At 40.4% G+C, this 288358-nt stretch overlaps 6 protein-coding genes across 16 annotated transcripts; 4 read left to right on the top strand and 2 right to left on the bottom strand.

Moving 5' to 3' along the window:
* The first annotated feature begins 5921 nt into the window (after positions 1-5921).
* LOC134621217 (uncharacterized) lies at positions 5922-27102 on the top strand. The gene is made up of 12 exons (XM_063467647.1): positions 5922-5963; positions 6370-8161; positions 9400-9573; positions 10219-10392; positions 20254-20335; positions 20502-20721; positions 20993-22823; positions 23759-23932; positions 24256-24429; positions 25808-25963; positions 26341-26387; positions 26555-27102. The coding sequence occupies exons 1-12, from the start codon at positions 5930-5932 to the stop codon at positions 27100-27102; spliced, it is 5406 nt and encodes a 1801-aa protein (XP_063323717.1). The 5' UTR covers positions 5922-5929.
* A 1111-nt stretch (positions 27103-28213) lies between these two features.
* LOC134620326 (NLR family CARD domain-containing protein 3-like) lies at positions 28214-45149 on the top strand. The gene is made up of 12 exons (XM_063466442.1): positions 28214-28273; positions 35340-35477; positions 35562-35660; positions 35752-35862; positions 38283-38361; positions 38983-39211; positions 39788-41588; positions 41685-41858; positions 42084-42257; positions 42533-42688; positions 43775-43821; positions 43992-45149. Exons 2-12 carry the CDS (start codon positions 35389-35391, stop codon positions 44540-44542), a joined length of 3510 nt encoding a protein of 1169 aa, XP_063322512.1. The 5' UTR covers positions 28214-28273; positions 35340-35388; the 3' UTR covers positions 44543-45149.
* Positions 45150-47641: 2492 nt separating this feature from the next.
* On the top strand, positions 47642-65780 carry LOC134620314 (NACHT, LRR and PYD domains-containing protein 3-like). Its single transcript, XM_063466417.1, has 13 exons — positions 47642-47702; positions 49463-49600; positions 49685-49783; positions 51492-51590; positions 52606-52684; positions 53791-54019; positions 54184-55996; positions 56494-56667; positions 57964-58119; positions 59635-59808; positions 60159-60314; positions 63525-63571; positions 63746-65780. The coding sequence occupies exons 2-13, from the start codon at positions 49512-49514 to the stop codon at positions 64288-64290; spliced, it is 3660 nt and encodes a 1219-aa protein (XP_063322487.1). The 5' UTR covers positions 47642-47702; positions 49463-49511; the 3' UTR covers positions 64291-65780.
* A 29067-nt stretch (positions 65781-94847) lies between these two features.
* gbx2 (gastrulation brain homeobox 2) lies at positions 94848-98762 on the top strand. The gene is made up of 2 exons (XM_063466556.1): positions 94848-95812; positions 97218-98762. The coding sequence occupies exons 1-2, from the start codon at positions 95293-95295 to the stop codon at positions 97757-97759; spliced, it is 1062 nt and encodes a 353-aa protein (XP_063322626.1). The 5' UTR covers positions 94848-95292; the 3' UTR covers positions 97760-98762.
* A 3052-nt stretch (positions 98763-101814) lies between these two features.
* Positions 101815-276372, bottom strand: agap1 (ArfGAP with GTPase domain, ankyrin repeat and PH domain 1). 10 transcript variants are annotated; one of them, XM_063466424.1, is made up of 21 exons: positions 275548-276372; positions 275301-275465; positions 195897-195955; positions 194790-194877; positions 188948-188962; positions 187141-187226; positions 186839-186980; positions 184729-184863; positions 172572-172699; positions 171267-171422; positions 169667-169759; positions 153392-153496; positions 147264-147432; positions 145123-145287; positions 142047-142208; positions 136300-136377; positions 128425-128579; positions 127767-127857; positions 125884-126106; positions 107645-107900; positions 101815-107554 (listed from the first exon to the last, which is right to left on the bottom strand). In XM_063466424.1, exons 2-21 carry the CDS (start codon positions 275461-275463, stop codon positions 107345-107347), a joined length of 2679 nt encoding a protein of 892 aa, XP_063322494.1. In that variant the 5' UTR covers positions 275464-275465; positions 275548-276372; the 3' UTR covers positions 101815-107344. The 10 variants fall into 10 exon arrangements, with proteins under 10 accessions (XP_063322494.1, XP_063322495.1, XP_063322488.1 ...); XM_063466425.1 differs by having other exon boundaries at positions 275629-276372; XM_063466418.1 differs by lacking the exons at positions 275301-275465; positions 275548-276372 and adding an exon at positions 228237-229999.
* Positions 276373-277532: 1160 nt separating this feature from the next.
* Positions 277533-281997, bottom strand: LOC134620408 (fas apoptotic inhibitory molecule 1). 2 transcript variants are annotated; one of them, XM_063466572.1, is made up of 4 exons: positions 281750-281997; positions 280285-280513; positions 279163-279225; positions 277533-278466 (listed from the first exon to the last, which is right to left on the bottom strand). In XM_063466572.1, the coding sequence occupies exons 1-4, from the start codon at positions 281864-281866 to the stop codon at positions 278210-278212; spliced, it is 666 nt and encodes a 221-aa protein (XP_063322642.1). In that variant the 5' UTR covers positions 281867-281997; the 3' UTR covers positions 277533-278209. The 2 variants fall into 2 exon arrangements, with proteins under 2 accessions (XP_063322642.1, XP_063322643.1); XM_063466573.1 differs by having other exon boundaries at positions 278212-278466; positions 279176-279225.
* Positions 281998-288358: the final 6361 nt, after the last annotated feature.

Below are 288358 nucleotides of genomic sequence, written 5' to 3'. Positions count from 1 at the left end.
AAGAACCCACAAGTTCTGTCCAGGATTCCAGTGAGGTATTGAGCATGTCTTCACTGTCCTCTGATGGGTCTTTTGATGAGAGTTCTGACTCCTCCATAAGTACAACTTCATCAGATGAAGACAGTAAGAAGAGGAAGAAGAAGGGCAGAGCAAAAAAGCACAAGAAGTCAAAGAAACATGACCAAAAACCTAGAACAAGAGGTAAAGTGATTAACTCAACAGTTTGATTCTGCATGCTGTATGTTACATTACTACACTATTACATTACATTAATGATTATGTTATCTCAATTGCAGTCCAGAATCCTAATTAAGTGGTCACCCGGTATAACAAGATTTGAGGCTGTTCAAAAGAGGAGGGACCATGTCTACTGCCTTTAAACGTCTGGTAGTGGACCGGAACATGATTGTGGCAACTGCTCCAATTGCTGAGCTATTCATTGTTGCACCTGAGAGGTATACAGAATTAGAAAAAAACAAGCAGGCACAGCAATCAGTGCAGATCCAGAAGTCTGACATTGTCAGACTGCATGCCACTGATTGGCTGGTCAGTAGCGTCACTCGATCAGTTACGAGAGTGGCTCAATCACAAAAATCAAAACTGCCATTTTTGAAACCCAGCAATGACAGAAATGGCTACAGAAGACAATGCCACGTTCCCCAAGTCTGACGAAAAGCAACAGACCGAGCAGCAGGTATATTCTTGCCTCAAAGTCTGCCTTTTTTGTAGCATTCGTGTCGCGTATTAATTACGTCATGGGATGCTTGGACGCATTGCTATGACAATGACCACGCACCTTAGGAGGTACTCAATTGTAATGAAAAACTAGTTGAGTCGTTCCTAGTCAATCTGAGTGGGTAGTAACGGAAAAGGGACTTTTGCGTTTAATCATACGGTAATTTCTAGAGACAAATAAACAGGAGGTAGCGGTTGAACAACTATTCATAACTACTGGAAAATAATTTTTGTACATTTAAAGGATGCAAGCCTGCAGAACCATACCTCTTTATTTATAGCTCTTTTCATAGACAGGTCACAAAGTGCTTTGCAAAGAATTGGAAAGGCATTAAAAGCAATGAAATAGATACATACTCTATTAATCCCCCAAGGGAAGTTGTTGTGTCACAGCAACACGGTAAAGAGTAAAAATTGTACAGTCTACATTGCACAGTAAATAAACAGCACAGGTATAAAAAAAAATTTTGATTAGGTGTGTTCACCGGTCACAATCTTTATGGCAGCAAGTTTGAATCAGTTTGAGGGAGAAGATTGCAAATATGAGTCACTGATTAGATTATGTGTGACTGCTATGCCAGTCATCCACACCAAGTTTTTTTTTGTTTTTGAGTCAATCCATTGCACCTCTCCCCCTGAATGATATGAGGTATTCACTAAGCACATGATCAGTTGTGGCCATCTTCCTGATGTACTAATGGATCTTTATTGTGCTATAACTTTTACAGTCTCACTAAAATAATAACACAAAATAGTCATTATATACTTTTTTTTTAATTGATAATTGCACAAATGTTGTTTAATTTTTTTAATTGGTTCATGAAATGGTGATTTGGACAAAGCTTTTTAGTGATGTGAATGCGCATTTCAAACAGGTTTGTCGGATTCATCTACTAAAGTTTTAAAGAATAAGTCATGGAGTGAATAATGTGCTACGTCCTGTTGAGACCAGCAGGGTGATGACAGAAAAAAACTTTGTCTACACTACAAATTACAATAATAACTGTTTCAAAGAACTGATCGAGTCAGGATCCATCCACATCATCAAAAATGTATGTACAAACGGACAAATTCCAGTGAATGTGTAAAACTTGCACTCTATTCCTTTATCAGTGTCTAACAGTATGTGTATGAGAGTGATGTAATGTCCATGTGTGCATGCTGAAAGAGACTGTGCTGGTCTGACCCCCCTCCTCCTTTCAGGGTGGAGCCTGCTGGAGTCCGATGGTTGAGACCAGGTCTGAGGAAGTGTAAGTGTGTTTTTAATGTGATTCATGAAAACAAAGCAGCACACATTCAACCATCTTCAAACTGTCACATCACTCATTCACACCTCTGATGTCAGGAGTCATCATCAAAGTGTCAATCAATGAACAAATGATAAATCAATAACTGCAGCTGGATTGTGTTTGTTCTCTCCATCAGATTCCTGTCACCTCACAATCGACACAAACACAGTAAACAGAAACCTCAAACTGTCTGACAACAACAGGAAGGTGATGTTTGTGGAGGAGGTTCAGCCATATCCTCATCATCCAGACAGATTTCATTATTGGCCTCAGCTGCTGTGTAGAAATGATCTCACTGTTCACTGTTACTGGGAGGTCGAGTGTAGAGGAAGAGTCAACATATCAGTGAGTTACAGAGCAATCAACAGAAGAGGAGACAGAGATGATTGTGAGTTTGGACGGAATGATCAGTCCTGGAGTCTGAGCTGCTCTGATCATGGTCCTCTTTCTGTAAGGCACAATAACAGACACACATCTATCTCCTCCTCCTCCTCCTCTGTCTCTAACAGAGTAGCAGTGTATGTGGACTGTCCTGCTGGCACTCTGTCCTTCTACAGAGTCTCCTCTGACACTCCGATCCACCTCCACACCTTCAACACCACATTCACTGAACCTCTTTATCCTGCATTTTACATCAGTTGCGGTTCTTCAGTGTGTCTTTGCTAAGTTTGCTTAGTCTCATCCTATTAAAGAAATACTGTCAACATTAGTTGCCATGGTGATCTAACAAGTAAAAAGAAAACATTAACCTCAACATACCTCACTAACCCATTAATCTTATGCTGTATTTCACCCTTCAGCACAGGTGTTCTACAAAGCTTAGCAACACTCCAAATCCAAAGACAAGGCATTTTAAGCATGTGACTATTATCATCTGGAATGGTTTACCAAACCATGCAACATTAGTGTTTGTGAATGTTATCAATTTGGGGGAAATAGCTGCATGAATCTAGTTTTAATCTAAAAACTTTCATGTGGTGTATTTATTAAATATGAGTGTGTTTAAAGTGTCAGTCAGTAAATGTAGCAGGAATGCAGCAGCAGGGCCAGTTTTTTAGTTTCATTCTTCAGTGTCCACATTAAAAAAAACTGAGCCTGACTACAAGGCACATTACGGCGAGACTCTCCTGTTTTAACAACAAAGAAAATTTCTCTCTACAATGTGATTGAAAATAATTTTAACAAACGTCTTCTTTAATTGTAAATGTGTCTGATTCGAAGATGATGGTTTGTCTCTCTGTTCTTGTAAAACAAGTAACTACACTCTAAGGTTCATTACTGACTTTCATTAAATATTTACACACTTTCATTTATTTCCTATGATGTTGAATTGATTTTTGTGAATAACAGTAATGCTCCAAAAAATGTTCACATACTCTCAACTTTGGTATTCTTGTAAATATTCCTACATACCTGGAATTGGAAGAAATGAACTTTTAGTGTGTTACATTTGGACTTTTTTTTAAGTCAATTAAACTTGAAAACAAAACAGAATTAAAGTCTAAAAATCATCTACATTTACAGTGTTTTGTGCTTCTTTGTGTATCCTGCTTGGTGTATCCTGCTTCCTGCACGTCAGTGATTAAGGGCACAACTCAGCCAAAAACAACTCAAACTAAACTACCTTCAGTAACAGAACAGTGATTTCAAGATTTTAAATGGACTGATTTTGCAAAACTTCCCCCAAAAATGCCTCTTTGGGTGTTTCCTCATTATAACGTTTAGCCTCCCTCCCTTGTCAGAACTCGGTGTTATAGATGATGGTCTCCGGGGGAAGCTCCATGTGACGGTAATGAAAACAGTTTTGTTTTCCTCATTAACAGCTCTGTAGTTCATGTTAAGGGAGTCAGAGCTGGACCTGTGAATGTGGGCTGAAGGCGACTGACATTTACATCAACGATTCAGTGTGTGTCTGTGTTTAGTTTTCACCAATGTGTGAGGAGTCCATTGTTGTTGTTTTTTGTCACTGCCTTTAAGCTTCGATCTAAAGAGCTGAGAATTTCTACTCTCTTAAAATTCTTCTGTTTTATTTGAATAGTTCCTTTTTCTACTCTACAACTTTTCACAGTTTTCATATTTTCTCTGTTATATAATTGTTCTTGTTTTTTTATGCTTCTGTTCTGTTTTCTTACCTTCTTAATTTTTTTGAATGTTTGTCCCTTTCCTGTTATTACCTTTGTTACCTGTCTTTTGGTTATTTCATGTTTTACTGAAAATCTTTGTTTTACTGCTTTCCTTTGTGTCTGCTCTGTCTGATTGTCTTCACCTGCACTTCATTATCCTATTGATTGATTTGCTGCCTGTTTGATTACTCCTGCTTATTTTTTAATGTACGCTCACTTATTCAATTCTGGATCTATTTTGTGCTGTTTGTCAGTGTAGGTATACCTGTACTTGAAAAGATGCTAAGTTGCTGGGTAATAAGAGAATTAAGGGAATCTCACGGGCTACTTTTTGTACAATGTTGTGTTACAGCTGGATTTGAAAATGAAAATGAAGTTTAAGGTTTGTCCTAAAACACTGTTACATAACTTTTAAAGCTGTTGATCTATTTCAAATCAAGAGCTCAGAAACGGCTCAGATCAGAAAAAAATAGACTAAGTTGCGTAACATTTGACAAAAGCACAAAGTTGCACAATCACAGACCGTCACAGTAACTTTCAGTTATTGCAAGAACAGTCATCTGATTATGAAACTCTAGAGCTCCCCATCCTACCCTTTCTCAAAGTCGTGTCCTCACTCAGTGTGTGTGCGTGTGCGTGTGTGTGTGTGTGTGTGTGTGTGTGTGTGTGTGTGTGTGTGTGTGTGCGTGTGTGTGCGCATGTACAATCCAAGAATCAGAGCAGCAGAACTGTTACTCAGTCATTGTTGCTGCATATCCACTTACTGATGACTGAATCGGTCAGCCTGCTTTAGACACACAGAAGAAAAGGTAGATGGAGGACAGGTTGAGCTTTGTAAATGATCATTTGTTGATCTCCTGCAGATATAGTTTCAATATGCAGGCCTCTGACTCGAAATAAATACTGTTGGCTCTCCTCCAAGAGGAAGTAATTTTAACAGTTTGTGCCAATACTTGGAGCGGTTGTTGCAACATGTGGTGTATTTGTTACACAGCCAAACCGGGTTGGACCAACCAAAAGTGGATATTTTTAACCTCTGTCTAAAATTATCCAAACTATTTTAAGATAATTAAATATAAATCATGCTTTGATTATCTAAGTTGAAATCAGATGTTGACATATTTTTAAAATATTAAATTTTACTTGTTTTCTTGATGTGCATAGTATTTTGATGATACTACTATCTTTATTACTCTGGTATGATATGTATTTATGCAGTAATTCTGCATGACATACGTATTTATTTCATAATGTTGGTCATTATTCTTCACATGAAATAAAATAATAACCTATGAAATGTGCCAGATAAAAACAACTGGAGATGAAAATCAAATGACATGTTATGTCATATAAGGCAAAATGCAGACACAGTGTGTGAAAAACTACATCCAATGCTTCAACTTATAGAAAAAACGTTAAGTAGTAATAACTTAAAGTAAATATTTTCTGTATTTTCTGCCAATTCTTCTTTACAGCATTTATTCAGTTTATTGAGGTTTGTGGACACTTGTTTGTGCACAGCTATCTTCTCAGTCAGTTTCAGAATTGGACTTTGACTTTGATTCAGTGACTTCAAGGTGGCCAAAACAAGCACACACCATCACCTCTCCACCACTGTGATTGATAGTTGGTATTAGCTGTTTGTGCTGATAAGCTGTGTGTAGGCTTTTTCAAATATGGAACTATGCATTATGCCAAAACATCTCCAGTACTTATTGTGCGTCATGTTTTCTCTCTTTTTTTCATAGATTAAGAATGGAGAAACCTAGTGAGCATAGACAGATGGACAATTCAACCCAAGAGGCTTCACCAACAGGTAGGATATCAATAGTTTGTCTGAGGAGTTGTCATTAACGCAGAAACATGTATACACTGATCAATGAGCGCTCTTGTTGTTTTCAAAGAGAACTTGCTGGAAGGGCCACCTCACAATTTCTATCAATCAATCTTTTAAACTCCTTTAAGTCAAATAAACTTCAGATAGGTTGCTAACCAGCAGTAATAATTCAGAGAGGAAAAGGGTTCTTGGATCTGATGAGACACTGTTTCTGTGTGTCGATGATTTTTAATTCACTTAAAATGAATTTACAGTGTAAAATTAAGAGATCTGAATACTTTCTGAATTGACTCACAGATTCCCAGTGAATTAAAGAAATGTTTTGGAAGGTCAACATTTGACTACAAGTTGTCAAATAATCTTATAATGTTGTTTTGTCATTCAGATGGTCCTCTAAAGTGTGAGTCAGAACTCAAATCTAAGCTAAAGAGGGAGCTCCGGTGTGCGTTTGAGGCGAGCGCCAAAGGAGAAAGCCCAACCCTTCTGAATCTGATATACACAGATCTCTACATCATAGAGGGAGGGACTGCAGAGGTCAATGATGAACATGAGGTCAGACAGATTGAAATGGCATCCAGGAAATCAGACAGGCAAGAAAAAACAGTCAGACAAGACAAGATCTTTAAAGGCTCACCTGGAAGAGATGAATCAATCAGAACAGTGTTGACAAAGGGAGTGGCTGGCATTGGGAAAACAGTCTTAACACAGAAATACACTCTTGACTGGGCTGAAGACAAAGCCAACCAGGACATCCAGTTCATATTTCTATTCACTTTCAGAGAGCTGAATGTGCTGAAAGAGAAAACTTTCAGTTTGGTGGAACTTGTTCATCACTTCTTTACTGAAACCAAAGAATCAGGAATCTGCAGCTTTGAAGACTTCCAGGTTGTGTTCATCTTTGATGGTCTGGATGAGTGTCGGCTTCCTCTGGACTTCAACAACACCAAGATCCTGACTGACCCTAGAGAGTCCACCTCAGTTCATGTGCTGCTGATAAACCTAGTTAAGGGCCATTTACTTCCCTCTGCCCATGTCTGGATAACCACACGGCCTGCAGCAGCCAATCAGATCCCTCCTCAGTTTGTTGACATGGTGACAGAGATCAGGGGGTTCAATGACCGACAGAAGGATGAATATTTCTGGAAGAGATTCAGAGATGAGGAACAGGCCAGTATTATAATTTCCCACATCTTGTTATCAGAAAACCTCCACATCATGTGCCGCATCCCAGTTTTCTGCTTGATCACTGCTACAGTTCTGGAGTGTCTTACAATAAATAATGAGAGCAGTGATCTGCCTAAAAGCCTCACAGAGCTGTACATCCACTTCATGATGGTGCAAGTCCGATTGCAGAAGGTCAAGGATGAGGGATCTGAGACCGATCCACCCTGGAGTCCAGACAGCAGGAAGATGGTTGAGGCTCTGGGAAAACTGGCTTTTGACCAGCTGCAGAAAGGAAACCTGATCTTCTATGAATCAGACCTGACAGAGTGTGGCATCGATATCAGAGCAGCCTCAGTGTACTCAGGAGTGTTCACACAGATCTTTAAAGAGGAGAGAGGACTGTACCAGGACAAGGTGTTCTGCTTCGTCCATCTGAGTGTTCAGGAGTTTCTGGCTGCTCTTCATGTTCATCTGACCTTCATCAACTCTGGAGTCAATCTGCTGGAAGAAAAGAAATCTTGGTCATTTAAACTGTTTGGAATTAAACACAAGCAAAAAGTCTTCTACCAGAGTGCTGTGAACAAAACCTTACAGAGTCCAAACGGACACCTGGACTTGTTTCTTTGTTTCCTCCTGGGTCTTTCACTGCAGACCAATCAGACTCTTCTGCGAGGCCTGCTGACACAGACAGGAAGTAGCTCACAGACCAATCAGGAAACAGTTCAGTACATCAAGAAGAAGCTCAATGAGAATCTGTCCACAGAGAAAAGCCTCAACCTGTTTCACTGCCTAAATGAACTGAATGATTGTTCTCTAGTGGAGGAGATCCAACAGTCCCTGGGATCAGGAAGTCTCTCTCCAGATAAATTATCTCCTGCTCAGTGGTCAGCTCTAGTCTTCATCTTACTGTCATCAGAAAATTATCTGGATGTTTTTGACCTGAAGAAATACTCTGCTTCAGAGGAGGCTCTTCTGAGGCTGCTGCCTGTGGTCAAAGCCTCCAAAAAAGTCATGTAAGTGAGTGTGTGAGTCAGTGTTTTTTTTTCACTGGTGCATCACTGGTGTTGACATCATTTTCTATCTTTGGCACAATTTGTATTCAGAAGTTAAATAATTAAAGTAAATTTGTTAACTGTTCTACGACAGTAAACCGTAACACTGCAGAGGTTAGGTTTCAGCATTTATTTGATACTATTGTGATAAACACGCACCTACACACACACACACACACACACAGAGCGAGAGAGAGAGAGAGAGAGAGAGAAAATAGAAAACAAAAAGGAAACTGTTAAACCAGAAATTCAAACTGTTTTGAGAGTTTTGGTGCAGTTAGGCAACATTCACTTCTTCGAAGTAAACTGGAGCTTCCAGAGTAGGCAAGAACCAAAGAAACATGCCATCTCCATACAGAAGTGCCCCACCCATGCCTGAACATCCTTTGCAGCTGCCGTCAAACTGAATCATACTCCTTTGGTCATTCCATGTGAGATCTGAGTAACATCTCACTCATTGATTCATGACTGCCTCCAGCGTCGCTGTTTCACTTTTTCCTCTATCTCTTCTTATCTGACAGGTTTTCTATTTTGTGAGAACTATAAATTTCACCGGTATGCTATATTTCTCTCAAGTCCATTCATCCCCTCCTTCACTGATTATCCTTCAGTTACAGTTGAATCTCCTTTGAGTGTCTAGGCTGTAGACTCCCTGGAAAAAATTACTTACACATCATCTCTCTTATTTGCCATGTTGTCTGCTATAATCCTTCCTCCATTCATCTTCTTTCAGTCCTGCCCCATGTGCTCCCTGCACATGCTGATTGTTATACTAATTTTTAAGTTACCAAACATTTAAAACACAGCAAACTTTCAGCACAACATTTTAATTTAGCTAAATCACACGATGATTACTAAACATTGCTCCTGCCGGCACTTCTGCGAAAGCTACTAAATGAAGCTATCAGCTAAATGAATGGGTGCATTGTTGCTTGTCTGAGCTACTTAAGTGTACGATTACCTCCATACATCCTAAATACTAGAATTTGGAAAGTCACAAATGGCACTACATACCTGTCTAGTTGGATACTGGTCAACCTAGTATAACTAAATCTACCAGTTCCGCATTGGTTTTCATTAGTTTTTGCTAAGCAAATTTAAAGTGTTTCACATTTGTCCTCAGTATTTATTGTTTTGTTTTTCTATTTAATTCTGCAGATTCAACATTAAAGGTGATTTAATTTGATTCTTTTTTTCAGACTGAATGACTGTCAGCTCTCAGAGAAAAGCTGTGACGCTCTGTCTTTAGTTTTTAGCTCCCAGTCCAACCGTGTGAGAGAGCTGGACCTGAGCAACAATGACCTGAAGGATTCAGGAGTGAAGCTTCTGTCTGTTGGAGTGAAAAATCCACGCTGTAAACTAGAAACTCTCAGGTCAGGCTTTAAACTTTTTCACCCACAACAATTTAAAAGCTGAGTTTTATCAGTGGATAAACTGCAAACTCATTTAGAACTCCATTATAAAAAATCTTTGCCAAAATAAATATGTAGATTCATCTGCTGTGGTGACCACTTGAGAGAGCAGCCAAAAGAAGCACATTAAGATATGATTTGTTAAAGGACATTGTATCTAACCCTGAAGATTCTTTAATATACCACTTTAGGACAAATTATTGTTAGTTAGTTTCAGTCCAAAGTACCACATAGATCTTTTTTTGTACAATGCCTGTATATCTCTTGTTTGAAACTGCATTTCTAAAGGTCCGCTTCAAAGTATGTAGTTTGAAATTGGACAGCTGGCCCACTGACACTGGCATGTTAAAAGAGAATTCCTTCTCCCCACCATCACCAAGAGCTTTTCTCTGGGGCTCATCCGATTGCTGGAATTAACTTTCTAATATTGTTAGGCCTTACTTGAGAACTGTTGTCATCTATGAGGATTGTCATGTTCTAAACAAAGCTAAATTAAATTGGAGATTGAAAGGATGTATGACATTGTATGTGAAAAACAAACGCAAACCAATGAAAGCAAATCTTGAGTGAAGTATTCACAGATAGATTGTTGTTTTGTGTCTATAGTCTGTCGGGCTGCCTGATCACAGAGCAAGGCTGTACTTATCTGGCCTCAGCTCTGAGCTCCAATCCCTCCCATTTGAAAGAGCTGAACCTAAGCTACAATCATCCAGGTGACTCTGGCACGAGGATGCTATCAGCATTACAGAATGATCCACAGTGGAGACTGGAAGCTCTCAGGTATGGGGAAGAATGTCTAATAGAGCAGAAAGTGCTTCACTTATTTCCTGTTTCATGCATGTGTGTTATGACTATTCATTGAAACTTGTCAAGTTTAGCAATAACAACAAATGTCAATGTGAGTTTGATTTATATTTCACACTTAAATGAATTTTAAATTAAGGTGCTTGCCATAGAATATAAAAAAACGATGACCTTTTAAAGTGTAGTTCAGATACACACATTTATTAATTGTAAGCCTGTGAGAATAAAAAGGGTTTTGAGATATTTGTAATAGACCTCAAGCCATTGGGCAGCTCGTTCCAATGGACAACATGTGGGGGACCAAATCAGTCACCAGTGGGGAGAGTTGTCACCTCCTATGGGCAAAATCTTGTGGACTCTTTGCTTCTCAACTTATTGGTGAAATACCCAGGACATTAACTGGTGAGACCCATAGCTGATGGTCTTGGCATCCCAGGACTTCAGCTCACTTTGGTCTGGGTTCAAGCTTGGTTAATTGATCCTCCTCGTGAATGGAGGTAACCATAATTGACTCCCGATCTGTGTTTGCTGGGGCACCAAGATATGAAAGCATAGGGTTGTCCAGATTGCAAGAGGCCTCTGCAGCCAGGGAGTCCAACAGAAGTTCATTCTCCTGGATTTGGTAAAGGTTGGAACCTTCCAGTCGTACTGTTTGCTTGCTAAGTTGGTCCAGAAATCATCTACAGGGATAATCTGGGAGCTAACAGGGACAAGTATGCATATTAGAACAATGTAATGTCCCTGTGTGTGTATGAACATACATTGTTCATACACACACTAAATGCATGTTCAGCATGCACACAGACTGTGCTGTTCTAACCCTCCTCCTCCTTTCAGGGTGGAGCCTGCTGGAGTCCAATGGTTGAGACGAGGTCTGAGGAAGTGTAAGTGTGTTTTTTAATGTGATTAATGAACACAAAAAACACTGAAACATTTTCATCAGTCATTCATTTCTCTGATGTTAGTAGTTATCCAAGTGTCAATCAATGAACAGATGATGGATCAATAACTGCAGCTGGATTGTGTTTGTTCTCTCCATCAGATTCCTGTCAACTCACAATTGACACAAACACAGTGCACAAAAACCTCAAACTGTCTGACAACAACAGGAAGGTGGCACATGTGGAGGAGGATCATTCATATCCTGATCATCCAGACAGATTTTACTTCTATCATCAGCTGCTCTGTAGAAATGATCTGACTGGTCGTTGTTACTGGGAGGTCGAGTGTAGAGGAACCGTTAATGTAGCAGTGATTTACAAAGCTGGAAGGATACAAGATGATTTTGAATATGTTTTTGGAGTTAATGACCAGTCCTGGAGTCTGCTCTTCTCTGATGATGCTCCTCGTTCTGTATGTCACAGTAAAAAAGAAATGTCCATCTCCTCCTCCTCCTCCTCCTCTGTCTCTAACAGAGTAGCAGTGTATGTGGACTGTCCTGCTGGCACTCTGTCCTTCTACAGAGTCTCCTCTGACACTCTCATCCACCTCCACACCTTCAACACCACATTCACTGAACATCTTTATCCTGGATTTACACTCTGGTCTCCTGGTTCATCAATCAGTCTGTGTGAAGTTTAGCACACCTGGATATTCATCTGATTGGTGTAGTATATCAATCAGAAACATGTTTTCAGACGCATGGATTAATTAAGTTTTAAACAATGATTCTTTGTCAACTTCTTTGTCTTTAGTCCTTTTAAGATGGAAGTTGGGATTATTTCATGAACCAGATTTTGTTTTGTCTTTTTTCACTCAAACCTTCACAGTGAATATTATTATGTAGCGTTTTTTATGAATCTCAGTCAAGAACCAGCTCCTCTGCATCTTGGACAAGCCTGAGCTCATTCATTGTTGTTGTTGTTGTCGTTGTTTGCTATTTCTTTCATTTTTTTTTTTCATTTTCAACCTCTCCACATATTATTACTGTTATTGAAGCAGGACAGGAATTAAGGGAGATTTTCACAATAAGAGGACATTTTGGGTTTTGTTTTTATTTTCTTCTAAATAATGATAACCAGCCTGTGTGGATGTTCCATGACTGAATAAATGGACATTCAACAATTCTAATTGAATTAAAGATATTCATCACTCATGATCACTCATGTCTCTGCCATTCTATAAAAATTACTTCTTTTAAAAATAATCTAATGAAAGAAACAATAACTTCTAATATTAATCAGATAAATATGCAAAGGTCTGATGTAACTAACATCTCATTTAACTCTTCATTGATGATCATTTCTTGCACTCTGTTAGTGGGAAGATGAATTACATGAAGTCAGTTTAATGAACGCAGATGACAGAACTGTTTTTCATTCTGCTTTTTGTAATTGTACTGATGACTGCTGTTAACCACACTGATACTAACAGTGATTCCTTGAAGTCACAATATTATCCTGCTAAAGTCTGTATTAGTAGATATTAAACATTTCTGTGAGTTAAATTAAATTGTTATCAGCAAACTAAATATGTAAAGAAGTGAAGTAGATTATGTTTGGAGCTGTGTGTTTCACTGTGTACATTATGTTTCATTGTGTAATTACTTAAAGTTAAAGGTTTACTGGCTTTGGGAGAACTTGATTTTTAGTTTTTGACTTTAATAAAGACACGTTTAATTCTATCCCTGCCTCTACCCTTTGTGCCTGTTAAGTTTCTTTGCTACAAACACACAGAAACCATTGAAATTGAGTGGAAAAATTGTCTGACAGGTATATAAATGATGAAAATCAGTCAGCATGAGCCTGGCAGGCAGCTGGATGATGGACTGACGGACTGAGGTACTGAGGTGAAGAGACAGTGGTATGACATTATATTTATGTCTGATTTGGAGGATCTCAGAGTGTAACTTCTGTTCCTCTTTGCACAAAGGTCCAAGTACCAATCCTGCAGCTGGGTTAATGCCCTTCTACCACCCTGTCAGCTCTCCTAGTGTGTCCGGTATGTCCTATAGGCATCATACCGGCATTTACACTAGGACACCCCATCAACATCCAAAGTCTTAAGAGTGAATCCATCCCACAGGCCGAACAACTGGAGAGTTGGTAAAGTACGTCAGTGAGTCATCCCCCTCATCTCCAGATTCTGATTCCAGTACAGAGGGCATGTGAGTGGGCTTCGGATGTTGCTCATTTAGAACTTTCCAGAAAGCGTTTCCTTCCTTTTAAAAGTTTCACTTCATGTTCTTGAACTTGGTGTCCCAGATGATTGTCTCCATGTGAAGCTCCGTGTTAAGGTAACGGAAGCCTGTAATGTTTTCCTTACTAACATTACAGGTTTAAGAATCTTTTCGAAAGTAAAAATAATCAGATATTATCAAAATTATCAGATATCAGATAAGTTAACCTTAAAAATTTGTGTGTGTATTAGCAGTACTGAGTCCAGTTTTAATGTAGCCTTCAGTATCTAATGTTCAAATTGCTTTGTGCATGGACTGAGACACGTTGTGAGTGCTTAAAATCACAAAAAAATCTGTGTATGAATTTTTGAATTGTTCAGGCTTGCAGATCATATGATACAAATTTGTGACCTCTATGAGGATTATTTCCCTCTATAGTTAATGTGCATCATCAAGCTATGTTCGTGTATGTTTCTTTTTGATGAAATATCTCTGGAAACAAAAATAAAAACTCTTTAAGGTTCACAAAACAAACTAAAACAACAGGTTGCTTTTCTTTTGTTAGCTGAGTTTTAGATTAACATGAGTGAAAAGTCATTTTTCTTATTAAGAAGAGAATCTGAGGCAGAGATCTGAGGTCAATTGTTTGTGTGTTTCTGTTTTTAACTGAATATTAATTGAATGAAACTTCCAGTCACAGTGAATCAGTGTGTGTGTCAGTGAAAGCATCGTGTGTGCTTCATGGCGCCATCTAGTGGACTGATAGTAGAAGTAGAGAAGCTGATGGCAGCTTCCTCTGCCTCACACTGCTGTCTGACTGCATTCAGCTGACACTGCTGGTTTTATGGTTCATCTCAGTGTTTGGACAACATACAATGCAGAGGGAGAATTTCAGCTGATGTGCACATGAATGATTTGTGTTTCCTCTGCAGGTGAAGGTAGAAAGTGTGTGTGAGCTGATGTGGATGTGAATTCAGCAGCATGGATCAGTGTGAGGACAGAGAGGAGGGAGTCCCTCCCTCTAAAACCACTCTGTGTGGGGACTTGAGCCAGACCAAAGCTCAGAGGTGAGATGACCATCTCTAACTGTCCATGACTCTTCTCCATGTCACAGCTCAGCACTCACATCACTGCTCCATCATTATTCACAGGAACCAACCTGGACCTGAACCCAGCTGTGTGTCCTTAAAGAGTGACTGGTCAAAGAGTATTGGTGCTGATTTTAAAGGACAATACTCTGATGTGGAAAGGTAATCTATATCTGTATATATGTTTATTTTTTCAGTAAACATTCAAACACGGTTAATGCCAGATCAGCTTTTCACATATCTATAATCAAATGTAGTATGAAGTCTTGAATGATGGTTTTTTTTCCAGAAACATGGCATGGGAAGCATGTGAAAGCTTTATGATGTATGAGGTATTTGTCAATAAACCAAACTGAGCTGAAGGCTCCAAACAGCTCTAGACTCTGTTGGTGGTTCTCAGTGGCATCAGCGGGACAACTAAACCTTTACTACCACAATGATATGACTCAGTGCTCATTTCCACACATCACTTCATGGACCTTTAGCTCAAGTCTCTGTGTGGGCAAATTTAATGTGAGCTATGTCCTTATCACATTTTTTTAATATATAAAGTGCGTATTTTCTTACCTGGTCTCATCTTCTAAAAGTGTCAACACAAGAACCAGAGAAGAAATAGACATCAAGCCCCAAAGCAGCCTCACATTTTGACATGACAACAAGATAAACAGGATACTTATGTGTCATCAAGGCCCGAGCACTGACATTGCAAAGGTCATGCTGCATCTGCTCCGTTTATTAGTAGTAGTAGTGGCAGTAGTAGTTTTTACAAAAAAGAATGGCTTATTTTAGAGCTCAAGCATGCTTAAAATCTTCTCAAAGTTCTGGTGGAAATTTAAACTAGAGATGGGCCGATCCGATATTACGTATCGGTATCGGCCCGATAGTGACCTAAATTACTGGATCGGATATCAGAGAGAAATAAAAAATGTAATCCAATCCATTAAATATCACAAAAGCACCTCACAAAATTTGCGACATGGCGTAACCTTAGCACGTTGGAGGAGTATGCATCACGTGATAGAGTGGCTGTGGCGTGCGAGACCTGTCGGTGGTCTGGTTGAGCATTTGGAGCCTCGCTACCAAACCGGCATTTAATCTCAGAGAAAGGTATCCCAGAGAGAAGTAAAGCAAGTGTGTAAGTTCATCTCTGAATGTTTGTAAAGCATTCTCACGTTAAGCTTAACAACCGATATATGGAGCGACTGCCTCTTCTCTCCCCCTCCCTCTCCTGTTGCTACTTCAATCATGAAACTGATCAAAGCTGATCAGCTTTTCTGTCGTGAGTCCGTCTCTCTTGTTTGTTTATCGCCCACTTTGCGCCAGAAAGAGGAAACCAGCGGATAAACAACAGCAGCACGTTTAACCTTGATAAGCTGTTGTTAGAATTTATTTAATATTACTTTCTACACCAGGATCCTTTTCTACGTAGTTGGTAACTGTGCAGGGGTGGGTCTAGCAAAGTTTTGCCAGGGGGGCTGGTAGGGCATTAACAGGGAAAGGGGGGCACAAAGGCATACATACAAAATGCAGCAAGATATTTTAAAAAAAACGTTTTATTGATTGTAAAATACGCTATATCGGATTTACATCAGTATCGGCAGCTATCCAAATTTATGATATCAGTATCAGTATCAGACATAAGAAAAAAAGTGATATTGTGCCATCTCTAATTTAAACAGTTTATGGGTCTAGCACATGGTCGCAAGAAAATGACTCTGTGGTGCCCCCTTCAAAAAGATAAGCTTCACAATTGTGCTTTTCATACATTTTCGAGATTTGGTACACACGTGTAACCAAGAATCCTCTTGGAGTCACGTTCTGAACCAGGTGTAGGCAACTCTAGGTCTCAAGTGCCAGTGTCCTGCAGGTTTTAAATGTGTCCTTGATCCAACACAGCTGATTCAAATTGCTAAAGTGCCTCCACAACATTTCTTCAGGTTCTCCAGAGGCCTGGTAATGAACTAATCATTTGATTCAGGTGTGTTGACCCAGGGTGATATCTAAAATCTGCAGGACACTGGCACTCAAGGCCTGGAGTTGCCTACCCCTGCTCTAAACCCAACATAAAATCTGCCATCTTGAACTTAATGAAAAAATTTTGTGCTGTTTTTTGTGATTTTCAGGTATTACTTTCCTCATAGGGATTTTATCCAATCAATTTCATATTTATAAACTACACATCCTAATTGTGTTTTTGTTAAAGGGTGTGTCTGTGTGTATGGAAATATTTAAAGTTTTTTTTTTTTTTAAGACATGCTGTAAACTTTGAGATACCACATCCAACTAAAATCTATATTTTGGTCAGAAAACACTTGAGGAGTTGGCGTTACTTTATTTTGAAAACTGAGTTTTTGTCAAAGGGCATGACACTGGTGGCATGGCAAACTTTAAAGCCATGAAGCATGAAAATCTTGTACACCTTGTCCCATCTGCCCCATATTTTACGTTTGATAAGAGTCTTGACCTGAACAGATCTATGTGCCAATACCGGTGTTGGGAAGGTTACTTTTAAAATGTATCCACTACAGATTACACAATACATGCCCCAAAATGTATTTTGTAACGTATTCCGTTACGTTACTCAATGAGTGTAACGTATTCTGAATACTTTGGATTACTTAATATATTATCATGCTTTTTACAACTACATGAATGTACTATTGCTGTGTGATTTATTACTTTTACTGAAGGTTACTGAAGCGATCTCATATAGAAAACTATTCCGCGCGTATATAAAACAGGTCCGCAGCTCAGAACCGTAAGGGCGTAAAACCGTAGCAAAGGGACCTCTGGCTAATACATCGGGTTCCGTGTCCGGCTCGTAGCCGAAAACTAGCTTTACTTTGCTGTCTGGGTCAACTTTCCTAGTGAGAGACAGAGAGATGCGTTGAAAGGCAGCTCCAAAGGAACTTATTGTTTCGGAGGAAAACACGAACACAGTGTACAGTCGGGTCTTAATAGTTTACTTACAATTGGACTCGTCAGGCACTCTTCTTGGCTGCAGTGGTTATTATTATATTTACATGCTTCCAGCTCCCGTTTCTGGTGGGTGACAACTCGTACTTTTCGACTGTCCTATTTCTCCCTCTCTTGCACTCACAGACACATAACGGGTATGGCAGTCCTTTCTCCCTGCAGCACAGACTACACTGCCCATGAGGCTACATTCTTTAGGCCGATGCCTGTAACACTCTGCCTATTGCCTTCTTATTAAATAATTTTTGTGAATAATTTTTTTTTAATATTTCTTCACGTCACTATGCAGGCTGCAAGTAGAGGTAACATGGGCAACGAGATTGGGACCCAGGCATTAGAGCCTCTTAATGCGCGTTTTGTTTAGGTTTCCATCGCCGATTACACCGCCGTGTAATCCATTTATTTCAACAAAGTAACTGTATTCTGAATACCACCCTTTAAACGGTAACTGTAACAGAATACAATTACTCATATTTTGTAATTTAAATACGTAACGGTGGTACATGTATTCTGTTACTCCCCAACACTGGCCAATACTGATCGATAGTTAGAGTGCTCTCTATTAGGAATATTTGGGGGGGGGGGGGGGGGGGGGGGGGGTTCACAAGTTGACCACAACCATCTCAATAGTGGTCTAAATAAATTGATGATGAAAATTCAAACTTTTCATTGCCCTGGTGGCATAATGACTCCTCAATGAAACAGGAAGATGTTGTTAAGGAGTTAGGAAAGCTTTAAAAAATCATAACTTAAAACCTCTGACATGATGAAGCTTTTGTGTTAATTGGTCCTAATGGTGGAGATGCTAAATTGGGTTTACAGCACCACCTACAGAATCTCAATGAGGCATCCACGAAACTGTTTCATCTGCATATATGAAATTTGATAGCCTGATGTAATAGCTCAAGAAAAAAACCCTTTTAGATCAATACTCTAAACTAGTGCTGTCAAAATTAACGCGTTAACACAGATTAAGCCGTCATCACGATTAACGCGATAAAAAAAATTTAATGCTATTAACGCATCTGGAGTGCAGAATGCCTCAAAATCCCTGAAATGTTTCTCTCAACGCATTTCAGACAGTTTGCCCAAGTAGAGTTACCTTCGTACATGTGCAAATGGGCAGTTGATCTGGTAGCGACGGGCAGCTGAACCAATCTACTCAATATGGAAGATGATAAACACACATTGGCCCTCTCAATGGGAAATTTGAGTATTAAAAAAATAACCAGATGGAAGAGTCCGACCAACATAAAGTATTATGCACATTGTGCAAGAAGGAATTATCTTTTCACCGAAGCACTTCCAGCTTAAAATATCACATTGACGCGAAGCATACCTTATGCTGCTTTTTTTGCTCATGCAAAATGAAATGCAATTAATATAGATTAAAAATCTGATTGTTTGAGAGCACTAATATATATTATATATTAGTGTATACTATTACTATATACGTTTTTTTAAAAGTTGTATTTCACAGGAGAGAAACTGTGCTAAAAGACAGAAGAAAACTATTTAAATTTTCTTTGAATTTAAGCATACATTCTTTGTGTTTATTCTCCATTTACTTCTGTCAAGAGATGTATTCTAAGACACTTCTTCAGCTGAGAGAGCAGAGAGGAGAAACACACAGTTTTACTTGCATGCAAGGGCAGTCACAGAGCACTTGCACGAGAGTGAGGGCTCCGGGACTCGCACTCTGCCACTGCCCTGGTCTTTATTTATATACAACAGTAGGTGCGTTCGTTTATTACATTGGAATGTGGATATGTATATGTATATGTGTGTGTGTGTGTGTGTGTGTGTGTGTGTGTGTGTGTGTGTGTGTGTGTGTGTGTGTGTGTGTGTGTGTGTGTGTGTGTGTGTGCCCGTGCGTGCGTGTACCAGGAGAGACTCCTCTACCTGGTACAAAGTGAAACTGCTTGTTAAGCTCTTATCTATCACTAGCAGGAACTGCTCCTTCCCTGCATGATAACGGGTCACAGTGAACTACAACAACAGTCTGAGTCATAAAGAGGTCATCATGCAGTATTCTATCATATGCAAACTTATATTATTAAAAGATTATACTGACTACTAAGTACAATTTTCTATTGACAACTTCTTTATATTGCATAAATGTCAGTTACAAGCTTAAATATAAAGTTGAAAAAGTGTAACTGCAGCCAGGCTATTGATCAAGTAATTGCGATTAATCGTGATTAATTACAGAAAATTGTTAGATTAATTAGTTAATTTCTTTTATCTAGTGACAGCACTATTCTAAACATAACAGGAAGTCAGTCATTTTCAATCTGAGATGCAAGTTTTGGTTCCATTTTTGCCATATTTCTGGTCTTGTACTTATCAAACCTCTCCTAGAGATTGGAATGAATCAACATGCTTAATCTAAAGGCTTTGGTGATGCTAAATTGTAAAGCTTTTGAGTTTTCATAGAAGGGTATGTCCATGATGGATTGTCAAACACAAAATCAAATATGAAATTTAAAATTTTGGATCCAGACAATATACAGCAGAATAAGATGTAGTTGGTGTTCTTATACACAATCTAATGGGCACAGTCAGTTTCATCGCTTCTTGCAGTTTTAATTTATTTCTGGGGTTTTTTGTGTGGAGAGGCATAACATGAGCCAAGTCTTCATGATTTCTCCACAGGATGAACAAGGAGAGCTCAGAGGTTTCCAGTGATCAGTCTGGCCAGCAGCATCACCACATAAAACTTAACTCAATATTTATGGTCAGTACATGTGCAAAAACTACTTTTGCTATTTTCTATTTTGTTCACAGTGATCTCTATGCTGCACCTTTTAGACTAGCGTAAGGACAGTGTGTCTAACATTGATCCAATTTTTGGCTCCGGGATTTCAGTATGATCAGGTGAATCATATAGTATTCTGTTCCAGCTACTGGAGGAAAACATTATCACTTTTGCGAAGAATGAGCTGAAGATGATCCAAAGAGTTCTGGTTCCAGACTACATGGAACCATTTGAGAGTCAGAAGAAGGATGAGAAAGTGTTTGGGGTGACTGAACAGCAGAGAAGCAGAGAACCCTTCCTAAAGATCGCACTGCACTTCCTGAGGACAATGAAGCAGGAAGAGCTGGCTGACCGACTGCAGAGCAGTAAGAGTATTTCTCTAAAGATCTTATCTGCTGGAAAAATAATAAATTTTCTCATAGTTCAAGAGAATAATTCCATAGTGTAGTGTTTTATACATTTACTTGGCAAGTGAAAGGTGGCAGGTTGGATTCTGGAAGCTGAAGACACAAATGAAGCTTGTGCATAAGTTCAGTAATCACACATCTGTCTACTACCCAGGTGTTTGATGGCTAGTGTATTCATCACTTCCTCTTTGCTGTACAATAACTTAAGTTATTTCTTATGTGTTTTCAGAAATGTTTGCTCCAATTTGTACACATGATCTTAAAACTTTGCTGAAGAAGAAGTTCCACTGTGTATTTGAGGGGATAGCTAAAGCAGGAAACCCAACCCTTCTAAATCAGATCTACACAGAGCTCTACATCACAGAGGGAGGGACCGCAGAGGTCAATGATGAACATGAGGTTAGACAGATTGAAACAGCATCCAGGAAACCAGACAGACCAGAAAGAACAATCAAATTTGGAGAATTCTTTAATGCCTCATCTGGAAGAGATCAAACAAACAGAATAGTGCTGACAAAGGGAGTGGCTGGCATTGGGAAAACAATCTTAACTCAGAAATTCATTCTGGACTGGGCTGAAGACAAAGCGAACCAGGACATCCAGTTTATATTTCCATTCACTTTCAGAGAGCTGAATGTGTTGAAAGATAAAAAGTTCAGCTTGGTGGAACTTGTTCATCAGTTTATAACCACAGCTAAAGAATCAGGAATCTGCAGATTTGAAGACTTCCAGGTTATGTTCATTCTTGATGGTCTGGATGAGTGTCGACTTCCTCTGGATTTCAACAACAATATGATTCTGACTGATGTTGCAGTGTCCACATCAGTGGATGTCCTGCTCACAAATCTCATCAGAGGGAACCTGCTTCCCTCTGCTCATCTCTGGATAACAACACGACCTGCAGCAGCCAGTCAGATCCCTCCTCAGTGTGTTGACATGATGACAGAGATCAGAGGGTTTACTGACCCCCAGAAGGAGGAGTACTTCAGGAAGAGATTCAAAGATGAGGAGCAGGGAAGCAGGGTCATCTCTCACATCAAGACATCACGAAGCCTCCACATCATGTGCCACATCCCAGTCTTCTGCTGGATCACTGCTACAGTTCTGGAGGAAATGTTGAGAACCACAGAGGTGAGAAAGCTACCCAACACCCTGACTGAGATGTACATCCACTTCCTGGTGGTTCAGGCCAAAGTGAAGAAGGTCAAGTATGATGAAGGAGCTGAGACAGATCCACACTGGAGTACAGAGAGCAGGAAGATGGTTGAGGCTCTGGGAAAACTGGCTTTTGAGCAGCTGCAGAAAGGAAACCTGATCTTCTATGAATCAGACCTGACAGAGTGTGGCATCAATATCAGAGCAGCCTCAGTGTACTCAGGAGTGTTCACACAGATCTTTAAAGAGGAGAGAGGACTGTACCAGGACAAGGTGTTCTGCTTTGTCCATCTGAGTGTTCAGGAGTTTCTGGCTGCTCTTCATGTCAGTCTGACCTTCATCAACTCTGATGTCAATTTGCTGGAAGAAGCACAAACAATCTCCAGTAGGTCTGAAAAAACACATTTCTACCAGAGTGCTGTGGATAAGGCCTTACAGAGTCCAAATGGACACCTGGACTTGTTCCTCCGATTCCTTGTGGGTCTTTCAATGCCGACCAATCAGACCCTCCTACGAGGCCTGCTGACAACAACCGAAAGAAGTTCACAGACCAATCAGACTCTACTAGCATCCCTGCTTAAACGGTTGAGAGGTAGTTCACAGTTCAACCAGAAAACATATATCAAGAAGAAACTCAATGAGAATCTATCTACAGAGAAAAGCATCAACCTGTTCCACTGTCTAAATGAACTGAATGATCATTCTCTAGTGGAGGAAATCAAACAGTCCCTGAGTTCAGGAAGTCTCTCTCCAGATAAATTATCTCCTGCTCAGTGGTCAGCTCTGGTTTTCATCTTACTGTCATCCAAAAAAGACATGGATGTGTTTGACCTGAAGAAATACTCTGATTCAGAGGAGGCTCTTCTGCGGCTGCTGCCAGTGGTCAAAGCCTCCAAAAACGCTCTGTAAGTTATCATGAAATCATCAATTATTTTTAAACACATGCCTGTCTTTAACAGAACACAAAACTGTATGTGTTATTATCAGGTTTTCTTATAAACTCCCTGAAAAGCCTTCAGTTGATCCAAAATGCAGTAGGAGTACTAACAGGGACTAGAAAGAGAGAGCGTGTTTCTCTGATATTGGAGTCTCTTCGTTGGCTTCCTGGTGAATCCAGAATCAAATTTAAAATCTTTATAATCACATACAAGGTCTTGTATAATTAAGGCCCATCTTCTCTTAATAGTACCATATCACCCCATTAGAGCTCTTTGCTCTCAGACTGCAGGCTTACTTGTGGTTCCCAGAGTGTTTAAAAGTAGAATTGGAGGCAGAGCCTTCAGATTTCAGGCCTCTCTTCTGTGGAACCAGCTAACAGCTTGGAAGTAGAGATAGTTCACTATCTCTACTCCTAAGATTAGGTTTAAGACTTTCCTTTTTGACAAAGGATATAATTAGGGCTGGATCACGTGACCCTGAGTCCTCCCTTAGTTACACTGCAATAGGTCTAGGCTGGCAGGGGATTGCCATGATGCACTGAGTGTTTCTCCTTCTTTCAACCCTTTTCACGTACCATGTGTTTATACACCACTCTGCATTTAATAATTTGTTATTATCAATATCTAGCTGGTTCTTCCTGAGGTTTCTTCCTGTTAAAAGGGAGTTTTTCCTTTTAAAAAAAACACTGAAAAGAGGAAGTTTTTCCTTACCACTCTCATCAAAATGCTTCCTCAAAGAGAGTCATATGATTGTTGGGGTTTTCTCTGTTTTATCTGTGTTATTGTAGGGTCTTCGCCTTATAATATAAAAGTGGCAATTGCTGTTGTGATTTGTTGTTATATAAATAAAGCTGAATTGAATTGCACTGAATTGGTCTATTTTATTATTGTTGTCTCTTCAGGCTCAGTAGCTGCAACCTGTCACATAGAAGCTGTGAAGCTCTATCCTCTTCTCTAAAATTAGAAGACTGTGAACTGAGATCTCTAGACTTGAGTAACAATAAACTGCAGGATTCAGGCTTGAAGGTGCTGTTGGCTGGATTGGAAATTCCATACTGCAAACTGGAAACACTCAGGTCAGATCATATTTGTCAGATCTATGTGCCTATCAACCAAATGTTTGAATTTCCCTTCCATAAATAATAATTTTGATTTTACAATGCCATATTTAGATTCACATATTTTGTTTTTTACATGTGCAAAGTCTGGAGTAGTTTGAACTTAACCAGTCTATTTGCATTTGTACAGCACCAAGTATCATTTTTCATCATTAGCATTTTCTCAGTTATGTGAATTGAGAAGGACTTGGCATGCAAGATAATGTCCATAGATTATATATTTTCAAGAATTCAGGTAAGACGGTTTATGTTTGTTTTCTTTTTCATTACTCTCCAATCAGATTGAGCAACTGTAACCTCTCAAAGAGAAGCTGTGAAATTCTGTCCTCAGTTCTCAGCGCTTCATACTCTATTCTGAGAGAGCTGGACCTGAGTGACAATGACCTTAAGGACTCTGGAATGAGCATATTGTCTTCTGGACTGGATAATCCACACTGTAAACTGGAAACACTCAGGTCAGCGATTTTAAAATGTACAACTTCTCATGGTTACCCTGTCCTCCAGGTACAGCCCCCTCCTCTCTTTCTCTCTCTTCCTTACTGCTCTAACTTTTCTCTACCCTGCCTGTGTGAGTGTGAATATGAGTGGTATCAACCAATGTTTTTCAGTGGCAGGCATGGTTCCTGGAGTCCTCTGGCAGACACATTTTTCTCCTATCTACAAATAAGCTCCGTACTTAAACTGTTTAGACTACTCTGAATCAACTGGAACCAACTCTAAGCCAGCCCAACCCACTCTTACCAACTCCTGTGGGATTGTTCTCTGGATTCAATTCCCCTGAGTTCAGTCAGTCTACCTCTTGAGGATAGGAAGAGAGACTGAAGAGCTGTTCTGGTTTGTAGCTTGTCCCTTGCACACTGAGAAGTGTCCTAAATATTCTGGAAACTGCCTTCTCACCAAATCAAACTGACCTCTTTTGTCTAAGTACCATTTTCTTTCAGACCTACTAAATGAACTAGTTAATACTGATCAGTTCTCTGGCTCATAGCAACTCACTGCTCGAGTACAGCAGAATCCAGGTCAGTTAAGTAGCAGAGGGGGTTGTTAATCAATTTCAGCTGCTTTACTATAAATGAAATGAATAGTGTGCATGAGAAGCCCGATTGGTATTTGTAGATTGGGCAAGTTCTCCCTATGCAAGTGTAAAATGCATGAAAGGGGTCTGTAGAAATGACAGAGAACATTATGCATGTAACATCATTCAGCATGATCATTTTGGTGGTGTGTCAGTGATATTCTTGGGGGGCATATCCACTGAGGGATGCAAGGACCTCTACAAGCAAGACAACGGCACCATGACTTGCACTGGGTATCAGAATGAACCCACTTGGACCCACTGTCAGACACTACACTGCCTGACAGTGGTCCTAGGTTCCCTTGGTGTATGGTCTAAATCCAATAAACCACCTCTGGGAAATTATGTTTTGGTCCTCCGACGTCACTAGGTTACACCTCAAAATGACCAGGAGCTCAGTGACACCCTGGTCCAGATCTGGGAGGAGATCCCCCTGAACAAATATCTAAAACCTGATATTGTCAGACATGCTCTCAAGCGCACACTACAGAGTACCATTTTGAGTTACTACAATGAAATTTCAACAAAATGGACTAGCATGTTGCTTTTTTTTTTTACTACATTTTTTGGGTTTTCTTGGAATTCAGTTCTCCTTAGATTGATCATTTTTGTGACCATCAAATGATGTGGCTCTTGGTGACGTTAGATTTTAGATCAAAGCGACTTTGTTTCTCCTAACAGTGCCATATAAAGAATACACTTTGTATTTAGCTGCCATGCTGTTTTCTAACAGTATCTGTCACATGTTGTTTTTTCAGGCTGACAGGGTGCCTGATCACAAAATATGGTTGTACCTCTCTGGTATCAGCTGTGAAGGCCAACCGCTCCCATCTGAGAGAGCTGGACTTGACTTACAATCATCCAGAAGAGGCAGGAGTAAAACTATTAGAGCAGCTAAGACTGGAAACTCTCAGGTAGGGAGAGGCCCTTGATTCATTTAATCAGTAATAAAATGTCAGGTTGAAAATCTGATTACTTATGCAATATCTAAACTTATTTGACCAGGTTATATTTAAGAGAAGTAATAAAAGCAAAAAAACATAACGGTCTGATTGAAGATACTTACATGACAACCACAGGAAGGGACTTTGGAGACATTTTCTTTAAATGTGTCAAAATGTTTGACTGTTCCAACGGAGAAAATGAACCTCAGTTTGATTTAAATGAACTAAATAATGCAATTTAAAAATGAAAAAATAAAAACTTAACAATATGTGTATGAGAGCGATATAATGTCCATGTGTGCATGCTGAAAGAGACTGTGCTGGTCTGACCCCCCTCCTCCTTTCAGGGTGGAGCCTGCTGGAGTCCGATGGTTGAGACCAGGTCTGAGGAAGTGTAAGTGTGTTTTTAATGTGATTCATGAAAACAAAGCAGCACACATTCAACCATCTTCAAACTGTCACATGACATCTCTGATGTCAGGAGTCATCATCAAAGTGTCCATCAATGAACACATGACGGATCAATAACTGCAGCTGGATTGTGTTTGTTCTCTCCATCAGATTCCTGTCAACTCGAAATCGACACAAACACAGTACACACAAACCTTAAACTGTCTGAAGACAACAGGAAGGTGACACGTCTGGTAGAAGGTCAGCCATACCCTGATCATCCAGACAGATTTGATTATTGGCCTCAGCTGCTGTGCAGAGATGGTCTAACTGGTCGTTGTTACTGGGAGGTCGAGTGTAGAGGAGGAGTTAACATATCAGTGAGTTACAGAGCAGTCAACAGGAGAGGAGACAGAGAACACTGTGTGTTTGGAGAGAATGATCAGTCCTGGAGTCTGAGCTGTTCAGATGATGGTTCTTATTTTGTCTGGCACAATAATATAAAAACTTCCATCTCCTCCTCCTCCTCCTCCTCCTCCTCTGACTCTAACAGAGTAGCAGTGTATGTGGACTGTCCTGCTGGCACTCTGTCCTTCTACAGAGTCTCCTCTGACACTCTGATCCACCTTCACACCTTCAACACCACATTCACTGAACCTCTTTATCCTGGATTTACAGTCTTGTTTCCTACTTCCTCAGTGAATTTGTGTACGGTTTAGGATGAAGTAGGGGTATTCAATTCAAATTAAACATCCAGCAATAGAAAATAAAGCAAGAAAAGTCCAGAATATCATAAAATTCCACATTCATAATTTAGTGCAATATATTTTAATGTAATTTATTTCATGTTGTTCATGTTTTACATGTTTTAGTTTTTTTTTATTTACCGATTTATGGATTTTCTTTAACTGATTAGATGTTTTTAATCTCTTTTTGTTTGTTTACTCTTGAAGACAACATTACATTGTCATTTCCACCATCTCTGAAGGAACTTTGTTTATGTGTTCCCATTTTGTCATGGAGCTTTCCTTGTGTTATTAAAACTAAACAAATAAATAAATGAACAAACTACATGATGTTACTTTAATCATTCTTTCATGGGTGTTTAAATTATCAAATTATTTTACATTAATATTGTGTTATAGTTGTACTGATGGCTCATCAACAACACTGATCCCAACAGCTTCATATTTATGAGGATGAAATGGACCATTCACTGCCCTCCACTGGTCATTGTCAGTAACTACAACTCAAATACAATATACTGTCTTTATGACACATTTACTGCAGTGTTTCAACACTAGTGTTCTTCAGTGGGGTAATGTTGCAGTATGTAAACACAGATATTAAACTGATAGAAATACTGACGTCAGCAGGGAGAAACTGTGTTTACTGCCTTCGTGTGGTCACAGAGAGGAACTACAGGTAAAAATATCACAGTCAGACACCAAAACATAAAAAATAACAAATTTTTTGTCAAATGGCAAACATCATGTATCCTGTCACACCACAATATAAATAGAACATTTTTGGAGGATTTGTTCAGTACAAACAATAACAGTACAGAAATGCAGATTTCTGTAAAACCTCAAACATTTTAAACTGATCAGTTCCTGATTTTCCTCTTTCACAATTTCTCCCTAACCTCCTCACTGTGTGTTTTCTTTCTTTGTAAAGTTTCACTTCACTTTCCTGGACTTGCTGTCAGATGATCCTCTCCATGTGAAGCTCCATGTGATGGTAATGGTTGTTTTTCTTGTTAACACCACCTTTGTTCAGATTAATTCTAGAAGAAACAAAAGAAATCTGCCACTCCATACATCACGCTGACTGACTCACAGCTGGACCCGAGAAGGAGGCGACCTTTAAGCAGCTTGTCTGACATCTTGTGTGAGTTTGAAGAGAATGATTCACATTTCCATCAAAAAGTTCGAGGCAGTTTTTGCTCTATTTAGAAATGTCTGGTCTGCTTCTGTAACTTAGCATCTACTCAATTCCTGTTCTTCACTGTTCTCTTGAAGTATTTATGCCTTTTTTGGATATTTCTCTTTTTGTGCTTTGACAATTTTTACTTCGACCAGTTACAAACTCAAAGTACGACTTACTTATTTATGTGCTCCAATATTCTGAAATCTTGCTATTATGATGGCATTAGAAGTTCATAGTTTTTGGTCCAAAACAAAGCCAAAAAACTAAAAGTTAAAGCAGTTGCACAATAAAAAAAAAACATGTCAGAACAATGACGCTTTTATGGTTGGAAAACAAAAGTGGAAGACACTTTAACCCTTCCATACTGGTCGTGATAATTCGACCTGTTTTGGCAGCAGAAAAATGTCTTTGTCCAAACCTGATTCAAAATACACTGAAAAAAAGGGATTGGCCAGCTCTTGGATTTACATAAGCATCTTGCTTGTATTTAACACAATTGCCTCATGCTTTAAAGTTAAGTGTAACTATATAGTGTAGAAACTACATGATATGCAGAGAGGCTAGATTAAATTGTTCATATCATGTTCAAGTGAAGTAAGTTAATAATATAGCAATGTTAAATCCCGCGACACTGCACGGATTTCAGTCTCGCGCTCTTTGGATCGTGGTTTGAGGAAGGCATCCATCTCAGTCAAGTCGAGCAGCCACCTCTACTTTTTTTGGTATACCGAAAAAAGTAAATTGGGTGGTTGTTACATTAAAAAAGTCTAACTTGTAATTTGAACACAATAATTTCATGCTTCTATGAACGTAATTAAATCATGAAGGATCTGTAAGAAATTCAACAACTTAATTTGTTCTTGACATGATACAATCTAGTAAGAGTGGTTAGTTGCTGAACTCATGAAATTCATAAGATCACACAAGATTTCAAACTGCAAGAAAATCACTGGAGTTATAAGAGGCAGACAACTACACACACACCACGTGCATGCTATTGCTATTTATTGTGGATTAACCTGTCAAGGACAAAAACAAAAAAATTCTGCATCAAATACAGGAAATCACAGCTTTCCTGTGTTTCCTAGATTGTTGGCACGGTGGTTAGTGCTGTTACTTCACAGTAAGAAAGTCCTGGGTTCAAATCCACATTCTGGCTAGTTTGCAGTGGTTTCTCTCTGGGTATTCTGGTTTCCTCCCACAGTTAAAAGTCATGCAGTTATTAGAGTTAGGTTAATTGGTGATTCTAAATTACCTGTGAATGTAAGTGCAAATGGTTGTTTGTTTCTATTTGATAGACTGGTGAGCTGTCCAGGGTGTACCCTGCCTCGTAACCTATCACTTCAGTGTTATTTCCCAGCCCACCTGCGGATGGTAGTTGTTGTAGACCCATTCAATTTTTATGGTAGCCAGGATCTAGACTTTGTTGAACATTATGTAATATGAAAACAACATGTAGTATTTAAGTGACCAAGTAGCATTGGGGTAAAAGTTATTGAATAGTATTGAAATAAAATGACAAAATTGTGAAGGATTAAAATATTCCAAAAGCTCAACTTACTTCATCTGAACATGTTTCAATCGTATTTTATGAACACAAATTGCACAGGTTTATTGAATATGAAAAAGTTGTGTTGATTTAACTCAGTTGTTTAGGTTTCTGCCAAAGCAAAACATTTGTGTGCAACCAGTGTCCACTATTGAATCAAGTAAATCCAACGTGGCCTTTTTTCAGTGTAAACAAAATGAAAATATTCTAAAAATTTTATGTTGTCACCACTATGGTGTGTTTAGAGGGTCTTTAAACTCTACATGCCATGTCTGTGTGCATTTTATTCTTTTATGAGACAACGGTAACAGACTTCTAGAGGTCCCTTAACACTTTCACTCATATTGTTGGTGTTTGCACCACTGCTGATCTTTGAAGGGTCATGGGGAAATCTCCAAATAGTGGAATAGTAAAACAGAGTAGGAGTGATCACATGCAGTGCACATGAGGAGCAGAGTTCATGCAAAAGTCACATGGTGCCTTGAGAGTGTCTTGACACAGACACGAGATCTGAAACAGGATGACATGGTGGTGCTCTGTGGTAGAGCACTCAGTGTTTGTGGACTGATTAGAAAAGCTGCCTCACAGCAACGAGGTCTGTGGTTTAAATTCTGTCCAGGACCTTTCCAGGTTTAGTTTGCATGTTTGAACCTCTCCAGCATACATGTCAGGTTAACTGGCAATTCTAAAATTGGTCCTTGAAGTGACGGAGATAAAGTGTTGCATGAATGTCTGGATAAAGTGGGACTTGTACCTAGTAGTGCTTTGAGTGTTCATTAAGACTAGAAAAGTGCTGTAGGTGCATTACATGCCTGTCTGTTGGTTCTTTTGCTTTGCTTCTCCAAGCACAAATAATGCAAGAAAGCAATCTAAAACCTATGCTGCAGTTTTATTGAGTTTGCAATAAGCAAGTTTTGTGTTCTAAATTGTGTTAATGTTGAATTAATATTGACACTAATGGATATTAAATATGACGATTTTTTATGATAGAGAAGGAAGGACAGTATAATTAAATTACTGTGGCTGTTGTGTAAATGCTAAGAAAATGTCTTCCCTGCTCTCTGAAACATTACTTAAGAATAACTCATCAACTGATTAATCCCGGATGGGCTAATTATACATCCTAAATAGATCTGTACTTCAAAATTGTTGTGGGCAGTTATTACCAGGAAATTCTTGGCAGAAGCCACTGATGACATTAAATATGAGAAGTACTTAATTGTTAAGTTGGTCTCACAAGTCGTATAGACATCTTACAGTTGTACTGAGGATCCAGATCACATGACTAAAAACTGACTGAACTTTGAATACAGTGCATGTCTGTGCAGTCTTGACTTTATTTCAAACATATTCCAAAGTAATGAACTGTATCTGTCTACAACTGAATCTGTGCTCTTATATATGCAACTTCAGTAGAATAATTAGCAATTTAAGCCACCGACACAAAGCAGTCAAACCCATGAAAATAAATACAATGCTCATCAGCTTCTCCCAACAGATAACAAAAATACTGTCCCTTTTGGAACTGCAGAAAAACATTCTAACAAAAACACAAGGAAAGGGGTGTTTTCAACACCAACCAACTACCAATTGTCTTACACTTGAATTGAAAGTTTAGAAATGAAAATAAAAAATCTATCAAGTGTCAAATGTACAGGTAAAAATGACCATTGAGCTGAGAAGAAAGAAGAGAATAACCTTTCTACTTTGTGGGTCTACAAGTTTGGACCTGCTTAGTCTAAAGGTCCCGACATCCTGTACATGTTTAGATGTTTTTTTTTTAAGTACTTTCTATATTTAGCTTTAAAACTTTCTCAAAGGAGAAGCATTACTAACTGGAAATTAAATTCTAGTATATTGAATATACAGACATGTGAACAGTTAACAAAAGACATTACCGAGTACCTGGAATTCAGTGATAGAGATAAGATATCCCCACTGATATTGTGGGATGCTTGTAAAGTGGTGATGAGAGGAAGAGTTATTGCTATAACCTCTAATATTAAAAAATCCAAAGTTGCAAAACTTCAGATGCTACAGTTGGAACTATTAGACATAGAGGTTACACATAAAAATACTATTGATACTAAGACAAAATTAAAAATTGCAAAAAATAGAAATCAAACTGATGAGATATACATTCAAGATGTCCAAATGAAACTAATGTTGACCAAACAAAGATATTATGAGGGGGGACCTAAATATATGAAACAATTAGCATATAGACTAAGGAAGCAACAAGCAGATAGAACAGTGTACAGGATAAGAGACCCGGAAACCAAAATGGAAATGCAGAATATAGAGGAAATTAAGCACTACTTTAAGAAATATTATGAAAAAATATATTCAAACCACTCACGAATAATGATAGAAAAATGGAGAGTTTGTTTGACATGTTAGACCTCCCAAAACCTACGGAAGAAGAAAATAAATCTTTAGTGAAGCAAATTACAAGGGAAGAACTTCACTTGGTGATTGGTAAACTCAAGGCAAATAAGGCTCCAGGTACAGATGGCTTTACTGCAGAGTGGTATAAGAAAGTGAGAGACGCTCTGACACCGGTGTTACTTAAAACATTTAATTGGGTCCTTACAAAGAGACAAGCTTCCCTCTCATGGAAACAAGTTATAATTTCCATTATACCTAAAGATGGTAAAGACAAATTAGAGTGCCCCAATTATAGACCAGTAAGTGTATTAAATGTAGATTATAAATTATTTACATCAATCATAGCACGGAGACTTAAAGGGATCATGCCAAAAATAACACATTTAGATCAAACTGGTTTTGTTAGGTTGCGCCAACCCCACGATACTATTAGGAGAACTTTGCAAATTACTAGACACATTAATTTAAATAAAATACTGGCAATATTACTGAGTCTAGATGCTGAAAAAGCTTTTGATTCCATGAGATGGGAATTTCTATTCAGAGTAATGCTTAAATTTGGGTTTAGTGGGTCGATTATTACAATATTGAGGGCTTTATATACCAGACCAACCGCAAAATTGAAGATCAGTGGTGAACTTTCAGATGCTTTCGAGTTTGAAAGGTCAACAAAATAGGGATGCCCATTGAGTCCACTTTTATTCGCTATTTTTATAGAGCGTTGGCTCAATGGATTAGGCCGAATGACACAATAAAAGGGATTAATATAGCTGGAAGTGAGCAGAAATTGGTGTTGTTTGCAGATGATGTTTTTGTTTACTTATCAAACCCTACCAAATCATTTACGGAGCTTATGTCAGTTTATGTCAAGGGATTATGGGTCCTACTTGGGATATAGACTGAATGTCCAAAAAACACAAGTTCTCAATAGTCAATATAGTCCCCCCAAAAAATTTGCGCAGCAAATACGAAATAGGTTTGGACAAAAAAAATATTAAATATTTGGGCATTAATTTATCAATGGATCTAATTAGTTTGGAAGAAATTAACTACTCTCCACTTTTAAAAGATATTATCGTAGATATTAGTAGATGGACATTAATTCCTTATCTAAACATCTCTTCTAGAGTGGATGCCATAAAAATGAACACGCTCCCAAAGATGTTACACTTGTTCCAGTGTGTTCCTATGGAAAACCCAGATCAATACTTTGCAGAAAGGAATCAAATCTTCTCCAGATTTATATGGGCAGGTAAAAAGCCAAGAGTTAAGTGTAAAACACTTCAACTTCCCAAAGATAAAGGAGAACTAGGCCTTCCTTGCCTGCATGACTATTATATGGCAACCCAAATAAAGCCACTGGTGGGCTGGTGTAAGCCTGGGTATCGCTCAAGATGGAAGGAAATCGAGTACTCCTTGGGCGGTAACTTTCCTGTTAGGGCACTGATAGGAGACCCCTCAATGTCAAGTTGTTTGGGAGACCCAGTTAACCCTTGGATAATAAGCTTGATGAGGACATGGAATGGATTACTTAAAAAGTATCAATTAAAACAGGGGGCTGGACCCCCTAGGTGGGTCACATACAACTCAGAGTTTTTGCCTAGTAAGATTGACTCGACATTTAAAACATGGGCTAATAAAGGTCTCGCCATATACAGTACCTTCTTAAAAGAGGGAAAAGTGATGAGTTTCCAGGACCTTAGGAATAATTTTGTGTTGCAAAATCAAGGGATTTTCTGAATAAAAAATTAAATCATCCCCAGTTACTGACAGGGAATGAAGAAATTATTCATATATTCAAGAATGCATATAATGATGCACCCTATCAAAAACCTATCTCAAAATTATATTGATCACTGACCAATCTAAAGGGTCATGACAGAGAATATATAAAAACAAGATGGGAAACAGAGGGCAATCTAACCTTATCAAGAGAGAAATGAGATAAAATCTGTAGGCAGCAGTTGTCAGTAACAAGCTCCCCCTCATGGAGGGAATTCTGCTGGAAGAATGTAACTCGTTACTTTTGTATCCCAGCGCAGAAATCCAAAGATTCTCAACAGACAACCTTTTGGTGGCTGTGTGGGCACGCAGTAGCAAATCACTTCCATATTTTTTGGGATTGTCCTCGTGTGGCACCATTTTGGAAGGAAATAAATAAGGTCCTGGACAGAGTCTTTAAAAAAAAACAAAAAAACAATTTAATTTCACTGTACTGTACTTAGGAAACTTAGAGAGTCTTAACTTGTGTAAATCGGATAAATATCTTCTCAGTGTGCTGTTGGTGGCTTCTAAAAACCCATCTTTGGTTTAGTGAAGATACTACTACAAATGAGTGGACTGATTTGATATACATTATATTCGTTATGGAAAGAATAACTTTTAGATTGAAGTCACAGGTACACTTTTTTAAAGAATATTGGTCAAAATGGTTGAACTACATACAAAATGGAAGGCCTGATTTTGTATAATCTTGTTGTTTGTTTTTGTTTTTCCCCATGTTGTTCTGTTAATAAATTGTACTGTTGTATTCCCTGTATAAAAAAGAAAACCAATAAAACATAAATGAAAAAAAAACTTTCTACAACAAACAATGCAGAAAAACAAATTAATTATTCCAAAATATATGTTTAATTCAAAAAGTATGACGCAAATAATAGTAATCCGACCCAAAAATTGCAATAACTGATGACCATGCAGTCCTTAACATCCCAAATCAGTCCAAACTCCTGTTAAACCTGTTTGAAGAAGAAAACTAAACTCTGTCACATGATGTTCCCCTGTGTCTCCATCTGTTTCTGTGACTCGAGCCATGTTTGAACAACTTTAATTGAATATTAATAGACTGAAAACAAATCACATCTGCGAATGTGTCAGTGAATACATCGTGTGTGTTTCATGCCTCCATCTAGTGGACTGATAGTAGAAGTAGAGCCGCTGATGGCAGCTTCCTCTGCCTCACACTGCTGTCTGACTGCATTCAGCTGACACTGAGATGAAGCAGAAAAGAAGCAGCTGATATTTGCACAGCACACATGATGGAAAGGATTTCAGTTGATGTCCCATGAATGATTTGTGTTTCCTCTGCAGGTGAAAGTAGAAAGTGTGTGTGAGCTGATGTGGATGTGAATTCAGCAACATGGATCAGTGTGAGGACAGAGAGGAGAGAGTTCCTCCCTCTAAAACCACTCTGTGTGGGGAACATGAGAGCCAGACCAAAGCTCAGAGGTGAGATGACCATCTTTAACTGTCCATGACTCTTCTCCATGTCACAGCTCAGCATTCACATCACTGCTCCATCATTATTCACAGGAACCAACCTGGACCTGAACCCAGCTGTCCATCCTTAAAGAGCGACCGGTCCAAGGGTATCATTACAAAATTTAAACAAAGACAGTCAAATGATAAAATGTAATTAATATAACTATCAAAATTGTTTTAATTTTATCATCCATTTATGTGCGGTGACACTTTTAATGAAGAAGTTTTAATATTTTTTCAGAATCCATCAGAAAATCAAATATGGACCTGAACCGACCTGTGCATCTTTAATGAGCAACAACTCAAAGGATTTTGAGGTTCATTTTAACGGACAATGTTCTCCTGCAGAGAGGTAATCTGTCTGTCTAAATGTAACTTATGCATCCAGCACACTATTTTTCACGTTTACAGCACTGTGCAAAAGATTGAACGCCACTCCTCATTTCTTAATATATGTTGTTTCTACGGACTCTACGGACTCTTGTAATTATTTACAAGCGTGGTGCTGAACAATGTTTCTCCAGGCGTTTTGAGGCTCTTTCAAAGTTTTTTTTCGGATATTGGCTGCTTTTTCACTTATTCTCAGTCCAGTCTTTGTACAGGGTTATTTTTCACCTAATTTTTTTATTTTAGTTTGTTAATTTACTTAAAACTGACCTATAAATCAGTAAAGCATAAAAAAGGCACCTAACTCAAGGGTGAACCAGTGTTTTGTCTACAAATAACAGACAGTTTAGTAAAAAAACAAAAAAAAACGTGGCAAAATCATGTCATTTATTTCCATTTCTTTTGTCGAATCTATAATAAATGTCACAGATAACACAGTTTGACAGACATAAATATTACTTTTGCACCAACAAGGTCATTCCCAAAAAAACTTTGAGCTGAAAACTCGGCATATCTCAGCATTTAGTTAATTCTTAATCAAGGAAATTAGACACCTGGAGGAGAAATGCAGCAATGAAAGAGTAGGAGTGGGACTCCAGTTTGACCAGTGGGTGTCACCTTTGTCTTTTGGTTCAAACACTGTGCATCCGTGATGATTCCCTGAGCACTTCTTAATGTCTTTTTGGGAAGTTTGTCTTTAGGAAGGATTATTGTTATATCCATCCATCCATTTTCTTCAGTTACGTGGGGGTAGGTCATGGGGGCAGTAGCCTAAGTTGAGAAACCTAGACGTCATACTGCCCAGCCACCTCCTCCAGTTTATCAGGAATTATATCTCTCAGCCAGCTAAGAGAGATAATCTCTGTAGCGTGTCCTGGGTCTACTTCAGGACCTCCTCCCTGTAGGACTTGGCTGGATCCCTACAACACCTCTAGTAGGCCCACCACCCACAGGAGGTGTCATAGAGGTCTGGTGCAATGTATATCGGGCAGCAGTCAAGGGCAGAGGCCCTGGCAAAACCCATCGCCAGCATTGATAGCTGGTGGTTGTTATATCTTATTCAGTGTTGGGAAGGTTACTTTTAAAATGTATTCCACAACAGATTACAGGCAGGCACTCTTTTTGGCTGCAGTGTTTATTATTATATGTACATGCCTCCACCTCCCATTTCTGCTCTGTGACAGCTCGTACTTTTCGATTCTCCTTTGTGTCCCTCCCTCGCGCTCACAGACATATAACGGGTATGGCAGTCCATTCTTTCTGCAGCATGGACTACACTGCCCATGAGGCTACATTCTTTAGGGCTATGCCTGTAACACTCTGCCTATTGCCTTCATATTAAATAATTTTTGAATAATAATTTTTAAAAATATTTCTTCACCTCATTATGCGGGTGTGACATGGGCCGCGAGATTGAGACACAGGCATTAGAGCCTGTTAATGTGTGTTTTGTTTGGGTTTCCACAGGCATGGAATTACCAAAAACATAGAGAGGGCATAGCCTAACATATGATAAAGAAAAGGACTGCCTTGTAATCCATGTATTTCAACAAAATAACTGTATTTTGAATATGACCTTTTTAACCGGTAAATGTAACGGAATACAGTTACTCATATTTTGTATTTTAAATACGTAACGCTGGTGTTCTGAGAAACCGTACTACTTTGGCAACTTCTGACTAATCCAACCCCTAACCATAACCATAACCATAACCATAAGAAATATTCACAATGGGTTAGAAAAAATGATGTAAATTAGGGGTTTGTGTTATGCCCATACACAGCGTTTGCGCAGAAACAACGGGTAGGATGGTTTGTGAGGTAGGATAGATTCCCAGAACACCGGTACATGTATTCCGTTACTCCCCAACATTGATCTTATAGTAGCGAAAACAAAAACCATGTACCATTTGTAAAAAAAAAAAAAAAAAAAAAACAATCCATCTATTGCCTAAAATAAGTTTCCTGGAGGCACAGAACCAAATGATGCACAGTGACTAAAAAATTTAGTGGACCACCACCCAGTGTAAGGGGTTTTGCCACAGCTGCCCTAAATTAATGTTTTTATGGTTCTATAAAGTTATTTAATCAAAATATTTTTCATACTAAAATATAATTGTTCTTGTCAACCATGAATTTTGAAATTTACTGTTTAGCAAAAAAGCAGAAAAAACTTAAAAACAAAAAGAAAGTTAAAAAAAAATATGTACAAATTATTTTATTAGTTATTGACTTGCATTCCCAATCAGAAAAAATATGTTTTATTTGTTCCGTGTTGTACTTGATTAATTTCTGACTTCACAAAAAAGTGTGCTAAAAATATTTTTGAAAAAGCTAAAAATATGGAGAGATTATGTAAACAGATTGTTCATGATTCCTCCACAGTGTGGGCCAGGAGTTCCTGGAGGTTCCCCGTGGTCAGTCTGCCCAGCAGCATAAAATACAGCTGAAATCCATATTTGTGGTCTGTACATGTACAACAACTCCTATTACATTTGTTCTATTCAAAATCATCTGCATGGTACACGTTGTAGACCAGTGAATTGTCTTAGTGTCCAACATGGATATGATGTTTGGCTCCATGAATTCAGTCCAACTGAGTCATTCATATAGTATTCTGTTCAATCACAATCACTTAGGTAGAAGTACAGGTACTAAAATAGTATTTGGTGAAAGTTGAAGTAGTGATTCAATTTCTTAGGAGTGAAATCAACAGCATGTGAAATGTACTTAAATAAATATAAAAGTGAAGTAGGTCTCAAGGGATTTTTTTTTACCAACCTAACTGGACTTCATGTCATAGTGATGTCATAATAAAACAATACAAGCGAATACAATAGGATATAACATAACTTCCCTCAAATGTCTTAAATCTAAAGCAATGAGCCTGTAAGGAGTTGAAAATTCAAATATTTGTCTTCAAATCTGAGAAGAAATATATATGTATATATGTATGTATATATGTACGTATATATATATGTGTGTGTGTGTGTATATATATATATTTGAGTATCTGAAAGTATCTGAAAATTCCACTGAAGTGTAGTAACAAAACACATACTTCCCACCTGTGCTTTTGTTACAGTTGCTAGAAGACAGCATTTTGACATTTGTGAAGAATGAGCTGAACAAGATCCTAAGGGTTCTTGGTGCACATGACCCTGAATGTTTAGAGGGTCAGAGGGACATTGTGGACATGTTGGAGGGTGATGATGAAGAGCAGAGGAGGAGCGTCACAGAGGCATTTGTAAAGATCACACTGCACTTCTTGAAGAGAATGAAGCAGGATGAGCTGGTTGAGCATCTTCAAAGCAGTAAGACGATTTCTCTAAATTGCAGGATCATTAATTTATTTATTATCTCAGTGTATAGGACAGTATATACTCAAACATGTATTTTTTAAGGGGAATGAAATGAGCGAAACTGACCAACAAATATCCAAAATTTCACCATTTTGAGAGATAAAATGTGATTTTGATTGATTTAAATTCAGTTCAGTTTTATTTACACAGCCCCAAATCACAACTAAAGTCACCTGAAGGCACTTTATATAGTAAGGTAAAAACCCTACAATAATACAGAGAAACCACCAACAGTCAGCGAAAGGTGAGTGAAGAAAAAACACCAGGGGGTTTATCGCAGCATAACTAAGGGAGGATTCAGGGTCACCTGATCCAGCCCTAACTATATGCTTTATAAACCTAATCTTAAAAGTAGAGAGTTCAGTAGTGTCTGTCTCCCAAATCAAAACTGGGAGTTTGTTCCACAGAAGACGGGTCTGAAAGCCCAAGGCTCTGCCTCCTAAAAGATAAAATGTTATAAGATGTTTAATCTAACATTTCAAATAAATTAATATTGATTTATATAACTTATTTACTGTGTCTTTTCAGACATGTTTGCTCCAGTTTGTCAACATAATCTTAAATCTCAACTGAAGAAGAAGTTCCAGTGTGTGTTTGAGGGGATTGCTAAAGCAGGAAACCCAACCCTTCTAAATCAGATCTACACAGAGCTCTACATCACAGAGGGAGGAACTGCAGAGGTCAATGATGAACATGAAGTCAGACAGATTGAAACAGTATCCAGGAAATCAGACAGACCAGAAACAACAATCAGACAAGAAGACATCTTTAATGCCTCATCTGGAAGAGATGAACCAATCAGAACAGTGTTGACAAAGGGAGTGGCTGGCATTGGGAAAACAGTCCTAACACAGAAGTTTATTCTGGACTGGGCTGAAGACCAAGCCAACCAGGACATCCAGTTCATTTTTCCATTCAGTTTCAGGGAGCTGAATGTGTTAAAAGAGGAAAAGTTCAGCTTGGTGGAACTCGTTCATCACTTCTTTACTGAAACTAAAGAAGCAGGAATCTGCAACTTTGAAGACTTCCAGGTTATGTTCATCTTTGATGGTCTGGATGAGTGTCGACCTTCGCTGGACTTCCACAAAACTAAAAACCTAACTGACCCTACAGAGTCCACCTCTGTGGATGTGTTACTGACGAATCTCATCAGAGGGAACCTGCTTCCCTCCTCTCGCCTCTGGATAACCACGCGACCTGCAGCAGCTAATCAGATTCTTCCTAGGTATGTTGACATGGTGACAGAGGTCAGGGGGTTCACTGACCCCCAGAAGGAGGAATACTTTAGAAAGAGATTCAGAGATGAGGAGCAGGCCAACAGGATCATCTCTCACATAAAGACATCACGAAGCCTCCACATCATGTGTCACATCCCAGTCTTCTGCTGGATCACTGCTACAGTTCTGGAGGATGTCCTGAAAACCATAGAGGGAGGAGAGCTGCCCAAGACCCTGACTGAGATGTACATCCACTTCTTGGTGGTTCAGGCCAAAGTGAAGAAGGTCAAGTATGATGGAGGAACTGAAACAGATCCACACTGGAATAAAAAGAGCAGGAAGATGGTTGAGTCTCTGGGAAGACTTTCTTTTGAGCAGCTGCAGAAAGGAAACCTGATCTTCTATGAATCAGACCTGACAGATTGTGGTATTGATATCAGAGCAGCCTCAGTGTACTCAGGAGTGTTTACACAGATCTTTAAAGAGGAGAGAGGACTGTACCAGGACAATGTGTTCTGCTTTGTCCATTTAAGTGTTCAGGAGTTTCTGGCTGCTCTTCATGTCCACCTGACATTTATTAACTCTGGAGTTAATCTGCTGGATGACCAAAATACAATCTCCAAGTGGTCTAAATTATTTAATAAACCTAAACTACAGTTTCTCCACCAGACTGCTGTGGATAAGGCATTGCAGAGTTCAAACGGACACCTGGACTTGTTTCTCCGTTTCCTCCTGGGTTTTTCTCTACAGACAAATCAGAGTCTCCTACGTGGTCTGCTGACACAGACAGGAAGCTGCTCACAGACAAATCAGGAAACAGTTCAGTACATCAAGACGAAGCTCAGTGAGAATCTGTCTGCAGAGAAAAGCATTAGCCTGTTCCACTGTCTGAATGAACTGAATGATCATTCTCTAGTGGAGGAGATCCAACAGTCTCTGAGTTCAGGAAGTCTCTCTACAGATAAACTGTCTCCTGCTCAATGGTCAGCTCTGGTCTTTATCTTATTGTCATCAGAAAAAGATCTGGATGTGTTTGACCTGAAGAAATACTCTGCTTCAGAAGAAGCTCTTCTGAGGCTGCTGCCTGTGGTCAAGGCTTCCAACAAAGTTCTGTAAGTATACTGAAAGTTGTATATATCATTCATCATACACTGATATCTTTCAAGAAAAACATTAATCTCTTTCCACTTGGTTACTTGTCATTCTAGACTAAGTGACTGTAGTCTGTCAGAAAGAAGTTGTGAAGCTCTGTCCTCCATGCTCAGTTCCCAGCCCTCTAGTCTGAGAGTGTTGGACCTGAGTAACAATAACCTGACTGATGTTGGAATAAAGCTTCTATCTGCTGCACTGGAGAGTTCACTCGGTACACTGGAAACTCTCAGGTCAGATAAAGTTATATTAAAATAAGCCTATGGAGTCATGGCTAATGAGAAGACGTTCTTCATGCATTAATTTATATTAAATATTACTCTGAAACTGTTTAAAATATTAACATTAAGATTCCAGCCAGCCCTGAAATGAGATTAAATATTGCTAAATCTAGTCGTGACCAAAAATTGTTTCTTTTAATACCAGTATTACTTGTGTACTTGTTCTTTTTTTTCCAGACTAAATGTCTGTAACCTCTCAGAGAAAAGCTGTGAAGTGCTCTCATCAGTCCTCACTTCCCAGTCTTCTAGTCTGAGAGAGCTAGACCTAAGTGACAATGACCTGAAAGACTCTGGAGTGAAGCTACTATTGACTGGACTGGAAAGTCCAGACTGTAAAATGGAAACACTCAGGTTAAATTATGCTCTTTGTAGTTTGATGTATGATCTATTTGCCTGAACTTGTGAACTTATGAACTAAAGCTATTCCATATAGAATTGTTTTTTACAGTTTAGATTCACATAGTACCTTTTTGCAGTGAAAATAAATAGGTTTTTTGTGTTTTTATTTAGAAAAGACCAACAATAATTCACCATGTATAGATATTTTATAGAGAAAATATTGGACGTCAAGAGTTCAGACCAGATATTTTAACATGTTATTTTTCTGTCCATTATTGTCTTCTCAGACTGAGTAGCTGTAACCTCTCAAAGAGAAGCTGTGAAACTCTGTCCTCAGTTCTCAGCTCCCAATCCGGTACTCTGAAAGAGCTGGATCTGAGTAACAACAACCTGGAGGACTCTGGAGTGAAGATGCTTAAGAATCCAAATTGTACAATTGTCAGGTCAGAAAAAGTGTTGTTAAGTCATTTTTGAAAATAACCAGTAACAATTGTAGCTAATAAAGAGAAGTTATAAAAAAAAAACTTACACTGAAAATTACCAAAAGAAAACCACAAATAGTGAAGGATTGTAGGTGACATTTCAGAAGAAAATAGCCCAGGCAACCTGAGGCCAGAGAGAAGACAATGACAGTTCATGAGGTGGATCAGTGCTGGGGGACTTTTCCAGAGACAGAATGTGGAACCAGCACTGGAGGAGAAACCCTGATGTAGGCAAGGTAGGTCATCCAAAGAGTAGCAGAAGAAAAAAAAGCAGAGAGGTCGAGAGAATTGCCAGCTAAGGTCTGCCAAGTTTCCTCTTTGAAAGGAGGAGGGGAGTGCTAGTCAAAGAAGACAGCCAACTTTCAAAATAAAACAGGAAGTCAAATACTAGGAAAGCTTGCATATAATAAAGAAATAACACAAAATAACATAAGCACTTATACTAAATAAGCTCTAACCACAATATAAATCGAATCAAGATACATGAATCAACAAAAACAATAATTAAGCCAAAAAAACATGAAATAAAAAATAATAATTGCCTTAAAACAAAAACCTCTAAAAACTCTTGATCAAAGCTCCAACATCATGACAACAAGTCAAACACCACATAGTATAGTATATGGCATATCACCAGCGATGAACATATGGGATTACCTGAGGAAGGTGATCAGGATTCTTGAAAACCTATAAATATATATATATATATATATATATATATCTGATATATATATATATCTGATATATATATCAGCAATATCAGCAACGCTAAATAAATTCATAATGCACATGCAGGTAAAAATGACAGATGACAAAATATAAATGAACCACAAACGTGATAGAGAACAAAGCAGTCAGGGGTCAATATAAACAATGAAAAAGTGTCTTATACAGGAACATTAAAACTGAAGCATATTGTCCCATTTTGAATGAGTCAAAATGTTTGACTGTTCCTTTATCATTGTCTAATAGTATGTGTATGAGAGTAATGTCCATGTGTGCATGCTGAAAGAGACTGTGCTGGTCTGACCCCCCTCCTCCTTTCAGGGTGGAGCCTGCTGGAGTCCGATGGTTGAGACCAGGTCTGAGGAAGTGTAAGTGTGTTTTTAATGTGATTCATGAAAACAAAGCAGCACACATTCAACCATCTTCAAATTGTCACATCACTTATTCACATCTCTGATGTCAGGAGTCATCATCAAAGTGTCAATCAATGAACAGATGATGGATCAAAAAGCTGGACTCTGTTTGTTCTCTTCATCAGATTCCTGTCAACTCACAATCGACACAAACACAGTACACAGAGAACTTAAACTCTCTGACACCAACAAGAAGGTGACACATGTGGAGGAGGATCAGCCATATCCTGATCATCCAGACAGATTTGATCGCTGGCCTCAGCTGCTGTGTAGAGATGGTCTGACTGGTTGCTGTTACTGGGAGGTTGAGTGGAGTGGAGAAGCTCATATATCAGTGAGTTACAGAGGAATCACAAGAAGAGGAAACATTAATGACTGTTTGTTTGGGAGGAATGAACAATCCTGGAGTCTGAGCTGCTTTGATGATGGTCCTCGTTATGTCTGGCACAATAACAGAAAACTCACTTTCTCGTCATCCATCTCCTCCTCCTCTGTCTCTAACAGAGTAGCAGTGTATGTGGACTGTCCTGCTGGCACTCTGTCCTTCTACAGAGTCTCCTCTGATGACACTCTCATCCACCTCCACACCTTCAACACCACATTCACTGAACCTCTTTATCCTGGATTTAGACTTTTATTTTCTGGTTCCTCAATAAGTCTGTGTACTTCAGCCTAAGGAGTGTCCTCCTGTTAGACTAACACTCTGTATATTTCTGTCTCTATCACTCAGAAACATATTCAGATTCACCAGTTCAATCAGTTGAAGTTCATTATAACGATTATTCCAGATTTTTATGCATATTTCTTGTTAAAGCTTCACAGTGGATATCAATATGTTGTGTTTCACCAAAGCTCAGCTTTGAACCAGTTCATCTGCATCTCGAACAAGTCTGAGCTCATTAAATGAATCCAAATGTTTTATTTCTGTTTATTTCAGTGGTTTGTTGTTTTGTTTTTTTTTGGTTTGTTTTGGGTTTTTTATTTTTGGTTAAAAAAAGGTTTTTAAAAAAAATGCTCATGTGTTTAATGTACTTTTTCCCTCCATATGGCGTTTCAGTCATTTTTGGCAGCTCTAATGGAAGCAAGACAGGAAGTTAGCTCCTAGCAAGAGTGGATTTACACAAGAAATGTGATTTAAATAATATTTCATATGTCTGTAATGTTTTATATGTATGACAACAGGACCGTAAGTAAAAGTAACAAGGTAGCACATCAGTATTAGTGTTTATTCAGAAACAGATGCTAGATGTGTTAAATAATTTTCTGTGAAAATCAAAACTAAATGTACTTCTATTGATAAAGGAAAAGTACTTTGCTGTTAATTTGTTTTATTTTGGAAATATGGATAACAGGGTTACATTAGTTAGAATGACACACTCAGTCTAGTCTGAAAAATATCTCAGTGTTAGTACATAAGTCGCGTGCTATGTTAACCCATCATGTTAGTATGTGACTCGCTCACTCATTTCTGTTTTTCACTCACTTTTGTTTTAATTTTCCAGGCTAATTAGGTTTCAATAACAGGAATGTACATATCTTGTGGGGAACAACTTGCAGTGCATGGTTACTGTTCTCTAAAATATGTTGATGTTTAAAGAAAAAAGCTATTTCACAATTACTAGAAGCTCATATTAATGAAATCAAAACAAAAAGTGGATTGATAGCTTATTTTTTCAAGAAGTAGGGACATGTGAAAATGCAGCTTTGAGTGCTTCCTGAGAGCTGAATTGTAGTTTAAAAAAATTTTGGATGAGACAAAAAATATCTTGTTATTGTAGAATGGCCCAAACGTAGTTGAAGGTGAGCCTGATGTTGAAGATGAACTGATGATGAGAGGTGAAGATACCCTTCGATAACCAGAAACAGAGACAGGGATGACTGGGTGTATTTGATGAAATTATGAAACTCAAACAGGCAGAAACAAAAAGGTAACAAGTAGGTGGAAATCCAAAATAATCAATTTCATGAGACAGAAAGATTTTCTGCATTTAGCTTAAAATGATTAACTGCAGGAAAACAATGACTTTCACTTGTTATTCATGGAAATGGTCATAGAGGGACCTGATGACACGTTGAAGGATAAGAGAATAGGGTGGAAAACAGAGTTACCCTGGATAATGATGGACCTTTGATGGAGTTTGTGGAAAATATTAGTTTAGTTTTTAAAGAGAACTTTTAGAATGTCATGGTCTGCCCGGCTGGCCCCACAGGGCTTCATTGGTTAATTTTGTTTTGTGCCTGTTTCTCTCTCCCTCTGTCGACACTCCGCCTGGGAGGAGCCTTCAGCAAGTCCCTGCCTTGTCTGCACAGCTGTTCTCAATTACTCAGCTGAGGATTCTCTGATATTTAAGGCTGGGAAGCAGATGATTAAGTGAGACAAGTCAGTATTACTTCTTCTCTTACGAGCTAGTTTCCAGTTTGAGAGTTTCGCGTTAGTGATTAATCGTTTTTATGAACAGTTTCCCTGGACCAACTGCCTTTCCTGTGTGGAGTACAAGTGTGACATCGTGTGGGAGAGTGTGAGAGGATTTCCCCTTCCCCAATTGGCCTTTTGGACCCTGGACCTGTGGTTTCCCTCTTCACTTGTATATAGCTTGCACTTTGGTGATCTGTAAATAAACGCCTTTATTGGATCTAATCCCGTCTGCACCTGAGTCCTCCCTAACTCGTGACATAGAATATACCAGCGCAGATCCAAATGTTTCGATTATTTTAGTGCCACAATATTTAAAAGGCTGTGGTAAGAGGAACAACAAAGTAATGTTTGATGTTTCAGGCAAACGTGAAAATGCAGATAAATAATCACCTTTTGACAATCTTCCAGTTATTTGCAAGGTGTGAATTTATTGCAGTCACTTGTGTAAAAAGTTGTCTGATATTCTACTAACACTGTGAAAATAGTATAAAATTGTTTACAAGCAAAAGAAATCAGATTGCACTTAAGTATGTCACTATTGTCTGTCAATAGCCACCATCCACCTCTGTAAGAAGAAATCTATATAGGTTTAATCTAATGTGAAGCTTCTGTTGTCAAAGGGAGTCAGATCCACCTGATATGAATGTGTGCACCTCACATAGCTTGAGAAGCAATGAATGACTTGACTGTTATGTTAAAACAGTTGTATTTTTTATTTTTATTTTTTTAGGATTAAAAAGTCTCTGCTTTCATCTAGTGGTTAAAAACACGCCCTGATATATCTGTAATGCTGGGTTACTTAGAATATCACCTGCTTTCATTTTAAGTTCAAAAGTAAATAACAAGCTAATACAATAAGAATTCTACAAAACCTGTTAGCTAAACTGTGGACGTGAGTTCTGTTATACCAGCTGTTTATGGTTGGTTATTAACATTATTAATTCATTATACAATGGCAGCTCATTGTAAATCCCATTTAATAAAAAGGGATAAGAACTCTGTTTATGATTAATGGTATTGTGAATGCTGCTAAATATAAAACATATTCTGTACTGTTTTTTTTTTCTTTTTGGGGTACCGATTGGAAGAAAACAAATTCTACATTACATATTATCTTGTTGATATATATTTTTTATCTAACTATTACACACATATCCATCTTCTCTGTATTTCTTTAAACGTTTGAATGATTTTAAAAAATGTATATGCTTCAGGTGAAAGTTTAAAGGCTGCAGTCTGTAAAATTAATTGTGAAATCTAAAGGGAGACGTCATAGCACACCCACTCGGTTGGCTGCTTCGGACAACGCGCGCACGGCTCTGCTCGAGTGAATGGTTCGGGGTTTGCCCCAAACGCATCTTTGATTGGTTCTTTTCATATCGCTGGAGGTCATTGCTCAGAAATTCGTCTCCTGTTGAAGGTAAGGGATCAGTCTGTCGTGTTTTCCTCGATAGCTCACATCAGTTGTGCGCAGTTGACGTTAACGGATTCACAGCTGGAACTGGGAAGACGGGAAGAAGCTGGCTGGCCGCTGGAGAGCCTCGGATTGCTTTTATTAAAACTTCGGAAGCTTAAAAGCTTTTCTGCGTTTGTAACTCGCGGTGGTTACGATAACGATTTACATGAGTTAACGTCTCTTTATTTATTTCTTCCTTACGATCTGAACAGGAAGTACAGGGACAAGCCGAGGCTGACGCAGACAGTTTTGATTCATAAATCCCTGCAGCTGCTCCGTAACATAACGGCGTGTCCGTGACTGTCTGTGAGCGAACAAGAGAAATGTCTGTGCTGTGTCTGTAGTTTTTCATCTGTATGGGGCATGTTTCGCATTTTGTGGGTCTCAGTAAAGTTGATTTAAAAACGAGGGAGGGGACTCCCAGCAAGTCCCAGCCTGCCTTATCATGCATTCAAGTCCTGTAGAAACTGAAGAGTGGCAAGTCCCTCCTCCCTGCAGTCACTGATAAATGTAGTAGTTGGCTGTTTAACTGTCAGAAGCAGTTTGGATCACGTTAAAGATTTAAACGATAGCCATTAGTGTCCAATACAGTTACGTGCTTCTCTTCCTAGTAGTTTAATCGGATGAATTTGAGTTAGTGGATGTCAGGAGATAAATATGTGAAACCAGCTGACATGGAACATCTGTCACAATCCTTAGGCCACCCTGAATCGAGGAGGGGACCTAAGGGTACATCTTACAATGCTGTGATTGCAGACATTCCCAATGCTCTTTGATCAGTGGTTGTTGATCAATAGTCATGACAATTTGCATAATATGCATTGCATATTAATGATCAAGGAACTGACCTCACAGCCAATTGTTCATTCAGTGGGCTGGTTTCAGTCCTTATGCAAATGTACTGTTTATAAGATTGGGGAAACCTGCAGTCAGCTGAGTCTGAAGAAGTCACTTGGATGAGTGACGAAACGTTTCTCCCACTGAAAACGCTACGTCCAGATGAACAGAATCAACTTTTTTAAAGTGTTCTTAAGCAATAGCTCTCCATGCTTTCCAAAGGTCTTTTGAAAGCTGTTCTTTAAACGTTAGCTACTTTTTACTCATTTTCAGTCCAGTTCTTATACCTGAGCCTTCAGAAGAATATCTTTTTATCATTTGTTTACTAAGCTACTGAAGACTGACGTACGAATCATTCAAGCATAAAAAGGCATCTAACCCAAGGGATGAACCAGTGTTGTGTCTACAGATCAACTTGGCAAAGAACCAGTTTTAAATTGTATTTTTAGGCATTTTGTTAATAGCAGCTTAAGATAAAGAGATAATTTGTTCCCATTTCTGTAATTGAGTCTATTAAATAAAATGACAAACGATAACACAGTTTGACAGACATAATATAATGTTTTTACACCAACAATGTAATTCCCAGCTTTTACCTGAAAACTCAGCATGGTTTGCAGCATGTCCTTCAAAAAAAAATAAAAAAAGAGCGATGCATACTTTCAGTTATTTCCACTGCAATAACTGAAAGGCAACATGCATTAGAAATGGTCTGTTTGAATCGTGGACCAACTGAAGTGTTTGAAAATACTGTTTAAATGTGTTGAATTGACTGAATATTAATGGACTGGAGCTTCCAGTTAAAGTGAATGTCTGATGTGTGTTGTGCTTCATGACAGGAGGATTTCAGTTGATGTGGACATGAATGATTTGTGTTTCCTCTGCAGGTGAAGGTAGAAAGTGTGTGTGAGCTGATGTGGATGTGAATTCAGCAGCATGGATCAGTGTGAGGACAGAGAGGAGGGAGTTCCTCCCTCTAAAACCACTCTGTGTGGGGAACATGAGAGCCAGACCAAAGCTCAGAGGTGAGATGACCATCTCTAACTGTCCATGACTCTTCTACATGTCCCAGCTCAGCACTCACATCACTGCTCCATCATTATTCACAGGAACCAACCTGGAGCTGAACCCAGCTGTGTGTCCTTAAAGAGTGACTGGTCAAAGAGTATTGGTGGTAATTTTAAAGGACAACCCTTTGCTGCAGGGAGGTAAGCTGATAGTAACAGGAACTCTGATAGCAAACAATTTGGTGTCTGATTTAAATGAACTCATTGTCGCCAAAGTGCCTCCCTATACGGGGTCATATGACTGTTGGGATTTATCTGTGTAAATCTATAGTTCTCCTTCTTAGATCTTCACTGGCTTCTTTGAACTTTCCTATTGTGCAAAGTATTAGTGAATCTAATGAGTGCTTTAATACAAATCCCTTTTATGCTGCCAAATAGAAACCTATCAGAAATTATCAGTTGCCCCTGGCTGCAACAACAACAGTTTTATGTTTAGAAATCAAGGATATACTCTCCACTTTCATGTCTGTCTCTTTGGCAGTAAGTGGTTCTTTGTTGTTTAGTTAGATGCACACATACGGGAAAATCCAGCTGTTAGCTGTGATGTTCAGGTTTGTAAAGCACTTTATAAGTGAGGCCTCGCATTGCTTTTCTTCACTTATGATACAACCCAATATCACGACAAAGCGTGTAATAGATACGCTGTGTGTGCAATGTGTCCATTTCACACTTTGCCATGAGAACATGAGAGCCAGACCAAAGCTCAGAGGTGAGATGACCATCTCTAACTGTCCATGACTCTTCTACATGTCACAGCTCAGCACTAACATCACTGCTCCATCATTATTCACAGGAACCAACCTGGAGCTGAACCCAGCTGTGTGTCCTTAAAGAGTGACTTGTCAAAAAGTATTGGTGTTGATTTTAAAGGACAATACTCTGCTGTGGAAAGCTAATCTATATCTGTATATATGTTAATTTTTTCATTAAACTTTCAAACACTGTTAAAAAAAACCAATTCTTTGATCTTCGGGCTGAAGGAAGAACAACACTCGGTGTTTTAATGCTCACTCAACAATCTCTTTTATCAGTACAGTTCTCTTTATTCCATACAAACTGTTTGAGCAATACAATCGTCTGGACGGGAGATGTGCATAGGAGGGGCTCCTGCAGATCTCGAAGTGTCTGACAGTTACACACACTCTTATAGCCTCAACCCCCACCCGAGTCATAAAACCTAAACATTCACACTCTTTCTCCCCCTCTCAGTGAGCTTCAGTTACGACCTTGGCTCCCCGTGCAGTATGTTTTGTTCTCCCTAATCAGAGAAATAAGGCCATGATTCTACACAAACAGCATTTCTTTATAAATCAGCAGTATAAGGTATCATGAAACAGTGTAATATCCCATTCCTGTCTTTTCTCGAAATAAACAATCAATTAATTTTATTACATGTACATGGGGATTTTCACAGCTCAGCATCCAACATCAAAATACCCTGGGGCAGTCCCAGCAGCACACATTTATACACAGACATCAACAACCTTTGTTTTTCAAAACTAGTTGCCTGCTGATCCCTCTCTATCTCCTGCCTCCCTATCTTGTGTCCTTGCTGCCCACTTCTTCGCACACTATGTCCTCCTGGCTTTGGCTTACCAACTCCTTATCCCACTAACGGCAGCTTTCTGTCGCTCCTCCTTCTCACATATATCTCTGACCTATTCTCCCAATTCTATGTGTGTGCTCTATGTGTGAATGTTTAGTAACTTGACCTATGACCTACTTAAATGAATAATGAATATAATGTTTTACTATGGTTCATATAACTAAATCCCTAATACTACAATACTACGGTAACCTATTCTCACACAGCTCAACACTCACATCACTGCTCCATCATTATTCACAGGAACCAACCTGGAGCTGAACCCAGCTGTGTGTCCTTAAAGAGTGACTGGTCAAAGAGTATTGGTGCTAATTTTAAAGGACAATACCCTGCTGTGGAAAGGTAATCTATATCTGTATATCTTTTTATTTTTTCAGTAAACTTTCAAAAACCTGATGTCAGAGGCTTTTCTGTCAGAAAGCTGGTCCAGCAGGTGTAAACTTTGTACTTTGGCTCAGAAACAATGTTGGTAGCAATCACTCAAGTGGCATCCCTTGGAGGCAGCCCTTACTGCTATTAAGAATTGGATGTCAATGGAGACTCCTTTTTTTTAACCAGCTGCTCCCAATTGCCCCACCATTTAGGCACAAAACAAAGGGCTATGGGGCTTTTGCCATTTTACTGGCAGCCTTTGTTTTAGAAGCCTTTGAAGATAAAATCTAAGCCACAAATCACTTATAGGTTTCTTTCTTGATGGCTTAGGTAAAGTCCAAGAGAGTTGCGTTAATTTTCTTTCTCTGAGCTTCCAAACCTATGATTAAAATTTAATCTCAGCTGAGTAATAAAAAGTTTCGTGACATCCAAGCATTGATACGTAAACTACAGTTAAAAAGGAATAGGTTAATTGTGTGTCATCAGGAGAGACAGCCACAGAAAGATGTACCATAACTATAGACATATCTCCTCATGATGTCTCCAAGAGGTAAGAGGTAGATTCAAGAAGATGCAGTGTTTAAAATTGGTCCCTGGTGCATCCCACAGGTTATTTTAGAGATTTTGGGAAAAGTTACAGTCACAGTTAATAAAAGATTGCCTAAAGTTATGAATGATGTTAAATCCAGTTTGGTGGATTTTGCACCTAGTAGCCACAAATCAATTACTAATGTCTCAAAGAAGTCCATCAGTGCCGTAATTCTGTCTCATATGAACATCTGTCTTAGCTGCTGGACATCAAGCTAGAACAAATTCAAATCATCACTGTAAAAAATGTTAACACTGGTAAAACATGATTACATTAGCAGATTTTTTCTTTTCCTGGTTTTCCTTTCCTCTTAATTAGGAAGGTGGGATTGTAAAATAGTTTTTCTGAGAAGTCTTTTCTTCCTCTTATTTATTCATCTTCATGATTTCTCTACAGAGAGAACCAGAAGACCTCAGAGGTTCCCAGTGATCAGCTTCCCCAACAGCATCAAACACACCTGGATTCCATATTTATGGTCTGTAAATATACAAACAGTACTTTACATCTGTTCACGGTCATTTCTTAAAAAGTTTATGCATGTTCTTACAACCAAACACAGAAGTAAAAAGCGTGACTATTTTTGAAAATAGTTTCAAAATTCAGATGGTGCAACAGCAAAAATATAACTGTATGGTATTTACATTGTTTTTATTTAAAATTGTATTTTAAGCACTAATATTTCTAAACCACTTGTTAGTTTTATTTTTAAAAAAAAAATTTTTAAATCGTTACAGAAAGTTGTATTATAATAAAGTGGAAGTGACTGGGAATGAAAGTCTGACTGCACTGTGCCAAGTGTAAAGTTTGGTGAAGGTTGGATTATGGGATTTTTCAGGGTTGGGCTTCGGCTCCTTAGTGCTGATCCTGTGTTTGGTTTTCACAAAATTGTGTGGTATGACCAAAGGTCTCCACTTTGGTGTCATCCATTCAGAGTCTTGTGGTTTGTTTGGATGCAGCTTTACAAACCTAAGCTGCACTGCTGTTTTCTTCTCAGAAAGAAGAGCTTTCTCCTGACAACCCTTCCAAACAAGCCATATTTGTTTCGTCTTTTTGTAACTGTACTGTCATAAACTTTAACTCTTTAGTTCTTGTGGTTTTTTGCTGTTTCTTTGAGAACTGTACAGTCTAACCAGGTTTGCTGCGACATCCACACCTTGGAAGACTAGCAGCTGACTTGATTATTTTCCAATTGTGAATAATCTTTCTCACTTTAGAATGATGGCCTTCAAATTGTTTTTAAATTGCTTTAAAGACCTTCCCAGATTGATGGGTGTGAATGCCCACATGAATACAGTATTGTGTGCAAAATAAAAGAAATGGTGTATGCAGACCTGCAGTGCTCAGCAGGAATCCTAACATTCCCTGAGACATTTTCCTCTATCACCAAGGTCTAAAGTTAATTTATTCAGCTTTTAAGGGGGATCTAAAAAGAGCAGACTGGCACCACATGAAGCCCTAGAATGATGTATAAATAATACAGATTTTAATTCCAGCTGGATTGTAATTGTTTCCAACATGGTTCTGATGTTTGTATCCATGATTTCAAATTTATTGAGTCATTCATATAAATTTCTGTTCCAGCTCCTGGAAGAGAAAATCATCACTTTTGTGAAGAATGAGTTAAAGAAGATCCAGACGGTTCTGTATCCAGATTATTCAGAATGCTTAAACTGCCAGAGGGAGGATGAGGAGATTTTGGGGTGTGAGGATGAAGAGCAAAGGAGTAGCAACAGAGAGGCATTTGTAAAGATCACACTGCAGTTTCTGAGAGGAATGAAGCAGTATGAGTTGGCTGACCGTCTGCTGAGCAGTAAGAGGATTTCTCTAAAGATATAAGCTGCTGGTTATACTGTGACATTTACTAATGTCTGAAGAATAACACCAACAGATATGTAAACACTCATTCTTTAGAAGAATTAAATGGTGGGATATTTAATATATAACTTAATTAGGAAATTTATTGTCTATTTTCAGGCAGGTTTGCTCCGGTTTGTCAACATAATCTTAAATCTCAACTGAAGAAGAAGTTCCAGTGTGTGTTTGAGGGGATTGCTAAAGCAGGAAATCCAACCATTCTGAATCAGATCTACACAGAGCTCTACATCACAGAGGAAGGGACTGCACAGGTCAATGATGAGCATGAGGTCAGACAGATTGAAACAACATCCAGAAGACAAAAACCAGATGGAATGGAAACAACAATCAGACAAGAAGACATCTTTAAAGCTTCACCTGGAAGAGAAGAACCAATCAGAACAGTGTTGACAAAGGGAGTGGCTGGCATTGGGAAAACAGTCCTAACACAGAAATTCACTCTGGATTGGGCTGAAAGCAAAACTAACCAGGACATCAAGTTCATTTTTCCATTCACTTTCAGAGAGCTGAATGTGCTGAAAGAGAAAAAGTTTAGCCTGGTGGAACTTGTTCACCACTTCTTTACCAAAACTAAAGAAGTAGGAATCTGCAGCTTTGAAGACTTCCAGGTTGTCTTTATTTTTGATGGCTTCGATGAGTGTCGACTTCCTCTGGACTTCCACAAAACTAAAATCCTGACTGACCCTAGAAAGTCCACCTCAGTAGATGTGCTGCTAACAAACCTCATCAGAGGAAACCTGCTTCCCTCTGCTCACCTCTGGATAACCACACGACCTGCAGCAGCCAATCAAATCCCACCTGGATATGTTGACATGGTAACAGAGGTGAGGGGGTTCACTGACCCACAGAAGGAGGAGTACTTCAGGAAGAGATTCAGAGATGAGGAGCAAGCCAGCAGGATCATCTCCCACATCAAGACATCACAAAGCCTTCACATCATGTGTCACATCCCAGTCTTCTGCTGGATCGCTGCTACAGTTCTGGAGGATGTGGGGAAGAAGAGAATAGAGGAAACAAGGACAGCACTACCCATGACCCTGACTGAGATGTACATCCACTTCTTGGTGGTTCAGGCCAAAGTCAAGAAGGTCAAGTATGATGGAGGAACGGAGACAGATGCACACTGGAGTCCAGAGAGCAAACAGATGGTTGAGTCTCTGGGAAAACTGGCTTTTGAGCAGCTGCAGGGAGACAACCTGATTTTCTATGAATCAGACCTGACAGAGTGTGGCATCGATATCAGAGCAGCCTCAGTGTACTCAGGAGTGTTCACACAGATCTTTAAAGAGGAGAGAGGACTGTACCAGGACAAGGTGTTCTGCTTCGTCCATCTGAGTGTTCAGGAGTTTCTGGCTGCTCTTCATGTCCATCTGACTTTCATCAACTCTGGAGTGAATTTACTGGAAAAGCAACAGGAAACCACCCAGAATTTTGAAGAAGAAGAATCTGCAGAGACTTGCTTGTACAAGAGTGCTGTGGATAAGGCTTTACAGAGCTCAAATGGACACCTAGACTTGTTCCTTCGCTTCCTCCTGGGTCTTTCACTTCAGACCAATCAAAGTCTTTTACACGGGCTGCTGGAACAGACAGGTTGTAGCTCACAGACCAATCTGGAAACAGTTCAACACATAAAGGAGAGGCTGAGTGGAAATCTATCTGCAGAGAAAAGCATCAACCTGTTTCACTGTCTTAATGAACTAAATGAACATTCACTATTGGAGGAGATCCAACAGTCCCTGAGATCAGGAAGTCTCGCTGCTGATAAACTGTCTCCTGCTCAGTGGTCAGCTCTGGTCTTCATGTTGCTGACATCAGAAAAAGATTTAGATGTTTTTGACTTGAAGAAATACTTTGCTTCAGAGAAGGCTTTCCTAAGGCTACTGCCAGTGATTAAATGCTCCAGCATAGTGCTGTAAGTTATAAAGTTTTCATGATTTAATAATAGTGTATACATTGTGGGGAAATTACTCCTCTGCATTTGACCCATTCACTCAGTGAAGCAGTGGACAGCCACTAAGCAGGCGCATCGCGGAGCAGTGTGTAGGGACGGTACCTTGCTCAGGAGTACCTCAGGAAAAGCTGTAGCTGTTCAGTGGATTCAAACCCCCGACCTTCCGATCATGAGGCAACTACTCTACCTACTGAGCTATCCCTGCCCCTTTAAAAGCACTATTTTTGTTATTCTGTTTAGCACAGTTGTGTACTGTCTAGTTTGATGTAAGATTTATGTACCAATTAGAAGCTGCACTTAATGTATAAGCTCATTATGTCATCGGGTTTCTTGGGGTAAACTGGCAACAATTGAGCATGTGCTAAGTTGATAATTTATATAGTCCATGTATAATCAAAAGTTCATGCTGTGCAGTTCACATATTATTATTATTTTCTTGTCCATTGTTGTCTCCTCAGACTTGGTGGATGTAACCTCTCAGACAGAATCTGTGAAACTCTATCCTCACTACTCAGCTCCCGGTCCTCTTGTCTGAGAGAGCTGGACCTTAGTAACAACAACCTGAAAGACTCTGGATTGAAAGTACTGTCTGGGGGACTTGAGAGTCCACACTCTAAACTGGAAACACTTAGGTTACAATTCTTCAAATTGTTCATGATATGTGTAAAATAGTTCTAGTTGAGATCCTAGATATTACATATTAGATTATCAGGACTTTCTACTTTCTATTCATGTGGTCTGTTTAGGACAGGGGTTGGCAACCTGCGGCTCTGGAGCCGCATGTGGCTCTTTAGTCCTTATAGTGCAGCTCCGCGTGGTTTGGGAAAATAAATTAGAAGTATTTAGCTGAAGTGTATTTTATTTATGTTAGTTCTTTTTTTAACTTGTAGTTCTAGAAATATAAAAATAAAATTATATTCTATTATTTTTTCATCGCTCAAAATAAGAGTCACACTCCCGGAAGCCGGTATGCCTGCCGAAACGCCGTGCATTTATCAAGACTTTCAACCCCAGGTAGGCCAATTATGGATCTTCGGATCCACATTATGTCAGCAGCTATTCTCCACCGTGAACTATGTTAAAAACAAACACCGCTCACACCTCACAGATGACAGCTTACAGTCCTGCGTAAAGATGAAAGCCCCGATTTGCAGACGCTGTGCGCAGAGGTTCGGGACCAGAAGTCCCACTGTAAACCTATCACGGCAGACCCAACGATGTTTCCATTAACACGCTTTTCAGCATCTCTTTATTGACCACTTTTCACACACGGTTGCTGTACGCATACAGCCGGCTGTAGCTTTTCAGCTCACAGCCCGACACATACCAACACAACAGCATAGATAGCACAGACGTAAAGGCGGCGAGGCGTGATTGCGGGTGCCGCTCAGGTGCATCGCCTCTGTAGCACTTCAAGGATTTCATAAGCAACACACCTTAGTTGTTCACACAAAGCATAAAGGTAAAAAACAATATATACAGTGTTATCTTCATTTTAGATGTCAAAAAGTATTTGCGGCTCCCAGTGTTTTCTTTTGCGTGGAAACCGGGTCCAAATGGCTCTTTCGGTGTTAAAGGTTGCTGACCCCTGGTTTAGGATCTTAATCTTTTTTTCCCTTTAATTAAAGAAATGACACTCATGAAGCACTTTGAGTCCTCAGGTAGAGTAGACAAGCGCTATGTAAGAACCAGTACATTTACCATTTACCATGTGAGCACCAGTTCAACTTTTGGTACAGTTTATCCTGCTTATTGCTTCAGTAGTTTTTTCAGTTGTACGTGTAACTTTTAGATCAAATGTCTTTGTTAAAGTTAATTCTGTGTTTTAGTAATTTTATTCTTATATTTTTTTCATAGAGGTGTTGTTTCTTCAGTATTTGACTCCATCACTGTTTTCTAATAGTTTCTGTCATGTATGCTGTCTGCAGATTGTCAAGTTGCTCAGTCACAGAGGAAGGTTGTACTGCTCTGACATCAGCCCTGAACTCCAACCATTCCTACCTGAGAGAGCTCGACCTGAGCTACAATAATCCAGGAGAGGCAGGGGTGAAGATGCTGAAGCAGCTCCGACTTGACATTCTCAGGTGTGGAGAGATCATTTGCAGCCACAGTGTCTGATAGAGGAAGATGATTTTAAAGGTTTTTCTTACAGTCACACATAAAGTAGCCTTTTTCATTTAGCTCATTATAGGAATTCTGGCTGAACGTGAACAAGAAATATGTGAAGGGTTTGTGAGTCTGTAGCTTCGTAGTGTCATGCAGCCCATTTCTCTGTATGAATATGAATATAAATGTGAACCGAATAAGCAGAGGCTATGTTTTTAACAATTTATATTTTCCTCACCAACACTGCCAGCACATTTGTATGCTTGAGGCTCGACAAAATTAAAATAGAAGTGTTTCGGGGGGGGTTTGTTTTGGGGGGTTTTTGTTTTTTTTACTGGTTTACTACTTTACAAATGACTAAGCTGCCAGTGTTTTATTATTATATTAGGCTGCTGCTGATATGGATAAGGAAGATTGAAAGTGGACTGCATTACTTTGAACCACTATTTCCACAGAACATGTTTAGGTTGGGCGATATGTAAAAAAATTTCCAACCGACAATCATCAGTCCAATAACCGACGCAGGTGATATATTCACGTATGCGCAGACGTTTTGATGGGCGGACCAATGTAATCATGCATGTACTGATTTGCGCGTTTAGAACACAGAAGTCCAAACATGGACAAACTAATTGCCAAATTGCACACTGGAGGAGAAGGCGCAGACAGAAATGGACAGTTACCTCAGTGAGGAGTTGTTTGGTCAAGTGTGTAAGACAGATAAACACTGGAACGGCCTGTAAACACGGTTATAGTGGAAAAAATAAGCCAGTTTCTCTTTGTTTCCCTCCCCACCATTGTGGGGTTTTTATTTAAATAAAATGCTTTTTTTTTTCTGAACATAGGGTACTGCCATTCTTTCTTTCTGTTATGAATTTGAGTAAATCGCTCCTGCACTCTGAGGAGGGTGCATTTGCTCACAGCTGAAGGAGGGTGACGTTAAAACAGCGCTATTATTTATTTCTGTTGACTGCTTCTGTTAGCTTCAGCCAACATTATTAGCAAACGTATTCATGGGCAAATAAATAAATAAATCGCCCTTGTAAAAACAATTGAGCCTATCGTTGATAGTCGATGTATTCGTCCAATTGCGCAACCTTAGTACATGCAAACAATTTGTCCTTCAGTTTTCAACTTCAGACTTTCCCTTTGTTTTACAGGTAAAACAATTTATTGCAATTAAATTACAATTAATTGATTATTATTGTATTAATATTATTGTAATAAAATGAAGTATAAAGTATAAAATGACCATAAATACGTCACTGCAATTTAGTCAGATGTTAAAAAAATATCATTTTTATTATGTGTAAATGATGCACAAAGTGTATAAATAATAAAATGTCTTAAGGTTATTTGGAATAGACCAGCAAGGATTTAGCATGTGCACAGTTAATAATTTGTATAGACTGCACATTTTAATTTTTTTGTTTGTTTGTTTGTTTGTTTGTTTGTTTGTTTGGGGGTTTTTTTACCCCTTGCTGTCTCAACAGACTGAGTGGTTGTAACCTCTCGGACAGAATCTGTGACACTCTATCCTCAGTTCTCAGCTCCCACTCCTCTAGTCTGAGAGAGCTGGAGCTGAATAACAATGACCTGAAGGACTCGGGAGTGAAAACACTGTGTGGTGGGCTAGAGAGTCCGTACTGTAAACTGGAAATACTCAGGTCAGGATTCTTCAAACTTTACATATAAAGTCCATTTAAATCCTATTCAATGCTAACCTACATGACTAACCATGGCTATTGTTGATTTTTACTTTTTAAGTAGTGCTTAAATCCCTACAAAACTAATGACACTCATATGAGCATCAGTTCTACTTTGTGTAGGGTTTGTCCTAATTCTTACTTTAATAGTTTCATTAATTGAAGAAATAAACTTTTAGCTCAAAATATCTTTGTTAAAGCCAACTCTGCGCTTCAATCGATCACATATTTGTTTTGTGGAGGTATTGTTTCCTCGCTATTTGACTGTGTCACTGTTCTCTTATAGTATCTGTTGCATGTGCTGTCTGCAGATTGTCAGGCTGCTTGATCTCAGAAGAAGGTTGTACTGTTCTTATCTCAGCGCTGAACTCAAACCTTTCCACCCTGAGAGAGCTGGACCTGAGCTACAATGATCCAGGAGAGACAGGGGTGAAGCTGCTGAAGCAGCTCCAACTGGACAGACTCAGGTATGAAGTGGCCTTTTGCAGCCACAGTATCTGGCAAAGGAGGAAGAGACACTCAAGGAAATAGGAAAAATTTCTTAGAGTCACACATCAAGGAGCTTTTTTTGTTTTTTGTTTTTTTTAATTTTGCTCCAAGCCACATAAATCTCTGAAAAACAAATCTTATATTAGTGTGAATGTTAAATAAATGAACACTGGTTTGTTTGTTTGTTTTGTTTTTTTAGATTTTTTTACTTTTAGTACCAAAACTTATAACGCACTGCTATGCTTGAGGCTAGCGTGGTTTATTTATTATCACATTAGGATTTTTATTTGATAGTTTTGCACAAACAAGGATTGAAAGTGTTCTGTGTAGCTTTTTTTTATACTGCCAATATATTTTTTTCTATTACTTTATGACTAAGTAGACCAAAATCGATATAATATTTATAATTCATTTGTTACAGTGTGCTGAAGCAGACTGTTTGAATTTGTGAAGAGTGAACCCAAAATGCAGACACAGAGGAATGTGGAACCAAAACTTGAGTATTAACAAAAAGCGAGCCATTTAATGTGGCTGATGAAGAAATACAAGGTAATATATAAGGCAAACAAAGACAAGAATAAACAGTAACCTAAACTGAGGAAACTAAAGATAAACATAAAAAACCCAAAACATGAAACTTGGCATAGATACAAAGATACCTGACACTGAACAAAGGAGGACAGAGGGCTTAAGTACACAGACAGATAATGAGGGGATGGGGAACAGGTGGGAACACAGCTGGAACAAATCAGACCTAACGAGACAAGGGGAAGCAAAACTAGACACACTGCACATAGGATAGGGACCTTCATAATAAAACAGGAAACGGCATGGAACACAAACATGACAACATGGACAAGAAGACAAGAAACATGACAGACTAACACAGAAGACTTAAGTGAAACATAACTAAACTAAACTTAAGGCAACCAAATGATAATCCTATTACACAACATATTTAAAGGGATAACTTAAAAACTCAAAACGTAAACTGAAAACGCTGGGTCAGAGACCCAGGATTGTGACATCATTATAAATACAGTCCCAATGAAATGTTTAAAACAACTTAAAAAATGGTTGAAAATCATATGTTGCATGGTTGAATCTTAACAAGGTTCCAAGTAGAGCTTCAGCATGCAAAAAGAAGAAAGGGGAGTGAGGCAAAACATTTTTTTGATCACGCAATTTGTTGACAACAACAGCTGATCAAAAATTTAGGATTACTTTCCTTTAAAAGGCCAAATCTGTGCAAAAATGTGGATTAATTGTCATTTTCTGTCAGGTACTGTCATGACATTATGATGGCAAAGGCAACTTTTTGAACGTGGTTGGGTTGTTGCACTGCATAAGCAGGGTCTCTCACAGTGCACCATTGCTGCTGAGGTAGGATACAGTAAGGCTACGTTCACACTGCAGGCCAAAGCGCATTAAATCCGACTTTTTTGACCCTATGCGACCCATATCCGATCATGGTATGACAGTGTGAACGGCACAAATCCGATATTTTCAAATCCGATCTGGGTCACTTTCGTATGTGGTACTGAATCCGATACATATCTCATGTTTTAGAAAGCAACTGCTGTTTGAACGGTCATGTCGCATTAAATCCGTCTTTTACGTCACTGACACAAGACAGACGCCAATTATCAGCACCGGAGAAGACATCGTGAACACTTCCTGGCCATCCCGTGTAGATGTCAGTGAAACTGTTGGGAAGACAACGTTGGAGAAACGTGAATATTTTATTTGTACTGTATAATCTGCAGATTCTGACAGGAATCTGCAACTGTCCTTTGAAGCACCGCTCCTCTCTAAAACAGCAATAAGGATAATTATTAGGCCATATGTAAATAACAAAATAACTTTATAACTTAAAGAAAAATTGGGAAATGTAAAGTCTGAAACAAGTCTTTATATTAAGGGCCATCAGTCAAACAATACTGTTTGGTCTGGGTCTAAACAGAGCGCGTTGTGTGTGACGTCGTCTTTTGCGCATGCGGGGCGCTTTGAGGGTTCACACTAGAGCGCGTTTGCTGTCACATTTTATTTGTAGTGTGAACAAGCAGACAAAAAAATCGGATTTGATCAAAAAATCAGAATTGAGCATTAAGACCTGCCGTGTAATTTGGAATTTCTTAAATGATCCTGAGGGTTATGGAACAAAAAAGACCCAAAACAATTTCACCAGCACTGAGCCGGAGGATCCAGTTGGCTGTCCATCAAGACACTGTACGATCCTCGACCCAAATTAAGGCCGTTACTGGTGCCGACTGCAGCCCCATAACCATCAGGCGGTATCTGAGACTGAAAGGGTTCAAAAACAAATAGGTCTTCAAAGGCCTCGTCTCCTTGAACATCACAGATCTGACTGTTTGGACTTCGCAAGAGAGCATCAAACATGGGACATTGAAAGGTGGAAGAAAGTTTTATTCTCTGATGAGAAAAACATTTCATCGTGATGGTCCTGATGGTTTCCATGTTACTGGCATGACACTTGAGATGTTTTCTGAGGTGGGATTTCCCCCCCAGTGGAGGGGGCGCCATAATGGTCTGGGGTGCTTTTTGCCTTCAGTGAAAAATGGAGCAGGGGCGTAAATGGCCGATGGCTATGTCCAGATGTTGTAGACAGCATCCGTCATGACCGAGGGCCCTCGACTGTGTGGTAACGACTGGGTTTTTCAACAGGGCAATGCTACAGTACACAATGCCCACAGGACAAGGGACTTACTGGGGAATAACATCATTTCTTTGGACCATCCTGCTTATACCCTTTTGATAAGCTGTAGAACACCTGTTTCAGTTTAAGTGTTGTTTTCAATAAATTGCATGATCAAAAAAATGTTTTGCCTCACTTCCCCATTCTTCTTGTTGCATGTTGAAGCTCTACTTGGAACCTTCTTAATGCAAGTTATGATTTTTTAGCAATTTTTTTAAGTGGTAAACTTAAACTTTTGATCGGGAACTTTTTAAATTTAGTATTAGTCATTATAATAAGGCTTTAATTATCTTTCCAGAGACTGAGCTAACTCAGGGTCTCTCATCCAGTCTCCTTAGCTTTCAATATAAGCTTTCACTTTCTGTTGTACAGACTTCATCAGTGTCTAACAGTATGTGTATGAGAGTGATGTAATGCCCATGTGTGCATGCTGAAAGAGACTGTGTTGGTCTGACCCCCCTAATCCTTTCAGGGTGGAGCCTGCTGGAGCCCGATGGTTGACACCAGGTCTGAGGAAGTGTAAGTGTGTTTTTAATGTGATTCATGAAAACAAAGCAGCACACATTCAACCATCTTCAAACTGTCACATCACTCATTCACATCTCTGATGTCAGGAGTCATCATCAAAGTGTCAATCAATGAACAGATGATGGATCAATAACTGCAGCTGGATTGTGTTTGTTCTCGCCACAGATTCCTGTCAACTCACATTCAACACAAACACAGTGAACACAAAACTGAAACTGTCTGACAACAACAGGAAGGTGGCACGTGTGGAGGAGGATCAGTCATATCCTGATCATCCAGACAGATTTGACTTCCATCCTCAGCTACTGTGTAGAGATGGTCTGACTGGTCGCTGTTACTGGGAGGTCGAGTGGAGAGGAGATGTTTATATATCAGTGAGTTACAGAAGAATCAAAAGGAAAGCAAATGCTAAACATTGTTTGTTTGGATGGAATGATCAGTCCTGGAGTCTGTATTGTACAGATGATGGTCCTCATTCTGTCAGACACAACAACAGACAAACATCCATCTCCTCCTCCTCCTCCTCCTCCTCCTCTGTCCCTAACAGAGTAGCAATGTATGTGGACTGTCCTTCCGGCACTCTGTCCTTCTACAGAGTCTCCTCTGAAACTCTGATCCACCTCCACACTTTCAGCACCACATTCACTGAACCGCTTTATCCTGGATTCAGAGTCTTGTTTGGGGCCTCTGTGAGTCTGTGTGGCATTTGATAAGAATCTTCCCCTCTTAGAGACGCACAGAAGAAGAATTTAGAAAATGCTCAGACATTCACAAGTTTAGTGAGCAGCCAGGCTTCAGCCTGATGTCTGATTGGGTGCGTAGCCTCCAGCTTACTTCCACAGGGACGGTCGTAGCTCAGGAGTAAGCAACATTTTATTTATATGGTACCTTTCAAAACAAGGATAACAAAGTGCTTCACAATAAAAAACAAAAACAGAGCATTAAAAAAAGACTTAACAAAAAGCAAGTCTAAGAGGTTTTAGTTGTTTCTTAAAACAACTAATACAGTGAGCTGCTCACAGACGCTGGTTTCTGGAAGTGTTCCTAAACCCATGCACTGATATTTTAATGCAGCGCTGATGAAGGTAATAGCAATCTCACTGATCTGAAAATGCCACCAAAAAAGCAAACTCATGAGTTGAAGAGGAGTTGGAGGAGATGAGGAAATCGCCAAATTTCATTTCGGACGAAATGAGCAAAGTGGCTAAACAGCAAGGTATGCTACATGTCCTAATAAATGAGATAAAACAACTTAAAAACCTGATAAAGGAGAAGGACAAGAAAATAGACGGCTTGGAAGAGCGAATCAAGGGCCTTGAACAATACACAAGAATGAATATTTAATCATAAGTGGACTAGAGATGCAACATTGAACCTACATCAGAACAACAGCTGGCAGAGGTAGAGATGGTGAAGATGCCCCGGCAGAGGAGCTGCAAACACTTCAACAGCAAGTGATAAATTCCTCTAAATGAAGAATGTGAGTATCCAGAGTCATCATATCACAACATGTCACACGCTCCGTATAGATAGTAAAACAAAGCCCGTTTTGAAGAAGCTGAAGAGGACTGGTGTGTATTTCAAATGAACATTTAATGAAAAAAACTGCTGAAATTGCAAGACAGGAATGTAGCCAGAGAAAACAAAACAAGATACAAGCAACATGACCGAGGAACGGCAAAGTAATGATAAGACTGAATGGTACTCCCAAAGAAGTGAAAATTCTTATAATAAGAGAACTCAGAGACTTCGAACAATACAAATGATTGGGAGTCTGCTCTTCACTGGAAATGTGATGACTGGATATTATGAACAATGGATGTGGAAAGCGTTTTTGGCCCTGTGGCTAAAACGAACAATGAAAAAAACACACAAACATAAATGACAAAGTTGGATTATATGTTTCCATTTAGAAATATTGAAGAGGAAGACTTTGATTATTGATTGATTGAATCTTTATTTTGAACATGTTGAAAAAGTATAAAAACATAGAATTAAAAAGAGACAAACAAAGAAAGCAAAACAAAAGGAAAGCGAGCAACCACAACTACAAATGACTTTCATGTTCAAAAAGGAGCAGGAAGAAGCATAAGCTTATTTAATCCCACCCCCTTTTCCACTATCTAGTAATCAATAGACTGCAGAAATCCTCCTTACAATTACATTATATGTTACGTGTATTTTTTTTTTTGATTTATTATATGTATACCTATCTTTCTATCTATCCATATATATATATATATATATATATATATATATATACACACATTTTCAATAACCCCAGTAACACCTCAAAGGATACACAACCTACAGATATATATACCCATACCAACATACCCATGCACCCGCAATCTCTACCTCCTCCCTGCATCCTGTAAAACCATGTCCTTAAACCGCTGTTTAAACTGCGCCATGCTCGGGCATTGCTTCATATCTTTACTTAGTCTGTTCCACAGCTTCACTCCACACACAGAGATGCAAAAACTTTTTAAAGTTGTATGGATACAAGGATGTTTTAAATTTAATTCCCCCCTCAAATTTTATCCCCATTCCCTTTTAGAAAACAATTTTAGAATATTGTCAGGAAGTAGGTTGTTTATTGCTTCATACTTAATTTGTGCAGTTAGAAAATGGACCAGATCTGTGAATCTTAGTATTTTTGATTTTAAGAATAGTGGATTTGCATGATCTCTGTAACCAGTTTTATGGATTATCCTTATGGCCCTTTTTTGTAATATAAAGATTGATGATAGCGAACATTTGTAAGTATTGCCCCAAACCTCTGCACAGTAATGCAAATACGGTGCAATCAGGGAACAATAGAGAATGTGGAGTGATCTGTGGTCCAGAATGTGTTTTACTTTACTCAAAATTGAAACACTTCTTGAAATTTTGTTATGTATATGATTTATATGCGACTTCCAGTTTAATTTATCATCTATAATCACACCAAGAAAGTTATGTTCAAGTACTCTTTCAATTTCCACACCATCTATATGAATCTGAACTTGTGCATTTCTGAGGGAATTCCCAAATAAGACTATTTTAGTTTTACTTAGATTTAGCGATAGCTTGTTCCTGTTAAACCATTTTTTTAATTTTGCACATTTCCAAAGTAATTGTATCCAGCAGCTCCTTTAGATTCCCCCCAGAACAAAAAATATTTGTGTCGTCTGCAAATAATACTAATTTTAATATATAAAATTTGCCTTTTGGAACACCACAAGCAATGTCCAAGCATGATGAGGAATGGACACCCAGCTTCACAAATTGTTTCCTGTCACTTAAATAATTTTTCACCCAGTGCAGTACAACCCCCCTCATCCCATACCGTTCCAGTTTATTAATTAATATGTCATGATTAATTGTGTCGAATGCTTTCTTGAGATCCAGAAATAGTCCAGCTGCATACTGTTTCTGATCTATAGCATTTGTAATCTCCTCAATTGATTTGATTAATGCCAGAGATGTTGATCTTTTTGATCTGAATCCATATTGACTGTCAGAGAGTAAATTATATTTATCTAAGAATTTGTCTAATTGTTTATTAAACAGGTTTTCTAGGATTTGGGAGAATTGTGGTAGTAAAGAAACAGGCCTGTAATTTGTGAAGTGGTGTCTATCCCCAGTTTTATACAGCGGCACAACTTTAACTATTTTCATTTTGTTTGGAACTTTTCCAGTCTGAAAGTTGCAAATATATGTTAGAGGTCCTACAATTCCTTCTATGACCTTCTTGACGAGTTTCATGTCAATATCATTACAATCAGTTGTTTTATATTTACACATGTTTATAATGTCAGTTATTTCTTTTTCCTCCACTGCTGTGAGGAACATTGAGTTAGGGTTCCTATCAATCAGGCATTCACTACAGTCTACTGATGGCAGTGACTCGGGAATTTGTTCTGCCAGATTTGGTCCAATATTTACAAAACAATGATTAACCCTAGAACACTATCGCTATAAATAGTAACACAATCACTAACGCCGGGTGATTTTTACCCGATATAATATGACCAACTAAAAGTACTTGTCATCAAAATATATCAAACACATGACAAATCAGAGTGGTCAGCTTTTACTTTCAACTGTGCCATGTCTAACAAAATGAAAAAAAGTGTCATGGGGGGATGCTAAAATAATGCTCCAAAATTACAGAAAAATCTGGAATTCAAGAACAAAAAATTCCTAAAAAAAAAAATGACGCTGGAAAGCTGGTCTTTGATATACCCATTCCTGGGACATTTGTCACTTCCCTGGTGAAGGCACAATCTCCTCGACACACTAACAGCTGCAGGAGAGAGAAATCATGTAAATGTATTTGCTCGGGTGAAAATCACCCAGCGTTCTAGGGTTAAAGCTGTTGACCACATCAGCTGTGTTTTCCATAATATTGCCATTGTCAATAAAATATTGAGGATAACTTTGTTGTCCGGAATTATTTTTAATGATACTGTTTAAAACATCCCATGTTCCCTTCATATTATGTTTATTGTTGATCAATGTTTTACTATAATACTCCTTTCTACATACACGTATAATATTGGTCAACTTATTTTTGTATTTTTTATATTTATTTTCAGCATCTTCTGTTTTTTGTTTTAGGAATTCCCTATAGAGTGTATTTTTCTTTTTACATGCATTTTGTAAACCCTTAGTGATCCATGGTCTGTCTGAATATTTGTGCTTTCTGTTGTATTTTATTGTTGGACAGTTTTTATCGTGCAATTCCATGAATATTCTTAAAAATATGCCATATGCAATATCAATATCAGTTTCTTTGTAAACAGTGTCCCAGTCCTGATTTACTAGATCGTTCTTAAGTGCATTCATAGTTTCTTCTGTCCTTACTCGTCTGTATCTCAGTTGTTCCTCATGTTGATTTCACTTGCAATTAGTGTCACAAACTGCAAAAACTGGTAGGTGATCACTGATGTCATTAATTAATAATCCACTCACAATGTTGTTTTCCATATTGTTAGTGAAAATATTGTCGAGTAAGGTGGCACAATGTGGTGTAATTCTGCTAGGCCTGGTTATTTTAGGATGTAAACTCAAACTGTACATAGAGTTTAGAAATTCGTCTGTCATTTTATGCTTTTTCGGATTCGACAGGTCAATATTAAAATCACCACAGATAAACGTAACTTTTTGATTTGTTTTAGAGAATCTTTCTTCTATGAAGTCATTAAATACTTGAATACTAGAGCCAGGTGTCCTATATATACAGCTAATTACATTTTTCTCTTTTTCCTTATAAATTTCAATTGTTATACATTCTAATAAATTATCAATCGCAGTTGTCATACTTTCCACCACCTTGTAATTTAGGTTTTTATCCACATACACAGCTACTCCCCCTCCACTTTTGTTCCTTCTATTTACTAAATTCACATCATATCCCTCCAGTCCAAAGTCCAGTCCTTTCTCAGCATTGATCCATGTTTCAGAAATGGCAATAATTCCAAATGGATTTGTCAACTCATTTAGATATTCCTTTATATTGTTGAAGTTGGCGTACAGACTTCTGCTATTAAAATAGATTATGATGATTTGTTATCCGTGTTAATGGTGTGTTTAAACTGTTCATCAGTGAAGTAGCAGCAGTTATTGCTGATGTTGTAGAAGAAATTATTTTCTGGGTCTATATCCTTTTCTAAATCTAGAACATTATGGTCTGTGTATTGAAATGTTCTCAGTTCCAGATTATCATAAACAGAATTCCAATGAGTTATATTGATATTGTTGCCGGATGCAGATGAAGTTCTTTTAGACTGTGCCATGTGTTGTGTTGTGTGTCACGTCACATGTGTATTCATACCTCCAGTGCAAGTTGAACCTCAGTATTTGTCCAGCTCCTCCATATTTCTGATGACCAACACTTTGGCTTGTTCCGGTGTTCCATTGAGTTTAATGAATACTTTACAGTTGGTGGTCCATGTATTTTGAATTTTTCCCTGTTTCTTCAAGTAGCGTGCTTTCCTGGCGATGTCCGCATTTCGTTTTGTCAGATGTTCATTCATGAAGACATCGGATCCTTTCAGCTTCTTTCCTTGTTTTAACAGTGCTGTTTTGTGTTTTCTGTTAGCAAATCTCACAATGATGGCTGGATTGTCACTGTAAAAGGATTATGAAAAGGACTATCAAGATGGTCATAATTTCTAATGAATACATTACTTTTAATATCACCGTGTGGTTTTCATCTGTAAAGCTGAATAAGATCAGAACAAATGTCATTCATTTCTGTTGCTTATTTATTTGTGGAAAATAAAATGATAAATCAGTGACTTCCTAAAGTCGATGGCAACATTGAAGCTCAGAAGAGCAGAAACAAAAGGAACACTTACTGGACCAAACTTTTACAGAGCTTCTCACAAGACTTTAGATTTTTTGTTTGTCTTTGGCTTTTAATATATAATGAAAGGTTGAAGGTTTAACATCGCATCTCGACTGAAACAATCTGACAAATTTAGAATTTTTGAGGCGTCTCTTAAAAATGATGAAATGCTCATTCTGCAATCTTTGTCAGTCTTTCTTCAAAATGTAAGTTTTGTACCACGGAAGATTCAAACTGTTCTTAGTTTAAATCCTGCAGTGGGATAGCACAATGGTCCAAGGTGATGGTTTGGAGGTTGTTAATTCAGTCCCAGAAGAATTTTTAGAATTTGACATTAAGTGGAAGGACTGAGGAGCAGATTTAAGGCTAGCCCTAACAAAAAAAATGGGACTAATAGCTCAGTCACCAGGAGAATTACTTGACATTGCTATCATGAGCTTATTATATGTTGTATTACAGTATCTTTATAACTAACTAGCTCATTCTGTCTCTCGATAATACTTTCTTTTAAGATATATTGCTTTTTGGGGTCTTAAAAGAAGGGCTTATGTGAAATGTAAAAGTGAGGGCAGAGGTCAAAAATGACATGATATTTAGAATCTGCATATATGATTCCCTACATGATTTAATGTTGTTACAAGCCTGCAGTAAGAAACTGTTTTAAATAGTTGTATATAGGATTATTATTACTTTGACCTTCAGCTCAATCATTGACCTTGAAAAAGAGGTCAGAGGTCAGATGTTGCATGGTATTTTAAATCTTTCTATGGGACTTTCTATATGGTGACATTTCACACCACACTTATAAGAATCATAAGTTCTGAGTTATGAGGCTTTTTTGTCAATTCTCAAACAATAACTCACTAAGCTGACCTTGAAGACCTCGGTGGATGTAAACCAAATTTTAATGGATTGTTAACACCACCCCAATCTCCAAAGTTTTATCAGAATTCATTCAAAACGTTTTGAGCTGTCAGTAGCCACTGGAGGGTGCTCTAACACTGCAGATAAACTGGAGGAAGACCTCATTAGATCTTTTGAGTATAACTAGAACAGATATAACAGTTGTGTTTCATAAAGATGCTGAAAGTACACTTCACAAATCTGATGACATGAAGCTGTTTTTCAAACTTCCTTAAACTCCTCCTGAAACACGAACACACCGATACGCATATGTGTCGATTTCAGAGGGCACACAGGGGACACTCAAACATGTGCACATCCTAGTGTACATTTTAAGTAAACCACACAGAGATGTATTAAAATGAATGAATCTATGCGTGATGTGACTTGGTGACACATTTAATCAAAGTTAAATAAAATCAGCTTGTTTTCTGGCTCAGGAGGAATTTGATTTTAGGTGTTTGGACCTCCTCGCTGTCAGCAGGTGTTGCTGAGTGTCTGTAAATCCTTGTTGTCTCTAAACTATGCTGCAGTTAGTGATGAGTGTGCGTTCATCCATACACACCGAGCTTCCTGCCTGTGTCAAGGAGCTGCTAATTAGCCTGTGTGTAATTTTCATTGTTGCCAATTACAGCCAGAGGGGCTCTGTGCGTGTGTGTGTGTGCGTGCGTGCGTGCGTGCGTGCGTGCGTGCGTGTGTGTGTGTGTGTTTACATTCAATGCTAACGAGCCGGCATGCCTTGCCAAGCGGTTGACCCACTTCCCAAAAGGAGGTCCCAAAGGACTAACACACATACACACACAAAACCACAAAGTAGTGGGCGTGTCCATCAGGTCACATGACGACATCTCTCAGCCTCATGTTGAATCTTAGGGTTGAAGGACTAGTTTTGCTTAGGAAGCTGACTGAGGTGGCTTCAATGTTTCCTTTATTATCTCCCTTAGCAGAAAAAACACTGGAGCTTCTTTAAAAGGAAAGGAAATAATTCCATCCCATAATTCACAGTGACACTGGCCTTTTCATTTCCTTGTGATGCAGACCATGTAAATGTGAACTATTAGTGAATTTTCCATTTCATGCCAAAACCCACTGATTTGTTTTGAAAGTTAACACTCAGGTGATATCTGAACATTACGCTGCTGTGATAAAATCCTCTGTGATTGCAAGACAAACATATGTTTATATATGAACAGTTCCTTTAATCAAGATTAAGAGCTATATTTGCATGATTAAAGTTCACTCCATCCATCCATCCATCCATCCATTATCTGCTGCTTGTCCATGTCTGGGTCATGGGGGGAGCAGTCTCAGCAGAGAGACCCACACCTCTCTCTAACAACGAGGCATTCCCAAACCAGCTGAGAGGAATAATCTCTCCAGCTTGTCCTGGTTCCATCTTGCAGCCTCCTCTCAGTTGGAAATGCCGAAAATACCTCACCTCGGAGGCATCTTGGTCAGGAGACGAGGCTTTACTGTCATCTCCCCATGAATGACTGGGCTCCTCACCCTGTCGCTGAGAAGGAAGCTCATTTCTGCTTTTAGGATTATCATGACTACATTTTTACTTTGAAGCAGCCAGGACCTTACCTGGGACCTTAAATGAGAAAGAACTGGGTAAGTATCAGATAGGAGCACTTAAACTTTCAAAATAAGAGTGTCTGCACCAGTAGAGCAAGGCGGACATAGTAGTATCTGTATACTGCATGCAGTACACTACAGCAAAACGTAAATGCCTGTGAGGCATGCAAACCAATCAGCACTCAAAGGCATCACAACATAACCAACTGTAAGTGAACTAACCACAGTTTAAATGCACTTCACAAAGTCTAATTTCAAGTGAAGCCATACTTCAATATATATAGTTTATAAGATTTAAAGCTAAAGCCAAAATACCACAGCAGAACCTTAAATCACCACAGTTTAAAAACGAGGCTCATCTCAAAGACAAACCTCAGGACTGATTTACATTTTTTTTAAAAAACAACAACAACAACAACAGAAAGATAATGTCAGCATATTTATTCACATATGTAAAACACTTCAACTACAACAAATTCATTACATGAAAAATTCATGGAATTCACTAAATATGCATTCTAATATTATAATGACAATAAAAAGAAGCGCTGCTGTTTCCTAACTCAAACTGAGGTCTTTATCATGTCTTAAAATGATCACAGTGAAACTCCACTGAAGCTCCGAACATTTGGATTTTGACACTTAAGCTTTAAAAAAGCCACATGGGGAAATTAAGTGCAGTGCAGGTTTTTGCATTTGGTTCCTTGTTCTCCACGACACTGATTTGTCAGAATAAGATTTGTTGCCTCTGTTTCCAGGTGGGCTCACTGAGTGGAATAAACTCCGTCACCTTTTCTGCTCCTCGCTGTTAATCCAATTATCTACAAAGTGTCCGGACCACCGCCTTCCTCACCCAAGAAAGAAGCCGCGAGCAGGAAGACGCCGCGCTGTTTGCTCCAGTTTTGGTCCCACAGGAGACCACACACACACACGCACACACGCACACACACACGCACACACACACACATTTATCCATATGAAGCGATAATAAGTGACTGCAGACCATCAGGGTCGCTCATCAGTTCACAGCCCTCTGAACTCTTTGTTTCCTCCACTGGCCTCAGCATACATGTATGTATGTGTGTCATATTCAAATAAAGCCTTATTGAGCCCTGAAGACTAACTGTAGTTCCTCTATTAAGAGGTCAGAACACACACTGAGCATCGTGCTGGCAGACAAAGATTCACAGTTTTTACTTTTAAGTCTCTTATCCAGTTTGTTTGACCGGGTATCAGCCCAAAGATTCAGAACCTGCTGCCACCATGAGTCGGCTTCAGATAAAGAAGAGCAAATGGATGCATGTTCTTTGCTTTTCTTTCTGAAAACTATTCATCCACTCCATTTTTAATTTATCAGGTGTATCACTAGAAACCTGAGGAAAGGCTCTGTCAAATTTACTCTGTTTGGATGAACAGTTCTCACATTTTGGCTAAAATTTTCTTGGCTTTCACAACAACTCACAAATGTGGCCTCATTAGTAGGTGCGCTCAAGAAAATCTGCATTAATACTTTGATTATACATTCAGCCTTGTTGCCTTTGGACTCTTCCTTTATTGTCCTTACCTCCCGGTCTGTGGGGGTTTGTTGGAGTTGTATGTTGGTGCAACGCCTCTGCCCTCATCTTAGTCTCTGACAACCTCATTTACAAAGCGAGGGTCTTCTTGGTCCACCTGGGGGGCTCACAGTGACATCAAATTCCAGGATAAATGCTCTGAGGGATCTCCTGCTCTTTTACAGTCACACTGAACACAGTGACATGTTAAATATTCCCTCATAAACATGCAGCTATAAGGAGGAGACCTGCTGTAAATGTCTTGTGAATTGAATCTGGGTTTCTCCTCATTTACTGTAAATGTAGGCTTGGGAACATAGATTGATCGGGTGTGTAGAAACCATGACACACAGCGGCCTTCAGTTCAGGGGCATTCCCTCCCACTGCATCATAACCAGCTTGAAGAGGCTCTGACAGACAGCAGGAGAGTCATTTCCTTCTTGGGCCTGTTTTTGGTCTGGATTTATTCACCTTTAGTCAGATCATGGTGCCATCATCATTATTAAAACAAAAAAAAGCACTGAGCCAGTGTGGAGCCATTTCACTCAACTTCACTTTCATATTTCACTCAACAAAGCCACAACCAGAAATCTTGTGGCAGCACAGAGGAATAGTGGGTCATCAAGTTATATTTTAGTCGGAACCAAATTGGACTAACTGAATGGCTACAAATGTCCTGATAGACTTGAATTTCTTTGTAGTAGCACAACTCAAACAAAACACACAAAAGAATAAGATTTAAGACCCACAGATTTATGAAATCTATTCTGTTTGTTATCAGCCTCAGTTACATTTCCTGGATCTCAGATAAAGATATGAATAAAGGCTGGCTGTGGGCTGTCAGGTCTTGTTTGTGCGCGTGAAGGCAGCTATGTGAGCAATGACTTGGGCTTCTGTTTTTAGTGAAGGCCATAAATGCACACGCTGTCAACTTAAAATCTCAAACCTTCCTCTGCCCACTGAGGTCTGTGATTAGCCCCCAGGTGCCCTGACCTTCGCTCGCTGGGACACCAATTACCTCAAATGCTCCACACTGTAATTGAGGGGGCAACAGCTGCCTTTTAATGGCACCTTCACCTGTTTTCAGCAGGATTGGTTCTGCAGACTAGTTTCATCTGAAGGAGAGGGTATTTTCTAGTGTTTATGCTTTCTCCACACCAATGCTAGTGATTCTGAAAATTCAGTATTTTTCTCAGTGGCACCAACTGGGTAAAAAAGAGTTAGACTTATAAGGTTTACTACTATCTACTACATTATTTTCATCCTAAAGTTGTCATTTGACATAATTGCTTTTGGACTCCACATTTTGAAGAGCGCCATGCTGATTCATCCATAAAGTGTACAGATGCATCACAAAGACACATATCTCTCAATCACTCATATGTAAAATTCCTAGAACTCAACAAAATATGGCACCACAGTCTTTTTACACACAGCAATCCAAACTACTTATCGCGAAATTGCATTAAAAAAAAGAAAAGAGACCAACACCCCAAACACGGTCCAGAGTTTTAATTCAGACTACAGTTAGCAGAAGCCTGGCAGAAACACAGCAGGATACTCTAAAGTGAATACTTTAAGCCAGATTATTGTAATTTTGTGAACTATGGAAAGAATTTATTAGCATTTTTTGTCTGAGAATTAAAAGTCCATTGGTAAGTCAAGGTGGCTTGCAAACAGTCATATCCAGGAAAAATCTAGTTTCACTATAATCTGACCAGTACTATAAAAGAAATACCAATTGTTGTGAATTGTGGAAGGACTGAGGTATAGATGCCAATTAATAAGATTGTCAGTCCTTCTGACACGTGACATAAAATTTATGCTTTTATGTGTTTTAAATTAAACAAACTATACAAGCTATGTTTATATCAGTCACCTTGAATTAAAAATGCATCAAATAAAAACTGTTCTATATAGTGCTGAAATCTGAGATTGGAGACTTTTTTTTCTAAAAACAAATAAAATTGTTGTTTTTAAACTAGCCATATAATGCTCAAGGCATCTGTGATTAGCAACTGCAAACCTTCCATTTATAAGTAAAATTAAAAATAAAAAATCTAAAGCATCCAAAGAGACAAACATGAGGTGTGGAGTTCCCCAAGGCTCCATCCTAGGACCTCTGCCATTAAATATTTACTTTTTTTTACATGGTAACGTGTTTTTAAATGTTGATTTTCAAAATTTTAAACCATTTTAATCTTTTCATATCCATATCCTCTCAAAGCACCACTGTGATTCTGGAGCTGCCAACAGCATCTCTTCCTGGTTTGATGAGGAGTGGGATGGAGGAGGACGAGGATCCACCCCTGCAGGAGCTTCACCTGTCAGATCACCATGTCCTTTAGGGGGAGGTTGGAAGAGAAGGAGTACTCCTCATCTGAATTTCAACACCAAGCTCAGCTAATCCCCAGAGGGGAGCAACATTAGTACATTTACTGGGGCAGTAACCTAAGCAGACAATAATAAAGATACAGTGGTTTACATTAAAGACATTATGGCTTAAAATACAAATATGTCTGTTGATGTTTAGTTGCAACTACTGTGGGACAAATGTTGTTTTTAATACATTGGATTTGATATCTTCACATAAAAAATGAAAAAAATCCTGCAACATGTTAATGTTTCTTTGACTGCTAGCATGATTACATTTACTGTTTATCAATATATTCAGCTTTTCCCTCCTCCATCAGCCAGCAGGTTAACAGCTCATATTTACACCCAATGAATACAAATCCCTAATTTCTGCATTATCGCACGTCCTATAATAGGCTACGGTGTAATTAAACTGAATTACATGTAGTCCAGATGTTGATGTCTCAGCAGCAGCAGTAGCAGCAGCAGCTCAGAGGAGTTTGTTAAAGCTCCAAATCTGTCCGATTAATCACTCATTACCCGATGCACTAAAGAGTCGTCAACGTAATTAGCGAATGATTAGCGAATGATCTGGAATTGCTGGAAATCTGACTTATTAGCGTAACATTAATTGCTTTGTTTCATAAAAGCCAGCTGGCTAATTGTTCTCTGCTCCCCCGAACGCTAATTGATCCAGAATGAAGGTGTGTGTGTGTGTGTGTGTGTGTGTGTGTGTGTGTGTGTGTGTGTGTGTGTGTGTGTGTTACTGTGTTTAAAGGACTATACCGTAAAAACACAAGTCATATGTATACAGAAAACACAAATAAAAGCATATATGCAGCGAGAAACACATACACCAAACTAATCCTTAATATATCCTGTACTACTAAAATATAAATGAAGGATTTTTAGATTGTTTAAATTACAGAATATGCATTTAATAAATAACAGTAATATAGGTGCATTTTTTGAAGTCCATAAATTCTCAACAAGTTGTGAGAAATGTCTTTAACGCTTGAATTTACTCAAATTCTATCCAGTCATTCCGTATTTCATTGATTATGATTTTATAGGAGAAACAACTAATTAAATCTAGTAGATATTCTATTATTCCTATTCATATTACTGTTACTAAAGGATAAGCTGTTATGGAGGCCTGGTCCTGCCTCCTGTCGTCAGCTCTGGCCTTGACCCTGCCTTCCTTCTCCTGTCTGCTTGATAAGGCGACCGATCGCCTCCCTGACCTTGCCAGCTGCGACCACTACATGTCTCCGCCCCCCTGTCACTCAGGTGACACCCATGAGCACATCAAACACACTGACAGCATTCCTGTGTCATTTTTAACACACAAAATCGAGGTGCTGTGGCTTTGACCTTTGACCTTTCTGAGGATCATCTGGGGGACAAAACATTCATGTGATATTTGCTCGTCTTACACACAAAAAAAATCTCATTTTGTTTTGTTTCCTTAATGAACCTCACCAGCCCGATAACAGCTGGTCACTGTAATCATGGAAACAAAGAATTAACTTGATTATTTTCACTTTTGGCAGAATCTGCATATGAGACTGTTTTAGTGTGATTGAATCTTACAAAAAGAAACACAATAGTTAGAAAAAACAAAGCTTCATCTATGCAACAGACAATGAGACTAAGGAAATGTGGAGCCGTCAGTTTTCTTCATACACAATGCTGAGCAGTTGTTAAAATGTACCCTAATATGAGTATTTTTATTGTTTTGAGAATAAAGGTCAATCAAGAATCCCAAAACTCAATTAAAGATGATTCCTGAGCTTTAACCACATGACTCCAAACAGCCGACACAATAAAAACTAAATCTTATAAAACTCAAACTACAACAAAGATGACAGAAAAAACCTTTCCTTTTCTACTCATCATACAGCCACATGACTCCATCATGTTTCCTGTGCTTGAAGATTAAAGAGACTCGGACTCAGATTTGAAGTCTCACACCTGGAGACAGGAATCGGGGGTCTCACTGTGCGTGTCCCAATCCATCCCGCTTTGATTGGAGATGGCAGACGAGGCAGCGATCCAGAGGAGGCCCGAGTCTCTGCGCTGAATGATGATTATGTTTCAAGAGTTTCACGTGGTGAGCTAGAATTCATGTCCAGCCTTTAATAGCGCTCGTTTTCTGCCTTGTTCACTCCATTAGCGGCGAGCAGGGGACCCGAGTGCCGGGCCCGCCGCTAATTACGCCGTGAGGGATGATCGGCGAGGGCTCATTACCGGCAGTGCGGGCCGAAACATACTGTCTCTCTCCGGGCTAATGATGTTGGATCCACGGCGAAGGGAAGCTAGCGCTCACCGCTTCATCAAACATCCAGGGGTTAACGCGGCTGTTGACTTCTCTCTGTCTACCTCTGCAGCGTCTCTTCTCTGAATCCAAACCACCAACGCCACCTCATTAACAGGATATGTACACATTCAGACCATCAGTCACACGACTACAGAAGCTAAGGACACCACACAACCCAGCAACAGGTTAATCCAAGAAACAAAACCTCTAAAACCTCTGCTGCTTCTTTAGATTTGTTGAAAATGTGATTTTCTCAAGACAATGCAGTGCAGGCATGATGCACAATTTACAAAATATCTACAGTAGTACAACCTAATACAAAAAAGGAAAATTCATAGAGATACCCTTAAGAACTAACTGGTCCAAAGAACTCGCTCTCCTGCAATGTAAAGCTAGACAATATTCTTAAATTAAAAGTTTTGCATTTAACTTAATATAGTTCCATTATAGTTGTCTTATTTTAATAATTTTTAATAATATAATCGTTCTAAGTTTGAGAACACTCTCGGACAAACAAGGGCAAAGACTCAAGACATGACTCTGTAACTTTAAATCCTTAATTTGGTCACTTTGTGATTGTTGTTTCCAGTATAAAGTATTAGCTAATAACATGTCATCAAGACTGCAGTGATTAATAATACCATGTCAGTGATCAGGTTCAGGGGCTGTTGTTTAAATGTTCCCAACGTTCCTGTGAATGTGCACTGTCTGGGGCATTTATATGTCCCAGACAGTGCACAGCTAAATACCAGTGTTCCTGTAACTGTGTACAGGACAGTGTAAGGAATGAAGAAATGCTTCACAAATAGACACATTATGCTTATTTTTTAACACTTGACCAAATGTTAAAATAACTGTGCAGTGCATGGGATACAGAAAGACCTCATACACCATACAGTGTTGTTCAGAGTTAAGCTTGTCAAATGGATCAAAGTGGCCACAGTAGATAGTGGCAGTGATCACTGATATCACCTTTTCCTTGGATACACAAATAAATGCTGTTAACCAGCCATTAGTACTACACACCAGTGGACAGTAAAGGAAAGTTACATTGGCAAGGGAAAAGCTTGGAAGTTAGGAAGGATAAAATCTTCACCAAATCACAATACATGGATCATAATAATTCCACACTGGATCGGAAAAGGCCTGAATGGAGGCAGATGATCCACTGTCGGAACTACAGAGGGAGTTGGCAAAAATAAGACAACACAAATAACTGTTGCTGTCAAACCTAACTTTTTTTTTTATTTTGGGTGCATGTGAAGGTGAAGATTTAACAGACTCAAAGAAGAAAACACAACATGAACAATCTTTCCAGTCTGTCCTATCAGGGTCAACATGCAAGGAAGATCGCACTTCAGCTTCCTCACACTGGCTCTCTGCACTGATTTAGCAATATCTAAATTGGCACATACTTATTTCTCTGATATCTTAACCTCGCACACTCAGATCACAGGTCTAGTGAGGAGAGGCTTCTAGTTGTCCCAGTGTCCAGACAGAAATATCAGGAGGTCAGGCCTTTGCAGGAGCTACTCCTAAATTATAGGAAAAAACTGTTCTTTGTGCAACAGTAGATGTTTTTGGTGTTAATACCATGCAGAGTTCTGATATTATGTTCCTTTCCTTTTAAATATGTTACTCTTTCAGTGGTATAGTGCTTCGGTCAGCATCTGTTTTCACACACTTAATTTCACTACTATCATTTGTATCTATAATCAAGAATAAAAGAACATGTGAGAGAAATATAGTCTCAAATTTCATCTTCATCACCTCTTCCTGTTCTTATTTCTGTACTGAATCTGACAGTGATGGTGCTAATGTTTTTCTTAAATGATGGACTAATCCTTTAATCTGTGCTTAGATAAAAGTGTCTGTCTCCATGAGCTTCCGTGTCGTTCTCTGCCTTCTGTCTTTCCCAGCTCTCATTACAGGCTCTTACCTGACACAACGAAGCAGAACTAAACACTGCCTGATGCTCAGCCAGCGATCTGTCACAGCTCTTTCAGCTCGTCGCTCAGAGAAGAAAACCACAGAGACTCGCGCATGCAGCCAGTTCAACCGGAAATGTTTTACACCTAAACAATCCAACCGCTCTGAGCAGAAAATGGAGCTCTGATTTGAATTTAGCTTTTGATGAAATCCAGGGAGACTTTCTAATGAGCCCAGGCTGATTTCATTCACACAGTGACCATTTCAAGCCTGACCTGCTGATGTGTACAGAAACATTTCACAAATAAAACATCAGGATTTTAATGTTTCCAGAAGAATTTGTAAATTTTTTATACTCAGAGGTTTTATAGATTTACCCGATGTATGCTTTTATTTTCAAACCTGGTTCAAGTCTAACTGCTTTTCCAAGGGAAGCTCAATTTCTCAAAAAAAAAAAAATTCAGAAAATCCTTTTTTAATCCCAAAGTCCATTTTTTAAACAATGTTTATGGTTGGTAGCCTGATATTTCACCAATCCACCACAGAGACACCCTCCAGTGAAAACTCAAAAGCTTTGCAAATAATAGAATGATTCTCTAGGAGGAGTGTGTTTTACCTGGAAAATACAAAAATCACGCCAGAACTACAAGGTCAGTTCAAAATGGCAGAGTTCCTGATTGATTTTGGATACAATTCTTTTTTACATCTGGGGATCTTACACGAGCCGCCCATTTTTGTACATACATGAAAAGTAGTGCAAGGGCTTCTGCAGTGAAAGCTGTTCTCCTGCACCACCATTTTCACCACATCTAATGTGAGCGCCTTATTTCATGTATTTATGAGCATGACCAGCACCTAAACATCAGCCTTCTGTTTCACAGCGATTCAGCACCAGAACGCGGCTTTCAGTAAAAACTCGCAATTTTCACAATATAAATATAAAGAATCATGAAGTTCTGAAGAACTTTCACAACAACTGTGGCACAAATGTGATAAACCTGCTACAGGAAGTAAATCAAAGTATTATCGTTGAATACTGGTGTCAAGATGTCCTGAACTCTTGTCACATGTAAAGTCTGGAGCTGAACACATATGACAGAGTGCATTTGCTGTGGCATTGTTTCACGAGTTCATGCAATGTCACATTTATTTCCATCCAGAATTGCATTAATATTTTTTTTTACCAAGCTCTCGTACTGATGATGGGAGAAACAGAAAACTTTATATAGTCTTCTCCAACACATCCCAAAGATTGTCAGTGGGGTTAAGAGCAGGGCTCTGTGGTGGCCAAATCACATGTGAAAATTATGTCTCATGCCTGATGAATCCTTGCATTGTCATCTTGAAATTAGCCTAATCATTAGGGAAGAAAATAAATCCACTGATGGAAAAACCTGAGCATTCAGTATCTTCAGGTACCCTGCTGACCTCATTTTTATGGACATGTAATGTTGCTGAAACTAGACTGAACCAACCGAAGTAACCCCAGATCATAACACTGCCTCCACAGGCTTGTAGAGCAGGCACAAGGCATGCATCATTTCATCCACCTCTTTTCTTACGGTGATGCACTCATCGCTTTGGAAAAGCGTCAAGTGGACTCATCAGACCACATGACTTTTATCCATACAGTCCAGTCTGTATGCTCTCTGGAAAATTGAGGCATTTTTTCTAATTAGCCTCATTGATAGGTGGTTTTCTGTAGCCTTCACAGATAGTGTGTATGGAAACGTTCTTACTTCCACTATTAAACGTAGCCATGACTTCTAATATTGATATTTATGATTTTATTTCACTAAACGTTGAAGTGTTCACAATCATTCAAGGTTTTTTTTTCCACAAACACATTGTTTCTTCCAAGATGATGGTTGACAACTATCCTTTCACATTTTAATAATGCACTGAACAGTTCTCAGTCCAGTTTTAGTAGTTTCAGGACTCTGTTTTCTTTGCTTGGTAAAGGTCGACAATTCGACCTTTTTGAAACAGATTAACAGCTTTTCCATGAAGCTCACTCATTCACTGCAAATAACCTTCTGAGAAGAAACATATCAATCACCACCATAATGATTTAATGGAAGGACTTACCTGTTTGCTTATTTTCATCTTGGCTGTGCGCTGTATGTCAATTACAACAATATAAAATTAAAAAAATTGAAATTCCCCACAGACATGCCTTTCAGTGAAAAGTTAAGAGGTAATAAGATCAACTAAATACGATGATCATCTGATGAACTGTCCAGAGGGAGTTCGTCAAACGTAATGTTGTTTAAATTGTATAAGGGACACTGTTAACCCCCTTTACACCACCCATGATAAGGGGGCACTGTGTGAGCTAATTTCTTTATTTTCTTATGTTTTATCCATTTGTTTTTATCCTAGAGCCATCGTAGTTTCTTCCTCAGTTTCTGCAATGATGATATTCATGTGTATGACTGCAGGACATAAGAAATACTGGAAATAACTAAAACTACTTAAACTCAATCTTTCTCACGATGAGGCAGAAATCCCTGAGCACAGGCTGACAGGCACTCTGGGATTCATATCAGTGACCTCTCAGCATGTCTGAGTTCATCCTGATGAGACAAACGAGGACAATCCAACAAGGAGAAAACACACCACACGCAGGCGATAAAGGCATTAAACCTGCGGGGCTGTGGGGAGGCTAAAATGAGACGTTTCTTGTGAGAAAACTAAAGGAGAGGCGTTTCAGAGACAAGGCGTTCATTCATGATGAGAAGGCGCACGGTGCTCTCGCCCTCGTCTTTCCCTCACAGCAGAGCAGACGGGCAGATTTGCGGCGTTCCTTCATGTCACTAATGGAAGCCGACACGGTGAACCCAGAGGAAACCAGAGGCAGCTCTAACCCAATTTTAGCTGCCGTCTCCTCGCATCCTATTTGGGTGATTGTACCAGCAGTAATTAAGGCTGTAATAATTAAATAAGTCTCTTTTAGCCCGAGTGTGAGAGAGGAGGTGAACATCTCGACAGATCTAATTAGCTCGTCTGAAGCCTCTGTTGTTTTTTTCCTTCCTTGACCGTCTGGATGGTTTGCGGTCGCCTCCGATTCTCTGGGAGTGTATACTTACCTGCGTGTTTGTCTGGGCAGAGGTGAAAGGTCAGGCTGGGTGCCTTCACATGCTTAAAGAGGGGGGACGGCTGCTTTCTGTGGGTAATAACAGTCTTTAGAGGGTGCAAGCACACCTGCTCCGCGCTGCTGCAGTGAGGGTTAGAAAGTTGCTTAAGTTTGACTAAAAACTAAAGCCCACCAGCAGCTGTCACAGACCTCCACATGCATTTTTCTGTAGATCATCACTCACCTTTGAAGACGTGCTGACACTCTTATAACCCAGAAAACTAGAACAACGTGAGCTACAATATGTTCAAACATAAACATGCAAAAATCATCTGGTTACTTGAATCTGAATTTGCTCGTGAAATGAGACACACACTTAGCTGTCCTGTCCACAGTTACGATGCACTATTATATGTCACATATGCTGTGCAACACCTAATAGAGCAGTGTACATAATACATATATACAGACTACAACCTTAATTTAAACAGGTAGTCTCAATGAGGGTGAGATCTTATTTTCAAGAGAGACAAAAACATATCTAAGAGAAATTCCCCCCGAAGAGCATAGCTACACTAAAACTTTGATGTTTTGTGATGTTTTTGTTACAACATGATGATGGGAGCCTGTTATGGCATCACTGTGATGTCATAAGGCATTGGATTGAAAAAATAAAAAAGTGTGTTGTGCAGCTCTCTCCATGCCCTTTCATATGATATGTTACTCAGTATGATTTCTTGAAGTTTCTTTGTCATGGTTAACTTTGACCTTTGGCGCTAACAATGAAGGTTAAGGTGCTTAGCAAGCCTAGGTACACATGTCCCCCAAGGTCTAGCACCTTGCCCAGTTTTCATCAGCTCCAGCTGTTATTGGTATCGACATCACACAAAATTTGAAACTGATATCTAAAAACTGTGGACGCTAGCAGCACTTGGGTGTTACTTACCCTCTAAATGCTTTTTTGTTTTTCATGTTATTCATAAAACAGCAAAATGAGATGAGTTTTAAAGTTGGTCTCTATACTCTGGCATCAGCCCAGCCAGTGTAACACATAGTCAGCTAACCCTAGCTTCATTTATCTGCCAGTTTAACCACTTCTGCTCCTAAAGACTTGTTTTTATGAGTAGGAGATAAACACTGATGTGCTTTCAGTCATTGTTTATGGCAGGGGATGTCTAAACATTTAGTGAAGAGTTCAGGTACAAGTTAGAAGTTTTTACATATTTTACTTTATTTTACATATTTCAAAAACTTTCTAATTATCCTCAGATTTGTTTTTGTGCTATGCAGATATTTCTTAGGTTTTTCTAAGGTTTTTTTTTTTTTACAGCAGGGGGCGCTGCAGCAGAGAGTGGTTTACACTTTGAACGACTGTCACTCATTTCAGGCTTTGGTTTCTCTCAAACTCCCTCAAGAAGTCATTTTGTTCATATTTTCTGCATGTCAAACAGCTCATTGTGGGTAATTAGTTTAAAACGAAGCCAGTTTGTTGCTGCCTGAGGACGAGCACTGAGGTCGAAACAAGACGCCCGCTGATCTGGAAATGACTTTCTGCTCCGATTTTGTTCTTAATTTATGCTAAAAGACATTTGGCTGTTTTTATTAAATTGTTTTTTCCTGTTTAAAAGCTAAAATTCAGAATCCAAACAGCTCCAATTTACAGAGATATGTCATCACAAAGATACAAAGCTCCAAACCTTTCTAGATTTTTTGTCACAATCACAGAGTAAAACAGAAAAATAGAGTCTAAGATCTACTTCAGCACTCCCAGACTCCCAGACCTGTATTTAACCGTCTGCGACCCCCCTGCTCGACTCCTCCGGGCTTCCATATTTAATCTGTCTGCATTTTCGGGTCCAGCTCACTCAAAGCCCCGAAGAGACAGCGAGATGTTTCCCAAACTCCCACAGCTATTACCGAACTGGAACCGCCCTCAGACAGAGGCAGGGAAGTCTGTCTATTTCTCCAAGCTCTCTGTCATCCTACAGGGGGCACTGTGGGTTAATTAGACTTCAATTGGAGCACGTTAAGTTTATTTGGTGGATTTTCTTCATTTGTGTCAAAGTGTTTCATCATACAATTAATAAAAGTGGCTCATTGTGTTTTCAGGTTAGAGTTCAATTCAATTTTATTTATACAGTGCAAATTACAACAACAGTTGCCTCGAGGCGCTGTATGTTGTAAGGTAAAGACCCTACAATAACAGAAAGAAAACCGAGGAAACCCCAATAATCACATGATCCCCTATGAGCAAGCGCTTTGGCGACAGTGGGAAGGAAAAACTCCCTTTTAACAAGAAGAAACAGGACTCTTCCAGACAGTGATTATGAGCTTTTAGTCATGAACATAATTATCAAAAAGATTATCAAAGACTCCTGTTGGGAATATCCCCATAAAGCCAGATATTACCACGTCGTCCCCGTATGGAAAGATACTTTTCATGTGATCATGACGTCAGCTCTGCCACCTCTGAGATGCCTCTGATGATGATATACCAAAAACCAACAACACAACAAACTCACTCTAATCAAAGATATTTGGCCTCTCATTTGTACCACTTTTTTCAAAGACTCTTTACAAAATTAAGAAATACTTTCACCACAAGAGGGCAGCATTTTAGCTGGATGTTTAACTGTATAGTTGTCGACTCCTGTAGGAGTTATAGAAATATATTGTCTAAGTGTGATGGTAACATGAATTCTGTACGACAGTTCAGCTGACACTAGCTTGAATAATGTTGGGATTTACTGTAATTTCAATCATGGTTTTGGATTACTGAGCTCTATTTCTAAGCTAATGTCAGCTGTTGTTGCTCACATTGATACTGGAAGCCAAAGACACCCCAATTTTGGTGTAAAATTCATCCTGAGTACTTCACATATAAATCAATCCACAGGTTTTCAAAGACAACCAAATTTATTACAAACTGTTCATATACCAGCTATAAAAAATCATCTAAAACAAAAAAAGTTACATAATTTCCACATAAGGATAAATTTGGTTTCAACTTCTTTTCCTGAATGATTACACAGTAAATAAAAAAAATAGAGGTTATTCCAAGCTGGAAGCATGCACACATCAAAGATAATTTACTGAGGAAGACTAAAAACGAGGTCGAGAAGATTCAGAGGGCATCATGCGAAGAGGAGTGAGTTAAGAATAATAGTGTTGAGCCAATCCACCAACAGAAACAATCAGCTGTACATCCAAGAAACACAATGTCTGTGTTTCTTCTGAGCTGCTGTTCGAATCGATCCACATGAGAACTGATGAACCACCACAAAAGACTGACCCTCCAAGAACTCCAAATCCTGTTTGACAGCTCTGAACAGCACATCTCTTCTTCTTCTTCTAAATAAATAAATTAATAAATTCGGAGAATTCACCAACAGATACCTGGTGGAGATGTTAAATTATCATTCAGCAGCATTTTTGGTCATTTCCTGTGATTATTTGTTGATTTCCTGTGCATCACAGAGCTGATTTTTCCCTCTGCTCTCTGAGCTCGATACGAATATTAAACAAACGACTTGTTTGGAGGTTTTCTGCAGAGTGACGATCAATACTGACCCTGCTCGCTGCCAGAAGATACTTAAGAAACTCAATCCCCATCAGGCCTCCTCCTCATTGGATGAGCCGCCGTCAGGGCAGGGGCGACCTCGGCGACCAATCAATCGAGCCCCTTTCAGCTCTGATAATCAAAAATCCAATCAGTGTCCTAAATGTTAATTGATCTGGGAGTAGAGCAGCTCAGACTCGAGTTTGAATCTCATAAGAGAGATTCTGGTGCTTTTTAGAATAAAAATGAGGCTTTTTTTTCTGCCCGTTGGTGTCGATCACCCCTAAACTTTAAGCATTTTACTCTCGTTAGCTGTGATGCAGACCACTGAGAGATTCTGGGAGTTCTCCCTTTGTAAAAGTTTTTTTTAAAAAGGCTGAAAACAGAAACAGTTACTAATCTCATGAACCTGATCATCTACTTAATTCTCTGTGAATGTTCTTCAGATGGATTTCTGAGGGCAGAGAATATACACTAATTAACCTAAGAACCAACAATTTGTTTTTGTCTGTCCAAAATGACTGAAATTTAAATGTTGAACCCAGTAAGATCCATTAGCTTGAATTACCTCATTAATGTTAACCTGATCTTTGAGTGACAGCTCAGTCATGTGTACAATTTGAAGTTCTGTGCAAATTTACTTTCTTTACATGGTGCCAAATCAAATATCTGCTTCAAGACACTTTATATTGTAAGTTTAAGATCCTACAGAAGTACAGAAAAAACCCAACAATCAGACAACCCCCGATGAGTAAGCACTTGTGGGAAGGAAAAACTCCCTTTTAACAGGAAGAAATCTCCGGCAGACCCAGGCTCAGGGATCAGCGACCATCTGCCCCAACTGGTTAGGGTTGACAGGAGGAAGACAGTAAAGTGAAGTAAAGCTACATCCACACTTAAAGTGATTCATGAGGTGAGCAGGACCAAAGATCAACTGTTCTCTACTTCCAGGTGAGCGACTGAAATCATCATTGGTTGACACGTGACCTGGTAGTAAATACATTAGAGGGTCACCTTGGCAACTATAGCCTGCAATGTCTGCAAGCAACCAGTTGTCAGCTTCGAAAGCGAAGTGCATTTATTACAGCAGTGTTTATAATAAGCTGGGCAGCTGTTGTTCTGAGGTATTTGATAGCCTCTTGTCTATGTACTAACTGTTTCCTTAAAGTTGCTGCTGATCTTCAGCCTGCAGAAACCATCCTATAGTAGGGTCATAATGAAATATTAAGCCTATGAATAATTGGTCGGGTTTTTCTCTTTGATACCTATTTTTGTAAGGGATCACCTAGACCAGGGGTCCCCAATTCCAGACCACGAGGGCCGGTGTCCCTGCAGGTTTTAGATGTGTCCTTGATCCATCATAGCTGATTTAAATGGGTAAATTACCTTCTCGACATGTCTTGAAGTTCTCCAGAGGCCTGGCAATGAACTAATCATGTGATTCAGGTGTGTTGACCCAGGGTGAGATCTAAAACCTGCAGGGACACCGGTCCTCGTGGACTGGGATTGGGGACCCCTGACCTAGACAAATTAACCTTGGTGACAGGAGAAATCAGCATCCAACTCGATCTCTCGAGTATCTCTTCCACCCTAACCACCGTACCACAGCAGGCTAGAAATTGTCAGATTTGGTCATGACAAAAGCCATCCTTTAGAAAAAAGGCACTACAGACTCTAGATCAGGGGTGTCGAACTCCAGGCCTCAAGGGCCGGTGCCCTGCAGGTTTTAGATCTCACCCTGGGTCAACACACCTGAATCAAATGATTAGTTTATTACCAGGCCTCTGGAGAACTTCAAGACATGTTGAGGAGGGAATTTTGCTATTTAAATCAGCTGTGTTGGATCAAGGACACATCTAAAACTAGCAGGACACCGGCCCTCGAGGCCTGGAGTTCGACACCTGTGCTCTAGATGATCTCAGACATTACTAAACTCCACATTTCTGGTCCTGAAAGCTGCGTTTTGCAGACTCAGGGCTTCACACGGCCTTCACTTCGTCTTCACTCTGCAGTTCTCACTCCTGATGGCGTCTCTTTCCTCCTCCACGGTGTGAGGAAATCCGGCCTGGCATTTAGAGTCTGACGAAAAGGTTGATACGGCCACACTGCTCCACTCTGACTGAATGGTGTCGGGCAGTGCTTTGGGCGGCGTCCCCCTGCACCCTTCATCTGTGCCTCTGCTTCCTCCTCTGCTCTGCTCCTTATTGTAATTGCTTCTCCCGCCACATCCCCTCCACTTTACAACATGTGGCGCTAATATCAGCAACCTCTCTCAGATTGTGCCATTTAGCTTCTATTTAAATGCTGGGGGGAGGCAATGGTTGGGTGCAAAGGGTGGAGGGGCTGAGGTCGGCTGTTCTTCTTCTTCTACATCAAACTGGTTTATCTCGGTAAATGCTCGCCGGCCATTCGCAGGTCTATTATCGCTGCTTGTTGCAGCAACTGATGATCCAACCAGGTAAGCAGCTCCTATTAGAGGAAGCTTCATTTACTGCAGTGCCCCCCATTCCCCTCTAAACCCCTGCCTCCTCCACCTTCAACCCCCTCCACCACCACCACCACCTCCTCCTCAGGCCCATAATGGATGGTCGTGGTGCTCGTCTTGCATGCAGGAGAGGTTTAATTAAATCATAGTCCAATCATAATCCATGTTGTTAATTAAACTGGATAATTTATAAGTACAAAAGAGGGTATTTATTAGCTGCTCTGCGGTGGTGGCAGAGCTGTAACGTGCACGCTCCCCGTGCACGGACACTTACACCTATGCTCCCCGCCCCCCCCCCCTCCCTTCCTGCCTTCCAACCTTTTACTATTGATGCCCCCGTGTGATTGATAATGAGACAGAGACTGCTGTACTATTTGTCTAATGGCCGTGCAATTAAATTCCCTTGTAAATGACCCATGCCTCATTTCATCCTAATCTATGGAATTTTGATTGAATTTGTCAGCCCTAATTGAAAAATACTGCTATTTAATGTCTGCATTGCAGTTGCAGATCAGGCCGCCTTTAATGAGATCGTGTCCCAGTGACCCTGAGGAGGAGGAGGAGGAGGAGGAGGAAGGGGAGGGAAGGAGGAAGGAGGAGGAGGGGGAGTGCCCTTGACTCAGCCTAGGAGAAGAGAGGAGGGTCCACTGGGAGATCCGCAGGAGGTCAGGGGTCACCGGGATTCATAAGATGGCCCGTGTGTTCGCCAGCGGCATCGACGAGCTTCGTATTAATTGATGAGGAAGCCATTACAGGATTCATTAGAAGGGAGCTTGATGCCGGCGCGCGAGCAAATATTGTGATTTAGAGCTGTGTTTTGGAGGAGATGGATCGCGGGATAATCACTCCGCCAACGACTTCAGACCTCATCAGGAGCCACGACAACACGAGCCATAGGACGAGTCAGAAAAAAACAAACTTAAAGCAGATGGAAGAGGCGCTGATGGCAGGATTCAGAGGATTAACACACAGAAATATGAATTCCCGTGTGCATGTATTACAGTATTTGCAGGCTTTAACATGTCTGTCATTTAAATGCTTAATAGCCTCTCACGCAGACAGCACAGAAGCATCATTAATGGATTAAACTGAATGAGAAACTTGTCTCATTAAATGTATACATTTTGTATTTATTTATTTATTTTACATTGACTCTGCACCTGTGTGAATGGTCAAACTACCAGATTTCAGGATGATAGGTGAAAGCGCTAAATGAAAGCCTGCTTTAGAAGATCCTTCGATTAAATTAACACAACGTCTAATTTCACATATTTGCTTATAAGCTACTAACGTCTGTATAACCAGACTTCAGTTTTTGTAAATGAGCAGCTAAACAAACAGCAAGGGCCTTGGGTAGGTTTGGTTAGACTGGTGTTAACCAGTAGGAAGCCCCCAGCTGGTCCAAACTAACTTTAAAGGGTAGATTAATATTGGCTTCATAATGCAGTGCTTTACATACATTTCCTTCACACGTGAAAGATCCCTGGTTTGAGGCCAGTAGGAGATGCAAATCCTTTTGGGGTTGCATCACGAAAAAGCATCCAGAGTAAAAGTCTGCCAGATTAAAAATACAGTGCAAACCCCGGTGAATAAGGGATCAGATAGGAATCTTTAATGGGCATATTTAATGTTTCAACCACTGATGGTGCCATATGTAAACACTGAGATCAACATTTACACAAGCACCGGGGGCATGCCAGAACGCCATCTCTCAATGATAGTTGAAAAAAATCTTTGCATCACTGCTGCTACTGAGGAAACAGAAGTCTCATCTTTCCAAGCCGTTGAAGCGTTTCTCTCCTCATAAATCTGAAGTACCACTGAAATGGTGGTAAAAACCACACAATCGCACACTCCTGTCTTCAGCCTGAGATACGCATGACCCACTGAAACAAAACCAGTGAATGTGAGGTCATTTTTTGGTGCCTGCCACCATTCACAAAGGTGACAACAGCAGGTATCAAGTGGACTTGCACAGGCAGTGGTTCCTGAAGAGTTGTGCACCTTGTGGACTCATAAGCCACAAGAGAAATGTCAGTTTAGTCAGTTATAACCAAGATTTTAAGGAGAATTTAAATGGACCTTGGTAAAGGTAGCTAAAGACTTAATCTTAACCATCATTACCCACCCAAAGCTATAAATCAGTCGGCAAACCAAGAGATCATAAAACACAAGCCAAAAACAGAAAGGAGGAAAAATGTCAGTGTCAGTCTAAGTTATGGCTAATGGTTTGGGTGATTCATGTTTTTCTTACATTTGGAAACATCTGGTTTATGGCATTTATTTAGGTGTCTGCATCATTAACATTTTGGATGATTTACTAGTGATACATTCTCTCAGATAAAGGTAAATGACAACAAACTCTCTGTTGTCTGAACAGGAACTGACCTTTCTGATTATTAACTAATGACTGCTCAAACCAGAGGTGCCAGACAGGAGGCAGAGCAAACCTGAGTCAGTCTTCATTTAGTTTAAAGACTCACTGAAATGAAAACTGCTCACTCTGAAATTAATTCATGTTGTTTTATGCTAAATATGTGTAAAAAAAAAAAATATTTGTTTCCAGGGTGCAGTAAGTAAGGACGCTGAACACTTATGAGAGATTTTGGAACAAAGTGTGAGACAAACAAAACATTAACTGTGGGAATACATTTAGAAAAACACATTCATCACTGGGAAAATCAATGCCAAGGAGCAGTGAAGCTGTTTGGACCTTTCAAAGAGAGTGCTCTTTTTTTTCTTTTAACATTTTACCCATCAACCCAACCCAACCCAACCCAATTCTTTTAACATTTTACCCATCAACCCAATTATTCTTCAAACTTTTTGTCTTTAATGTTGTTCTGCTTTTAAAAAAATATCTAAATTATGTGTAACAGTGTCAATTTTAATAAACTGCTCAATAAAAATTATAACTAGAAGTGTCATAATTCAAAGTCTGACCAGATGGTGGCGGAGCTGTCTAACTGTTCAAACACTTAAACACAATGATACAGAAATGTGTCTGTTTGTATGGACGTTTGTTCCCAACACATGTAATATAATAATATCATAGCTACAATTTTAAGTACTTGTACTTAAAACTTGTAGATACAGCATTTCTTTTATTACTTTGCTAAAACTATGCAAATAGATGGAAAATGTGTATGAATATAAGTCCTAAAACAGTCCTGTTTGCTCCCACCTGGTGAATCATGAAAAGCTGCTCATTTTAAAAATTAATAAATAAAGTTTAATTGAGCTTTTGTCAGTTATTTTTCAGAGTTGTGTTTCTACAAAGTATTTAATCTTTTTTTTTTTTTTTTTTTTTTTTTAAAGACCACAATAATATAAGGACAAATGTACAACTTACAGCAGTTATCATTTATACAGGTCTTATTCATATGAGTGTTGAGAGTGCTACTTAACTCATACTGGGTCACTCACAGCACCACCTACGTGAGCCATGTTCCCACAGCTATGGCCTGAATAAACGAAACAAAATTAGTAGTAGTAGTAGTGCAAAGGACTTGGTTTGAGTTCATATGTGAGTGACCTGAGTGATGAGGGTTACTCAGACCATGGCTCAGATTGGTGACATGAGTGGGCGGGTAGCGGGGTGTGGGGGAAATAGTGTTTGTTAACAGTCTGAATGGTCCAGGGGAAGAAGCTGTTTGTGATGAGAGGAGAAGAAAGAAAATTTGTTTCTGCCAACACTCAGACCATTTAAAGCAGCACAGCATCAAAAATCGCAGTTAGTTGGATTTAAGATTTATATTCTGTTATTTTTTATTTTACTAAGTGGTGGTGTTCCACAGAACTCCATATACGACTCTATTTTTGTTTGTTTTTTAAATTGTACAGCCTTCTATGTGGGGGCTTTCTGTGTGAATTAAGGTAAATGTCAGTTTATATGCAGATGATACTCTGATTTATTGAAACATGTGCAAACATGCAGGATTGTAATTTAAATCATCATCATCTGCATATAACTTGATATTCACCTAATCACCAAGTGGGAACATGCACAATTAAAAACAATTTGTATTCTACGTTTTAACTTTTAAATGAGCTGGTGTTTAAAAAATGGTTCATCCTTATCAGGGGGCTTATGTATATCTTTATTTGCAGAACTGAAAATTTAATTAAAAAGATGTGGACCTAATAGTTATTCAGTTTTCCTCAATTTTGAGTGCATCTGAAACTCTTTGGGATTATTAGCACTACACTGTATGATCGATTTTATGAATACAGTGCATCACGTTAAGCTTATTTAGTCTTGAATATATGTACTGCAAATGATGAAAGTTTATGACCTCTTAAAAGATAGAATAAAAAATATTTTAGTCCTAAATATTCTTTCAGTGTGCTGTTCTGTATTAAACCTGGGTGATAAAGTGCTGGAGCATTACAATGTGATATGACAACAAGACAAACAGACAAACTTCTGTATCATAGTGTCTGGATTTAGGTGCTGAAACAGCAAGACAAGACTGCCGCCATCGGGTGAAACTACAAATTACAAAATTAATTCTTAGCACGCTTTTACAGAAAACCTTTCTTTATGCCAGCAGTCTGATCTGACCCTCCACAGAAAAAAAGGAAATTCTCTGCCATCTAATGTTTAAAAACAAACATATATGATTTGGTTATGAAAGGATGGATGTCATCACAGATGTAGGTGAATGTCAGGCACCAAAGAGGCTTTTAACTCTCAGCCAGAGAAGGACAAAGAAGCTTTGACTTTAAGCCTGCTGTCCAGCCTTCAAGGAGGAACATGAAGCAGCTACAACACTCTGATGAATGTCCAAGAAAAAAAAATGAATTGAACTAAAGCATCTTTCCTCTGTGTCTACAAAAGGCTCTAAACATCACCGTGCACATAAATCCTGCAGCTCAGGAGCTCCGATTATTGGCCGGATCACTATTATCTGGTGATTTATGCGGATTTTTAAATGATCTGTATCTGTAGCTTATTATTTACAATGATGTGTTTTCTCGGGCCTAAATGGCCCGAGGTTCCACTCTGTGTAATTGCCATTCATCCAGGATACCAAAGCCGCCCTGTCGCGTCATCTCAGCCAGCCAATCAGCGCGTAGAGCGCGGGGAGTGGGGCGGAGCCCTCTCGGAGAAGGCAGCGCAATTAAACTGAGGGGAGCGCAATTTAAATCCAAAACACTGCTGGACGCGCGCCGAGTGGGTGAAAAAACACACACGCTTACAGACACATACACCGAGGACACACACAAACCCACACCGTGTCAGCGGATGAGTAAGGGAGAAGAGCCCGCTGCTGTGACACCGGGTCCGGTCAAGTTGAAGTGGAGCGGCGCGGGACCCTGAGGTGCGCACTGTGCGTCAGTGCGAGGAGCGGAAACACGCACAGTGGATTCTCTCGTTTTCTTTTTTGTTTTTTTGTGTGGAAACTAAAATCAGGAGGAAGAAGTGTTGCTCTCTCCTCTCGGCTCCTCTTAGGGACTCTCTCTCCTCCGCCGCACTGATGGGATGCTCTTCTCTGCTGGGATTATCGCTCCTCTGAGCCTCTGTGGGCTTTCCTCACAACGGCGGTGACCCCCGCGGCTCCTCCGCCCGCAGCGACTCCTCTCCGGTCTCCTCCGAGCTCCAGCGGTCGTTCATATGAGCGCAGCGTTCAGTCCGTCCTTCATGGTGATGCAGCGGCCACTCGGAAGCACCACCGCCTTCAGCATCGACTCTCTGATCGGGGGGCCTCCTCAGCCCAGCCCGGGACACTTCGTCTACACCGGGTACCCGATGTTCATGCCATACCGGTCGGTGGTGCTCCAGCCGCCCCCACCGCCACCCCCGGGCCTCCAACAGGCGCTCCCCACCGGACATCACCCGCACCCCCAGATCCCGAGCCTGCAGAGCGGCTTCTGCTCCAGCCTGACGCAGGGCCTGACGCAGGGCATGGCGCTCACCTCCACCCTCATGGCCTCGCTCCCCGGCGGCTTCTCCCCATCCCAGCAGCACCAGGAGGCAGCCAGGAAGTTCGGCTCTCAGGCACTGCATGCGGTCTTCGACAAAGCTCAGGAGCTGCGGCTGGACGCGGAGGACGGAAAGAGCTTCCTGCAGGGGAAGGAGTCTGCGGCGCTGTCGGGTTTCCACGACACGGACACGCCGGTACAGGCATCCACAGGTAGGCGGGTTCCTCATCCCGTTTCCCGCTGAAGAATTCATCATTTTATCTGATTTCAGTGAAGGAAAAAAATCCTAATTTTAAAGACTTTAGTTCGTTTGATGAGATGTTATGATGAGAAATAAATGAAGCTGAAACGCGAGAATATTTCCTCATTGTTTACAGAGTTTCACGTGTTTAAACAAAAACCGTCCAGGTTTGATCTGTTTTATTGATGCAAGAAATTAACTAAAAATATATATATATATATATATTTCTGCTTCTTAACGACGATTTTCAAAAAGAAACTGGGACATTTAAATCTGATTTTCTTCAGTGATTTTAAACGTTTTTATTTGCGTTTTCAAAATAAATTATTCGGGAATTATTCGCAGGCCCAGCGCTCATTTTTAATTTCTGTAAATCAACATTTTAAAGCTTTAAAAGAAATAACAATAATAACAATAATTAATTCATTTTAAAAACCAAACTTCACAATTCTTATAAAAGTGGGATCCATGTGGGTCGATTTAATCTTGAATAATTATTGAAATTATTCTGATTGATTTCTGTCTTTGCCGATAAATCATCCTGATTTGAATGTTTACTGACAGGGGAGAAAAAAATCCAGCGCCACCGCTTTTATTGCTTCCTCATATAAAACAAACACATTTGTTCCCTCTCGGGTCCCTTATTTGTGATGATCTCTGACACCTTAGAGTGTCACGCTGAGGGGGAGGTGCGGGGGGAAAGGCCGCGCGGAGACACTCCGCGCGTAATTACGCGTGAAAATAAAAATCCTCACAGAGCGCGTTCTTTGGAGCCACACTCACCTCATGATGGATATTGACACGAGACACGACAACTGCACCCCACCACGCACATACCTCCACCCCCAAGGCAGCCACCGCCCTCCTCACCCCTTCAGCTTCCACACGTCACAGTTTCGCGTTAAAAATGTAAATCTAACCTCATATTTAATTATTCTAAAAGCATCTCCTCCTAACATATCTCTCACAGAACTTTTCTTCTTAAAATATTTAGAAAAATATAAAAGTTTTTGGCTTTTACATGTTAATCGATTTCCCTCCAAACACGCGGAGCATTTAAAGAAATCTTAAATGCGCATTTTCGCTCATTTCTTACATTTAATAGCTGTAAATTAAACTTTGCGATTAATAAAAAGTGCAGATTGTGAAAGAAAATTATTTTATTGGGTCGCTTAATTTATTATTCAGAATAAAATAATCATAACATTTTTTTAAAGAAGCATCAAAACTGTGAAATTAGAGGGGAAAACGGAAGAAGCGCGTTTAAATATTTTGGTGACTTTTTGTCACTTTTGTTTCTGCCTTAAACTAATAAAGTTTGTTGGTTTTGTCCTGGTCTCACTGGTGGTGCTGTGTTTCCCTCCTCTTCCTCACAGTCAGAGCACACAGCAAAGAAGACTCCAAGGAGGAGGAGTGCGGCCGGAAGGACGAGAGCTTCTCCATGGACAGCGACCTGGACTATAGCTCGGACGACAACCTCACCTCCATGTGCCACAAAGAGGACGGAGACGGAGGAGGGGGAGGTCTGGATGAAGGCCCGCACCTGCACGGGCCCCCCGGCGGCGGCTCCGGGACGGGAGGAGGCGCGGGGGGCGGAGGCGGCGGGAAGAACCGGCGGAGGAGGACGGCGTTCACCAGCGAGCAGCTGCTGGAGCTGGAGAAGGAGTTCCACTGCAAGAAGTACCTGTCCCTCACCGAGCGCTCCCAGATCGCGCATGCGCTCAAGCTGAGCGAAGTCCAGGTGAAGATCTGGTTCCAGAACCGGCGCGCGAAGTGGAAACGCGTGAAGGCTGGAAACGTGAACAACAAGTCCGGGGAGCCGTCCCGGAACCCCAAAATAGTGGTGCCCATCCCCGTGCACGTGAGCCGCTTCGCAATAAGGAGTCAGCACCAGCAGATGGAGCAGGCCAGACCGTAGAAGAAGAAGCGGGAGGACCGAGGCCGGACTGAGAGGCCGCGAGCCGCGTTTAAGGGGGGAGGGGTTGTTTTATTGTGAAAATACCGGATTCAAGATTTTCAAAAATCGCAGAACTCATTAAAAAAAGGAAAAACAGAAAAGAAAGAAACGTGAATGAGTTTAATGTGATGGGTTTATTATTTTTATAGTTTCTATTTTAACAGATTTCTTTCATCGAAGCTTAGAGAAAAGAAAAAATATCAAATGAAGTGAATAAAGCTGATCTGAAAATGTGACAAATTCAAACATAAAGGAGGATAATTCAAAATAATCACGTGATTATTTTTCATGAAGTAAAATCTTTAAAAATCTTCTCACTGCAGCGCTATTACTTTCGGGATATCTTTGCGATAATAATTATCTTTTTTATTACATTTCATTTGATTTTTTTTTTTAAATAATTTTACATCATTGAAGTGAGAAATCAGAAAAAAATAAAATGTAAAATCTGAAAATAATTATTATTCATCACTGTTTAAAGAGGTGCGATTCTTTCTTTTTTTTCTTTTTTTTTCAAACTGCGGCACCGATTAAAGAAAATTCCGCTTTTTCTGAACGGAGTTGGTTTGATCATAAAACACTGTGGACATCTCCACAAACTAGGAACCCGACTGACTGCAGAGGCTGACTCCGGACTTCTTCTTCTCTGCAGGAAGTTAAAAATAAATAAATAAAAGCACACCTGAAGCCTGAGCGCGTGACTGAGCGGCACCAAAAACAAAAAAAGAGACAGAGAGGGGAAATTGCGGCAGGAGGAGGAAGACTCAGACTGACGGGTTGTTTCGGCAACATGTTGATCAACCCACACCCCCTCCCCTCCTACCCCCACATGTACATACTTCCGGGACCAAGCAGAGGAGTCGTGTGTTTCTGTTTGTTTGGACTGAATGAAGCTGCTAATTTATTTACACAAAACTTGTGACGAGAAACAAAAAAAAAGATGAATTAAAGTGTGAATTAAAAGATGATCAGATGTTGAACAGCTGCAGTGTCTCCATTCATGCCCGGGAATTATCTTCATCTTCCTGCCACTTTAGTTAAACTAAATAAATAAAAAACACGGGCATTTTTTTTAACCAACATCATCAATGACAGCTAGGCCGGAAGTTTGTATTTTTTACAAAATAAATGTCTAGATTATTATTATTTTTTATTCTGAAGGCCTTAAAGCTGATTTCAGACATGAAGGAAACGCAAAGCTGAAATGAGTCAGAAAAACTAGGATAAAGATTAAATTCTAAAACGTTTTATTATATTTATTTATAATTTGCTTTAAACTGCAGTTTGAGTGCACTTTAAATTTTAATTGTTAAAAAAATGAAAACAGTATTACAATGTCGTTAAACTTTGACGTGTGTTTATGTTTTCAGCCTGTTGCGCGGACTGAATTGCGCGTTCTCGTAGCAGATTAAGTTTCAGGCAAACGGGAGCGCGCCATGACGTCTCCACCGAGAGCAGAGGTGGTCACGTGGGTTTCTATCAGGTCCATTTTACTCCGGGAAACAATTTTTTTTATCCTAAAACATCAGCGGCTAAACAAAAAAAAAAAATAAGGAGAAATTCACCTGAATGTGACGTCATCCCACCAGCAGCACGTGCCTGCGTTGCGGCGATGGTGGTTGGGGTGGGGGGGGCGGCATGAGGCCTCACGTTCTCGCCTGGTATCAGAAACTGCGTCCTGATTGGCTCTGAAGTTTACCTGAAACAAAATTAAATCCTGAGAGTGAAACCCAGGAGTCAGTTTGGATGTAGATGCGCCTGTGCGCACTGACGCATGCGCTGTTTAGGCCTATTATCACATTAAAAAAATAATCTCCATATCTATAAACATGATCTGAAAAGGGGAATATTTTAAGGGTGGCTTGAAGAAAAGGAAACATGTGGATACAGTTGTCCGTGATGTTTTTTGATGTTGAAGCCTTTTCAGTTATATTTTATTGATAAAATGAAAATTTATTGCACATTTCAGACTGTTCTTCGGGTTGTTTTCACTTGTAAAATTGCGGAAATTTAACGTTTACTTAGTCTGTTTTTATACAGAAATGCGGGAAATTTAAAGGTACATTTACTCCTCAAAATACTGGCACCGTCACACTCTATACCAGAAAAAATGTTCTCATGTGCAGCAGCCTGAGTCAAATTCATCATCTCACCCACAATTAGCAATTTGGCAAAATCTAAATGAATGACTGCATCTTTAAATCTAGTTTCTTTGTGCTCTAACGTTAGCTTCCCGCTTAAATTCTACAGTTTCTACATGGACCCTGGTCATAAGCGAGGAGGTAAAGGCTCTGTCGTCACTCGTTGCTGATTTGTGATGATTGTCGTGACGTCAGAGCTGTGGATGAGGAATTCTGATTTAATGTGACTCTAAGTGTCAATAAAAACCAGATGTGAGCTCAGAGTAAGGCGACAGAAACCTAAATCCGGACTGGACCCTGCACAGTGTGAACAGTCAGCGCTGCCTGCGACTCTAATGACTTTTTTTCTTTTTTGCAAATTGTAATCAACTCGAGCCGTCGCAGGCGACTGATAAATGAGACCCAGGGGGATCAGCCTCAGCCCAGCTACCCCCGCCTCCCTGAATTAACACCAACTCGCCCGGCTGCAGCTCAGCTCCTGCTGATTAATCCTGACGTCAAGGAGGCCAAAACGCATCTTCTCCTTCTTCTGTGGTGGTCACCGCAGGGAGATCCCTGAGCCTCCTGTCACCTCTCTGTTGTCCACAGCCACGACAATAAAATTAAACGATTCCCAGAAGCCCTTGGAAAAGCTGACAGATTCTCTCATTCAAAACTCCCACTGAAAAAATCCCTAATTTTAAATTTTCATCAAGCAATAACTTGTTTGAGTTTGATGTAATAAAAACTCTTTTTAGGACTTAAAAAAACAACCCCATCCCTTCTCTCATTTTAGATTTCCATCCCACAATAACCGAAAACAAATAAGTGATTTTCAAATAATGACAAAACAACAAATATATTGATTTCTGAATCTTTAACACTCTGGAAAATGTTAACTTTAGCTTTTCGAAGCTAAAACTTTTAACATGATTGAGTCTCTCATTACAAACTCCAGTTAAAAAAATCACTAATTTTAAATTTGAATCATTCAAAAATTGTCAGGTTTCTTATAGAATAATAAATAAATTTTGTATTTCAACAATGCTTGACTTTTGAGTAAAAATAAACAAAAAGAGACTTTGCTTGAGTGTCACCTGCTGATGAAGATCGCGTAACAATGGACGAAAGTTGCTAAAAAGTCTAGTAGGTACATATCCAACAACTGAAAAATTTCTGCTTTAGTGGTGAGAAGTAAAAACCTAATTTTGGTATAAATCTAACACTGCATTCTGACACTTCCATCTAAATGTCACAGCAGAAACTGAGGCTCATCAGACCAGGTAACATTTATTTTTATCTTCTATTGTCAAGTTTTGGTGAGCATGTGTGAATTGTGAGCCGCTGTGGTCTTCTTCTGCTTCTACATGTTGTGTGCTCAGTGATGCTCTTCTACATACTGTGGTTGCAATGAGTGGTGATTTTAGTTGCTGTTGCCTTCAAAGAAGTCTGGCCATTCTCCTCTGACCTGGGAAAAGATATTTTCTCCCAAAGAACTGCCGCTTACTAGACTAACCCTAACCCTCTCTCTTTTGGCCCATTCTCTGCAAACCTCAGAGATGGTTGCAGGGCAAAATCTCAACTATTCTTAAACTTTGACTTGTTTCATCATTTTAATGATTTGTGGGCTAACCAGAACTACTTAACTTTGTAAAGTACCACATCAGAGTGGTTTATGTGGTTTTATGTATACTTTTACATTATGGTAATACTCATTCTCCACCTCCTACACCACAAATAGAGAAAACTAAGATAAACCAAAGTAAAATTCCCACAGGTGTGACCAGGAAATGAAAACAGAATATGAAATACATGCCTAAATATTGAAGAAATCCACTTCAAAAACACTGACCACGCACATGCACACACACTTCAAGTTATAATAAGAAGCATTATTCTTGTCTTTATTGAAAAGAGACACATTACAGTAGAAGACTCTGTATTAGGTAGAATTTTCATACAACGGTACTGTACATCAAACAAAAATTCAATAACAATAATAACAACAACATCAACAACAATAATAATAATTATTAGATTAACAGTGACAATAAGAACAATAATGTGTCTGGATGATAAATCAGAACAACAATAATAAAAAGTGGATGGAGAAAATTATACAAAAATGTAGGTTTAAGGGGGCCGAGTCTTCCTCGAGGGGTGCATTTATAAATAATGTAGTGGACAGCCCAGTTGGGTGGGGTTAAGGAGGCTACATGAGGTAACACAACTAGACATTGACAATATTATTTCTTCGTTCTGTTGATGTCTATGTACAAGTGTTGGCGGTGGCGAGAGCAGTGCAGACATATTAATGCAGTTACCATGACATAATTTATCTACACGCAGGCGGCTTCAGCCGAAAGATCCTAGGCTAGGAAACATATTGCGCCATGCTACTGGCCACTGAGCTAACTGACCGCTAGCTGGAGCTTCACAGCATGTTTTAGCTTCAAAATATACACAAAACAGATATTTTCTATGTTTTCTCCTCAATTATGAGACTAAGAAAATGTGAACGCGAACAACAGAAACATCTGTGAAGAGTCAAGTCTTCATATTCAAGGAGATACAGCACCCCATATGCTCTGCTAGCAGAGTTTAGCTAGCTGCTCTTAAAACCATGTTTCTATTATCCACATATTGTTTTCATGTTCTGCTAAGCTTCTAATGGAAAGCAGATGACTGACTTAGATTGTTTACTTGGAAGCTGGGAAAATCTTTTTTAAAACAATGTTTGTCACAGTTTGCATTTTTATGGTGGGAAGTTTAGCTTATGCCCCTCTTCCCCTCACTTAGCTTAGTTCAGTTAACATATCTACAGCTTATGAGCCTCGATGTTTCGATTCTCTATTCCTATTTCAGTATTTATTTGATTAATATTTAGAAGGGGAAATGCACTGTTAACCTAAAACAATGCTGGCTTGCTCACTGCTAGGTGTTAGCTTAGGTGACAGATGACTCAGCAATTTTTCGATTTTAGCTTTGAGTCTCAAACCTGAATGAGCATAAATCTGCAGCAAAGTGACAACTAATGTTCACCTCCTTGCTATTAGCTATCACCAGCTAGCTGATCTCTAGTTGCATTAACAAGCGCTTGTAAACGGAAACTCTAGCGCAATGCTCTCGTTAGTTTGTTTACTACTATCTACAGTTAGCATTGTTATTAATTACACTTTAAATTTTTCTGCTCACACGATTTTAAAATAAAATAAATACAATTTTATTCTAAAGGAAACAACCTGAAGCCGCCACCGCTTAGAAAAAGCCAATGTCAGTTACTGACAGAACATAAAGGAAGATGGTAGAAGAGTTGTGTTTAAAATAGATGAAGTAAAGCAGTAAATTAGTGCATTTCTGTCATAAATAAATGGACGTCTTTTTTCCCTGTCCTGTTTCTGGACAGCTGTGGGATGGGTCAGATATGAAAACAAACTAAAAGCATCCAACAAAAATAATAGGCTTGGTTTGTCATTTACAGGAAATAAAACGGCGTCTTGAAGATGACTGGTAAGGAAAATGGAGCGTGACACGTATAGCAACAACAAAAATTAGGAACATCAAGGCAGGCGTGCAAAAACAAAAAAGGCAAAAGGAGGACAAATGTGTTCATGTTGATAGAAAAACATTTGTTTCTTGCTTTTTGATCCTTCTTCCATTTCTACAGTGTGTTTTTGTGTTTTCATGTGAATATTAAAGCGATGTTAGTATACAAAGTTAGGATGTGAGCGTGAAGGTTTTTATGAATATTGCTTGGATACACAGTCGGGTTGAGAGCTGCTACTCAACCGCTGCAGCAACATTTACATTAGAGGGCGAAACAGGAGAAAGTTGAAGATCCGAGCTGAGGAGCAGCATACTGTCTGAATCATCAAATAAATGTTGAGTTTGGGAAACTAGTTCCCCAACTATCTTCATCTGAAGGCCTTCATTCTACACATTTCAACAACCAACGGAAAAATCGATATCACCAGGATTAAGAAAGGTGTTTTTAAAACACCTGAAATTAACCTGCAACCCTATCATTAAATCCAAATGGACCTTTGTGCCAGTGGTTCCCAACATTTCTAGCTCATGGTGATTTTAAAATATAAGGGCTAGTATGAATTAAACTTCGTCTTGTCTAACAGTTAATGGCAATGCAGACCAATTGGACAAATGTAAACACATCCGTAAACATTCAGGGTAGCCTTAATGTATGCTGTCCACTGTCCAGCTTGTCTTTGTCCATGTGTTTGTATCAGAGTCTTTAAAATATTCTCATTATCAATGAGAAAATCAAGTGGTAAAAGGTTGGGAAATGTGGAATTCTATACTGAAGATTAACTTTTTTGAATGTTCTTTCATAAGTGTAGGTAATGATATTTTCTTTTTAGCTCTATGACAGTTCATTTTTTCCATGTATGATAGTAAGACTCTTTAGGGCTTGGCCATGACTTTCTCATATTGTTGGATCTGGTCTACATTGAAACTTGGCCTCAGTTTTGATCCAAAGATTCTCTACATTTAGACTCAGTCTTGAAATATAACCCCATGTGGTGAACAATATAGCCCTAAATTTAGCATGAGTAGACTTTGTAAGTTTAAACTTAAACTCTAAATTGTAGACTAAAATCTGACTAAATTTATACTTGGCTTCAGCTTTACCCTGTTTGGTCTTTTTCTGGAACAAAATTAAACCTGTTTTAGACTTGAGCTAGAGTTTACCAGATTTCATCTTTCCCAGTCTTGGTAAACTTTTTGAGCCCATTAGACAAATGTAAAGATTTGGTTAATACTGTGAACCCAATTTGGTTATGGCTAGAATACTTATAAACTACAGTCTTCTGTCCAGACTCCATCTTGACCACATGTTGCCCAATTTAATCATATTTGGTCACAGTCTAAGCTCAAAGGTCAATGATCAAGCCTTTAAACTTGATCTTGAGTTTAAGTTATCCACATTTTGACTGCATTATGACTCAAACCTTGGTGGTAGTGCTGACCACCACATTTACACTTGGTCTTGAGTCAAATGTACTCAAGTTTAGTGAGTATTATGTAACGAAACTTCACCAGATGTAGACTTTTTCTAAGCTCATTAAATAATCAGATTTGAGCCTGACTCAAACTCAACCACATCTCGTGCTATTGTGGCCCCAAATGCCCCCAAAAGTAAACTCAACACTTTTATACTGCGTCTTAACTTAATTTTTACCACATTTGTTAAAGTCAGGGTAGACCTAAATTTGAGAAGATGTAGACTTTTTATAAGCTTCCCTTTGGGTTTGTTCTTTCTCATTAAAAAAGCAGCTTGGATCTGTATTTTCTGATTTCCTTTGCTGTAAACCGTCCGTTGACCCTTTAGTCTGTAAAGATTCTCATGTTGGGAACCACAGGTTTAGACACCTGCAAAAGTTTTTCTTCCTGGTTTCTTCATGGTTCAGCACAGAGCCAAAACCATACTACAACACATTAGAATAAACCACTTCCAGTCTGCAACCTCACATACTCTAAGTACTTACTGTGTTCTCTAATTTACATGATGCTTCGAATGAAAGAGAGAAAGCGACAGAGAAAGAGAGGAGGATTATTTACAACAAAGACGTTTTCAGACCAGAGAAGAAGAAAAAGAAGCCCTTCTTAGTGATTCGCTGAGCAGATCAGGGAGACTGCCTGATTGGACGGGATAGATAAAAAAGTGGCGGTGATGGCAGGGACCACCAACCGTCTCCCCATCATTGTGTCTGGACAGATAGCAAACATTAAAAAAAAACCAAAACAAAACAAAAAACACCTGAAGACAATAATTTCCCTTTTTTGCTCCGACAGCTGCTTCTGTGTCTTTTCCATTTTTTTACATTAATAAAATTAACTTCAGGGACAGAGTTCAGATTAAATGCTTTTTCATCAGGATGTAAACCAGGTTTGGGTTTAAGATGCTTACAGTTCACTCAGTTCAGACGATAAAACTTTTAGCATAAGAAAAGGTTTGAAATCCTACATATAGATGCTCATCAGCAGGTTAATTCCCAGCTGAGCCAGGATCTGGATGGCAAACCAAATTTACAAACCAAATTTATAAACCAACTTATGCCACAAACTATCGGCAACATACAGCAAAATGTTCAATCGCTCGATCGACCAGTTTGCTCTTATGGTGATTAATGGATAATGCAACGAACATGTTTCAAAAAGTGCAACTTTTACGTTGAAGCCGAATGGTCCCCATTTCCAGCTTTTTGTCGCACCCTTTGCAGTTTTACTATCGCTTGGCAAGTAGTTGGTCAGTGTTTGTAGACAAGGAGAGTCTTCCAAGCAATTGCAAGAAGGTTTTCAGTACAGCACTGTACACCTCTTTGCAACCACCTAGTGACTGCCAGCAACCTCTAGCGACCAGTTGCCAACCAGTGACCAGTGGCTGCCAGAGGGCTACCAATCGATCTCTTGGTTCGGTGCCTTAGGCATCCAACCAATTAAGTGAAGCCAGCAATTTTGAGCAACTTGAGTGTTGACAAAAATCTGAATGTAGTCGGAACTAAGTGAAGTGAAAACAGGTTGTTTCATCTAAAGAACTCGCTGGGAAAAAAGACAATGAGCGCTGACGATCGACAGTCCCCAGTCCCTGAGCCTGGCAAGAGCTTCTGTACACTTAATGACTTTATACACCCGATAGCTTAAAAAAAAAAGGAAAAACAAAAACCCTTCCCCTGTTAGCATTTTTTACCATTGGTCCAGCAATGCACATCGAGATACAATATACACAGTCGAGAAAAATGCCTTAAATTAAAGTAGAAAAAGTGTCTAGGACATGCGATCTATCACACTTATGTTTTACCTCTAAGCTGATATTTTTTTTTAACATCAAGATTTTTTTCACATTAAAAAAAAAAAGAACCAAAATGTGTAAAGCGGGTTGGTTTGCAGAAAATTTTAAAAAATGACAGCTGAAAGGAGGTGAAGAGGTCGTAAAGAATCCTCGAGAGATTTGCAGTGAAGATGATGTTGATGGGTGGCTGCCTCAAAGAAGATACGAAGACTTGAGTTTCCTTCTCGTTGATTTGATCTCACAGTTTCAGGTTGTGGACAGAAGATGATATGCTTTGAGTTCAGTTTGTTGTTGAGTCTGAGCGGGAACTGGCCTTTGTAGTGTGAAATCTGAGGCTGTGTGACGAGGTACAATATAACTCATTGACCTGCACAAGTCGTGTGACCATTTCCCAAAATGCTTTGATGATCATGGGCTATGTTTCCCAGCATGCTTTAGACTTCTTCTCCCAAACAGACGCCTGGCCGCAGCGTCACCACTGACCTGTGATCAGTTTACTGGTCGTTGTCAGGTGAAGTGGGCAAAGCTAAAGTAGTGGTTCCCAAAATAAAACGCTCAGGATACTCCCAAATCGGAGTTTGTTTATTTTTCTCAGAGTCATCACAGGAAACTGTCTGGTCATATGAGCGCGGCACTGCCGGCGCTGCTGCAGCTGTTGTTGCGATTGGTGTTGCGCCGTGAAAGGTTGGGTGTGGCCATTAGGGGGTTGCGTTCATCTGGGCAGCCATACTGAGCCAGCGTGTCCACACATTCCTGACAGCTGGCCTGGCGAGCATATGCCATTGCACTGTTGCCGTGGGCGTCCCTTGCCATCAAGTCCACGCCGTACTGCAGAAAGAATCAGAGAGGGATAGTCATCAATCATCTCCTGTCTTTAAAGCCCAGAATTACTGGAATACCAGCACTGTTTTTTCTTACCCAGATAAGGAGCTGCGTGATGACCACGTTGCCCTTGTGGCTGGCCAGGTGCAGCGCGTTGCGTCCATCTCCTTCTCCGCAGGTCTCGTTGACCTGCTGTCGGGACCCGTGAGCAAGCAGGAGCACGACTGCACGTAGATCCTCCTCGGCGGTTGCCCTCAGCAGCTGCTGGCCCAGCGGGACATCAGTGCAGGGCAGCGACGCCAGAAAGAGACGCTGCTCGTACTTTGCCCGGATCCAGCGCTCACGCTCCTCCCTGATGGAGAAAACAGAAACAGACACCTTTAAGGACTGACAGCTATCTAATGGCTGTAGCATGAAGTGTCATACTGCTGCCCGAAACATGAAGCTGTAAACAGACTTTTTTTCTTTTGATTTGGACGTAAATTTAGCTTTAATACAACAACTAAACAAGCGTTTTTTGCCCTTAAATTCTTCCTCTGAGTGTAAAATAAGACACAGCGAGAGGCAGAGGGACAGACGTGGTGAAAGGCCAAAGGACGTGGACGCATTGTTCGCCGATCGAGTATCATTAACTGCTGATCTGTCTAATCCACAACTCTGATCGCTCTAATCTCTGCTCTAATCCCTCCGTGTAAACAGCAGCTCATTCAGCCTGCTGGGATTAGTCCAGGGAGAGGACAGAGAGGAGGGAGTGTGGGGGGGCAGAACTGCCCTGGGGGGAGAGATATTGAGCTGTCCCCCCTCCTCCCTTGCCCCTCTACTCTATTCTCATCCAGTAACAACACATCCTTCAGGGGGTGAGATGGGAGGTTGCAAGAAATGGAGAAAGAGTAGAGGTTAAAAACTCTTCCTACTGCCTCACTCATTTTTTACTGGCACCCAAATAATCGTTCATCTAAATTTGGTTTGACTGTTCTTTAGATTCGATTGGATTCCTTTAGATTATTGTTTGTTTAGGTAGTTTCGATATCAACAGTGAACTGAACCATAACCATAGTAACATAGTGAAGCCTGGACTTTCTGTGGTTTGGTTTGGGTTTGCACGCTCATCGACTACCAACTTGTAACTGAGAAGTCTTTAGTCAGCAAGGTAAAGGACTGATGTGAATGCCAGCATGAGTGAAGGATGTTGCTGATTGATAGATGATGGGGCACAAAATATGCAACCAGAGTGTCTACGAGTGATCAGCTGTCAGCTACATGCTATGGGCCTCAAACAAATCTCTTTATACATGCTTACACGTTCAAAGGCACTCTAACAAGTTCCAACCAAGTTAAAATGACAGAGGAATACTTTACGCTGAGTTAACCCAACTCATCTGTCACTTTGGCATCTATGTACCTGCTTTTTGAGCAGGAACTCTTGCTGCTTTAGGTCTTTCACTTCAAAACATCACAGATTAGAAAATAGAATCACAATTTCAGTGCCTCTTCTACTTGAGTCAATGTAAAATTATTGCAGACCTCTTGTTGATCTCTTACAAATCACCATTTCTGCACACAATCATGCAAATAAAGCTGGGGTATTTTTTTGCTTTTCCATTCCTTATCCTTGGACATACAACAGTTCTTGGATCTTAACTGTGATTACGGCACTTTCTACACTTAAGTCACCTGTTAAACTCTGACTCAATCCATCGTCTCCTGATAGAAGAATCTGTGTGAATATGAAATTTGGCGCAGTGTGTGGAGTAAAGTGGGGATGCTGGGAGGCTTGATGGGAGACAAACTGTGGGAACAGCAAGTGTTAAAAGTTTAAAAAAGAAGTTTTCAGTCAGTGTGGGAACCTGCAGAATCTCATTAACTCTCTTCCTGGATACCAGTGTGAGTGTGTGTGCAGGGGTGTGGTGGCGGCGGCTAGCATCACGGAATGTCCCGGGGGCTTTCCCTTCCTGCCCCAGCCCAGAGAGAGAGTAGGGAGGCTGGGCTCCAGACTACGGCCGACAGCCCCCGGACAAAGCCTGGAGGTGTCGCTGGGTGTGTGTGTCTGCCTATGTTTGTTGGTGTGTGTGCTCAGCAGGGCTCTGGCCTTCTGTCCTCCAGAGGACAGGGAGGAAATGTGAGGCCACTGGACCCAGGAAACGCATGCCTTCCCCCGCCACCGGAGTTGCTAAGGGGCTGCAGAGAGCCGATGTAAGTCAGAGAAGAAGAGGGCTCAACCCTAGGTGCTCAAAGAGACTCAAACTGTTCTTTTCTGACTGGCTTCAAGAAGAAGCATGGCAGACTTTGTATTATTGCCATCATATTTAAAGCAGGTCTTCACCAGTATTTTGACCCAATGGTGTCCTTAACATGTCCTGAAATGACATGTCATTTACATTCAAACACATTATATATATCAATGTCCTGCCTTGAAATACCAGCATCACTGCTTTTTTAGATAACCTGTACCTGTTTTTTCACCAACAGAGCTTCAGTTCTGTCCTAGCGCCCCCTGAGAACCAAAAAAGGTTTGACAACCCAGTGAGGTGTTGGGGTAGAAAGCCCACTCTTGTCAGTGGTGCCAAATTAGGTGCCTGATGTCAAAGACAGAATGTGGTCACCTCAGGCACACAGATCTGGATGTGTTTACTGTGTTTGTTTTGGTTCTGAATATAGTTGGTTGTTCGGTAGAAGCTTGAACTTTCAGAATCTATGTTTATTTTGGTACTGCTGTTGATTTTTTTTCTGTCAAAAGGGAGATATTCTTCCCACTGTCACCATGTTTTTGCTAATAAGGTCATCTGAATGTTGGGGTTTTCTCTGTATTGTTGTGGGCTCCTTACTTTACAGTATGAAACACCTTGAAGCAACTGCTGGTGTGATTTTAGCGCTATATAAATAAGAATTGAATTGTATCTTTCCCTATTTGTTTTTTTTGTTTTTTCTTTAGCATTCTTTTGGTTCTTCAATTTGTTTGGTGGTTTATTTATTTATGTATTTGGAATTTGTTTACTGTATGTTTGAGTGGTTATTGAGGTTTTGTTTGCTGGGTTACTGACGGTGTGTTCGGGTGTTTGTTTATGGAGTGTTTGGTAGTTTGTTCACAGTATGTTTATATGTGTTTGGTTATTTGTTGAGCTTCTGTTCTGTGGTTTGTTTACTGCACATTTGATTTTGCATTTTATTCTTCCTCTTGGTTTGTGTTTTGGTTGGAGAGTTTTTAGCGTGTGAGTTTATTGACTTCTTATTTTTTGTACGAGTCGCTTGTTTTGGTTATTGTTTAGCATATGTGTAGTTGTTTGTTTGGCTGCGTGTTCGGTGTGTGTGTGTGTCGCAGTAAACAGTGACTATCCTTCATCACGAGCTAACGAGTCTTGAAAACACACAGCTCTGGACAGTGGAGAGGCTAATTGCACTAATTAACCACACAGAGCGTGTGTGTGTGTGTGCGTGTGTGTGACACTATGTGTTAACATGTGTCTGAATGTACGTGCTCATATTTTGTGTGTTAATCTGTGTGTGTGTGTGTGTGTGTGTGTCTCTTTTCACATCCCATTAGACAAAGAGCTGTGCCCCTGCACCAAGGCATGCTGGGTAGATAATTAAACATGAGTCCCGGTGAGATCGCTTGTGACAGGAAAACACACACACACACTGCAAGTATGTCAAGCAGAGCCCAGAGGGGTTATAATGTGTGTTTGTGTGTGTCAGTCAGTTAAATTAAATGATAAAAACTGCACCAGCCAGAGGAAACAAGCCTTCATGCATCTACTGTTTCTACTGTCCTCACTGCTCCGTTCACACAAACTCGAGCTCCTCCTGAATGAGCTCATGTCGGACGATTAGTAGGAACACGACTCTGACCTTCAGTTTATGCCGTTTTCGCAGGATCTCATGTGGGCTGTCCCTGTTTATCTCTTTGTGTGGTTCATGTTTTCACCGTTTCATTGCTGTAATGCTACTTTAATTTTTATTATGGCTTTGGGCATGGCATCACTGGTCTGTGGTTTGGTCTGCTAATTTGTTCTTAATAAAAGCCGTAGCATCTAAATTTATCCCAGACTTTATTCACCTCAGATGTCCTGTTCTAATACAATCTGCAGGGTTTTTTTTACGAGGTTTTCAAATTTTCTCACAACTAAGGTTTTCAGTACAAAGCTACAAACACCAGATACAAGTTTGAAAGCTGGAATTTTCAGTGAGAACGCTCCATCAAGTTGAATTTCCAAATTGGAAAGTTGCAGAAGTCACACCAGACCTGATTTGCAATCCAGTGAGTGTAAACAGGAGTAAAAATGTAAAAGTTTTACTCTTTACGACCATTGTTGTGCATTTGTGACTTGCTAAATAAGCCACACACAGAATAGAAGAGGCTCTGTCTGTCAGCACAGTTTTAAAGTGCAGAAAAACAGGCACTGAGTTGTACTTTAGGTAGTACTATGGAGTAAAATAAACCTTTTTTTCCTACTACTACTATTGAAATGTGACCAGTGAGGTATAATGTCTTGACCCTCAAGTTAAAAAAATGCATTGTGACTTGGTAACATTAACTCCTTCGACTTTTGGCTTCACTACATCGGATCATCTGCCTCCATCTCACCCACTTTAACTACACCCATGAATCTTCTCTGAGGTCTTCCTGTTTTCCTCTGGCCTGGCAGTTTCAATTATCCACCCTCCCTCCTCTGCACATGTACAAACCATTTCAGCCTCACTTCTCTAACCTGAGCTGTCCCTCCGATGTACTCGTTTCTAACCCTGTCCATCCTGGTCACTAACAATGACAATGTTAGCACCTTCAACACTGTCACCTCCTGCTGTCTTTTTGTTCATACCACCTTCTCCAAATCAAACATCAAGCAGGAAGTGTGTAATGTTATCTTCCTGACTATTTGGTGTCAGTTTTAATTCCAAAATCCAAACAAACTTTATAAATCCAATGTTCTGCTGACGTTAACCATAGTTAGATATTGGTCATACTCCGGTTTGTTCTGATAGAGGATAAAAATGAAAGAATCCCTTTGGCTAAACATGACAATCACAATTACATTATTTAAATAAAACCCTTTAAGTTAGTGTTTTGGATTGTCTTGATGCTAGCAGTGAAAAACAGAAGAATAAAACAGCAGCGTCAACTTTCTTGATGGAAACTGAAAATCTGAAGTTATACGGATGATAATAAACTTTTCAAGAGGCTTTGTGTCTTAGTGTAGCTGCTGCACCCTGTTGAAACATTAGCTGAGTGGACCTGTTGATTGACAGCTCCATCAGCGGCTGTGTTGTGGTGTTGGGACTCGGTCTCTGTTGGAGACAGTGGGGCATAGTGTGATTTTGTTTGGGGGTCACTCAGGGCGCCACACTGGGCCCACTGTGCTTCTCCGATTTCCTGTCTGTTGTTTGAGCTCTGGAGACCTCTCATTGTGTGTGTGCGTGTATCCAGTGTGTGTGTGTCAATGTTACCCCTGAGCGGCCGCTTTGTCCCGCTGTGTTTACATACACACCGAGTTTCCTGCCCGGCTAAAGCCAGAGGCCCGGCCGAGTGACCGACCACCGTTGGACGTCCCACCAGCTGCTCCCCCACCGCTCTGTGTGTGTGTGTGTTTAAGAGGGTCATCTGCCCACAACCCCACAACACAGCATTGACAGAGAGCTGAATACCAGCACACACACCCTGATAATCACACCAGGCTAATTACCATAATTACCACCAAACAAAACCTGAAGAGACCTGACACCAGAAAGAGCCCGATGGATCCTCAACAGCAGAAATGAACACTTTGAATACAGTTTGATGGAAGCAAGAGCAAAGACTTCTACTTATTAACTCAACAATAATTTCTCAAGTTTTAGGATAAATAAAATGTATCTTATCCTTTTTTATATTTATATTTGTCAGATAGAACAAGTGGAAAATTAATCTGATGACTAATTTTATTTAGAACCTCACAAAACCAAAAGTGAGGCCATTTCAACTTAAAAAAAAAACAACAACAAAAAACTTTGATACTCAAAGTCAATACTCCTTTCTAATCTGTCTCAAATTCTACCAGCAAGAAAATCACCACAAACACAGTGAGGGCTAAACTGTCGCTGTTTGCCATCTTTTCTTTCACTGTTCTATTGTTTTGGCTTCACTGAGGCCTCCCCTCTGCAAATATACTGTCTGGATGCCAGATGACTAAAATATGCCACTCAATGTTTCAGGACTCACTCACCAGCCACTTGGTTCGATACACCTGTTCATCAGTTGCTTTTAAAGCAAATATCTAAATCAGACAATCACACGGGAGCAACTCAGTGTATTCAGGTAGATATGGTCGAGGGGACATGATGTTCAAACGGGGCATCAGAATGAGAAAGAGATGTTATTTCCACCTTGAACACACCTGGTTCCACCTGGTTGTTGGTCCAAACATTTAATAAACTGCTGAACTACCAGGATTTTATCACACAACCACTTCTAGGGTTCACAGAGAATGATCTGAAAACGAGAAAATACCCAGTGAGCAGCATTTCTCTGAGAGAAGTCTGAGAATAACTCAAACTTTGAGTAACTCAAATAACCACCGAGCGCATCTCTGAAAGCAGAGCATGTCACACCCTGAAGTAGGTGGAGTACAGAAGTAGAAGACCACACCTGGGTGCCACCTTTGTCAGCTAAACAAAAAGATTGAGACTAAAATTTAAAAAAAGATTGGAAAAACACTAGCTAACTATTTAGGATGTGGTGGACCGGAGGATTCTCATCATGGATGTGCAGCCGATTAGCAGCAGCTGTGTTACGCTATCATGTCAATGTGGACCAAAACCTGTGTTTCCAGCATCTTTGTGAATCTCTACATTGCTGTAAAGCACAAAGAGTCCAACCCAGTAGGGCTTAGGGGGTTAAACATATATCTAACAGATTTGGTAATGTCCTGTCTGAGTTTTTCATGCATAAAGTAAAAATAAAGAAAAGTTAAATGCAGATAAAAAGAGGATTCTCCAGCTCAGCTCAGCCTGCAGAGAGAAGCTGAGATGTATGAGCCACCACACTGCTGTTAAAGCCCGTCATTAATTACAGAGTGTGTGTGTGTGGGGTGTGTGTGTGTGTGTGTGTGTGTGTGTGTGTGTGTGTGTGTGGTAATGAGCGGTAGGATTCGGGGGTTAAGAGTGACATGGTGTCAGTGGCTTCTCTTCTGGCCTAATTAGCCCTCTAATTAATAGATTAATAGATAGATAGATAGAGCGTGGATAAGAGCATCAGCTAGCTGCCTGACCTAATGTGCATTTAAGATAAATCACCGTCAAATGGAGGGGCTTCTAACAAGGTGAGGAGCAAAATGAGCCACTAATTCTGCTTTAAATCCATGCAGAAACGTGCGTGCTTTGTTTTATCTTACAGCAGAAAAGAGAAGATGAGACGAAAGAAGAAGAGAAGAGGCTGAAATCAATTAGCCTTTCTAGCTGGTCGTTAGCTGCCCTTGGATAGGCACAGATAATTAAAGGGAGGGTGGTGGGGTGAGAAAGGTCTCTGTGCGGGGAGGGAGGGGTGAGTTGGGCTGAAGTCAGCCATGAGACTGTATTAGACAGATATGGAGGGGTTAATTCGGACAGGAGAGACAGAGATGATGCAAATGAGGAGAGAAAGAGTGGGAGAAGAGGTGGAGGAGAAATGGAGCAAACCGATGGGAAGCTGATCTCTGGGGTGAAACGCAATGCTCCAGTGATGCTGCACAGATACTGAAGGGGGGAGGAAAGGGGGAGTTTTCATAAAAAGAGGCGGAAAAGGAGAAGTAACCACAGATATAAAGGAAGAGACCCAAGGAGAGAGAGACAGCAGGAAGGTAAAAATATCAGGGGCATCTTCTCTAGTGTAAAAGAAACCGATAATCCACTGCATATTGCAATGATAGTATTCCAGGAATGCATCAACGTTAGCTCGTCATGACCACAACTGGACAGTGGAAACAAATCGGTCCAACACCATCTCGGAGGTAGATCATAAATCAGAAACAGGAGGACTCAACAAGAATAAAGTTCTGCTTAATTTGTAGCTGTTGAACAAATCAGGAATGTTAACTTGTTTCTGAACCATGTACGAAACTTTGACATGACCTTCATTTCCTTATTCTCAAGAAAACACTCGTCCTATTGGGAAAGTTTCCCAAAGTTTCCCGAAGACACTCCTTACCCTTTAATAGCATATTCAAAGCTGTGAAAGGGTAATTGTCTTGTCCTCAAATATCAGACTTCTCCCAATTTTTAAAATGCAATTTCCAGAAAAAAAAATCGATATTTGGGTTATAACAGCACCTTTTTGGCACTGAAGTCTGGCCCATTTGGTTCACAGACATCTAAGATCTGACGAGATCACGATGATATGGCCATGAATCACATGTGAAGATGCCTTGAATTTGTCCAGATCACATTCTTCATACATTTATATTCAGTATTTTTGACAATGAAAGAGCCTACATGTTTTATCTGAATCAAAAGTCTGCAAACAAAGATTAAACCTCTTGATTCTTTCATAAATAAATAATATTTGGATAAATGGTTCTTTGATCAAGATGTAACAAGCCTGCACACTGTCATATTAACTCTACGAGGTCTACATACTCCTATCGGCTTTTAAAACAGTTCTCCCAAGTCTCAGCAATCAGGATACCACAAAAACAAACTAAACCCCTCCCCCCAAAACAAACCCCCCACTAAGAATAGGGTCACTTTTTATTACTGACTTTGCCCTAACAGGGTTAAACAGGTTACAATAATACCACGACGACAGCATGTAACCACATGGATGTTCTATTCAATGTTGACTGCTCCTGTTAGGAATAACCTGACTTACTGTCTACATCAAACTGACAAAGATTTCCTCTGTGGGAATTTCAGGGCCTCCTGTCACCGGTCCAAAAGAGGAAGTGGCCTCAGCAAAGACAGTGGTGACCCTGAAGGCTTGGGCCTCGTGGCCGGGGAAGCCATTGACATTTCCTACTAGATTAGCTGGATGCAGATGAGTGGACCTGTCTGACCACAAAAGGGGGAGGGGGGGGGGGGAAGGGGGGTTTAACGCAGTAACAGGGTTTGGACAGGACAAAGCCAAGAGCCAGATTAATCAGTAGCTCGATTTAAAACACATCAAGGTGAGATTTTATTGTAGCACAGGAGGCAGCAGAGGGGGAAAAAAGGCAGCTAATGATTAAAACAGGGGTTTTACTGCAAAAATTACCATTATGTACAAAATAAAAACAATAGCCTGATCTAAAAATACATATATTAAACATATAGACATTTAAATGGTGCAACAGCTCAGCTGAAGCAACATTTCTGAGGCCGGTAATGTATCTGAAATCATCAGATATGGGTCTGTTTGTATGTGTCAGGCTCGACTCAGTTTAGATGCAAAGCTTAATTTTAACTTCTTTCATAAGGTAACACCAACTTGTGCTTTAAATACCTTTGTTTTAAGTGTCCTGTTACTCTGATCAGCAAATGAAAAAGTATATTAAGTTTACAGATAATCAAAACTGATGCTACAGCTTCTTAAAATACGTAATTGATAAGTGACTATCAAAACATGTAGTTTCTCTAATGGCCACTAGAGGCAGGCTCCAAAAGTGAGTCCATCCTCATAGACTCATGTTAAAATGTCCAAAAATGCCTGATGAATAATAAGGCTTGCTGTGCTGTTAATTGTACTGAAAGACTGTCCCAACAAGTATGTGATCCAATTTGGTGACTGAAATCTTAGGACTTACTTAGAAACTTAGCGCACCGCCCAGCCTTTAAAATACGGCTACTGATTGGTCTCAGGGAAGGTGGTGTGATGAAGGCTTTAAAACAGGACTCTTTAAACCAGTAGGTCAGCGGTCCCCAACCCCCAGGCCACGGACCGGTTTGGTACCCATCCCGAGCCCCAGTTTAGGCTCGGGATGAAATTGATGGTGTTCAGGGTTTTTATCGTTAACTTGGTTTCCCTGGATCTTTTCCCGTGTTGTAGTTGTGTGTGTTATTTTGAAATAAATATTTAGGGGTTACCATAGCTACCAGAGAGCATTAAGGGGCAGAGAGGAGGATGTTACTCTCAATGTTGTTGGTGCATTTCAGGAGGACGCTGCTAATACACATTTTTATAATACACAATTACACAGTGAATTTGCGTTTATTCTTATATTTACAAAATACCACAGTTTTTGTCTTGGTCGTATCATTTTATTTTGTTGTATTTATCCACGACACCTTAAAGGCCGATCCGTGAAAATATTATCTGACATTAAACCGGTCCGTGGCGCAAAAAAGGTTGGGAACCACTGCAGTAGGTGATGTCACAGTAACTGTGTCCAATTTATATTCCTCAGATTTTAATATCTAAGGAATATGGTCGGTCATTTGTCTTTTCAATGTTCTGTTGGTGGGAATACTGATGGAAACAAGTCATACCATTCTATTATTGAACAAGTCTGTTGTATTTTAATAGATATTTTTGAAATCTAAACTCTTTAAAAATACCCTGAGAATTTAACTTCTTGGACAAACATCCAACCCTTTTCCTCACCCAAACAAAGTCCTCTTTTCTGTGCTTTGCTTTCATTTCTGAGGCATAAGACGCGTTCACTAAATGCATGAGTGAAAACCACAAACAAATCACTTCCTTCTAAAAGATGTGAACACAATGTGTGAATTAGCACAAATCACAAATAAAAGAGGACAATTTTTCTTAAGTGTATCGTCATGGCTCAGTGTTTGAAATGTTTACCAGCCGGCCGCAGCTCGCAGTGAACCCATTCAATCCAAACACATTACCGGCCGACGCGAGGAGAACTCTGTCCACGAGTTTTTCCACCCCCTTTCTCCCTTTTCTTTATTGTATGAGCAATTTGACTGAGCCAATTAGCCAAAGGGAGGAGGGGGAGCGGAGAGGAAGGGGGACTCGTACCGACGGCGCACAGATTCATTTCTGCTCCAGGAGCCAGCCCCCGCTGGCTTACGGCGAGTAGGAGCCCAGAGAATCCGGCGAGCTGAGAGGACGGACCGAGTCACGCATGTGGAGAGCGTTATTTATTTCTTCATTATTAAAATAAGGCAGGGGAGGGGGGGCCAGAGGACAGCGAGGTTAATCTGATGACTCAGGCATAAAGAATGTGCATTTAGTTTGTGCTTTTAGCCCGCATTAGCATAACCTCGCTGCGATGACAGACGATGAATGGTCCGGTGATTGGCTCGTGTCAGCAGGCTTAATGTCAATAGTAAATTGGAGGGCTTGTTAGGCGAGTCGGGGGACGCGGTTACGAACAGCGGCGGGGCAGTCATGTACAAAATAATGTCTATTAGGACTAATTTAATCAAGGCCTCCCTTTTACAGATGAATTAGAATGTAGGGGCCAATTATTTTTCAACGTTTGCACTGGCCCTGCCTGTCAGGAGGCTCTCCTGCTTCCTCTCTGCGAGTGTGTGTGTGTGTGCGAGCGGGTGTGTGTGTGCTGTTTAAAATGCAGGCCATGGGGCCGCCTCGGATCTGCAGGGGCTGCAGATAATAACAGAGAGATGATGGCAGGCGGGATCAGCTAGTTATCCGCCGCAGATGAAACAGAGCCCGGCTCGATCTGGATACACGAGCACACATGTATGCAGATAATCCCACGCATGCATACGGATACAGTGTGAGCCCGGCCTCATGGGAGACACGGTGACATCTATTTCAGGCTTGACACTTCTGCCCACATGCATGTTAAATAGGGCGGCTGTAGTTCAGGTGGCAAAGCCGGGTGTTCACTAAATGCAGGGTTGGAGGTGTGATGCCTCATTCTTTAAACACATTTACTCCACTGCCTTTGGTGTCTGGACCTATTCTGCTCATTCACAGCTCTCAGACTAAAGTAGCTTTGATTTAGGGTTCAAAGTACTCCTATTTATCTTATAGGTGATCTTTTTGCAGCCCATCAGTTCATCCTATTACTTACGAATGGCAGACAAGTAAACTACCTCCCTCCAGGTATTCATACCTGAACACAGTAACAAAAAACTGCAGTAAACTAATTAAATATGAGAGAAAATTTGAACTATGGGCAAATGTTTAGGGTTTGGATTGGGTTTGGTTCAGAAAATCGATGCTACATTTCAACTGAAGTCTCATATACTTTGGCCAAAAGTCCACTCTAACAGAGCAGGCTGTACTCGGCCCTGTTTGGAGCCCCTCAGCTCAACAGCACTCAGTCAGTCAGTCAGCAGTTTCTGTAGCAAAATGAGGCTAACATACAGCAAATTAACAAAAATTTCAAACTGCCCCAATTCCTTAAAAAGAGCTGATGAATAATAGAAATATTTGATAATCTTTTGTGTTTTTATGCATGAATTTTTATGCCAACATGAATTAAAATGAGGCGGCCGCAAACACCTCTGAGACCCGAGGGAGGCTAAGGACCTCCATCAGTGACTGGCTGTAATTAATAACTTCGAATCGTCTTGTATCACCATCTGATCTGCATGTGTCCATCTCAAATCACACCAGTCCAATCTGTGTTATGATCACACAGTAGAGAGGGGGAGGTGTGTGTGTGAGCGGAGGATATCAGTTTGGGTTTTATGGGATATGAAGCAGGGCTGTCCCCTCCTCCCCACCACTGGCTCTGACCCTGGGGGGCAATTATGTTGTGATGTGGCTGCCCCCTTCCTCCTGGTCGCCCCATCTGGTCCCCTGAGCCCAATCCCGCAGCCTTGTCGGGCCGCCCGCCGCCCGCCGCACCTGCACCCCGGTCCAGATTAAAAGCCCCCGGTCTAATTTTAAATCTGTTAGCGCTGGCCTTTTCTTAGGGGGGAACAAGACTAATCTGTTCCCATAAAGGGCCCTTTTTCTTTCCCCTCTCCTGGCTCCCAGCGCCGACAGACCTGCTGCTGAATTATTACTGGCCACGCATTTGTCATGCGGGCCCCGATGTTAAGTGCGTGGCGGCACCGCGATGCATGGCCCTGCGAGTTCATCCTTTTGCCGACCTCATTCATGCTCATTTTTCTACTGTCTAATTAAGGTGTGGCTCCCCAGCATCTACATACCTCTGCCTCCCCCTGTTGTTCACACTGAAAACTGATGTGACGGCTTTCAGCAGGACGTAAACTCTTTTTTTAATCTGTTAACGAGCAGTGAATTGATAGTAATAATAAACCTGTTTGAATCCTTGATATCACCATGATTCATGATTCAGAGGCGCATATACTGCTGGTAGTATGGCTGCAGGTAACTGACTGGAAACACTGGACAGCGTTTGGTTTATCATCTCCATCTCAGCAGAAGATCTCAGTGAAACAATGAACACAGGCTGTGAGCATGCTCAGATGTGTGTGTGTGTGTGTACATAAACAGGGAAAGACGCTGACCCTCTGCGACAGACTACCAAAGGTCAGCAGTTGGCGTGAGAGAAGTAACGGTGGAGGGGGAGGGAGGGGGCCGCCAACCATGTTGCCAGCAATCACCTTCCCAGTCCAGTGGCCAGGAGCTTGGATTAGCGACGCTGTCACTTGCTGTCCACTCAGGCCTGCTAACACGCTAAGCCCGAGCAGGCCTAAGGTGCTGGTGTTGATGCGCCACTTGACACGTAATTAAAACAATGAGCCGCGGCGCCGAGAACCGGAGACTCGGGGTGTTGCGGCAGCAGTGTCAACGGAGCCCGCGAGGCCCCTGTGGGTGCTCCGGGATGGGCAGAGAGCCCAAACTTAGCAGCCCCTTCAGCGGTGGCCTCAGCTGGGCCGTGGCACCGGGCGACCACGCCAGCTGAGGTGATGACGGCTGACCGCGGGGCAGCCAGAGGTTAATGGGAACGTTTAGAGGACAACAGAGCCTTTTCGTGGTTTGTGAGCGGCAAGAAAATAAATACTTCTAACAGGATCCCTCTGGCGCAGCAGAGCTGGCACAGTTGGTGTTCATCCACACTGTACCCACCCTGCCCCGTTCCCTTCTTTGCCACTGCGAGCGACGCACGTCAACAAGTATCTCCCCTCACTGTGAAGCATTGAAGCGCTGAGCAGGCGTGGCAAGACCTTGCATTCGGCACGATGAGCTCCAGCCCTAAAACGATTAGCAGCGACAGTACTCGCTCCTCATCCTCACCGCGACTCACTGATGTTAATGAGACCTGGACCAGCCGTCGCTGTGGGCAGACGCGCGGGGAGGAGGACGAACCGGGGAAGATAAAGAGATGATGACAACAGCTGGAGATGGCGGGGCTCGGCCCTGTCACATATCTCATTGGATGGGGGGGCGACGCCACGGAGGTGAGGCGCGATCTCTCCGAACATAATTCCTCCCTCCGGTCCACCGGGGGAGTTGACAGAGGAGGGGAGGAGAGAAAGAAATGGAGGAGTTTAATACTGACGGTCATACTAATGCGCCTCCTCTTCTCATCCATCCAACCCCGCTCCCCAGCATCACTTCTTTTTTCCCTCCAAATTTCTGCCTCCTCTTTGTTTTCTACCTATCTTCTCCTCTCCTTTCGTTGTACCTCCCTCTTGTTCTGCCATTCTACACGCTTCCTCTTTCTTCCATCCATTCCTTTCCTCTAATTCTCACTCTTCCTCCTTCTCTCCACCCCCCCACCAAACCTCCAAACAGGACCTAATTGGGAGGCGAGAGTGGGGGGCCAGACCTTGACAGACAGGAGGTCAGCGTAATTGCTGCTGGCCATATTTAACATTAAGATAATCAGGCCATTAATTACCCTTTGGATCATTAAATCAGCCACTTGCAAAATGAAATTTCGGCCTCTATTACTCACTTGAGAGACCACGAGGGGAGGGCATTTTTCCATCTATCAGCCTCCCCTCCCAACCTCCTCTTCCCTTACTCTCCCTCCCATCCCTCCTGCTGCCTGGACAAAGCCTCTGCTGGCCTTGTCTCATTCCTCAACCAATTCCTCTTCTTTTACACAGGTTTTAGTCACGGTTCTTGTTGAATGTGGAGAGATTTATGATTTGGATGATGTTTTCACATATTTGCAGTAATTTAGTGCACAATGCAGGAGGACGTTAAGCCACTAAATGATTTAAGTAAATGCATTTCCACACCAAAAATGGTAAATATGTCAACAGCAGAGTGGGGCTCCACAAGTCCTCATCTTCATGTTGATTTTAGGTTTATTTACTTTTGAGTGTAACTCAAATCTGGCCACATTTACACTATTTTCTGAAGTTAAACAGTTTAACTACAACATTTCATTAATCTGATCGACTCTTCCTTTGAAGGCTACAGGCCAGGACATGTTGGTCAGGCAATGAAGTTGTTCTTCATAGCACAAATGTTAGAATTTCAGGATTTTTACATGTTTGCTCTTCTCCATGAAGTGAAGTTGTGCCAGAATCGTGTGATCTGAGAAGGCAAATATGTACCAGTTCTCAATAGCTTCTCCCCCATGTTATTGTGGACTTCTATTTAAATCTAACAGTTAAAAATTTAACCTAAATGGGTGCCCAGAGGAATAAAACATAATGTTAAGTGGCTCCAGCAAGACCACCCTTTGACAAATCAAGGTAATTATCATTTCTACTATGTTTATATGCAGCTGATACTCTCTTACAGGCTAAGAAAATATCATTGATGGTTAGTATAGCATATGACGTTTTTTTTAACCCCCTCCACACAAGTTTTGTGTTTTTAGTGTGCCTGTTTTGGTTTGTATTTATCAGCAGTTACATGCCTGTAACCCCAGCGATGGTTTGTAATTTCAGAGGAGCAGTAGGCGTTGAGTGAATGCAACCTCGGTGACACAGCTTCTACATATCATTTCATAGACCGTCACTGGCACTCCATAAAGCTGTCATAAAAGCTCCACGCCTTCCTCCCACTGTGTCTCAGGGAACGTGTGAGAGACCCCTCCATGGATAAATACTACTATGATGAGGGACAAAGGCAGCATTCTAGCACTTCAACTACATCTTGTTATATACATAAGTTTAAAAAAACCTGTGAGAAAATTTAAGAAAGATTCAGGTGTGGATTTAGAAACACAGATGCTGTTAAACAACCTTATAGTAGACACTATCAGTGTAAAAATTTCACACAACACCCTGACTTATAATTTAGAAAAAGTGTATTTTCATTTGCTTATTTTGTTCAGACTAATAGTATAATACAATAGGAAAATAAACAATTATTAGGTGAATGTCTTACTAGAGGGTTAATAATTAAATCTTGAGTAATTTTTGAGTGCCTAGAACAAAACAGGTTTCCAGCTTCAACATCGGGAGGGTTAAAATAGCCTTTGTGTAATCTTAGAGGTGAAATGCAGGACTAAAAAAAGCCAGTCACAGAAGGTGTAGAAGTCACGGGGTAAAAAATAGCAGCCAGAGGTGGAGAAACGATGGAAAAATCAGAGAAGGAGGGGTAAAGATAGAAAGAAAACCAGGATTTATGGAGGGGAAACGACAAACAGCGAGCCACTTAAGGAATGGACTGATAAATACTATCGACAGGACAGCGATGGGGGAGAGAGGGGAGGAGAGAGATGGAGCTGCAGTGGAGCGTCGCGGGTTAATTGAGATAATATTGACCTCCTCCTCTAATCTCTTCAGGGGGAAACATGCTTCAGATTTATAAATAAATAGGAACATGAGCAACAATAAAAGCATTAGTGCCCTGATGGAGGAGGGCTAATGGCACGTCGATATCCAAGGATCGCTCGGTGTGAGTGAGTGAGTGTGTGTGTTTTTGTGTTGTGTGTATTCAGCTAAGCGGATACAGTCGTAAAGCTGAACTCAAATATATCGACTGTAGGCATCTCCTTGTGTTTTTATGTCCAACTTTAACCTGGATTTTGATTTATTGTATACATATTTTTAAGTGCTGTATTCACTCGCATCACTTTAATTCTTACTGATATTAATTTGGCTTTAATGTATTTATTTAAAAATGATTGTAAGTACGTTTACATTGTTTTTATACTGAAAATTTGATTTCTTATGCACATTAACCTGAGATTCAAGTCTTATTACTAGGCTGTGAAGATCTTGCATGAATATTTTTGTCTGCTTTTGTTTTTAGCAGAAAAACCCCCAAACCATAAACTAGTTAAGCACAAATGTAATCAAGAATAAAATCCTTCAAGTTTCTCTGTTAGCTGAAAATATGGACTTTGTAAATTTTGTTACTGTGATTGCATTGCAGTTTCAGCTCAGCTTATGTTTAATTGATTAGGATGATGGGTCCACGATCAGGAATTTATATTTTCTCTGAAATTAATACAATTAAGTCTGACACATTTAAACCTTTGTTAAGAGGACGTGTAATAAGTGACACAAGCACTAAATCTCAAAAAAGCACAGCAGAAAGTATAGCTGTGTGTACAGTTTTCATACAGTTGTTGTGCTGCTTGAGTTGGCATGTTGAAGATATTTCAGATAGCTGGACTCACTAAAGGAACACCGCTTGTAATATTCATTTGTTTACATGTATTTGTTTTGTCTCGGTGCATGTAGGGTAAAAATGTTTGTGTATGTATAAGTGAGTGTGCATCAGTGTGTGTTGGAGGGGAGTAATTATAAAGTGCTTCTGTTGACTAATGAGCGTCAGGGGGGCGAGTGGAGGGGGGGAGGACGGGGAAGTCGATCTTCATGCGGATGGCAGTCAGCTCTAATTTGTTATGATGGCTGCTGGCTTCCCAGGGCTGCAGCATCCGATAATTACACAGCACGCACACACACACACACACACACACACACACACACACACACACACACACACACACACACACACACACACACACACACACACACACACACACACACACACAAACATGCAGGTACATGCTGATCAACACCAACGTCATGCTGAAGTTCACCGATTTGTTACTATCCCCTGTAGTCTACAAGACAGTGCACACACAGAGGTGGGCTTTTTATTGTGTGACATTTCTGTCAATATCAACACACTCAGTGTGAACCCTGCTGAGCCACACACTGAAACACTGCTCCCTGCCTGCAGCTGGCAGCACTGCACTGATATCCAACTTTCAATATACAAAAAATGAGATCTAAGATCTAACACAACAGTGACTCACTTTATAGGAAGTAAAGTTTTTGCTGAATGTCTTCTCTCTTGGAGACAGTTTTAGAAATGGCGTTCCACAAGGCTCATGTCTGGGTCTTCGTCTATTCACTATTTATTTAAAAACAGTAGCACTTCCAACCAATAAGCAACGTCAGGACTGCTGCCCTGACCTGAGAGATGAGAGATTATTCCCTGTAGCTTCGGTGTAATCCTGTCACTTCCTGCTGCACCAGAAACAACCACACCCATCTTTAAAATCTCGTCATTTCTTCAGACTACACTTCCAATTCCCAGTGGAGCCAAACTCTTTTCCTTAGATGTTTTATACAGTTCCTACCTGCTGGCGTCCGGTCCAGGTTTAAGGCGTCCCTGAGCGTTGGCCTCCCACACGCTGTTGGCCAGCTCGTTGCCAATGGCCGACATCACCTTGATGAGCTCCAGCGGCCACTCATCCAGGTCTAGAGAGCGAACCCTGGACAGGTGAGTGCCCAGGTTCCTGTGGATTCCCGAGCACTCAATGCAGATCAGGGCCCCAAGATTCAGACTTGCCCAGTCCGGGTCTGAAGGAGACAAGTTCACTCTATTAAAGACAATTTACCCTTTTTGGGAAAAAAAAAACTTCGGTTTAATTATTTGATATGTTATAACAAACAAAAATTATTAAAAGGGTTCCTAAAAAGTAAGAATTCTGGATAAACAACCTTTATTTTAAAGGTCAATGAGGAAGTTTATCTATTTAAACTGTGTTTATAGAGGAAGATCAAGACATGAAATTTAAACAGTTGGTAAAAGCCAGCACCGGACAATCATTGCTCTTTATTTGTACGTAGAAGGTGGCTAACGAGGCTAGAAGAATTTTAGACCGTGGTCATCATTACAGACCTTCTTGGTCTGTAATCAATAACTGAAATCAGAAAAATCTAATTTGGGAACAAATGGACAAAACTGGAAATGACCTCCATCATTTTATATCTTAAGTTCTTTCTTTTGGTTTTGGTTTAAATGTGACGTGATAAAGAAAGAATGTAGACATTACTGTATTCTTCCTTCCTATTGTCTCAAAAATTGGCAAAAAGAGCATTTGTAAGAATTATGATCTGAGAAAAGCTCACAATGTTGGCCTGCTTGCTGGGAGAGATCGCATCTCTAAGGCTACGTTCACACTGCAGGCGAAAGCGCATCAAATCCGACTTTTTTGACCCTATGCGACCCATATCCGATCATGGAATGACAGTGTGAACAGCTCAAATCCGATATTTTCAAATCCGATCTGGGTCACTTTCGTATGTGGTACTGAATCCGATACATATCTGATGTTTTAGAAAGCGACTGCTGTTTGAATGGTCATGTCGCATTAAATCCGTCTTTTACGTCACTGACACAAGACAGATGTCAATTATCAGTGCCGGAGAAGACATCGTGAACACTTCCTGGTCATCCCATGTAGATGTTAGTGAAAGTGTTGGGAAGACAACGTTGGAGAAACGTGAACATTTTATTTGTACTGTATAAGTACATAGTACATAGATAGTTGCAGATTCTGACAGAAATCTGCAACTATCCTTTGAAGCACCGCTCCTCTCTAAAACAGCAATAAGGAGCATTATTAGGCCATATGTAAATAACAAAATAACTTTATAACTTAAAGCAAAATTGGGAAACGTAAAGTCCGAAACAAGTCTTTATATTAAGGGCCATCAGTTAAACAATACTGTTTGCTCTGAGTCTAAACAGAGCGCGTTGTGTGTGACGTCTTCTTCTGCGCATGCGGGCCGCTTTGAGGGTTCACACTAGAGCGCGTTTGCTGTCACATTTTATTTGTAGTGTGAACAAGCAGACAAAAAAAATCGGATTTGATCAAAAAATCGGACTTGAGCATTAAGACCTGCAGTATGAACGTAGCCTAAGTTGGACAGTGTTAGGCTGAAAATCCTGCACAACAACCTAAAGGATGGAGGGAGTTTCAGGAATTGGACTTAAATTATGCAACTCCTTGAAATAACTGGACCCATTCTTGGATGGTGTCACATTTACACATAATTAATCCTTTCAGTCTAGTTTAACTCAGACCATTAAGAAGATACTCAGAAGGCATTCTTGCGTGAACCCTAAGAATCATCTTTCTTGACCAGTCTGATGGTTTATTTTTAGGAAGTAAACTGAAGGGTAATGGTTGTGTTAGTGAAGGTTTTGTTGACACCGTGGGTGGTTTGTACTCACTCGGTGCGTCGCAGTCGGCACAGCGACCGTTCCCTCGAATGTTTCGGATCGACTGCAGAGCCATCGCCTCCGTCTGGCTTGTCAGACGAGACTGAAACAAAGAAGAAAAAAAACAGTTCTGGCTCACTTCTTTTCTTGAATATATGTTCACTTTACAGTTTGAGGGAGAAAAAAAAATAGGATTTAAACACTGATCAACCTCTTGTGTTCTTGACAGCGCTGTCTCTCAAATAGGCTAAAAATGTTTAAAACATTGAGCATATGTGAGTCGCTGCTGTTTTGGGTTATGCGCATCGATGTCGGAGAGTGAAGGAACAACACGATACACAAATGGAATTGGTGAAGAGAGGGGGGGCCGGCGTCTTTTTTTTTTTCTTCTTTCTTTTTGGGTGGGAGGGCAATAAAAAGGCTGAGAGCCTGAGGCGTAAACACATCAGGCCTCGAATGAGACGCAGCCGCCTGCTGCAGGTGGAAAATGGCAACGCTGAGGCTCAATGTGAGCTACAGTAATTGCTATTTTCTAATTATGTGAGTGAACGCGCGTGTGTGTGTTTGTGTGCATTAAAGGGCGATTTCGCATGCTTGTTGGTCCTGATGTGGACAAATGTGAAAATGATGCGATGAAGAGACTGAAAGGCTCCAGGAGAACTCGGCTCACCTTGTTCTTGCTGCTCTCGCAGGACTGCAGACTCGCCAGGATCTGGCTCTCGATGACCTGAACCCAGGCATCTCGCTCCTCGTAGGAAGTGGCTTCAAAGTGCCACGTCTGCCCCGTCAGCGACACGATGGTGAACTCAAAGTTCTCCTCTTGTTCTGTCAGAGAGAGAGAGAGAGAGCGAGGGAGAGATGAAAACACATCCTGACCTTACTCTGACCATTTTGATTCAAAAGCTTCGTCATCAAACAGTCGCCAAGCAGAATTTAAAAATAAGAAGAAAGTGTGGATGCTCAGCTGAGGGCTGTAACGACTAACTCTCTCTCACATTGTTTGACAGGACACCTGTTCTACTGACCTACATGACCCCGCCCCCTGTAGCCAGGATATCACCCAAATTAAGGGTCCCTGGACCATCCTGCCCTCTTCTCTGCAGACATGTCAGCAGGAGAGGCCAGTCATTACAATCAGGGCCGGCTGGAGAGGGGGGGCATATGGATCTGTTACACAGAACCCCCTCAGAGGTTAATGGGACAATCAGGAGCCAATTACATCAAGTATGTGTGAGCCTGTTGTGTCTGTGTGTGTGTTTGGATTCAGGGTTGAGGGCACTTTTTAAAGCAGCACCAGCGAGGTTTGACAACGTGTCTGCAGAGTCACACATTAATGGGACAGTTCACTCAAAATCACATTTTAGTAAATTCAAATAAAGTCTCCACACTGAGACAGTTCTAATGGGATTTACTGCAATAAAATGTATAAAAACATCAAAAAATGTCACAAAATTAGAAAAGAAATTACAGCTAAACTACATAAAATACCAGAAATGAGCGGTAACCAACAGACCTCTCCAGCTGATCTTTAAAACAGTAACTGATCTAACAGACTGAGCCACATCAATACGTACCGACTGTTAGAATAAACAGGATATTCAGACTAGACTTGAAAACTTTCACCAATTTTCACTTCCTGTTAAATAAACATGAATTAATTCTTGAGTTCAAAGACTAAAAGATCCACTTTTTAGCTCTTCAAAGCTTTTTTCAAACTTCAGATGACTCATGAGGTGAGCTTCCAGCTGCATGCTGGAGTCTTCCTCAGATCTCCATCTTTATGTTTCCAGCTGCAGTTTTTAGCAAACATGAGCAAACAGAAAATCCTAAATGTTATGATGAGGTGAGTAGAAACCGTTAGAAAAGTCAGTAATGGGAGCTCGGCGTTAAAATTTGATTGGATTTCTGAGTAAACCTCGTGGAGCTGAAAAACCTCTGTGTTTCTGTACGACTGCTTCCATGCCTCGCCACAGATGTTCACATTTGTTCGTTGACATGTCGGCCACATTTGGAAACCGTTAGGGCACACAGACGGGATGGGAGGGGGGCTGAGTATCATCACCACAGCAGATCAGACTACAAACAGCTTCTGTTTACAATTAACCCCGATCAGCAGGGAAGAGGAGGCGACACCGGGTAATCACTTAATCAAAGGATGGCCTCCAGCGTGCCTGATAATTCCCAGGATTCCGCCGTCTCTGCTGGTGTGACCCGGAAATGCTTTCCTCCATCCAAACCTGTGCGGGGTCAGGCTCAGACAAAATCTCAGCAGTGAACTCGGTAATCACTCACAACACGGGCGAGGGTTTCTGGAAGCAGCCGTTCATGACGAGCGGTGGCAGCAGAAGAAGAAGATGATGATGATGAGGGGTTTAATCAGTCGGAGAGCGGTCACGGCCGGCCCGCCAGGGAACGACCATTTGCTCCTCCTCAACTCCAGTCATTTGGCTAATTGGGATCGTCTCAGAGCAGCAGAGCCGAAGCTCCCCTCCGGCTCTGCTCTGGATAATCAATGGCCTTGTTCGAGGAGAGGAAGGACGGAAGGTAAGGATGGAAGGAAGCGCCCCGAGGCGAACAGCGGGCTGAGAAAGCCCCACACTTCCAGATGAAGAGATTGAAAACACCTTTGCTCTCCAAAGTTTCTCTACTAGAGATAACCGAGGATCGTTTTCATCTGTGAGCTGCTGCAGGCAGCTGACGGCCCGAGTCTGATGAGCTGATGTTAATTAAAACTACTGTTTACAAGGGCCGGCTAACGGATCAAGGTTAAACTGATCTGTGCAGTAAACCAGCCGCTGAGCGCAGAGATTCAGAGAAACAATGATGAGCCTGAACTTTTCTCATGAAAGCAGTGAAACAAGAGGGACAAACTGAAGGAAAATATTTCATAAAAGGTTTTCTCACAGTGGAAAAAAGCTGAGAATGTCAAATCTGGACATTTTTACCAAAGTGGAGCTTCAAGCTGCTTTTTTCCAGGTGATGTTTTTGGGCAAGGATCCAGAAATAAGTTTTTAGAGGAAGCGACCGAATTAATCAACATTAACATTAATGAAGCCTAATTAAAACCTGCAGCTCCAAACTGAAAATGAGTCGAGAATAATAAAATGTTCAAAAAGCAGCTAAAGGAAAGAAAAATTTACCCCACAAATGTCTGAAAACTGTTTGAAAAATATAAATAAAATCCGAAGAAAGCTAGACAAAAAATTCCAGTTACTTTATATTAATAAACATTAATAAACAAAATCTGTAAAATTATATACAAAAAGGAAGAAAACACTGGTAAAACTATTTCTAAAAAATATATTAAAAAAATAATTTTTAAAAATACAAAAAATTGGAAAAATAAAAAAATTGAAAGAATTTAAAAACAAAATGACAGAAAAAGGTGTCAAAATAAAATAACTTTTTTACTTTTCTTTAAAAGATACATTAATATAAATACATTTTATGGAAAAAATTTATTTTGGTGTCTACGAAGAAGAATTGTCCCAAAAAGCAGGAAAAAAATAGAAAAAGGGCCCCAGATTATCACGAGAAATATTGAAGCTAAAGCACCTAAAATAATTTCACTTAGGCTATGTCCACACGTACACGGGTATTTTTGAAAACGGAGATTTTCCGTTTTCGTTTTAAAAAATAATCCCGTCCACACGTAAAGGCAGAAATGAAGGAAAACGCTGCTAGGAACATGCCAAAGCAGCAGGTGGCGCTATATTCCTAACCGTGTAGAAATGTTGGCCAATCAGAAGTCTAGAAGCCTCGGTGGGAAATAGTAAACAAAGCTGGGGCATAGAAGCAGAACTGAGTCGTATGTGTGGAGGGACAGTAACTGTGTGTGTATATGTAAGCATTTAAACACTGCAGAGAGTACAATTAACAGTAACAGTATTGTAGAAATTCATTTCACCGAAACAACAACGTGGCGCACACTGTGACGTCAAAAAAGGCGCACACCTTTGACGCTGCGTTTTCTCCGTTTTTCTCGTCCACACGTAAATGCAAAAACGGAGTTTTAGAAAATATCCACCCTGGCCGGAGTTTTTAGAAATCTCCGTTTTCAGTGACCGAAAACGCCGTTTACGTGTGGACGAAAGGTGCAAACGCATAGAAAAATCTGCGTTTTCAAAAATACCCGGGTACGTGTGGACATAGCCTTAAAGTAAATTAAACCTCCAAAAAAATAGAAAAACATCCAGAGTTTCACACAGTGCTCGATCCTGATTCATAGCCTGGAGCTTATTGACCTTTGATTATTAACTTGATTGCATAAAAAGCATGAGTTTTATTTTAGGAGCATCTGTTGCTGCCCTTGGTCAGACTTCATGATTTACGGGGACACTGCGTGACTTCAGAGCGGGTGCTACCATCATCAAACTATCTTCAGACCAGAGGAAGTCGAAGCTCTGCGTATGAACGTGTGTCTGATGAAGGGCAAACTGTACATGATGCAGGGAGGGAGTGTGTTCGGAGCTCTTGGGTGAACACCGGGTGCCTCTTCGTTCTAAATGACGGCTCACCCATCAAGCACCGCCTCAGCCCTGCAGGGTCAAGAGCCAGAATCCCATCATAATTAAATTCCCATGATTCTCTGTTTTCAGGGGGAAGGGGAGGGGTGGAGGCTGCTTGACAATTATGGAAACCAACAATCCAGAAAGGCTCTGCCTCTCTGCAGCGTAAATTAAACGGTGTTTCTGGATTTAAATGCTGCACGCTGACCCAGCGCACTAAGCCGCTAATGAATAAAATCAGGGGGGAAAAGAACCACTCCCACCACCCACTTTTACTATGAAACCCCTGCCTGGACCTCAGCAGCAACACTAATCTTAAAGCATGCAAGGTAGAAAAATGACTCTGCGGAGCTTTTTAGTCTCTTTTAGCTCATAGTTTCAGTTCTCTGAGCAGCCAACAACTAAAAGAAACAGGATGTCAGAGCTCAGGAGGAGGTGGAGACCAAAAAATATTCACTGGATTATATTATGATAGAAACTAGAAATGGAAACTATATTCAAAAGGTCAAATATGAAACATGGAGCTTTTAGCTGCTTTATATCCAGGGTGAGGAGCTAGAAGTAAAATGTAAGTGCAAGGACTAAAATTAATTACCTTTAACATTAATGAAGCTTAATTAATGCTGAGAATCTGCAGCTTCAATTTGCAAACGGGCCGAGGGGCAGAGGATAATAAAAGTGTTCAATGTTCACATTGTCTTCTAAAAAAGGAGAAAATATAACAAGTTTTAAAAATATAAGAAAATATCAATAAAATAACAATATTATTTTATATTAGTTTGAAATAAACTCCCCGAGAAATATTTTAGAAAATTATGAAAAAAGCAATAGGAATAAAATGACAACATAAATTGGAAAAAGATGATAAAAATCTCTGAACTACAACTAAAATTGCTGTAAAATACAAAGAAATTGCTGTTAGTGTTAGTAAATGTTAATAAATATGTAATATTACTTAAGTGTCATAAAAATAAAAATGTTCTCAAAAAAAGGTAAAAATAACAAAATGTCCAAAAAATTAACACAAAAAGATGTCCAAGCAATACAGTGGTCCCTCGCTATAACGCGGTTCACCTTTCACGGCCTCGCTGTTTTGTTGATTTCTTTTGGTGCAATTTTGCATGCTTGTTTTTTTTTTAGTTTTTTTTTTTATAAACAGCGCATTGTGTTCTGCGTCCTGATTGGCTGTAGACCAATGTCAATCAATCTTGTGCCGTGCCTCCTGTACAGTACAGAATGCGTTCAGCTTGTCAAATTTACATCAATCTTCGATCGCTAGCAGTGTGACTCTGAAGTGCTGTACTGTATGTTTGTAAGTTTGTAAGTTTTCTCCCCAACAAACATAAGAATGTCGACGAAACGCCATCACCTGCAGGTGCCTTTGGTTTCATTCTATAATACTGGACTTATTTTTCTACAAGTTTTAAACTTTGAGAGTGTTTAAACAACAGAGAAAAGTGTGAAAATGTTCATGCCTGTCTGAGAAAAGTGTATAAAGTGTGTAGTGAGGGGTTTTACAGCCTTATACATCTATAATAATTATAAAAAATAAAGTTGGCTACTTCGCAGATTTCACTTATCGCGGGTTATTTTTAGAACGTAACTCCCGCGATAAACGAGGGAACACTGTATGACTAGAAAGTGTAAAAAGAGACAAGTTGATAAATCTTCACAAAAAATAATGCTAAGAGTCTAAAAACAAATCAAGAAAAAAATATGTCCAAAGCTGTCGCAGAACATGCAGCATGTAGCAGATAAAAGGCCAGATATTTTCCTCAGGAAGTGGAGGAGACCAAATATGAGCTAAAAGTAAGAAAATGCCAGATTCACATACGTGATGATCGTGTTGATGAGTAACTGCTGCATGTGGAAACAATTTTTAAGAATTTACTTTCCTCAACTTTCTTGCAGACTTTTTACAGTAGTAGTTCATTTCACTAAAAATAACTAAAGCTCTTTCATCGCACGTTCATGGGTAACACTGCTGTACGTGATTAAAATAAACCTCCAAGATCATCCTGGATCTTCCAAGCACATTGGATTGGGTAATTTCTCATTTTTCTAACTGCTTTAAGGACCATTTAGCTGTGAAAGTTACTTTAAACCCCAAACTTTGAAGGCGAAAACAAACAAGCTTATTTTTTGAAGAATTTTCTAGAAAATCGCGTCTTTGTCTTGACAGTTTAATTTGCTCATTCAGATTGGAAATGAAACAAAATGTGACTTTAAGCTATAAAAAGAGATTTTAAATCCTCTGAGGAAATCTTCAAAAAACTCCCCCTGATTTCTTTTCTTGCCCTGTTCGGCCTCTGTTTTTCTTTCTCCATTCGCTGCTGCGTGTGTCTAAATGTATGCACGAGAGCACAAACACACACAAACGCGGATGCCGACCACGCCGCGCTGTGCGGGTAATTACTGCCACCGCTCTCGGCTACTGTGGGTGACATTCGCGCAGAGAGAGGTGGTGCCGAGGCAATTTGTGAACTCTGACACTGGCAACCTTTAACGGCAGAAAAGAACAAACCAAATATACAGCATTTACAAGACGCAGGGAGGAATGGCGGCAGGAAGAGGGGGAGGAGGTGGGGATTGGCAGAGGGTGGGTGGGTGGGGGTGGGGGGCAGGACATGCATACAAGCCTATCATCCATCCGGGGTGTGAGGTGTCGAGGCTCAGCGGGAGGTGTATGTGTGTTTGAGAGTGGAGGACGGGAGGTGCAATGAGAGGGGAGGCGTGAGGGAGACAAAAGGGGGCCTCGGGAAACACAAATTAAAAGCCTTAAATGTCACCGCACACAGTATTGCTTTGCGACACAGGTCATTACTCCCCATATTATTCGCAGCCTTTTACAACATTAATAACCTGGAAAATATTGCAGCCGATTGTTCAGAAGTCGCTCAGAGAAAGAAATATGTGGCTCTGTGTTTTTATTTTTTTGCTCTTGAGCAGAAGACGGAGAGGAACCGAACCACAGCAGATACTTCATGAAGGAGGAAATCACACCAGAAGATGCTCGGGAACACTATCGCACAAAACGCACATCACATTGTGGTGTATCATTACCTGTACAGCCCATGCTTCCAGGGTGGGAGTGTTTGGTTGGCTGTGTCCTCACAGGTGAGGCGGGTGGGGCAAAGAAATACAGGGGAAGGGAAAGACAGATGCTTTCTCCACTGGACCAAACATAGATGGACACACCGAGAAAGAACTGACTGGATGATTTGCAGCAAAAAGACTCTAAGAACTCTTTAGAGGTGAAACACATCCAAACTGCAGGTTGAAAATATCTCTGTGTGGTTTATAAAGTTAGAGAAATATATTTTTTCCCCCATGGACAATACTGCATTACACCCAGATTGATTAAGACAGCAAGAGGTGGTGAAAAAGATTTAAAATAGCAATCCCAACATGTTGTACATGGATATAAAGTGGACGGGAAGGTTAACTATGAGTCCAAGTCGGGCAAACATCCCATACTGACTGCAAAAATACCTTAAAACTGACTATGTGAGTCATAAATCCATAAAATTTACCTCTACAGCAACATATTTAGTTTCTTTTAAAACTATATCAGTTTTTTTTCCCAGTTTTTTTTCAGAAGTAACCAATCCATGTTCAGTTTACAGCTCAGCTAGCAGCTCACTTTCAAGTTATGGTCCATGATGAGTGTTAAACTCTGTACTGACCTTAATTTTGGTAAAAAAGGTGCATAATTTAATATTACTATCTATTATTCTAGTATAATACTAATACTATAAATATTACTAATAACTAATTTTCCCTCTTTGATTGAAGTTGATGATTGACTAAAGAATTAGCCTTCATGTTATAAGTGTCTCAGTGCTGCTTGCTTAAACATGTAAGTGACTCAAACCCAGTTTCATCGTCTTTTTCTGCAAATCACCAACTCATTCATTCCTGGAATCAAAAGCACAAATCTCCAGCACAGGGGACTCCAACCCTGCAGTGGTGGGAGGGTCAGGGTGGAGGTCAGTTGGGGGTCTGTCCGTCCCACCACAGCAGTTTTTTTTTTTTACCTTCTGAGTTCTGCAGACTGTTGGTGTAAATGCTGCGAAGGCTAGAGACGCGATTTAGTTTCCAAGCTTTACGTTTGGCTGCATCCCCCGACGGCAGGAAGAGAGAGAAAAGACGGCAGCGAGGAAGGAAACAGGAATAATGTGGGTATGAAGGAAGATCAAATGGGGACCCAAAGGAAGATTGAAGAAGGAATGAAGGAATAACAAAAGCAGGTCAAGCGGGTATGATAGAGGAATGAAGAAGAGATAACAGGCGATCCGAACAGGAACAAAGGAGGCAAGGGACAAAAGAAGAGGAATGAATGAGGAATGAAACATGCAGGACCAAAGGAGAGGTGAGGCCAGATTTTAGGAATGAGACAACAATTATAAGACATAGACAGTAAAGGGGAAGAGGGAGAGAAAGAGAGAGACAGGTGTCAAAACCAGTAGTGCAGAGGATGCTATGGAGGGGGTGTGGCTCGGTGCTGAAATGGGAGGAGCCAATAAGCACAATGAAGGGATGGAAGTCCGTGAAAGATCAACAAAGTACATCTTTAATCCACTACAAATAAAAAAATAGAACTTGGAAAAAATCAAAAGATGTCAATCAAAACGTTTCTGCTCACATTTATCTGATAAAAAAAAAAGAACTAAACTAAAAATATTCATGACACTTTAAACACACTGAAAGTCAAACAACAAGAGCCTCAAAAAAACTGCTGTTGAGCTACAAGCTGCTGGTTGGATAGAATAAAACAAAAGTCAACTTGAACTTTGAAATTGCATTAGACAGTTTTCAGTATAATCTCTTATTTCATAGATATGATTAATTATTTTAATTAATCACCTTTAGCAGAATATAAAGGCAACATTCTTCAAAAAATATGGTACGAAACTGTGATAATGTGATTTTTTTAAGCATTAAATCAAACCTAAGTGCCAACAAATGATGGAACGATAAAAACACTGAACTTTAACATGATTCTGTAGCTCCTTTGCAGCTCTGATTCTTCCACAGGTTTGAGCTCTGTGACCTTTGACCTCTGCAAACTCTGTAATATTCACTCCCCCCGGGGCTACTGCGAGCATTTGCCACCAAAGCAACATTTGCAGAGGATGAAATACAGCCGCGGCTGACACTTTAAATGTTAGTCCGCTTTGTTTTCCTCGATCTGCCATGGGAGGTGAGGCGAGTGACGGAGGGAATGAATCAGGGTCGCGTTAAAAAGGTCACAGGTTGGAGCCCCGAGAGCGCGAGCAGAGAGGCTGAAGCACAGACCAGAGTCATGGATCTGAGATAAAAAAACAAAAGCTAAAAAATGAGTCAAGAGGCAGAAGCAGCTTCATGATATAAGACACCACAAAATGATGGGACTCAGTTAAAACTGTGACTACACTCACATCCATGTGCCACGACTCACGTTAACAGGTAGAACCTACATGAATATCCAGCCTGTTACTCCAGTATGAGCTTTTTTTCAAAGCAGGGGGACGTGAAGTGTTTTTCCTCTCAGTCTAACTCAGATATTATTGGCCTCTAAGTCGACTCATGGTTTAAACTGGTTTCAAAATGTTGTGTAGCCTGCTGGATCATGTCCTCAGGGATCAGGGATCTAAGGAGGAACCAGCAGCAAGAGTTTCTCTGGAGCTCGCTGATCTCAAAAATCGTACATTAGTGGGAATTTGTGAAAACTTGTTGCTTTTGTTTTCTTCATTTTCTCACTTTCTGATGTTACAATGTACATGGTATGAAGGTATGTTATGAATATACTATAAGTATGTACAGGCTATGTCGATGTTTAATTTGATCTTTGAACTCTTTGAAGTTTATTTGAACAGTTTGGTACTCTTCATGTTGTATACTGGAGAAAAGGTTAAAACATCAGCAGATCTATCCAGCACTGATGATAGTTTTTGTATTTTGTGCGTCTCATTTAAAAAATCTTGTAAATGTTTCTCACCAACCTGTCAGAAAAAGCTTAAACATAAGTAAGTAAAGTAAAATGTATTTATATAGCGCTTTTCACAGATAAAAAAAAAAATTCACAAAGTGCTTTACAACACAAGAACATGTTTGTGTAAACTATATAAACTTGTGTCAGAGGGAGAGAGACTAAAACAAAGTGACTGACAGGTAACTGCAGGACCACCTGGTCTTTCCTCCACAGAGGCCCTCTTTGTTTCCCTTCTGTTTGACCCCCTCTGACCCTAATTGACCTGTGACGGCGGGCGGAGCTCACCTTCCTGATTAAGCTGCGACTTTAAAGGAATTCAAGGCCTTGATAAAGAAGTCAGAGAGCGGCGTGCTGCAGGTGCACCGACCACCTGACAACAATGAGGTGAAGCTCTTCAGCTGAGACACCGTCACACACGAATGTAATCTGAGAGGCGCGCACACAACTTAAACATCAGCTGTGAGGAGCTTTCCGTGTGAGGAATCAAAGCCACCATTTCTCAACTTAAACTTCAGGAATGTGGCCACAGATTCAGCTTCAAACTTTTGAAGCTGAACGAAAGAGACTCAGGTCAACTTTCAAAGCTCAAATGGCAGCCCGGTGTCGAGGCTGTGATCAGCAGCGGTTTACCTGAGACAGGTGTTTACGGGCTGCAGATCCACTCATGCCGTCATTATGAGGATTTCTTCAAAGTGAATCAAAGATCTGTGTGGTTTGATGTTGTTTCCCCTGGTGGAGGGTTTTTTATAAAGAATTAAGAACCGGCAACAGAAAAGGTGCCGTGAAGATCGCAAGAATATTAATTCAGAAGTCGAGATATTTTTTGGAAGAAGACAAAAACTGTTCAGCTAACAGTTGTTGAGAAGTGTTTCTACAGCTAGAAGAGCAAAGCAACACTGGGCAAGAAAGGAAATATAACAATGTGCACAGAGAGCGCACACAGGTGACTGTTGAGACCAACAGACTTGAATGAAAACACTGAGTTAGGTCTGACATGAGACTCACAGAGCAGTCACAGTGATCTTTACACATCCAAATAAAAAAGATAAACACTAAAAGTAACATGAAGTCCAACTCCAGATGAAAACAGGAACGATATAAGACCGAACAGAAACAACCTGTCTGAAGCCCTGATGGAGCTACAGGTCAGTGAGTCATTAAAAAGTCACGCACATTAGTCTGGCCAGAGGTCACAAAAAGCCCCATCTGAAACAAAAAATACCGGTGGGTAGAAGTATCACCATCACCACCAGGAACTTCCACTGGTGCAGCAAGCTAAGGGTGAGAATCTCTGAGTGTGTGTGTTGGTGCGGTCCTACCTGGGGGAGCTCGGCCGCAGAGGGCGGTTCCCCCTCATGAATTACGCCAGGCCTCGCTCTGACATGAAGATACTTCACCCGCCCGCCCGGCGTGACAGGCGGTGAGCCGGCGGCCGGTCGAGCACGCTCAGTGCTTAATGGCTAAATTGGGAAGACTGTTACTAATCGCTTATTGAATAATGAAAGTGACACAGCTGATAAAAGATTTCAATACACTGGATTATTTATAATATTTCACTTAAGCCTCTCTGGCTGACTAATGTGGGGGCGAGATGAGGGAGTCGGGAAGCGTCTGATAACGAGTGGCGGTCAGAGGAAGTGATAATAAAACGCTCGCAGAGGGGAAAAAAAGGAGGAGGAGGAGTAAAGCACAAGGAAAACAGAGTGAAGGAGGAATGAAACAGATGAGACAAAACAACGAGGAACAAGATTAGAGGAGAAGACGGAAATGAGGACAAGAACAAGGAGGGGAGACTGAAAACGAAAAAGGAAGCATTGAGGGTGGATGTGAGGAAATAAAGGAAAATAAAGGGATGGAAATGAGCAGAGATGAAGGCAGATGCGGCGTCGATCCGTCTCTCAGACAGCCACTTGTCCTGTCAGCTGCTTGATACCTCGCTGATGGAGGGACGAACATTACACATCTGCTGCTGCCGCCACATCTGTTCAACGAGCTACCGTGTGTGTGTGTGCGTGAGTGATAAAAGATCTCGATAATTATCACAAAAACATCAATAATGGTGATAAACTGAGGAGGAATTTAGGATGGAATCAGCCAATCAGGATACAGCAGCGGGCGGAGGTCATAGATGTGTGGTGCAGAAACAGAACAGAAAGAAACACACACAGGTTGATGTTTAGCAGATTTTTCTAATGTATATATTTACGTTTATTTTGTGTTTTTTATTTATGAATTAATCCATATTTTATTCTTTTTTTCCCTTTATGCCAGCCACTTTATTAATACCAAGAAATTTCTTCTGCTGTGTTTAGTGTGAAACACTCGATATGATGCTGCTAAACAAATTAATATTGGATCCAGTCTCTCAGCAGAAGTGATCAGCTTTTCCCCTGCAACTTTTCCTAAACTGAATACAACCCATTAAACCACAATGTAAAGGGCTTACTTTAGAGCTTTCTTGCATTCAGTTTCCTTGATCAATAAAGAAGACATTATTGTTCTTCTTGTCATGAACATAATACTACAGTATATGATATTTATATTAAGCATGGCCCAAGTTTCAGATACTGACGTATACAAAAAAAGTCTGTGAGAAAAAGAAAGTGGGCTTGTTTCAGAGTAGAATCAAACTCCAAGGCTTAAAAATAAAGTACAAAAACCTGCAGTTCCTCTAATGTCCACTTGAGGCCGCCTCCAAAAGTGAATCAGTCTCACATTATAAGATGTCCACATGTTCACAGCGGAAATAAGCATGTTTACAGCCTGCTACAAAAATTGTTTGGGGTTCTATAGCTACATTCCTCCTTCATAATAACTGGACGGTGAATTTTTAAAATAATTTACCGGTTTTAATTGTATTAAGGCTTAAAGTTTGAAAGGGGCAACGCCACTTTGACTGACAGGTGTATAGCAACACATGCGGCTACAACTGCTGAACGGTCCCTGAATGGGACTCAAGCTAATTCACTTGTTCTACTGACTATTAAAAACAAAACAAACCCCCCCCCCCCCCCCCCCCAAAAAAAACCCCACAATAAATCAAAAATCTTTAAACATAATAAAAAATTTTAACATCGAATCTAACCCAAGTCCAAACATTAACTTCATACAAATCAGTCTAGCTGAAGGAATTGTGCTCTAACTGTCCAACAATGATCGCCAAATGGCGGCTGTCTCCATGCACTTAATTGACGCCAACCTGTCACATAAGCATATACACTTATGTGACAGGGTTACCAAAATTAGCCATTAGTTAGTAACCAGGTCTCTAATTGGCTTTTTATAACTGTCTTTAAGATTTGTTGTGATCAATTTTAGCTTCATCAGGTTATCTGCAGCTGAATTATTACCAACGACAATGCTTTTCATGTTTAATGTCTGCAGTATTAATATGAAAGCAGCTGTTGTTGGATTCACTAATATGGAGTTACTGCTGTGCATGTACACACTCATTGATCCACAGACTTTACAGAGAAGAGGAAGACCGAACAGGGTGAAGAGATGAAGGGCTGAGAGAATGACAGGATGGAGAGATCCTTTCCTCATTGAGGAGGTCGAAAATCTCAGACAATCACATGACTGCGTTTCCCAGCCTAGGTCCCAAATAACATCTACTAATGTCACTATGAACAAAGTTTCAGGGTTTTCTTATAGCATCAACACACAAACTTTACAAAGATAGTGGGATTTAAGATTTGAAAACTAGAAAATAAAGGTCAGGTCAGTTTTAAAGATGATGTTTTCATTTGTATTTTTTTAAAGAACTAGGCGGGGAAAGTGCGAGGCGAGGGGGAGGGGAGATGGCGTTACCTTCCGCAGTACCAGAGAGGCCGTCGGCTTTGAAGTTACTGGTGCTCTTCTTCCGCCGGTGCTTCTTGCGGTTGGCGTGCGGCGATGGCGGCGGCTCCATCTTTGGACTGGTGGTGCTGGAGATGCTGGGACTGGAGCAGACGGAGTCTCCCAGGCCTGTGTCTGCAAGTTTAACCAAATAAAATCACAAATAGAACTCTACACTCTTGCCATACTGCTCACAAGTGATCAATGGGCTTCTCTCACTATAATACTGCAGGATCTTTACCCATCAGTAAAATAACTGTTGCTGTAGACTGATGCCAAATATAACTAAACAGAACTACTTGGGGGTTTTGCTTTCTAAAGACCAAAGAGCTTTTTGGTGGGTGGATAGGTCGGGGTACCCATCTTTTTCTCCAGTGTCTTAAAAGGGGAAGATTATCTCTGAATGTTTTTCTCCACAACCATAATTTGAGATAGTTGTAAGTTTAATACACAAGTGGCCTTTCTTGTTTTATCTGCTGAGAACTTTGGACAGGTTTTAAGCTGGTTCTGGATTAAGTTTTTGACTGGTTCCATTTTGGTTTGACCTCAGCGGTTTTTTTTTTTTGTTGGTTTTTTTTTTAAACACTGCCTTTAAAACCTTCGAGGGCTTGTCACAGTTCTCTAAATGAATCTCAGGGTCTTGGTTTCCTCATGTTACACCAGACTTATTTCTTACACTTGATAATGGGATTATTGGGACTTTCTTTTAAACTGGTTTAAAACTACTTTCAAAATAGATTTTCCATTGGGTTAACTTAGGTTTGGTATGATTTTAAATTTGGTTTGGTACTGGTTTGGAAGAACTTAGAAGTTTTCTGATTTAGTTTTTGAGTACCCTAAAACAGCTTTTGAGGTTGCTATTTTTAATAACTTCTGGGGTTAGATGTGAGCCTAATTTTGGACTCTAGACCTGGTTTTGTAGTTGACTTATGGGTTATGGAGGAATTGCTTCATCAGTGGGATTAAACTGGAGTATTTTGTCTCTTCCTGTAATTTCACACTGCTGATATTGCGATCAGGATTGTGTGAGGTCCAGACCATCAGATACAGGACTCCCTGCTCTTCATTCTGACTCTGGCTTCAGCTCTTGATCCTGCTGCACAGTTACCTTTGATACTTCACTAATGACCTTAAAATGCATGGTGGCAAAACTCTTTGGCACAGAACAGAAGCTGAGTAAATCTGAGCGCAAAACCTCACACCTCGACTGTTCTATTTTATAAGCAGAACAGTAAATGTATAAATACGTATATATAATATCCAGAATCACCACTGACGAGGTCCAAATGGATTAAAGTAAACTATACTGAATCCCGTTCCGGTCGACATGCAGGCTCAGACCTGTGGGCGAGCGAGGCTAGCAGCACAGTGAGTGGAGTCTCTCTCTCTCTCTGCCCTCCACTCTTCACGCCGGCTGCTGACAGCTGTGACTAGCGGCGGAATAAAATAACATTCAGCTTCCATCAATATCACGGCGCGGCGGCCACACTGACACGGGCGCGGTGTGTATCTGTGTGTGCAGATGGAAACACGTGTGCACACCACACACACACACACACACACACAAACGTATCTTGTCGAGCGCTTGCTGGCCGCCGCATCCCCGAACGGCAGACAGCCCCAAGGACGGCCATAACTTATTTTACAATCGTTTAGTCTCAGCTCAAGTGGAAAATGTGACAACTTATCTCTGCTGACAAGATGCCATCCCCGAGCGCGCAATTAACCGCCGTGGATTAACGGCCCTCCCATCTGCAAGCCGCGCTCCATCCACGTCAAACCCCACCACCGCTGCCCCCACCCCCACAACCACCTCATCCTGCTGCACTCTCTCTCTCAGTCCAACTCTGATTGTTTTTCTGTGGTGTATTTTCTCTCATCAACAGTTTAAACACCAGCTGCTCAGACCACACACACCACCACAGAAGAAGAAGCAGCTGGTCCAAAGACTACAAACTTTTCTTTGTTTTATGCTCCAGAAGGTGGCGGCAAAGCACCTGTGTGCCTAATAAAACTCAAAGAAGAAGCAGAAACTGAATTTTTTTCACGAGTTTAATCTTAATTTTAGTATTTATTTATTGCAGAATTTTATTTATTTTCTTTTAAGTTCTTTGCACTGTTTAACACAAATGTTTTAAGCAGTTTTGCTAGTTATTATTAACTCTGACAGTTGATCTATGGAGGGCAGACCCCTATTTCGGAAATGATTGAATTTGCAGTATTTCCTCCTATTTATTTAACATTCTCAGTTTATTTACTTCTGTTTTTAATTTCCTTTCTGTATTTTTAAGATGTTATATTACTACTTATTTTTTCATTAGCTTATTTAATATGTAATATCTTTGTTTTTCTCATTTTTTTCTTCTCTACAATTATTTCCTACTATTTGGCCTCGACACTGCTTGAGAACTGAGTGATGAGTTAACACATGTAAGTCTTGACTACTCGTTTGTCCCAATTATTTTTTTAGATTTCAGATATTGCTGTAAGATCTGTAACATTTCTGACTTCATCACCATTTTTAAGGTTAATTAATATCTTACTCTTGCATAAAGTACCTTTTAAGGATCCACAGGGACCTTAAAGGAGTGCCCTTATACCTATAGAAACTGTGTGTTTGTGTTGCCCCTGGGAGCCCATTGAGAGCGTTTCACAGCTTTAAACGTTATTTGAGGAAGGCTGGAGGCCCCAGAGAAGGAGCTGCCACTCAAGCTTAACATCAGGCTCATACACAGCCTGACAGCTGTCAGTCTCAGCTTCCTGCTCTGTGTGTGTGTTTGGTTAATACTGGCACTTTAAGTCCTACACACCTGTATACACACACACAGACACACACACCAACATACACACACAGACAGTCCATTAGCTTGACAAACAGTTAAGGCAGTATTAGAGGTCTGGCAGCTGGATCAATGGGAGACAAATGATAGTCCCCCTCGCGTAGCTCCATGCTGGGGCCTTCAGTCCCAGCTGTGTAGCATCTCGTGTGACCTGGCCTGCGCTTTAACTCAGGATCACATGACTCTGCGTGAGCGTGCCGGTCACTGACCCGTGCTGACTCCAGAGTTGGCGATGACGGTGGCCTCGGTCCACTGATCGGCGCTGGAGACGGAGTACGAGCGCTGGTGCATCCCCTCCGTGCCGCGGCTGTTGAAGGACACCAAGCTGACGCCACTCGCCATCTGCGACACCGACGAGCTGCTAGTCACCGAGCCTGAAACACAAAGTGGAGACGTCAATGCGGCATATAAGGAAGACTCGGATACCTGCAGTGTTCACTTATCACTCATAACTTCTGTGAGAAAAGCTGCGTTAGCTTCACTTTAAGAAACCTCCTCCCTAACAGCTCTCTTTCCTCTGATTGGACAATGACAGGAAGCCTGCCGATAGCACCATACACTGAATATACAAAGATGGACATAGCTGTCCTTTTGTTTGTGGACTCCATCACTGGAGGAAGAAGCGGAGTTTTTGGATTTAATTTGTCACGCACCCCTCTACAGGCTGGGAGCAGTAACTACGGGCTCCATGTACAGTTAGGTCAGCATTCTGATCATTTTAACCAGCTGACTGAAGAAAACTGACACTTGAGCATGTTTCTCATAACCAGAGAATCATATTTAAAGCCTGTGCTGCTATTTAAGCTTCAAACGTCCCGAGCGTCGCACAGATCATCTGCAGACCTGTTCTTCCTTCCTTGGCGTGCACACACACTCTCATTTACTTCACACAGAAACACGAGGGAGCCATAAAAGGCAGCCTCTCACGAGCCGGCTGCTTAAATCAAACCCTCGAGTCGGTGAGAGGCTGTGTGGTCCAGCAGCAGGGTGAGTCACCCCCACCCTCCTCCTCCTCTCCCTCATTCTCTCATTACAGCTCATTTCTTGGTGCTGGCTGAATGGAGCCAGGACTCTGATTGCATTAATATTCATGACAATAATTAGTACATGGAGTACAGCTCACTGAATATTCATGCTATTAGCTCGGGCCTCCTGCGTGTGTGTGTGTGTGTGTGTGTGTGTGTGTGTGTGTGTGTGTGTGTGTGTGTGTGTGAGAGAGAGAGAGATTTAAGCCTCATAAGCGCTGCTTTTATGTGTGTGTGTGACACGCAGGATTATGCTCCACCTTTTGTTTTACGACGTCTTCCTTCAGGTGATAAGACACGTTTGCTTCGAGGCTGAACTGCAGATTTTTCCCCTCCTCCTTTCAATCAATCTTTATTGACTCAGAACGAACAAAACAACACTCGTGTTTATGATGTCAGAGCGAGAGCGGCGATTAGAAACACAATTAGGAAACGAGAGTGTTGATGACGGGCTAATCGCTGCTGAGTGGAGGCGAGACTTCATGTTCACTCCTTTATGTTTTCATATTTCTGCTCATTTTTATTACATCATTTCAATAACGCTGATTCAGTTTTTCCGTTATTTAACACAACACTTTTACCTCCAAACACGTTGTTGGTTTCTACGTGTGAACGCTGACAGTTACACTTAAGCCTTTCAAAGACACTTTTATAAAATAAATGCGAATTTCTTTTTCTTTATGTTAGTTTGTCTCAATAGAAATCTCAGTTTTAATCATTCTCCCAATAACAGGAGGACAAATGTGAAAACCTATTGTTGTTATGGTATCATTTTACAAGAAATAGAAGATTTGGATGTTTAAAATAAAATGAGACATCTAAACGCATGAACATGGAGTTTAAACAGGTATCTTACTTAATTACAGTGATTAATAATAATTTCACAAATTAACCATTAAACCTGGATATCCACATGAAAATTGACGTAAAGACTCGTTACTTTAAACTATAACAAATGAACTTATTGATTGGATGTTTGATAGCAGGAGTGAATATTTTTGAAAACATAAGTTGCAATAAACTAAATAGAAAACCTTTATTTTGAAAACCTGAAGCTTTAAATGCATCCTGGTAAATTCCTTATAAGTAATTATGGCTTTTGTTTTGAAAAATTAGATACGTTAGAGCATGCACTTCTAAATGATGAATTCTGATTCCTCTAAACGGGTGTTCAGCAGTAAAAAAAAAGTTGAATTTCAGGTAAATCACTGCCGTTCAATCACAGAGGAGGAGGGGTCTGACAAAGATTACCTCCCTTATACCTATGGTTTAAAGGTTTGAAGGACTGATACAGACGCTCTCAGGTGTCCGTTTGCAGGCCTCACCTGAAGTCTGTCCGAGCTGCAGGCTGCTCATGTCCTTCGTCAGGCCGTTGGTTTTGGGGCTTGGCATGGCGGCGCAGGTGGACACGGCACGCGGTGGCCTCTTCCCCGGCACCTTCACCGTGGTCCTGAGCAGGTCGATCTCCTTCCCGTGGACGTTCTGCATGTAGTCCTTACAAACAGAAGGCAGCATTCAAACTTTATTGTGTTGAAGTCCCGTAATCTTTAAACCTACATGAATCTCAAACCCATTTTTATTCGTACGAGTATTCAGACATTTTACAACCGTTTAAACCAGAGAAAGCATTTTAAAAATGTAATTACATGCAATCATTGACCAAGCAGGCCCACTGACAGCAAACAAACACATGGGACAACACTTAGAGCACAAAACACAAAGCAAGTAAAATGAAGTGTGCGTGTAAGCAATCTCATCAACACAAGTGGGATTATTTGGGATAATAAACCTCCCAAATCCCTCAAACATACAATGGAAACAAAGCAACACTAATCCCTTAAAGCGGCACTGAAGTGGCCCAACACTCGGACTCTGATTGGCTCTGCCCGTTCGCCAATGTGCCTGAAACAAGAGCGACCACTGTCAGGGGCCTTGGCGGCCCCCCTAGCGAGGAGCCCCCCTCCGGTCCGGACCGGATGGATCAGACAAGAAGTGGTGTTTAATGATGAACGAGAGGCGCTTGTTAAATCCACCGCCCCCACCTCTCTGACGGTGGCAGAGAATCAGTGGTGACCCAAGAGAAGCACGGCACCTTGGGAGGTCGGCCTCCTCTTCAGGATCAAGGTGGTGATGAGAAACAAAGCTTGTGGATTAAAAAGAGAGTCTGATATATATATTTTTAAGACATAGAGAAGGGAAATTTTTTGGAAAATAAGTGTTGGTTTGGAGAAGAAGGCTATTACAAGTATATATTTTTTTTCTATCTGAAGAAAGAATAATTATTTCACATTCTTAACCATTACAAAGAACTATCTAAGGGCTCTAGATGAGTCGAGAACATCCAGCCAGTGAACCTCTACAAATTTAAAAAATGCGTATAAAACCAAGCCCCAACTATAAAACAGGACAAAACAAGTCCAGATAAACCCAAAGTGATTCCCAATCCAAGCTAATAAATGAGTCTAAATGTAGGTCAAAACAGCCACAAAAATGGTTCAAAGCAAACTGCAAAATGTTTATAAAACCAGTTTAAAATATGTCCAAACCAATCAAGGTCAAAACCCGTCCAAATACAAAAGCAAAGCAATAAAAGCCAAAACAAACTATTTAAAACTAAGACAAAACCAAAGGGAAACACCAAACCTACAAACACTCCAAAGACGTACCCAAAGCCAAGCACAAAACCAAGTGGGAGTTTGTCTAAATAGTGTCCAAAAACATAACCCAAAATCAGTCCAACGTAACGACTGAAATCCAACCTCAGAGCAGATACCTGATCTAAGCAACATGGAAGTTATTTTGATTTACCTGAAAAAAAGAAAAACTGAGTCACAACTTCCTGCATCGCCTCCTTTTCACTGTTTATGAATGTAGAAAAAATGTAATAAGCCATAAGACGATAACCTGTTCCAGTGTATTCTGGCAAATACCAAACCTTCTTTCGCTTTCCACTTGGATTGCTCACCTAAACTCAACCAAAGCCTGACACCAGCTAACAAAGTTTCTTATTTTTCCCCATTTTTGTCAATGTTGTGTTCATCTCTGACACACTACAGCTTTCATTAGAGCTGCGCTGCTCTATACAGTTGAAATAATTACTGTTAAATGCAAACTGTTCGTGGCATTATTTCAGAAAGCATCCTCGGTTTGCTGTTATTGCACAGACTTGGATAATAACACACACATTTATAACACACACACACACACACACGCACACTCTCTCAGTGTTTCCCGCCTCCCTCTGGCAGCTCGGCTGACAAAAGGCCAATTCAAAGCCAAGTGCTCTCGACGGCGTCTTAACAAGCCACTGGAGAGCCCTCGAGCCAGGGGCCCGCTGGGTAAACCCTCCACACACACACAAATGCGCACACACTCACACACACACCCCTCCGACAGATTGACCGAGGTAATTGAGTCTCCATTTGCATCTGAGAGCTTTCATCATCGGCCCGATCGTCCACACCACGCAGCGGCGTCCAGGACGGATGTGTGTATCGACCAAACAAACCGACAGCAGGTGGTGACGAGTGTGTGTGTGTGAGAGAGGACGAGAACATGTTGTCAGCTTATGAACGCGGAAGAAAGAAAGTGTATTTAAGAGTGTGTGTGTGTTTGCGTGCAGTCAGTATAAATGGACGCATCAACGGCAGCATCAGTGTGAAAAATGCAACATGAACTGAGAGCTGGATACTGCTGACGCCAAAGGAAACATGAATCCATAAAGAGCGAACTACTTCACAACACGATCGATGGGTAAACAGACGACAGCAGATAAAGGAGAAGAAGAAGCTCTGCGATCAGACTGAAAATGTGGAGAAAGTGATGAAGGTGCAGAGATGACAGGTACAAAACCTAATTTAATAACAGTTACAAAGACAAGTACAAAGTTGCTCCATAACTAGCCCGAACAGGTCCAAAACCAGGTCAGAACCAAATGCACAACCCAGACTAAACATGTCCAAAACAAAGTCACAAACCAAGTCTAAAACCCAGACTAAACATGACCAAAACCAGGTCAGAACCAAGTCCAAAACCCAGACTAAACATGTCCAAAATCAGGTCACAAACCAAGTCTAAAAACTAGCCCAAACAGGTCCAAAACCAGGTCAGAACAAAGTCCAAAACCGAGACTAAACATGACCAAAATCAGGTCACAAACCAAGTCTAAAAACTAGCCCAAACAGGTCCAAAACCAGGTCAGAACAAAGTCCAAAACCGAGACTAAACATGACCAAAATCAGGTCACAAACCAAGTCTAAAAACTAGCCCAAACAGGTCCAAAACCAGGTCAGAACAAAGTCCAAAACCGAGACTAAACATGACCAAAACCAGGTCAGAACAAAGTCCAAAACCGAGACTAAACATGACCAAAACCAGGTCAGAACCAAGTCCAAAACCCAGACTAAACATGTCCAAAATCAGGTCACAAACCAAGTCTAAAAACTAGCCCAAACAGGTCCAAAACCAGGTCAGAACAAAGTCCAAAACCGAGACTAACATGACCAAAATCAGGTCACAAACCAAGTCTAAAAACTAGCCCAAACAGGTCCAAAACCAGGTCAGAACAAAGTCCAAAACCGAGACTAAACATGACCAAAATCAGGTCACAAACCAAGTCTAAAAACTAGCCCAAACAGGTCCAAAACCAGGTCAGAACAAAGTCCAAAACCGAGACTAAACATGACCAAAATCAGGTCACAAACCAAGTCTAAAAAGTAGGCTGAACAGGTCTAAAACCAGGTCACAAACAAAATCTAAAACCCAGACTAAACATGTCCAAAACCAGGTCAGAAAGAAGTGCAAAGGCTAGCCTAAACATGTCCACATTAAAACCCAAGTATATAAATCGGTGCAATACCAAGTACAAAGTCAAAAACAAAACCACCTTAAATAAGTTTAAAACTAAGCCTAGGACCCACCTGAACAAGTCCAAAACCTGGTCAGAAACCAGTGTCAAAAAACCTGAAGAGATCTATAATCCATGTTCAAACCTAAAGCCTAAACGAACTTAAACACATTACATAACAGGTTTTTATGGTTTGTGTTATAAATTACATCTGTTGATATGTAAACTGTAGATGTACATTGCTTTTAATGCAAAATTATCTCAATGGACAGAAATTTGTAGTGTCTTCAAGTTATTATCTAAAGACTAAAAACTGAACTTGCATTTAAGATTCATTGAAGTTAGAACTTTCTATTCTAATTCTAATCAATTATTACTTTTACTGCTGGATTTCGTTTTGAACATTTGGATTTGGGATGTTTAAAAATGAATGCTTTAAGACCATCTTGGTTTCTATCTTGTGTTCACTCAGCGTTGGTTAGCTCTCTGCCTTAGTTTCAGTCTTATGAACACAAAAAAAGAAAAGAAAAACTGACTTCTAATCATTCTTTCTTGCACAAGAATTTCTAAAAGATCTCTGCTCTTAAGTGCTCTTAACAACTCTCACTGCTCAGAATCACATCGAGACAAGAGGCGATTAATTACTCTCTCGCCTTTTGTTGGCCTGATCTTCTCCTCTTTAGACTTTTCTTGGCAATTAGGTGGCATCTATTGCCATCCACTTAATTAGCGGCATTAATGTGATTTCTTTGCACATAGTCGGGCAATTAGTGGTGCTGATTGAGTTTCATTCGATTAGCCTCCGCAAACACGTTAATTGACGCCGGAGCTGCAGATGCAAAGCATTCAGGAAAACCTGGCTTTTGGTGCTGGAGGGGGTTTGTGTGTGTTGATGTGTTAAGTGATGAGTTTTAACACTAATTTACTGCATCAGCTGCTCTAATGGCTGATGGACGTGTGCAGTTTGGTGAAGTGTGGATATGTCTGAGCAAATCATTTGTGATTTAATGTTTCTGCAGATAAAACCAATCATCAATTAGTCAAGAAAAGCATAACAGTAATCTGCAACTTCTAAAATGCGCTAATCATTGTTCATTTAGGTCATTTTTCAACCTAAAACAAATATTTTCAGGTTCTAAGATACTTTTTTGTCTGTCGGTGGGTTAAAACAAGAAAATCCAGGCAACATGGAGGGGACCTTTCATGCTTTTCTGATCAGCTTTGCACAAAACAAGCCATCAGTTGTCAACAAAACAATCTGAATCCTGAAGAGATCAAACATGATGTCCAAGCAACCCTGAATCAGTGAAATGAAGGCTAAAACCAGATCAAATAATTCCAAAAAAACATCCAAAACACATAATTACTGAGCAGAGACCAACAAGAATGAAAAGAAAGCGAGCATACTCCTAAATTACAATGTTTCTAAATCAGATGTCTATAGAGTGGGTGGTTTCATTCTATAATACTGGACTTATTATTCTACGAAGGTTTGAACTTTGAGAGTGTTTAAATAAGAGAGAAAAGTGTGAAAATATTCGTGCCTGTCTGAGAAAAGTGTATAAAGTGTGAAGTGAGGGGTTTTATAGCCTTAAAACATTTATAATAATTGTAAAATAAACTTGGCTACTTCGCGGATTTCACCTTGCGCGGGCTATTTTTAGAACATAACTCCTGCAATAAACGAGGGACCACTGTAAACAGTATTTTTTAAAAATAATCAATAAATTTCATTTACGTTTAGTTTAGAATTTGCGATTTTTAGTTTCTAAATATGTGAAATTGGCTTCTTTTCTTTGTTATTTAAAACAGTTTCAGAAAATTCTTCCAGTTTTCGACTGATGAACAGATTAATTAAGCCACTTTAAAACGCAATCTTGAACTGAAGAACGCCCACATGGAAAATATGATCAATGTAATTAAAGAAAATAATGAATACATTTTGACAACAAGTAAGTAAGAAAACAAAGTAACCGTGTTAACACTATTACACACTGAAATGCTTTTTGTGTTCATTTTTATGATCGAATTTGTGATTTTGTAAAGGATCTTTTTGCACAAAACAACTGTATGTCTACATTTTAACATAAAAGAAAAAGAAGTCAAAATAAAACAAATTGATATGCACTTGTGGCCAAAATTCTTTGAAAACAAAAAAAACAAAGACAAAAAAACGTTAATTACACAAAAAAATGTGGCGAAAACCTATCAGAGGCAATACATCTAATCTGACTTCAGACTGAGCAAGAGGACAGAGAGAAAATGAGCAGCAGAGAGAGTGAAAGACACAAAAAAGTGTGTGTGTGTGTGTGTGATAATAAAGCAGCGTCGGGGGCAGGATATTGTGCCAACAGGGCAGAGAGCTGGGGCAATTAGCAGAGACATTACAGATGATATTCACATCATCAGCGCCGACGTGGGCAAACAGATGACGAGTCCTAATTAATACACAAGCCATCAACACACACACACACACACACACGCGGGGGAGAGATGAAGAGCAGCAGATAGATGGAGGTCAGTGCAGGCTGGCAGAGCGCTGCAGTCTAATAAGCATTCACAGTGGCTGTGTGTGTTTGTGCTTGTGCATTTGTGTATGTGTCTTACGTGTAGGCTCGGGTGGTAGGTGAGCAGACCGTTGTCACACAGCGTCACGTACTTCTTCTTCCACTCCTTGTTGAGGGATTTACCGCTCCTCTTCAGCAGCATGCCCTGCAGAAAACACACAGATAAACACACACTGTTAGCACACGCCTTTCAATGCAGCTGTGTACTTTGAATATAAACAGCATCATCATCTGCAAAAGAAATTTGTGAACTCCACTATGATAATCCGCAGCCTCTCCGATAAGTTCCCCGGTATGTAGATGGACTCCATCGTCACTGTCTTGAACGGCAGCTCTGCAGCCTTGGTGAGCTCGACCAGCTCTGGTTAAAGTGGCCGTCAAGCGCCCAAGCACACCGTCAGAGCAAAAGAAGAACAGCTGTGGCGCACCATTATGGTGAAGTGGGAGTACATACAGGGCAGATGCCACAATCCTAACAGGCAGTGTATGCTCGCTGTTGTCACCCAAAGTGAGGCCAAAATTGTCATGCAGTGAGCTCTGGTGTCGTTTTGGTTGTGCACCATTTTTGTAACCTGACTAAAAGGCAATCTGTTAATAAAATACTTTGACGACGTCACTTCTTTCCTTCATTTCTTCATTTCTTGACATTAAAAATTTATAATAGCTTTGTAGAGATATTATTGGAGGTAATGAATATGTTAATGGAAAGGTTGGAACAGCTGAAGGTGAACAGTACAACCATTTTGAGAAATGAACAGATTACCAACTTATTTGATGATTTCAATGTTAAATTTGGTGATGATACAGAATTTATTAGTTTGATCACAGGAGATTTGACTCTCTACATGGTAGTTTTCTTCAGTTAATGAAAAAAGAATCTTTGATTTCAAAGTGAGCAGGAAGACATCCCAATAGAAAGTTACTGACAGTGAAGTCTTGCTGGAAATGAATGGAAATATTTAGGGACTCATTTAGGAAAACCTAGCTTTTTCGTGCTGGGGGGGGGGTTTGTGTGTATGCATTAATGGTTGCGAGTTTTAAGATCAGACTGTGATCCAGTCTTTGGCAATATCAAACAAACAAAACTATAAGCACACTTTAGCCTCAAATGTCTCTGTGATTTCACATACAGAACCAAAAAGAGAGTAAAAAACACAACTCTGTTCAAAAGTGGACAAAAAATATATGGAAATTATTGTCCACTTTTGAGTCCTAATTGTGCATTTTAAAGCCTCTCGATTCCTCGATCTTTGTGCGCGCTGGAGCTAAATGACGTCCAGAATCGGCTGAGTGAAGCTAATGAGCGAAACGAGAGAAACAACATTTAAAAGATCAGAGATGAGAGGAGCTGGATGTGAATAGATGGAAGGAAATCAGTGCTCATTTAATTGTCCGACTATCTTTTTGTTCGCTCTCTCTCTCCTACGCACATCAGCTGCGGCTGACTGACCGTTTAGGCCAAGCGACCGCCCGCTCACCGCCCACACTTCATTAGGAGAGAGAGAGAGCAGGAAGGTCAAAGAGAAGGCGAGAGAGCGGGATCAAAATGGGAGAAAGAAGCAGAAAAAAAAGAGGAGGAAGAGGGAAGAGGGGGAGGAGGGGGGATAAAACTGTCCGCTGATTAGCAATTACAGCCGCGCTGCCACGCGTGTCACTTCACTGGACCTCTACAACATTAACACTCCGACAGAGGGTATTAATAGAGTCCAGCCGTGAAGGGAGGAAGAGGGGGAGTTAGAGGAAGTGGGGAGTGAGACGGACAGGCCAGGCTGATGGACAGAAGCCTGCTCGCCGGCGCCCCGGCCGCTCAGCTTTCATTAAGGCGGTCAGTAGTGGTGGGATAGCGTGGTAGGCCCGGGGTGACCCTCGCCGCCAGTGATGGTGCATTCAGTGTAATTGGCGGTGACATAATGCCATGAAGAAACGTCTCAGAGTGACAGAGGCAGGGGAGGAAAGGACAAGATGGCGAGCTATGAAAGAAAGGAGACCAATTTTTACCCTGGAAGGTCTAAAATACATTTTCAAGAGTAATATATTAGACTGAAATTTATTCTTGTAAGGATGACACCAGAGGGAACGTAGAAAATAATAGATTGAATAAACTAGAAATATCCCAGAAAGGCCTTTAGTTTTGTATTAATAAAATAATACACCTCCACTACAGACAGTGAACTAAACACAGAGAGTAAGGTTGGGTAGGACACCGTTTTACATTTAAAAATGGATATAACCCATTGTTTTCAGAAGATCCAATCTAAATTCTCAATGCTAGTGTTTTGTCCACAGCCTTATTGGATTTTGGGGTCAGAAGTGAACAAGTTGATAAGTGATAAGTTTAATTTGATTGGCCAACTTCAGGAAACCTGCAAAGGGGTAGGTAGGACCATGAGAAAATCAAATTCTACAGTTTCCTGCACCAAACCTTGAGCACTGACTTCTTGGATGGTCTGTTGGTGCCATTAACAACACAAGCCTTTTTGTGTGACAACACAGCAAGCCAAATTAGCTACAGTTCCTCTAACGTCCATTTGAGTGAGTCAGTTTCAGACTCTAAAATGACCAACTTTACAGCAGAAATAAATATGTTTATGACATCTTGACATTCTACTTTTGCGTCTTTTTGGCTACAAGATACCAAAATGACAATGGACATTAAGCTAAGATGCTCACTATATCGATGTCTTATTAACAGTCTGTCTTCAGCTCAGACATCAAGTGATACTTCAAAGCTGCTACTGCTAACAATGAGAATTAACCTACATTTGTCAGGATTATGTTTCATTTAAAATCATATTTAGAGCCCACAAACACATAATAGAGAGAGATAGAAGCATGTCTTGAGTGGAACATTCCTTTAAATTTTATAATTATATCACCATAAAACCCCCCAAAAATACAGTGATATATAATTTAGGTCATATCAGAATAGATGTTCGAATGTCCTGCTGGTATTACAGACAGTGAACTCCCCACAGACACTCGACAGCAGTGATTCCTCTAATTTCAGCTCATGTCACGAGGAAGTGAAACAGAGCAGTGTGTATGCGTGTGTGTAACAACAGGGCTTCCCCACGGTGCGCTAAACACGACTTGACGAGCTTCCTGCTGCTCTGAAGTGAAAGCTGCCGGCAGCCGTGCAGCTGTCAGGCCAGCTGATCATCCATTACTGCCTGTTAGTGAGCGAGCGCCAACATGTTTCCCGGCAGAGCCAGCCAGCCAGAGAGGACGTGTGTTTACATGACGACCATCATCCAATAAGACTTCAGGTCAGATAACTGTGGTGCGGGCTTTTCAATTATAATCCATCAGACGGATCATTTAACAGATAAATCTACAGTCTCAACACTCAAGAGGGATTTTTATTGTCAAGGGACGGGTGATTGAAATTAGAGTCACTCATGTAAACTCACCTTGACAAGTAAACACTGGCGATAATCATTTGAAGCAAACAATACTTTAAGATTGTTAAGATAATATATTAAGATGCTGAAGGAAAGAAAAGAGGAATAAAGAACCTGTGGCAGTAACCAACCAAGAAAAAAGATAGCACTGACTAAACCTCTGAATTATTAAACACTTTAAGCCTTAAGAAGGCAGTCGGTGGAATTTGGAGTTGGTGGATGCAGCTATTTTCATACAGATGTTAGTTTTTAGAAGTAGCTATATGCTCAAAAAGCTCAGCTGTTTAGTTATTGTTTCTTCAGAACATCAAGCTTGTTGCAAAGGTTGGTGTCCTTTCCTTCAGTTCTTTATTAGAGCTCTGATTTAAAAAATAAAGGATACTATGCGCTGGATCTATTTTGTCTACACTTGTTGGAGATTTTCTGAGAGTTTGAGTCCAAAATGTGAATGTCTGGAAGCTTAAATAAGGTTTTCTTTAATGGTCTTTATATTTGATTCAGTTGAATTTTTCACTCTGAAATAAAAAGTTTTCTGTACATTAAATGGAACAAAAACAATTTATTAAGCATATAAACTGCTCAGCTGTTTCTTATTTCACTGGTTGGAAAAGTCATGCCCTTCACCTGGATTAAGGATTTGACAGAGACCATTTGGGCCAACGCCTCTTTAACCATCTGAGACCTGATATGTTGTTGCTAAAGATAACATGATAAAGGTGAAAACTCTATCCAGAATCTTTCCAGAAAATGCTAGATCCAGATCAACTCCTAAAATTTATCACGCCTGTCGGGCCAAGTAAACCTTTGTTAAAAAGTTTTTTGCCCATACTTTTATGAGTATCCCTGCTAACAAAAAAGGAAAGCAATAATAACTTCCACAGCGGATATGATCGTTCAAAATACCCCTGAAAAATATGGTTTAATATGGTAATTACATCTGTACAAACTTTGAAACCCAATGTGATAAAAAAAAGATACATGATACAAAATACATATATTGCAGAGCAATATATGTATTTTAAAGTGTAAAAGAGTAGGAACAGAAGAATCTAATCCCGCTTTTGAATTTCTGTCCATTTAAACGGACAGAAATTCCCTACAAAGCCCCAGTTTTAGCTTTTAAAGGGTCACATCAGAATCAGTGAGCTGTCGGCTTTCAGCCCCGACCGTCGGGTGAGAAAACCACATCTCACTGATTCTGATCAGTCGGCGGGTCCGCGCTTTGTGTTTACGTCTTTGTGCAGAATCCATGTACCTGCTCTCTTTTACTGTTTTAGCTGTTTGGTGGTTGTTGTAAATTGTTTGAGGTTTAAGTTGAGATTCTGGCATTTCGGGCAAAATAAATTTATATTAAAAGATCGATTCAGGATTTTAATGAATCGATATCACGTTATCCAAGCTAGAATCAATTTTAATGGATAAATCGATAATCAAAAACCACCCCTAATTTTCACTGCCTGACATCAAAAATGTATTCTGATGTGTTTTGGTTGCATAATGGAAGAAAAGAATTAAAAATCAGTGGGAAAAAAATGTTGCTTTCATCTACATTTTGTGTTAATAGACCTCTCTGCATTGAATCATATCTGTTATTAATCTCTGTCTCTCTTCCACAGCATGTCTTTCATCCTGTCTTCCTTCTCTCACCCCATCCAGTCGCAGCAGATGGCCGTCCCTCCCTGAGCCTGGTTCTGCTGAAGGTTTCTTCCTGTTAAAAAGGAGTTTTTCCTTCCCACTGTCGCCAAAGTGCTTGCTCATAGGGGGTCATATGATTGTTGGGTTTTTCTCTGTATCTATTATTGTACGATCTACTGTACAATATAAAGCGCCTGGAGGCGACTGTTGTTGTGATTTGGCGCTATATAAATAAAATTGAATTGAATTGAATACATTTTAAGATTTTACCTGAATCCTAAAACAAAAAGTGAAATATTTTTGCACTACAGGATCAAAAGAGAAAGTAAATTGAAACAAGACAATGGAGCGATAAGAGGTGGATGGTTGATCACCACCAAACGAAACTGAGAGATGAACCAACATCTTTCACAGACCTCCACCCAAACCCGGGTTTTGGGGAGGGAGACGTCAGTGGATTAATTTTGTCCATTCATCCTGAGGATGACAAGCGATCAGTTTGTGCGAGAGGAAGGCTAATTGAACGCCACGTTGAAATCCTCATGATGGGTAATATCTTTCATTATTCACCTCCCCGAGCTTAGTGACACACTTATTTCACCTTCAGGAGGAGGAGAGGGGGGAGCAGCTATGACAGCTCACAAGGTCTCCACATTGGAAAATAGATGTGGGGAGATAAATACATCCTCAGATATACTCTCTCCCCTCCAACTGAGGCACTTCTCCGCCCTGGTGAAGTATTGTGGGGTAGTGCTTAGGAAAAGGTCGCTAGCTCCGGGGAGCGGGAAGATGAAGTCATTTGTTAAGCAACAGAAAACGTCCGAGGGCATCAATGAGGATTCTTCTCTGGAGAACAAAACAAAGGGGCATGAAGGGTCTGTGTTGGGTTTCAGTGGGAAAGAAAGCAAACAAGGATGGATAGACAAATAGATGTAGACAGACAACCCCCCAAAAAACAAAACTCCCCGAGACACTCTCTACCTTCACTTCTTTGCCTCGGTTGAAGTATTGTGGGGTAGTGCTTAAGAAAAGGTCGCTAGCTCGGGGGAAGCCAAGAGATGAAGTCATTCGTTAGACGACGCATCGGAAAGGCTCATACCTGAGGGTCTCTGATTAAAGACCACAGCTGTCACATGTCCGGCATGTTCGAGGAGGAACATATTGCACAGAAAATGATTTCTGAGGCGTAAAGGTGTGCTCACAATACACAACTTTTACCTCTTTGTCTGAAGCTAAAACTGAGGAACATGAACAGTAACATGAACCATAATTCCTTCTTCCATTGTGTGAGTCAAATTAGAAGGAAAACTTTTCTCCTCTTGGAGGCTGCCTGCCTATTGATACAGACTAATCTACTCTCTAATCACTCAATCACCCCCCTATTTTGCTCAGACAATGGACTCTACCGGGGCCTCCTGAAGAGTGTGACAGCGGATCTTGGAGGAGATACGGGGGAGGCAATATCAGTGGACAAACCCTCCACAGAACAGGATGATCTCAAAGGAGCTAGGGCCCTTTTGTTCTTCAACGTCCCCCGAGAGCAGGAGGCTAAATTAGAGGTGTCACCCCCCGCTGACAGAGGAGTGCGAGGGGGGTGACGAGAAAGGGATCCCTTCTGTATCGTGGTGGCCATCTGATCCAGCCTGAGCAGCGTCTGCAGGTCATCTATCATCCTCTCAGACAAGAGGACAGAGTGTGAAATTTTCACTCCTCTAATCTCCAAGAAGACAAAAAGAGAAAATAAAGGAAAGGGGCCGATGCTGTCTGACTTACTCCAGGTAAATATCCTCTTTGTGGGAAGCAACTGAAAGCTCTTTGACCCCCTGCTGCAGGTCATAGTAGGTAGATCTTCTTCACAGTGATTTAGAGTAGACTGGTGCCGTTTGTCACAGATTAGAAAACAAATCAGAAAATCCGGGTGGACTTTTCAAACGCAGTCCAAAACTAAAGATCATGTCTTTATGGATGACTTGAAAGTGCAAGCACTACGTCCTGGAATTAGGCTCTTTTGAATGTAGGAACTTTTTTGCAGTTCTACTAATTGTTGAAGACAATGTTGCCTTTGAGTTCTTACAACTTAAATCTTTTTTCACCCTCCAAGATATGATGCAACACTGACAACTGTCATTAAAAGTGTAAACAACGACAAAACATCTAAACATCTGTGCTACCAAGATGGAAAATTAAACTGTAAGAACACAAAAAGTAATTTTGCTCTACCAACCACTGAACTTCGTGGCTCCCAATACTATAATTCCTGGAATTCCATCTATCCATCGCCTTTGGTTTATCTGAACTTGGGCAGCAGGCTAATCAAAGATTTTTAGAGATCCTTCTTTCAAGCTTTTCACTTTCCAGTTCCTTCTGGGAAATTCCATAGCATTCCCAGACCAGAAAAGATATATAAACTCTTCAGCAGGTCGTGGGTTTACCCTGGGGTTTCTTCATATTTGGGCTTGCTTCTAAAACCACCAAAGGGAGCTATCCTAACTATATGCCCGAACTACCTTTCAACATTAACCACTGGAATTCCTATCTGGTAACTGTCTGCGGATGCTTAACCCCCCAGGTATTTCCCCGAATGGCTTAGTCTGAATGTAGTTAGGGATTGGTTTTTAGAAAGTGTACAGCTAATGTGAGCATGCTAGCAGGTAGTCTTCCATTACTGTTCTCTTTGTCTCCTTCTCTCATCTTGCAATGTATTAATGTATTTCCAGTTTTCAAACTAAATATGAATCAAACATCACTCATCGATACCTGACAAAAACAAGCCCTTTTTGCTTTTTCTGACAAAAGGTTAAAAATGTGATAATAAAAGTCAGATTATTTATGATGGGTTTTGCTTGAGAATTGACATACAGGGTGTTAAATGCCTGCATTTAGTGTGGACAAGGTTTTTTCTTGTGTTGAGAAAGGTTAAAGTAATTATTTTTGGGCTTTTATTTGACAGTGAAAAGTGAAATAAAATAAGAAACGTGGGTGGGGAGGCTATTAATGACACCACATGGAGTTTACATTTTGTTACTTTGTTCCCACAGATTCGTCCACAGGTTGATGTTTTTGCCCTTAAAATTGATTGAATATTCATTTTTCAGCCAAGACCCTATTTATGATTATTTCTTCGCAAACTAAGGCTTAAAATCAAATTAAACTGTGAGTGTTCTGGATGCAGAGTTATTCAGATTTATTTTCCATGATTAAAACAACAAATAAAGGGGACTGAACGGCCCTGGTGGAGCTCCAGTTCTTTTGATTCATTTCTTTCCATGTGGTTCTTGACCTGATCATTACAAAGGATGACAGGAATTAAAAAAACAAGATTTGTTGCCTCGAAGTAAACAGTAAAAATCATAAAAAACCCACCACAGCAGAGGGCAAACCCCATAACTACCATCAAAACACACTGACAGCCACGCAGCAGCTTCAGGCTCCATGACAAGGTCACTGTTGATGAGGCAAGGACAGCGAAGGGCAAGCCCAGGGGAGCAAGACGCAGACCAGATCAAATAAAACACCACAGAAGAAGAGGGGGGCTGAAGAGGGGCTGATTTATCTGATAAGAGTTCTGGGTAATTAATTAGAAACTCAATTATCCAAACCTTACTTCAGCAGTCTCAATTCATTAGTGGATAAAAAACCTCGCCCCTCACTCGGCTCGACGCTCGGTGAGAGACAGGATGTGAAGGAAACATGACTCCTCTTCCTCTGCGAGAGCCCTTCAGGTCACCGCCGGGCACTTTTGTCCAGCTTTTCATCAAATAAGTGTAACAACACACCCAAACACACACACTTTCTCATATGGTGTGAAACAACAAAGCGACCACAGGGACACTTCCAGCGAGCTCAGAGCAACACCTCCGTGCCAAACAAAAACTCGGGAGTGCTCCATGGAGACTGCCACGCAGCGGCGTAATGAGCACGGTCTAAAAATGCTCTTTGATTGACGCCTGTGTTCCTTGTTTTAATTATTTCTCAAACTAAAAAGGGAGAGACATCCCTCCAACACATCTTCCACCCACCGCCACCACCCCCCAAAAAATCTCATTTCCAGGGGTTAGTGTGCATGACAAAAATGTCATCATGGCCAAAATGGCTCCGAGCGGTGACAACCTTTCCCAGGGAAATGATATTTTTCCAATCCGGCGGAAGGCGGATCATGTCACCCTCGTTAAAGCCTTGATAGCAGGTCTTTAATATTCACCGTCTTAATTAGGGCTGCAGTTAATTTCATTAAATTCTTTGGCTGCTAAATGAAGCAGATTATGAGACATCTTTTATTGCGAAGCGTGAAATTACAGCCTGCCCGCTGCCAATGGCGGGGCGAAACTAATGAATTACAGGGTAAATAACACCCGAATTAACCATCCAATTTAACTCCTTACAAAGCGCCCAGCGCCGAGGGGGGACGAGTAGACTTGTCAAAACCACCCAGCCCCGTGCTCGTCTGCAACCCCGCGAGAGGCAATTACAAGCACGACACTAATCAGCTCCTCGCAGGAAGAAGGCGACAGCATCCTAAAGCCTTGAGACTTCAGACTCCAAGTGGAGCTCAGGAGGAGATGCAAAATGTTCATTTACAGGAGGAGGTCGTCTCAGTGGAGGTCAGGGAATCTATTAACAGTTCTTCTACAAAGCATCAGCGCTAAAGTAGGGATATCGGACAGGTCAGAGCTCTGTTTGGAGGTTGTAACATTTCTAGCTGCACACTTGGAGCTCAGTTTGAAGTAGAGACGTCCTGGTTGGAGAGTTCTGAGGTCTAATATGAGTTTTACACATCTGTTTCCTCTAGGTGGGAAAACAAACAAGCCAGATATCTTAAGAAGTCTGGAAGACTCATCTGCAGATGTGCAAAAAGGTGATCTCAATCAGATAGATGAGGCAACCAACATGAAAACAATGTTTCATATTGACAGAGTTACGATTAAAACTACAAAATGCAGCACAAAGGTCAAATACTGATAGACAGACTGCTGGGGAGAGGGATTTCTGTTTACAGGAAGCACATCTTAAGTAAATGGCAGTGGATCTGCATATTCAACTGACCGGAAGGTAGCTGACAAAAACATAAATGAACGCACAAAGAAAAATGCTATCTGTTGCTTCTAAGTTTCTCTCTGAGAGATCATTTTAGATGTTAATACAGTCCACATCACAAATCTTTGTAGCTAGCAATGCAATGCAGAAAAAGAAGAAGCCCTGAGAGTTACAGTTAGTGAACATGTGGTCCTAACAGGCCGCTTTAGAGCCACTAGCAAAGAAAACATGCAAATTAACACATAGTAATTTGGGAATTCAGCTGAACGAATAATTACTTATTCATCAATTTATAAAATTTTTCAATATCTGTTCAGGCATTTTCCTTATTTTTTTATTTCACTTCATTTTACTTTCAGTTTGCTTTTTCTTTGCATCCCCTTATTGTTCCTTAATAACTAGATAAATGACAAAGTAAATAAATAAAGGAATATAAATAAATGTAAAGGCAAATTAAATTAGGATAATCAACTTATCATCTTTTAATTTACATTAATTATTTTGATGCATTTAATAGAGTGATTTATTTTTATTATTTTTTTATTGATTTTGGCACCTGCAGTCCTCCATACTTTCCTACCCGACGTTTACATAAGTTTTTAATCAAGGTAATGATCATACTGATGATAGAGGCCTGTGATACTCATGAATAAAGTAAGATAAAAAGGATCCAGAGAAATATTCAAAACTTAAATTAGATAAAGTTTTGAGAATTTTAAGTTTCAGGGCACAGATTTTGATTTTGGCAGTGTTTGTCCTCCCTATTTCTCACGTGGGACTTGGTGAAAATGTCGAGTTCAGTGAACCTTCCCAAAGTAAATAAAGGTTTACCGAAAAAAGAGGGGAAAAAACCCCCAACAACGAGCACCTCTCCAGTGTGTCCGGTCCCAGAGGCTTGGCTGCTGTGTCGAAGAAAATTAATTTGTTAGATTGTTGGTTTTCAAAGCACCTCGGTCAGCCGCTTGACAGAGACATGAGCGAGCCTCTCCCTCTCTCTCCGGTAATTATCGGCTAATTAGCGGCGTGGAGCAGATGTCGGAGGAACCCTGCGCCGTCAACAGCCTCTGTAAACAAAGCTGGACGCATCCGCTCACTTGAAGAAAGAAGAAGAAGAAGAAAAAAACAAAAAAACGACCAATCAGGTGTTGGTACAGCCAGCATTTCCTCTGTGGCTTCGAGTCGCAGCGGAGCATCTTCGCAGGAGGTTTCAGCTTCAACACCACATGTGTTTCCTGCTTTGGTTCATCGTGCAGGTGGCAGACGTGAATGTAATCCCTCAGAGAGTTCATTAGCATAAACATGTTCATTATTAAATCAAATATTCATTACACAATGGTGAGCGGATGGATTGGAAAGTTTCCAGGTTATAAGACCACATTTGAACGCACCACTCTGGAGCTTCATTTGCATTTGCAAACATATTTAAGTGGTTTACTCCTCAGTGGTTTAAAGAAGTAAAGAAGTAGGAACAGTTTATATGTCCTCTTGTTCCGGCTTTAGACAGCAGCTCAATAACTTAGGCCCTTCTTGCCCTCACAAACAGCACCGCATGATAATAGTGATGTCACATCCGCTGGCACAAGCCATACTTTGGTGTCATTACAGCCCGTCATGTAGCTCTCAGTTGTTGTAACCTCACACGCTTTACTGTTGCTGCCAAAGAGCTGTACGGAGATCATAAATAAATAAATTGACTGATTAAAAAATAAAATAAAAGCAAAGCTGAAGTGATGCTGTCACCATCTCCCAATGTGGAAACAAGCAATGTGGCGAGTATAACAGGGACATAACACTTGTGGTATTCGTATAAGATTTAGACAGAGATCATGTTAGCAAGCAAGCTAAGCTTAAGAAGCTTGCAGCTACAGTACACTTAAACATAGCAGGAAATTTGACTATCCAAGAAAAAACATGTTCAAAATGGGCAGAATATTTGATTCATGGAGGGTTTGTTTAGTTTCAGGGATCAATTGCAACCCTGAGTTGTTTTTGTTTAGGCTAATGCTAGCATGTCTCTTAAATGAAGCATTTTTAAGCTACGTCACATAACAACACCTCTGAGAGTATAAAACAGAAACCTAAACCTAAAGACCTCTGGTTGTATAGAAGAAAACAGCCCTCGTCTGCCTCGATCTCTGTCCTTTCCTGATGAGTTAAGGGGCTCAGTTTTTATTTTTAAGTTTTACTGAATAAAACATGATGTTCATTAATACATTTTAGTCTAAGTGTCAGAAAGGAGGATAAACTTCTAGAAAGGAAACTGAAGGTCTTAGAATTACTGTGTCCTGATTACCTGACTGATCACTGGATCAATCAGAAAAAAAATGGGCCGTTTTTCTTTGTCTCATGAAACCAAACCAAGTGTCTTTACTTTTACTGACAGTCTTTGTGTCATTTTTTTACACTAAAAACCAGAAAAGAAAAACAAAAACTAGAGACAAACCTTCACTGCTGTGAATGCTACTCATGACCAGCGTGTTTACGTGTTTGTGTAAATTTGTTTTGGCTAATAGTGTCAGAGTCGAGATCCGCCCTGTTCTCATTACAGCCACAGTGACCTGGCCTCTGTCTCTGTGTGTGCGTGTATGTGTGTTGTCTTAATGAGCTCTGGACTCTCTTAACGAAGGCGTTCCCCTTTAAGAAGTGAACCGCCGTCACCTCGAGTTGTCGAGTGTCGCGCTAAGAGTCGCTCTAATGAGATCAGGGCGGGCAACAAGTGGCTCAGACACACACACATTCAGGTACAACACATACACAGGTGACACTAATAAACTGGAAAGAAGAAGAAGGTGGCTGGTGACAGTGAGAAGACAGCTACTACTCCAGAAATTCTACAGAAACTCTAAAGAAGAAGACATTAAAGTCCCCCCCTCTTTCTGTTTGATTGACAGGGCAACAAACATAATAGAAGTTTATTCATTTAAACATTTATTATGAAGCTTCGATTTCAGATTTTCATTGTTTAGTGAGGACCTTGATGCTGCTTTTTAAGGCCAGCTGCCTTCTACCTCGACAGTACAATGTTAATCAGAGGCCAGTTTAGTGGTCATGAGATGAAGATGGATTTTGCAGAAAGATTTCAGAATGTCTCTGACAAATTTAATTTAAAGTAGGAAAAGTTATCACAGCCAGTGAAAGAGATGTTGTATAATTTTTACCAGCAATTTGAATGGTGTGAACTGCTTCTTTCTTAAAGATGAAGCTTAAACCTCCAAAAAAACTGAAATTAAGCACCAGAAATGGCACTTTCCCTAATGTCCACTAGGGGTTGGCTCCAAAACTGAGGCAATCACCATGTTCAAATATCTAACTCGACAGCACAAATAAACATTACAGCTTGTTACAAAAAATGTCTTGTATTCTATTCATAATGACTGCAAAGGGGGTGAATTTTACTGTGTTTGGATTGTTGTGTGTAGTTTTGTAATAAATAGAATTACATCATCAGCATATAGTAATAGCTTATGCTTAGTCTGTACCTTTCAGTAGATTTTTAATGCAGTTATTCGTAGCATTTTAGTAAACAAGTTAATTACTAACAACTCACTAACTATCATCTGTTCCTGTGTCTATATAGTTTATGAATAGAGCTCGCTAATCAGGTTAACTCGCATTAGCTATAAGCACCCCACCCTCTTATCCAAATATGTTCACTTCTGGATCCAAAGCATCAACATGGTCATAGTCATAACTGAGGTTTTACAAAGCAATGGGTAAATCCACACCTCTGGGTTATTAAGATAAAAGCTACTGTTTTTTTAAATTTAGAAATGTTTTATTTTATTTTTTTGTCATGAAAATTTGTAGAGTCAGCAAGTCGCCTTCTATGGGTAAAGACGATGCCAAATTTGAATAGTGGCTTCTACTAGTTACACACAATTTGCCAATTTTTGCACATTTCAGGTCAATAGATGGTAATTTTAATTTAATTTTGTTTTATTTTTAATTTCATCAGTTTGCTTAAGCCCTGATCAGTGCAGTTTAATTTAATGTAACCTGTTTATTTTTCTCTTTTCATGAGCTTTTTTTAATACTGAACATTTCAAGGTGCAAGCAAATAAAATAACTTTAGTAAAAGACCTGGATGAGAAAATAATGGGTTCGTGCTTGGAGACTAAAAGGTGAGGGAGAGAGTCTCATTAAAAACAAGTGTGAGTACGATGCTAATGACACACACACACACACACACACACACACACAGATACAGACACACATACAGAAGGTAAAATGGAGTGCAAATGGAGCGATAATGGGGAAAAGGTAGTTGAACCTTGAATGTGAAAAGCAGCCTCTTTTCTAACACACACACTGTGCATTTAAAACACACGCGGTGTAATGAGGCAGCAGGTCAGCGGTGTGTTGAGCCAGTGTCGACACTGAGGAGCAGGCAGGAGACGAGGCGAGAGCGGCCACAGGGAACCATCAAATCAATTAACGTCCACTTCCAAAAAATACAACAGGAGGAAGCTCTGCGCTCAGCCTCGCAGCGCCTCCTCCTCCTCTTCTCACTCTGCTCTGGAGGAGGTGGAGGGGGAGTCTGCGTCCAGCTTTATTAGCATGAATTTGGATAACGAACAGTGGTCCTCTGTGAGGTTAGGATGTGAGGCGAACAGAAACATTCTTCACCTGATGAAATCTGCAGTTTCACATGTTCACTACATGTTAATATTTCTGGACCGACATCAAGCATCCAGAAGAAACGAAATCATCTCAAAAAATCTCAAAATTGAGATTTTAAATTTCTTTAATGCTTCAAGAGTTATTTTAGTTATTATTATTATTGATTTTATTATTGAACGACTACTAATTGTCTGTGCTCTCGACACCTTTTTATTTTATTTTTTTTAAATTTCACCAAAAATTATACATTTATACATTTTCTCGCTGACACTTCAATTTTAATTTGAGTAAATTATCTTTTTTTCGTGTTTTTGTTCCATAATATTCTTAATTTTGAACTGAATTGGAATTAAGTCAAGATAATATAATTTTTTCCTAAATTTTTAAGATGCTTAAAAAAAGTTGACATAGTGAGAAAATATAATTTGTTGTTAATCTTTGAGTTTTTGTTTTTTTTAATTGAGTTTTTCCTCACAGTATATAGCCACTATTATGTTTTAAACCAGTTATATGATCCTCTGATAGCACACACACAGTTAGTACTGTTATGATCTCAGATAATTACTGTAGAATAACTTCTTAGTGAGGATACTGAAAACACAACAGCTCATTGACCTTAAAATACTGAAAAACCAGAGGTAAGTAAAAAAATAAATAAATAAAAATTTAATTTGGAATGAAGTAACCAGTGATTTAGCAGAAGTCATAATTCCCACATGACCTGAACACAGCATAGACTAAAGCAGCAGAATAATCTGTGTGAACGTAATGAGGTGCTCGTTTAAAAATGAAACCTGGCACGTTTCAGCTGAGCTCCATTTTCAGATGATTAACGACATAATGTAACGTCTTTCTGGCACTCAAACAGCCCGCTGAGATCCACCGCTGCATTACCACCACAGAAGAAGAAAAAGAATAAGACGACGAAGGTGCATTTGAAGCCGCTGGGAGCTGAAGAGGGATTTTCACACGTTCTGCTGCAATTACTGTCGATGCCGCTGTGCGATCACAGCGGGCTCGTTTCTTAAACGCCGACCCCGAACACAAACAGCAGCCCCTCTCTCGCTCTCTCCTGTCGAGGCGGCGCCTAATCAGAGATGCGATTTGTTCATTAGGAGAGTACAAACGAGGCCGCGGCAGCGACTCGAGAGGCCACGATTAGAGCTCGCTAATTGCCTGATTTGCTCGTCAGGAGACCCCCTCCTCACTCTCTGCTGCTCCACACAAGGGGAGCTTGTTTGCAACAAATTAAGAACCACTTCAGGTGCTCTCCTCGCCGTCGCAGCAGGGACGTTTCGCAGTGGAGACGATCGCCTCTTTCCTCTCCTTCTTTCATTCCTTTAAAACGGTGCGATCAAGCAGCTCAGGAAGGAGAAGAAGACAAGAGAAAAGGAAGCGGCTTTGAAGGGAGAAGAGAAGCGGGACATGAAGTGGATGAACAGAGGGAGGGGAGGAAGAAAGAGGAGTGACGGCGAATCCGTCCCTCTCCTTCTCCTAATGATCTGGTTGGAGGACCCAGGAGAGCCCCTCACTCTAATTGATGTCAAGTGTGTGATTTCACTGTTAATCAAGGCCGAAGCTTCAAACACACAGAGCGAGCGAGCAGAGTAGACAGGAAGTCTCACCTGTTTGATGGGGATGGCTCGCCCGCTGCCGATGCTGTCGGCTCGAGCCTCCAGGCCCTTCTTGTCCTTGTCCGCCTCGTTCGCCTTCCTCGACTGTGGAGAAGACCAGAGAAGAAGAGTTAGTATCAACACATCAGGCAAAAACCACAACATATCAGTTTAGTAAAAGTCAACACCTACTGCAGACATGTCTGATATGTAGAGTGATTAAATCATCTTCAGTCAAGAAAAACTCAAAAAAAATCCTGGAAGAGTTCAAAGACTGATGATTCAGTTACTAAAAATATACTGATTCCAGTTGACTGATTATTCATTTAACATGTCATCAAACAACAAAGGCCAACTTGGGCTTAGACATAAAAGTACCAAAAGCTGCTATTCGATGTCCACTAGAAGCTGGCTCAAAAAGCCAGTCAGTCCCCATAGACTCACATAATAAAATGCCCAACTTTACACCCAAAATATATGATGGCTGTAAAAGCCAGCTACAGAAACAGTTTTGATCTCTACAACTAATTTCCCCCATCATACAGGATAGGGGGTGAATTTCTTTACAACTTACCTGTTTGAATTGTATTAAGTTGAATTAAAAGCTTTACCTCAGATAACTGGAGTCCCTAAAACTGGACTGTGTTTGAACTGATTGAAATTTTGTAATAAACAGCATCACATCGTCAGCATACAGTGATAGTTTACTTTCAGTCTGTGACTTTGCTCTTTCAGTTTGCGCTCAGTAAAATGTGGAAGATATTCACACAAGCTATTTTCCAACAGCTGATGAATCTCATGTGCTAAAACTGGAAGCTCTGAAAGATTTTACAATAGGAGAGAAAAAAAGAATGAAAGAGGGACTTTTTTACACGACTTTAAGGAGTTTTTAAACATGTAAACATGATCATTTATAAGGTCAAGAGGACGTAAAGTTCTTTCTCAATACCACAGACAAAGAAAAAGAAAAGCCATTTGTGCATCAAGCCATCAAGTCACCACGCAAAGCAGTTTGGTTGATCTAAAGGTGCTTCCAAGCCTCACGGGTTTATCATGAAAATGTAACAATCAAATGCTTGGGAGGAACAAGACAGTAGACACACGCACACGTTTCACATTTGATGTCAGAGAAAATAATACTCTTTTGTAACCATGTAGAACATGACTTTTATACTTTATAGCAGAAGTCATAAAACAACTTTGGATGTAGTCTATGATAATCTTATGCTATATAAAACTAAAATAATTTAGCTTTAACAAAAAACTATGACTAAAACTAACACTAAATTAGCTGTTACAGTTAACATTGCAAAACTGAAACGGGCAGCAAACTGCAATCGTGCTTTATTAAAACTATTTCTGGGACTCCCATATAGCGAAAAATCAGGTATTTCAAAACTGTTCTTGGGTTTAAAATCAGGCGTGATAATCAGAACATTGAGTGGGAACGTTTGAACCTGGACAGATTCCTAATATTTAGTCTCTTTTTAAAAATTTACACGCAAAAGCTTGCCAATACATTAGAAATGGTGTCCATAACTACAAAACCGGAAGTCTGGTGCAATATTTTTTTCCGTGGCTTCTGTGGGCTGCGTGTTTGATGGCGACTCACGGTGAAGAGGTTGGAGCGGCGTTTAGACTGCTTGCGGACGGGTGTTGGCGTGTTGGTGGTCTGCGGGACGTCGATACGGAGCTCCTTCTGGCTGGTGCTCGGTGTTGACGGCACAGATGACGAGTAGTCGCTCAAACTGCCACCACCATTACTCGTCTGAAAGGACGGAGGAGCAGAAAAGCAGGAAAAGATCAAAGGAGAGAGAAGGAAGCAGTCATATTGTTTTAGGGTGAAATCTGAGAGTTTTTTGAAAATGGGGGGTCTTGACTAAGGTGCAGTTTCCTGGAGTACTTGACAGTAATCAGACAGAGCTGAGAAAGCACAGAGGGCCGTCTGTAAGGACAGCGGAGAGATAAACGCCACTCTCTTGGGCGACGCGGGAGCTGAGCGATGGCTTTTTAATGAGAAATCGATGCAGGACTGAAGGATGAGGATCGAAGCGTTTAACGGCCTGAAGCTCGAGCTGCACACAGTGTGGTTCAGGCAGATGTTGGAGCAGTTTGTTTATTGTTCATGTTCTCCAGGAATGTGTTTGATTTTTGATATAGGCGTCTTTGTTAAAAGCTATGAACACTGAGTGCAAATGTCTCTTTATTTCAGAAAAATCTGATTGGTTTAATTGATCATTTAGACTAAAGGTCCACTGAGGATTTTTTTTTCAGAGCTTTCAGCTTCATCTCACCATGCTTCAGCAGAGATAGGCTGTGATTTACTGCCAAGACCAAGATTTTATTGCCCTTAGTATCTAGTTAAATCAATTCATTTCAGTTTCATTAAATCAAATCACAACAACAGTCTCCTCAAGCCAGAGGAAACCTCAACCTCAAGATGGCCCCCTTTGAGCAAAAACTTAGTGACAGTGGAAAGGAAAAACTCCATTTTAACAGGAAGAAACCTCCAGCAGAACCAGGCTCGGGTATCTGTTGCGACAGGTTGGGGATGAGGAGAAGGGCTCACACTAAAAAGCCCATTTAGCAGCTGTTCATATCGTCACATGACCTTCATCAGCTCAGACACAGTTCAGCAGGTCAGCTAATTCATTCAAACTCTATGGGCTGGTATGGTAACACCTAATGTTACAAATTAACCACCACAAGAAGGATTTCTCGTTCATCAGCTCCATTATACTAACTTCTGTATAATGTAATTAGTGTAATGGCACAAAGTGAAGGTGTTCAACTACAATCAAAGAGGCTAGCTGACAACATGTGACATGGCGCCTCTTTAGCTGACTGATGAACCAGCAGTGCTATGTAATGACTGTAAACGACTGTAATGCAAATGTGACTCTGTGTGACCTCTGACCTGGCTGATGTGGACGGCTGACACTTGTGTGGCGCAGACAGACGAGTGACTCGGGGAGTTGGGGAGTGACTTGCAAGGCCCGATAGACAACTGCTGCTTCTTCCTGGTGGCCACGATCTTCTGGGCAACTGCAACACACAAAACACACACAAATCAGACCAAAGTACACCGAAACACTCAGTGAGGTCCAACAACCAGTGAGGTGACTACAAAAAGAATAAATATCAGTGCTCAAAGAGGAACATGGTGTCCCCCTTTTAGGTTTTAAAAATCAGCACCACCTACTGCCTGCTGTCATCATCACATCCTCGAGATAAAGTGTGTTCATGTCCGGCATCATGTAAAAAAAGCGTCTGTGTCTGGTTTTATTGAGCTGTAGCCAGCCCCTCTCTCAGTTTGGTGGTTTTATTAAAGTGTATATAAAGCTCAGAGGAGCCGTTTTACGGTCTAAAAGCAGCTAAGGGTTTAACCCAGGAGCCACAAACAAGGCAGTGAAAGTCACCATTTACATTTTCTGCCTCTTCTTCACGTTAATTTAGAAAAAAAGGGAAAAAAAAAATCACCTTTTGTCCATTAAAACCCAGAATACCTCTGAAACAAACGTGACTGTTTGAATTCCTAATTCTTCTGTCATTGTTTTAAATTAGGCTTCTTCCACATTATAACCACACGGAGTCTCTTAACATCATTTCTACTGATGTTTTTATGATCCTCAGTACAACTCAAGTCAGGTTGAGGCAGGGCTAATCGATACCTAAAGAGACATTTAGGGAAGATCCAAGCATCCTCTCCTCTGATTGGCTGCTCATAATGGCTGGGGGAGGAGAGTTCCTCATTGACTGACGAGGACCTTTTAGGATACTAATGGGAGAATAATGACTGCTCGGCACTGTTGAGAGTGGTGGAGGGCTTCAATATCAGATTTATGATTTCAAATCACACAGTGGTCAGACTAAACTGCACTCTTTCACTTATAATGTTGAACGTCTTCATCAACATCAGCTGGTGTCCTGAGCACCACCCTTAGGGGACAAAGTACTGCTACATTATGACAAAAGTTTACCTCTCTTCAATCCAATGAAGTGTTTTTACCTCAAGAATCAGCAGAAGTTTGATTTACACCACTAAAAGTAAGTTGATGGAAGGCTAGCAACTTTTAATTTAAACGGTTGTTTTATTTGTTGCAATCTGGTGGTTTTATAGAAGGTGATATAAGTTCAAACACCTACTGAAAGGGGCTAACTGGTGGCAGGCAAAGTATAGCTTATATATAGTCCTAGAGACTGGTAGCTGCTTCCATGTGAACAACTAGTTGCTAAGTTGGCAATTGATTGTTGGCTGTTGCCGGGTGAAATCAGTTTCAAAGAGAGTGCTGCACAAAAAACCTGATTGCGATTTGTTTGGTCACCCGTAGATGCAATTGCAATGCCAGCAACCTCTAGCAACTACTTGCCAACCTGTTGGGGACTGCACAATTTTTTCTAGCCGCCCATGGTTGCCATGGAGCTATTAACTGGTCTCTAGGCTTGTGTGTCTGAGGCTGTATGTGGCTACAACTGGTTTAGCCCTCAGCAGTATATTTCTTACGTTCTCTTCCTGTTTTTCTAATATGCAGGCTGACAGTAGCAATCTAATGTTGACATATATAATTAGCTCCCAATTAATTATATATGTCAAAAAAAGAAAATACAAATTGTGAGCAGGGTAAGACTCCTCTCATGAATTTAGGGCCCCGAGAGCAGAGCCCATGCTGTGCATCAAAACACATTGGGGGAAAAAAAAAAGTCATGGCTGAACTAGAGCAAGGCCAAAACAAAACAAAAAACAAAAATCAATGAAAAAGTTAAACATTAAGTTGGAATAAACATAGGATAGCGTTCGTGTATACAATGGCATAACAAAAATCAAGTAGTACTTGTACTATTATATTTCAAAATTTCAGAGATTTTCCCCTAAATATCGTCTATTTGTATCACGTCTTTTTGTTTTTCTAGTATTAATTAAATCTTTCGAAATTTCTTCTGTTTTCTGACAACAGTCCTTTACAACTCCTGGAGGAAAACCTGGTCCTTTCAAACCAAAAACAACAGTAAAGGTCTTTGGTTGAATGGTGTTCACACAGCGCGCTCAGTCAGTCAGTCTCACCAGCCTCCGTAAATAATTACACTAAAATCTGGTCCCAGCAGGTCAGCACCAAAGCTCGGAGCGATCAAACTGTTGTGTCTGTCTGATGATGTGCTGGAGGAGCCGAGTGTTGGACAGGAGACAGGAGAGAGTTAAGACTTTAGTGACTCCATTATCTCTGTTCCAATAAACACTGGCCTGTTTCATGCTCTTGCAGATGAAGCCATTGTTTTAATTGGGCTCGTTAAAGGCCCCGGCTTCGTTAATGAGGACCCAGTCGTAAACATTTACCTCCAGGTGACACGGGGCCGAGCCAAGGGCAGCAAAGAGAGAGAAGAAACTCGGAGGTGTTTAAAAGAAGCCTCTGCTGCACGATGGAGCCATTCAGAACAAAAACAGACGATGAAAGGGAGCGAGTCTGATCAAAAATCGCTGCTTTTAGCTCCACGGGATCAACATTAATGCTGAGACGGTGATTAGCTTGTTTGATGAAGCTTGGACACATTTGGTCTGACACTGATTACGGGATTTTTCTACTGAATTTGCACCAACAGTTTCTCCTTGATAAGAACACTTTTGTAATTGTCCTCTGCAAAATTTAACAAACTTTCACCACCAGGGGGCACCCATTTACCAGTGTGTGTATCTTGCATGATTAAATAAAGGTTACATATCGTATCGGTTGTTATCTTGTGGTGCAGACTGGAATTACAACAAAGTACAGTCTACATCACATCTGTCATACTCAACGCCTGGGGGCCAAATCCAGCCATGTGGCAGATTTAATCCAGCCTAATGATCAATTTAGAGTTGCCATTTTTAGATTTTATGTCAATTCATGTCATACTAGAGGCCTCATCTGTATGTTGCATGTAGACTACAAAAGGTCAAGATCCTTTTATTGTTACTATTGTATTGAAAATACCCACAGTAATCTGATTTTCATTTTCATGCCTTTAAGAAAAAGAAAATTAAAGATTGATTATGTTGGCAGTAGATTATTGTTTGATTAAATTGTTTAATGGATAAACGACTGTTCGTTTACTGAGGTCTTGCAACTGGGATATGCAACATCATCCAGGACAGTGGGGATGGACTTTTAGACTCCTGGATGGATGGACGGATCTCCTACCTTTCAAGTGTATCCCTTTGTAAAAATGAGCTTGACAGCCCTGGTCTAGCTCAGCTTCAGTTTATCTGATTTTGATCAGTTTCTGGAACGTGTGAAATGACTTTGAAGTTCTCAGATCATCTCATATCACCAGAGATTTTCACTGTTGTCTTTATGTGAATGACTCTTCTTCTTCACCAACACATTTCACATTTTTGTTTTCTTCTGGTTTTGCATCAGCTGCACAATGAAAACAACATTAACGTGCTAACTAACACTGCAAAATCAGTGGACAAATACTAGCTCTGTTCTTCAATGGAGTTTGTGCTGACATAAAGGAAGGATAAACACTTTTTTAGCATCCGTTCTAACAAATTTAAACATTTGCACTTCCTTGCTACATAATATTTATAATGGCAAAACACTCATTAGTAATTCCTACTACTTATTTCAGTTATTATTGGTATACAGGGACACGTTCCTGGATGTGGTTTCACTTTTGATAGGCTCATGGCGGCTAAAGATCGTCCAATATTCATGTTCATCTAATTAATAAATCCATCCCAACAGATTTTTTTTTTTGACAAGGGTAAAATAAATAGATCATTCAAGTGTCGGATCATTTAAATTTAAATTTCTTGTTTTCTTTGAGCAACAGTCCAAAAACTAAATATCTCCAGCTTTTACTAACACCATTTGTTGGAGTTTTTGCTGGTAATGATGTACTGATAGTGACCAGTGGTCAGTTAATGTAGCTCCAGTTAGACTTTTGGCCCTGATCAGAACAAAGTTTGAATCCCAGAGTGAGAAAGTCACAGAGGACTGAGCCTCTCGCATGCATGTCAGCGTGTCCGTCCTGCACCTGGCAGGCTGTATATTACTTTAAGTGTTAAGAACAGTTATGATAAGGCTGCGCTAAATATTTAAACTGCACGGTTAATGCAATTTAACTTTATCCATCAATCTCAGTTCTGCTCTGAGAAGCTGCCATTTCTTCTAATGGAAACGTCTCCCCTTTGATCAGATTTATGACGGGGCTGCACCGCCAGCTCACACATAAAGATGAAGGGGAGGGGGGCGGAGCTGACTGCAGCGTTTCACTCTTTACATGTTAAAGTCAAACACCGCAGCTGCAGCAGGTGTGCTATCTATCTGTGGTGCTTCAAGGTTACATTAAAAAAAAGAAAACACTGAGCCAAATGTCACGAAACTTGTTGGAACGATGGATCATGGTTGGAGGAAAAAGCCAGGAAATTCTCGTATGAATCCAGATGAGTTTTCCTAAAGTATCAAAACAGGAAATTGACTTTGGTTTGATGTTTGTCAAATGACAAAATTATCTGTTCATGTTTATGTGTTTGTTAGAAGTAAAGCTTTATTCAGGAGTACTTTGACTATTTAAGAACAGCCAAAGGAAGAAACCATTAATGTTCAAATCCAGATCACTTGAGCTCGGGTGGGAGACTTTTTTAATGCTGTTTTTGCAAAGGTTAAATCCATTTGTTTCAAAGGCACCGTGGACACACATGTAAATGTAATTTTTGGTTTACTGTCTACTTTCATAAACCCTGAATTTTCAAATCTGATGTGCAGCACGTCTGCTGTTGTTTGGATGACAGGATGAACTGAGGAGCTGCATAAAGGTCCAGTGTAAGATAAGCTACTCTAGTATAACCCAAAAATAAAAACTGTGAAGTCGGCTCTTTGCAGATTAGTGTGTTTGTGGTGTCAGTGTGTGAATATTTATACACTGGATGTGATTTTTATATTGCAGGAATGTTTCTGAGTGACTGTTTGACAGAGCGTGTGTGGTCGCTAATTAAAGCTTGTTAGCGAGCGCTAACGAAGCGTCCTCAGTCTGCACTCTGACATGGACCAAAAAGAAGAAGAAGAAGAAGAGGAGGAGGAGGACCCTGTGTGTGTGTGTGTGTGTGTGTGTGTGTGTGTGTGTGTGTGTGCGTGTGTGCGTGTGTGTGTGTTGGGGTTCACGTCGGTGTAATTAGGCTAATTAAATTAGTGCGCTGATGGACGAGGGAGTGCAGGGCTGTCACCCTTGTGCTCCTCCCCCCTCGATCCCTCACACAGAGGTCACCCCCCCTTACCCCTCCCCTCTCTGACTGGACCAGGCTTCACTTCCCATTACAGCAAATTACACGTTAAACATGTTAAACACACACATGCGTATACACACACACACTGAAGCCCAGCAGAAAACAAAGACGACTACAGATCACAGCACAGTTGATTCAACATCATTTCAACTCAGATTTGCACTAAAATTTAACAATTTTAATTAAAAAATGCTAAATATTTTAACCAATTTTATTTTTTATTAACAGCATCATTTACAAAATCTTATTATATTTAGGAATAGTTTCATCATACTAGAAAAAACTTGGAGTTTAAAATGGTTTCTTATATGATTAATGTCCAAATGGTTTTGTGTAATTTTTAGAGCTAAAATGCAGAAACATAAACAGGTTCCAGCAAAGGTGTGAATGTAATTCTGCATTTTATGAAAGTTAAGTAATTCTGGTTAAAAGACGACATGCAGTTTAAACACAAAGGTTTTTAATCTTTTGGCAGGAGGTTTTTCTAGTACTGACTGGTCCAATGTTTCAATATAACCAAACTCAGGAGGTGAAACCTCTGAACTAGAGAAGCTGAAATGTCAAAAACTGACAGGTTCTCTCTCAGATGTGAATACTGTTTGGTTTTTAATGAGGGTAAATCAATTTTAGTAGAACAAAATAAACTCTTTAAACATAAAAACATAGGTTTGCAGCATTTATGAGAAACATTTTAGCTACTTCCTGACATTACTTGGACACTTTGGTCCAATTTTTTAATAAAACCACATCAGGGAGCCTAAATTTCTAACTTGAATGTGAAGCTTTTGCTGCAAAATTGTTAGAATTTTAATTGTTTTATAAAAATACAAAAGCTGTCAAACTGTTAAAAGTAACTTTTTTCAGCTAAAATGCCCAAAATGAACCAGCTACAGTTCACATGTGATTATTATTGGATCTGTTGGATCATTAACTAATTACATTCTTACATGTATCCATATATAATCATACACGATGATATTCTTATGTGTTAAAATTTCAGGTTCATCAAAGCTTCGATGGGTTGAAATAAAGTAAAATGATGGTTTAACGGCATAAAATACAGAATGAAACCTTCCTCCTCCTCTTCCTCACCCCTACCTAGCTCAAAAAACGTCATTACAACAAGCGGGCCAATTATGTTTAATGCTAAGTGTTGTGGTCATTCATGCAACTTCCTCATCTCAGTGCAGCCGCTGCGACTCATCAAAGCTTCTATTACATTTAACACACACACACACACACACACACACACACACACACACACACACACACACACAAAAAAATCAAGTCAAATCAGTGTCAATCAGCATTTCTGCACTGCAAGCTTCTGCCTGTCGCCATGACGCCCCAGCTGACTATGAAGCCGAATATGAGCATTGGGTAATTAAAGCCCCGCCCCCAACTCCACCACTGGGCCAACCGGCCGCGATCGATGGCGACTGGAAACGCAGCGAAGGTCACTAAAGCGCAATCGATACGCTCAGAAACATCAGCTCCATCATAAAGTGTGACCTCACCCTCCATCGACATGTGTGCAAAATGTCATTTAAATCAGAGAACAAGAAGAAAGTTTGCAGAATCGATCAATAAATAAATGCATCAATCAGCCTCCAATAACAGCTATTACACTGCAGTTTTAAATCAATCAATCAATAACAGATATTTCACAAAAGTAAGAATACGGTGAAGAAAAGTGTGTATGTAGAGCACAAACATCTCCCACCAAACTCCATTCAAAACCTTCAGCATTTAAGAAAATCTGCTACGTAGGGTTTTTTTTATTTAAGGTTTTTAATATAATATATAATGTAAAGTATTTTTCCTGTGTGATTAATTTTTAAATAATGTGTAAATAATTTTAACTTTGAAGTATTATTTTTGTATAAATGAAACTTCATGGTGATAAGATGACGTCTCGACTGGTTTAAATTAACAACTACATCAAAGCAAGGCAACAAATAAAAAAAAAACTATACAAATTTAATGCAAGTAGGTTTCAGACATTATTTGTTCACCAACTTCCTGTTTGTGTGCAGGCTTTTATTTTGTAAACAGGTGAACCAACAGGTGATACTGGGAATCAGCTCGACGGCAGCACGATTGTAGGTCACACAATAAGATAAACATTTACATATACACCATAACGTATAGTCAGGGGTGTGTCCAAAGACAAGCCAAAAGGTGCCCCTACCCCATATAAACCCATGATAACAACAACGATAATAATAATAATATTAGAAATAATAGTAATGATAAAGTCCCCATTGCTGTTTCACGCTCGTGTGTCTTCTTCTCTGTCTCTAAATGGTAAATTATACTTATGTTGTGCTTTTCTACTCTTACTACAAGCGTCATTCACACACACACACACACACACACACACACACACACACACACACACACACACTTATATGAGCGCTTTTTTCTTCCCATAAACATGTTTAACATAACATCCACACACTGACACACATCGGGGCTACTCAGGGTTCAGCATCTTGCTCAACAGCCAGGAATCAAACCACCAACCTTCTTAGCTGACAACCCCACTTGAGCCATCTGTCACACATCTGACCGACACACTGCAGTTAAAGCGGACTCACATTTAAACCCACAAACACACACACACAGTAAAAATATAAATACCCACTAACACAAACACACGCACGCACTCAGAGCTGCAGGCTGCTGCATCGTTCTGCTGGGTGATTAGAAAACTGATTAATTTGGGATAATGACGAGAAGAATACAAGGAGACAGTGTCTCACACACACACGCACACACACGCGCACACACACACGCACACACACACACACACACACACACACACAGAGTGGAATAATTAAGAGGATAATAAGGCAGCGTTTAGTGTGGAAAGCTTCCTCCTGGGCCGACCACACACACACACACACACACACACACACACACACACACACACACACACACACACACACACACACTGCAGCTCTTCTTCTCTTACAATTAAAAGTCTGCAGTGTTTCGCTCCTCTGAGGATTCGACTGTTTCTTGTGCTCGACACAGCGAGCCTCTGCTGCTGCTGCACTGCCCCCTGCAGGACACACTCAGCAATGACTGCCCACAGATGATGGATGAAGACTTGTGTCTGTTCCTTCTCTGGACATGCTGTCTCATCACACACAGACACACACACACGCTGCACTTTACAGGGACCTCATTCGCCACAGAAAGTAGTCCCCATAGATGAACTGCACTGAGCGTTAAACTATTTCAACCTGATTTGAAGAAGAAACTGATGACACTTTCTTATATCCTTTCCAACATTTTTGTCTGTTTTGAGTTAATTTATTAAAAATAAATTCAAAAGCATGAAATTAAGAGATCTAAGAAATACTCTTAGTTCCCCTGAAATGAGGCGACGCTGCACAGAGGGGATCACCTGCCTCTTTTTCAGCTTAACTTCTGTTTCCTTACAGAAAAGTTTATATATGAGCCTAAGATCTGCGGGAGATATGAAACAAACAGGTTAAGAGGTGATCGTGTCACCCGATGTGATGACTACAAGCTAAAATTTACATATGAAATGCCCTTAAATCATTAGCAGGGCTTTTATTGTGAAAATCTGCATCCGGGATCAAAACAAAGCAATCAAACGCCTTATTTCGTCACGCTCATTCCACCTTAAACCATCGTCAGGTTAGCTCTGGATTCAGCCTCATATCACAGCATGGTCGGTCACCTGTTGGCGGGTCAACACTGAAGAGAACGTGTCTGAAATCCAGAATCAGGAGTTTGAAAATGAAGTGTTTAACATCTCGGCTCCATCTCAGTACATGAAGTTTTCTGCACTAACATGCAGTCTATCTACCTCACCTTGACATATTTTTATTTCTGTGACTTTGATTGTTAAATGTCTGCTTCAGGCTGTAACAATCGTAAAGCGGACGACAGATTTCTCTGCTCTTCGTCGTCATCAGTCAGAGAGCAAACCTGTAAACCTGTAAACCGAGCCTGAGCGGCAGAATCTGATCAGACCCGCTCAAAGTGAAACTCAGGTGGACGCGAAAGAAGCCAGAGGCCGTCAGAGTCGCTGCTAATTAACCGCTGAGTCCGTGTCATCCATTTCTCTCTCTAATTACAGCCGTTAACCCCGCGCCTGCCGACCGGTCGCCCGCCCGCCGCTTCATTAACGTCTCTGCTGCCTCTCTTCTTATTAATGTGCTCTCAGAGTGTGAAAAATGAGCCGCAGGGTTTACCATTTGCAATAAGAGAGAAAAAAAAAAAACTTCTCTCCTGAAACCTTTCTGCCGCTTTTTTGTTTGCTCCTGTTGATGATTCGGCTTCACAGATTTGTGTCTTTCTGTCCTAAAACTGTTGCATTCAGAGCGATCAAACATTTGAAAATGCTCCTGTTGAATGTCTGAAAGAGGTTCAGCACTGCAGTCACACAGCACAAAGCAGGATGGGTAAAAGAATAGCAGCTAAAGGCCTTCATCACTCATTGGTGATGTCAGAAAGCCGAACAAATGATCATCTGGGTGATTCAGTCCAATCAACCAAAGACTTCTCAGTCTTAGGCAGGCCTAAGATTTCTGTTATTTGGTAAAGGTCCACTCTACTACTGCTGCTGCTGCTGGGACGTAACACAAGCAGTGGTGAAACATAACTGGGTACGCATACTCATGTTGTAGGGCCAAGTTCACAGTTTGGTAAATCTTTGTTGGTGCAGCAGAAATAAATTATGATGTCTTTAGACACACATGAACTGGTGGTTTCCAGAAATTCTGTCTCGATGCATCCTCACACTGGAAATATAAATGAATGTGTTACATGTGGAGAGCGTGCAGGAGGCAGGACAAAAAGCTGAAACCACAGGTGTAGGTGGTTTTTCAAAAATAGCCCTCTTGGCTCCTGCCTGGAACGTCCATTATCAAATGATGTAAGACAACTTCACAAACCCAGAACTGAAACTCAGTAATAAGATGATCATAAGTCTGGACCTCCATAGCGAGGAAGTCTCGTGCCAGGTGGCTTGAGGTGAATTCATGAACCCAGACGTGAAGCACGGCAGAGGTCACATTATGAGGCTTCAGTCCAAGGAAGTCCCAAACCATATCAGACATCCAGCAACAAACAACTCGGGATGAATTCATGGACACAAAAATTAAATGTGGATGAAGGAGCATCACAAATTTGGACTTTCAGATCCAATGAATCACCAAGAAATTGCCTCAGACAAAATCACAAACACAAAGACAAAGAAAATCACGGTCAGGACTCGCATCACAGTTTGGGCCCAGAAAGTCTAATACTCAACCAAACATCTAGCACCAAACAACTTAAGATGGCGGAGGTGGCATCACAAGTTTGGGCCTTCAGACGCAATGAACCTATGAACTAGGGCTGTGCGATATGACCAAAATCTCATATCCCGATATAAGACATCTATCGTCCTGATAACGATATAAATCACAAAAATTTAACATTTTCTGTAAATTCTGTGAATCTCGCTTAGCTGAAGTGTTTCCAGCTGGGCGTCGTGTACCTGGAGTCGAGTGTTTTAACCGATGCATGAAACTATACATTTTTAGACATAGGTTGTAACGGCCGCCGTTTTCTTTGTGAGTATTTATTACACGGCGTGCTGCGGGGGAAAGCCTGTTCTAACGTTTGAGTCTAAGGTTTATTTTTTAGCACCTGGCGGCTCTTTTTTGCTTCTCATCCGTAAATACTCTGCATACTTTTTCACGTGATTCCGTTTATTTTGGAAAGTCTCAACAGGATCTTGAGCTTTATTGTGAAAGGTTTATGTGGAAAATAAACAAGCGGACATGCGATGGTTTTACCGTCGTTGTTGCTAACGACAACGCATAAAAACAGGCGCTTGTCTGTCTGTAGTGTGGTTATATTAAATATAAGAGAAAGAGAGAACTTTAAGAAATTAATATAGCCACTACAGTGACCATCAAAACGATGAGAAAATATTGCCGTAAACAGTTTATTTTGCGACACCACGAAACAAACGATAGCGTAAAATGAAACGATAGACATTTTTATATCGTCATCCGATATATATTGTTATATCGAACAGCCCTACTATGAACCAATACGTGAAGAATGGCCGAGGCAACACTGTAAACTGGGGGCTTCAAACCAAGGAAGACGCCAAACAGGGGATATACTTCACAAACCTAAAGATCAGTTACATTGAGGTCACATCATGGTTTGAGGCTTCTAATTGGGACTTAACTAAAGATACGTCACTTTTTATGGCTTCTTCCCAGTAACTACACCACAGAATGACTTTAAACAGAGGAAATCCACCCTCAGAAATCACAGGTTGCTCTTGTTCAGTAAAGGTTGTTAAACTGTTTGTCAGTTACCTACATAAACACACTCTGTCTTTGTGTCACTGTGACTTAGACACAGATCAGATCACATATTTATTCACTCATTTAATGCAGATGTGCATGCAGTGTCTGGGTCAGTCAGGACCTTGACGGCTCCGGACACTCTCCTCCTCCTCTTTGTCCTTCCTCCCGCTGTAATGTCTGATTCTTTTATTAATCCCGTTGGGGAATCGTCTCTTTTTGTAGCCCCCCACCTTCCTCCCCCCGCTATGATAAAACTTAATTGCTGTTCGGTTTGAGCTAAATAGCTGAGCGGGTCCATTTAAGTCTTAATTGACGTGTGATTAAGAGCGTTCGAATGGCTCCGGCCGGGACGTCGAAGGAGGAGGAGGGAGTGTGCCGGGGAGGAATGTCACCTTCCCAGAGGACTGGACTCTGGTTTCCCGGTCGTGTTGGACACTTTTCCCTGACAGATGGCTGCTTACCGTCCTGGAAGACTCGCTCCACGTTGAGGCCGTAGGTGGCGCAGGTTTCATAGTAGGTGCATCGTTTGAGGTCGTTGGAGAGCTTCCTGGCCCGGGTGTCGTCGATCACCCTCGGGTTGGTCGAGCTGATGGCGTCTGAGAGGGAAACGAGAAAGAAAGAGCTTGAGTCTAACTTTAAATCCACATTTTACAGTAAAAGAAAGAAACTCAAAGGCACCGATCTATTTTTATTCAGGCGTTTACCCAAATGTAGGTATATAAGGTGTCATAAATATAATAAAAGCCGTAAGACTGACTCATTCATGTATTTTATTAGATTTCTGGCCTGTAGATTCAGAAGGAACGCCTCCACATCAGCGCTGTGGCTCATGAAGGTGAAAAGAAACAAGAGCCCAGACTTTAAGGAGGAAAACTTCAGCAGTACTCTGGCGCCATCTGCTGGTTATGAGAGTAATAAGCACGTTTGGATTAAGCTACTTCCAAGTGCAACAAAATAGGTAGTAACAACAGCTCTAGAGAGGAACGGCTCATGCAAAAATCTGCCAAATAACATCTATTAGTAATATCTGTAACTATTTATACGAGTGTATTTCACTTTAAGGAATGAACGCCTCCATGTACAACACTGAGGCATACTTAGAATTACTTTAAAATGACTCAGATATCACTGGAGGTGACATGAAGAACCTGTCCTGTGTTTAAAGACGTTTCCTCCTGTCTTAATGTTTGAGGGACCACATGTGTCAAAGTAATTGCTCCTATTATCACTGTACCTGCCTCTGTTTTATTTAACCCATCTGCTAAAGAATGTAGAACCAACTCTTAGATGTGCTGGCTGTTAAACTCAACATGGGTTCATGTTGGTTTTTTCAGGTGAACACCAGGAAAAAAGGATGACAGAGGCAGGCAGATGTTATACAGGTGACTTTAACTGCGGCTGGAAATGAATATCACAATGTGGAAGCGGCGTCCTGAGAGGATTCCAGTGATTACACAAACACTGGGTCTTTATTGTTGCTCGTTTGTGGAGAATATTTGTACTCTTTGGTGTTTCTCTCCACCTGCAGCTTACAGGGACAAACTCAGTGAGACTGTAAATACATTCATACATACAAGATTTCAGCTCAGTAACAGCACAGCATGACTCTGCTTCAAGAGTCAAGAGTCGTCAACACAGCTAGGCTTTCTTTGTTTTTTGGCTGACTCAACAAAACCTAAAAACCCAGCAGGAGACAACAGGTATCATGATGGTGGTTTTCATCTTTTTTTGCTATCTGCTTCAGGCTCTCTTCATGTGACTGCTCTTCCTCAGAAAATGATCCCTATGAGTGCCACCTACACCAATCAGACATGTTAAAACACATTCCTCCAGCAGAGAACCTTTATCAAGCTTATTAAAATCATGCTGTAAATAAAAGAAGAGGTAAAAATGTGCTGCTTCCAGATGATTTTAAACCCAAACATAAAATCACCAGGTCAGGAGCAGCATCAGTTACCATGGTGAGCTTTGACTCAACTGTTTATTAATCAGATCATTACTTTATTGGATTAACTGATCCATTAAGAGTAAAACAAATGAAAATGCTGCCTTAAAATGTCCAAACAGAGGAATAACTTTCAGTTCAGACTGATAATAAAGACAAAACTATAACGGCAAAGAATTATTCATGTCCTTTGACGCGCGGATCGGCCAGCGTTCAGCCTAAACACTCTACGAATCTACTGATGTTTTCCTGCTGTGTCTTCTCAGTTTTATGGTTCCTATATCTGGATCTATGAAGATGTAGAATAACGGCAGTTTGCAGGGCAGACATTTTTTCTAATACTTTTATGAGTGCATAATATACAAATAAAGAAAAGGAGGAATAAACTTAAAATTAACAGCAGCCACAAAATGCTAATCAGAGGCAATGACGTCAAGTTTACAGCTGCAATTAGGATTGTACACCACTAGGTGGTAGCAAAGCTCTAGAAAAGCAGACTATCCAGAGAGAAAGAGAGAGCTTCCTGCTAGGGACTAAAAATAAACCCCATCAAGTAGAGTTTTAAACAATACAAAGATTTGTTGTTTATACAGAGGCTAGTGTGTGTGTGTATGTGTGTGTAGTACCTTGTGTGCCGACGAGCACCAGCGGCAGGTCAGCGGTGTTCCTGTAGTTGGCGAGGCGGCTGAAGTAGTGATAAACAGTCTGAAAGCTGATCTCGTCCTCCAGACTGAAGACAAAGATGACGGCGTCCACCCATAACGCAAACTGCACACACACACGCATACACACAAACAAGGTTGTAAATCCAAACTTTATTTAAAGCATAAAATCATTATTTCTCTCAAACATTAGCCTAACAAAAATGCCGGGCTCTCTGGGCTCACAGTGTTCTCACGGTCTAGTCTGAAGGAGGTGCAGTACCCACCTGTGCCTCTGGGGGGCCTCCTTCATCTCTGATGAGCAGCAGGTGACTCTGACCGTCCACTACAATCTCCTTCTTAAAGCGCCCGCCTGTAGGAAAGACACACAGGTTACTAACAGCGATGCCAGCGGTGGGAGGAGGTCTGATCTACGGGGAGGTGGAGCCGATCAGCGATCGATCGGGCTGATCGAGTGTGAGATGATGAATGCTACACAGGAGGGAGGTGATTGGACAGGAAAGTAAACTAATACATATGGGGGAATGAGGGAGATAACCAGCAGCTGAGAGCGAAAAACACTAAGGGTTAAAAAAAAACACAAAACGGGGTAAGCCATCTTTTATGTACAGTCTGTGGCTGTGACCACATTTAAGCAATACGGAGGCCTCTCAGTGCCTTACACTGCTCTAAAAACCAGCTTCAAACAGGGTCAGAAGTCCAGGGGGGGCAGAAGGAGGAGCTTCCTGCTCCCACCTGATGTTCTGCTGTAACAGGTGACTGAGGACTGAGGACCTGGAACATCTCATCAGGAGAACTGATGATCCGACAGCTTCTGCCTCTTTCTACCCTGAACTCGTGCATTTTGTTGCGCTCTGACCGGTCATCTCCGGGCTTGCTGCTGCTTTAAGAAACTCCACTCTGACACAAATATAAACAGCAGTGTGGCAAGTCACTGTGGGAACGAGCGTCTCTTCCTCAGCATTTACAGGAAGTCGCCGGTGTTATTTCGGGCTCTCTCTCTCAGCTGGATCAGCTGATCTTGGGATGGCGTGGCCGAGCCAGCGCAGCTGCAGTAATGACACACTAGATGTTTAGAGAGCGGCGAGCACAGGAAGTGGACATGTTTCCATCACTTGCCCTTTCTTTACCCTGACGTTAAATATTTGTGTCAAGAGGAGCTGATTTTTGTGAGAGGGGCTTCCTGCAGCCACTGCCTTTCACAATAAAAGCCCTCAAAGCTTCTGAGGAGTGCATCAACACAACTTATGACAGTGGATGTCCATCTTTTATTTACAATGTGTGTGTCTGTGGTCATTCTGCGATGAGTCCAGCTTGATAAACTGATTAATACCTTTAACATGTAACTAATGTCTTCACTGATCGATACAGCCATCTAGTCATCTTACTTCTGCACCATTATAGGAACAAACGTACGAAACAGGATCATAAACACAGCTGACTGATCCACACATGCACTTAAAGAAAAGTCTCCAGTGTTACGATTTTCTCTTTAATCGGTTAATAGAATCACTTATTGATTCTTTAAAGACAAATAAAAAGTCATAAGTTCATCCTTTGGAGTTTAAACAGGCAGAAAAAGGAAAGTGAACACTGATTTATTACTAAACATGAAAAATAGTTCACTAGTGATCTGAAATTAATCTAAGATCGTTCACCTTTTTTGATCAAGATGGAAGAAAATCAGTGAAGCAGGTGAACATGATGAGGATGGAGACAAGAAAAAATATGATTAGATAATGAGGGGGCGAAGCTACACATTCAGTTGCAGCAGCCAATCGAGTTCAGCTTCAGGTTCAGCAGCTGGAAGCGTTAAATAATCCAGATGTTTCAAATCTGACTTGATGAAATTATTTGTACAAACATGTAAAAAAACAAAAAACAAAAATGAAAGATGAAGCAGTTAAATCCCTGGAGACGTGCAGCGTGATGTTTGGCGGATGTTTGATGACGCGGAGATGAGACGCGGTGCTGAACCCGAGCCGATCTCAACGTGCTACTGTCTGAACCAATGAGGCGATGGAACGAAGGATAGAGGGATGGACAGGTGAATGAGAGAGGAAGGATAGTTACCTGCATCCACGTCAGCTATTGTACAAGAGCATCCCCGAAGGAAGAAAGAGAGGAAACAAAAAGCAAAACAACAGCCACAGTTAATGCATGCACAGTCCAATCAGGAGACAGCGTGGAAGATGTTTGAGAGAGGTTCAAAGAGAGGACACGAGAGAGAAGAAGAAGTAGAAAGAGCAGTAAAGAACAGTACACAGTTTCATTTGCAGTCAGCTGGAGGTCAAAGCAGTGAATAAACAAACACGTAAACACGAGAAAAGCTCAGAGAGGAAGAGGAGGACAGAGGACAGAGGTGAGAGGAAGGATGGACCGCTTTCCTTCATGAGTTTGGGTTCATTTATGTCACTGTCACCACCTCGTTACAGCAGATTTATACAAAGACGCTGAGTCATTAGACACTGCTGAGGTCACATTAATCTCTTTCAGCAAACTTGGAGCTGAATATCTCGTAACGAAGACGTTTGGATTTCTTTGCCATTCTGTAACATGCTGAACATGTTTTCTCTGTATGAGTAATGATCTGGAAGAGCCAGCTGAGTACAAAGCTTTAACATGCTGCCCCGCCCCAGCATTACACTAAAGATACTTAATGGCAGAAGGAAATCAACCTTAGACTGTTTTCATTATGAACTATGTTTTGGGACCATTTCAGAGTTTTTTCTTTATGTTTTTTCCTAAATGTTTTGAATTGCATTTGGACTGTTTCAGATTTACAGGGTACTTAGTTTTCAGTTGTTTGAACTTGACTGTATTTAGAAAGTTTGACTTTCTGAGTTGTGGTTTTGGTGTTTTGGGGAGTAGATTTTTATTTATTTATGTTTTTAAAAAAAATCTTTTTCTGGCTTGACTTTAAGCTGCTTTTAGACTCATTTAAAAACCTGACTTCATTCTACATTTTGATTATGGACTATTCAGGGACATGGTTTGGAAGATTTTGGACTTTGGTCCTCTGATTTGGGTCTGTGTTTGAACTGTTTTAGACTTACTGGGGACTTAGTTTTGTGCTGTTTGAGTTATTTGGGACTTGATTTAAGACTCTGATTTTGGACTGTGGGTTGAAATTATTTTAAAATTAGTTTGAGGCCCTTTAAAACTTGGACTTGGTTTTGGAATTAATTTGGGAATATATTTTGGACATCTTGTTGAATGTTTTGGACTTGGATTTGAAATGGCTTTGCAGCATTTGAACTTGATTTGTGACTTACAGTCATCTGATTTTGAATCGTTTTAGACTTACTGGAGATTTAGATTTGGGCTGTTTCAGTTACTACGGGACTTGATTCAAGACTTTGATTTTGGACTCTTTAAGAACTTGATCGGAATCATTTTGGACTGTTTTAAATTGACTTTGACTTGGTTTTGTTGTAAATTTTGGACATTTTTCAGTTTGGGATTTTTATTTAGTGATCTGGTTTTTGGACTTACTTTTGTGGTGTTTAACCTTGGGACTTGATTCAGACTTTGATTTTTAACTCTTTAGGGGTTTGGTTTGGATGATTCTGAACTGGGTTTTGGTTTGGCTTAAACTTAATTCGGGACTTAGTAAATTTTGGATTCAATTTGGGAATATGTTTAGGACTTCTTGTAAACTTTTTAGGTTCAGATTTGGAAATTTTGGGAGGTGATTTAATCTTTGCCTTGTGTGGTGGCCACCATACTCACCTGTCACTGCTTAGATTCCAGCCGGAGACACTAATCCCGTTTGAGATTGCGCCAGGAAAGTTGCCCAGCATAACAATCTGCCAAATTAAACATGCAGAGCGACCCACTGTGGTGACCCCTTGTGGCAAGAGAAAAGTTTTTATGGGCAGGATTAAATCTGTGGTTTTTAAATACACGTGTGTCTTCTATGACTCCTTGATGCTGAGACTCTGTTGACTTCTTGCAGATTGTTTTTCATGACTGGATGTTCAGAGCTGTACTCCTGCTCCTTCTGGTACGATCACTGAAGAATAAATAATAATAAACTAAACTTTTGGGGTGTCACCTTCTTTTATGACAAATAGCAGACTGAACCAAAGCTTGCCTCTCCACACGTCTGTGTAAACCTGACAAAAATAATAATAGAGTAATAAAATAAAACTTAATGACTGTTCTGGAAAGATTGGACTGGAGACTTTGTTGATGCCGCCCAGTGTTTCTTTTTCCGTTAAAGCCACGAGAACAATAGAATCTGTGAATGATGTTTGGCTGCTTGTGAGAGCGGCAGCTCCTCAAACCACAGTCAGCAGCATTAGTTTGGTGGCTGTGGGTGATTTCCCAACCATAGCTCCCCTCTCTCTCCCTGTTGTAATAGATCCCATGTGCTGCTGTACAAACAGTCTCAGTCGGACTCTTTCTCAAACTATCAGTGCTGCTTCTGCAGGATTTCACTCTCTGCAAAGTGTCAGAGTCTTTAGAAATAGAAATAAATCCGGGCATTTCTGACAGTCCTTAAATGCACCACAGAGGTAAATCTGGGCAACCTGCATGTTTTTGAGTCAGCGATGAAGCTTTTTTTCCCTCTGCAGCAGCGAGGCTCCAGCCTGCAGCCTCAGAATAGTTCTGGTCGGTGGCTTCGTGGCGCTGCGGTCGCCTCGCCGCTCGCAAGCCACCAACTCCGCTCCCAATCAATCGCCATGGGAATCCAGGCAGCCGGCGTATTTTTAGATCCGAGGAATTTCAAAACAGCTTTCCCCCTTGGGCTGCTTTTATTTCTCTGTGGTTATGCAACGATTTCAGAAAAGCTTTTTATCTCCTTTTTTTTTTATTTAATTGGAGTTGAATCGCCGCTTCCTCGACGGGCAGTGGTGCCAAGTAATTCGATCAAAGATAAGGGGGAGCCGTTGTTTGAATGTGGTATGTGGACCTGCTCGAAAAGCCGTGTCGTGTTGCTTTTGGCAGCGCTGCGGTGTAATTAAGGCGGGAGGCCGCCGGGCATTTAGCAGCACGACACTGAGGAGAACGTCACCACCGTGGAAGACTTTCTCATGTTTTAGCGTGAAGTTATCTGCTCTGGGATTCCCCATCGCCACCAACTCTCTCCCAGCTGTCTTTGCTCTGCTTGTAGTTTTTTTCTTTTTTTTGCTTTAATGTAGTCCCTGGGGTCCCCTCTTATCAGCTGACCTTCGATCGACCTCTCTGCAGGCGTATTAAATTAAAAAAATAAACCTCCTCCTCTTCCTGCCTCCCACACTTCGAAGTCTCTCCGCAGAGGGACCAGCAGCTAAAATTGGTCTGCGGGCTGATTTCGGGGTGGGTCCCCACATAACAACATAACAAAAGCAGCAAAGGTTTCTTCCCAAATAAACCATGTTTGATGGTTTTCAAGGCTTTAAATACACAAAGAGGTCGGCAGGGGGTAATTAGCTGCAGCTCCACAGCGGACCCTCAAAAGTAGCCAAAGTACTTCTTTGACTCTCTTCAGTCTGAAGACTTCTGGCTGCAGCTATGTGCGTTGCTCAGCAGCTCACAGCATTTTTAATTAGACTGAAAAATTCAAAACGTTCTGCAGAGGTTTTAAAGTAACAGAGTTTCATCTGGTCAGCCAACTTAAAGCTTTTAATGTGAAAGGACAGTGAAAAGAAGGGTATTGAGCACTAACGCAACTAAAACCAAAACAAGGAAATAGTGAAGAAAATAAAACTTTCTTTAAAAATATGTTAACGTTACTGAGATCCTAGAATAGACACGAGTTTTGAAAATATTTATTGAAATATATTAGACTGATTTTTGACTGCTTTTAGACTTTGTTTTGGGGTGTTCAGGACTTATTTTGGGTTCATTAAATTGGACCATGTAAGAACTGATTTCAGACTTGGAGTTTGGTCATCATTTTAGACGTTTTTAGAGTAATTTGATATTGATATTTTGATATTTGATATACAAATTGATGTTAACGAATTTGGGCCTAATTGTAGACTTGTGTTTGGATTGTGGTTTTGACCTGATTTTTGGCATTTTTTGTTAATTTTGGAAAATGGTTTTGGACTAAAATGTACAGTGAAAAGATTAAGAACAAAAAAGATAAAAAAAAAACAAAAAACATTTACAAAAATACAACGTTCAGGCAATCATGGTAGGTAAAAGTAGCAAAGAAGAAATGAAATAATAAAAGATCTTGTTTTAAATTCTCTTGTGTTTGTTTGGGGACTTTATGGACCTGGTCTGGGTTATTTAGAGTTTATTTTGGACTTTTTATTTATATATTTACTAGTTTTAGACTGCTTTCAGACTTGAGTTGAAGCTGTTATAAACTTTTGATTTTGATTTGACTGTTGGATTTTCATCCTTTGCATATTCTTCTTTTAGCTCTTTTAAAAACTTTTTAAAACTTCAGGCTTCATAAATATATATTTTTAGTTAACGCACGAAGGACCAAAACTGCCAAAATTAAAAAAGAAAAAAAAACCCCACTAATGATAAAAATAAATAACTTGCAGAATAAATATAAAGATGAGTAAATAAATACAGCTGCAAGCTGAATTTAAAAGTTCTAAACGTAATGACGTACTTATGTATAAATAAAGACAAATAAATAAATAAAAATGGAAAACAGAAAAAAATAATACATAAGAAAAAAAACATTTATGTCTCATGTGAAAGACAGCAATCATTTTTAATATTGTTATACGTGCATTTAATGGCATAATTTGTGTTATTGGTTTGCTCATTTTGGCAAGTTTGGATCTCCATACTATGCCATTGACTTCTTTATACAGGCTGAGGTGTCGCCCCCTGTTAGTTATCAGAAAGATGCAGTTTTTTTGTTTTTTTCTGAGGGAATAAAGAAGCGTTTTTGCTTCAATTAAACAACTAAACTCGAGCTTAAAGCTCCTCACCAGTGGTTTGAACTGTGAGTTCGGTGCACCACCTCTCTGGACAGTAAAAGGATGAATGAATGAAAAGTAAAAGCGCTGCAGCGTCGGTGTGATTGATAAAGGAAAGTGAGCAGAAAGTGCCTTGGCTGTGCGTGCAGGATCCCTGAGAGGAAACAGCTCATGTGCTGAAATATTAAAGCGGGTTTAGTAAAGTGGGTCTGTGCCTGAGGACGCTGCCATCCTGTACAGTAACAGTGTGTGTGGGCAGCTTTAATATTACATGAGGAATATGGCCGTCCCTGCAGGGCGTGCGAGCTGAGACACCAGAGGAAAGTAGGGCTTCATCTTTTCCCTGAGACAGAAAGTCATCTTTAAAGTTTCATAAGTGATTCTGGGTCAGCCAGCACAGAAGTTTAACCTTTCGGGTCTTCACTGTTTCTCAGATATTAAGCAGCTGAGCGCAATGTTATGCTTAAATCACTTCTTCTTCACTTTTTAAATCCACGCTCACGGCCCCGAAGAGGTCAAACTTGTTGGTTTTTCAGTAAGTAGAACAAATAGCTAATAAAAGTTTGACTTTTTAATGTCACTTTCTGCTGTTTTCATCTCACTCAGTATTCATTTTCAGTCACTCATTGCTTATATTGATATATTTTCCCTCTAACAGGCTGACAGATCGGCATTAAACCAGCAGATCTGATCATTTAAAGCCTCCTGCGGTGATTCAGCTCCATCTCAAACTCTATATTGTTTATTTGAACCCAAAAAAACCACTTCAGCTTTCTCCCGAAAGTGGAGTGAAATCTCTTTTTAATGCGACTTGGAGAGCTTCTGAGCCTGACTGAGGAGCTTTTTTCGCTCTGCTGGTTAGGCCTGTGCTGTAAGGAGGTCGTTAAATGACGTTTAATCCACTCATTATTTTCTCCTCTGTGTTTTAGAGTGATTCAGTCTGAGAAGGCGGACGACTGCTCTGCCATTTTATTAGAAGAAGAAGAAGAAATAGCTGGTCCAGCCAAACAAAGACAGACATGCTATGATGTTCTTACCCTCTGGTGACTCCTCCTGGACGTACGTTCCCGTCAGGTATCTGTGGACCAGCGCTGACTTACCACTGGCCAGATTACCCACAATGCCCTGAGGGGGAGACAGAAGGAAAGTTAGCATCTCAAAACATTCAGCAGACTGTAATCACTCCATCAACAGGAACTCATACTGGTTTTAAAAGTTTTCTTTTAAAATCGCCCATAATAATCTCAACTTAAATTTTAGTTAAATGATAATATTGACATTTTACTCTTAAAATATTTATACATTATGTGAATATTTAACTTTTATCTTTAAATTTTAATATTGTGCTATTAAAGCTTTTTTTTAAATTTTAGTCTCTAAGTTATATCATAATTTTGACATTTTAGACATAAAATGTAATATTTTACTTTTATCTCTGAGCTTAATATTTTGGTCTTATAGTTTTTATACTTAACGTAAATATTTGACTTTATTTTGACGTTTTGCTTTTAAAGTTTGCTTCTCATGGTTGTGATGTATTGTTTGGGTTTTGATGTTCTAATCTCACAACTTTGACATTTTACTTTCATAATTTTGACATGACCTCATAGTTAATCTCATCTAATCATTTTTACTTTTGAATTACATTTTCAACATGTTTTTAAACTTTTATCTCAAAACATTTAACTTATGAAATTTTAATCTCACAATTTTAACATCCATCATTTATTTTATTTTATTTTATTTAATCTTCAAAGTTAAAATGATCCAAATTGTACATCTGTTTGGTTATCTTCGCGTATTCACTTCTTGTAGTGTCCTAAAGCCTGCAGGTCAGGAATCGTGAGACAGAAGTCCAGGTCGGGTTTTTAGAAGTAACTAAACCTTCAAAATAAAATACTTGGAGCACCTTTACATTGGCTGCTGTTTAGGGGAGAAACTCAATCTCGACATTTAAAAAAATAAATCTCTTAAACATAATGTTTCTGAAATTCTTGTGTATTTATTTATCTAATTAGTTAGTTTTTGTTTGTTGGGATTTTTGTTAAGTTTTGGCAGGAAATGATCTCCGTAGCGGTACGTCATCCCGCTGAAGCTTGACTCTTGGACAGGTGACCCCCTCCTCTTTAACGCTCTGAACTCACCACTTTGAGCTCGGGCACCGTCCGACTCAGCGTCCACTCCTGACTGTTTACAAACGCATCTGAAAGACACAAAGAAAGAAAAAACACACATTATTAAACTGTGAGGAACATGTGATGCCTTCAGGAAAAAAATGGAATTAAAAATGCCTGATGGAGTAACGAGGCAGCCAATCAGCTCCTCCTCAGTGGTGTCAAGGGTGACAAAGAGGAAGAAGAGGCTTGTTAAAACTGACAGACGACCAACACCAGGCCAAAAGTCACAGCAGGCTGAACACGATAACAGGACACGATCAGAAATACCGTCATGGTACAGAAGAACCATGAAGAACCACAGCTGAGAAAATACAAAGGTTAAAAGCAACCAAAAAATAACACTATATAAAAACTTGTAAGACAAAAAGTCCATTAAGAGGGAGATCAACTTACATTAATCTATATGTTCTTTAAGCACTTTAATCTTAGAATCAATCAATCAAATGTTAGAATCAGGAAATAAAGACAAAATCAGTAGATGAGAAAATATTGGTATTCTAAATTCTTCTAAAGGTTCCCCACAAATTAACTCCTGCAACCATCTGAGGTGCCGAGTGTCAGAGGTCATGGGAAATGAGGAGGGCGGAGGCCAAACGATGTCAAACCACACACACACTTGCAGTGTGTGTGTGTGTGTGTGTGTGTGTGTGTGTGTGTGTGTGTGTGTTTTATTGGAGTGCGATAATGTTGGTATTATCAGGGAGGTCGTTTCCACTCACACTGCACAGACGGCTCTCTAACAAAAACACTCTGTGGTTTTAAAAACACACACACACTTTAAACAGGACAAAACACCAGCAGTGAGAAAACACAGGCCCGTGGACCAAATCTAGGCCCTCCCACTGAAAGAATGTGGCCTCTTGCAGAGAGCTGGGTTTGTTTGTTTTCTACAGTCAGCTAAAAACCGTACAGTAAAGGTACTCTAACACACCTTTAAAGTATTCAGTATGGGGCTGTAGTTCTTTAAGTTCTGTTATCAAGTAAATAGAAAACGTTTCAAAGCCTCAAACAAACTTTACTGGATAAAATACAACAAATAAAATCAAAATATTTAAAGTCACATTTAAACTTATGAGCGTTTCAATCCTGACATTTGACAGGTAATCTAGAACAATCTCAACATTTTGATTTTATTTCATAATTATGTCATTTTCATATATTGAAATCACAAAATTGGGACATTTTAATTTCATCTATATTTTCATCTATATTGAAACTAAGTCATAACTGGCATTTTAATCTAAAAATATTTCTATTTATGCAACTTAATTTCAATACTTTGACATTAACATGTCTGTGGTCACATATGGGGACTTTAAATCTCTTCAGTCTGCATAGAAATGTGCGACCTTTAACCTCTGAGTTTATCATTAAAGAAGCTGTATTTCAGTAACTACTGATGAACGCCTTTCATAAAAAAGAAAACGTGAGGCGTCCAGATGTTTTCTGTAGCCGTCATCCCACCGCAGGCTCCTTTAAAACTGCTGGACTCTGAGACACCTCGGGCTTGGCGTTAAGTAGGCCAGTGGGCCAGAGCCACTTAGAGCCTCCAGCCCCTCTTTACTAATTCATCTGCAGCAATCTGTGTCAGCCTACAGACCCTCAGACTACACAGTACAGACAGAAAGTGCTAAAAGCCCCATGAAACACTGGTTTTCTAATGCATTGATACCTGAGACTCACACTGACAGTTTTCATTACCTGGAGGATCATTTTTAGGCCGTGCAGAGTGTACGATGCTCCCTATGGAGGAAAAAGACTGACAGAAAACGAATAAATATCTCAATAAATTAATTTTCTTTTGATTCAGCTGGTTTCTGATGTTTTAATGTAGTTTCTTTTTTACATTTTTGTCTCAATTCTGAATTTTAACCTCCTAGGACCTGGCATCCACATATGTGGACAGCACATTTTCGGTTGTCTAGACCAAAATACTTAATTTTTCTCTACAAGGGCCTGATGTCCACTAACGAGGACATTATACTGCCACTGTTCTATCGAAATTTAAAACTAATGTCCTCATATGTGGATCTCATTTTTCTCAGAAACAAAAATTAGGTAAAAAGCAAAAATCTGGTAATTCTTTGTTTTTACATTCATCAGGTCCCAATCAGCCCAAATAGCAAAGAAAAATTAAAAATGCATGCCATGATAGAGTTCGGGTCTTAGGAGGTTAATCTCCTCATTTTAGCTTAAAAACCACTGACTTTCCACCACACAGCATCCTGACTGCTCCTCTTTCCTCCCTTTAATGAGCCCAAACTGCTGCTGCCAACATCTCATCTGTCTGGAAACCATCCAGAGAGGAGCGTCTCGATTGGTTGGCGGGCACACAGAGGGGGACATTGTTCACCCACTCAACAAACGGCGGCCTGTGTCGGGGCCGACCCCTCCCTCCCTGCCAGGCAGGATGTTGACCCAGCTGCTTCCTGTTTTCCATCACAGCCCTCCAGTTCCCCTCTGCTGGTTCCCAGTATGATGCACCAGCAAAGCGAGGAGATGGTTAGCAGCTGACGAAGCATCAGCTGGTGGTTGAACTGGGAGGTGAGGCCGGGTTTAAAGGAAGAATTACGACAGGTTTTCATCCTCCTAATAAAACACAGAATTATTAAACGAGTGAGTATCTGTCCTAATGCTAATGCGATCAGGATTTAGGACGGCTTCAGGCTGCACTGATCTACCTTTGGAGCTGATTTGGGACTTTTATTTACGCCTGAGAAGACCACTGACTAACATCTGCACAGCAATGATGCTTTGTCGTGTTTTATGATGATCGCCCTTAGCTACGATCTGGTATTTTTAGTCTGCTTCCAGGCTGCTGAGTGGTCGTCACAGAAACAGAAACACAAATGTCGACTGAACGAATCTGCGCTGCAAGAAGAGGGAAAGTCCAGATGAGATGAAGCGAAAGCATCTGGGAGCGTGTGGGAGGAACACCTGAACTCAATCAATCCGTCAACGTGTCGTATTTACGAGGCCGAGAGGAAGAGGGAGACAGAGGGCCTCGCTGTGGGTGGATGATACGACTCCATCACGGCCTGACTACATGAAGGCGGAATCTCCAAAATTAGGTCATGAGTTAGAAACCCAACACACCTCCTTTCCTCCACTACAGCTTCACGCTCAATAAAAGCAAACATCCACTAAGTGATTTATTGTTTACCCACTTAAAGGCAGAGTGAAAGGTTTATACCACCACAGGACACTTTTTTTGTTCTTTTTCTGATGTAGCAAGTCGAAATTCTTGATTTCCAAGACTCTCAAACTTTCTGAGATTAGAAAGCTAAAATGATCAGATAAAGGTAGAATAATGAGGTAAAGTAAAAAATCTGAGATTAAATTGTCAAAATTATGAAATGGGTTCATGGATATATCTGGTAAGTAAGTAAAATGTATTCATGCATGGCTTTTAAAGACAAGAATTCAGTCACAAAGTGCTTTATAGTCCCAAAGAGTAACTAGGAGCCTGGAAGGACTGTTATCACTTATCCTGATTACAAAGGACTCCAGATTATGGAGTATGAAAGACCTCACTCATTTCAAGACCTCACTTTAAAAAAGAAAGCCTTTTTAACATGTAATGGTAATGTAATGACGGTAATAATATGATGTAATAATGGTTAAGTTGTAAAAGCGTGTGTTTTGACCTTGTTAAACACCCTAAGATTGGATTATGTGGTTTACTGTGAAAATGCGACACAGGCAGACTTTGCATTATTTTAAAGTGTCATGGCTCTTTTTTGTTAATGGGATAAAATATGACAAAGGAAGAGAAAGAAAGGGTGGACCAGATGACAAGGGGGAAATGATTAAATGCTAAATGTGCTGCATGTTTTAACCCAATCACATTTGAAGGATGATTAGAAAAACATGTTATTCTTCCACCTGAAACAAAGAAACAAACGGAGGAGAAAAGAAGAGGACAACAGGTGAGATAAGAAGGGGAAAAGACAACAGATGGAGTGAAACAGATGGACGAAGACCATGGGAAAAGGAAATGGAGAGCTCCTTTGCTTCGTCATCGCTCAGGGAGGAAAAACTTGGAAATGAGAGCGAGCGTCATGGGACTAAAACTCTCCTCCATCACTCCATCCCTCTGTGCAGAGAAAGAAAGGAAGGAGGCCTTCAAAGTGAGGCGTCAGGACTCCTGGCGCTCTCCAGAATAATCTCCTTCATTAATTCTCTTTCATTTCACCCGTTTGTCTCTATTTTTATGCTCCGTTCTCCCTCAGAAAGATGGGGAACATGTATGAGACGACACATCTTTGTTTCTCTTTATAAAGAGGAATTGTTTAACTTCAACATTTACCTTCAGTTCCGACCTTCAACATGAAGAAGCCAAGGTCGTTTAGCTTTCTGGTGATACACCTTCAACACAAAACTCTCAAGAAGCCACGTCTCTTCAATAATTCAAACATCTGAACTCTATTTAAACAACCCTAAGTATCAGAGTTTTAAGGAATAAAGCAAGAAAAATGATCTCTAAGAGGTGGCTGTACCTCAGGAACTCTAGAAATAACCAGAACCAAAGATTTCAGATCCTGAATACAAAGAACTAAAGATCTTTAAGCTATCATAAATACAAGCTACAGTCCCTTAAACATAAAATCTGCAGACTCCAACAGCTTTCACCTGAAAGAAACTAAACGAAACCATGAAACTGAATCCAAGATCTTTCCCTGGATTCAGATTGATTAAATGATTGGCTTGAGTAACAGGTTATTTCCTTCTTACTTACTCTAGATTGTATTTAACATCAAACTAAATATGCTGCAGACTTTCGTTTGTGTCCATCCTACCAGTTAGTTTAAAGTAATCTCTGTGAGTCTGATGTTTGAATTCCTATGTAAAGGTTAAGGTGTTTGTAGTTCTAGTATTAAATCACATTTTGAGCAGGATTGGGTTACATGCAGGCTAAAATGAGCTAGCCTAAAATCTTTAATCTAGGTTTTCGAATAATCTGGACTTGCAAACATTTTCCCTGTAAATTTACGAGGAAAAAAATATGAGAATAAAGCAATAAATTAACAAAAATGAACCTTCAGAAACTGTTTATTACAACTGTACGACTGCAAACTTTTATGAAGTAGAAATAAAATCAAACATTATTTGAATAAAGTGGTAAATCTATGAGGAAAAGCTCAAATATTTACAAGAATAAACTCTCAGATTCAGTTGCAAAGAAAACGTTCTCACCACTTTACAAGATTATAAACTAAAAGATTTTTCCCAATTCTTGATTTTCTGAGAAAAATTTCAGAAAATTAGTTGTACATTTACAAGAATAATCTCACAAATGTACAAAATAAAACTGGTGCTGGTACTGACCCTGAATGTGGCAGTGATTTAGGAGCTACCTTTTAATTGCAAAACGCTTATGTAAGCAGCAGTTTAAACTAAGTTATAAACAGTTGCTGAAACCAGGTCCCGAACCTTAACCTAATGAATAAAAAATCTTAACGCTGACTCCACTCTAACTTTACGGACTTTAAAGGCATTTTAACCTGATCCAGAACTCTTTTAATCAATGAAAAATGCAAACCTGAAGGCAAAAAGCAAACAAACTGCTAAACTCAGCCTCGATTCCTAAATATTCACTCAAACTGAGAGACATATTTGTGCTTTTCAAAGGCCACACCACGTCAGTGTGTTTAGATGAAGGCAGCTGGAAGACGGAAACATGGCGACAGAGACACAACAGCAGAAAACTAGATAACAAAGACAGGTCTCTATGATCTGAAAACCTGCTCCAACAAGGTCTCCGAGTCGCAGCCGAGGTCAAACTGAGGGTTTCAGACGTGCACAGCGAAAAATACTAAAAGGGAAATGTAGAGTTTAAAAAAAATGACAAAATGAGGCAAATAAAAGCTGCTGGGCTTTATTTAATATTTAGACGTTTCGTGTTGAATTTGAACACCAACAGAAGTGCTAAGATTACAGCTCAACTTTATCCACAGAGACGGTGCTTAAATGAACTCTAAGAGGACAAACTGAGATCAGCCTGTTGTCAAAACATTGCGAGTCCAGACTGAGGCTGACATGGACGAGTTACCTGGAACACAACTGAAACTGAGCGCGCTCCAAATGTCTATAAAAAGGCAGAGATCTACTCAGAAGGGACAACAAAGCGAGACAGTTGGAGTATAAATGAGGTGCGCCTCGGATGGTAATCCATCTGGAATTGATGTTGGCTTCAGTCAACTAAACATTCAGAAGTTTAGACTCAATAAACCAGCAACACAAAAAGAGCCTGGGCCTCTACAAAGACTAAAACCAGCTCTCTGCTGGAGCACTGTACCGTTTTCCAGAAGCAGGTAATACTAATAAATATTACTTCATCATAAATCACAGCGCTGACAGCAACACTTGTTGCACTGTCTTTGTTTTGTTCCAGAAACTCTTTGAGGACCTTCTTTTAACCCTGATCTCTTCCTTTATTAGTTTGTGGAGAACATCAGCCAAAGATTTGGGGATTGGAGCCAGAAATATGCAGGCCAACGAGCTTCAACCAGCAGATTAATTAGTAATTATTAGCTGCAGCTTAACTAAAGTGCTTAACTATATCTATAAAGTTTCAAAGAATAGTGAAAACAATCATTTTTAAAACTTCTCATATATCAAGCAGGCTGAAAACTTCAAACAAGTGTAAAATTACAGGTAACACCAAAGCCCCAATCCCCAGGTCAAGGTGCCAATGCCTGCTGTTCCTCTAATGTCCATTTGAGGTTGACTCTAAAAGTGAGTCAACTCTTTTTAATGACTCCAGTGTTAAAAAATATCCAATTATAGAAAAGCAGAAATAAACATGTTGCTGTGTGACTAATTGTACCGAAAGACTGTTTAAGTAGCCTGTGCTCCAGTTTTGGAGAGTGAAATTTCAGTATAGCAGAGTATTTATTTATGCTATTGTATAAGGAGGCTAAATAACAAAAATATGCAACTGATTCAATCAATTTTACATAATTAAGACAAAAATCATTTCCTTTCAGTAAATTTCTTTTGTTTTAGGGTCTAAAAGTTCTAAAACTAAACCTTCAGTGCAAAACATCCAACGACTAAACCGAACCATGGATTTGGTGACTTATGAGACTCCTACTTTACACACTGTGTTGTTTGCTTTCATCTCAAACTAAATCAGCTTACATGATTTAGAAAAACAAGACAGCTGCTGCAGCACAGCTGGAAGCAGGCCAGAGGGATGGAGGGATAGAGGATGGATGGACAGACGGAGACATGAGAAGAGAGTGTAAATGAAGAGACAGATGATGTAACAACAGGAAAAATGCAGTGACTGATGAAGAGGGGGGCACAGAGGTTAGGGAGGGGGAGGCTGCTTCAAACAGATGAAGAATGCAAGAAGATGAGGGAGCATCGAGGAGGACGGATAAAAGAGCAAAGAGGCAATAAACAGCAGCTGGCAACCGGCCAACACACTTCTCTCTAACACACACACACAGCAGCTCTTTGTGTTGTGTTTCAACACGCGACGGCGCTACTTCAGGCCTGTCGTGTGCTGCCGCTGCCACAATGATGACGCCTCACAGAGCAGGAAAACCTCACCCAGTGTCAGATCTGTCCCTGTGATGTTTTTGTTGTTACACAGATGCAGCTTGTTTCCTCATCAAGAATCAGGATGAAAGACAAACAAAAAAAACCCCAAAACAAATACTAAGTTAGACAATATGGAAACCCATCAGTGCCAATCACATAACAAAAAAAGGTTTAAAAAAAAAAAAAAGTACTCATACTGAGTCAACATTTTTATGTTTGAAATGATAATTTTTCCTAATGATCCACTTTTTTTCCATTTTAAATTATACATTTGAAATTTATTTGGCTGTTGGGATGGCTGTTTTCCCTTATTTATACCCAACTTCGTATTTTTTATTTTTTTTATAACTGACACTTTATTTGCAGATGATACTTACAAATCTGGAGTTTTAATATCATAATTTGTATTCTGTAGGCTCTTTACCTAACAACCTATCAAATCACAAAAACCATATGTAACAAATTGATGCAATATACAAGTACCAAATCAGATATCCCAACATCTGGTGCAATATAAATAAAACTCTATTACACTGAACAATTTTAATGACAAAAATGTTACATTTTTTGTCGTTTTTTGTTTGTTTTTGTTTGTTGTAGGAACTGATTTCTCTACTGATTTCCAACTAAAAGATGTGTGTACTGAAATTTTTATTTTTATTTTACTTTTCACTTTTTCTCATAAATGTTAGATGAAAAGTGTATAAATAGACTTAAAGAATGAGGTAAAACATTATCTCATCTTTCATTGTGTCTCACTATGATTTTCCCTTTATTTTACTTAACTCAATTTTTCCTTTATGTCACATTAAATGTTTTTGCTCCTAATGCTGACAGTGAAATATGAAATGAAAAGTAAAACTATGATCTTAAACTATTATGGACCACTTTATCTCATTGTTATGGTTTCTTTTGTTTCTTTTGGCAGGCCTGAGCTTCCATGATTCACTGTCTTTAAGACGAAGGACTTGGCTGGCTGGTTATTTGTTAATTTGTATTTCTGTTAAATTGGCTGCTGCCCGACTTTGTGTTTATCATATAAATGTGAAACCAAACAGTCCAGCATGATGTCAGGACTGTAAAGAGCAGGAAGCGGCGGCCGGCGAAACAGCTGGTCATAAAATCAGACTTCATCGTCTCTGCCAGCAGCCAGACTCGGACTCGACCTCTAAATGACCGTCCGCCACTCGCTACCCGCACAAACTGGTCAGCCAAAACCTGGCCTCAGTTGGCTGGTAACTGCTGGTAATTACAGCGCACTGATGCCAAACACCCACCGACACCCGGCGGCTTTTGGCCCGGATCGATGCTGGCACCAAATTGCTGCAGCTGTGACACTTGAACACTCAAATTCTCTTTAAATAAGCGGTTTCTTCATCACATGCAGATTAGTTTGTTTCCATCAGAGGCGATCAAGGTCAAGACCCAACATGTGTGAGGCACATCGCCCGCAGGCTACTGAGCATGCCCAGCAGACCTTAGTTCAGGTTCAGAAGCAAATGAGACGTCAGTCAGCCTGGACTAGGTTTTAACAGGAAATCAAACCACTAAAGGTGGAGCACACCAAAGTTCAACCCTATTTTCTTGGTTTTGGCTGCTGTTACTACACAGCAGTATAATCAATGGTTTTAAATCATATTTCTCTGGTGGTTTATTATAAGAAAAAACTCACTAGATAAATACTAATATTTTTAAAGTATAATGTGGTTTCCCCTCCAAAAAATTAAAAACATTTATGAGTAAATGCCTGGAAAATTCTTTAAAACAAAGAAAAATCTGTTTCAAAACATTTTAAATCTCATGCCCTCCAGGTTATAAAACTATTAGAACAACAACACTGATTTAATTCTTTAATCTCTGGAGATGTTATTCAATTCATTTCAGCTGAATGATTCACAAAAGCTCAGACACTGAAGAAAATGTTTAATAAGTAAGATTGTCAAACATTCTCTGAACTCTGCAAGCCACTTTGCAACCCAGCTGTCTGATGTGTTTATAGAGGTTTATTTGCTTTCTTTATTATAGTCCACATCCTACGCTAGCCACAGTAAATACAGCTAATCCACCAAAATCAGGCTTTGCACATTTACTTAGGTGTGCTTGTCAGCCCACAGTGACCAGTAAAGCCAGTTCGGTACTGGCTTTTTGTATGTCGTAACCTGGTTTCACTGAGTAATCTCAAACCAATATCATGGTGACATCACAAGAAGCTCAAGCTTCATGTCAAACTAGTGGCGTGCGCCCTGAAGCACGCTGGGAATGTGAGCGTGTGAGGAAGCCGTCCAGAAAGTAGCTTCTGATGGCAAAAAGGTGACGTTGCTGTACTGTTCTTGCACGCTTCGCCGCACCTCATCATGCCTCAGGTACAAAACACAAACGCTCCTGCACGATGATATCTCACAAACGGGAATGTAACATGTTGTCAAGCCACCAAACAACCAACGTCAAAACACCGGCGTACACCGATTACCCTGATTCACGCTGTCGATAAGACCTGACGTATTCACAGTCAAATACACAACAGCCTCATTATTATTGTTTCTGTTACAAACTCAAAGGTCTTTTTATGCTTTAGAAAAAATGACTGCAGTTAGGTTTTTTTGAGTAAAGAGTAAAAAGATGCCTAGACAAAAAATAGATAAATTACACCATATGAAATGTTTTCATTTAGAAAGCATATGCAAATGCCTACGTTGCTTATGTTTTCTAATTAGGAGTCTATCATTTTATTTTGCTACTGAATGTTTACTTTGGAAGTTTGGGTCCTGCATATAACTGTTTTTTTTTTTTAACTGGTTGTACAGGTCAGCAGGTTCAGTATTTCAGTCGTTTCTCTGATGAAGTCTGGCATGTTTGTTTGTTCAGCTGCTGCTTGTTTGTTTATTTGTTCTGACTGTGGAGTGAAACAAAACAAATATGGTTTAAATTGGTTTTAATAATTGATTATTTGGTTGATAAACTGATTAGTTTTGCATTCTTTTTTTTTAAATTAAGTGCTACATAAGCCGATCTAAGAGCCTGATACAGACGACTGAAAACTGATTTTCACTTCCAGACTGTGAAGACGCCAGCTTTATTAAACCAAACCCTTCACAAAAAAAAGGAAAAAAAGACAGACTTAATAAGGAATAGCAGTGACTGAACCCAGGTTTAACCTGCTGATCATGCATCACTCCTCCTTATTGACATTTCAGGCATGTAAATCTAGCTTCACTGGAGATTTTTCATGGAGTCACATTCCTGAGCTGTCAAACACCACACGTGATGTCTTTGACGGCGGCGGTGTTAATTATAGTTTTAACGTCAGCTGGGAAACACCCCGAGGTCAGCTCAGAATCCACTTACACAATAAAAGCTTCTAAAGTTTACAATGACAAACATGTCATCAATACCCAGGTAATCTCTCCTCAGTACGGAGGGTCTAAGCTGCCAAAATACTGTGTGTGTGTGTGTGTGTGTGTGTGGGGGGGGGGGATAAAGCATGCATTACAAGACAGGGCATTGATTCCAAGTGTGTACTTTTAGCTATAGTTTATAGGTAAACTATATGAATACATGGAACATTTTAGAAAGTAAATAAATATATTTATGTCACTTTTTTGGGTCCATTTAATGGCACTTTATGCTAAAGCATGTAATTAAGTATATAAGTAAAGAGAAAATAAAGAAAAATAAAAAATAATACAGAGCTGTTATAATTTTGGGCATATATTTCTTTTAATTTCACCATTCCTTTATTTTACTTTTGATTCTGGCTGTGTTGGCCCTCCATACCATGCTCCTTCAGGTGGAAACGTTGCGTCTGCTGTAGTCTTAGGTCTCTTGTTTGTTTGACTTGGCGTCCCCCACGAGCCCACCAGCACTCATAAACAAAACTCGTGTGTGGTTTGTTTACTCGACAGGACGCTGACACGCTTTCATCACACAATATTTCCTCCTTCTGTGGAGTTTTTACCAGCTTCATCTCAGATCAGAGTGAACATTAAAAACCAGAAATTTTTTTTTCTATACTTATCAGGTTATTCTGTGTGAAAACTGATATTTCTGTTTATGTGTGGCTTGCTTGCTTGATTTTCGCATTAAAATGAGACTCCTAAACTGAAACTCCTTCTAAGCCACACTGAAAACGGGTGAAGCAGCCATGAATAGATGATCTTTGCTGCAAATACACTAATGACACCATTGTCTTAACATGCACACACCGCGGGGATCATGGGTGGAGCGCTGTTTGTAGCCTGAGGGCAGGGAGTACATGTCTATAGGAGTGTGTATGTGTGTGTGTGTTGGGGGTTAAACCGTCGTCTGACTGTGACAAATCAGAGTAGCGCCGGCTCATCAGTCACACACAACATCAGATTATCGCAGCGTTCGCCCTTCATGCCATTTTTCTTCTCCTCCTCCTGCTGCTGTCTGCACCATCATCTTTGTCTTTCTGACTTCATCTGGAGTTCAGCCGTCAGATTCAACAAAGAACTGCAGCCAAAAATTTAAATGTTTGGACTAAACAAAGCCTAAAATGAGCTCTCTGTTGTAGCACTGCCCTGTTTAAACCCAATAAATCTAAATAAATCATAAATTACAGCACCGGCTCCATTATTTTTTTCTTGCCCAGATTGTTGTATATACACAGTTGTGTCCCAGAAGCACTTTTTTTGTATTTTAGCTTTGGTTTGACATGACTTTAGAGAAAGATTGTGGGAAAATCTAGCCATAAACAAAAACCAAACAACCACAAAACTAAACTCAGAATGGGTTTTTAACCAACTTACGGATTAATTAAGAAAACAACCAGAAGACTCACTGATAATTATTAGCTCAACCGAGTTCAATTCTTCTGGTGTCAGGGAAATACTGTTTTAAAATCAGGTATCCAGAGAGGCAGTTGAATAAAAGGAAGGACTCAGGCTACCTGGTTAGCAGCGACTGGGCTTTCACTATATATCAATAACATGTAAGTTCATTTCCTTGGACAGGGTGAAATAAAGTCTATGTTTACAGCTACTTGCCTTGTTCAGTTTTCTATGGGATCAATCACGATTCTGGATGAACCCCCAATTAATGTAACACCCTTGGTCTGCAGAGGTGAAGAGAAGCAATCAAGTAGCACTTGAGTTTACCTACTTAACATTTTTCAGCTTCCCAGATCAACCCCCAATTAATGGTAAATGACAATGGACTAGGGCTGTGCGATATGACAAAAATCTCATATCCGATATAAGACATTTATCGTCCTGACAACGATATAAATCACAAAAATGTAATATTTTCTGTAAATTCTGTGAATCTCGGGCAACTCGACTTGCGTGAAGTTTTTCCAGCTGGGCGTCCTGTACCTGGATTCGAGTGTTTTAACCGATGCATGAAACTATACATTTTTAGACATAAGTTGTAACGGCCACCATTTTCTTTCACAGTTTGAGTCTAAGGTTTATTTTTTAGCACCTGGCGGCTCTTTTTTTTCTTCTCATCCGTAAACTCGCTGCATGCTCTTTCACGTGATTCCGTTTATTTTGAAAAGTCTCAACAGGATCTTGAGCTTTATTGTGAAAGGTTTACGTGGAAAAAAAACAAGCGGACAGCGGAGCCACGCGATGGTTTTACCGTCATTGTTGCTAACGACAACACGTAAAAACAGGTGCTTGTCCGTCCGTAGTGTGGTTATATTAAATATAAGAGAAAGAGAGAACTTTAAGAAATTAATATAGCCACTACAGTGACCATTAAAACGATGAAAAAATATTGCTGTAAACAGTTTATTTTACGACACCACAAAACAAACGATAGTGTAATAGGAAACAATAGATGTTTTTATATCGTCATCCGATATATATCGTTATATCGAACAGCCCTACAATGGACAACTTATTTTTAAATGCCTTTCTACTCTACCTGAGCACTTAAAGTTCTTTATACAATATGCCTCATTCATATAATAACTTTTTTTTCCTACGCTTAAATGTCTGATGACTGTTTCACACTCATCAGAGAACAACCTGGGGTTTAGTATCTTGCCCAAGGTATATTTGGTATGCCAACTGGAGCAGTAATAAGGGATTGAACCACCAACCTTCTGATGAGTAAACAACCTTCTCTACCTCCTGTACACCCACCCTAAATATTAGGGGTGCAACGATACACAAAATTCACGGTTCGGTTCGGTTCGATACTTTGGTGTCACGGTTCGGTATTTTTTCGATACAAAAAAATGTTCATGCCTTTTTGTCATTTATTAAAATTACAAATATATATTTTAACTCAAAAGTACAGTTTTTAAATTTAATGTTGCTGAAACAACAAAGTAATAAAAAAAATAAATCTATCTGATCGAGAAATCACTCATCTTTGGAAAAAGAGAGTTTATTACAGAGAAATGGCTCTTTCCAAAATAAAAGCTATACTATACGCTTCTTCTGGGGTATATTCTCAGCAGCATATTAAACATATCAGGTCCCCATAAGGAGAATCATGTGCTAACGGCTGTCTAAATGACTCGGGTAAAGTTTGTAGCATGCGTGCTTGTTGTTTTTGTCTGCTTCCACTTGTCTTTGCACTAGGATGATGTCGGAGTAAATGTGCAGTCATATTCGTTGTGTTCCCACTAGTGCTGTCAGCATTAATCTCGTTGAAATGACGTTAACGCCACAACACGGCAAATCTCCGTTAACGAGCTACCACGGATCGCCCCGTGTGTGGGGCTGGACGGCGTCAACACGCTAACGAGCAAACTGCGCTAAGCACTAGTTCCCACCAATGTAACTGAGCATTGTGTGGCACATCCGACATACTGTTTTACTTTTGTCCATGACGCACTTACCTTCAGGGTCATACTTCACATGAAGACCAAAATAGTTCCAAACGCCAGATCTGAATTAGGGTGGGGGAGGTTCAATTTGCCATGTTGCAACAGCTTAACTTCTGTCTCGCTAGCTTGTGCCGCGCTCAGTGGATCTGCGCTCGACAGTGCAGCCTAGGCGTATAAGTCGAACGCAGATCCACTGAGCTCTCAACACAGACAGCATCGTCAGAAGAAAAGTTGATAAAATAAATTAAAAATTTTGTATTGTTCGATACATATGCGTACTGAACCGAAAGCACTGTATCGAACGGTTCAATATCAATACGAGTATTGTTGCACCCCTACTAAATATGTACCACCCCAGCTTTGCAGGGGTGAAGAGAAGCAAGATAACCAGATTTATCAAGCTCATTTTCTGCTCAATAAAAAGCAAAACTACAAAACAAAACTTCCTATAGAGCAAAAAAAGGGAAAAGAAAGCTAAATTAAAGAAATAAGACTCACTAAATGTAACAAATTAAGAGTGAACACAGACGGATATCATGTTATTACAATCTGGTTAAAACCAAAATGGTTTTAAGTAATTAAGATGTGGTTAATTCCACTAACAGACCTTCCAAGAAGTCTGTGGACAGCTTATCCAAAAAAATGGTCACAAAACCCCAACAATATCACGACCACCAAAACACTAATACCGAGGCTTTGCAAACCAATAGGTTGCATCACAGTAGCTACTTCCATTTTTATACACAGGTCTGTGGCATTTCCTGATTTTTATTTGTTTTATTTAATAATAAACCTTTTAGAAAGTAGCTTTAAACCAAGCAGGAAAATACTTTCCACTGTTTTCCAGCATTGTTACAGAGACCAAACAATTAATCCAGGAACTATAACTGGCAGTAAATACTCCTTATTTGCAGGAGACCCACTAAAAGCCTGTTTCTTGTGACAAATGAAGCCACATGTGGAAGAAATTACGTTAAAAAAGAGAACTATTTACAGCCCCTCTAACGTCTCTAAAAACTGGCTTTATGAGCCTTTAAAGTAGCTGGGAAATAAGGTGCTGCAAGGTTAGATATATTCAAATTATGTCACGAAAAAGCAATATTTTGGAAATATTTCTAGTGTTTTGTTGGCTGTATTTTAACTCAATTGTTGGTTTAAATGCTGTTTTTAATATCTTTTCCGATATTTGCTGCTGTGTGTTAAATTTAAACCTTTAAAGTTGTGCTAAAGCTCCTGTATGTATAAAGTTTGGATTGATATCTGCTGATGGATTCCTGCACGTGCTTCTGTTTCCGTTTGCTTTTCCAGCTGTGATGAGCTACATTATTCAAAAGTGTCAGAGTAGTAAAGCTGCTTTTCAATTTAAACCCTCACTCGTAAGTTTGGTGAGGACAGCTGTGTGTTTGCATGTGTCACTGCTAATTAAACCTGTCTGACAGGTAAGGACACACCTGCTCACACGCGCACACACACACACACACACACACACACACACACACACACACACACACACACACCTTGTTTCTGTCCTTCGATGAACAACTACATTTATTTTCCAAAACAAACAGTTATTCCTCGTGTTTGCAGGACGTATCCACTCTTAAAGGGACACGCCACTGAATTTTCTAATAAAAACCGAGCAGATTCAGATAAATTTTTCTTCGTTAGTCAGCAGAGTCGACAGCTTTCATAAGAGGTGCTTTAGGGTTTCCACATTTTTCATTTGAGCTCAAAATCCCCCGAGTTTGACTGCTCAGGTTTCGGGCCTGCAGGCTGCTGCTGCCGCCATCCCAAAGAGATCATTAGAGGGGGGAAGGATGGAGGGAGGGGAGGAGCGTGGGAGCAGGGAAGATAGAGGGAGGTGGGAGAGGAAGCAAAGAAAGGATGAGAAGGTGGTGATGGAGGAGCAGGAGGGATGTAGGAAGAAGAGAGGTAACAGAGTCTTTGCCATAAGTATATGCGGAGCAGTTGCGGTCATCCCCAAAGCCTGTTCTGAGCTGGATAAAACCCCAGGATGGTGGTGAGGAAGGAAAGGAGGAAGGATAGGAGGTGTTCCCACACTGGATCCTGAGCCAGTAAATCAGAGTTTCACAGGAAAAGCCATCCATACTGGAGGATACCTAAATATATAACACACAGAAGCATTCCCTGCAAACACATTACATCACTCGGTCATAAATTGCTAAGTTGCAGAATCACCCGCTTGTGGCACTGTGACAACATCGCTGTGTGGTCACAAAATGACCACAGTTATTTTGTGGCTTATATTTTTGGGCTTGGTTTTAGACTGGGTTTGAACTGGTTTTAGACTGGTTTCTGACATGGTTTTGAACTCTTTTTTTAAAAAGTGGTTTAAACTGTTTCCTGGGCTTGGTTTGCACCAGTTTAGCCTTGCTTCTGATGTTTTGTGAAGTTCTTTTAATCTGGTTTTGTTCTGTTTTCTGACTTGATTTGCACTGGTTTTGGTTGCACTGGTTTTGGTTGGTTAGTTTGGTGTCTGACAAGTGGCTCCATAGTGTAGTGGTTTACACATTCACCTAACAAGCGAAAGATCCTCCTGTTTGAATCCAGGAGAAGAAAAAATGCCTCTGCGCATTCCTAAAAAAAAAAAAGAGGAATATTTAGGAATTGCCAAATAAAACATGTGGAGCTACCCGTTGTGAAGTTGTTTTAGCCTGACTCCTGATCTTATTCTGAAGTTGTTTTAAACTGGTTACAGACTGGTTTTGTTCTGATTTTTGACATTATTTTGTTTTGGGGCAACTGCTTCTTCAGTGTTTTCTGAATTCTGCAATTGCTTGGTCTAAGACTGCTTTTTGGACTTGACTTTAGGCTGGCATCTTGCATTGTTTTGTTTTTACTTTAATTTTGGTCTTCTGCCTCTACATGTAATCCAGTCTGACTGAATGATGTTGAGATCAGGAGCTTTTACATTGTTGGTTTTGGCCTAAACGGCCTTCAGTTACAGAAAAAAATGTGTTTGATTACAATAAAGAAAACAGTTCTCCTGAGATCCAAAGCAGGATAAAAATAGATAAGCAATATCCAGAGGATGTGATGAAGGAAAAGGAGGAAAGATAGGGGGAAATGAAGGAGAAAACAACTTTAAAGCGCCACTGAAAATGATAAAGTCTGATACAAACACGCACACAGAGAGAGAGAGCGAATGTGTGTGTGCGTTTAACCTTCATACCTGAGATTAATGACTGTGGGGTTTTTATTAAAAAAACAAATCTCCTGGTATTGTGACCATTTCCTCCAGATGTGTGTGTTCATTTCTCTCTCTCTCTCTCCCCCTCTCACACACACACACGATCTGATTAAAGCTGCCTGAGGGAAAACCAGGAAGTGGCGGCAGGAAGAGGATGGCAGGCGACCAACCGTGGACGAGTCGAGACAAAGAGGCCGTGTTGTGATTGGACAGAGCTGATGAGATTGTAAACAAAGACAAGTTAAGCTTCCAGGTGTCGTCGAGCCAAATGTTTGAGGGGAAACCTGAAACTGTTTGATCAGACGTGGTTGAACAGACCAGGGGTGTTTCAATATGTCGACGTGTCGTTTTAGGCCGACCTATCAACGTTTTAGATGCTGACACTTAAATCACTTCAGCCCCTTTCAGTACGTTATCTGGAACTGATCCTGATTGGAGGAAGTGATCCAAGCTGGAAGCATCTGTAACTCTTCACTAAAACTAAAACTTCCAACTTCCTTCAGTAATCCTACAAAACTTCAGCAACACTTGCAGTTCCTTCACTGCTAACAACTAAACGCAGCTTTAAGATGCTCTTCAACTCCTTTCAAATTTTATTAATATAGAAATCAGCCCTAAAACTCTTTCATCACATTCATTTGACCTGCCACTTCAACTTACTTTAGCAATGATCTTCCTTTCAAACAACACTTTGCTAGTCTCATATATAAACAGGGACCAGCACTGGCTCCAGACTCAGAAGCTTCAGAGATTCAGATTCAATTGATGCTTCAGCTGCTTTCGGTTCTCAATCTCTAACTTTATCCTGATATTTTACTTCACCTGAAACTTCAAATTACTCTTTAAAGTACTTTCATCACAACTTTTTTCACTGCTGACACTTCAACCTCAACAGACCCTTCAGCTCTTTTTAAAACTATCAGTTTAATCACCTCTTTACTGACAGTCTTTATCACGATCATTTAAACTGCCCCTTCACATACCTTCAATAATCCTCATAAAGCTGTGATCTTGACTTCCTTCAAACACTTCGACTGACATTAAATATTTTCTTCAAGCTGACTTTCAAGTTTCAGCTTCAACTCTTCTGCTCCTTCTGATGTGAATCAGTTTGCCCTGAAACTCTTTTACATCAAATTCATTTGAACCACTTCTCCTTCTTTCAGTAATCACCATCACCAAAACTAGACTAAACTGAGGGACACATTTGGTTGAGACTCAAAGGTTTATCTTCAACTGACTCTTCAATACCTTCACTTAGATCTACACTTTCAGCTCACTTTATATTGCAACCACAACTTAGCCAAAAAAGTTGTACACTATATGGGAACTTTTATAGCAAGAAATCTGTTGTTCTGCCTTGCTTAAGGACACTTCTTCAGCCTCTGACATATGTAAAATCATCCTTTTGGTGCCAAGAATTGAACCAGCAACTAGAGCAGGGCGATATGACCAAAAATATTTATCACGATATACATTTGAAAATTTGCGATAACGATATAGCTGACGATATAATTGACACTAGACAAAATACTTTACAACTCCACAACTTTATTAGTGCAAAAAAACCCCATCAATGTATTTTCACTTAAACAAGCAGCAGTTTTTTATGTGCATTAAAGTTATATAAAAATTTTACAGTGCAAATGCAAATTCCTTGCTGACAGTTTAACCAAAAGGCATTTCCAGTAAAAATTGGCTGACATATCCTCAGCATAACCATGTATAATATCCACAAAACTTAAAAAGAGGTTATACACACACACACAATACGGTAATATTATGTTGAAGCACATTACGTATCACTCCGCGAGGCTCCTGCCTACGATAGCCGTAATGCTCCAACAATCCATCAAGCGGTGCGGCTTCGTAGCTTAGCAAAGTCGTGACCCAGCCCTACCAGCAACCTCTATGATTGAAGTCCAGTCATTACCAGGCAGTTTTCCATCTTTACAGCTCAGCAGCTCAACGCTTTTACTGCAAACGGTTTAAGTTCTATATTTCTATTCACTTCATGAGAGCAACAGGGGTTGAATGGAGCTGACCTCCAACCCCGGTGGCCTTCGAGTAGCTTCTCAGTATTCATGTCAGCACCCAGGTCTCATGTCGCACACATTTTTGAGTTGAATAGAGAAGCACACACGTGCATTCAGAGGGTAGAAAAGGCGGAGGTCAGCACACGACGAGCTTCAGCAGGACAGGAAAACCTGAGAGGACTGAGCGGGAACAGAGGCCGGTTCTGGTTTTATAAAACGCCCACATGCTTTCTGTCACATGCTGACACTGACAAAACTTCTACAAATGTACAAAAACATGCAAGACGCAAAGCAAACGGCAGGCCCAACTTTGCTACTGAATGATTTACATGATCGTGCACGGGGGAAGAAATGTCGTTGGCTTCTCCCTGCAGAGACGAAACCGGTTAAAGTCCTGAAAATAATAAAGCCAGCGTTCAGGAATGACTGGTATCATGAATCATTGAAGGAGAATGTAAGCATGTAAGGAGCCCAGTTAACCTTAGACTGCAGCTGTGTTAACTCTGAAACTCAGAGTGTTTTCTCTCTATGTTCAGATAAATGCTGAAAATATATTCTATTAGTATAGGGAGCTTAGCTCGAGTACAAAGCTTCAGTTTACCCACTGATCTAAACTTCTACGCTCACCGATGGCCACGAGCTGTCAAGAGTGACCAAAAGTGTGAGATCGAGGACACAAGAGATGAGATTCGCACATTGAGCACTGCTGTGCAGCTGATGGTTGGCGCCTAGTGCACGTTCAGCATTTTTTCGATTTCCATTATTTGTATATCAACAAATTGTTAGTTGAGAAAAGTTTAATTTGGGAACCTCCCACCATTCTGGTTGTCTCTACAAGTCGCCGAATTTTACCAACAGTCCAAAGTTTGTGGGTGCTACATCACTGAGACACCAGCACTGATGAAGTTCACTCCAGACGAGGCTTCAACAAAATCCACATTTTAGAAAAGACCCAGAGCAACTCTTTGATTTCTGGAAACAGCACTGGGTCTATCTTTGACACAAGCTAACCTCAAAATAACCCGGTGCCTGAAGCCTGGAGTACAGTCTGATGCGGACACAGCCACAAACAGCTAGAGACTCGATGACCAAGTACTCGTTCCCGGGGAGAGGCTGAGAAGCTCGGAGAAGCTCAGGATGCCAAGGGATGATAGCAAAGGTGTGATCCGATCCTTCGGTCCAGATCGATGCTAAAATATCCTCAAACTGCTCCCGGTGCAGAAATAACTAGAAGTCGTCCTGCTGCCTCAAACCTTCTCTCTGAGTGATCACTTTACATGGAAATGTGTTTGTGTTGCCCCGGCTGGGAAAATCCGATTATTCAAACATTAAAATGTAAATCAGTTTAAGAGTATATTGTGCTTTTACACTGCAGTGTATTCAACATTTCACACCAATAAAAGCTTAAAGTTTCATATCTAAGAAACAGAATTGGATCTTTTGCCTTATCCTGTTGTGTGTGCAGACAGCTGAATCTGTGTGATGATGTGTCACTGCTTTAGTTTTGTTTAATAATTTGTAAAAAGACGAGAAAGGAAACTGAGTCCGCCTAGGGCAAAGCTGCTGCGCTGCTTTAAATACACTGAATGTGCCTTCATCAGCACTGTAAAGCAGGAAATATGCTGACATACGAGCAGTTTGTCCTCCAACATCATCATTATCATCTACACTTACAGCCTGGCCCCCTCCGCTGACCTCAGACCTGTCAAAGCTGCTCAGTTCTGTGTACCAATGCTGCATTGGGGGTGTTATTAGTGGGTTTGAGATGGCGGGGATGGGGAGGGGGCGGGGGGTCTGCAGATCCATCGCAGAGAAGCTGGGTTTAAAACACAGAGGTTTCCACTCGGGGCATGGAAACCTGCAGAGCCTCGGACAACAGAGAGCTTTGTGTGTTACCACTCGCTCAGCTGTTCCCCCAGGCCACAGGAGGGCAAAGAGGAAGTTGCCACGGCGATAGCGGAGCTGCTGGCACGGGGACCCAACAGCAAGGCTTTGGAGTGAAATGAGTCTCAGAGATGCAGCGCCTGCAGGTGCGTTTCTTTCTGACAGGGCAGCTGTGTTCACGCCTGAGAAATGGAGACGCAGAGCGAGCTAATCACCGGAGCCGCTCCTACAGGAGCACAGCGACACTGTGAAGGGTCTCCTCTGACCTGCGCTCAGAGGAGGCAGCAGGGAAATTATGCAAAACTGTCCAACGGACACTTTGTGGTTTGATCACATGCTTACAAACCTTTGCATGTGAGCCACACACAGACAGATGTTCACCTGCTGCACTTCCTTCACTGTTAGAGCAAAGATACTCGGACAACCCGGACCCTCAGCTTAGACACCATGAAGGAGTTCATTGGCTGTTAAGCCTCCAAATGTGAACTTTTCACCCTCTAAACTGGAAGAACTTCAGTTCATTGATAAAAAGTGTTGCTCATGCAAACAAATAAGGGGAAAAGGTGTTTTAGTTGCTCTGTTCTCATTTCCACGTCCTCTGAATACCTCCTTAAAATACAGTGTGTAAACACAGCCTGGTGCACAGAAAATTCACAGATTTGATGTCATGTGACAGTTGGTCTTGGCTGTGTCAGTCATGACTTCTCAGCTGCACCGAAGTCCACAAAATTCTTTCTTTTTTGCAGGATCTTTTTACAGCTGATGGTTTATTTATGGCAGATTTTTTAATAAGACGTGTCGAGCAATTTCATTTTGGTTAAAAGGTTAAATCTGATCGCTGCACGTCACACAGAAGGTTTGTGCAGGTTGGAAAGCTTGTGGCCATAAAACAAAATGTGCCTCTAGAAATAAATTTTGGGATCTTGTGCTGACAAACGCTTGTACCACTCCTAGTTTCTCTGAACTTTCACGACAGAGGTTTGCGTTCCAGTTTAGACTCGTTACTGGGAGAAACACAAGGTTGAAATCAACTGAAATGATTTGAAACAATAAAACGTCAGTAATTACAGGTACAAATGTGGCTTCTCTCCAATCTGACCTTCAGCTGCCCAGATTACGTCCAAAATAACGTCTTGGAACGTCTCGTTGGACAAAGGCATTATTTAAAGGAGAGAAGCCTCCAGCAGCTGTTTTCAGGGCTGACTGATGATATTTTTAAAGCTTTCTGGTGCTATAAATGCAGTTTTTATGTCTCAGTGAGCACTGAAATGAAGGTCATTCATTTAGATTAGACAGGATATGGAAGACCATCGTATGTTGGTTGATTTTAATATAAATGTCAGCTTGGACCTCAAAAATCTGAAGATGTCCAACATGAAACCTCGGAAATCACCAAGAGACCCACTGTGGAGAATTATTACATGAATATAAGTGAATTAATTATTTAAAAAGCAACTTTACACAGTAAGAGTGAGCTGTGAGGCAGAGCTGCGTCATCAGTGAGCCGATCAATGATGAAATAAAGTCCTAATCGATGAACAGAGTCCATTAATAGACTCAATATCAATAAGCAGTGCTCGTCAGACTCACTGTCACCGGCTTAACACAAACACACACTGACCCAAATATCAGCCTTTTAATCAGTCCAACACAACCATCCCCCATCTCTCTCTCTCTCTCACACACACACGCACACACACAGTGCTGGTTGGCTGGCAGCACGCCGGCCGCTCTCATCCTCGTCGCAAATCAAATAAAGCCGCCGTCACGTCACCGGCTACAAACTGCTGCACACACACTCTGAAACACACTCATGGTCAGGAGTCCATTTAATCAGAGCGACGATGCTGCGTCTGTGCAGGACGCCGGCGTTTGTGAGGTCACAGCAACGTCACTCAGATTCTCCTTGTGTCTGTCTGTATTCAGACAAAGAGCTAACAGAGTTTTTAGAGAATTATAGTCACATGACTGTCGTCACAGCTCGACCAATCATGGCTCCTCAGTTAAGCTGAAGAGCCCAGAGATTTTTTTTTTTTTTTTTTTTTTACATGATCTGGTTACTCCATACAGTTTATTTCTGGCAGATGGTTTTTTTTTAATGCAACATTTTGTAGGCCAAAAAAAAGAAGAACAAAAAAAGATTTTAGTCAAATTTGTGGCTCGACAAACTTTGGAAATATTTTAATACAAACATGATTTTGGCTGCTGGCCGTTGACTTTGGGTTTTTAGAGGGTTGTGTGTGATGCAGAGTGTAAAAATATTGGATTTTTGAGGTGTCGATGTGTCGTTTTTGGCATGATTCATGTCTCCAAATCTATCCTATTTTCATTGTTTGAACCTGGAAAAACTTGATTTTGCTGCACATTGCAGATAATTGTATTTTACTTACATGAGACCACTTTGGCTCAGGATAGCATGCAGGTTTCTTATGCTTTCAGCCCAAAGATACAGCGCTTTGTACGACTCCTTATTTCCCTGGATTTCCACAACAAAGAAGCATGCTCTGCATCATCTTTTCCCTCATTAAAAGGCGAAACATCAGGCTGAAATAAACCCAGACCACCCTTTAAGGTGCCAGTGAAATATCAATAATTACATCCATTAACGTCTCTTCAATCTGATCATGAAGTTTTGTCCTAAGTGGCGGCTTCAAATGTCTCATTTAGACCCAAAAACAGAAACAAACACGTCTGAGAGGCTGTAAAAGGCTCCGAGTGTTCTTTCATTAACAAAAGCTGCTCATTAATTAAGGGGAGTAGCAGTTTGAGTTTACACTCTGCAGTAGCTTCAGTTTACCTGAATAATCTTTACATAAGGACTGGAAAGACGTAAGTCGAGCCTATTAACACACACCACATGTTTGTCTAACAGTCGAGGATTACAGCAGGTATTAAACGGCTGAAGTGCATCAGTATTCTCATTGTAATGAAATGCTCTCTACAGTGAAACAGCTCTTTAACTGAAGGGCTGTCAGAGCAAACATAATACCTTCACCCCCATCAGCCAGACTGCAGGCGGAGGCTGCAGAATAAAGACAGAAGTGTGGGCGGGAAGGAACTCCACCTGGAAACAAAGCCTTAAACTGCCCTCCAGCCTTCATCTAACTCTTACTCTGACACACTCTGACATGTTCTTACACTCAGATTTTTCCCACTGCCTCCTCACGTCCTCCTCCTTCACCGCTATCTCCTCAAAAAAAGCATCAGGTTACATTTCCCCCCAAAATATCCTCTTGATGGGACTGCAAATAGGTTACAATGAAAGCGCTGCCTTTTCTGAACCTTCACAGAGACACTTTTACAGCCCGGACCTCAGAAAGGACACCAGGATGTAGGCTCTGGTCACTGGTGAGAGTTACTGTGTTTTGAACACGCACGTCATCCACCCCGACCTGCTCCTACCGACTCTGAGTAGGTCTTCTATCATTTAAAAAGGTGTGGAAGGGTTCGCCATTGGTGACTAAACTCAAGTAATCTAGGCCAAGGTCACGCTGTTTAGATGTACAGGAATGCAGACTCTAGGAGACGCAGTCATGGTCTTGCTTTCATCATCAGTGACTACATTTATGTCCACAAAATATTTAAACTATCAACTCATACTGTGTTTAGAGAAAATGCTTCTCAACTGCTCCGATACTCCTGACACATACGGGATCACTACAGGTTTTCACTTAGGCAGCGGTTGTCCTTCTCTCCTGGATCGCCTGAAGCTTTCTTTAGCCGCCTTCCCAGCTTTGACAAAAGTCCAGCTGGGATAACCACATTTACTCAGGGCCTTCTTGATGTGATCTTCTTCTGCTTCCCTGGCCGCTGTGTCTGTGGGGATGGTGTTCGTTCTATGTTGTAGCATCCTGATGACACCCAGTTTGTGCTTCAGTGGATGATGAGAGTCAAACCTTAAATCTGTATGCATTGCCTTACAGTACACATGAACTTTTAAATGTCCCCATTACTGATGGAAATCTCTCAGTCTAAGGTTTTCACTTAGGCAACAGTTGTCCTTCTCTCCTGGATCTGTCACAAAAATGAAAAGCCAAAGGATGAATCACACAAATAACCATCAGCAATCATCCATAGCAACAATCAGTGAAATCCACGTGCAGGAGTCACTCTGTACAGAGGTCAAAACACTCTGCACTCTGCCAAAAAAGCCACGTTTCCATCTTTATGTGTGAATCTGCTTCCCTCTCGACATCCACTTGTCTGTCTACAAAATGACTCTTCTTTAGGCTTTTCTTATTTTTAGCTACTGAAAACTACACACCCAACACACTCCTGATGCCATCGACCAAGGGGAGGCAACAATCAGATACAGACACTAAACTTTAAACTCACGTGAGGGCTCAGACTGCACAATAAAAATCCGTTCGCTTATTAATGTTTGACAAGAATCCTTTCAGAAACCACTTCAGTTTGTTAAGGCTGTACTGAATTTAGGAAACAACATTTTTGGGTGTGTTCTGACAGGAAGATAGAAGACTAATGAAAAGGAACACAAACTGTTTTATTTACTTTCTTCGTTTTAGTGCTAAGACTAAAAAAAATGTCCCAATTTAACTCAAGACAAAAAGCATTGGAGAGAGAGGTGAAGTAAAGAGCTGGTCTGAGTCACAGATCAGTCTGTAAACTGATTCCAGGTTTATTAGCATCTTTAGCTCATCAGTTCGGCTGCTCTGCTCCCTTTGTTCTCTAAAGAACGGAGGAGGAGGAGGCGTTTGTTTCAGCGTGGTTACATCAGGCGTTACCGCCGTCCCGGGTGCATCTCAACTTTGGCTCGCTCTGCTGCTGATGCTGCGTATCAGAGGGGTGATTCAGAGCATAACAGCGAGCGTCCTCGGATGGATTTGAGCCTTATGTAAGAGCTGTAAGCTGCAGGGAGGGGAGGGGCGGGACTCCAACCGGCACGCCAACGTCACTGGGCCAGTCGTGGACTACAGGACACAAACAAGCTAAGCTCAGTCAGCCAGTAACTGATATGAAGAAGCCTGAGGGGTGTGCAAAATGATCATCTATTAAAATACATGAGAGCCAAAATATTAGGAACACACCAAGCACCACGACCTTTGGATTTTGGTGCATTTGAAAACCGTTACTGATCTTTTATTAACCATTTAGATTCTAGACGTTTATTATATTGACCACTAAAGTGACGAAGGCCACATTAAATTTAGTAAGAGATAAATCGAGATTTTATAAAGACTGCAGTGTGACTGGGCTCAGGACCATTTGAGGCTTTATATGCTTAAGTTAGGGATGCAAAGCTCCAACTTTTTCCATCTCTAACACCTCAGCTTTTGGTATCTGCTGATCCCATGCCAATAATAAGTTAATAGGTCATATTGCTCAGTGAGGAAAAGACCAGGCTGATACTGACCCAGGCAAACATGGTCAACATCAGCAGGACCTTCAGGTCACGTCTGGTTTAAACTAACACGATCAATGACTTGAACAGCAAATCAGCTGTCAGCTCTGTGATCGATGGTTTTCATTGCACACAGGTGGACCGTGCTGCTTCACGGCTCTGTTCACAGAGGCCACAAAGCCTCGCCACACGGCCGACTTGGCTCTGAAGAGGAAGTGAGGAGGAGGACAAGCAGGAGGAGGCACACACACTGACCTCCCACACATGCTCTTTGACCCCTGAACAACCTCCAGCACTGAGGCGACACAGCAGCCAGCTAATACGCTGCCAGCGAGGAGGGAGCGGCAGAAGGCCAAGACGTCGCTGCTCTAACACTGAAGGTTAGCAGTGAAAACTCTGGCGTTACAACATCGACACGTCTCCGAGCTCTTTAATGAGCGAACAGCTCTGTCACATGCTTATGCAGTTATTTAAAAACACTGCAGAGAAAAGAGGGAAGAGCTCGTCTCTGCAGCTGTGAAACAGAGAGAGTCCTGTCTGTTAAATGCACAGTTTTCCTCACAGACTCTGGTGTGAGTGCTGTTAAAAATAAAGAAGGCTGATGGTTTCCAGGCCGCGGTCTGAAGTCACACTCGGGTCCGGTTATTTTAACACACCACACTCCGCTGGCCTGACCCGCCTGCAGTAATGATACAGCCAGAGTCCCCGCCGGAGACCCAGAACCAGGACAGCATCTGGCCCACTTCTGCTTCCTCGGCTCTGCAGAACAAACGCAAACTAAACCTGCTCTGTGTAGCTGTATCATGGACTATAATGCTCTTTATTGGACCTGAGTGAGAAGAAACTGAGCCAGCTTTAAAGACTGAATGGCCTGCGAACTGACCTCAGCATGGACAAATGAAGTAAATGGAGCTTTCAGGATCAAATCTAACATCTTCTTTCTGTCTGGAGTTCACTAAACTCATCAAGGAGAGGAACATAAGGAAGGAAGCAAGGAAAGAAAATAAAGCAAAGACACAATAAATAGAAGAAAGGAAAGAAGGAAAGAGGAGCAGATGAAGGAAATTAGGCAGTGAGAAGGAAACGAGCAGACCAGAGGATGGAGAAAAAAAGGACATGAAAAAAAAGTTGAGGAAAGAAATGAAAAGAAAAAAGGAAAACACTGGGCAAACGAAGAAAGAAAGCTAGGTGGGAAAAAGGAGTCAAGGAAAGACAAATGGAGGGATAAAGGAATGAAAAACATGAGGCGAAAAGAGAAGGAAATAAGGACCCAATGAAGGGAAGATTGATAAAAGGGAAACAAGAAATAAGAGTTAAGGAAAGGAAGAAAAAAGAAAAAGATTCAAGGAGGAGTTAAGGAAACAAGAAAGAATTAAATTAGGAGGACACAAGACTAACAAGCAAGGACAGAAGAAAACAAGGAAGGATGGAAAGGTGAGGGAATGAAGAAAGAAAAGAAGGATGAAATGAAGGGATGAAGGAGGAGAAAATTTAGCAAGGAGAAAAGGAAACAAGAAAAGAAAACAAGGCAAGGAAAAGTAGGAAAGGAGAAGGAGTCGAGTTACAGAAAGAGAAGAAATGAAGAACAAACGAGGCAAAGTTAGGATAGCGGACAGGTGACACTTTAAGGAAGGAAACAGAAAATGATGTCAAATAAAGAGAAGGAGACGAGCAAGGAAAAAAATAAAAATAAAAGGAGAAATGAGGAGAAGGAAGTAAGGAAGGAGAAGAGTCATCTCTCCATCATCCCTCCATCTCTGCTCCCTGCAGCATTTCCTCTAATAGGATTTTCTCCCTATTATACCCATTGTAGTGTGTGTGTGTGTGTGTGTGTCTGTCTGTCTGTGAGGTTTATGTATGGAGGCAAAGCAGAGAGGAGGATCAAAGCTATAACTGAGAAACAGCTCGATTCATCTGGAGAGTTTCAGCTGCTGAAGAATCACGAGTGTGTGTCTGTATGTGTGCAGCCGTGTGTGTGTGTGTGTTGGGAAGATAAAGAAAGAGAAGAAGAGTCTCTGAGAAAAAGCAGATAAATTGATGCAAACGTAGACGAAGTAATTGGCATCCAAGACTGTGTGTGTGCATTTTTACAGCCCATATTACTTCTGCATGGCTGAGGATGTAGGTCAAACACACACACACAGACACACACACGCGCAGACACACATTCCCCTACATTTACTCCCAACAGACACACACACCAGTCGAGTCCATTAAGACAGCGAGGTCAGGGGCCGTCTTTATCAGACAACAATCCCTCGCCTCAGACGGAAAAAAAGAAAAAAAAATCCCCTCTGTACACTGATGAGTAATAACATAGGTGCTCTGAAATCGGCCAATCAGGACACAGCAGCAGGATGAGGTAAGCGCATACAGGTGTCGAGTCAAACGACAAGCAAAACTGATCGACAGAGATTAGAGTGGCACGTCAGAGCAAGACGAGGAAGCTGTCGCTCACAGCGTCCAAACACATTATTTCCTAACTATTAAACACTAATTACAGTTATTATTCTTATTAAAATTATTACTACGGAGAATATGGAATCTTAAAAAAAGGTAACATGAGCTTGTGAAGTCAACATTACACCACATTTCATACCTCAAACAGACCAAAACATGGACTAAAAGAGTGCAGAGCCTAGAGCTGGGCGATAGAACGATAACGATATGTATTGCGAAATAACTTTTTCTCGATAGAAAAATTAAACTATTGCGATAGGCCTCATCTCTCTTGTCCTCTTAAAAAAAAAAAAAAAGAACAGCCAATCCAAATTAAGTAGCGCAGAGCCGAACCAATCACAGCCGCAGCGTCACGTCACGTGACTTGTTACGTACAGCACAAGTGCCAAGGCGCACATGTGTATTTGTTTTTGCAGCCGGGCTGCCCGGGTAATGGAGGAAATGAGTTTGCCGACTAGAGAAAAATCAACCGAGAGCGTGAGCGAAGGTTACCGAAGAAAAAACCGATGATGGTTCCAATGCCGGAGAGATTGTCGAACGGAAGGGCCATAGAAGTTCCGTAGTGTGAAGGTATTTCGGCTATTTCAAGTCTGACAAAAAACAGAGTAGCGCGCACTGTAAATTGTGCCGAAAGCAAGTCTGGAAATACAATAAACCGGTGCATGCTCAATCTCTGACTGAAAGCGCTAATTCGTCATTCGGCTTTTGTCAGACTAAAGTCACTGTTAAAACTGTTTGAAAATCTAAGCTATACAACAAGGAGAGATTGAGAATTTCCTTTTAGTTCTCAGTTTATTTGATATTGACGAAAGTTAGTCAATTTTGTCTGTTCTTCTGTAAAACAAACTAAGATTTATTTTTAGAATTAATATTTTGTTTCTAAGTGGAATTGACAATTTAGTAGTCTGTTTTGTTTGTTCTATTTTGAAACTTAAACGCTTTAGCGGCTGCTTTTTGTGTAGTTTGCAATATTTGCCTTTATTTATCTGAAACTGAAGTCTCACGTTCCTTAAGTACATCTACCCTGTTGAACTTATGGGAAATAAATATTTAAATCAAAACAAGCTGCAGATTATTTCACATTTTACTTGTGAGCAACGACACATTTAAATCTTACAAATATAGTTATTTGGCTTATATCGTGATATATATCGTTATCGCCTGAAATGAAAAAAACATATCGTGATATGAAAAAATCTTATATCGCCCAGCTCTAGCAGAGCACAACAACTCGTCATCATTTTCTAAATCATTTACAGCATTTCTGGTTATTATGATTAATGTGGAGCTAATGAAGCCAAACACCCAACGAGAAGCACGTACGTCGATGCTAGAAGCTCATTTAGACCCAAGAGTCTAGCCAAATTAAACAACACAGATTATTTTCTTTAAATGCAACGTTCCTGGTTATTATTATTAGCATCATCATCATCTGACCACTACCTGAGGCTGGTTCTGCTGGAGGTTTCTTCCTGTTAGAAGGGAGTTTTTTCCTTCTTACAATTGGCAAAGCACTTACTCACAGGTGGTTATATGATTGTTGGAGTTTTCGCCGTTATTATTGAATGGTCTTTACCTACAATATAAAGCGCCTTGAGGCAACTGTTGTTGTGATTTGGCGCTATATAAATAAAATTAAATTGTTAATATTGCTGTGCAGCACGGCATGCTAAACAACCAATATGAGCACCAGAGCACGCCGGTGTTTCTGATAGGAACACTGAGCCCTTTTTTTAAACTTCAAAACTGACAGAACGCTGGCCTGAAAGCCGCGTGCAGCATGTTAAACACAAGCCGTAAGAGTGTGTGCGCTCTGTGCTGAGGAGCCGTTGTTAAAATGCTCTGCAGCGTTTTAAACGCGATGCTTTGTGCCTTCAAACTAGGAGTTAAAAGCCTGGCTTGCCTTCGCCTTGCGGAGGCGTAAACCTTTGAACACGCTGCCAGAAGAGAGAATCAAGTCATTCAAAAACCAAAAGAAACAGAAGTTGAACGTTGAACTTCAAAATAAAGGCCTCCCTGCTGAGGTTTTCTTGGTCAGTGTGAACATGAAATAAGAAGTAACAAAGTAAGAAATCGGGCTGACAGATATTTTCTTGATTAATCTGCAAAATGTGAGGGAACAATGAGAAAAGCAGCATTTAATTGTTCTGCTGCCTTTAGTTATTTTAATTTGAAAGGTTTTCCCACACTGCTGAAGGTGTGAACAGCCACACTTCAGCCCCCGGTTTCAGGACGTCTCTCAGGACAAACAGGTCATCTGCAGAAACAACAGCTTACCTGCCAGACGCCATCATCTGGCAGCTCGCTGGGTTGGGGGGGTTAACGCCTCAGGAATCTCAAACATGTGAAGCCATGCCCTCCACCACCACAACCATCCACCCACCCCCACCTCCTCTGTGTGACCAGACTCTAAACCTGTTAGTCCACCTCTGAGAGACCTGCAGAACCCCCCGCCTGAGGAAGGGCCACAGAGACCCTAAGAGCAGGACAAAACAGAGCTCCTTCAGAATAAAAGCCTCTAAACAAACCTTGCATCAGCCGAGACAGCTACAAATGATTTCTGCTTTATGTGTTTGTTTCTGTGTTTAGTCTTTGTGGTCCTGCACGGACTCATTTATGGAGCCTTTAAGGTTCCTTGGCAGAGGACAGAGGCTGATGGAGAAAACATCCATCTGTGAGAACAACAACTAATGCACTTCCTCTCATCTGTCATGTTTTCCACTCGTCCCCTCTCCATGGAAAGAGGATGCTGCAGATAAAAGTCAAACTGCTCCCTGTTCCTACTTCCTGTCTGACATTTTTAACCCTTCATTGGCTTCTGTCTCACCATCCCTTGGATGGAGGTGATGGCGCTCTGCCTCGTGTTGATTTCACTGAGCTCCGAGTAATGAAATACAAACAGCAGCAGAGTCTCAACCAAACACCACCCTGCTGTTTAAAACAAACACACACTTCACACTCAAACATCCACACACTCAAACCCTTGTGGTCACGTGTTTACCGTCAGCACTGCCTCCGTTCATGCTCTCCGTGCTGGACTGCGACAGCACCGTCCTCCGGCTGCGGCGCAGCGACCTGTTGGTGCTAGGGCTCCCCACCGGTGTGGATGTGGAAGCGCCGTCCCTCCTGGAGAAGATCCCGCTGAAGAAGCGAACCAGGCGCCGCTCGCTGGAGCGTCCCCCGACTCCCCGCAGCAGGAAGCCTCCACCTCCTGCCCCGGCAGCGTCCTTCTCTGCCGCCAGCCGCAGCAGGTCGCTGTTGTCCAGTGTGCGGTTCTTGCTGCCTTGCGCCCTCTCCCAGCGGCTCAGCTCGGACATGGAGTCCGTCTTGTTGAGGACGGCGCCGACCTCCAGTGTCCTGCTCTTCTCTCTGGTGGGGTCGAGGAGGCGGGCTGAGGGGAGCGGCGCAGCCAGCTCGGCATCCTTTGCAGCGTCCTGGCCGATGCAGCCGGAGCTGCTGTGGTGTTTGTCTTTGGAGAGCGCCCGCAGGCGCAGCAGTTCACCACCGCTCCAGTGCCTGAAGCTGAAGCTGCGGCGCAGCAGCCCGGGCGGGCGCTTCAGAGGAGGTGGAGTCTCTGGAGGGCCTTCTGTGGACGGCGTCCCGTTACTTTTAGAGTGGGTCAGCTTCCCGACGCCGCTCACGGGCTCCGAGCTCTGCTCCTCCACGCTCTTCGCCTTCAGGAGCTTCTTCTTCTTCTCGCCAACACCACCGTTCTCCACCAGCGCCTGTGGTGCTTCCTCCACCTCCCGCTCGCCGCCATCCTCCTGCCCGGGCTCCGCCAGCGGACTGGTGGCCTTGGTGCCCCGCTGCAGCAGCTGCTTCCTGCAGATCTTCAGCCTGCCGAGCTCCAGCTGGCCCGTGCTGAACGTCCTAAAGTTCCGCATGTAGCCGTGGGAAGAACAGAACTCCTCCGACTCGTCCTCCACCTCCTTCAGCTGCTCCAGCAGACCGCCCCGCTGCACCTCTGCCGACCCCTCACGCCTGAAGGTGCCCACCTTTGGGTTCTCTGCCCGCCGGGGCACCGAGCCCTCATCCTCTAAGCTCTCCCTCTTCACCAGCGTGAGGGAGATCCGGTACACAGTCTTTCTCTGAGGAGCTCCTCTCTCCATCCTCTCAGAGCTGCTACTGTCCAGCAGGTACATCGCCTCCTTCAAAGCTCATGTGAGAAACTGTGAACTGCTCCTTTACTTTAAAATATTCGGATTCAAAGGGAAACTGTGAACTGTTCTTTTAGTTTTATCCTCTGAGCACTAACCTCTGCAGGCTGCTGATGGGTCTGCGGGTAAATCCAGTAAACTAACATGCATTAACTCCATAAACCAGCTCCAAACCCAGGCTTTCCTCTTCATCCAGATGTGTAAACAGCGGTTTAGAACGCAGGAGACTCGGGGTTCATCCCAGCGGGATTCACGACACACAGCCGCGTCCTCCGCGGCTCCCACGGGGCTCCCAGCTGAGCTCCGCCCGGCGTCTTAGGCGTCCTGCCCGGTCAGAGGAGGTCCTCACTCCGCGCTGAGTCCCGGCTCCAGCTCCGGTGTCTTTACAAACCAAACCGGGCGGGGAGACGCTGTTCGAGTCCCGGACCGTCTCCCATTGTGTGCGCACATCCCCCGCAGCGCCGCGCAGCAGCCAGCCGGGCCTCTCGCTCCTCAAACCGGCTTCACTTGTGCTCCAAATTCCGCTGAATTTCCAGCTGAAGATCCGGACCCGGACCTCCGCTCACACTTTAACCCGCTGACAGTAAACACCGGACCGGACAGCCACCGCACCGTCCTCCGCTGCACTCTGAGCGATCTCCGCTCCACACACACAGACTCAACACCGGCCAGCGGCAGCAGCAAAGGATGATGGGAAAACACGGTGCGGAGACCTCACAGGAGCCGGAGTGTTAAACCACGTGTTTATTATTTACTCTTACAGCAGAGCCTGGGCTATTTTAGAGGCTCTGTTAGCGGCACCAACACAGAGAAGGACAATTTTCTCCTCACTGTGGCTAAAATGTATGGAGGCCTGAAGCTGCCAAAATAAAAACAAACCAAAAAAAAATTAAATTAAATTAAATAAAATTCCAATTAAAAGAAAAACTAAGTGCAAACAGTTTATTTATTCACCCATTCAAACACATTTAAGCAGGACTGAAAATCCCAAATTAGAAAGAAAGAATGAAGTAATAATATATATATATATATGCAACAGCTTATTCATAAAAAATATACTAATTGACATTTTAGGCTTTAATTCACTTATTCACTATTTTATTTATGTGTTTATTTTATTGGTTTGTCCATTCAAGCTTGTTTATCTCTATTTTTGTAATACAATTCTTTTGTCCTGCAATATGAAAAACAAATAGGATGGCATTAAGATTTTCTTATGGAGGACCAAAAGTACTAAAATAAAACATAAATGTGTTAATGAATATATAAATAACAAATATAAATGCAACAACAACAAAAAATTAAAAAACATTCATGGCTATTAATTAATTTATCAAATTTCACATAAATGAATGCTTCTGATTTGGTTTGCTTCTGTATGTGTTTCATTTTAAAAAATACCTGCATTTATTTACCTTCCTGTTTAAATTTGGATTTTCTTCCCTTTTTTCTTTTATTTACATAACCCTTTGAAGTACAGCCCTCTTTTTGCAACAATGAATAATGAATTACACACGCAAATTCAACTAAATATCAAATATGACACCATACTTGCAATTATTTTGTTTTTTAATTATCTATTTTTATTAAGCAATATTATTATTATTTATTATTATTTTGATAATTTTTTTTCCTTTTCTGGCAGTTTCAGTCTTCCATACTTTGGATACTGAAGCATGGATTTTATATTCTGGAGCAGGTTTCTGTCAAGTTCTCCCTGCAGCAGGCTGGAAACTTTCCTAAAATAAATGCTGAGGACCTGATGACCCTAAACTGTAGCTTTACTTCCTGCTCTGATCTACATGTAGGTCAGCGGGGCAGTAGCGGGGTCACGCGAGAGCAAACTCCAGCTCTGGTTTTACCGTCTGCACCGCCTCCTCTAAAGCAGGGGTGGAGCCTCCTCTTTCTCCTCTCTGTCTGTCAAGCTCTTTGAAGCCTCCCGGGCAGCCATGGAGGCAAAAGCTGCACCCAGAGGGGCACGAAATCAAATTTGAGGTGGAAGAAGCAGCAGAAAGAGGAGCTGAGGAGCTTCTGACGGTGGAATACACACAAACATTTAAGTGATGTTTAAATGAACCTGAGAATGCACTGATTTAATCCCAAACAGTAAGCAAGAAACATAAAAATAAAGACGCAGAAACTGAAAAGTCTGAAAGAGGTCTCCATCTCCAGAGGACCCACTAAATTCCAACATAGATCTGAGTTTCTCCCTCCTGTTTTACAGTCCCTGAAACACCGGGCTCGTGTTGATGATCACAGTAATAACACAGTAAGGAGTTCAGCCTTAGTGGAGTTGAGGAAGCGACTCTGCCTTTAGGCTGGATATCTCCCCAACCTATGAAGTCATGAGGAAACGAAAAAGATGGAAAAGTGGCTTCCTTAGATCTGCACACTGGAACAATATGAAGCTGCGGGCTTCTGGGCTGTTAAAAGAGCAGATTGAAAGAATAAATCCACCTTAAAAACATTGTTTACCTTCAGGTACCCCACAGCAAAGATTACACATATGCTGTGTTTAGGGGGGTCCTCCTGTGTTTAGACCCAGGGTCACTATGAGCATGTGCAGCTCCATCACCGCTCCAACTTTGAAATATTTAAGGTGGAAGTGAGAAGTGGGTCTGCGGTTGCTGTTTGTCACGTGACCTGCGCCTCTTTGATCAGTTTCTAAATTAAAGCGAAATCCTGAGTGGAAACTCGTTCTCTCAGCGCTTTCTTTCATCACGACTTCTCATCTCTGAAGTGCCTCCCTTCATCTCCGAGGAGGAGGAGTGCGGGGGAGGATTAACTCACCCTCCTCTTCCTCACCGTCAGGCCTCAGCCTCTGACGCCGGGTGGATGATTAGTGGGATTAATTGAGATTAGACGAGCAGCCGAGGGCAACTTTCTCCTTCCACTTTTCGGTTGGGAAGCACATAAAGGTGGTTAATGTGCCCCGCCCCCAACCCCACCCGCCCCTCTAACGAGACACCAAACATCAAACGCACCTCCACCTGACGACAGACGGACGCAGAGGGTCGCCGCCGCTCGAGCACAGGTGGAAACAGCTGGATGGAGATGGGTAAAGACTGCCGTCGTCACACGAAGCTGGAAACATCATGCATCAAGGTGAGGAGGGGTAAGGTGGAAGCAAACTCCACGCCGAGATGGCAAATTACACGTCAACGCACGCTGCACCTCCGTGACATCAAACACACCTCGCAGCCTTTCATCCCGCCGCAGCCTCGGACTCAGACGTGAGATAACTCGAGTGATGTTGCAGCCACCAATGCAGCTCCTGACTCCGGCGAGGGAAGTCTGTCACGGCAGGTGGAGACATGAAAACCGTCTTCTGCATGTTTGTCACAGAGCAGGTGGAAGTTGGATGCCACACCGCCACAAACATCACGACACAGACTAATCTGTTAACCTGACGCAATGGACATGAGGGTCAAGATGGTCAGCACCTCCATCAGTCCAAGAACCAGCGAGTCCTCGTGTTTCTGAAGGTTTGGTTCTCAAACCGGAAAAAAAACGGCGACCTATCCTGAGGGACAGTCTGTGTCCTGGAGTCTGTGTACGGCTCTGTCGACTTATTGGTCGATCTACAGTCCTTCCCTCGCCCATCAGGTCACGGATACAAGCAACAGAATTGAGCTTCTCAATTTAGACTGACGCTTCACAACCTTAATCTAGATATTCAGATATTTTATGCGCAGAATATAACGTCTTTGGAGGGGTCCCCATGGCAACCAATCTTTAAAAGACGTGGCAACCGATGCATTTTAAACCAAACCTAACTCACCAGTTTTTCTTCCATAATATCATTTTCTAACCCTAGAACACTAACGTAAGTATCTAAGACTTTAATGAGGAAGAAAATCAAGTCCAGAAACTAATGCACCTTTCAAATTAATAGGGTTTAAAGGCTATAGGTTGCTGGCTCAATAACTGGTACAAACACAGTGAGGCGCTCTCCCTTTGAGGGCGCCCTCCCTCTTAAAAGGTAAAGTCTGCAGCAGAAAGCAAACAAAGACTGAAATTATGTCTTTTTCTACCCTCTGCAGGTAAAAGAGTGCTTAAGGGCACTTAGATGGTGGGTGCTTTTGGTCAGGAAAATGACATGGTCTCATCAAAGTCAGCGCTGTGTTAATTCCAATCGATCAGCTCGATCAGAAACAGATCAGAGCTGTCTGCGGTAAGAGGCTGCTTTATCTCGGCGTCCTCCAAAATGAGCTGTTAGTTTTTTTTGTGTGTGTGAGGATTTGTTTTCTCTTTCCTCTCGTTAATCATCTCGTGACCTCCCAGATTTATCTGGTGACCCCGTGTGGGGTCCTGACCTCTGACAGATACCAGTGAGAGGGATTTATAGCCGGCGCACTTTCAGGAAGGTTATTTCTCATTTTCCTGTGAGTTTAAGCTTCCTGGTGCAGGCTGTTTGCAGTAAAGTTGGAATCTGAGCGTCCGCAGAGGTCTGCAGAGCTTTAATCTGTCCTTGGCTCTCTGGGGACCCCGCCGCTGCCACTGCCCTTATCGGGGCCTGCAGCACCCAACCCCGGCAAGAGCGTGGACAAACACCGCCACATCAGAGAGGGTCACTGCGGCGAGGTTTATAGAAGGAGACACAAAGCAGCTGGATATTTGAAATGGTGATCTGTGAGCACAGCGGGATTAACCGGGGGTCAACTGCAGCCGGCAGGTGGAGACTGAAAACCAATGGAGGAAAAGATGGAGACATGGCTGTTAAATGGGATTACCAAGAAGTGTCTGGAAACAGCTCTGCTGCTGCATTTAAGGCAAAGGAAAAGCCTTTGCCTTAAAAGAAATCACCTCTTCAGAAACACTTTACTGCTCCTAAGACACTATACACGCGTCTTTTTCCTGGGTTTTCAACAGATCTTGAATTCACATCTTCCTTATGGTTTTGGAGCAACATTGGGGAAACAAGCCTCTTTCTTCAAGGCAAATTTCACTTTATCTTCTTTCTTTTAGTGGCTTAGAAACAGGATGACAGCTATAGGTTATCTTTAATATAGACTCTACACGTTTAGTTTTCTCTGAGGCCTTTGGAGATACAGTGAGTGCCGATGTAATCCGTCCAACCTCGCTCTCTAAAAAGGGATTTTGAGCAACTGCCCTCATGATTATTGGGATTATTGGGAAAATACTCCTCACTGATATCCTGCAACTATTTACAGTTTAATAAAGGCCAAAGCTACACCCTGCCGGTGTCCTTTCAAGATATATTAGTTTTAGATTTACTTACATTTAGATGTTTCAATTCTAAATGCATGCAGACGCCCTTTAATAGAGACGATTAAGCAACACTGAAAAGGTTTGAATTAATCTTTCTATGGATCATATTTCCAGTTCTTGATCCTGAAATGACATAAACACCCACAGATGCAGAATCAGGCCATTTATTTTATTGGTTTTACATAAACACACTAGAATCTAGTGTGAAGAAGTCTTAATAATATATTTTATTACTAATAGCAGTCATTTGAATGTACTAGGAAGAGACTCTGATCTGTTTACAGGCCAGTGACTTCAGTCACTTTGGGTCTCAGCGAGCGTTACATGAGTACAGATGCATAAATCATAAAGTTATAAAACAAGGCTCATTTTAAAGCACTGATACTGATCAATACATCAGGAACAGGCGAGCTCAGAGGTAAACTAAGAGACAGAGAGGTGGTGTGTATCTGCTGACTGACCATCCTAGCATCCATCTGCTGTGTCGGCACGCTCTGGCTGCATCACATGAAATATGTATGCAGCTCTGCAGACACTGCCAAAGCATGTCTGACACGCCGCACCACCACGAGGGAGAAACACACACCTCTGTATCTCAAGTCGAGTCGGCCGTTTCTGGGATTAACTGCTCGGCCCTTAAAACGTGTTAAAATGACCGAAACAGCCGGAGACGTTTACTCGATACGCAACGCTAGACAGATCTCATCAAACTGCAAATATATGTTGAACTGTGGTGGAGGATTTCAGCTTGACGAATCATTTTAAACTGTCAGAGAAGAGCTGATGAAGCAGAGGCGGTGTATAAAAACTGTTTACCATGAATAAAAATCAATAACATAGCTGTTTAAATTAAACCTATATTCAATCAGTTTTAATATTTCCATCATTCTATTTTTGTCTCCAAGAAAACATCTGGCATTCAGAAAAGGCTGATGAACATCTTTGAACACTCACAACTAATATTCAGAGCTGCTCGGCCCGCCCCCAAAGTTCCTTTACTTAGAATTTAATTTACACCAGGGTGCCTTCAGCCCCCCAAAACCTACAGAGTCAAAATTTTAATAAAAATGGGCACAGTGTCAAAAGTTTTCAACAATAACTCTTGAGTATTCTTTATAACAATAATAATAATAATAACTAGGAGTTTGTAGGTACACATAGGTTCCAGTCGGATAGAAACCTGTTAAAGTTACAGTCTGTAGATGATAGCTTGCAGTTCTGTTTTCTTACTCTTCTTGTCGCTGTGGGACAAAACATCACCCAAAAACATTAAATTTAGACTGTACACCATAACTTTTCCCCTCTCAGTAGAAGACTGTAAGCCTGCTGTTTACCTCAGCTGTCAACACTGGGTGAAGAGCCTCCACCTGTATTTAATCTGAAAGAAGGAGTACAACTTTGTAAAAGAAGTCTGACGCAGGTCAATTAGTCAGAGAAGATCATCTAACTAATGACAGCCATTAGTCAAATCACCATTAGTCACGTTAGTGAGGATATCCTGAACCTTTCTGTCAGTAAGGCTGCTGTTGTTACCACTGAGTACAGTACAGTACATTTATGAGTACAGTACAGTACATTTATGAGTACAGTATCCTTTTTTCTTCCTGTTAAATAACCTTAAAATATATTTGACTATACCTTTAACGCAAACAACCAGGTCTGCAATGATGGGGAAAATCGCTGGTGTATTTGTGTGAAAAAGCCAGTAAAAGAACATTAGTTTTACACTTCCTGACAACAGGTTAAAGACGAGCTCCTGTGACAATCATGTTTAGCAAACACCCAGCGGGGAGCACTCTAATCAAACATGACACACACACACACACACGCTCATCTTCCTCATCCTGCAGGAGTTCAGGGTTTTTCTTCTGCATCAAAGACTTAGGGAGCAGCGGGAGGTACAACACCCTCCCTTCCACCTACTGCCTCACGTTCTCCCTCAACCCCTGGAGACGGGGGAAAATGGGTCAGTTAGCAGAGGGGGGCGGAGGAGGAGGGAGAGAAAGGGGGGAGCAGGCAGGGAGTGTCCCCCTCTGGTAGGAGGAAGGAGGAGGAAAAGGAGGTGCTGCACATCTGCACACTCATAAACATGCTTCACTTAAAGAAGCCAACTCAGCTTCAACAGCTAAAATCTAATGACTCAACAGCACAGAGGTCAAAGGTCAAACAGCAAATAAAGGAGACATTGTCCTGTTTTAGGCTACAGAGACGACCAACAACTAAACGCAGCGTTACTTCTCTTACCTGTGATTGGAGGAGGTGGACAGGTGAGCCAACATCAGGAGGACATGAGGAGAGAGAAGAGAAGAGAAACAGTCACAACATGCTTCTGCAAACAGGGATAAACTGCCTTAGTCAGACAAATTACAATGAAGTTTTGCACATGTGGAGACATCTGGAGAAATAAATCAGGTCAGCGTGTTGTGTTGCAGATTTCAGTTTTCTTTCATTAAGTTTGAATGTTAATAATAACAATAGGTTTGAATAATAAGAACAACTGTGGAGGTACATGTTAAGCTACACACAAGTTCACACAAATAACACACAACAAGAATAAAAAAAAAAAAAAAAAAAAAAAAAAAAATCACGCTATTCACACCTACCAGACTTCATTCACAAAAACTGATTTTTCCTCACAGAAAACAGGAGTGCAAAACAATCAAGGCAAAAGTAGGCAAATAAATTCTGTTGTGAGGTAAAATTCCTGTTTTTGTGAATGGAGTCTGGTGGAGAGGAGCAGCTTCACTTTCTTGTCAGAAAGAGCAAAGAAATTGGTGAAAATTATCAAAACAGAACATCCACTTAAGCCATATTGATTTTTTTTTATTGATGTGCTCCTTGCTGGCTTACTCTAGCGCCACCTACTGCACATAACACACAGACAGTGGCTCAGATTCTGATACAACCTCACTACAAAGAAACGGGGGCGTCCCCAGCTGAGAGGAAACAGTTTTGACTCTGAAACAAAATGATTCTGAACACTAAATGCTTTTAAATATGATGTATGACATTATCAGGCACTCGTGTGTAGACCCTGCCCTCTCGGCTTTAATGATGCGTGGGGATTTCCTTTACTTTGGTTCCCACATCATTAGGAAACCAAACACACATAGACTCCCATCGCACAGGTGACCTTGAACAGATTTATGCAAATCAAAAATGGAGATGGAGTGAATGTGGAGATGAGGAGAGGGAAGAGAAACCTGCCCCACCCCACGCTCCAGACGCCCAGTCTGTTGCCATGGAGATGCAAATGGAGGGGCAATGAGAGGGGATGGGAGGGGGCCGGGCGATGCACGGCTGGCTTGGCACCTGAAGGGTGTGTGTGTGTGTGTTTGCTCACTGAGCATGTGCAGACACATAGGGCAGCTTCTCTCCAAGAGACATGAGGATCATGTGGTTACCAACCTCAAACCATTAAAAATCTACGGTGGTCTTTGACGTCAAATCGTATACACGAGCATTCTTTATCCCTGTGCTTTTACTCATAAATGCTTTCTCAATAAAAAGTAATTTGGCTTATTGTGCAGTTAATTATACTAACAGACAGTCCAATAAGTCTGTGCTCCGGATGCAGCATCCTAAATAGGCTAGTTTAAGTTATGTGACAATTTAGTCCTACACATATATGGTCACTTGTGGCTCCACAAAGGAAAAATGGTGGTGGCTATAAAGCTACAGAAGGTTCAAAACTGGACTTAACAATATGTTTGGTCAAGTCCACGTTAAGCTCCAACTTTGGTGGGATACAAAGACGACAATAAGGAACATTATAATAACAGAAAGTAGTGCTGTAAAATTCATTAATCTGAATTTACAAAATGGGGTGAAATTGACTACTTAATCACTTTTAAGTTAAAATATAGCCTTTTTTTGTTTTGACAAGAAGCTATAGAATAACGACAGACCAATAGTGTGGTTTAACAGTATTTTAAAGCTTAAAAAATAACTCACAATTTAAAAAAAGAAAAACTGGCTTAATTATGGTTTGTTTTTGAGGGATTTTCCAACTTCTTATAAACAAAAGAGCAAAATGAACATTAAAGAGACGGAAAACAATGAGAAAAATGCATCAGATATGACCAGCAGATGTTTAAGGAAAAACAAAACAATAAACGGCATAAAACTGGCAGCGAAACGGGATGCTGCTGCAGCACAGATGGAGCCCAGCTGATTATGAATTCATGAATATCTGAAAACAACTAAAAATCACAACTGAAACACACACCTTCAAGTGTGTGTAAGTGTGAGGGAGTGATCGGGGGCTGCAAACAGCTGATGTCCAATAATCCCACGAGAGGTTTGAGTGCACACAAGCTACTGCACATAATGTGTTTTAATCTGGTTACAATAGCTGCTCGACGAGACACTGGGCTGAAGTTATGCTGCATTACAACGAGGCCGGTGATTGGTTCATGGCCAGGAAGCAAAGAGTAGGAGGAGGAGGAGGCAGACCAGGAAAGAGGGCGACGAGGAGGAGGAGAAGGGGCAGCTGGGGGTGAAGTGATAACAGCACTAATCCCAGATAAAGAGAAGAGGAGCAGGTGGAAACTGGCATAAGAAGTGGAAAATGTCTTCAGCTATTAAGAAAAGCTGTAACCACTATTTATTGATGATCCGTTGTTCCACAACAATAACTCAAAATGACAAAAAAGAACCAAAGTGATGTCCTCTGAATCATTTTCTTAGATTAAAGACATGTCTGAATGACAAATGAATACAAAAACCAATAAAATATAATAAAATATCACCAGATGTCTCTACATGAAATGCTCAGTCCTGCTAATTGACAATCTTGCAATTATTTTGATATTCTTTTTTTAAGTTAAAATGTGAAAAAGTTCCCAAAGAATAAGATTTGGTGGTTTCTTTCTTTATGTTGAGGTTTGGGATGGGAATGAAGAACTGGTTTGAGTTAAGAGCCTGCAGAAATCCATGTCCGATCCATCAAAAGTGTTTTCTTTTTATCAATGATGACATATTTACATGAACATCAAAACATTTCAGAGAGAAAAATATAATTATTTTGGGGGAAAAGCTTAAATATCATAAAAGAAATGTCCTCACTTTTTACGAGGTAAAGGTTTAAATATTTTGACTTGAAAATGTTGAAATGTTAAAAAAGGAAAAATTTAAAGTGGGAAGTCCGATATTTGAAATGTAAGTTAAAGGTTTTGAGACTGAAAGTAACGCTACAATTAGAAAGCTGAACTATTTAAACAGTGAAAAAGTTGTTTCTGTTGATTGTTGCCCCTTTCAAACACTTAACGACATTTAACTCCTGATTGATCTGATAAGTTACAAACACACACCATGAGACGAATAAGAGAAGAGATCATTTCTTCATCACACTGCGAGTGTGTGCTGCAGAAACTCAGCAGAGACTCTGGAGACGTGCTCGGGATTCTCTGAGAAAATGTCACACAGGAAGTGTGTGCATGTGAGTGTGTGCTGTGCATCATGAGGCACATACATAACATGCACACATGCACATACATATGTAATAAATGCCCTAGAGACATCATTAGAAAGCAGAGAGGGGGATCCATTAATTATTCAGAGCCTGTGAATAGTCCCGTGTGTGTGTGTGTGTGTGTGTGTGTGTGTGTGTGTGTTAGTGACAGGGATCACAGGCAGCTAATTGGTTCCCACCAATCACAGAGCACCGTGCATCAGAAAACTGTGATCCAGTCAGATTAACAGCAGCAGCAGAACAGTTGATTAATTCAGCAACTTTTAGGGCAACATTGCTGCCTGGTGACAACATTTTTACATAATTACACAGTCAGATAGTTTCCCTGCAGACATCAAATACACACAGGGCTCTTCACAGTTAGTATTTTTTACTCTTGTGTGGAAAGAGTTACAAAAATACATACACATAAAATACTAATAAGTACACAGGGATAATTTACAAAAGCCAGTGAACTATGTTGCAAATTTAAAGAATCTAATCTCTTTAATGGGATCTTCCTCCACCTTTTCACCAAATTTCACAAAATTCTGCTCAGAAGTGTCAAAAGATCATAACACCAATGACCTAAACATCAAAGTATTCATACATGAATTTACCCTATTTGCCCTGAAAAGTTGATGCATGAGCATTATAAGAAAACTACTAGAAAAATATTACAGGAATATTATTTAATGCACATTTTAACTTTTTTTTTCTTTAAACTTTAGGATCCCCAAAGCTCGGTGTAAATTCCACTTGGAGTGAAAATGTAAAACCAACTTCATAAAAGCAATGAATGAACAAAGACAACTATTAATTAGGGACTGGTTTGTTTCTCCAGTTGAACATTAAAACAAACAGGTCCTTGATAGCATGTGTTCTGGGTAGGCTAACCCACTGGAACTTTGCATTCAAACATGGACATTACAGAGGTCTGGACCATTGTTTAGGACTGCAGTGAACTGATTCCCATTCAATGTTTGAAAAACTGTTTGTACAAAATTTACCATGCTTCATAAGCACTGCACTCACATTTGGTACATCTGATCTAAGCATCCAGGCCACCGTATTTTCAGATTTGCACTGCAATGTCTGACAAAGTAACAGGGAAAGTCCTACTTCCCTTTTATTTAAAACCAACAAATGCCCTTTTGCCCATAAGTCTTTTGTACAGGAACCCTGACTCAAGTAAACATTAATATAAGCAAAAACAATTCATCAAACTTTTATCTTTACAGGTTTTCAGATATGAAATGTTTACATTTTTATTAGTTTTACACAAAAGAAATTGAGAATTAAAGCATTTTGGATTTACGACAAAACAAGACATCTGATCAAGTCTTGCTGGATTATTGTTGGTGTTTATAGAGCCCAACATTAATTGATTAGCCAATCAAAATAACCCTTAGATCTTTATTAAAGTATCCCTGTAGGAAAATATCCCAACTCTGTTAAGTACAGCAAAACTAAAACGTGCTTTCTTTGAGTACAGTGACATATTTTTCAGTAATAAAATACTTTAAATACCAGAAATATAAGATTACTTGAGGACTTGAACCTTTGATTTCTGGGTGTCTGTTAAACTCTCAGTATCTACACACTCTGTGCCCACACACATCCACCCAAACACACACACACAGAAAATTCCCAGCATTCCTCCCATACCGAACGCACCGCAGCTCACTGCTGCCACCTGCTTTCAGCTGACTGATCTTTCATCTGAGTCTGTTTATCAGCACAGATCTCAGGTCACTCTGCCAGGGTCCATTCAAAAAGTGGTTGATTTATGTAAACAGAGGCTGCTGAGCTGTTTTAATGTCTTTATCATTTTATTGGTCCATAAAGCTCCACTTTCTGCTCCTGTGTCAGATTCTGCTCTAATAAACTCGGCCAGCGTGTCAATAAAACTCTGTCGTGACTCTGCGGTCGCTCACTGAAACTTGTTGTGGTGAAACATTGCGGTTGTCACGGCAATTGTAGTTTATTATCATGGTAACAGACACCACTTCCCTGAATGAAGCACAGAGAGGAAGTGAGGAAATCTAGACTTCCTTTGATTCTCTGCCGAACTTCATTCACGACATGTGACAAGCTGATTCCTGGTGGTCTTGCCACTGGACGATGCATGACATCTGCAGATGATGGTGTGTCAGATGTTGTGCAGATGTTTAAGCCCAGCTCTCGGGCTCTTCGGGTCTTACAGTTCGCCCACAAAAAAATATGAGGTGGTACCTTAATGAAGTAACATTTGTAGTTCATCAGAGCTGAAAAACCAGGATGAGACATATTTCTTACATTTTTGCATTACAGCTAATCACCCGTTACATATTTAAATGTTTGTGTCTGTTGCCTGGTTTCAAATGTCATTTTCAGGAAGTGATCCCTCCTGAAAACCTCCCTTAACCTTTAAGTGACCGAGCCGCTGTGGTATTTTTAATCGTAAACATGAATTTTTCATGAAAGCTACTTCTCCTGCTGCGTTTCATCAGTTTTACAGAAACTGGTCGATTGGTGTGTTGAAGAGAATAGAAAGTAGTGCGCTGTAATCACGTAGTTTTTAAACACTACAGGCTTGGTGTTGACTTCAAGGTGTAGGCAATATATGTAGTTTCAGACACTTCAGTAATCTAAATAATTTGGATGCTTCAGCACAAAGTATGTGAAAGATCAAACATCTACACGTCAGATTTAACCTGAAACAGCAGTTAGGAAGAAAAAAAAAAAAAAGATCAAAAACTGTTTGACTGTCAGGACTTAATTGTAAATTCGTGTCGATCGGTTTCTTAGTTACACCATCAACTCGTTAATCCAATTATGCCATCAGCCAATCACATGGCAGCAACTCAATATATTTGAGCATGTAGACAATCAAGGCGAACTGCTAAAGTTCTAACTGAGCATCGAAACTATAAAGAAAGGTGATTTAAGTGACTCTGAACGTGGCACGGTTGAAATTGCTGATCTGATGGGATTTTCCCACACAACCATCTCAGTGTTGTGACAGTTCTCTCAGTGAAAATGGCTCGTTGATCCCAGATAACAGTCAAGTAACTCTTTGTTACAATAAGGTATGCAGAAGAGCATCTAACCTTGCAGCAGACTGGCTACAGCAGCAGAAGACCACAATGTGCGCCACTCCTTTTAAAGGAAACTGAGGCTACAATTCACAGACTCACCAACAATGGAGTGGACAAACATTACTTGGTCTTGATGTGCGATACTCAACATGAAAGCATGGATCCATCGTGCCCTGTATGAAAGGTTTAGCATCAACTGAGCATCGTTTAACCTCAGCCTGCATGAGTATTGTGCCTGACGATGTCCATTCGTTCATGCTCACAGTATCCATCTGCTAATAGCTTCTTCCAGCAGGACAGCACACCTAAGCCTCTCAAACTGGTTTCTTGAACTTGACAATTAGTTGTCTGTATTCAAATCTCAATCCAGCAGAGCACCTTTGGGATGTGCAGCAGCTGTGCGATAAAATGCCATGAAGAATTAAAGCAGGCCTAAAGGCAAAAGAGGCCCACCTTGGTGTAGTAGCATGTGTACCTAATAAAGTGGCTGGTGTGAATAAGCCATATATATGGCTAGCTTTCTTTTCTTTTTCGACCTTTTCCCCTTCTTGTGATTTATTTGAAAAACAAAGAAAAGAAAAGAAAGCAATTCTCGGGCGTGCTAAGTGAGCTCTCCTCATCTAACATTCGGCCGTGCCCTTTTTGGAAACTCTTCATCATCATTCAGTCGTTCAGTGAGTATATTTGTGTTAAAATCATGCTGTAAGATAGGGACGTGTTTTGCAAGAAGTAACAGACAGGGACTGTGTAAATAAAAGTCATTTTGTTCACATCATCTTTTTTTTACCTGTTTTTGCATGGAAATTTTTGAAAACTTTCCTTAATGTCATCAGAACATTTAAGAACATCTGCACAGATAAAGGATACTCTGTAAGTATGACAAAAATAAATTCCTATATAAAATATACTGAACCAACTTCATCACTTTAGTCTCTAACATTGCTTGGTTGTTTTATGTCTCTGCCCTCGGCTGTGCTGTGTGTGCGGCTCCTCTTTCAGGCCTCTCAGACCTTCTTTTCATCATCAGAGACGCTCTGAGAACCTCTCACATCAGACTGCCTCCAGCTCCAGCTTTCTTTTCTAACTTCTTTCCCTTTTCTTGTGACTTACTTAAAAATAAATTAAGCAAATCCCGGGCATGCTCAGTAAGGGCTCTCCTCCTCAAAAACGCGGCCGTGCCCTCTTTGGAAACTCTTTATCGTCTTTCAGGGCCGACAAAAGCTGTGAGTGACGGCGAGAAAAACACGAGCCGACAGCCGTGACGCCAAAGAAATCCACAGAAGAAGACAGAGCCTGAAATCTGCTGTGAGAGGAAAAAGACGTGAGCTTTTCCACCAGCAGGGGGCGCTGCTGCACTGTGAAAACACTACACTGTGTATCCTGTAGTTTAAATATGATTAAAGCTGTTTTTTCTCACAAGAAGGATGAAATTATTGTGAAATATGAAAAAAAAACAACACATCTTAAAGTCTCGAAATAAGGAAATAGGTAAAGAAGTGAGATTAGGGCATTAATAGTCACAATAACTCAATTTATTAAAAATACTGGCTGTAAAAAACCTCCACAAGAATCACATTCAATAAGGACTTTGCTTAAATAACACCAGATTTTGGATTGAAAGGGATTAAAAATATGAAACTACATAAGTCAAATATCAAAAATAGGATGTTTAGATTCTGAAGCAGCCTAAAACCTACACCCAGACAGAAAATGTGGATGTTTTAAATCTATTTACAGGACATTTTACACTATTTCAGGGTGAAAACACCACAAATATGCAAATAAACTGTCAATATCGGCGGTAAACCACAAAATGTCTACTCAATACTGTAATCAATGATTTTAAAGTGAAACCGCACGGTCAAACATGACACTTTTTCTTCCCATAAGACAAAGCTGTAGGGTGAAAATTGGATGCTGTGGCCAGCAGAGGGCGCCGTGGCTCCGCTCTGATTTACTGGGTCAGGCTCCTCTGTGCTGGTTAATCATTAAAAGCGTGTGGTGGGAAAGAAGATGTAGGAATATTTATCCTGCACCGGGTCAAAGTGTCCTCCAGCACTCAGCACCAGCATGTGTCTCATTAAACAGGCACTGACGGTTTCACGAGGCTGTAAAGGTTTAAAATGTGCCCGCTTTATGTGCCTGTTAACACCAGCTGACCTCCTACAGCTCCCAGAATTCCACTCAACAGCTCAACGAATGCTGTAGTCTAGTTACAGCATCTTCTCTTAGACCATGGAGGCTTTTGAGCTGGATTTTGTTTGAAATCGGCCCACTTATTGAATCATGCATGAACAAAGGAGAAACTGACAGGTACAATTATCTACAAACCTCCCATAACCTCCTACATGTCCCAGAATTCCACAGAATGACCTAAATAATAGTATGTGTAACCATGACATCATTTCACAGGCTAAAATGAAGAGTATTTGTATCAGTGAGTTAAAACAGCAGATTTCCAATGGAGGTTTTGAATGGGATTTTGTGTGAAATCAGTTCATTCATCATCTGTCCTAAACCATGTATGAATTCAATTTAATGTTAGCTATATAGTGCCAATTCACAGCAACAGACACCTCACAAAGGAGAAAAACAATGAGAGGTGTATCATTCCTTTGCATCGCCTAGTGAATGCCTACAACTCCCAGAATTCCCTTTATTAACCCAAAGAATAGTGTGCTCTGGTTATGAATTCTTCTCCTCTTCCAAAATTAACAATATTTGTATTTGTTTGTAAAACCAGCAGATTACCAAAGGAGGTTTTGAACTATCCAAGGCATAACTGCATAATACTGAATCAAGTATGAACAATCCTATCATTGTGCCAAATCACTTGGTCACTGCCTTCAACTCCCAGAATTCCACAGAACAACCCAAAGATTACTCTAGCCTATTTACATCATTTTGTAGTCCAAACTGGGCAACAGTTCCATATGACAGTTAAAAAGACCGATGGTGTTGGTGGAGGTGTTAAAATAGATTTTGTATGATCACCCAATCAAGCAAAAGGAACTCAGCAGATATATTTACCTTCAAACCTTTCATCTGGTGACCTACTTACATCTCCCAAGTCCCATGTCCACTCAACAACTCAAAGAATATATAGCTGTAGATATCCCGTCATTTTGTAGTCCAAACTAAGCAATACTTCCTATGTGTTAATGACAGATTTCTAGTGAAACAAGCCCACTCATTACAATCGCCAAATCATGCATGAACAAAGCAGACAGGCGCCACTATTTACAAACCTCCCATGACCTCATGCATGTCCCATGATTCCATTGAATGACTCCAAATAATAGTATGTTTAGCTATGACATCATCTCACAGGCCAAACTGGACAGTATTTGTATCTGTGAGTTAAAACTGTAGATTTTCAGTGGAGATTTTGAATGGGATTTTGGTGTGAATTAGGACAGGTCCACAACAGTCCAAACCTGATTATAATGTGAATCAATCAGAGCGAGTCATCTATACCCAAAGAGTGTTCTTTTATTAAGATGGATTTTTTTTGTTTGGTTTTTTTTGGTGAAAACAGGAGTTACAACATTTGCTATTAAAAGGGGAAAAGGGTGAAGCAGGATGAGGCTTGTTCTGTAAAGAGTGAATCACAAGTGACAGAGAAAAGAACAAACCCAAGCAGATATGCATACACACACGCACACACACACAGAGAAAGGAATAAGTGCAAATGCAGAGCGACAGATACAGAATCACAGTAACAGCCTTGAGCCAAACACACAAACACACACACAATGAAACAAATAGAAAGACTCAAACATGAAAGGCCGACCTCACGCACACTCTCATGAATCACAAATGCACACCTGTTTCTGCTCGTCCACTCGATACCTGAGCAAACAGGTGATCAGAAAGCGTTTACAGTTGACTCTAAAAGCTGTTTAACGGCTTTTTTCCCTAGAAATTTTCAGCCTTAACTCAGAGCAGACTCGCGTTTTTATTCACAAGTTTACAACTATAAAAATATTCTTTTTTTCATAGAAAATATTACTTTTTTGTAATTTAGGACATTAATTTTGTTGAATATTCAAATTTATTCTAATAAATTTACAACTCTAATCTCAGAGAATCGTGAGGATGCTTTCCCCCCCAAATTGAGGCCTTAATATTCAAGTATTTTTCTGTTAAATTTACGACTTTAATCTCATAAACACATGATTTATTCCCACAAGTTTTCTCTGTGCTCTGTATTTATTGTCATTTTAATTCTGCCTCAGTATGCCACTGTAGCACCCATTCCAGACGACCTGTTGCTCCCTCACAGGTTCAAAGTGTCATCCGTCATGGTGGAAATATTGGTCACCGAGTCATAAAAATCCACAAAGCACTGCCCCCAAAAAACAAGTCGATAACAGAGTAATCCTGGTCCCTCTCTAAGGATATTCTGGAAGCTTACGCCCTTTTCATTAATTATGAATTCCGTATTTTGGAATGTTATTGGGAACATTCAGATGCCGGAGGGCTCCTCTGACTCTGAGATCAACATTCAGTCTTTTCTTCGTTCGTGGTGTGAAAAAGGTTTTTGGAAAGATTCTTGCAGCTCTGCTCATCATTCCTGAAATGACTCCGCAGAGAAGAATCGAGGGTCTGTTTGGCTCAAAGGTTCGAGGCACAAACTCAACTGGCTGATGTCTGCCGAGGTCAAAAGTCACTCTCGCTCTCTGCAGTGTTATGAAACTATAATGATGAAAAGTTTTCAGCCTAAAGCAGCAATAAACTCTGCGTGCTAGTTATAATTACTGCTAATTTTGACAGATAAATCTGTAAGATTACATTTGGATATTTTTAAACATATTTAATGCATAAAACTGAACTTTCAGTGACATTTAAGCTCATATCAGCACAGAGGCTCACATTTTTAGGGATGATAGTGAGGGGTCACTGGTGATAAAACCTTCATGTAGAAGTATGTGCTCCTATATTCTTACATGTACAAGGGTGAGACCCTGAGGGCGACTTAGAAGGTAACTACGCCAATTTTCTCAGATATAGCACCGCTAGTACTACTACTACGTCTAGTAAGAAAGCACCTTGAGAGCTCAAATTGAGTAGACAAGAACTATAAGTACCAAACCATTGACCATCCAAGAAGAGACAAGCAGTTTCATATTAAAGCCAATCATAGAGGAAATAATCTACAGCGGGACTTCTTACTATAAGTAGTCGTTTTCTACTTGTAGTAAGAAAGTACTTTGAGTACTCAAACTGAGTAGAAAAGCACTGTATAAGTTACTAAACCATTGACCATCTATTGCCTTTTCCACTAGCACCTACTCGACTTGACTCGACTCACTTTTTAGGTTTTCTATTAGGTGGTACCAGACATTGTTAGTCCCTACATGGGTGGAGTTCCAAGCAAGCGAGTTGCGCCAAAAACGTGACATCAACAGACTGGAGAAATCTGACTGGGCAGGGAGTGATGTCACTGGATGAGTCATGAGAGCGACTCCTTCACAAGAATCAAACCCACCATTTTTGAAATCCCACAATGAGGAAAATGACTGCACACACAAACCAACACTGTGGTCGAGCGACAAGGTCGTTTCTGTGACAGGTACAGCATCGCCTCGATGTCCTCCATTGTTGTGTTGTTTTTGTGTCGTTTAAAAATGATGTCACAGGACTTTCGGGCTGCCTTCCTATAACAATCACACCCACGTTGAGATGGTACAGAAGCAAAACCAAGTAGATGCTGGTAGAAGCGAGGTGTAAGAAGAGACGAGCAGGGATGAGGCTGTCCGGGGATTAGAAAGTGGGCATGTACTTCTCTCAGCTTTGGTGTAAGTGACTGAAGTGACTACCTTTACCCTGGCCTGTTAGTGTGGGCCCAGTTTGATGTTTTCTGACAGTTTGTTTGTTTTTTTCTCTATAATCTCTATTAGAGATTAATCCACCCATTGGTTTATATGGTACTATAATTATTCTCTATTGTGAAACGGTAAACTCGCCCAGGAGGTCAGTGTGGGATTCCTTTATGTTGGTCATATTTTTTCTGCAGTTCAAACAGAACCAGCAGCTGGATAAGCGTTTCCTGTCTGCGGTTGTTTCCGTGGGTTTTTTATCACGTCTGTCGCTGTTAAATCAGCTGTTTAGTTTGGCTTCTCCCATCAGAAAGTCGGAGCTGCGAACTGAGTTTCCTTCCAGCGCTCGCTGGCAGGTGGATGTTCCTCTAAGGCAGCTGCTGTTTTCTGATCAAAACATCTGTCCCTGAATATTTTATGGACTCGCTCTGACAGACTCCACTCTTCTCACAATGCCTCGAGTCCTATGGAGTCTGTGTAGCCGTCTTCAGTTGCTGGTTTTCCTCCTCTCGAGTCAACTTAGGAATTCGGGGCTTCCCACACAAGCTGCCTTTCACACAAGGCCTATTTTCTCCCAGAATGCCTTGTTGTTTCACGTCCTCCTCATCCCCTCTTCATGTCAGACCTCTGCTCCTCTTCAGCAGAGGCAAACATCGGGAAGCTTTCAGCTTTCTGTCACAGAAATCTCTCTGAGTTTCAGGCGAAGGCTGATTCGTTCCCACGCTCACACAAACACCATTCGTCAATATTTAATTCCTGACTCTAAATGATTATGAAGATTTAAAAAAAATAAAAATAAAAAATTACAGCCTTTCATAGCCGCTTAAAAGAATGAAATGAAAGGAAACAATTTAAACGACAAGGAGAGAAGAGGAAACAGCAAAAGAAACAAAATGAGGAGAGGAAACAACATAGGAAACAAGAACAGGAAAAGGAAATAATAAAGGAAAGAAGATGAGTAGAAAAGTCAGGGATAGGAAATGACAAGTAAAAACAAATGGGAAAGGAAATAAGGAAAGCAATTAACTTAGGATCCATGGAGAGGAAACAACAAAGGAAAAAGGAGAGGAAATGGACACAGAAAGAAAGCAGAGGAACAACTTAGGATACAGTAAAAGGAAATGACAAAGGAAATAAAGGAATGAAGTAAAGGACACAAGAAAAGGTGAGGACATAAGAGTAAAAAACAAAGAAACAAAAGAAGAGGAGAGAAAGTAAATTAAGGGAATGAGGAAAGGATATATCTATGGAGACATGAAGAAGAAACAACAAAGGAAATATGGCAAGGTGTTTCTTTTACTTCCTGTCAGATGAAGGAGATGAAAAGTCAGGTTGAATTCAGATTTCCTGCAGTTGTTTGATCTCATAAATCTTTTTTCTTTTTTTTTGGTTCCTGTGCAAAAACATTTTTTGGGGGGGCGGTGTGACGCAGCAGGAATTTCTGCTGAAAAACTGCTTCATCCATAAAAGACTGACAGAGAGCCGGAGGCTGAGTCATCATAAAATCACACAGGAGAGCGATGAAGAGTGAGGACAGGAAATCATGAAGCATCCTTTCAGCATCTTCAAATGTTTCCTTAAGGACAGAGGAGGCTCCTGGAGGAGCTCAGAGAAAAAACAGCTCTTATGGAGTGACACAGCTCTATGTCATCAATAAAACCACAAAACCACAAAACAAGCGGTGTTCTACTGACAGCTTTAACTCCTCATCCTCACATTTCTTCATCACAACCCTACACTGTCTCCAAGATGAAGGAAACAGGAGATGAGGAAATAAGGGCAGAGGAAAGGAGAAAGGAAACAAATAAGGAAAGCAAGGAGAAGGAACAAGGAGAGAAAACAAGAAAACACAAAAAGGGGACACAAAAGAGAGAGCAAATAACAAAGGATGCCAAAAAGAAAGAAAAAGGAGGAAAAGACAAGAATATTCCTGAATATTCGTCAAGAATATGAGGAAATAGGGAAGAGGAAACAGCAAAGAGAACAAGGAGAAGAAATATCCAGGAAATAATGAAGACTACAAGAAAAGGTGTAATAATGAAGGGAAGGGGAAAGAGGAAATAAAGGAAACAAGCTGAGGAAGAGAATGAAGGAAATAAGGGCACAAGAAAAAGAAACAAGAAAACAAATGAAAAAGGATAGAAAAGAAAAGAAAAAATTATGAAGGAAACAACTAAAGGAAATAAAGAAAAATGAATATGAAAGGAAATAATTAATGAAAGGAGGAGAGGAAACAAAGGAAACAAGGAGAGGGATAAGGGAGAGGAAATATTGGAGGAAAATTGGAGGAAATGGCGAAATGAAGAGAAACGATTAGAGGAAGCAATGAAGGACACAAGGAGAGACAAGGGAAGGGGAGGAAGTAAAGATGAGTGCATCGGTGCTCTGATGGCTGAAGAAACACTATCTCTCTCTGCTCATTGAAGCTCAGCCGCCCTGAAGCTCTCAGGATGACTCACACTTTGTCAAACCTTCAGCTGCCGGCATTATGATCACTGCCAGTTATTTTTATCCAGAGACGCCACACACATCATCCAAACAGCAACACAGATCAAGGGTGAAAGTGTCAGAAGTCAGCAATACATTTTACAGTGCTTCAAACTGAGTTTTGAGGGGTTTAAAGTCATCCATATGCCTCACTTTGGTCTTTTTTGGTCTCTGCCTCTGTCCAAACCTCGATCAATGACTGCATGTAAACCAGCTTACAGCATTAACAGCCTCAGTGAGCCAGAAGCTCTGTGACACTGCCAAAAACCGAGGCCCTGTGGTGCTGCAGGGGTCAGAGCTCTTGTCCAGCTACAGAAGAGGCAGATTCATAATCCCTCACTTAAAATGAAACCATTCATGTGGCTCGCATGCTGAATGTGATGAGAAGTCTGCAGTTTCAAACGGGCATGCAACTGCAGCATCAGGGCCAAGAACGACTGTGAGACCTACCATCTCTCCATCTTCATGTATGTGGAAACAACAAAGCAAAATCTGCTCACTTACAGCACTTAAGGCATATTTAGCTTCTTGAATAAATAAAGCTGCGGTCTAAGGTTACGTAAAGCTAATTAAACTGTGTTGTCACAATGAATTAGACCATGATACAGTGGCATTTAAAAGTGCTGCAGGATGCTGACACCATATTCTGGGTTAGGAGTCCAGAATATGCCCACACATGCTGCTTTACATCCCGAATGCTGTCATAAAAAACAAGGTTATTGTGGTGGGTAAACAGCTGACCCAGGCTTATAACATCCATCTGCAAACACGACATACATTAGCATCAAGTATAAAAAATAGGAATACAGTATGTTCAAAACCTCACAGTTGGATACTATATTCTGCAATGTTGCAATTAATGAAATTATAGTTTACTGGAAAGTATAAGGCTAATAATAAAAACAGAAACCTTAATAAATACACAACAATTTCCAAATAGTATTGTTGACCTGAGTTTTAGCATCACATTCTGAGCCCAATATGAACTACTGTCCTGATTCTGCAATGACTTTGGCTCTGAACGATGCATTGGAAAAGAACAGTAACACTGTGCTGGGTTTTTGTGGATTTCTTAAAAAAAAAAACCTCACACAAAATTTAAATACATTGGTTTTAATTCAAACGTTATCAGTGAATTATTCATTCAAATACTTAACTGATAACTACTTGTCTTCCACAAGGTTCTGTTTTAGGACATTTCTTTTTACTATTTATATTAATTACACTGTTTCACTGTAAACTACTTGTTACATACGTTTATATGCAGATCAGGGGTGGGCAAGTCCAGGCCTCGGGGGCCGGTGTCCTGCAGGTTTTAGATCTCACCCTGGGTCAACACACCTGAATTAAATGATGAGTTCATTACCAGGCCTCTAGTGAACTTCAAGACATGTTGAGGAAGTAATTTAACCATTTAAATCAGCTGTGAAGGGATAAAGGACACATCTAGAACCTGCAGGACACCAGCTCTCGAGGCCTGGAGTTGCCTACCCCTGATGTAGATGATACACTACTATACTGTGCTGAAGAGTCTCATCTACTGGTCATGTAAAACCTGGAACATTCAATTCAAACTTGTACTCGATCTAAGTTTAACTTGTTTTAGGGCAACAGACAGTCACATTTCTGCTGTTTATGGATCAAATATGATGATTTAGAGTATACCTCCAAATATTGATGGATGACAAACTTCAAAATTCAGATATTTTGAACAGTGCAATAGCAACTGATTTGTGAATGTTTTCTTGCTAAAACAAACAAACGTTAAAAGAGATATTTTTGGCGCTAATCCATAAATCCATGATTTCCGCTGGGTTTTTATCGATTTTAACCTACATGCTAGTCAATTTAAAAAAAAAACAAAAAAAAACAACAACATGGCTGTGGCAATCTATAAATATTCTTCTTCTGAAACAATGATAAAACTTGATTTACTTCTACAGAAATGTCAAAAATGTCTCTTTTTTATTATTATGAAAGAGATTCTTTTGGTTGCTGTTCTAAGTGATTTACATCTCATATCTGGATATCCTTGATTAACTGTATTTAAAGTTTGTTTTGTTTTCGCGAGTTCTCTTGCTTCATATCTTTACTTTGATTCCCTTTAAACTATTATGCACCACTGTTACTGACTATTCAGATTTAAATACAATACAATGAAAACAATGTACCTGTCTGCGTCTACATGAATAAGTGCAGTCGTAAATACTGGTACAAGAGGAACAACAGTCTCCTGATGAGATTGTTATTGATCAGTGATGGGACATATGCTTCCTCAGTAGCACAGGGAGGTCAGAGGTCAGCGACAGGATATCTTCGGCTGATGGCATGTTTACTCTCACAGGCTTTTAGGGTAAAAGAGTAAAACCGGCACTGAAAAGGCAAACTCAGCACACAGGAAGTACCAAACTGGATCCACCTGTTCTATGAAGGTTTTACGATCCACTCAGCCTCTCAGAGCAGAGAAGCCACTCCTGCCAGATGGTGACCTTGCACAAAGGCAGCGTGCTCTGAAGACACTGAGGGAACGATTGATTTTTCTGGATGAAGGACAGATGGGGAAGACTCTGTAAAATCACTTTCTGTTCTTTGTGTCAGGTTTACATCCCTTTGAAGGACACCATGACCCACCCTTAGAAAAGATGATTCAGGCATTCTCAGCTTCAAAGTCACCACTGTGCTGCAGGTCTGATCATCATGCTGACTTTCTCCCATTTTTACATAATATGAGCAATCAGAGGGGACTGTAAAACCTATTGTGCTGTCTGAGCTAATTTTCTGCGTGCATTGTTCTGCCATTTTTCCTAACAAAAGCAATCAGAAAACAGAACTCTCATTCAATGCACATATGGTAATGAAGCTTTGCAGAGTCGATGGCAATCCCATTTTATAGTGACAGTTTTAGTAAAAATTTCTAGATGAAATTGAAAGCAGAACGCTCAGTTTTTTCATTAACTGACTAAGAATACAGTAGAGATGAAGTCTTAAGGTCGATACGCTCCCATCCAAATAAGTTCTCATTTGCTGGCTGAGTCAGTGAGTCAAGGTCAAAACCATTTCGACAGCTTTCAACTCCTTCAACTTAACTAAAACAGCTATGTCTAGCTGTTATTAACGATAGAGTGGACTCCAAACTAATTAATGCCATGTCAAAGACTTGTTGTTGTGGTTGAATTTAGTTTGAACAGATAGCCAAGAAGTCAAGCCTAAATGTTACAACAGGCTATATAAAAGACATACCACGTCACCAAGATGTCAGCGATTGGTTTTAAAACGTCCATTTTTGAAACCTTGAGCTCAGCGCTTTGGTCACCATCAGCTTAACATTTTCAAACCAGACATAACAAGTCTGGACTAACAAAATGAAAATCAACTTTAGCCAAAAAGACTTGAAACTGAGAGTGTTTACTGTGCGATTAAGTCCAAATTAGTATTATTTCCTTATACACTTCAGTATAATCAGATCAGGTCACTTTACAAACAAACATTAACCCTGCCAGCCACTGGAAGTTACATCCATATTTTATATTGATGCCTGAGATAATACCCAGCTTTTTAAATCAACAATAAAAAGCCAGATTTAGAGAAATGTAAACATAATGTTCTTATTTTTAACGTTTCTTTTTAGATATTAAAAACATAGGTTTTGACTTGGCTTGATGTCTAAAACATATTACATAATTTTCATTTTCATGTAATGCTGCAAAAATGTCATGAAATACTTTATTTGGGCTCCAGTTTATACATTTTTAAGCAAAACTAGTAGTAAATATTGGAATTTAATAAAAAATGGGTACATCTAAGATAAATATGATGCTATTCAAATAAAGGTAATTAGGAAGGTCTTATCAGCACCTCTTGGATACCTTCACCCTTCATAGGGACAGTACAAGTGTCTAATTAGGCTGGATGATGGCAGTGGTGGAGGAGTCAGATTAATTAGGCAATAAATCATTTATCGGTGAACATGGCAAGGCCCCGAGGGTCTCGCAAGCATCTGCTGCACGCCTCAGAATCATGCAGGACCAAAAAATAAATAAATAATCAAAGCCTCACGCCGACACTCCGTCTCCAGAGTGCTGCGCCTTACCAGAAGAGATCGATGTAGCAGGAAGTGACATCACCCACCCCTGGGAATTGGGTAGAGATGGATTGCTGTGTCCACTCATCTACATCTTCCTCGTCTACTTGCTCTGATTCGCTCTGTAAGTCAATATTCTCTGATTTTAATGAGCTTTACTGAGTTTTTTTCTCACGGGGAGCAGTTTATAATGTCAAGAGTCTCATTGTAAAGTCACTGCTTCATGCCAACAAGGCCTAAAAATGTGCAGAGCATTGTTAAGCAGAGGACAGGAAGCCCATGAACAGGCAGCCTATTTTTATACCTGGCCTCAGCTCGGCCATTGTTTTGGTCAGGTCAGTGTCTGTAGTTTCCTTCATAGTATAGAGTCCTGCTGCAGCTGGACGCCACAGCTGCACAGATACAAGTTGCTGCTTCCGCATCATAGATGTACAGAAAGCTAGGCGGTTATTGTTCACACCGTACAAAGACAAACATTAACCCTGCCAGCCACAGATCCAGTGTTCGACCTACTTTCCTGCATTCGTCAGTAACCAGTTATTAAACAAACAATATAGACTTGAGACAGCGTTGTAACCACAAAGGAACTCATCAAGAATCCATAAAATGACAAGTCAAAGACAGATTCACCACCAAAGACGGCCACAAGGCAATCAACCTTAATTAACTAACTTTATATCTGAGAATACAGTGGCTTGCAAAAGTATTCGGCCCCCTTGAACCTTCCCACATTTTGTCACATTACAGGCACAAACATGAATCAATTTTATTAGAATTCCACGTGAAAGACCAATACAAAGTGGTGTACACGTGAGAAGTGGAACGAAAATCATACATGATTCCAAACATTTTTTACAAATAAATAACTGAAAAGTGGGGTGTGCGTAATTATTCAGCCCCCTTTGGTCTGAGTGCAGTCAGTTGCCCATAGACATTGCCTGATGAGTGCTAATGACTAAATAGAGTGCACCTGTGTGTAATCTAATGTCAGTACAAATACAGCTGCTCTGTGACGGCCTCAGAGGTTGTCTAAGAGAATATAGGGAGCAACAACACCATGAAGTCCAAAGAACACACCAGACAGGTCAGGGATAAAGTTATTGAGAAATTTAAAGCAGGCTTAGGCTACAAAAAGATTTCCCAAGCCTTGAACATCCCACGGAGCACTGTTCAAGCGATCATTCAGAAATGGAAGGAGTATGGCACAACTGTAAACCTACCAAGACAAGGCCGTCCACCTAAACCTAAAAAAATGCAGCCAAGAGGCCCATGGTGACTCTGGACGAGCTGCAGAGATCTACAGCTCAGGTGGGGGAATCTGTCCATAGGACAACTATTAGTCGTGCACTGCACAAAGTTGGACTTTATGGAAGAGTGGCAAGAAGAAAGCCATTGTTAACAGAAAACCATAAGAAGTCCCGTTTGCAGTTTGCCACAAGCCATGTGGGGGACACAGCAAACATGTGGAAGAAGGTGCTCTGGTCAGATGAGACCAAAATGGAACTTTTTGGTCAAAATGCAAAACGCTATGTGTGGCGGAAAACTAACACTGCACATCACTCTGAACACACCATCCCCACTGTCAAATATGGTGGTGGCAGCATCATGCTCTGGGGGTGCTTCTCTTCAGCAGGGACAGGGAAGCTGGTCAGAGTTGATGGGAAGATGGATGGAGCCAAATACAGGGCAATCTTGGAAGAAAACCTCTTGGAGTCTGCAAAAGACTTGAGACTGGGGCGGAGGCTCACATTCCAGCAGGACAACGACCCTAAACATAAAGCCAGGGCAACAATGGAATGGTTTAAAACAAAACATATCCATGTGTTAGAATGGCCCAGTCAAAGTCCAGATCTAAATCCAATCGAGAATCTGTGGCAAGATCTGAAAACTGCTGTTCACAAACGCTGTCCATCTAATCTGACTGAGCTGGAGCTGTTTTGCAAAGAAGAATGGGCAAGGATTTCAGTCTCTAGATGTGCAAAGCTGGTAGAGACATACCCTAAAAGACTGGCAGCTGTAATTGCAGCAAAAGGTGGTTCTACAAAGTATTGACTCAGGGGGCTGAATAATTATGCACACCCCACTTTTCAGTTATTTATGTGTAAAAAATGTTTGGAATCATGTATGATTTTCGTTCCACTTCTCACGTGTACACCACTTTGTATTGGTCTTTCACGTGGAATTCCAATAAAATTGATTCATGTTTGTGGCTGTAATGTGACAAAATGTGGGAAAGTTCAAGGGGGCCAAATACTTTTGCAAGCCACTGTAAATATGGACTCAGAGTAGCATCACAACCAAAAACAAGCTTAAACAATAAATGTGCAACAACAAGTTGGATTAATCTCTAAAGAAGGCCCAGAGTAAAAACATGTTAACACTGATTTTACTTTATTATTTCCACAGGTAAACTAACCTCGACTAACCTCGACTGACTTTAACAGAACCTTCCCAAACACAATCCATGACCTCATCCCTGATTCTAAGTAGTTTGTGCATTACTTTTGGGTTTTTTTGTTGCTTTTGTGGCTTTTAATTCAGGTGGTTTTAATTATATTCAGAGCAACAAGCCTAACTCGCCCTAACCAGTAGGAATCCTGTTATAAGTCTCTAAGCTTTCCTTCAAAAAGAAAAACTTCATCAGATTTTAGGACATTTCTGAACTTACTATGTGATCACATTTTTGCTAGACTAAATCTTTATAACCTAAGAGACTGTTGGTGTTGCTTTAAGAACTTTTAGGCAAAGATTTTATTTTCCAGATCTTAAAAGTGAACCTACAGTGTTTCTAATGGCCAGCACGGGGTTACTCAGCATTTTACTTCAACTCTTACCTCAATAAGCACTTTACTGGTGAGTTTACGGTTTCAGTTGCTAGTTTTCATCCCCAACCGGCCACAGCAGATGGCCGCCCCTCCCTGAGCCTGGTTCTGCTGGAGGTTTCTTCCTGTTAAAAGGGAGTTTTTCCTTCCCACTGTCGCCAAAGCGCTTGCTCATATGGGCTCATATGATTGTTGGGATTTCCCCTGATTTCTTTCTTGAGGAAACTGTTGTTGCAAATTAGCACTATATAAATAAAATTACATTGACTTGAATTTTTAGTCTTCCTGAACAATATCTGATGTGTATTGTGTAATTTCTTGTCCCACGAGAGTCAAAAAAGACAAAAAGTATTTAACTATGGCTCTTTAGCTCTAAATTTCAAAACACCAAAATGGCACCGACCAAGGACACGGTGATTACATCCATCTTTTATTCCTTCATTCAATTTCTTCATTCAGTTCCTTTCAATTTCCTGGTTTTGTTCAATTAAAACACAAACACTGTATTGTTTATCAAATTAAATCAGCACAATGACAAGATTTATTATCCATGTAAAAGTCACATTGAGATTAAAAATCTATTTTCCATGAGAGACATGGCTCAAAGCTGATAGTACCTTCAAAAACTACATATTTCTGCTGCTACTAATACCAAAAGCATACGTTTCCAGTTGTAAAAGTATTGCTTAGCCAGCATACATTTGTTTGTAGGCCTTCAAAATAAACAATCAGTGCCAGTGTAAAATCAGTGTTTGGTTTTACACATGAAATCCATCTTTAGGACATTGTGGTGACATTTAAGACCTATTGGAGGATATGAGTGATTTCAGATGTCATCAAATCAGTCTGAGCCAATGGTTTCATGCAGGGACTTCCTGTCTGATTTGTGGTGAGTTTGGATCATAATGAGGAAGCTCCGTGAGACGAGCCGTAAACCTTGTCTTTTTTTTTTTTTATGAACTGTTAGAGAAGTGAGCAGTTCCTCATGGGAATGATGGGGGATGAAAAAAAAAAAAATCAGACTGAGGCTCCGGTTTTATGGTGATGGTAACAGAAGCTGCTTTTAGTTCAGCAGGATAAATCAATCAAATCATGTTCTCCTGCACTCATCTAACTGATTTCAAAAGGTGTTAAGAGTTTCTCTTTGACTCAGAGTTTCTCTTTGACTTTTATTTCTACAGAAAGAAATTCCTGCCTTACCTTTTGCCCAGCAGATAGGTTTCAAGGGAGTTCAAAGAGGCCTTAAAATGATAGATCGGATGCAGGTGAGAAGGAAATTACAAGAAGCAGCTACAAATTTGGAGCATTCATCTAGTCATGAAAGAAAACACTCATGCATTTGCCTCTCACCTGCAAATTTTTCAGTCTCTTATTGAGACAGCCTGCCTGACTTAATGTTAGATATCTAACACACTTTCTCTGTGAATCACCTAGTTCATGAACCCAAAGATCCTAAGCAACCAATCAGAACACATGACACACCTTCTGTGGTTCCCTAAAGATGTGCCAACAAGCAACTCCAAGTGTGCATTGGGATTTTATGGCTACCGTAAATGAACACTACAATATAAAACGACACAAAACGTTATTAATGACTTGGTGACTTGTTCATGAAGCTTGTTTGAGCAGTTGATGGCAGGAATTATGAGAACCAAACACATTTGAGGCAGATTGTCAGCAAATAGGACAACAAGCAGGACAAAGCCTGGACTTGATTGCATCATCTGATGGGAGGAGATGAAATCAAACATCCCTTCTAGAACAAACCAGAGGCAGCGAGGCCCTTTTGTTGAACTGTGTGAGGTGTCAGCGTAGCTCTGAATGCCATGAATGGGCTGCCCAAAGTGTGACAGCTAAATGAGAAAAGAAATGGGGACACTTCACAAGGCATGACGGCTATTTTGTTCATGTCCCTTAATAAAAAAGTTCGGGCCTGCTCTCTGGTGAGTCTTTAATGCTGCTGAACATGACGTTTGATTACCATGAAAAGAAAATCTTCCTCTAGTACCTGTTCAAACTGACCTGTGAGGGTCACACGGAGATTAGGCACGGTTTCATTACCACAACTCCCGAGGGAGGAAAGGAGCAGGATGGACAGGTCAGACACCTTTCTACGACCTAATGCAGGTCAGACGGAGAGCTCCTCCTCCTCCGGTTACAATTTGTGTCCGAGTCATCAGTGCAACACATGCAAATTTCCAAACCCTCTGAGCAGTGCAGAGATGAGTGGGTTTGTGTTGAACTCATTGTTATGCAGCTCTGCAGGCACAGATCATCTCCCAACCACAGAAAAAGCAGCTCTGCACAGATAAACGCATCCAAATCTCAACTTTAATGTCTGAACACGGAGGATTTCTCCAGGCGGTGACACCCGGCCTCTGATGTTTGCTCGCTCAGTGACTGAGCCATGACTCAGAGCGACCTCTGACCTCACACTGAGCAGAGCAGGAAGCATTTTTGGAGGACAAAATGTAAAGAAAAAGAAAAAAACACTGAAGGAGGGGCAATGGATTTTTTTTAAAGAAAAAAAGACGAAAAGCACTGGGAGATATAGATCAGCCTATCACAGAGGAGATGCTGAACCAAATTTAGCAGCAAAGCCCCGAGCTCTGCATTATTCAGACACAATGACCCATTAAAACTGTTTCTGTAAGTGAAGAGGAGGGAGACCGACTGACAGAGGAGCACAGATACTAATATATGCTATTAGATAAATGGCTATAAAGGTAAACACTCCATAGGCTACCTGTAAGACTCTGCGTGCAGCTGATTTATGTGCAGAAAACTGACAGAAAAACCTGTTTATCATCATCCTAGAGAAAGAAATTAATAACCTTTTTATATGCTTAAAGGCTGTAAACAGAAATCTTCAGAAACAGCAATGTGCTGCAGCTCTGCTTGGTTTAACCCTTCATCCCCTGCACTGTTTGGTCTGGACAAAAGGGGGGTCAGAGGGGGAAAGTCTGTGGACGGAGGCTCTGATTCGACCAAGCAGAAGGATTAATAGGAAACAAACAGTGGTGTCTCGGTGGGGGGTCCCCATGAGACGACACAGATTAGACAAAGAGAAGGGACAACGAGCCGACCGCGATCAGCCAAAACATCTCCAATAGGAAACAAACAAACAATCACCAGGTTTGAAAAGCTCTGCACAGACAAAAAGGTGGAACCAGTGAGTCACAGCTCAGCCTCCTCTCAAATTTTAACAGATATCTGCACATTTTTAGCAGCTCTGAAGCGTCGTACTCAGATTTCCACCTGAAAACATCGAGTAACCAGCCACGGCTCGGCGTGTTCGCTGTGCTTTGTGGCTGAGCAGAGAGGCTGTGATTAAAGGCAGAGAAAAGGTCAAGACTCAAAGTGATGAAGGGACTCACAGAGAAGAGTCTGTCCCTGAACCCTCATCTCTCTGCTTCCTGTTTCTTTCTGTGTGTTCCCCGCGAGCTCGGCTGAAAATAAAAACTGTATTTGTTCCCATCTGAAAAGAATCAACTCGAGTGTTTTCACTGTAAAGAAACAGCTCAGTGTTTTGAAGGGGAAATCCTCCTGTGCAGTTTCATGTTTATCAGAAACCTCCCACACCAGTCACCACCACAGATTTAATGTGCCATTAAAGTTCCCCTATATCAGCTATGAAAAATCACCAGCTTGCACGCCACAGGGTTACAGGTTTTTATTACTGCACCAAAAATATGAAAATAAAAAGAAATCAATAAATAAAATGCAAAAAAACACCACGTTAAAATGGCTCCACAGTGTAAAACAGGACGTAGTAAAAACCAGCACAGCAAACGTCAGATAACATTAAAGTGTTTCAGCATTGCAAACAGAGTGTTAGGTCTTATTTCTGAGTGTCTGTTTAAATATACAGACATTTTTTATGTTTTATGCCTGTGATGAACTTTGAACCTTTACGCTACAGTCACACAATCTCGCTGACTTTGACATGGTTGCTCGAAGATGAGGACATGGTCTGCAACCATTTGCAGTCAGCTGGCATCTTCAGAGCAACTCTGGTAAAACAGCAACAACACAAAGTCCGTCTGCAATCAGTCTGTAACTAAATGAGGTCAGGTTGGCAATTACATGCAATCTGTTTGTCAACTTTGACAAATCATTGGAAACTGCAAATCTATTGTCATCTGCATACACAGAAATTCACACTGACTGCTTATATTCAGAATCCAGCCTGATCAATCTGAAAGAGAAGTTCAGATTCCTACACAAATAATCATGCAGTCACAGCGGGACAACAATTTAACTGAAAAAAATGACACAACCAGCCGGCAAAGAGTAGAGCTGAGACCTCTGTTGCAGACAAATTACGATCATCACTGCAAATTGACTCAGACTGACCGCATCATATTGGCAATCTGTCTGCTTTTATCAATTAGATGGCAGTTATTTGCAAACATTTGCCAATCTGTCTGAGAGTGATTCAATCTGAATCTAGCTGCAGTTGTCTAGAGACCGGTTGCCTCACTTGAGGTGACCTGTGCAATCGCCTTGCAATTAGAAGTGGTTGAGGGTGGTGCACACTCAACCTCTGGGCAACCAGTTGGTCAGTGCAGCTACTTTCAATCTGTCACTAGATGCAAAAAACAAAAAAAAAATGAATGCAATCACCATGACAGCACAGGTTTTTCCTAGTTGCAAGGAGGTAGCCGTCCTGTTTTCACTCTAGCTCTAACATGTGATGTTGACCTTTATAGATAAAACAGACTTGACACTTTTAGGTTGAAATAAACTGCTAACGTGAGAGAACAGATGTTTCTCTGCTGGACAGATGTGTTGGGTTGTACAGAGTTTTTGCATAAGTTATGAAATGATTCTAATATGTTATTATAAAAAGCCACAACACTGAAATGTAAAACTTTTCTTTTTCTTATCATCTGTTTGTTTTTAGGCTTGAACAGTCAAAATCTGCTCGCCTGGGCAACCTTAAGTACAAAGCTGGAATCAGATAGTCAGCGTAGCTTAGCATAAAGACTGGAAGTGATGGTAAGCAGCTAGTCTGGGATTTCTGGGATTAACCCATCCATTTTTCTGGTTTGGGATTTTCTCTCCCTGGGTGTAGCCAGTTTTATTCTGGGGCCATATACAAGCAAGAGTGAGTCATCTTTAGCAATCTACATTTACACATGTACAGACAGCTAGCATTTAAGTGCCGTAATACAGGAAGATTCTGAACTAACTGTTTTATATGTCATTGTTCTATTACAGTAAAAACAAGCATTATACAAATCAGATCTATTAGAATACAGAGCAAGCACGATTTTAACGAAACCTTCATAATGAGGTTTATATCTAATAAACAGTCAATATTGGCCTGAAGTTGCAAAACAGATCTAAGATAATATCAGGAAGGTTTTTCTCTGATTTCTGTGGAGGTTTCCTTTAAAAGTGTGAGTCAAACTGAAGCTAAGAATGTGTGTTTCATGTGTTTGTGTTCAGATCTGACTGATTTATAACTGCACAAACCTCTAATTTGACTTTCCTTTTTATAGAGCAAATGTTCAATCAAATATTCTCAAACTTTATCTTTAAGTCGGTTCTCCTGAACCTAAATCTGTCCTGTTGTATAATAAAAGGCTGTAGCTCCTCGGGGCTCTCTCATTACACGACTTAGAGCCTCTCCTGCCTTTAAAACACAACAACAGTGGCGGACAATCGTACAGCTGACGTAAAGCACCGCTGCATTCGAGTGCAGTCATGTGTTTGGATATCACACACACTGAGGGATGGATGATAAGCACATCACCCTAATGGGGCCCTGCAGGCAGGCAGGCAGAACGACAGTGGGGGTATTTTTAGCATCGCTAACAGGTGACCCTCCCTCAGCTGAGCCCAATTACAGCAAACGAGGAGAGACGCCACCGTCTGGATGTTTAACCTGTTACTGTCCAACAGTTTTTATTGGATTTTCATCTAAATGGAAACACTTGGAACAGAAAAACTGGCCTTTTTAGACCTCATCTGCATTTGAGCCGCAATAACTTGAACATGATTTACAGCAGACTGGTAAATAATCTCCACGCATGTTTTCCATCCTGTCGTCCAAAGCTGTGCAAAGTTTCAGACATCAACAGCCAACTTTACATGAGACAGACAGGCATGAGTACAGCCAGCACAAATAATTAAGTCTTCAAACATGAAGGAGATGAAGTGGGAAAAATAAACAAACAATGATAAAGATGTGAGAACCTAAATCATCAGAATAAGCGAGTGTCTCAGGCAGAATATTTTCAGCCTTAAATTCAATCAGTGAGACCATCTGCTGAAGATTTACTTTAAACTGAGGAGGAGGAAGCTGCACAATTTAACGCCCTTTCTCCAAATCCAGCGTGAGCTTTCAGGACAGACAGAAGGAACAAATCTTGGCACAGAAGAAAATAACTTCCCACACTTTTCTGACAGATGGAGGTCAGGAAATAATGTGGGGACATGGTAACAATGGCCCTGTAAATAAGAATAATACAAGCCGAGCACACGATGTGCAGCGGCAGGTAAGTGCTTTAAGGTCTGTCATGAATCTTAGTGCTGCAAATTTAGCGATGTGATCATATAAACTTTACGCTAACATCACCATAATCCAGAGAAAAGCAGCTTCCGTTTAACTGTGATACTGAAAAGCAAACTGAAACACTGTGAAGGCTATAAAACCTCCACAGTAAAAAAAAAAAAACAAGGGAATCCCCTGTGTACGCATTCAAACAGCTCGGCTAAATCCAGCCGAACTACCCACGATTCCTGCAGGGGGAATCATCGGCTGTAACAGCACTGAAGTTTTCATAACCCCAAAACTAAACCATTTATTCTTCATAAAGACATTAAAAATGACTCGAAACAAGATGAAATTACATCTTCCAATCCAGATTAATCAGCTGCAACAGGAGCTTCCCTCGTAATTTATCTTGTTTATCTTTGCAGAGGCTTCAGATCAGAGCAGGCCAGCTACAGGGAGGTCTGGACTCAGCTGGACTGGCAGCTCATTTGAACTGGTATTTATCTTCCTAATGCGTGTTAATCCATCTCTGACAGTAGGATGCAGACCACGGCACGGCTCTGACATTTTCTCCCGAGTCGATATCCCCCCCTCCACTCCCCGCCTCCCTGAGATGCTTCCTCAGCAGACCGATCAATAAGAGCATCCTCTGGGCTTAATGACCATGAGGACCTGCTCGAGGATCCTGGTTAACTTGTTTATCTTAAAACACAGTGCAAATCAGTGCGGGATAAATATTTGTGTTTGTTCCAGCATTTCAGTGTCAACCGCCTATTTATACCTGGCTTCATTTCAAGATAAAGTGGATATAGCACAGGTCACGACAATGGTCCCTGTTTTTGGAAATCAGGTCAGCAAAAGTGAGAGGAAATAATTTTAAATGACTTATTGCAGCTTACATGTTGCACATTTGGTGAAACTGGCCCCTAAAAAAACAACATCTTCAAGACAAAATGTTCAAAAGAGTTAAAGTTATCAAAAAGATAAAGTTAACAGGCACATTTTCTGATGTTTATTGGCATACTCTTATGCTACATAGGTGAATTCAGGAAGCCTTGCCATCAACTAAATCCATGTTAGATTATCAGGACTTTAAATACACACAAAATAATCTGAAATTGGTTTTGTATTTGGATATCGTTAGCTTTAAGTCAGCAAACAGGCCACTGGAGTTCTAACAAAACATTTACTCCCCAAATTAGGTGTGGAACAGAAAAAGGACATCCCCCAAAAGAGGGTGGAGCCTAAACAAATTATTCTCTATAAAAACTTTTAAAAAGTAAAAAAAAAAAAAAATAGGATACAGGTGAAACAAATCTCCAGAAAAAAGGAGAAATGAGGTTGGGGTAGCCCTAAATAAAAGCACTTTGGTGAAAGAAGTAGAAGTTTAATTATTTTGCTTTTATTTTGGTGTAGGAAACTTCTATATTCTGTGGTAAGCCTAGTGTTGAACAACCATATTTGGGTGGGTTTAAAAGCTGAACAGCTAAAAAGGAAGTGCACTAAAGTTAGTTGAGATCATAAAAGGAAAAAAAGGAAGAAAAAAAACACCATAAAGTGGGACCTAGAAAAGCAAAACACCCTAACCCAAAATAAGGTGGTATACCCTAAACAAAGCCAAAACAAACAAAACCAAACAAACAAAAAAGAAAACAAAAAAAAGAAAACAAGCAACATCCAAAAGAAGGCGGGTCCATAATGGACCAGGGGGAAACAAAGTAACAAAACAAACAAAAAAAATTAATAAATCTGTGAATCTTGTCACTAATAAAAAATATACTGTAGACAAAGAATTAAAAAATGAGAGGAATCCAGAAATAAGATGTTTACTAAAAGAAGAAAATTTATATAACTACGTCTTTAAAAAAAACAACAACAACAACAACTATTTTAATGGTAAGGTTGGGTAACTGACACTGTGCATTAAAACTGAAACTATCTGAACAGGTATGTTTTTCAGGCAGGAATACTATATTTGAGGTGGATGACCTGCTTTGGAGAGGGGGAGTAAGAGCCAGTATGAGTGGGACTGAGCAGTAATGTTGGAGCTGGTTTTGGCTGTATTGAGATAAAACCACAGCTAAACTGCAGAACCAAAGCAGGACAATGTTAGACATCTGCTGTTCTACAGTCAAATAAATCTTTTACATGATGTCCAGTTTTATTTATCTGTCCGGGAGTTTAAATCTGCAGCTCCACCTGTCAGAGTCTGAATCTGCAGCTGGATTTTTTTGCTGTTGTTGTTTTTACATAACACCGTACAGATGTCTGTGTGATTGTTGGAGGAGGGTGGGCAAAGCTTCTATCCTCAGGTTGGATTGAGTTTGATCTCAGCAGACGGAGGCTCGAGAGTAAAAATAAACCCCCACAACTGTTGAGATAATCCTTCATGATCGCTCCACGTATGAAAGGGGGTGATCAAACCTTTAAAAGTCTTTCCTCAGGTGTCGTATCGATCGCTTTAAATGCTCCCGATGGCTGCACATTATCAGTTTGTGCTGCTTGAATGCCCGCCCACCTCCACTGAGAGCGCTTGCTCCACTCCACTGATGATGACTCACCTCAAGCATTAATCGTAATGAAAAGCAGGAAAACAAATGAATGTGGGTAAAAAAGAAACAAGAACATAATGTCAGCAGTTGGCCCTAATCTGGTGGAGTCAGCAGGGGTGGAGGCGGAGCTATGAGGGGGGGACAAAAGGTGCACAGATCTGAAGCGTAATATCTCAGGACAGACTTCAGCGGCGGTCAGCGGGCGCAGTTATGCAATGGCTAAAAGCCTCGTTTAAAAGCATCCCGTGACTCCTTATTACAGTTATTAGCGGCCGTCAATCAGCCGCAGTGTTACATCACAATCAGCGCCACTCTGTGATCGACCATCTGCCAGAGTAACGCTCACTGAGCTTTACAGAAAAGTGCTACCGTCAACAAACAAGGAAACAACCGACGCACATACCCTCACTTTGGAGATTACTTTACAATCAGTCACCTAACAGATAATTTCTCTAGAAAATGTAAGAAAACACAGAACAGAAGTTTGATATAGCATTAATCATCAAATCTTTACAGGACAGACTATAAAAACTCTTCTCCATTTTATCTTAAAAACAACTACTTAATCATCTAAATGGTTCCCTGTTAAAATTCAGGAAATAAACTAATTATATAATTATAAATCAAATAACTGTTGTATTTCTGCTATCAGTATCATACAAAAATACCTTAGTAAGTAGTCTGAAGGGGAAGATCCATCATTTAATTTTTTTATGACCATATGGTGGCTTAAAACAGCCCTGTATTATTGTCAAGTGTTCTTGTATGTATTTAAGGTGTTGCTTCACCTTGTTTTTAATCCAAGAATAAGAATAAAAAGGGAGAAATTCTTCAAAAAGGAGGAGTAGCCCAAAAATAATGTGTGGTCATAAAAGAAAAACAAACATCGTAAGAAAGTGGGACACCAGGAAAACAGAAGAAGCCAGAAAATAAGAGGTCCAATTGTAATATAAGAAGAAATAGACCCAAAATTGGGTGGGATCAAGACAAAGGCCAACCCCCAAAAGAAGGCAGGACCATAAACATCCGTAAATAAGGCAGGGTTGCAAAAATGACTTCTTTGTATTTAAAAAGGGTGGGGTTCTTTAAAACCTACCAATGAAGAAGCAGACCAAAAAAATAACATGAGAGAAAACTTTTGACCTTTTTTTACTCAAATATAATCAATTATTTGATTTTCATAATGATTACCCATTAATATTCTGCCAGCAAACTAATTTATCAACTACTAGTTGCACTGGTTGTCATTATCATCAACCAAAAGCACGCTATAACACAGGTGGTCAAATCATTTTCCAAATGGTCCCTATAAGAAGCTGGGACTGGTGTGGCCCTCTACAATAGTTCCAGCTTCTCACATGGCCCCTTTGACAAAATGAATTGCCCAGTCGTTGTCTAAAAGGTGATCTGAAGCTGTATTTAAATATTTTTTCTTTTTTATTGGTGACTTTAAAACAGCCAGTATAATTTAAAATGCTCCTGTATATTTTTTAAGTGGTGCATATTCTGCTTTTCCTTTGTATTTAGTACAAAAATAAGAATATGGTGTTGGGAGTAAGCAGAGTACATCCATTTTAAAGCAGTTAGCTTTGCTTTATTATGTTCCTATTCCACAGCACCTTAGGTGATAGTATAAAGGGTTGTGGGTGTTAAACAACGAAAACTGTGTTCTTAAAAAAAACAGAAGACCTAAATCGACTTGTTTTAGGCAGAATGTAACATGAGGCTACAACCGTTTGAGACAGATAAGGATAATTTTGGACTGTAAATCATGCCAAGTGAAGCTAATAGAGTCCAAAGAGGATCTATTCTGCTAATTTTGAAGTGTTGCAGTGTTTCCCATGCAAAGATCTAAATATATTTTACAAATTAGCTTTATTTTTTCATCTATCAAAGAGAATGAGGAAGCTGATTCAACTAGGGTACAAGCCCTTTGCTCTTATTTTGAAAGGCTGAACCCTTTCCATCTCTGACAAATTTGCTGTTATTTTAAGCTAACACTGGGGAGGGATTTTTTTTTCTTTTTTTGGTTGGGGGGGGGGGCTGTCTAAACCCTCTTTGAGGGGCACCAAAAAATTTCCACATGCAGTAAAGAAAAGCAAAAAAAACCCTGAAAGTGTCTCTCAGACCTTGTGCTGATATTTGGAAGTTTTCCAGCTACTCTACCGCTTTGATTTCCTGCTGCAGTCTGTTTTATAGCTTTAAACCGTGATTTATTTACATTACAGAACATGTGATTCACATTTCTTTCTTCATCTCCCTCTGGTTTTAGCATAAAGTGTCCTTGCTGGCTCATTACTGTGCTGCCATTTTAGCCTAAAGTGATTTTAATGTTTTAATAAAAGGTCAAATTAAGCTAAACTATGCTAAAAGCTAAACTGTAGGAAAATGTTCTTAGCTTGATGACAGACAAAGACCAAAATGACCATCATCATCTGCAGCCATCCTGGCAGCAGGTGACTAAAAACAATGCTTAGGTTCAGGTTGGTGTCTGCTTCACCCCCTGGCAGCCCTGCGAGATTTCTTTTAGCTGAGTCCCAAACCCTGCTCGCCTCTTTATCTCCGCTCGTCCCTGAGCGGGATGGGCGTTGCGTCACAGTCGGTCCTAATGGCTGAAACATGAGAATGAGTGCTGCGTGGGCACAATCATAATAACTGAAGAGAGAAAACACAGAGCAAACACACCGTGGTGAGGCTAACTGGGTCACACGGTGCGTTCGCTGACCGCAGGCTGGTGGAGTGAGACAAAAGCCCGAGGCAGAAAGTAGACGCCGGTGTTACTGGAGAAGAACTCGGACAAAGGAGCAGGAGTGATTAAATAAAAGGCTTGTTGCACTCCACCACGCAACTGTTCTGCTCACCTCCGACAGGTAAATTCCACAATATATGAATCACTGTTTGAATCTGATGCAGGACTTTAACCTGCACAGTTTCACGTAAACACTCAAAGATTACAAAGAAGTCTTTATTCTCTTCTTTGTTGTAGTTTCTGTGTCTCTCTGCTCTTAATTAGCTCTTTTACAGCCTTTAAGTGGGACTCTGTAGCCTCTGATGCTGGTTAACCTCCACTCCACGCTGGCTCTCCTGCTGTGGGAGGATGAAGTGAAGGATGTTCACAGCGTGGGTTTGGTTTCATTTCATGCATCCACAGCTGCGAGGCCAAACACAGAAAGTGGGTCAGTGTCACCTGGCTGGCAGGGCATTGCCCATCCATCCTCGCACACACCTCACATGCAAATGAGCCCCCACAGAGGCGTGCAGTCAGAGCGCCGTAACTGGGCCGAGTCACGGCCCACGGGAGCGGCGAGGACAGCAGCCTCCGGAGCCGAGAGCTTATGTAACCCGACGTGAATCTGAGCGACACGTCCAGATGTGCACCGAGAGGCAGAGACAGAGGATGACAGTGCTGCTGCTGCTGTTTTGGGTTATTTCCAGCATGAGTCACCATGTGAATTCAGGCAAAATGGAAGTGAACAGAGCAGGAGCGAGTCAGTGCTTGGACTACTCAGCTGACAGCTGCGAGGCCGCTGAATGCCTCCACCCCCAGCCCTGTGCTGCCGACTGTAAGGACTGCAGCTGGTCCAGATGTCAAATGATTCAATTAAGACTCAAATCTGACTCAAAATCCTCTAAAAACACACCAAACCCCATTCATTTTACGCCAAATTTAACAAAAACAACTATACTCAGGAAGAAATAAGGCATAATTACGACACTTTTATTTCAACAACAATACTAATTTGACTTGCTGAACTATTAGCATCCCCAAACCACCCATGCTGCTGACTAGAAAGACCACAGCAGATGTTAAATGATTCAATTCAGACTCAAATCTGACTCAAAATCCTCCAAAATACACAAGAAATGCAAAAACTAAACCCCATTTATTTTAGGCCAGGTTTATGAGAAATAACAAGCCTAAGAAAGAAATAAGACACAATTAATGCACTTTTCTGTAAGTGACAATATTGATTTGACATCCTGAACTATTACCAGCACAGCTGGACTGTAACGTCAAACATTCTGTTAGAAAACACATCAATGGTAAGCTGTCAAAACACAATGAAGCCTAGAGAAGTTCAACATATTCTTTATTTCAAATTCTGTCACATTTTCTGCTGGAGAACATCTCACATTCCTCTTCTTGTGGTTCAGATCAAACTACCAGAACATTACAAATCAGGGTTACACATAGAAGTATTTTTGAAGCCTCAACAGATAGACAGCATGCCAAGAAAAAGTATTTCCCCCCCTCTGAGTATTCTATATATACAGATATCAGTGACTGTGGGAAAGGACAGATTTTTGTGGTGCAGGAAATAATATTCTTTAGTAAGAGTAATGCCTGACTGGGTTTTGGATGCATACACATTAACAGTCTATTTGGAGAGCAAAACAGATGAATTAGTCCCAAAAGTGGGCAGGGTCAAGAAAAAAGGGAAACCCCCAAAAGAAGGTGGGGCTTAAAATCAAGACTGGCAAAGAAATAAAGCCCAAAATAAGGTAAGGTTACAAAAAATAAAAATCGTAAAAAGCTAAAAAGTGAGTAGGCCAAAAGTTAAATGGATCATAAACGATAAATGCAAAAACATGTCAGGGCCCTAGAAAAGCAAAACAGCCCACAAAACAAAGCGATGTACCCTAAACAAATGAGCCAACTTCGGGTGGGTCGACAAAGGCCAACTGCTGACGGTCCTATGTGAAAACATATTCCCCTCCATGTTATAATTAATTAACAGTCACATTTTTAAACAGCTCAATTTCAAGTTCAATTTCACCAGCCTGACTACCGTCAGAGCAGTTGAATCAATAAATCATTAAAATAGAACCTGACAAAGTTCAGTACGCTTAAAGATCTCAAAACGCAACACATGACACCATGATCTAAAGAAACTACTGAGAAACTAATCGGAATAGATCAGAATTATCCTCACTGCGCATGTACGTTGTGTCAGCCATACATTCACACGCTGTAATTCTGCCTTTAAGGCAGCTAACGAAAGACGTATATCCAACACAAATATTTTCATTTTAAGGCAAAAACATGAAAGACGGGAGAAACTGAAATCTGTGCCACACGTGTAAATGTACGTGATCATCGGATTGCCTTATTGACCATCATCGCAACTAGTGAATTTTAATTAGATGAATAAATTTTGAACGCATTTTAAACATGGCTGCTGTTTCTTGAGCTCTCTGCTGTGTTCATTAGAAGAACAAGCAGCAGTAACTGTCTGAGAGGAAAACGCGGGAGGTTTTCTGCTGCTTCTAACGTCCCTGTCAGTGATTATTTTACCCATAAATCACCTGAAATCACAGCACAGTTATTATCTTTAAATGTCATGAGTGATGTAATCCCTTTACTCTGCCAGGATCCTTTAAAATCACACTGAAAAACACTTAGCTACCTGTAAATCCGCTTTTTCAATTATTTACCTTTTTTTTTTTTTACATCATTAGTTCCTTTCTGTTTAATGTATGTCATTACAGATTATTTATTAATATTGCTATGACTATCGCTACTAGTGTTGCAATTTGTTTTTGTTGTTATTTTATTTAGTGCATCAGATCGTATCATCTTATTTGCAATAGCGGATTCCATCGTTATTCTTACTTTCACATTTCATCAGTTTGTTTTCATTGAAATGACTGTAGCTTCATATCGTCATCCTCAGCATCATTTCCTTCATCATGTGGCCCAAAGGAGCAAGCAGAAACTCCACTTCTCAGGTCTGAATGAGTTTCACTTCCAGCTGTAACATCTCTGAATTCCAGCTGCTTCTCTCTGATCAGATCGTTTCTGTTTCAATGTAATATCTGCTTATGTTTGAGCTGGATTTACAGGATTTTTGCACCAATGTGTGGTTAATTCACTGGATTAACCACCAAACAGCAGCCATCTGGCTCTCACCGTCTCTTGTGTTTAAAGGAGAAAGGATCATGTCAGATCGTTGCTGCTTCCCCATCAATATCGATCAATAAATCAATGCTGAGACACTTGTACTTATGGAGGCTGGAACAGCTGTTCAGCACAGGGGACGTTTGTTTTGGTCTTCTGCTAATCTGACAGAGAGATTAGGTTATGAAGCCGTTATGTAAAAGTGTAATCCCGGTGATGTTGTGAATTACGAGGAATCAATCTGTTCCCAAACTACCCGATCCATCGAGAACGCCTCAAAGGTTATCACTTTCTTTGATCACTGCTAGCAAGTTTATTTATCACCTGAGTCAGGTTTGTGTTCAGACTCTGATAATAACACTAAAAACACAAAGAAGATGTAAACAAAAGGCTTTGTTATCAATAACATCTTTTCGATAACTAGTTCAGTCGGGACAAAACCCACTGAATCACTGGCAAAAGTCTAAGGTACAAAAACCACCAAATCACTTTAATTTTCTCCATTCAATTGATCATTTACATTTTAGCAGCTCTAAACTAATGTAACTCTAATGTAACTCCACCCCCAAATTCATAAAGTCCCCCCCCCCAATTTTCCTCTTCTTCTTAGTATTTTCTACTTTTAAAGGGTGAAAATGTCCACATTTGGATGCTGAAGGGATTCATGGTCGAGGGAATCACTAACGTTTGATTTTCAAGTATGTATGCAAATTTTGACTTACTTAAGTAACTTGAAATTTCAACATAAGTAATTCAAAACTTTAAGATTAAACCCAGAAATTTTATGATAAAAGTCCAACATTTTGAGATAACTCAAAATCCTAGCTTAGAAGTAACCCCTAATTTTTAGATATTTAACTTAAAACCTTAAGAGAATAACTCACAATGTTGAGATGCTCAGTTTTTAATTCTAAATTTTGATATTACAACTTAAAATTTTGTGACAACTCAAACTTTGTTGATAAAACCATTTTGTAATAATAACTACATTTCAATTTACTTGAAAGTAACTTGGAATTTTGAGATATCTCAGACAAAAATGGAAAGATAAAAACCTGAAGTTTTGAGACAATAAATACAAAATTTGAAAACAACTTCTATCAATATCTGTTTCTACACTCATTTTATATGAGTGCTTAATGTTTGTTGTATATTTGCTGCTATGACAACTCAATTTCCCTCTGGGATTAATAAAATTTCTTTGATTCTGATTCTGAACTTAAAGTGTTGCAATAATAATTCTGAATTTGGAGATAAAACCCCAAATTTTGAGATAACAACATTCCAACTTTTTATCAGTAACATTCCACAATAACTTACTTAGGATTTTGTGATAATAGCTCAAAATTTTGAGTTACCTCCCTGGCCATTTTCCCTAGTTTTAGTGGCAGAAACAAACTTTCGCTGTTTAGAATAAAACAGTTTGGACTGGTTTTAGACCTCAGTTTTCTTGGTTGCCACAGTGACACATCCCCTCCACTGAAGAATCTAGACAAAATATGTTGGATGTCGTACAACATACATCCAACAGTATAAAAAACTATATTTGTTGTTAGTGAAGACCAAACACTAGCAACAAAACGCCACCTGCAATTCAATCCACACCCACAGGTGTCACTATTAACAAGGTTTTCTAGAACCATACAGGATCTTCTTTAAAGAGTGCTACTCTGTGCTCATGAGGACTCTTTAATGAGTGTCTCAGGGTGTGATAACTGCTTTGTTTTTCCCTTGAAATGTGGGGGACTCAAACATGACAGCTTTCACAGCCTGAACACGATTTCCTGAGAAGAAAAAAAGACTGTGTGAACATTAAATAAACTTTCCCACCAACAATTCAGGAGGATTGTGCAACATCTAACAGACCATCTCCGGGCTGGAAATGTAGTCTGTTGTCACCCATCTTTCACCAACCCACCCACATACTACCAGCATCCATCCATCCATCCTCCTCCATCCCCCGGGTCCTGTCCTACCTTCAATGGCGATGACATGCTCCCGGATCTGGTTCTGCAGCAGCGGCTCCTCCACCCGCTCCAGCAGCTCGTAGATAGAGTAGATGTTGGGGTGCACGGACTCGAACCTCTGGATCTCATTTCGGATAGCGGCCGAGTTGGCAAGGTGTTGCTGGTAGTTCATGGCTGAAGCAGCAGAGGAAGAAGAAGAAGGTGAAATCTGTGACCTCCAGCAGCCTCAGAGCACACTCATACTCCAGCAGTTTACCTCCAGATGTGCGGGGAATTTAAATCAAAGTGTGGGTGCAAGGTTTATGCCAGCAGGGAGGGATGGAACTCTTCTACATGCCTGGAGAAATTCATGGAAGTGCTGCATCCAGAGCAGCTTCCAGAGGAGGGGACCGGACACACTGCTCCTACTGTCCGGTGAAGGCAGCCGTTTCTCGGGGTATCCCGCTTCCAGATTCCGTTGCGGTGACAGATGTGCGGCAGGCTGAGCGCCGCTTCCCCATATCCCCCCGCAGTCCGTGCGGGATTACAACGACACTCGCCCCGGTGTTGCTGGATTAAACTTTAAAAAAGGATTATTAATCAGAGAGGAGCAGGAGGATAAAAAAAAGAAAACGGCCTTGATGCTAGGTGGCTAGGTTAGCCGGCTAAAGCTAACTAGCTTCCAAGCTTTAGAGAGCGGGAGGTAAGGAAAAAGTAACCGATTTCCAGGTGTGAAAGTCAGCTTTATTCACCAACTCAGAGGGGGTCGGAGGCCGTGAGAGGAGGTTTCAGAAGCGGGCAAGATCAGAGCAGGTACCCGGCTGGTAAACAGTTAGGTGGGGGTAGTTAGGATGCCTGCTCCGGTCCGTCTGTTGTTTTTGTCTTGGCTAAATAACGTCCACCTGTCCGGATTAAACCCCCAGCAGCTGGACTCCACAGGAGCTCGCGCGCCTCTAAAGTTAATCCAGGTGTGTGAACAGCAGGTATCTCTCAAGTAAGTCCCGCACGCGGCGCCCAAACACTCAGCCGTGCCCCCCTGTTCGTGCGGTGGTGAGGTCCATCCCGTATAGACTGGAGCTGCGGTATCCCGGCCGGAGAGCTTCCTCCCGGAGCGTCAGGCTGTACGCGCCGCGCAGCGGAGTTCCGGCGATGCTTTCAAAATAAAACGCGACACTTTTACGTTTTAGTTTTTTTCTCTTATAAAACAGGCAGAAACCGTATATTAGTGTAAAAGGTGTAGCTGAGGGATTTTCAGTCATTAATTTCTGTTCCTTATTGTTCTTTAATTTAATCTTAATTTACGTTTTTTTCTGTCATTTCTTTATGACTATTATTTTTTATTGTAAAAACTGTAAATAATAACCAAATATAATAATCATTATTTAATTTTTTAAAAAGCTATAACAATACAGTCCGAAGATGACACTTTTTTCTCATAAACACTTTAGTTTGTTCCGTTAAATTAATTATTTTCTTGTAAATTTCAATTTTATTTTTTCAGAAATTGTTTTTTTCTCCTTTCTGTAAAGCATGACAAAAATTACGTTTTTCTTATTCATCAGTGACCCCGAGACACCAGCAAGAGTTTACTTAATGGGATATAATTTCAATTTTTTTTATATTGATTTCTATCATTTTTGCTTTTTTCATTCTTCCATTTTATTTTATTTTTCTCAAAACACCCAAACAGATATTTTAAAAAAAGTTTAGAAGATCTTCTGTTAAAATTGTCAGTCGTCATTTTTTTTCCTGCGTCATTTTTTTAAAAATGTTTTTTATCTTTTATGGCAAGCACACTGAGTTTACATGTAATTAAATGTGCCATATAGATATAACTGACATTTTTTAGTCACATATTGGATCTAATTACTTCTTGTAGAAAAGGCTCTTCTATAAGTGAGTCTTACCAGTCAGCTGACATCTGGGGAATACCTGCAGGCAGTTATTTGGGTAGTCCTCTCTGTATCATTGCACAGGGAGCTGTAACTTTGACTTGAACAGTCACAGGGGCACTATCAAAATCTGTTTCAAAAGTTTGGTGACTTTTGCAACAGTTGTTGCCCTCCCTCTTTGGAGGGATTTGGGGTGGTTGTCCTCCTTACATCAGACTTGATGACTCTGAAACACCTTCAGGACTTCTCCAGCTTTCAAACATGCTTTAACAGTTCAATCACATGTTATACAAACCAGGGTTTCCCAAACTTTTACAAAGTTTGCAGAATCTATTCACATTTCATTTACAGGGATTTCAGTTCAGTCACATGTGTTTATTGAGGGTTTATTGTTTCTCACCAAAAGGAAAAAAATACAAAAATAACTATTACAGAGCTGTTGCTTTATGACCTCTCTTATTGTCTGTGAGTCGAACAGCTGCTTTCCCAACAAATACTTTCATTCTTCTATCAGAAAACAAGAAAATTTTTTTACCAAAACATTAAAGTTATGTCAGTCCAAATCTCAACTGTAGGACAAATTAAAGAGATAAACCTGCATATTTGAAACATTGTCACATTTTACAAACCATAAATTGTGAGGGTTTTTTGTTTTTGTTTTGCTTATTTAAAGAAAACTCCTTACACAAAGTGAAATATTTAAAATTAGTTAAAATTTCTGCCCGTTGCCGACATCAAACTGAGACATTAAAATTATTATTTGCATTTCCTTCAGTTGAAGTTTCCTTAATCTTTAGTGCACTGATTTTGATATTACAGATTACCTTTAGATAATAATTTTTAAAAAAAAGACAAACCTTTTTTTGTTACACTTTTATTTTGAACTTCGAACCTTATTTGTTCCGGTTTTCTATTACTCAACTGCCGCGTGCTTCACGCATTGAGGAAGGTAGTTGATGCGTGGAGGCTGCGCAACAAGAGCCACTCCTTCAAAATAAAAGCGTCACCAGTACCCCTCCATGAAGCTCGAGCTGCGCATGCCAGAGTTTATTCTTCACATCTCCAGAAACAGATCTGCTTCTGCTTGTCAGGAGAAGGTCTCCATCCTGTGCCGCTGCATTCAAGCACCTCAAAGAGCGTCTGAAAGAGGAGCTCTATTGCATGGACGCTGTCACTCTCTCGCCATCCAGCAGTAAATAGTGCACAATGCCGCTCTTCTTCTGCCCGCCGCTCGCTGCCTTGATGCAGCACTCGTGCCCGCCGACCATGAAGTGCGTCTCTGTGCCGTCGTCTACAAACTCTCCCTGAGGACAGGACATGAGAAACAGTGGAGGCTTTTATTTTGTCAGCATTCATAGCTTTAAAAACGCGCTAGGAGTTTTATTTTGAAAAATCAGAAGCTTATCACAACAACATAAAGAAAAACAATAACTTTATTGCTTTTTTTGTCTCCTACTTTGAAAATTAAATAAATAGTGCTCTCATTGGCCAATGAGCTGTGATGGTGAGTGAGCGATAACATCACTTCCAAACAGCTTCAGGAAAGTGTTTCCTGGGGTCATAAGTAAAGGGAACGCTAGGGCTGTTTTCTCATAAACTTCTACAGGATCACAAATCTCTTTAAAATGAATTTTATTTTGAAAAGCACCCGCTCTTTTTCGATCTAATGTTTCTGAGAAGTTGATACAGGAACACGTTCACTTCTTCTTTTAGCCACACAGCTAACCAACTCATCATGGCGTCCACACATATACACCTGTTTCCCCTGAAACACATGCATCTAGCAGCAGGTATTGCTCCTACACATGTAGATATTGTTCAGCATTAGTGGGGCCCTCACAGATCTCCAAGTTACCCCTGCCATGTACACTAATGTTCCCTCCCTGGTTTTCTTTGTAATGTCAAACCTGACAGCACAGTTTCCCACTCCTTTATTGAAATCAGCAGTTACATCATACGATTACGTTTATTTTCAGGAAAGTGTGTCTCAGAGTATTCACCAGTGGCGCTCACCGTGGTTTCCATCTTCTGCCCGTTGCACCAAACGTCCATGGTGTCCTTTTCTGTGAGAAAGAACAAACATAGATGGTTAGTTTGTTTAAGCAACACCAGTGGCTGGTCTTCCTCTTTAAAATAACACACAGCTGATCAATGTCTGAGATCAGGTTATGAAGCAGCTGGCACAAATATGTAAAAGGCTCCCCATCATTCCTGCAGAAGAGACACCAAACTGTGGTCCCAGCAGTGTTCCTCAGCAGTGTGGTCATTTTCCTTTAAATTTGGTCATTTTTGGCTATTTTTGGTGTATTGGTGGTAATTTGACATCTAATCTTGGAGATTTTGGGCCTCTTGAGTCTTTTTGCATTTCATTTTTGTTGTTTTAATCAAATGTTCTTGTGTAATTTTGGTAGTTTTGCTTTTCTTTTAAACCTACTGCTGCTTGTGGTCATTTTCCACAAGTTTCATTTTAGCCATTTTGAATTGCACTTCATTTAATTGTGTCTTCTCAAGGTCAGTTTGTGCTGTACTATGCTGATCCTTTTATGTCTCATTTTCACAGCTGTGAATCTCGTTTTAGGTATTTGACATTTAGTTTGGGTTGTTCTGCATCATTTCTGACAGACTGGCATCTTTTTTGGTGTCCTTCTGCTCATGATGCATTTCCATTTGTGTTCGATTTTAGTAATTTTAAATCATAAATGGTTGATTTTGATCTTTCCTTTGGTCATCTTGGGGTTCATTTTGAGAGTTTTGGTCATTTTGCATCTATTTTTTTTTGGTCGGTTTTTGTGTGTCTAATAATTTATAGTACTTTTCTGTATCATTTAGTTTAACGTATTTCCCTTTGGATGCAATCCGTCTCATTTCCATGTTTGTTGGACTTTATTGATTATTTTCCTAAGTTACCGTCAGGTTCTCTGTTTCCATTTGAGGTCTTCTTTAATCCACCCGTTACGTTTTGGTAGTCTAACTAGGTTGATGCTGGTTGCTTCCTTTCCAAAGATAGCTACACTGACCTCACCCTGAGCAGATTAGACTGCCCGTCCTCACCTACATTTCCTCCTCCAAACACCGGACTACAGCGTGCAGCTGCAGGTAAAAACCTGAGAGGGTGAGCTCACCGAGGACGACCCTGTAGTCCTCTCCGCCCACTTTGAGCAGCCAGGTCTTGGTGGTCTTGGCTCTGTTGTCGATGAACTTCTGCAGACTTTTCCCGGCGATGTTCAGCGAGTACTCGTATGCAAAACCGCTCACGGCCTCGATGTTGATGGTGGCTTTGGTGTTTGCACCTCCCACCATGAAGGTTTCCTTTCCAACCAGCTTGAACATCCAGTCTTTTCTGATGACTTCCTGTTAAGGAGACATGGCTGCTTTCAATAAACACCTGCTGCTCTGCTTTCATACACTCACTGTTTTTGGACAAGTTAATACAGACAAAATGATCATGGAAGGCCTTTCACTGAAGTATTAAGGCTATTACCACAATGACACAAAAAACAAGTACTACATGCATCAGCATGAAATGTGCTTAAAGTACTAAAAGTACTGATTCAGATAAGATTGGCTTATCAGCTGGAGGCCTTAAACAATCCTTTGGAGTCATTATTTTAACAAGCATTTGAAATACTAATTAAATTATGCTGATGTGCTGTTGAAAAAGCTTTCTCTGTAGATTAAACTCACGCCTCACTTCTTCAAATGACGCGATAACATCAGGATTTGGAAGATTCAGATCTCACTGCTTTTTATGCAACTTTGGAGGCACAAAAATGTGAATGATGTGACCAATTTTCCTGCCTGCCCCCTGCTGGAATAGCAATAAATTTTATCGATAAACCAAAGATATTAATGATTTACTGAAATTTTCACACTTTTCACAGCTATATATATATGTGTATATATATATATATATATATATATATATATATATATATGTATATATATATATATATATATATATATATATCATGTTCCATTTTGTTTAAAGTTGGACATTTCCAAATTTCTCTTTAATACAGTCAGATCTTTCTCGCTACTGCCTTTAGTGGTCATTTGGTGAACTGCATTTTCACAAATTTCATCGCATTTGTTTGGCTAAGTAGAATAAAACAGTCATAATAAAACTGTTAGAATAAAATGTACCAAGAAAAAATGTATCAAGAAGAAAAGAAGAAGAAGAAAAAGAAGAAAATGACCTTTGTTTGGTCCAGTTACAGTTAACCAGGTGAAGTATATACTACTGACAGCTGTTAATCTATAATAACTGGTACTTTCAGTATCTTTTGTAGCCAGTTTAGTCAAATGTTAAATCATTTTAAAGTATTTTAAACTGTAGTATTTCCAGCTTCATTAAGTAACTGTATTCAATACTTCTTTTGTTTAAAACATATTATTTTTTACATTTAAAATCAGAATGGGCTGATTTTAAATTAAGCTGATAAAATTGTAGTTCTCAAATCAATCACCATGAGGTGACAAAATGCGCAAACTGGCTTACAACCGAGGGGAAAAATTTGGTCAGGGGGCAAAACACACTGGGAACCCCCCACTTTGCTCTCCCAGAAACAGAAAGAAGCAGGATCTCACCTTTCCATTGACAAAAACAATCCTTTTTCCAGTGGTGGTGCCATGAGCGAACTCGATCCTATAAACGCCGTCGCTCAACGCCACCTCCCACACGGCCACCACATCTCCGCCTAACATCTCTGCCTGACCTCGGGATCTGGTCCTGGATGTCCAGAAACAGTCAAAAAATCAGCTGGAAAACCATCTGTGGAAGTGAGGACCGTCCGTCCCGCGCAGCTCTGCCTGCTCGGCTGTGGTGTCGGCTCAGCAGTAGGTGAATTACTGTAAGAGGATTATGGATGTGAGCTCACTATATACTGCCACAGACAATTAGGACAGGCTCTGGTTTTATCTCAGTCTGGCTTGAGACAGCAGAAATGTTAGCTGGGGCTTTAAAAGTTCAACAATTGTTTCCTGAAGCTGGCACTTTTAGAAATCCAGCCAATATTCACCTTTAAGAAGCTTGAGCTTGTAATGGGGCACTGAAACTGTTGCCATTAATTTGTCATTTAACTGATTAATCCAACAAGCCCTCAAACCTGAATAAGCCTATAATAGATTACTGGCTACCCTCTACTTAGGAGTTATCAGTCAATTTTGGGGTGGGCTGCATCTTTACACGGACCTCACCTGTAGAACCTGTAGAACCTGTTTCAGAGCTGTTTCCTCTGAGTACAGCAAGCACCATGTTTATTATGACTCAGTGGGAACTGATATAAAGATGTATTTTGACTGCAGGACCACATTACCTGTAGATGAACTTTACATGTTCTGACTGTTGGAATAGTTCCTAGGAATCAGAGAACTTTAAAGAAAGTGCAGGAACTTTTCCTACAAACTGGAAACCTTTAGAACAGCTTGGATTGTTTTGATTATATGAACCTACCCCAGCAACTAGGAGCCTTTCCAGGAACTCAGTATGTTTGGACTGTAGGACCTTTTTCTGAAGTTCAAAACTTGGTTTGTTTTGATTGTAGAAACCTAGCCCTGGAACTAGGAACCATTAGATGAAAACAGTATGTTAGGACTGTAGGACCTTTTGCTAGGAACTAGAAACCTTTAGAGGAACTTGGTATGTTTTGATTTTAGGAACCTACCCCAGTAACTAGAAACCTTTAGAGGAACCATACTTATTTATTTATCTATTTTTAAATTGTCATAGACAGAGAGGATATCCCTAATGAACATACCGGGTCATATTTAAGATATAAACAGCATGTTCAGCAAAATGTTTTGGCTCTCTTATCAATCCCAAACTCCTCCCTTCTCCGGTTTCAGCATTTTTTTTCATTCTTTCATTCCATCTTTTCATCTTTTCATTATTAGATTCTCTTCCCAAGTCACATTTCACAGGGATTTACAGCACACGGTGTTTGAAATGTTTTGAGCTGCCCAGATTCTGCAATTTTATCTGTATTGATTATATGTTTAGACTTTATCTGTATCTGTATCTGCAGCTCAGACTCCAGTCTCAGAGTTTTAAAGCAGAAAGCAGCTCTGCCGGCTCGTCCTGGCGCTGACTCACACAAAGCTTCTATTGTGTCTTTGTTTTCTGGATCTTTGCGCTTTAATGTGTCTCATATCTGAGCCGCAGCCAAAAACACGCTACAGTGAAACTCAGTCACACAGAGGGGAAGGAAGTGATTAAAAACTGATGCATGTGCGAGGACGCCTGTCAGTCACAGCTCTGATTTATTTCACCTCTCTCTCTCAGAGCTCAGGCTGTTTGATGCTCTTTAATATTTCTGTTTTTATCTTGTGTTTAACTTAATTTAAAGACAAGACACGAGGACAAAAAGAAATGAGGACAAAGCACAAAGAAAAACAAAAAAGAAAAGGATGACCTTTGCTCAGATTTAACCCAAAACATTGCCTAGATCTTATCTTTCTATCTAATCTAACCCTGTAAGTGACTCAGAGATGTTTCTGATTGCTTTAAAATGCCACGTCACATGGTAAATACATTAAAAAAAAAATCTGCATGACATATGACAGAGATATTGAAACAGTGATTGCTTATATGCAACTTTTTTTTTTTACATTGAAAATGACTTAAATTAAGTAATTCATTTAATTCAAATCTGCTGATTATGTCAAGGTTTTCTTTACTTTTCACCTTCTTAACCCAGATTTAAATGTTTTGTGGCGTTGAGCTGTCAAATGAACCTGTCAGATACATGTTATTAACCATTTATAATGATAAGAGTGCATGCGACAGGATAAACTGAGGGTTTTCTGTTTTTTTGGCAATGTTTGATGTATGCAGCCTGAATGAGGAAGCTTCTTAACATAATCTGACAAGTCTCCTGATGTGTTTATGAAGCCTAGTGGAGCAGAATCTGCAACCTGAGCTGCACGAAATACGCAGAAACAACAAGACAAACGTTAAATAAACCCCAAAGAAAACGAAAGAGGTCAGGGAGCAGAATGATTAATGATGATGATGAGGAGGAGGAGAGTTTCAGGTTGGACGAGTTCGGCCTTCATTGTTGTTGTGCAGCTTTAGTCGGCGCGTGATAAGAGCAGAGATCCAAACTCTTCTGTCAACTATTGTCTTCACCTCATCGCACATCACAACAAGTTCATTTTGTTGGTTATTTAAGAGTTAAGGTAAAACAGTTTTAAATGAAGATGAATCTTCAACCAAAAACACCACAAAGAAGGAAAGAAGGATCAATCCCACGGTGGCAAAAACTACTTTCACTTTTACAAAACGCAAACTAGAGACACGCTGCTGTCAAAGTACCCAGCTTTTAGACCGAGCCACGATTTTGAGTTGTCACAGCGAGCCGACAGGAAACAGGTCTGACAGCTGGATTTCACCTGTCTGGTGTCACACGTTTACTTTAAAGGTAAAAAATCTTATCATGATCGTCTTTAACCTAAATTCCTTCATTCATGCGGTGCTAAACATGTTGAAATCATAACACATCTAAACATGTTTTACGATTGTAACAAGTCTTTGTGACTTCAAAGACAAAAAAAACTCACTTTCAGCTTTAACTTGGATTTATTTTGGTCATTTAAGACGAAAAATGTTAAAAGCAGAGACTTTCAAATCCGCTTTTATTTATTTTCAGAAGAAGCGTTACGTCCCAGCTTAAACGCCCCAACATAAGGTGAAGAAACGTTGGTTTGATTTTGAAGGATTTAACTGCCTAAGCAAAAGATAAAAGACCACATGACGAGATCCACACTTTGTCAGGTGTAAAGTAGGTGTTGCAGAGGAGCATAACACCTTCCCCTCAAAAAAGGTTCCCCCCAGGGGTCCTAAAGAAATGACGGAAAAGCCACTCTTGAGTCATACGGTTCTTCTGCACCTGAAAGAGCAACAGGGACAACATGTTGTAACCCTGGAAAGAAGCCTAAGACACCGAAGCAGGTCATGCTTGAGCATGTCTGAGGGGCACACAGCAAAACCAAGAGTCTCAAACTTCACTAAACATACATGAGGATCATACAATAGTAACAGTGGTCACCCATTGTCCTGTACCGCAACAAGTCACCATATCAACAAAATTCAGTGACGCAAATGTCCTAGTGGCCAACCACAAAATGTGGAACCATGCCCATTCAATGATCTTCACAAGTGTGACTCAGCGCACACAAAGCACAGTTACTGCCATCACCCAGGCAGCAAGTGGACCAGGAGCAGCATCAGGAGTCGCCAACCTCTCCTAAACACTAAAGATTGTGGTACAAAAACACTCACCTCACTACAAAGCTGTAACTAAAGCCCACTTTAGTTCAGCTGAACGTCTCCCTGATGAAACCACAAGGCCATAACTATCAAATGATCTTAAACTGCTCTCAGAATTTCCAACAAAATTCAGTATCACTGGTTTAACTTTGAGCAAATCTCAACCCAAAACACTTAAAAACAATTAAACTAACTTCACTTACCCAGTCCTCAGTGGTGTACCAGGCTTAAAAACTGAACTTGTGAGCTGTAGTTTATTGTGAAACTCTGAAGTTTACCTCCACCCAAGATAGCCAAACGCAATAAACTAAAGCAACAACACAAAAAAGACAAACAACTGCTTCAATGGAGATCAAATGAACCTCAAATAAACTTCTCACCAAAAGAGTCCAAAACAACCCGGACGAGCCCCCAGTTATGTTATAACCTCGATCAAAAGCATCATCAAAAATTTAAGACTGATACCAAAATTTACAGAAATGTTGGTTTAATTCTGAACTACTCAATAACCTCAGTAAAAATGAAAACCTAGAGAGTCTGAAGGCAACAAGCAGTCAGGACAATGAAAACGACTCGAAGCTTCAACCTGATTCAAAAGCTGTGGTTGGACACTAAGAGAGCTGTGAACATTTTCTTTTCTCTGCTAAATTTTACACTTTTTTAAAAAAATTTTTTGATTGTATTTTTACTTAGTTTAAAATGTATCTCATAATTATTAACCTATTTTTTGTGTTTTTTGGAGGGGGAGCATTTTTAAGGGGAAAAACGATCTGGCTTTAAGCATCTTTAACAAATTTAAACTAAACTTATTTGTTCAAATTACATGTATCAACATTAAATTTGATAAATGTAATGTTATTTAAACCACATTTATTCCTGATTTTTCTTTCTTCTGAACACTGAATATCTTTTCTGTATTAGGAATCATCCTCTGATTTCATGTAGTCTTTGCTCAAATGAAGCAAAAATATTGAAATACGCAAATTCTTTAAAAATAATTTTATTGCTTATTTTCCTTAATTAAAAATAATATCTAATTCATTTGCACTGGATTTTAAGAGCCATCCTCTGATTTCATGATCTGAAGAATTTACAGAGAAATAATCTTTATTAATGTCCACTTCAATGTTCTTCAAAGAGGCTGGTGTTCTCTGCTGTTTCTAAATGCACCAGTCAGATGTAAAAAAGGTGTAAAACAAGAAGCCTGCACTAAGTGCATGTGACTCTTATGAGTTTAAAAGGTCTGAGCAAGGCTCAGTCAGATCATAAAGTGACTGAAAATCACCAAAATTGTTTATAATTTTAACCTGCTGAAGATTTGAGGACAGAAACGTGGTGACTAAAGGCAGCACTTTAAATAAATGCCTGGGCAGTCACAATATGTCTATTTGCTTTCAACACAAAACTAACACGATTTTTATCCTGAAACCAGAAATCAATCACCAGAAAATCTTTAATATCATGAGGTAGATGGTTGCTGCTTTCTTTTCTTTCACTTTAAGAGCAAAGGGACGTTTAAAGCTGATTTCTGAGCCTTTGTCCACTTTTATTTTCAACACGTGAGACTCCAGTTAGAATGAAGATGATGCTTTTTTTTCTTTTTCGCTTCAGATTGTTGTGGTGATCAAAAAATGACATCAGGGTGCCATCTAGTGGCTGAACATTGAAACTACAGAAGCTAACTGGCTCTCTCACCTCAAGATAAGATAAGAGAATAGAAAAAGAATAACGGTAAGAGAATAGGATAAGATAAAACAGAATAACATACTATACAACAAGAATAAAATACTATATACAATACAATAAAGTACTATACAAAAAAGAACAAAATACTGTACAAAACAGAATGAAATGCTTTGTTATAGTAGGAAAAAATGCACTTGGTAATATTGCACATCAATGAGGCAGTTACAATTGTGTATGGGATGTGTGTGTCTGTCTGCACGTGTGTGGTCATCTGCTGAGACCATATTGTAGAGTCTGACAGCAGTTGGAAGAAAGACCTGCGAAATCTCTCCGTCCCACACCGTGGGTGCCGCAGCCTGCCACTGAAGGAGCTGCTCAGTCTCCTGCATGGGCTGGGAGATGTTGTCCAACAGGGATGACAGCTTAGCCACCATTCTCCTGTCACTCACCATGATACCATGATGCATATACTTTGGCTTTTTGACAAACTTCCCATATGTGAATCTACAGCTGAACCGCTCTGTCTTTACTTAAATGACTGTGAGCAATGAAGCAGGTTTAATTTAACTAACAAGAATGCGCATAGATTGATGGTGCCTTTCCAGATGTGCAACCTGCCAGTTCCATAAGCACTGATGCACCTTCATATAGAGATGTAGGCTTTGACCTAAGTGTTAATAACAAGCCTAATGATGCTATCCTCTTCAGTCCAAAGTGTGTCTAAACATTCAATTTGTTTTCTGTGTTCTAATGTGAACAACATATGGGTTTGTGAGCTTTCTAGATCCTTTCATTGTGTTTATGCATTCATTTTACACTGTCACAGTTCAGTTTCCCTCAACTCAGGCACTTCAGAACATTATGGAGAATGTAAAAGTCAGTAGTGAGGGCAGTGCAACCTTTCTCCATCATGTCTTCCTCTTCTTTCACTGCACTCAGTTACCAACAGTTGGGTGTCACTCCTATATGCTTCAGCCTTAATCACATTAACCACACACTGCCTAGATTATCTTAAAAACTCAACATCACAGCTTGTCTCTTATGTTTTCAGGTCCAAATGCTCCTTCAGTTTCCAAAATCAAACAAACACTGAGAGGCAAAACCTGTGCAGACTCATTCAGCTCGAATGAAATGATCGATGTGGTCATTCTCCCCGGTGTTACAATAAAGTTTAACATCAAGGTATCCATGAAAAAGATGATTTAGGAGGTCTAGCTGATTAAGATGACAACGTTTCTATTTAT

Source organism: Pelmatolapia mariae, linkage group LG23 (assembly GCF_036321145.2).
Source record: "Pelmatolapia mariae isolate MD_Pm_ZW linkage group LG23, Pm_UMD_F_2, whole genome shotgun sequence".
NCBI lineage: Eukaryota > Metazoa > Chordata > Actinopteri > Cichliformes > Cichlidae > Pelmatolapia > Pelmatolapia mariae.
Note: the sequence above shows the minus strand (reverse complement) of the source record. Positions and strands in the feature narration are given on the sequence as shown.

Bases quoted from the DNA above. Each gene is read 5' to 3' on its own strand.
- LOC134620408 (XM_063466572.1), bottom strand. From the start codon at position 281,866: ATGTTAGGCGGAGATGTGGTGGCCGTGTGGGAGGTGGCGTTGAGCGAC. The intron at 280,514-281,749 runs GTGAGATCCTGC...TCTCCTTAACAG, and splicing joins TTGTTTTTGTCAATGGAAAG to GAAGTCATCAGAAAAGACTG. The intron at 278,467-279,162 runs GTGAATACTCTG...TCCTGTCCTCAG, and splicing joins AACCACGGTGAGCGCCACTG to GGAGAGTTTGTAGACGACGG.
- LOC134620326 (XM_063466442.1), top strand. From the start codon at position 35,389: ATGGATCAGTGTGAGGACAGAGAGGAGAGAGTTCCTCCCTCTAAAACC. The intron at 38,362-38,982 runs GTCTGTACATGT...CTTTTGTTACAG, and splicing joins AGCTGAAATCCATATTTGTG to TTGCTAGAAGACAGCATTTT. The intron at 42,689-43,774 runs GTCAGAAAAAGT...TCCTCCTTTCAG, and splicing joins CCAAATTGTACAATTGTCAG to GGTGGAGCCTGCTGGAGTCC.
- LOC134621217 (XM_063467647.1), top strand. From the start codon at position 5,930: ATGGACAATTCAACCCAAGAGGCTTCACCAACAG. The intron at 5,964-6,369 runs GTAGGATATCAA...TTTGTCATTCAG, and splicing joins CCAAGAGGCTTCACCAACAG to ATGGTCCTCTAAAGTGTGAG. The intron at 23,933-24,255 runs GTCAGATCATAT...CTCTCCAATCAG, and splicing joins TGCAAACTGGAAACACTCAG to ATTGAGCAACTGTAACCTCT.
- agap1 (XM_063466418.1), bottom strand. From the start codon at position 229,377: ATGTACCTGCTGGACAGTAGCAGCTCTGAGAGGATGGAGAGAGGAGCT. The intron at 171,423-172,571 runs GTCAGAGGTCAC...CCGTCCTTTCAG, and splicing joins CAGCCGTCCACATCAGCCAG to ACGAGTAATGGTGGTGGCAG. The intron at 126,107-127,766 runs GTGAGTACAAAC...TGTCTCCTTCAG, and splicing joins TGCCGACTGCGACGCACCGA to ACCCGGACTGGGCAAGTCTG.
- LOC134620314 (XM_063466417.1), top strand. From the start codon at position 49,512: ATGGATCAGTGTGAGGACAGAGAGGAGGGAGTTCCTCCCTCTAAAACC. The intron at 51,591-52,605 runs GTAATCTATATC...ATTTCTCTACAG, and splicing joins CAATACCCTGCTGTGGAAAG to AGAGAACCAGAAGACCTCAG. The intron at 58,120-59,634 runs GTGTGGAGAGAT...CTGTCTCAACAG, and splicing joins CTCCGACTTGACATTCTCAG to ACTGAGTGGTTGTAACCTCT.
- gbx2 (XM_063466556.1), top strand. From the start codon at position 95,293: ATGAGCGCAGCGTTCAGTCCGTCCTTCATGGTGATGCAGCGGCCACTC. The intron at 95,813-97,217 runs GTAGGCGGGTTC...TCTTCCTCACAG, and splicing joins GCCGGTACAGGCATCCACAG to TCAGAGCACACAGCAAAGAA.